Here is a 288,358-nt window from a genome sequence, read left to right as displayed (position 1 = left end):
TGAACGAGAAAATGTCAGATAAAAACATCTAAAATTGTTCCTTTGGGACTATTTTTTATTCTAAAACACAAATACAATGATTTATAAAAATATTAATATAGTTTTTCTTTCTAAACGACATAAAAAACTTAATAATTAAAAAAATTAATTAATAAGTATTAAAAAATCGAGTACAATACATATAATCAATAAAATAATATATATCATATAAATAAAAATGTAAAATAACCTTACCTTAATATTTTGAATATTTATTTATTACTTGATTTGATTTTCTATTATATTTAAATATAATAGCATAAACTTATTATTTTTCAAGCAGATTTTAAAAAAAATACATTAATAAATATAACTTTATACAATTATCTTTCAAGAATGGTCTTAAAACTTATTAAACTAACATGTATACGAAGTCGACCTAATTAAAACTTCATAAATAAAAAATATGAATACTTTTATAAGTAAATGGACAAGAAACTTTATTTCGAATAATTAGGCCGTATCTTTTATATAATTTATATATTTTAATTAAAATATCTTCTACGTATGAAATAAATAATATAGGAATAGAAATTTTAATGGCATCGAAAATAAGTTCCAATTAGAATAATTACTTACATATTTACAACATAAGTAAATTAATTAATTTTTTTATTAGAAAAACTTCATTTTAATTGAAATTTATGGTTAAAACGATATTACTTTGCCTACTTAAATTTACCTGTCATAATTGAAATTCTCGTCTCATTATGTAAATGTTTCTAATGTAGTATTACATTAGTAAAATACATTAATATAAATATTTAAGGATCACTTTTCTATTCAGAATATAATAAACTTTCTATATTTAGAATATAATCTAGTATGAGGTGAAAACCAGTTTTGATATTCCACTTATATAACAGGATGACCAATGCGGTTCATTTGTCAACATTAAAGTCTTTTAAATCCCCAAAGTAACGACAAAATGTGACAATTCTTATCGGAAATAATCCATCTTACTTACAGTCTTTATACTTTACTCCGTTAATATTTCAGAAAAATACAATAAAATAAAAAAAGAATTGTTTTTTCCTAATTATCCAAATCCACAAATGCTTCTAAAGATTAATAATTTATTAATTTTTAACATTTGTTTCGAGACAAAACTGTGTTATAATGATTAAAACAAGTCGAATTTTATATTATTTTAGAATTAGAAAACATTAAACCTATAATTACTATAAAAAATCGCGTTGAAATTGCAAGACGAAACGAATAAAATTTTTAATATAAATATTGTTTTTAATTAAATATTTTCGTAAAAAGCTCGAAAACATCAATTATAAAAATCTGTTTTGTCTGTATTTTTTATCGTCATTTTATGCATATTGAATGTTAATAAAGAAGCTTTTTTTAAAATCCTTTGTAATGTGACATATAAATGATTGATTACAACTGTTGTTACACGATCAATATTTGGAAAGTATTTTTGTATTCTTTATTCTTCTTTAAGTAAAGTTATTCGAAATGTTACTAGTCAAAGATTACATGTCTACGTGCATCTAAAATATACTTCTTAACTTATCTACTCTTGTCAAATCCTTTCACCAGGTTTGTTAATATAAAAAGAATTTTCAAATGTAATCGGCTATTCAAAAACAAACATAGCTATATTTTCCTTATATCTATTGATATTTTTATTTTAACAACACAGCAAACAGTTACAGAATAAAACTTAAAATATATTGATTGATTCCATTCTTCCTTTAAATTTCTTAACATATATATTGCAAAATCAGTGATAATTTAAATAAAACTTCTTATATTTAAATTTATTCAGACGTTTTAGTTTAATAAGTTTTAATTATATTTTTCCATATTTTAAATTAATTAAATATTTTAATGAATTATTACTTAAGTTAAAATAATTAGAAAATAAACCGAGTTATTTACGGAGAAGTTTAAAGTTAAAAAAATTAATTTGAATTCATTACATTAAAAAAAATAATTATAGATACTAGTAAGGTCTATAATTATATATATATATATAATAAGAACTGTCTTCAAAGAAGAGGTTGCTAAATAAGATAATGAAGCTTCATTTTGTATTCTGCCATCAATTTTCTTTTTTATAAATGAATTTTGTTAAGATGGAACTCTAATTGTTTCCTTCGAGAGAAACATTATCAATATTTTCTCATCTACTCTACTTATATTCACTTCATGTAATCTGAGATTAATGATTATTATTTTTCTACAATCCATAAAAGGAAATGAAACTTTTCTCTTCCTTTCTACTTTTATGAAATGCTAGATTCTTATAATTTTTATATGTAATTTAAGAATTAAAATTAAGTAAATATATATGTCTAAATTTACTTTTCAAGAAAAATAATTTATTTAAAAATTGTTTAAAATTAAATGAAAGCTTTATAATTTATGCAATGTATTGGAATTCAAGATATAATTTATTCATGTATACGTCGATAGGTTAGAATTCAAATACCACTCTGGTAAATACAACTATAGATTAGTTTCGATGCAATTATCCCGTTAAAATCTTCAAGAAATGAATAATTTAAGAATTGCGTAAATATAAAATCTCACAGTTTATATCGGAAGTGCAAATATTAAAATTTGTAGAAAATTTTATAATCTGCCATTTACAATGGAGACATACTTGAAAATTTATTATAAATATTAAATAATACATAAAAGGAAAATAATGATATGTAAAGTTAATTTTATTTGTTGGAGGTGATTGCTGTAAATTCAGTTCCTTGTTCTCTGTGAATCAAAATTTAAAGTATAAAATACTAAAGGGTGACTTAGAAGTTTTTTATACATAAACAAATGATTCACGTTTATTTGGAAGTCATTTAAAAGCCCGAAAATATGATCTACATTTACACCTACAAATACAATAACTAGTTGTTCCAAATTATAAAATATTTAAAGATACTGATACATATACTTCAGCCACTTAATTGATAAAAAGTTATCACTCACATTATCCACGGCACTATGATTAACAGCACAAATTTCGGAAACACTGATCATGATGCAAACCAGAATGCCATGATGCAAAATATAACACGTCATGCGCCCACACGCATGAAGGCCTTATAATCACCCTGTACAAACGACATGTAGAGCATATATTAATATTTTAAGTAAAATTTAACTTCTTATTAGTACTTTTATATTTATATAATTAAATTAGTTCAAATTATTTTGATGAAAAACTTTCAAATTCAAAAGTATAAATTAATTTCTAAGGTTTTATTATATAAAACCGATTTTTTAAACTGTTGACAAGCATACACTCGTGCAATGCGGAAAATGTTTCCTTTGCCCCTGGATAGATGTTTGAATTGACACCCTGGACATACTTGTAAATATACAATTAATAAGTAAAGTTTATTATATAAACTGTGCTTATTACTTATCGCTTTAGATAATTATGCTTTAACAGATTAAATTTTTTTAACAAAAATATTGCAATAAGTTTTATTTCTGAAACAAAATACTTGAAAGATGTAATTAAATTATAAAATAATTAATTAGCTCATTAATAATTTTAAGTGAAAGTTGATCTTTGAAACGTAAGAAAGGTTACGATTTCATTAGTTTATTAGGAGTTAGAGCCTACTCAAAGTCGAGGGAAAAAAAAGGAATAGAGTGAAAGTATGAGAGTCAGTGGTAGACAATTTTAGATTTAATTTAGGATAATTGCTAATTTTCTGTCAAAATTTAGATTTAAATTCACGTAAATTTTAGTTTATATTATAAAAAAGTATGCATAACTTTCTTTCAGTTTAATATTTTCTAGTCTCATTTAAAAAATAAGATAAGATTTTAAAAAGCAAAACATAAAGTTCAGTTATTACGTTATATATCTCGATGGGTTTAACTATTATATATATATTGCTATTGTATATTGCTTTTCTTTTATAAAATATATTGTTGATTATAATAAGTTGTGAAAACTTAAAAGAAAGAATAATTTTATTTATTTCTTCCTATTCTGTTTTCTACAATCAATATCTTCTTAATAAAGCGAAAACATGAAGAATGCAAACAATAAAACAACAGTAATGTAAACAACAACATAAAAAATAATTATAAAATACAGGAATATAAAACAAAGACAAATAAAAAAAATAAAACGTTAATTTTAAAATGAAATGTTTTCCAGTCGTAAATTGGAAAAACAAAACAACTTTTTTTTTATTAATACCGTATTTAAACAATTAAAATGTGCTGAGAGAATAACTTCATTGACGTCATTTTCTATAAATTGGAAAAGTTTTAAATATCCATAAAGAAAGATTTAATAAGAAAAATATATATGACTTTAAAAATTTGTAAGATTTATTCGCTCAATGTTTAAATAGTTCATTATTTCGATAAAAATGTAGTGGATAAGAAGTAAACAGAGAAAGAATTTATATGCAATTTCTTAAGGCATATATATATATATATAAAAGCTTTTTGAATTATTTTTTGTTTTAAAAAAAACTGCAATATTTTGAATTTATTCAGTTAAAACAACCTAAAAATCCAAGTTATATATATATATATTTTTTAGATTCTTTTCCTTTTGGCAAAAGATTATTCACAAATGTTGTTGTTCTCTGATATTTTTTAAAATACGTCTAAAGCATACTTTAGATGAAAAGAAGGATTTTCTTTGAGAAAGAGTTATTCTTATTTTAACCAAATAAAATTTTTAAAAATATATTCTTCTATAAAAAAAGGATATAAGTGTATTGTTACACTGAATATTTTTTAGACATTATTTTTGTATTGATTTTAAATATATCAAATATATTAATAATTTATTATATTTATATTAAAATATTAAAGTATAATAAATATATTTGTTAATAAATTTATAAAATATTTATTTTAATATTTCATAAATTATAAAGAAATTAGTATTAATGATTATTTTTGAGAAATTTTATAAATTCAATTATTAAATATGTTAAAATCAACCAGTATAGAAAATATTAACAAAAGCATAAAATTAATCAAGAGAATGTATTATTTAAGATATATCCATTTAATTAAGATAATTTAACGCTTTTGATATTTTGCACACAGTTATTCTGATTTTCTCCTTTAATGAATTGTTGTAGTAAATATTTATATTATAATAATTCATTAAAGATAAGCTTATTGCAGCCATAATATTCATTATATTCTGCTACAAAGAAGCAAGTATTATATTATAGTATCACTTCAACATTATTATCTAAACCAGTGGTCGTTAACATTTTCCACTGCTTACATCCCTTAAATTGTTAAAATTCATTCCTACACCCTTAAATTTCTGAAGTGATCTTACTTAAGGGGTAAGGTCCTTGTTTTCACGTTTGTTTAGCCTAAATTTAAGCATAACTTAAGCGATTAAAAAAGAAATTCATCTCTCATGCATTAACATAAAATCACTTAGATAAGTGTTTGGAATTTTCAAAAATATTTAAATTTATATTAATATTTATTTCTCAGAGTAAAGGAAAAATAATTAAAGAAAACAAAATTTATATTCATAAAAGATACACGTTCAGATTGAGTAATACTGGTCGAAACTTTTTATAATTTTTATTTATTATTATTTAATAAATTATTGGAAAAAAGTCATATTTAACTATTTAAATGTTTTATTTTTAATTTGTAAAAGTTATATATTTTAGTAAAAATAACAGAGATTCTAGTTGTATAATATGATTGTTCTCTATATTGTTTGTAAGATCGATGAAAGGAGAGGCTTTGAACGGTATTGATAACTTTAGTTACAAAGGTATTGCATTTTTTTTTTATCTGGCATCGGATCATTGCTTGCTATTTTCACAGAATTTTCTAAAACAACTTTCAAAATCTCGTAAAGAAAGAATTTAAAAATACATATAAATCTATTATAATTTTCATTCAATTATTCCGTTAATTTAATTTATTTAAATAAAATAAAATTATTTTAGTAGATTAATCATCAATAAATGCGTCAGAAGAAATTATGCAAATAATTTATTAACTAAAATGAAACATATCATTCTTTAGGAAAGTTAATGTATCTTGATTATAAAGAAACATTATAACATTAAATATATTTAATTATAGCAGAGGCTTGTATTTATCTATTAAGTAATTTTAAACAATTTACTTTAAAGTAATTTGATGTTGCAGAAGCTAGTTTTACTTCTTTGTAAATTATTATATGTTTACAAATGGGTAATTTCTGTAACTTTTATCTGTAAATTATATCATTTAATTATATAAATTCACTAGAAAATTTAATAATTTATACTATATTTCTACACTGTAATAATATTTAATATATAAATCTTAAATAATATTATATTATAAGTTATTTAAATAGTTTCATTTGAATGTTTATACAACACAACTATTTTTAGATTAATATAAATTTTAATTGTATTTATAGCATTATTTTAGAAATAAATAGTAGATAATACAGCTTATTAACATATATTTGATTTATCCTATATTTACTATTTATCACATAATATTTTTTGAATCATATATTAAAGTGATAAAGTTCGTAGATATTAAGATATACTTTATGTAGAGGAAAGTATAATGAAAGATTTTACATTTACTTTAGAAATTATTTCCGTGAAATAATTATTAATTAAATGTTATAAAAAACTAAGTGAATTTTTAAATAACCCAAACTGTTTCATAGACTAAACTTTTATATTTAAAAGAATTTACGAGCAACATCTGTCTCTCTGCATCCTTTCTAGTGTTGGATTTATCTTTTCAAGTACAGGCACGGATGAAATTTATAACAGATAAATATACAGGTAAAGAAAATATTTTATATTAATGTACACTTTAAAATATTCAGGATGATAATACAAAAAAAATTAACTAAATTTAAGCATTTAACAAACGTCTTATCTTGGATTTAAGGAAGGAATTAAACTTAAACACATCAGTATTAAGGGTGAGAAAATTTATTAAAAATTACAAAACCAAAAAGATATGATTTAAAAATAACCATTCGATAAGTTAATAATTGGAAGATGAAATAAGGAAGTCTGAAGCAATACGAAAAAATCGAACGAAATGCAGCAGGTGGGAATGGAAGATAAAAGCCACCAGGAAAGAAGCCTGTTTTAAAATGAAAGTAAGGAAAATCAAAAGCAATATTATATCTAAAGACAGAGATCCTGGAAAAATATAAAAAAACAGAGGATGTATTTTTAAAATAGTTTTATATACTTAGATTGTAATGAAATGTTCTGAAGAAATAAAAAGTATCTTGTATCTAGGTATCAATATACACTTACGAAGCAGGAATAGGAATTCACATGACATATAATATTCTTTTATAAATATAGTTTATTTTAAAATACGTTGATATGCCTGAATTATCATTTAAGAATAAATACATAGAAAGAAGATATCACTATTTTCTGCCTTTTATAAAATACAATATAGATTTTATAAATTTTAAAAGGATAGAAATCGTTTAAAAATAGAATTCATGTTATAAAACGTACGGTTTCCTATATTTTTTATTTCTTATTTCGAAAAGAATTTTTTTATATAAACCTATAAAAAATGTAAAATATCTTTCTAGCATTTCGACTGTTTACTATTATTTTTATTTTTGTTTTTAAACATAATTTGTTATATTTTATTTTCTGTGAAATAATTTTATTATTAAATATTTTAAATAATTAAAAATAATAATTATTATTTCTTGAATAAATTTAATTTTTGTTTTTTCTGTATATATAGATGACAAATTTTATATTCAATAAAATGATTTAAATTTTTTTATTAAATTTTAAATAGGTGTGTGTTTATGTACGAAAAATATAAATATTGTTTTTAACAATATTTTTATAAGAAATTTTAAAGAGAAAGTTTAAAAATAAAATTTAATTATTAAAATATTTTCAATATTATAATGTATATTCAACCTTAACCTTCATTTAAAAATATATATATATTAATATAAATTTTGAAAATGAAGATAATTTAAATAAACATAATTTTTTACATTTAAATGATCATTTTTAATGAAATTTCAAAACGTTTAGCTTCTACTGCCATCTTTTATATCTTTCAGAAACTAAAATTAAATTATCTTATTGACAAAAGATGGTGCCACCTGTTCTTTAGTGGACCAATTCCGTGAAACAAGACAATTTTCTTTTTTAAAAACTGATTCGTGTCAATATTGATTTTTTAAAATTTTTAATAAATCATCCTGTTTATAAAGTATTTTATTAAAAATTTAACATTAATTTTCAAATTACAAATTTTACACGATTCTTGCACAAATAATCAGTCAGACACGCAGAACAGACGAACTTAATTTTGATAATTGTACATTTAAACATTTGTATTAACGCTTGTTTAGCGTTTAATTATATGAAAACACGATTTAACACTTACCAGATTATCTGTCTATACATCTAATATAATATTCATATATCTTCCAACACAAATTCTGCATTTAGATTTAAATAATTAAACAGTTTTTAAACTTCATCGAACAGTGGAAAATTATAAAATTTTGAATATTAAAAAAATAATAATAATAATTTATTGCACAAATTAACAATTAAGAGTTATTTTAAAACAGTTAAAAATTATAATTTTAAAAACAAAATTTCAAAAATGAGCTTGTAATAATTATATAAAATTTGAGACTTTAATAGATTAAATAAAAACTTTAACGAGTTTTATAGTCTAAAAATAGAAGAGAAAATTTGAAATTTAATCTCTCTAAGGATTTAGTTGGATATTGTTGATGGATAACAATTCCTCAAGCTGAAATTTTAGATAGGAGTGGCTTATCAAGCAGAGCAACAGGAAGTAGTTGAAATCCTTTCAGTGTAACAAGATGTGAAATACACTTGAGGGACATATGTCATTTAGAAACGATGAACGCCAACAAAGCGTATAAATATGACATATCCTTCCCATAATTTCATATCATTGATATTGATTCCTATCTGCACTCTGCTACAACGTTGTTTCCTATTACATATTACAAAACAATTTAAATCCTCTTTTATCAATAATTCATTTCTTATTTAAGACATCTGTTGTCTAAAATATAAATATACATATAAATATATATAAATGAAATAAAGTAAAATAATTGTCACTTAAATAAACAATAAATAATTAGAAAAGTTTTTTTATAAATTAAATTTTAAATATATTTTCTTACAATTTAATTTATTAATTTAATATTAATAATAATAATACAATAACAATAATTTTCATTTTGTTTCTATTTAAAGAAGAATTATCACAATTTATCCCTATCATTATTATCAAAAATTATCGGAAAATATTATTTTAAAATAATTTAATATAAATAAATATTACTTTATTTAAATTATAAATGAAGTAAATTTATTTATTTATTCTTAAAATAAATAAATATAAGTATAAAAAATAAATTTAAAGAAAAAGTTATATTTAATTTGAATTAAATTTGAATATATTTGTAAAACGTTGTCCATATATTTTGGTATATATACAGAAAAAAGCTGCATGACTTTCCCGGCCCACGTAATTTACAGTTATGTGTAGCGCCGTCTACGAGATTTTATTTAAAAATCGTTTTTATATCATTGATTATTATAGAGAGACAAAAGGATTATTTATAAGAATGAGTTTTGAAAAGAAATTTTAATTATTAATAGCAAATAAAATTTTCATTACGTTTCACCCCACCTAAGATATAACACATTTACTCCCCACTATCTCCACCCGTTTGAACTTTAACCACCAATATTCACTAGCATCAATGTCTAAATAAAACTTTTGGTTTAGCCTTCTTGAAACATGATGCAAAATAGACATGAACGTACACAAACATACGGAATTTTGTAATGGTACTTTTACATTTTTGGGCTTCTTGAATGCCAAAACATCAATGAGAGGATCAAACTTTGATTATTCCTGTTATATTCTATAATAACGGTAAACATTTGAATCCAAATTATCTATCTATGACTTATTATTTAATAAAAAATCATCGTTTCATTTAAATTTCAGTCATTGACTGTTTTATATTATAACTTATAGCATTATAATGATGATTTCTTAAACAAATATTAAAGAAAATTGGATTTTTATGGAGATAGAGAATTTGATATTAACTCGGATTACGTTTCCGAGGAGTAATATTGAATATAAGATACTTTATAAATTTATTTAATGCATTAAGATTCGGAACATGACCTGAAGAGTATTTTGAAATTTCTTAAAATATAGAAAATGCATTCATTCTGAAAATCTATCAGACTTGTCGAATGAAAAATCGAGAAATTAAATAGATTTTTAACTTCAGAACAAAAATAATACTTTTAGAAAAGTAATTTTAATATTTGCTAAAGAATTTGTAATAAAATAAATTTCAAATAATAGCATTCTTAATATATTTCTTCTCCTAGTAATTTTAGAACATAAGGGAATGGACAATATGGACTTTCATTATAAGAGTTAATAAAAAAAGGTCATATTATTGAAATAATAAATGACAAAATCAACTGTTGCTGTGTTTTTAATTAAATGGAAATCAAGTGAAAGCTCTACTTGAATATTTACATATTGTCATTGTTTCATTATTAAATTGTCTTCTACTTTTAACTCAATTTAAAATTCAACGAAAGTGCTATCAATTAATTACTTTATTTTCAAGAATAGAAACTATAAAAATAGATCTAAAGTGTTTAAAATAATTATTTTACAAATTATACTTTGTAATTTAATTAATTAGTTTTTATAGCAAAACTTTAAAAAAGATTTTCATATTTAACTGCTTAACTTTTTTATATTTTCTAAATAATACAGCGTTAAATTAAGATCTATAATATATTATATCGAATTATTCTATTATTATTAATATCTTGCCTAGGATAATCATAATTATGATTACCCTGTATTTTAACGAAAAAGTATAGCTTAAATTAAATTTGTACAATAACTTTTGGTGTCATAATACACTATATTCTAAGAATCCGAGTGATATCTTAAAGTAGGTCTGAAAAGGTCTGTGCATAAAACTGATTTTATAGCTAAACATAAGAGGAAGACACATATAGAGAATAATTTATGTTTCATTATTAAGAGCTCTCCACACAAGAAAACAAACTCGATAATTTTTTAATTAATAATAAAAATATGCAAAAAGTAATGACGTAAATTATTATCATTTAGCATTTCTACATTAATTGCTAATAAAATATTTATCCATTGACCTATCTATAACGGTCTGTTCAAATTATATCAGTGTAGTAATGAAATTCTCATCAAAGCCCTTGTAAATGCAATTAAATTAAAATCAATCATCTCGTTTATTGTTCTTTTCATCCATTTAAATAAATAATCATGTTTTTTTCTTTAATTAATTAAAGCATTAATAACGGACTCGAGTAATTAATTTCTGCTTTCATTTTCTTACGATTAATAATGAATGAGAAAACTAAGGCTCTATCTTATCGAATTCCATTTGATAATTTCTAATTTATAATCTTTAAATTCATTAAAGTTTTTTTTGATTAAAAAATAGAATAATGATCACTTCAAATACGTTCGACTTTAATTTTATAAAAATATTTCTTTTATTATTAAAAAACTTCTAAATAAAATGCTAATTCTCGATAAAAACAAAGCTTACAATTCATTTCTTGAGTTCTTGTTCTTCTTATACAAGGTTATAAAAGGGATTTATTTGATTGATATTTTACAAAATGAATGTATTGACAAATTACATATTAAAAGAAGGTGTCAAATATAATAAATTAAAAATGTAAGTTCTAATGAGATTTGTAACCTTTCGTGACTTTACACATCTAAATACGACATAACTGACCCACCCTTTGATAATTCTGTCATGTTACTGGCAAAAAATAAATCTCTTGAATTAATAACTCCTTTTAAAGTTATGTTTATTTCAATAGAACTTCGGATATCTTATAAATTTCCATCCAAAAATTTTTAATTATGTATTTTGTCAGAAGATCGGCGACCGTAAATATTTCCCATCACTAAAGTAACACTACTCTTCAAAGGGAGAATTTTTTTAAGATGATGATGCCGTGTTTGTGCGAGTGAAGTAAACAAGAATTAATTAACAAGTGTCTTTGAAATTTTTCATCTCATTTCTATTATACTAAAATGTTCGAGTTTTTAAAAATTGTTGTTTACAATCTGCTCGGTCTTTTCAACTTGTTACGAGTTTCTTTATATTAAGTATAATTTATATTAGAAGCAACTTTAAGAAAAAGCTTACACATTTTAATTTTAAAACATTTAGTTTAACATAAAAACATTTGAATAAAAATATAAAAATGTATCATTATATATATATATATATATATGATTAAAATATATATATATAAATATATATATAAACATATATACATATATACATAATATATATATATATATATATATATATATGAAATAATGAAATTAAGAAAGTTATATATGAAAATATATAACCTTACTTAATTTCATTATGTTTGGTAATTAAATTTGTATTTTTCATTAATATTATAATGTATTTTACGATAAAAAAACGAAAGGCTGTTTAATTTAATTATAACACCTTGAATGTGTGTGCATCATAAAAACCCTTGAATTCATAATATTCTTTTGAATTTAAAATAATTTCACTTCAATATTGTTTTAAAAATACAAATTCTAAACATTTGAACTATTTTTCGTTTTTAAAGTTTGAATAAATCATTTATATACCTTAACCTATGGGTATAATGCTGGAATTATAGGAGCTACGTTGATCTTTGTTTATTCTTTTACAGGTAAAGCATGAAGCTGAGTAGGGAGGAATAAATTCAAGTTATTACGATAATGGAGACTTGCAGTCGGCGTGGAGTCGCCAAAGAGTTTAACAGGTTGCATCGAGACCGCTGTGTATGATTGGTGAGAAGTCTGTATTCAGTCCGTCAAACTCTTCGGCGACTTCATGCTGACTAGGAGTCTCTATTATCGTAATAACTTGAATTTATTTCTCTTTACTCAGCGCCATGCTTTGCCTGTAAACAAATAAACAAAGATAAATATAAATATACTCTTACAGTTTCAGACTTATGGAAAACCCTGCATAAGATATATATATAATATATATTATATGTGTGTGTATAGTGTGTGTTTGTGTGTATATATAACAAAGGCAACATAAGAAGACGTCAAAAGTAAAAATATACTTATACCATTCTCGTAATAAGCTGCGGTAAAAATCTGTCAAATAAATGTATTTGTTCAATTTTTCTATAATCTACCATTTATTTTAACAATTAATTAAACCATTTCTTTATTCTTAAGTTCTTTATCATATCAGTAGCTAAAGAAACTATTTTTAAAATAATTTATAACCTCGTTTTTATCAACGAAACTAAATACACTTTCTCGATCAAAAATATGTATATGAATTAATTGGATTATTGATGGACTACAGTAAAACACATGGGTGATATGCGAACGAGGGAATGAGTCCCGAGAGATCTTTCTGTCTTATTTGGGTGTTAAACAAGAAAACCCGGAAAATTGCACATGGCCAGCCCGTTGGTCGCAGGTTCCTCTCTCGGCCATGGTGGAATCGAATACGAGTTAAGGCAAATTGTGTAGGCCTATTTGAATATTAAAAATTAAAATGTATATTAGCATATTACGTTTGAAATAATTTAATTTTTTATTTGTTCAAATTTAATCTAATAGTTAAACTGTCCAGTTGACTAGCATCCAGATAAGAAATCGTGGTTAATCTAACAGTTAGATAATTATAATAATGTGATAATGACTTACTTATGGATTTTCTATTAAAATATGAGTAAATATATATTTTTTGTTTTCGTGACAAATATATTTTATAGATTAATTGATGACGAATTTATGTTAATGCTTATTGCTCCTACATAATATTTTTGATTTGTTGTTCCATTGAAAACTATTTACTTGTATACAAATAAAATAAGCTTTGTAGAAATTAGCCTACTTTAAAGGCAGAAATTTAAAAAAATTGTAGACCTATAAATTCCCACTTTCGTCCGCCGTCGTTGCTTAATATTCGAGAATGGAGTTACATAGACGAAAGCTGAAACCATACATGGAAAGCGTAGGGCAGGAGGTCCTAATTAACTATATAAGAACTTCCGATGCAAACCGAAAGTCATGTTATTTTAATTTAAAAATTTTCCTCAGAAATGAGTTAGATAGATGACCGGCATGACTGTATTCTAACAGGAAAAGTACGATGTATAGATGTAAGACACTACTAATTTGAGATGGAGATTATATATTTTAAATTAAATAAATGATATTACAATGAACACACTCAGCAAAATGTAAATTAGAAAAAACAAAACAAAAACAAACAAAACACCTTATGTTGATGAGAAAAAATTTAATAAATAACTTTGCAAACGTTTTCAGCCAAACCTGTTGGCCATCATCAGGCTAAACATATTCGAATGCAAACAAAATGGAACAAAAATTTAAATACAAATAAAATAACGGATAAAATATACATATAATAAAAAATAATAATAAATAACAAAGAAATATAAAAATATAAATACAGATAAAATTACGGATGAAAATATTAATAAATAACAAAGAAATATAAAAATATGTATAGGTTAAATAAATAAATATTAAGCCATTACATAATAATAAATGAAATTCTAATAAATGCAAGATATGCAATGATAACAAAATCAAGGCATTAAATTAAGAGCTCTCAAATCTTTTAATTAAATACTTCCAGGCTGAGGGCAACCCTTCAGCATCCCTGGCATTAATGCGGGTATTATGCAATCTGCTCTTAAATATTTCAATTTTCTCGGCGCTAAACGCTAAAGTCGGGGAATGTACAGGTTTAATAATGCATGCTTCGCCCCATTTGACTATCGAGCCTTCAACCTGCGCCATCTGAGATAGAACTGTGGCGTTAGATCTTTTGCTGATGTTGTACCTGTGTTCCCTTAATCTAATCCCTAGGTTTTTATTAGTGACCACAATGTAGTTAAAAAAATTAGTTTTTTTTTCTAATTAAATAAATGATTAAAAATTGCAGTCCGGCATTGTGACCATGTCACAATAAATACTTGCTCGTTGAATAGGTCATAAAATAGATAAGCTCACACCTAAATAGAGAATGGAAACTAAAATTATATTTAATAAAATTAATTCACAATATTCAGCAGAAAAACAGGGAACAAATAACAGAGGTTTTAGAAAAAAATTTAATTGAGTAAAATAAAAAAATTCTGTAAGAAATATTATAAATAACAGAGATTATTTTTATTGATATTTGGATTATTTTCACATGTTTATGATGGAAATGCTACGTTTATAAATAGAAAGTTCAAAAAGATATTGCGAGAAAGAAGAATATCAATCCAGAAAAGGATATTAAAAAACATATTTATAAATGTTTACTATAAAAAAAATTTGTAGTAATTTTGTAAAAATCGATTACCAGTTTTTTAACTCGCCAAATGAATTATTAATTTCGTTTACCTCACTTCTCAAACAATAAACTGAAACCATGTATTCTTTAATAAGTCGTCTTCTCTATTTTTTATATTTTTTCATTTTGAATTTAGAAATATGATTATCAATACGACGACAACAAACCCGACTTGATTCTATCTACATTTTATATATAATAATATAAGTCTAAGAAATATATTTTTATGAATTTTCTTAGAGAATAAAGTGTCTAAGAATATATCTTTTTCTTCAAGTTTTCATCTTAAAGTAATTTAATTTAGCTGTCAGATGATGACTAATTTATTATAGAGTACTTTTTGTATTGTTTATTTCTTATCTTCTCAGTTTTTACACTACATATTATTAATAAAGTTCAATATTCTTTTGATGTCAAATTTCTGTCAAGCTTTCGAATTCTGAAAATTATATCGTTAGTTGATTCCTTTAAAAAGTTAGAAAATGTTATTTTTAAAAAATGTTCAACAATTAATTGAATTTAAAATTTATTAAGTTTCTAATAAAATTCTTATAAATTTTCTAAACATTTTTTGCGAGATATAACTATAATATTCATTTAAAACAAAGTAAAAACAAATATTATAATTCTGTATCTTAATTAATGATGTATCTACTGATTAAAACGTAATTCTTAATCATTCTAGGAAATTTTAGTTCTTATTTATTAGTATTTTTTAAAATTTAAATTAGCATAATATCTTTTTTTCAATACAGTGTTTGGCTTATATCTTCTTATATAATATACTTAACTATACACTTACACTTGCCGAGAAAAATATATTTATTTGCAACAAACACGCAAACGTTTTCAGCCTGATTCACAGGCCATCTTCAGGCTTGGAATACATTTGAAATTAAAATTCCATCCATGGAATACAAAAATTCAAATTCAAAATTAAATAAGGTACAATCAAAATAAAATATTGAATAACTAACATAAAGCAAAAAATAACAAAAAATATATAAAAATGTAACAAATGAATACGTAAGCATTAATAAATGCAAATTTCTAAGACATACAATAAAACCACTATATTGATTGGTTAGAGCCCTTATTAAACTTCTTAACCATAAACTTCCATGCAGAGGGAAGACTATCTGCGTCCCTCGCATTAAGACAGCCTTCTTGTAATCTACTTCTAAAAATCTGCAACTTTTCCGCTGTCAAGGCTAATGATGGAGACGATAAAGGATTTATGATGGCCGCCTGATTCCATTTGACCGTAGCTCCTGGCGCTTGCGCCATTTGGGACAAAACTGTTGCATTAGACCCCTTTCTGATATCATAACCATGCTCCTTGATTCTAATTCCTAAACTTCTAGTGGTTACTCCGATGTAATCTTTTTTAACGCCCAATTGCATGTTTTCATACGGAATTTTATAAACTCCTGCTTTCTCTTCTGCCTTTATAACATCTTTATCATTCCTGAGGATTTTGTATAAATTAGGGGCCCTTTTTATAAGCATCCTCGAACTTTTTCTGTGTGCTATTTCTTTCATGACTGTATTCATACTTTCATTATATGTAAACTTTACAAACTTATTGGGAGCATTCTTAAAACATCTCTGAAAGTATGAATACAGTCATGAAAGAAATAGCACACAGAAAAAGTTCGAGGATGCTTATAAAAAGGGCCCCTAATTTATACAAAATCCTCAGGAATGATAAAGATGTTATAAAGGCAGAAGAGAAAGCAGGAGTTTATAAAATTCCGTATGAAAACATGCAATTGGGCGTTAAAAAAGATTACATCGGAGTAACCACTAGAAGTTTAGGAATTAGAATCAAGGAGCATGGTTATGATATCAGAAAGGGGTCTAATGCAACAGTTTTGTCCCAAATGGCGCAAGCGCCAGGAGCTACGGTCAAATGGAATCAGGCGGCCATCATAAATCCTTTATCGTCTCCATCATTAGCCTTGACAGCGGAAAAGTTGCAGATTTTTAGAAGTAGATTACAAGAAGGCTGTCTTAATGCGAGGGACGCAGATAGTCTTCCCTCTGCATGGAAGTTTATGGTTAAGAAGTTTAATAAGGGCTCTAACCAATCAATATAGTGGTTTTATTGTATGTCTTAGAAATTTGCATTTATTAATGCTTACGTATTCATTTGTTACATTTTTATATATTTTTTGTTATTTTTTGCTTTATGTTAGTTATTCAATATTTTATTTTGATTGTACCTTATTTAATTTTGAATTTGAATTTTTGTATTCCATGGATGGAATTTTAATTTCAAATGTAATATCCAAGCTTATAGATGGCCTGTGAATCTTAAAACGATGTATTTGTTAAAACGTAATTCTTAATCATTCTAGGAAATTTTAGTTCTTATTTATTAGTATTTTTTAAAATTTAAATTAGCATAATATCTTTTTTTCAATACAGTGTTTGGCTTATATCTTCTTATATAATTATATTTATACTATGATCAATTCCTTCCCTATTCTAAAAATTTAAAAAGTATTTCCTTTTATTAGTTGTTTATCAGTCGCTTAAGCTCTTAACATACTTTAACTTTTGTAGGAATTCCAAAAACTGTTTATTTATTTTGAGCATAAATTTAGTTAATGTTATTTATTTTACTTTTTTATTAAATTTTTCTTTTTTCTTCTCCTTTGCTTACGATTTATAACGTGAACTGTAGGTCATAAAAAATAGATTTAATAATTTTTCACGTGTAGTTCTTAGCTTATTTTTTTTTTAAATAAATTACTCTACAGATGACTTAAACTATTATTTTTTAACTTCAAAATTGAAACTTGATTTTATATTTTAATATAGTGAATTGCAGTTTATATTGCATTTCAATCGTCAATAATTGAACTTATATTCCACATCTCCACTTGTACAAATTGAAGTAGATGATACTTAATAGTTATACAAATGCCATTTTCCTTGTAGAAATCTTGATATTTATATACGTTACATTATTATTTCTACGAATTTGTATAGATTTGAATATCTCATGAATAAAGTAGAGGCAAGAAAGATAAACTGGTTACAAATTACAATTATTAAATAACAATAAAAGCAAGATAATTTTTTTACAGAGTGAAAATTGTCGTAATTATTTAATATTTTAAATGTTTCGATAATGAGTGGATTATACAAGTTTAAGATTATATTCTTTCTATACTATTAGATATTAAATACTTTCAAAATCATTTTAAATCTAACTATGAATTCTGAACATTATTTTTCAAATATAATTAATTTACATTAAAATTCAAGGAAAAGTTGTCTTCGAAATTAATTAATTTTTTAAAATATTACAGAAAACTTTTGAAATATTATTTTGCACTTACAATAATAAATTGCAAGTCAAACTGTGCAGAAATTAATTTGTGGCCAAGTTTTAAAATATTATTATTTCATATGTGATTTATTCTTGATTTAACTTCAAAAATTTGCAAAAATATTAAGCAATGGACGTAAGTTTACAATACAATATAAGGAAATAATGTTATTAATTAAACATTTAACTCGTCTACCGCACGACTTACCGTTACATGAAATCTTGCAACAATCCAACAATTTAGTCTAATGAAATCACTGCAATTTCTAAAAATTAAGCATTTCCAAATTGCTGGCTCTTTAAATTGAAAAACAAGCAAATAAATTGTTAGAAAATTAGTTTGGTTTAATGAAAAATTAAATCATACAAATGATGCTTTAAGTAATCGTGAATAAATTCAATCTTTCTGTTAATATTACAACTTTTTCCCGGACACTCTTCGCCCTGTAGACACTAAAAGTCTTGTCTTTTCCATACTCATTGAGATTTCGGCCAGACCCACAATTCAGCAATCAGGTAGTGAAGGACAGGACTCGATATATCCGAGACAGATCACTAACGAAAACTTCGTAAAACCAGATCCCCTGATTTAATCCCACAGAGAAGCAGGCTGACGCCTTAACTGCTTCTGCCATCCGATCGTCTAATAATATCGCTTATATTTACAGGTAAATTTACTTTAAAAATTCGATTTATTTTTTCAGTTATAATTTAAAATTTTATATTTAAAAATATATTATTAATATTTCAATTTGTTTTTCTGACATTTATATTAAACATAGCAAATAGCTTTAAAAATATTTTAATAGTTTTCTTGGTTAAAGGAATAAAACAAAGAAAATTTATTACCAAATTTGCATATTTTAGGATATCTCATATAATCGCTCTCTTTCATTTACGATGTAATTGAAGAAGCATCAAGCTCATGCAATAAAAGCAAAATATTGATAAATAGCAGTTACTTAATGTTTTAGATTTACAAGTTGTATAAAAGTCATAAAATTTCGGTAAAGTTTTATCATTTATAACTGCTTCAAATAAAAATAAAGTAATAAAATCAAATAAAAATTAATCATGTGTAAGAAGATTATCGAAATTGAACGATTTTTTAATTATATACCCACTACATAACAATTTACTTATTAACAGAATGTAAATTAATTGTTACTACTACTGCAGATGCATTAATAATTATACATTAATTTATATAATGTGACATGCAAGCTATTGGACATCTTTATAGATACTAATTTATTTTTTATTTTTTAATTTAATACTAATTAGGTGTTTTTAAAGAATATTTTTCAAAAAATATTAAATGTCTTGAACTTTTGTATATGAGATTGATTGAATTTTCTATAATGCATGACGTATAAAAAAGTCCATTTGACTTTCCTATAGCAATCTTGTCGCTTAGAAACTCGAGACTCGTCGATTAGAAAGTGTCTAACTTGAAGTAAAGTCAACCGACATAAAATCCACCCGAACTATCTACGAAAGAAGTATGAAGTTCTAGATTAAATTCAAATTCGGATCCGTTACGCGAAAACAGAATGTTAAACCGCTCAATAGCACAGCCAGAAATTTAGCAAGAGAATGCAACTAACATGTAGAATACTGTAATTAAAAATTACCGCTGGTTAAAGATAAAAGTTGGAAACAAAGACACTTATTATAGCATTTATTAAGAGGACAGTAATTTTCACAGAACTGAACGTAACAATTTGCAAATGGAACATAACGATGCCGGCCTTTACATTCATCATCTTGACGTTATTTTCAGATTATGTATATTAAATTTGAACATTAATTTATTATATAAATTAAATTTTCGTATGTAACAAGATAATACTTTAATTCTAGGGCTCGTCTGTATAAACAAAAGTTAGGCGGTTGGCGATGTTACCCAAAATTTTTTCTGCACTTAAAGAATTAAATTCTGTAGATAACCTCTTAAATCAATCACAATAAGGAATATTTATAATTATCATTAATTTTATTATGTATAGTACATTGGGTTTTAAAGTACAGGATATTAAGGAAACAATAAAATAGAAGTTAAGTACTTACTTTTTATAAGGATCTCAATTTCTGTCTGAAATAAAAAAACAATCACAAATTAAAAAAATTATTAAAATTTAAATTTTAGAAATTATTAATTTGTTTCAAAGAATGTCTTAGGAAAATTAACTAAGAAAGTTCTCTTTATAATAAAAATTTTACTGAATGAAATTTTTAACCTTCATCGATCTTTTGGGGTTAATGTATAAATCCCAGAAGCTCAATTCATTGAGTAATGCAGTAATTGTTACGAGATTGTAGAATGCTACTTTTACTTCTTAACTTTTCTTAATATTTTAATTGAGATGCTAGTAGAAAACTATTTAGAAATTCCACTGGAAGGAACATTTGCATATATATATATATAACATTTGCATATATATATTTATACATATATATAAATGAATCACCTATATATATATATATAGGTGATTCATTTAGCAGAGTTGTTCTCTTAAAGTACACTTTGACTGTAGGCGAATCGATAAGCATTTAAGATTTTAAGTACTTGTTCAATAATCTGGCTAGACCATTTTCCTTTTGATTTTCTAGTTCACAGTTTTTAAATCATATAAGAACTTCTCAATATATTTTGCGGTATTTTATAAAATACTATTTGTAGTAAATATTTTTGAGTAAAAAAAAAAATGCTTTCATATTCAGTAAAAAGGAATCCTAAATGGTACTGAAGTTAAAATAATTGATATACCTTGTCCCTAAAATTAACTTTTAAAACATAAGTAAAATAGAATTTAATTTATTTCTGTTTTAAAATTCAAGTTTAGAAAGTACGAAAAAATATGTAAAACACTATTGATTTAAATTGTAAGTCAGTCGAATTAATTACTTGAAAATAATTAATTGCTCTTACTTGTAATTCTAATTTAATATCAAGTCTTTTAATAGAAAATAATAAATTATTTAAAGATCAATTTAATGATTTTTTGATTATTTATTATCATTACAATTTAATCTAATTTTTCAATTATTTTTGATTTTTATAATTCATATAATTTATTCAATTAATATAGAAAATGTACTTAAAGAATTATTTAAAATTATAGTGTTTGAATTTTTAACAATTTTTAAAAGAATTTTATATAAGATTTTTTGAATCTCTTCATGTTTAGCATTAATGCTAATGCTATTGGCATTAATGTTTATGTTAAAATTTTAAAATTATTTTGAAAATTACAAGTTTTAATATTATCCAGTGTTCTAATACTCAAAGAAAACAAACAAAGAAACAAATTATTATCATAACTTTCAGAACCACATCAAACTTTCTTGAAGAAATTCAAAAATTGTTTACATTAATAATGTTTTCAGGACGTGTCTTCCCATATCATCAAAGATTTAAACTTGTACGTGTTATATATTTTCAAGAATAATCTGAAATTCAGCAGAAAGTCGTAATTTCTGCTGTTGAATATTTAATGTAAACATTTTTAAATCATCAAGAATACATTTATTAACCATTTCATTGGTTTTTGTTATATTGTTATCAATTTTGATTTAAAAATTTTATTAGTTATTAATTTTTATTTTTATTTTTCCTACTCTAATATTTAACACTGAGTAGTCAAACTTATGGATCATACTAAAACATATAAAGCTGTTTGGCAATCCTATCTGATAACTTAGATTCCAAGGACTTTTAATGAAATTAAAAACTGATTTAAGAAAATTAAAAGTTTTCTTCTAAGATATATCATGCATGCAATTATATAGAAAGCGAAGTTTACTTCTACAACAAAATAAAATAGTAAGTCATATTGAAATGTCTAACAAGATTTTGGTTGATATTCATTGCATTACTGCAATTTGTTTTAAGTTATTAAAGTAAAAAAGTACATTTTTAAATAAATGGTTCACGATTTTCGAAAATTTTAATTTTAATTACTAAACAGAAGGTTTTTCATAATATTTAAAAAATAAAAAATATATCTAAAAATGTTTCGCTATATATTCTTTACTTATTAAAACAGGCGATACCACGAAAACAATAACTGTCGCCCTCTTCGATACATCAAAAATAAACAACGTCCATTAAAAACAATAAATTTATAAATATTTTAAAATACTTTTAAAATGAATAAAGACCACGAGAACATAAAACATTTACAAATACAAAAAACTAGCAGATGAGCCAAGTGTTGCTCGGGCAAAAAATAACAACAGCAAAGATTAAGATTATATCATACTTCTAACCCTTCTATTCTATTCTATTGTATTATAGCATTTGACTTATATTTACAAAGGTTATCATACGTAAGAGTTTATCACACAAAGTGCCCAATCTGACACATTTTTAAAATTCTTTAAATGGTGCACAGTAGAGGAATAAAGAATTCTTAAAATGCGTTATATTGGTCATTCGATGTGATAAATCCTTACGTAACTATAAAAGTTATAATTTTATAGTTATATAAATCAAATACTATAATAAAACAAAAACAATATAAAAAGTTTTGTTATTTTAGCATATGATTGTCACGTTTATCGCGATACTCGGATGGTACGAAATGGCACAATTTATCTGGTCAAGTAGACAGGAATTGAAAATATATCTTAAATTTTTCAGATATAACTGTACTATTCACAGTCAAATATCAAACGGTAGTCTGCCAACGAATCAAATTTCGCAAAAACCAAACCAAATATTTAAACTCGGTCTCCTCAAAAACCCCGCTTAAAATATATTTTGTGATCGTCGTAGCCTTTCATTATGTAACTTTCCTATTCGATGCCATCGTACCACAAGTCCGATAGGAAGAAGAGACTGTTGCAGAGGAGTTGAAGTAATTCAACCAAAAGTATCATTGACCTCCTCCCGGAATAGAGGACGATCAACGACTACTTATTAATAGTGGTGTACTATTAATATTTGAAAAGTGATTCGTGTTGAATGGGTTGTGATGATCCGAAATATGATGGAAGTTGCTAACCTTATCGTCCTAAAGTCTTCATATAATTTGTTTAAGTAAAAAACTCTTGTCAATATGAGAAAATAATTTCTTTTATGTGATAATAAAGTGTTTATATTTTTGCAACGGATTGTATAAACTACGTGGGAAGTATATTCTCGTAAATATCGCGTTTATAGAAAAATTATTGGGCTGAAATTTGAAAAAATTATAGACCTATACATTCCAACTGTCCTCTCCTATGTGTCTGTATGTCTGTCCTTCGTAAATACTTTCTGTTTATATTTCGTGATAAGACATCACTGTAGGACATGTTGGTGCTGTGATTGTTGCTGTAAATTTTATTTGCTGTATAAACTATACATAATAATACTTTTGCTCATCGAAAAGACATCAATGTATAAGTTGTTTATGCAGTGCACTCAACTGTGGCTTCCCCACTGATGCACATCTGTACATAATTACTTCTTTATCATTGTTGATAAGACATCAATGTAACTAGTGTAATACTTTCTGTTTTCCACCCCAGTGATGCCTAGCGGTACTGGGGCTTTTAAATAAAGAGTTTTACAAAGTGAAAAGTGAATGTGTCCTTCGTAAATATCAAGAAAAAAGTTCGATGAATGAAAGTCGAGAAAGAGTCGAAAGCTTACAGTCAGATTAACGATATAAGAATCCGGTTTGGAACCGAAGTCGCGGTATATCAATTCAAAATTTGCCCTTGAACGGAGTTAAATAGATGCCCAACACGACTCTATTGCTAACAGGAAAAGTATCATGTACAGGGCAAGACCACTACTAAAAAAATTGAAATTATTGTGACAAAATGTTTCAGGCATTGTGACGGTGTCACAATAAATAATCGCACGTTAGAATTAGTTTAATTTAGTTTGTTACTGCAACGCGTCACATGAGCGATCTGCCGAGGGGAATGCATCCCAGGAAAACTTTTATGGGAAGTAGGACCCTATTTAGGTGAAGAAAACCCGGAAAACTCCACGTAGCCAGCCCATTTGCCATGCCCGAACCCGCGACTAACCACTGTTCGGGGTTTTATACACTCGGCTACTGGAGGACACTTATTAAAATTAAGAACATACCGTTCAGAAATGAAAAAATCCGAGTTGTTGGCTGTGGAAAAGTAAATACTTATATACTTACTATAGACTTTTAACAGGGTAACAGCGGTAACACTTTCGATTCCATGCAGACAAGTGCTATGTGCTACCTGTCTCAATAATGATACAGCGTGTCTATTTCTCACTATATCATTCAATTACTAAGCAGTAATTAATTTAATTATTTATATATATATATATTATATTATATTAATTTAATTACTGCTAAAATTATATATATATATATAATTTTATTATTATTTTTATAAGAATTAGAATTATATTTAGTTTATTATTTTGTTAAATTATTTTGCCAATAGATGACGGTTTATGTAAATCATAAAATCGAATATAAATAGAAATTAATTGATTTTCAAAAATTTAATAGAATTTTAGGGTGGGATGTGTGACATTATGTAAGTTAGAAGAATGCAGACGTAACTGCCGAGGTTTGTAGCAATTGGTCGAACAGCCTAGAATTGTATAGCAAAAAAGGAACGAACAAACATCTTATATATATAGATGCAGCAAAGAGTTGTTTAACTTTCCCGGCAACATTTGGTGGCTCCATCTGTTATTAAGTTATTGAGCTACAAACAGGGTGAACAAAGTCATGCCCCACACACACCAACATCCATACATACAGAAAAACCCTCGAATTTTTTTTGCATTTCTCGACCGTTCAAGGATCCCCGAATCCAAAAATGTAAAAATCTGGAAGGGAACATTTTTTGACCAATCGCCATACTTTCAGATATTAACAGAGCCAGGAAAAAAAATCATACAAAAACATGTATAAATTGAGATAAATTACGATAAATTCTGGTAAATAATATATGATATTCTTTTATAATTAGATCTATATTTTTGGTGTCTCTAGGTGTAGCATACTTTTTATATCGACAACAGATTTATAATAATGGAAAAAGAAAGAACGGATAATAATATTGAAGCGACAAAATATAGCATAAAGTAATGATTTATTTCTGGTCGGACAGATTCTTTGATTAAATTAAAACAGTAAGGAGGAAGAAAACTGTTATTGTATTTACAGTGTATGTAAACAACTAATCAATATAAAATATCCGTTTAAGAAGATCAAGAAGTAACATCTGAATAGAATAACTTCTATCGTGAATAGAAGCAACATCAGGTAAATCAGTAAAAGGCAGATGAGATAACTTGTTCAGGACAACGTATATTTTAGAAACTTCAGTATTTATTTTTTTTAAATGGAAGAAGCAAAAGCCAAAATCACCATCAATTAAAAACTGAATATTAGTAAAATATATAGCACGGAGATATTCTTAGCAGAAGCATTTTTGAAATTGCGCCAAATCATTCCTTTTCAGACGGAGATTTGTTTAATTAGTTTATCAATGTGTGAATTAAAGTTGAGTTTAGAATGTAAAAAATTATACAAAATTCCTGAATTTCAGGAACCGCATCTATATCCTGTCAGTCAATTTGAAGTTTAATGTTAGATGGTGATTTAACTAAACTAAATAACATTAAATGTTTTAATTAATATTAAAACACAGAAGTAGTGTTTTAAAGGCTACCTTTATTTTATTTAGACTATATCAGCTTGCAAAGTAGTTTGACATACGTTAGCTGTTGTTATGTCAACATATGGATTGATGAATGAAGATGGATGGAAGAGGAAGATTCATTAATATAAGCTATAAAAATATATTATATATAATAGCTATATATATAGTATTATAGTGTATATATATTTATGTATATAATTTATATTAACATTACACTGCCTAAATTTTTATACATTTAGTTTTACATTACGATGTTTTAAATTTAATACATTTTAAATTACTTTTATAAAATTTTAATTGGAATTAAACATATTTAATGATTTTGAATTTATTTAATATATTTTTATATATAGTAAAGAATTACGGTCCTAAATATATATATATATTTAGTATATTAATACAATATAGTAGCAATATATAGTAAAGATTATATAGTAAAGAAACTTTATTCTTAAATATTAAACTCATACATTTTAGAACATAATTCAGGTTATTTCTTTAATATCTGTAATATGTCCACAATATTTAATTTTAATATGTATATATAATTTGCTAATATTTTTAACTTAAATAAAAAAAAAAAATATATATATATATATATTTTCTTTTAAGTTGAAAATGCTAACAAAATTGCCCGTCAAGAATGACAGATGATATAATGTTTAGTAAAGAAGAACTAAATGAAATAACTATTAACACGTTGACTGCACGTGACTTTTTAGGATTCTGTTGTAAAACGCCAACTTAATTTAATTATATTATATTATTAAAAACTCTAATCAGAGTATATAGTAATAATCAAATAGCATATAGAATGTGTTTTTCTTAAAATAAAAGTATTACGAATTATCTCGTAGTTGGCTTATGTAACAGAAAGCTCTTCGCTAAAGCCAAACTACGAGTTAATTCGTGCACAGACACGATTCGTCCTGTCACTTCGCTACAGCCAATCGGAGATGTGCGTCTAAATTCATTAGTAATAAATCGGATATAGAGGCAAGCACATCACATTTACGTCTTTTTTGAGAGTGTTATTTTTTATTTATTTTTATAATCAAATTATAAATATCCCAAAATGGATAAGAAAAGACCACTAACTAAAAAACAACTTGATTACTACACTAATCTAAGTGATTCAGAATCTGACAAAATTTTTGGTGAGGATGGGGGAGTTTATTTGGCAGCGAAATGGTCCTGTTACTGTATGTAAATGGAAAGACAAACGAGAAGTCCTTACCATTTCAAACATGCACGTTGTTGAAATGGTAGAGGTGTTCAATCGCAATGGAAAATGTTCGATGAAACCGAATATAATTCGAGATTATAATCATGGAATGTCTGGCATTGACGATCAGATCAAATGCTATCGTACTACACAGCTCTAAGAAAGACTATTGGATGGCCCAAAAAGGTTGCATTACATATTATAGAAATATATATACATAATGCGCACAAACTCTTTCAAAAAGCAACTTCTTCTAAAATAAAACTTATAAAGTTTAGAGAAGCATTCGTCGAAGCGTTGATTGGAGAAGAGATTCAACCAGTTTCAAAAAAAATTAAATTGCAGAAGCTCCACTATTTACAGAGTATCCCATCTACTCAGAAAAAACAACATCTGACAAAGCCATGTCGAATTTGTACCAAAGCTAAAAAACGCCGAGAAACGCGTTATTTCTGTCCAATCTGTCTTGAGAAGCCAGCCCTTTGCGTAGAAGATTGTTTTAAAAATTATCACAAACAATAAAAATATCGTTTTGCTTTTGATTTTGAATAAACATTTTATAATATTTTCTGTTCGTTTAAATTTATATTTCTGTTTTATAAATTATCACGAACAATAAAAATATTGTTTTGCTTTCGATTTTGAATAAACTTTTTATGATTATATTTTCTGTTCATTTATTAATAAATGTTCTGTTCATGTAAGCCAAACTTGATTTTTTGTTCTTGCCCCTGAAGCTATCTATTCATATTTACACTGATATACTACGAATTACATCGTAGCTGCACAAATATGGCAAGGAAACAAACTACGATATAACTCGTAGGTGGCGTCCTAGGCAGAAACGGTAACTACGAGTCATACTAAATGAAATAACTATTAAGTAGTCTACAATATTTTATTGAAGAAAAATTTTAATATGTATCACAAAACTTTTAAAACAACATTTTTGGCAGATGTGTTGTTTTTATTATCATTACTGGTAATTTTTATTTTTATGAAAAATATCAGTGACTGAACACAACACAATTTTAAAGAAATTATCATGATTAGTTCTGTTAATGGCTTGTCTGAAATTCTTTATAGCTGTTTAAAGCAAATCAATATAGAAGAAACACGACATCTTGCAATTTTTAATGTTTTTCAGATTGGTCGAGGCGTTTAGATGTCAATCTACCGTTTTGGAAATCCGAAATCGAATTTGGACAGACAAAAAACTCAAGGAATTTTCCGGGGGTGGTCTGTCCCGGATTTGTAGGGCCCTATCTCTTACATTCAGGCTGCCATTGTGGGCTGGCTGAATCTCAGATAGGCCTGAAAAAATATCCTATTAATTTCCACAGGTCGATAACAGTAAAAAAAAAACATCAATGATTTATTCAATACTCGCTCAAACTTAAAGTAATTGTAGCGTATAAGATAAAACATATAGAATAAACTCAACGTTTTAGGAAGAATATAGTCAAAGTGAAGCACATAATAAAACAAATAATCATGTGATAAAATGTAAAAGTTTTTATAAATATTGCGAAATTGTTGTTTAAAAGAAAGAATTCCAGATCTATTAACGATTAAACGTATAACGTATAATTAAATAACTATCTGTAAAATATACACTGTATATACAAGAAAAAGCTTCTTACATCATCTGCATTTTTCATGTGGGCTTTTGTCTTTTTCGCTAAACGTTATTTTTTCACAATATAAACGTTACAAATATATCTGAAGCATTATATTTTTTAATAAGTATACACGCTACGGAGATTAATTTAAAAATACAAATTATTATACAATGCGAAATATTATAATAGACTACGTAACAATAATATTAGTCATGTGGGCCATCGCTAAAATCGTCAATAATTCGATCAATTAGAAATATATTGAAATTTTTATAGTTTTCTGCGCATATATACTTCACGAGGTTTAATTTGAGGCGTTATTTTCAGACTTCCATCAACAAAAAATGTTACGAACAAGGTGACTTTGTTCTCTTTTAAATATATATAAATTATATTATGGTTAACAGATGGCACTACGAGTTCACTTTTTTCAAAATTCAATAATAAAGCACACTACACCAAGGTTATGATATTATAAAAGGGTAGTTTTGGAATGCAAGAACATTTATCTTCAAATAAGCATTATTTAAAAAATTTTCCCGAAAATATATTAAAAAATTTAATTTGTTTTTTATAATATGACGTTTACAGAAGTCAATAATAATTTTTAAAATAGTAATTCTTTTAATTTAAATAATATCTTAAAAAACTTTTTATTATAATATATTGAAATTAAATATTAAAAACAAATAACTTGCAGGCGAGTTACGGAAAAAAATAACAAATAAATAAAAGGTATAGCATTTATAAATATTTATGGTGAATTTATTTACGAAAGTACATGGCATTTACTGTTTATTTTCTATTTTTTTAAAATAAGTTGTCATCAAACTCCTTACTTTTATTCACTTTTAAAAAAATTAACCAATTTGGTTAACTCTGTTTAAATAAATAATATTTATACAGTACTGTAAAGTTACTCAACAATTTAATTATAAAATATTAATAACAATGCTTTCCTATTTAAAACTAAAATTTTCTACATACTTTTTTTTACTTTCCTTTTATTTTAATAAAAAAAAAACTATAATTTATGTTCTACATTTTATAAATTATTTATTTACTCGATATTTACTCATATTCTAAAAGAAAATATTTTATGATTAATTTATAATTAATTTGTAAGTGTGGAAAGGTAATATTTATTTATTTTTAATCTATAGATTTATAAATAAGTTGTACAGTACATGCGTGACTTAATAATTCATATGTAAATATATAAATTATTTTATTTTTCAAAGTTTGTCGTTTATAATTGTGACAAGTTCAGAAAAAGAAATTGCTCAATAACATCATCGACTCCACCCATCTAATCAATAATCTAGATACAGTTACGTTTTGTACAATACAATGAATATAACAATAATTGTAAATTCTTTATTTATGTACAAAATTATACTATAGTGGTTTCATTTATTAGTATTATTAATAATTTATAACATTAAAAATCCAATATAAATAGCGTGGACAAAAATCAGTTAGCATTAAGACTATATTGAGGTAAACTTATGTTAGATTTTCCTTAAATTTTATAAGAAGGAAACTCTAAACTCGATTTATTATTATTATTTTTTATTCTTTCCACTGTGTGAGCGCTAATATGGGAATTTTTCATGCCATCAGGGGTTGGCCAAGCCCACCATGTAGTGATCGAATGATGACGGTTGGGCTCAACATACATGAAACAGACCCATGAAAAATTCTTGGGTTTGCTCGCCCAGAATTTGAGAGTAGGTCTTCGTAATAAACTAAAAGAAAAAAAAAAAACACGCTGGTCTAGTTTACGATTTATATCCACTGATATATCTAGAAGAAAGAAACAAAATATTCTTAACTGATTTTTGGATCGCTCTGATTCAGTCAATATAAATTAATAGTTATAAGCAAACTGTACTGTTTTTATTTCCCAACAGAATAATACATTTGTTTATTAATAACGTTTCTTCTTAGGATTTTTATTATATATTTTAAATATATTTAAAATTAATCGTTATTAATTCATTTATTTCTGAATTAATCATTAATTTTTAAACTTTAAAACTATTAAAATTTAAAAGTTACATTTTATTTATTAATTTCTTAATACAACTTTTTAATAATAAACATTATCATCATAATCATTATGCTAATTTTAATGATATAAATTTATTAATTTATTTACAGATTTTTGAATTAAATGTAAAAATCAAACAAATATTCACAACGTTTCCATTGATCTGTTTGATAAAAAAAAAAACGTTTAAGCTTTAAAACGTTTAAAGATTTTCTTAAAATGATTTATGAATGGAATAAGAATAATTTATATTTAAAATTACATTACGAAAAGACCGAAATGAGAAAAGGTGAATTTAAATTTAAAAAATATTTTAAAACTTTTCTTTTATTTAAAAATTCAGAATTTAATTTTTAGAAAATATAAAAGTTTTCTAAAATAAACCTTTTAAAATAAATCATTTTAAATATCGAAAGAAAGAAAATAGAAATCTTTAAATTTATATATTGTTGCTTTCTCAATTTATTTCATGACATGATTATTAACTGAAACACGTATTTTATTTCAGATTATATTCTTCTTTTTAGCCACTTTAAACACTCTAGAATGTTAATATTTAAATATTTATTATTTCATCCGCATGAATTTGTAAATAAATCTAAATTCATTAATATTTTCTTCGTATTTTTTTGTTTTAGGTTTTGTGCAAAGCAATTCTTACTGAACTTGCAGCAAAAATTGTTGTTTGTGGAATGTTTAATTTTTAACGTAGTGTGTTTTAAACAATTAAACAAAATAATTTATTGTTTTCATATTTTTTTTTGAAATTATATAAACAATTTAACATAATTAAAAATCAGAAAAATTTTACGAAACAGTTAAAAATTTTACAATTTTATATTTTTCTAAAGAAATTGCAACGTACATTTAAACTTGTAAATTAGGAATTACATTTCTAGAAATGGGTTCATTTATATGAAAATGTTTCTATTTAAGTGAGAGTACATCCCAAAAATTTTCTTGAATAAAATAAAATTTTTAATGTATTTTTTAAACGATTTGTTTGTGAGTTTTTTTTTTAGTCTTGGAATTGTCACCGTAGTTAATAAATTAATTTAAACTTTAATTATAAATATATGTAATACAAATTTTAAATATTTTTATAATTATTAAATTTAGGGAGATGTTTTCCTGGGAAAATTTGCTGATTTTTTAAAATAACTTTTGAGTTAATTAAAATTTGGTTTAGGGAAAAATTCAACATGTGTGAACGCGCACATGTAAACACAAAGATAAACACACAGATACTCACAAACTCACCTATCTATCAATCTATTTCCATGGTGCTCGGGCCACATTGGTTCTTTACCGCTTTGACAACCATTTTCCATTCCTATTTATGCAGAGCAATCTGTCTCCAGTTATATTCTTCCCCGAAAAAATGCCTGAAGTCAGTGGCAATCCATCCTCCATCTCAATGGAGGTCTGACGGGTTTTCTTCTTCCATCTGGGTTAAAGTTAGAATTTTATAGTTATGCCTATTGCGTTAAGACCGTATATGATGGCTTTCCTTAGTCTTCTTTCAAAATGTTTTCAATTTTGCTGTCACTACTTTATTTGTTTCTCAGTTTAATGTTATGTAATCTCTCTTACCTGTTTATGCATCCCGGTTGGCCTGTAGATATTTTAAACGCCGCAATTTACCTTCAGACTTTTTGATATAGTCCGTGTTTGACATTCATACTTTACTGCGAAAAAAGTGACTGTTTTGTAGATTTTTGAGGCTAATAACTTATTCAGAAGAATAGCATCTATTTCCTTCTTTCACAGATTTGCGCATTAATTTTCTTCTTCAAAGAGCTTCTATCATTTAGAGTTGTTCCTAGATATAACTGACCGCACTCTGGAATATCATGTGAATTGTAAGGTAAGGTATGTTTATGGAGTTATTTCTGTTTTTGATCAGACACAGTATTTAGTTTTGCTACGATTGATTTTTAGGCCTATTTTTTCGCCTTCTTTGTTTTTTGCTTCATGCTTTCAAAATTAGGTCATCCATGCTGTCTGCAACTAGGGTGATTTCATCTGAGTAGGTAAATACGGTAGGGTTCAAGTCATTAATGTCTCTCTCTCTCTGCCAGTTTCCTGGATTTTTCTGATTACTTTCTTCTGCCAGATTACTTAAAGAGAATATTGGAGAGGATATCTCTTTGCTTGAGATTAGTGTTGATTTCAACCTTGAGGATTTTACATTTAGGGCGGAAATCGCTCGCCTAGCGATTCCAAACCCTACACCATTTATGCATATTTTTCTTAAACTGATCATTCTATTTTTAGCATCACTCGCTCTTATCTCTTTTTCTCTCTTATCTTATAGTTTATCTCTTTTAATATTGTCATATTCATTAGAGAAGTCGATGAAGAGCAAGTGCATATCTTAATTGAATTATTTTTCCTTCATTACTTGCTCGATTGCGAACATTTGATCAACAATAGATCTTTTTTTGTTGAAACCTGTCTGACTCTCCCCTATTATTTCATATGCATATAATATTTGAAGTTTGATATTGGAAAGTATCTTGTAGGCGGAGTTCAGAAATGCTTTGCCTCTACAGTTGATGAGGTTTAGTTTGTTCCCTTTTAGGTGGATGACTAAAATTAGAAGTTCTTTCCATTGGTTCTTTTGTTTCTTTGGAGATTTCTTCTTTTCAATCTGAAGGAATAGCTGGTAGATTGCAAAGTACAGTATTTTACTTCCTTCTTTGGGATGTTCAAATGGAATGTTTTCCATTCCAGAAGCCTTATTGCTTTTTCTTTCTCGGCTTTATATATTACAGAGGAAAGTATGGCGATCAGACAAAAGTTGACACCTCAAGATTTTTTGCGTTTTCGGCTTAGGATAACAATTGAAACGTCGAGAAATGCAAAAAATAAATTTTTTTTTCTATTTACGAATGTTAGCGTATGTGTGGGGGCACGATTTTGTTCACCCTGTTTGATGCTTAATAACTTCTGTGATTTTTGTTAAAAATTTCTGAAATTTCGCAAGGATATTTAGTTATTAGGCGGATTGACGCAGTTAAATTTTGGTGGTTAAAGGTCAAGGGGGTGGGAATATAAAGGGGCTCGTGTGTATCTCCAGTAGGATCAGACAGATAAGACATTACAATTTTTTAATAAAACACATCCCTACCCTCAAAATTAAACTTTTTGCCATTTTATAAAAAAAAATATAAAGTTTTTAATAATAAAATATAACAGATAGCGTCACACTTTCAGTTTTAAATGCTGCCGGAAAATTAAGAAACTCGTGGATTTTTTAGTTTTCTGATGGTTGTTTCACTTCTGCAAAGATGGCGAAGATTGTTTGAGATACTGCACTGTGGTAAGGTTTATCTATAAACCTTAATACAACTACATATAAAATTGTTAAATGAATTATTCAGGCTTCTACTCTTCGTAATACTCTTTATTGCGAATTAGACAAAGATAAAATTAATAAATTGCATTATTTAAAGTACATAACAGAAATTTCGATCCTACAGAACGCCGTTCTTAGCCGGACGCGAACGATATCACACATTCAACTTGATGCGCCTCCTGCCTGTAATTATGCGCTGACATCGTGTAAATTTCTAAGTCTCAACAAACATCACGCACAGTCAGTCATCTACGGATATATTCATATACTCATAGCAAAATTTTAAATAAAGCGCATAAAACAGTAAAACATTGGTTTTATGTTTTTGAAGGGACTTTATACAGGAAAAAATGCATAAGTGTAAAAAATGTATAACTAAAAACTGCTTTCTTTACGGACGAACCATGCTGAAGAGCGAATCCGCTAAATGTCGATTTTAAAATCTTTGAAAACAATATTGCAAAAGTAAATACAACAAATAAAATTGTTTCACTTTCATTTATTCTAAGTATTTATTAAGCTACAAATATGCATCTAATAAAAATGTCATTGGACAAATAATGACAAATAAAAACTTTATCTATTTATTACATACATATTACCTATGTATCTGGCCTAGTGCTGCTGCAGTGCCCTTTAATCCACGACTGCCCGGCTCGGCCGGATGGCCGAGCAGTCAAGTTGGCAGCCTACCGCTCTGGTGGACCCGGGATCGAATCCAGACGGGTCGAATAATCCCCAAGAATTTTTCGCGGGGTGGTCCGTTAGGATATGTCGGGATCCGTCCCTCACCTCCGAGCCGCCCCATTGTGGACCTAGCCGAACCCATTTTGTGTTTGCTAAAAGGCCTTCTTAGTGCTCATAGTGCGGAAAGAGTTTTAAAAAAATCCACGAAGTGTTTTATTTTTCGACCAAATGTTTTGTTTTATGTACTCTGTATTACATTTGTGTATATTTTGCCTATTGTATTCTAAATTATACGATTTATAGGGTTTTCTGATGTTAATGGGTAGTCTGCGGACTTTACACGCAAAGTTAAAAAAGAAACTCTTTTAACAAAAATGTAACGTAAAGCCAAAATGGCTGATAATTATACCTACAGCACAACAAATTGCTAACTCCCAAATAGAAAAAAAAATAACGTAGCAAAATACCGTTACAAAAGCATTGAGAAAACTGAATAAATGCAACGGAACTTAAAATTGCTGTATAAGTGAAATAAAATATATGAAAGGAGCAAAACTTCACGGGAAAGTAATGATAAAAAACGGAGAAAAGCCACTTTGTGAAACAGAAATCATAAATCGGATGGTAAAAAACGTAAACACTCAGATGTAAATTTTCCAATATATTGGAAGATATTTTATTTCAATCTAGTAAAACGTGAAAATCAAGAAAAGTCACAGAAAGTAAAACCACTAACTTAATCCTAAATGAACAAATAAATAGTAGTTGTAGTAGTTAAACAATAGTAAAAAAATAGATATTAGTCAAATATATGTCTATGCATATAATCTATGTGAACTTTTATTTTATAAATTATTGACCAGACTTTGTCTTGTCTCTAAAATCGCGCTGCTGTCAGTGACTGCACACCTTAGATGTATGAACGACTACATGTCAGGTGTAGCAATTTGGCACAGAGTATTTGATGCCAAAATCATGTGCACGTAAAATAAACCAGACTTGTAGGTAGTCAGAGGACCGACAGTTCTTTTGACCTGGAGAACCAGGTTAAAAGAAAATACAAAATGCCGAGACTGTTTCTACAGACAGGTGCGAGTGCGAGATTTGCGCATGCGTTGCTCGCGCTCTCCGAGACATAGTCTCGTCCTAAAAATGGCTTCGACTTTTTACTTGTTTAAGATTTATTTTTGATATGTAATTAGCTAAAGTAGATCGGGTCGAATGCGGCAATGTTACGTTGGTTTTAACCGAGAAACAATACGTTAGTAAAGACACTCAAATAAACAATATTAAAATATTTTTGTCTAGAAGAAGGAATAGATATAGACAATGAATTAAGTCTTTTTTCATAGTTGCAATGATCGTGGAACAGCACCAGGAATGCAACTGAATTGAATAATATTGTTGAAAATATGAAAAAAGTAAAAAAAAACAATAGATATAATGTTGACAAATAAAATTAGAGGAATTAAATCTACACTGTACAAGAGGGAGATAATTTCGATGTGGCAAGGCAAACGTGAGATAAAAACACAATACTAAATATCTTAGATAAGATAAAATGAACAGGTTTAAAATTTGTCTTGTTGGATATGTTAAAATAGCGAGGTTTTAACTGATGATAAATTGGAAAAATTTGATTAATTACGTTATGATTAGATGGGATAGTATGTTTAGAAAAGTTACGAATAAAATTCTTAAACGTTTAGTATCAAAGTTAAGCGATTAAATACAATGTTAAAATAATCTATATAATGAAGGTGTATTTATTATTTGAATATTTATTATATTGCTAATTTAGTTTTATTAAACAATATGTAATAAATATCTGGGTTGCCAGAGAAGCTATCTAGCGAAATCGTTGTACGTGCATTTAATTTCTTAGGAAATAAGCAAGCTTTCTACATATATTCGATGATACGTCCATTCATTTGTAACGTAGAATATTATTGATTAACTAATGAAAATATTCAAAACAAGATTTGTTAATACTTTTGGATTGTTGGAATCAACTTACTATTTAAAAACAACCAGTTTAAAGAAAAATATATTAGACGAGACAAGTTTTCAATTTACACGATTCCACATAAGAACAAAAATGCAATTACGCCTGAGCATGAAAGAATCGAAAACGGAAGAAATATCCAATAAAACAGCAGAATAATCAAATTGAAAAACCAAAAACCGAATAGACAGAACAGTAATGCCTTTAAAGAAAGAAAAGTGTGTTCTTTATAGTTACAAAAAGTAATATATCTTTAAAAAAAGACTCAGATTTATCTAGTTGAAAAAAGAAAAATGGGCGACAGTTAAACTGATAAACATTAGACATTAAAATTATCACAAATCAATGGAATAAATTGCTATAAAATGCAATAAAATTTTGAATATAGGCTCTTTTAATCATTTATGAGACACAAACTGATACAATAGACAAGGATAACCTGGAAACTGAACAACTAATATAATGTTACGTTCACAGTTTCAAAACTTGAGGGAAAATGAATAATGTAGGGACATTATTCATTTTCCCTCAAGTTTTCTTTCATTACGATCAAAAAAGGATAAAGAAATTGTATAGTATTTGAAGCTATATACAGTATTTGAATAAAATTGTCAATATCATAAGTGTTAGTATGGTTCGAACTTTCGATGAGTGCCATAAAAATCATGTAATAAAGCAGGAATGAAATTACGTCAATTGTTAGGAGAGCCGATAGTTGTCAGAAAAATATAAAAACATAAGATTTTAGAATTATTAATTATTTTCAATAAAGAAAAAAATTACTGATCAGTTTAAATCTTTTTTGATTAAAACCATTTTTAATCAAAATTTTAATATTATTTTTATTAATTGTTCAATTAATAAAAATACAGTAATATTAAAATTTTGATTCTAGAAAACAATGTATATCTACGAACATTTAAATGACATATAGTGATTAAAAATAACAATAACTTAATTTGAATAGCGGGGTGTTAATAGATGAGGTTTGGCATGACGTCATGTATAAGAAAAAAAGCATGTTACGCGATGCAGGGTGATTGTTACTATGATTGATTTAGAAAAGTCCGACATATCGGTGTAGGCTATGTCGCAGATTGTACCTTTGGGAGTCATTTATTTTAATATTTTTAATTTTTTGTTTAAAAAATTTTAAGTGTAAAATTACAAAACAATTTTATTGTTTATAGACTGAAGAGGAATCGGCGAGAATTCTGATCCGAAATAAATTTAAATAAAATATCTGAGAATTAATCGTCTGCTGAGTGAATCTTGAACTCTGGTGAGCGTCCGATTCGAAGAACATAACATTTCGGTTTATTCGTCGCAAAAACCCATTTTAAGTGGTTATGAAAATGACTGGTTATATCCGGCATATATTGCTAATTTTAGCTTCATATTATATATATTATTATTATTATTATATAATATTAATACATATTATATATATATATTATGTATAATTTTAGTCTAGATATCATTCATGAGAGGATTTTGTATTATCTAATGCAATGGTTTTCAATATTTTTCGTCGTGGACCGGTAAAATAATGGATAATTTTGCATGAACTAGTAATTATATGCGACTACAAATCATGCTTATTTATTACGCTTACATAAGCTCATCTACATATATTACTTAAACGTCACACGTAATCAACTACGCCAGTGTCAGTACAGTCAAATATTTTTCCGCAGACTGGCAGTGTTCCAGGGACCAGCGGTTGGGAAACCGTGATCTAATAGATAATAGAAGGTTAAATACATAAAAATAGTTTAATATGCCATATAATTACGAGTGATATACAGAAATCTCAAATAAAAATATTAAATACTAGAAGATGAGCCCGGCATTGCTCGGGCAAAAAGTAACGATAGCGAAGATTAAGATTATTAGATTATAGTAGACGTTACCCCGTTTTCACCAGGTGTTACACCGTTTACACCAGGTGTTACACCGTTTTCACCAGGTGTAAGAATTAGGTTCCCCCTCTTCTGAGACTAAAAAGATAATTTTTAGATGGGTCTAAAAATACGTTCGATTTCCCGCAAAAACGCAAAAATTCGCATCTAAAATAGTACATTAGAAGCCGAGTTCAGGGTAATCCTTAACCCTCTCCTTCTCCCCCGCGGGGGGAATTTCGGAAAATTTCTTTTTAGTGTACGTACCCTTTGTACCAAAGTTCAACTTTCATCTCCTAACCGTTTCGGCTTTGCGCTTATTATTATTATTATTATTATTATTATTATTATTATTATTTTTAGTGAATTATACTCGGTTGATACCGGTGGTTGTATACTATGCCAGACCAGAGGTATAGCAACCAAAACAAGACAAAAATTAAATAAGTGTGTCTGTATTTAGCAATTTCCTCAAAATATGGCATGTAAAGACAGAAATCGCTTATTGAGCGAAAAAAAACTGCCACAACGTGTTGTGGCTAATTCAAAACGACCAAAAAGCGAAATTCGTGTCGTGGCTTTCATGATATTTGACCACGAAGCGTTTTGGTTGGTTACTTGGTTACTTTCAACAATATGTAATCATTTGTGAAAATCTGTTGCAGTGCTCGATATGTCAACGTTTTCTAACAACTAATTTACTAAAATAATTACTTTGTCAGGAACTTTTATTCGTAAATCAGTTTTTTTTTATGTGAATCAAGAATGTTTCAGAGTTATTTATTTTTACAGGAACTATTATCGTGACATTTCGAGTTGTATTTTATGTTCTTTGAGCGATATTTGCATTGTTTTTTTTCAATACAGTATCTATTACAGCGACGCATTATAAACCCTTGTTTACTTCCAAATGTTAGCGTGGATGCTGAGCGAAGTGTGAAGTTGAGGGTATGCCCTGAATGTTAATAAAGTTATTGTCAGAAATTATAAATTCATTACGAGCATAAAGTCCTTACGATCAACGATCAAGAAGACCCTTGTTTCTTAACTGATAGAGACCTGATGAATTAATACTACTAACATAGCTGTTATAATGCTCATAACAACAACTAAAACATTTCTGGGAGCTGCACGTTCCCGATTAACATCAGGCACCCTAACTAAAACCTGTCCGAATAACCTAGCCTAACCTAACCTAATCAGGACGCTTCGTGGTCAAATATCATGAAAGCCATGACAATAAATATACTAATTTGAATACTAATATATTCAAACGTAGTGTAATTTTTTAATAATAAACAATAATCAACAAATCACTGTAGAGTAAACAACAAATGACATTTAATAGCTGAAGCAACTGTCCGTTCAAATGTTTTAAATTAATTGTTTAAATCGTCTACATGTCAAAACTAACGTCGTTGTCTAACATTTGTAAATGATATAAGTTATAGAAAAATGTGAATTCCATCTTTCTATAACGAGAACGTTTTTTTTTTTTTATTAGTTAACGACTTATGCAAGCAGTTGAGGCAACATACTGTACAGTACATTGAAATTTTTGATGCAATATCGCTTCAGGGAAGTTTTTCTGTAGTTTTTGTTCTCAGAATTAATAAATTAGCCAATGATAATCTAATATTCAGAAATGTAATGTTTGGCGTTATCCTTGGTCGACTTCGAATTAAAACAAACATGGTTGCGTCCAAAGAAACAAACATAAAATTTAAAAGTAGAAACAGTATCATGAGATACAGTAATAATCTCACGATAATATTTGAATGGATTTAGTCATTCTGCAATATTATTATTGTATTGCAATAATTTATCGTCTGCTAATAAAGATATTATATTTACATTTACATTTTCCATGTTTAATATCAGTTACTTTGTTTACATAATAACATAGGCTATTACATAGAGTATATATAAATTCATAAAATAAACTTTAAACTGTAGATATGAATAAAGTTTCTAATATTTAGTGAGACATCCGAAATATATTTTTTATAAAAACCTGAAAATCACAAAGAAACCCAGTGTAATTTTCAACAATATCCTATACATAGAAATAAAACAAACGTCATATGAGAATAATAAGATTCTAAACACCTGGCTAATTCATGTAAACTCAGTATTATATTACTTGCAAAGTAATTTATTATATATCGTTTTAAATAAAAATTATTTAAAAAATAAACATAGAGACAAAATTAATACGCAAATTAAACATTCTGTATAATAGAAGAAACATTCGAGAAAAGATCAAAAGAGGGTTTTCATAACCTTCCGTCTTCACATGCCTCATAAACGTAACGAAGATACTTAGAAAATTGACCTTTAATATATCAAAATTATTACAGAATGATTTGATTTGTCTACATTAATTATATATTGCCAATTAAAATCAGAATACATATAATTGTATTCTAATTAAATGAAATATAAATACAGTGGAAATATGACTATGACAAAGGTCTCTGTTATAAATATTAACTAGATGAAAATATTTAAAACTAAAGAAAGGACATAAATAAATCTAAGTATTTTTTTTAAAATGTTAATATATATTAGAAGAATCTGCCAGTATCAATTATTTATAAATATTTTATAGAAAAGCCCAATATTGGAAATGAGGTCCTAATAAAAAAGGCCAAATTTGCCCAAATTCGCAAAACACTTTTCAGTTGTTTCTAGACGTACAGTACTGTACAGTACAGTAGGGCCTACATAGAATGAATAATATAATTATCACAGCTCCACAATCCGCCATAAAATTTATTTGTCATATATTATAAATATATAAATTATTATATATTTAAAATTATATAACAAACCTTAAAAAACGGCTTATATTCTAGATTTAAGAAAATAATTAAATTTTATAAGAAATATGTTATTAACTTAGCTGCGGAAGTTATGCAAATTGATGTAAATCGATTAAATGACCTACCAATTACTATATGTTATTTCATAATAAATGCAAATAATAAATATTATAAACAGAAATATAATATTTATTTAAATGAGTTTAATCAGAAAATCATAAATGAAATCAAATTTTACATTTTATCTAATAAATATGTGACCATGTTATTCTTATTTAAATTGATAATAACGCGTTTTACTATTCAATTTTTATACAATTTAATTTTTGGATAAATTGGTTGAATTCTTAATAAAATAAAAATTCTACAATATAATAATTTAATAAAGGTTTGTGGTTTTTATATATGAAACTTATGTAATGTCTCCATTTTGATTACCAAAGATTGATTTCTATTTTTTATGTACAAAGTCCATCTCCTTGTCAGTGTTTTATGCACTTTCACATATTTTTCTAAACTATAGAACTATAGATAATACTGTAAATTATATTTAAAGTTTACATCTGACAAAATACCCGGAAAATTTAAATTTTATTTTTGGACTCTACGTTTATTCAACAAAGTAATAAAAGTGTAAATGAAAAAGAGAAATTGCTTTTTTAATTCAACGTAATTATAGAAACTTTAAAAATTATATTGCACCAATTATTACTTTAAAAAATATAAATAAATTATGGATTATTAAGGAATGCAGAAATAAAAAAAACGGGTTAATTCTTTTTATTTCGCTGTTTATAGTCTTACAATTCTATTTTTTCTTATGAAAAATCTAAATTTTAACCATGAAACTGTAACAAATAACAAAAACTATGCATTACCAGTTTTGGTTTAAACTTTTTAAAAGAATTTGACTTAAAAATTCAAAAGTGATCCAAAATATATTTCTGTAATTATGGAATAAAAATATGATTTCATGACTATTTATTGTTTTAGTCAATGAATTCATAAACTTAATAATCATCCTCTTTAGTGTTTTTCTTGCTTTTTATATTGGTCAAAATTGATTTATAGATTAATTAACTTACATTTAGAATAATTTTACACAAATGATTAACATATCGAAGAGAATCAATTAATGAGTAATTCATTTTAATGTTTCATTATTTGATTTACGTTTTCTAAGTAATAAATTTTGTTTATAATTGAATTACTTTATATCCGTTTATAATAATAACAATAACAACCACTAAGATTTGCAAGGAAAAACAAACTGAAACATAATAGTTGTAAAGAAAACTAATTTAATCGCTTTAAGTTTAAAAATTAATTAATAACGTAAAATATCAATCAAAATTTTTTACAAAGACATTAGAAAAGCAAAATAAACTTCATCTATTTTCATAAATGTAAAAATTACTAATGGCTTTAAAAACTTTCCAGAATACAGTTTTATTACGGACTGTATTTCTTAAAGATATTTTAAGAAACATTTTCTTCAAAATTGTTTCCCTTTGCCTTTTTATACGGTTCTAAAAACATTTCTGGAAGTAGCTCTCGAAGAACAGCCGTTTCGGATCGAATAACCTCGTCGGCGTTCTTGAAATGTCCTTTCAAAAACATTTCATTCTTCCTGACTTAGTACCATGTGATTTTTACCTCTTGTAAAACTCGCATGGCAATAAGTCAGGGAAATAAGGCGGAAGCTTTAATGGTTTCATATTTTTCTTGGAAGCGTGTCACTTTATCACAGGAGATAGTTTGCTGGAACATTGTCGCGAAGAAGAAAACATAAACTGTTTTCTCTGCAAATCCTAAAAAAAAAAAATTTCAATGTTCGATTTCCTCATCATTTTTCATTCCGTTATTCTACACAATGTTTTTAATTTAGACAATATTTATCTATAAGTTGATAACCGATCCGGCGAGAATCTACAATTCTACAATTCGGTAACAACATTCTACTACTATTGCAGAGATATTTATTCCGATCGAATGTTCATCTTTTCTTCATTGCTAGTTCCCTGTATGTTTGCTGAAGAATAAACAATGTTTCTAATAATGATATATTTAGCTAAACGCAAAATTTTATGCTCGTCCGCGCTTATTTATATTAATGTTTAAAATTATAATTATTTCTTGAAAAGATGAACTTTCACTGTGCAAATAAAACAGTATCCGAGACTAGGCCACAGTTTTTTTTTATCGTACGATTAGTGTGTTAAGTACCAAAACATTTAATGTTACAATTTGTTATCCTTATCAGTAATGAGAGAATTACAGATATCGTTTTGTAATTGCAATTATATTTTGCTTATTTAGGATTTTTACACCTTTACCCATTGCCTGTGTGCTGAGTCCACTATAAAACTATGGTATAAAAAATGGTAGAAAGTTTCTCTTAGGTTACATTTTTTAATATCTGCTTGACTTTACTTAAATAAAACAATACTAATGATTTTGTATATAATTTATTATTAAAATTTCATTCAAAAATAATAGATTCTAGAATTAATTACAGCAAATTAATAAAATAATAATTAATGCCGCGTTATTATATAAATAAACTAAGTTATAAAACTTAATCATTTTTTATTTTTTTACTTATTGTTTTTATTTGTTTGTATAAATACTACATTAATATATATTATCCGCCATTTCTTACTGTTTAATTAAATTAATGACAGTTCTATTTTTTCCAGATAAAAGAATTTTTAAAATATTTAAATAATTTTCGATAATTATCTGTTTTGAATACTTTGTGCATCTCCATGTAATGTACAGTACTGTACATAAATAACGTCGAAAGCGCTTGCGGAAATAAAGTATTTCGTTTAATATTTAACGCCTTTTTATCTATAATTTCATCATTTTAATACAACTGTTGGCGTGACATCCAAGCTAAGTATTTAGTATACCTAGTATAACTAGAATAATTAACATGTAAGTTTTTTGTCAAAGAAATGACACTAGTGATTAAAGTAGAAGAATAAATAATTTAAAACAAAAAATGTACCCTTCGTAGCCAATATCCGGCGTGAAAATTCAAAAACATAGGTTGGCAAACGCTTTCGATACCCCTCCTGGGCTCTTCTTCAGGCCAAATTTGCTGTAACTGGATTCTTACAATCGAATGTTTTCCAAATCAGAACGTGCTTTACTTCTAGATGTTCAAATATGAAAGGCAATCTCGTGCCGTTTCAAAAATATATAATTTTTTACAAGTGGAGATACGACGTGCGTATGTATCATAAAATAAATTACGATTTGTCATCCAATAAATATTGCCAAGCTGTTGAGAGATTCATTTCTCCTTTAAAATTGATGCAGGTTAATTTGCGATCTGCTTTGAATATTTCCATCGCTTCTAAAGTTCTCAGGTGTTCCTGGTGACAGGTGGTGCGGATAACTTGTGCCTAGTTAAAAATCGGGGTTATGTCCGGTATTGTCGCATACGTAGATAATGCCGTTGTACATTTTTTGTGGGTGATATCTAATTTATGTTCTTTTAGCCTAGTGGCTAAAAATCCAGTTACAGCAAATTTGGCCTGAAGAACAGCCCAGGAGGGACATCGAAAGCGTTTGCTAACCTATATTTTTGAATTTTCACGCCGGATATTGGCTACGAAGGGTACATTTTTTGTCTTCTATAACCCTGTGTGGGCGAAACATATGTTTTTATTAAATAATTTAATTCATTCAAAAACAAATTCATTCTTTTTAGAAACATCTTATTTTCGTAATAACCCTCGTTTAATATTCTATTTCTCTATCATATTTCCTTTCTTTCACCGCCGTATTATTGTCAACCCAAGACCTACTTGAACATAAGAGATCAAGTTCTATTATATATAATCCAAGAAGAAGACTGCTATATTCCTTAATGTTATTGGAATCACCTGAATGAAAAATATATAATCTCAAAAAATCATATTTTATCATAAACAAAATTTGTGATATAGTTTTGGATAGAACTATCACGTAATTCCGAATATATGTCAAAAGAAGGAAATAACAAATCAAATATAAGTAATCAGCCGATTAAATTGTACAGAAAAACATAATTTAGAAAGTTTATCCGTTGTAAATTGTGAATTTCTTTTCTCTATCATAGTAATCTTTTCCGCTATTTCTTCCATATCGGTTGGAACAAATTTACTTCTTCAAAATTCGAGGAACCTATGGAATTTTATAAAAACAATCTTTTGACCTTTTGTTTTCTCAGATGTGCTTCCTTTTCTAACACTCTTTCTTTTCCTTATTTTATAATTCTTAATTCATATTTTTCAGTCGATTTTTATAAGCCATTTTGGCTGTAATAATTGAAACTCAATTTATAGATTAAAATTCATGACACGATATTTAAAATAGATTTTTTGATATTACCTTATTTTAAATTATATTCTTAAATTTCATTACATCATACAATCATATTTACTAATTGTTGCAGTAAAGAAGTGTTTGGCGAAAATATTTTATATTCAAAATTTAACAAAATACAAAAATAGAGTTGTACTTGTATCAATTTTTTCGCTTTTTTTAAAAAAAGAATTGTTACAACTTATAAATTTGTGTATATTGAATTTAAAAGTGAATTTCACTAATTTACATGCAAAATTTCTTTATAACATTGGGATAAAAATCGAATAATGTATTTTAAAAATATTTTGCAATGCTTTTATAAGTAAATTTTATAAAATCGTTACATAAGTTATTTCGTTATTTTATTATCTCGTTATTGTCTACAAAAATAGATTTTATATTTAGGATCATGAATTAGAAGAAACTCTCAATAAGTAATGCCTTCACATTTATATAGGCCAGCGGTTTCCAACCAGCGGTCCGTGGACCACCAGTGGTCCGCAAGAGCTAAAATATGGTCCGCGAAAGATTTAAAACTTTTATTCATTTTAAATTATTATTCCCATATTGATACAGACTGAATTTAATTTTTACTAAAAATGTTATATTTTCTATTATAATATTACTATTAAAGCATGTTACTCTTGAGTTTAACGATTACTTATGTTAAAAGTTTTGATTAAAGTTTATTTTTAGATTGACACAGTTTATTTTTCTTAAACCTTGTGGTCCCTGCTAACAACAATGAAATCAAAGTGGTCCCTGGTCAAAAAAAGGTTGGGAACCGCTGATATAGGCTTATAAGCTTAGTGGAAGGATACCAAACTGAAATCAAAACAAGAATAAAGTTCAGAGCTTCTAATTTAATTAACACATTTCATTTATCTACGTAGTTCTTTTTATGTTCGATACACATACGCCAATGTTTAATAAGTTTTTCAAACCCGTCTGTGTAGAAACCTTCAGATTGTTCTCGAAACCATTTTCACTTGGTGGCTTCAACATCCTCATCACGGCAAAATAAATTTCTTTGAAATGAATAGGAATTTGCGCATTGGTTATTTACCAAAAGTCTGAATGAGCAAATCTGAGCTGTAAAGAGAGTGTTCAAGAACTTCAAACATGAGTTTCTGCATAGCTTCTGATGTGTATGGCTGCTAATGTTCTCAACTTGAAAAACATAATAACGCATGGTCATTGGCTTTGTCCACATTTCTAGTTCCATAAACTGTCCTTAATCTTACATCAATTTCTTTAAGAGACACATTTCAAAACTAATTATTGTTTGACACGCGTCGATGCATCTGAAAAAGTATCATTCATTTTAAATACAAATTCGAGTTATCGACGTTCAATATTTTATTATGTTATTAAAATGTAGATAATGTAACAAAGAATCACTAGTAACTGTTTAGTAGGCAACAACACCTGTGCGAAATATTTTCACGGATGCTTTATTTATTTAACGGCTTACAAAATATTAATTTAATAACACTTATGTAGCGTCACGATATTTCCATCAAAATTGTACTGTAAATTTTTATAAAAATATTTTATATTTCACAAATTTTAAAATGACATACTTTAAACAGCTTTATTCTTCTGTATTAAAATTTTGAAATAATAATAAATTAAATAATATAATATAAAATAATATAAATTAAATATTCTTATTTATATCTATATATTTATACATTGTGAAGTATCTTTCACAAATGAAATTACCTCCCATTTTCCAGAACATCAAAGTACAAGAATGGTTATTATCAGTTCATAAAAATTATAAAACCAACTAATCTGTTTGTGTTTATTAAACATTAAGCAAAAACACAACGAATTATACTTTCTGCGTTACAATGAAAGTAGGACAGTTCATTCACAGGTCGTTCAGCCACTTTGATAGTAAGACGTTTGACCATTGCAGTTCTCATGTTCTGCAATGGTTAACGTGTTGGTAGGAAAATGTAAAATTTATCAAATTGCGTCATAGATATAAATCTTCTAATTAAAATAAAACATTATCAGAAAGCAAATTGACTTTTTTAAACTTAAGCAAACACACACAGAATACATTTTTGTCCCACCCCAAAATAGAGCGTCAGTTAAGTAATTTAACCTTTAGATTTCGCTTCCGATCGCGAAAACCATGTTTCTGTGAGATATTTATTCTTTATTTATTCACTGTTTTGAAATTTCTATGAGAGTAAGATTACGTGCAGAATTATAATCATCAAGCAATATTTCCTGTATTGTTATTTTATATATTCATGTAAACTGTACACTATACATTATTGTTTAGCACTAACGCAAGATTTTTCCCCATTTCAACATCATTATATTTACTCAAACAATGTTTGATACTTAATATATTTTACATTAAATTGAAAGTGTCGGAAAGAACTAAAGATTTAAAAAAAAACTGTTATCATTATATCATAATAAATTTTAAAATGCAGCTATCACAAAAGGATTGTAAGAATTTTTTACTGGATCAGCTGTAATAAAATTAATTTACGAAAAATGATCTTACTATAAAAAAAGAAGAAAAATTGCATCGATTAAGCAAGACGTTTTCGTTTTCCTAAATTTTAAATGTTTTTATTATTATACGTTGTTGGGGCAATGTCCACGACTACAAGAAATATATATATATTTTTTTTTCAAATTTCATCAATATTACCTGTATACATGAAAAAATCAGAATATAAGTACATAATTTCTTATAACTTTATTAAAGACTAGCAGATGAGCATTGGTTGAGCGAAAAACATACTAACAGGAAAGATTAAGTTTATTAGATTATTTCGTACTTTTAACCCTTCTATTATTTTATATTAAAGTATTTCATTTATATAACTAAAAAGGTTATCTTACGTAAAGGTTTACGTAAGATAACCTTTCTAGTATCTTACCAAGTAACCAATCTAACACATTTTAAAAATTCTTTGAATTGTCTTCAGTAAAGAAATAAAGAACTTTTAGAATCTATAGATTTTGTGATCTATAGATTTTATACATGTAACATTAGCATATTTTATTTTATTATTTTTCTATGTTGTTTATATTAATTTTAGTTTACGTAGTTTAACATAGCGCGTGAGTTCTTTTGTAGTTTATTTCAATTTGAAATTGGTTGTTCGAAATAGTATTCGAATGTAGTGAGCCTGACGATGGCCCATGGAATGGGCCGAAAACGTTTGTTTATGATTAAAATTTAAACGTTCTCAGCATCAAGGTGTTTTTGTCTTACGGTTTAATTGAGTCTGAGTGAAGTTAGATGAATTAAATATTAGAAATTAATTAATTTGACTAGAGGTAAGCAGTTATGTTTCCATCTTGTATTAAATTTAATAATTATAAATAATTAATTTTTAATTTAGACATTTTTGGAATTTAATTTGGAATCGGTCATTAAATTTAATACGAGATGGCAGCATAACTACTTACCTCTAGTCAAATTAATTAATTTCTAATATGAAATTATAGCCTTTACGTAGCCCAAGAATTTGGCATATCGTTTGGCGAGTTTATTATATAACGGGCTATGGTTGTTGAGGTTTATATGTAATATGCGTTGGAAAAAGTTTAGAAAAATGTGTGATCACAAGCGACACTAAGATGCTAGCTGAACAAGTGATAGATGGAGCATGCGCACAATTCAGGACTTCCCCTCTCCTGGCCACTCGCTATGCGAAACACTCGTTAAGCGAGGTTCTACTATACTATAATATAACAAACATTAAAACAAAAACAATATAAAAAGTTTGGTTATTTCAGTATATCATTGTCATATTTATCGAGACACTCTGATGGAAAGAAATGGCACAATTTCTTTGGTCAAGCAGACACCAATTGAAAATATGAAATTTTAAAAAATTTAAGATGTCATATTATTTCCTAATATTAACTCTAAGAAACTGTACTGTTCAGCCGAATACCAAATGGTAATCTGCCAACGAATCAAATTTCGTTAGCAGATTACCGGATAAAATATTTAAACTCGGCACTCCGAAAAACACTAAATCTCAAATATGATTATATGACCTCGTATAGTATGTTTTTCCTATTCGAATGCCACCATACCGTTGGATCCAATGAGAAGAACAGACTGTTGGAGAAGGGAGTTGAAGTAATTAGACCAAAAGTAGTCGTTGATTTATTTGGCTACAGCAAGGCGACACGTGAACGATCTGTAGAGGGGGATGCACCCAAGGAAACTTTTATGGGAAGCTGAATCTTAGGTGTTAGTAAGCTGAATATTTAGGTATTACTAACGTAAAGAAAACCCGGAAAACTGCACGTGGACAGTCTGTTGGCCACGCCCGAACCACGACATACTAACTACTGGTGTTCGGCGGTTTTATACACGCGGCTATTGGAGGGCACTTATTAGAATTAAGAAAGTACCGTTCAGAAATGAAAAAACCCGAGTGTTAGATGTAAAAAAATTAAATACTTATATACTTATTATAAACTTTTCACAAGATAACACTTTCGATTCCACGCATGCAAGTGAAATCTGCTACCAGGCTCAGTAATACTATATTATTTTCACTTGAATTATTTTCACTATTTCACTCTATATCATTGTCGCAGTAATTAAGTGAATATAATATATATATATTAAATTATATCCTTTTTTATAAGAATTATATTTAGTTAATTATTTTTCACCAATAAATGGTGCTATACTGTATGTGAATCAGCAAATCAAATGTAGAAAAAAATTAATTAATTTATAGAAATTCAATAGATATTTTTTTGGGTAAAATGAAGGACATTATGTAAATTAGAAGAACATAGACGTAACTGCCGAGATTTGTAGCAATTGGTCGAACGGCCTAGGAGTGTATAGCAAACAAACAAACAAATATCTTTATTTATATATATAGATAACTATCTTTTAGAAAATAAAAATTCTTAAAATATAAATTAACATACGAAAAAGAGCAACTTTGCAACGAATCTAAAATTTATCTTGGTTTTAAAGCTAATATAGAGTTAGACCGCATAAAAGTACGCACTTTTCTGATTTTGCATTGTTAATACTCTATTATAAAGATCAATTTGCGGTTAATACTCTCAATTAACTCTGAAACTTTTTGAAGTAATGCATTGTATTGTAATGTGTTGTAGAGTCAGAAAGAAATGTTTTGAAAAAACTGGAAGATAAAAAGAAAAACGTTGCAAAGTGCATACCCTTAGAAATAGGGTAGGCAAAGGTATGCAGTATCTGATCTAAGAGTACTTACTCTTTATAAATAATTCCTAAATTGTAACTGTATTTGTCCATTAGTTTTTATTATGATGTTATGTGATAATAAACGAAAGTTGTTTTCATATAAATTATTTTTAATTCTTTTACCTTTAAAAAACTTGCATGCTTTGAATTCGCCCAAATTTTTTAATTACTAGATCAGAAAATTTTGGAAAATCGTAGAAATTCTGACGAAATAAATCGATTTATGTTTTACGAAACATGATTTTTTGGTGTGGACTAGTGCTTGTTAAGACACGAAAGCTACATTAATAAATAATTATTTAAATGATTGGTTTTATTGACTTCAATTAAGGTAAAACTTTTACATTCGAAGCAAATTTTTCAGATAAACTGATATGGAAACAAATAGTAATAAAATAGCTTGAAATTCTAAATTTGCAATTACTGCTGTAAAGTTGATTAAGGTTGAACTATTCTTAACCATGTTTTTAATTGAGAACAAATTTCTTAAAAACTTAATTGTATAATATACTGTAATTGTACAATTTATAGATAAGCGTGTTGTGATTTGAGATAAGCTGTATTCTCATTCAGCAATTTTTTTCAGTTTCTTCTAAATTGTCTTTTTTGAAAAATTATTTTCTGTTAAAACTATTCATTGTTATAGCAGAAAAATAAACATAGACTTAACGTTTTTTAAATGATGCCTAAGAGCAGGCAGAACCTCTAAGAGTAGTTGCGTAGTCTTGAATGCATCTATTTTAATTCAGAAAAAAATCATAGCTGGCAGCACACGTGCTCCAACAATGTCCATCAAATCTAACTTTCTATTAACGAGCAGCAGTTATCGCTTTCATTTTGAAATAATGAGTTGTCAGGTCTTTAAAGTAAAAAATATTTCGGAAGAAAGTTGAAAATTTCACTTAGCTATTAAAATCACAACTTCAATTCAAAGGTTCACAGTTTACGGAATTTCAACGTTCTCCCACAAGCTTTGTACAGAACCAACGAAGCGATTAATCAATGTTGCCAGTTTTGAGAAAATTAAAATTTGCACTCTTAGATGCCGCATACTTTTATATGCGTTTACCTTAAAATTCCTGATATAATAAAATTCATAATGATTAACCACTATCTACGATAAGAAAGTTATTAATTTCTAGAAAGTTTACATTGTAGTTTTCATGTAATAAAATTATAAAATAATTTTGAAATGCTATCATAAATATAAACATTTGACATCATTAATATTCTGTCTTCAGCTGTCCCCGAACACGTTTTTTCTACTAAACTCATTATATTTATAATTACATTTTCATTAAAATCATTTATGTTTTAATAAATCAACATCAAAACGTATTTGTTAATTTCCAAAAAGATGATGTTTTATTGGTGAGAATTTCATATTAAATCTTGTTTTACTTATTTATTTTTGACAAAAAATAAATTAATAAATTGCTTTAGTGAATCTTAATTTTTTGCAAATTCTCAATAAATTATTTGGTAATTTAAGAATATTTGTTTAAAACTTATTTTTTTTTCTTCAAGTTTTTTGTGTTTCGTAATAGAAGATTTCATAGACAGTTTTCAGTATGTTTTGAATTATCAAACATTGATTTACAGTTAAACTTCTGAACAACGATCACTGACAGGAACAATAAAAATTTCCAGCAACGAGTTGCTTAACTTTCCCGGAAACATTTACAATTTTGGTGGCGCCATCTATTATCATATTTTATTTAAAAGTTTTTATAATTTAATCATTACAAAATGACAAAAAGCTTAATTTTGAGGGTAGGGACAGGTTTTATAAAAAAAATTGCAAATTCTACTAACGAGGAAAATCGTCATTAAGTCCGATCTTACTCGAGATATGGCACACCACTCCTCTTTATCCTCCCACCCGTCGACCTTTAACCATTAAAATTTAATAGCATCAATTCCCCTAATACACATATATCACTGCAAAATTCAGGAAATTTTCAACAAAAAGTATAAAACTTCAAAGAGGGTAAACAAAATCGTGCCCTCCCACACAAACTAACATCTGTACATACAGAAAAAAAAAACCCCAAAATGGTTGGCATTTCTTGAGGTTTCAAAGTTTCCTTAGACCAAAAATGTAAAAATCTTAGGGAGTCATTTTTTGACCGATCGCCATACTTTCTGTGTTATATATAACAGAGCTGGGAAAGTAAAAACAGGCCGTTGTTCGAAATTGTTGTTTGGAGGTAGGTTAATTTGTATTCAGTTTTGTATTAAAAAAAAGTTCCCAAAAAAGTGGTCATTGTTTAGAGGTATTCGTCATTGGAGTTTCGATTGCATTTATTTTTAACACTAAATATGAAAAGGTCTAGTAATGTTCAAAATAACCACTCAGTCGGTTTGACGAAAAACCCAAATTTTATATTTACAGTAATGTACAAAATAATCCACTTTAGGGTTACAATTAAATATGCACAACACTAATTCCAACAACAACCGACTATTCCCGTACAAATTCGTCGAAAGAACTCCTTACGAACAAACAGACTTGTAATTAACAAAACCTCCGAGTCAGGAACAAGTTCATACACAAACACGTAACTTCCAACGAGAGAGTTAGTTAGCACCTCGATAACGACGATCTCCCTTGATCCGATCCGATCCGATCACCTCCGATACGATCACACCATCCGATCCGAACTCCCGATACGAGCTCGATCCGAGCTTAAATAGTCGACGGCGTTCGAACCCTGCTCCAATCAAATTTGAATGTTCCCGCAACGGCCGCCAACGGTCACTTCCCGCCGGCCAATCGTCCGATGGTTGACGATTCGAAACTTAACGGTTCTTCCCACGGAAGTTCCTAACGGTCGTTTCCAACGGCCGATCCTAACGACTTTTCCGTTATGACAGTTCGTTATAACAAACAGGTGGGAATCGCGCGTCTTGGCGATTCCATACCTTACACCTCCGCGGCCAAGGATCAAACTGAGCTTAGCCCAAGCCTGTTTGATCCAACAACACTCAGCAATTTTACACATGTCCGTTGGTGCGGACTGACCCTTACCTCCGGTACAACCGGGCAAACTCGCTATAACCCGCGCACAGAGATGCCTCGCGATAGTGTAGGACCCCTTGGATCCCCGAGACCTATCCGCGCGGGTCCCCCTACGAGGAGGTCGTCCCCGTCGCCTTCGGCGCGTCATCCGGTTTTGTTGGTCACCAGATGTCGCTCGGCCCTTCTCACGGAATTTGGGTTTCTTACCGCGAGCTCGGTTGTAACCGTTGTCCGTTGTTTTCCGGACCGGCGCTATGCCTCCCTCCGGACTTAGCACGTGTATGGGTGGTTCCGATTGGCCACTGGCCGCGCCCGCCGTGGCCCGAGACCTCCGGGTCTCTTCACCGCTGTGTTTTCTTTGAACCCGAGTGACGGTCGCCAAGATCACGTTCGCCTGTTGCCCAATCAATCCGGCCAAGTCGTCCACGGAATGACACTCCTTCGTAGCATCCAGAGGCTCATCCCGTGTCGTATTCGGTAACCCTAGCAGCGGTTCGCTAGTTTCCCCGATCGCTTGTCTTTGGTCATCGGCGTGTTGCGCCAACTGCGTCGCGGGTTCCCGGCCGATATCTCCCAAGTCGATTATTTCCCCGACGCCACAATTTTGACCCTGAGGCGTCCCAGCTACCCCATTCTTTACTGCTCTGACTCCCGGCCTCCCTTCATCAGCGTCCTCGTCCTCCAGTTTCCTGTTCGCGGCGGGTCGTTCGCTTCGGCTATCCGATTTGCTACCGGAATATCTCCTCGCAATAGGAATCGCGTCCCCTGCTTTATTTTGCTCAGACTGCGCCCTCCGCTCACACTGGGCCGTGCGCTGCCGCTCTTGTGTCTGGTCAAGCGGTCCTATGACCATCCCCCGGTTTTTGTCGTCGGGCGGCTCTCGTTTAACCGCCTCGCTCGCTTCCACGAACATCCCCGCTACCGCACTTAATATACTCTGCTCCTCAGCTAATTCCCTTTTTCTTGCCTCGGAATCCGCTTTCTCTCTCGCTTCTACCAGCGCTCGGAAGTCCCTTTCCGTTAAGAGAGCGTCTGTCGCTTTCCCTAACCTATTGGTGATCGCACACGTCACCCGTGCCGATCCTGGCGTTTCTTCGCGTCCTTCCTCCCACAATCCAAGTGGTACTGACGCTAAGCCTGCCTCTACCCGGTGACCGAAGGCTCCAACGAGTTGCCTTTTCTCCTTCGTTCCCGTCACCGCTTTAGAGACCCATGACTCCCTTAACCCCGACGCTTCCGTTCCCGAAACGTCCTTAACTGGGGGACCATTTCTGCCGCTTACTGTCTCGGCTTCCTTCAGCGACCTCCCGACTTCGGGTTGGATATTATGAACTGCCTCCTCCCGTCTTGCCGCGACTCCACTAGGCTCCCTAATGTCCCGGTCTACCTGTGAGCTGCGCCTACTTTCTACTCTTAGCATAGGGACTTTGGCCACCCTGACCCCAGCGGTTCCCGTCCTCGATCCGGCTACGTACGTGGGCCTCCCTTCTCCCCGCATTGCCTTGACCCGATCCTTTGCTTCCCCGCTCCCCGGTGGGCAAGAGAGTTTGGATGCTCTCACCTCCACCACCACGCGGTCCGCTGCCTTGGGTCGCATGCGTTCGGCCTCGTCGTCTACCCGCCTATCAGGACACCCTCTTTTCTGCCGGTCAGTTTCCCTTGGCCTATCCCATTCTACCCGCGGCCTGTTTCCCAACGAGCTTGTTCTATCCCCGAAGTCGCAGTTCCCCTCCACTTTAAGTCCTTCGGATCGTGTTTGCCGTTCCTGCCGCCTCGTATCGTCTAATTTTCCGGTGATCCCCAGTCGTAACTTCAACTGTTCTAACTCTATCTCTTCCCTTCTCACCTCTGCCTCGATTTCCGCGATTCTCTCCTTGTTCGCCGCCTTGATTTCCGCGATTCTCTCCTTGCTCGCCGCCTTGATTTTCGCGATCTCGGCCCGTAACTTACGTGCTTCGAGTTCACGACTCGACCTGCTTGTCCTACGCGCCGTTCCCTGCTCGTCATCCTCCCAGTCCCTAGCATCTAGCTGCCGCGATTTCGCGCGTCTGGGCATCTCTGTGTGCTAGCGAGAAACAAAAAATTTACCTGGGTCTAATTGCTGGTGATGCTCTGTACGTACGTCTGCTTCTCTGTCGTAGCTCAGTTCTTCCGATTCTTTGAAGTGTAATCCAGGATAATCCAACGTAATCCAAAGTATCCAAAATATCCTGTCGAGACTGCGCCAGTAATGTTCAAAATAACCACTCAGTCGGTTTGACGAAAAACACAAATTTTATATTTACAGTAATGTACAAAATAATCCACTTTAGAGTTACAATTAAATATGCACAACACTAATTCCAACAACAACCGACTATTCCCGTACAAATTCGTCGAAAGAACTCCTTACGAACAAACAGACTTGTAATTAACAAAACCTCCGAGTCAGGAACAAGTTCATACACAAACACGTAACTTCCAACGAGAGAGTTAGTTAGCACCTCGATAACGACGATCTCCCTTGATCCGATCCGATCCGATCACCTCCGATACGATCACCGATGCCAGCCGATCCGAACTCCCGATACGAGCTCGATCCGAGCTTAAATAGTCGACGGCGTTCGAACCCTGCTCCAATCAAATTTGAATGTTCCCGCAACGGCCGCCAACGGTCACTTCCCGCCGGCCAATCGTCCGATGGTTGACGATTCGAAACTTAACGGTTCTTCCCACGGAAGTTCCTAACGGTCGTTTCCAACGGCCGATCCTAACGACTTTTCCGTTATGACAGTTCGTTATAACAAACAGTTGGGAATCGCGCGTCTTGGCGATTCCATACCTTACAGGTCTGTTTCAATATTTAATAATTAATGTAACTGTAATGGAGAACATTAATTTACTCTGGGTTTATATATATATATATATATATATATATATACAGTCAAACCTGTTTTTATGCGCTCCTTTTATGTGCGATTTTTATTTGTGCGATTTTTTTAATGCGAATTTTTAATTTGTGCGGTATAGTTGGCGACTAGACTCGTGCGATTCGTCATGTCTTACGTTGACTTATTATAGCTAAATAAACTTATTAGAGCATAAATGCACTTATTATAGTAATATTATTGCATGAATATGCGAAAAATGAAATTATTTACTTTTTAAGTCGACAAAACACCACCTGGACAAAAATATGTAAAACAGACGATAGACCAGACGATGCAGTCAAGTGCTGACATCTGTTGTCAATAAATTCTATTTCGTACGGTTTTGAGTTATTTTCTATGTGAGACTTTTTTTATGCGGTCCCTGTTGACCGCATAAAAAAATTATTTTTTAATTGTGTTGCGAAAACTATTATTTACAGCCATTCGTGAAGTTTCGTGAGATTTTTTTTAATGCGTTTTTTTTAATGCGGTCCCTATCCCCCGCATAAAAACAGGTTTGACTGTATAATAATAGAGTATATTAAAGATATCAAAATTATCATAATATTTATTTAAATGCTTATATCAAACATCTTTATAATTTATTATGTGATAAAATAATTTAAAAAACTGTTAGAATTAAATACTGAACGCTTATATACCAAATGATTATTAAATTCGGTATAATTTGATTACTAATTATAAATGTTAAGTTATCTTAAATAGCCATCTAATTTTTTTGAATTAAATATAAATAATATGTATTTATGTGACAGAAAAGAAAAAAGCAAGTCATTAAGAAAAAGTTCTTTTGGTAAATTTTCTGAAAAAAGCATTAACTTAAAGGCAATTTAACATTCATATACACTAATTTTAAAAATTATGGTAAGGTAATGATTCAAAAAGAGCACAAAATTAGTTTCTGACTTTTACTCTCTTTTTTCTGATTAAACAAATCAAAATTATTAATGTTTAATTGAAAGAAAACTATAAAATTATCAATTTTAGTGATAACTTTTAATTTTAATTTTTATATATAATAATAGTAAGCTACATAATATTTGAATAATTTAATGCGACATAAAAGTAATTTAAATACTTAATTTCGTTCATTACTTTCCAGTTTTTGCTAAGAAAAGTACTTAAATAAATTTCCATAATAATTTTGTTTTAAATAGAACTTTAATAATTTCATAAAACTACGTAAAACGTCTTTCGTACATTAACTATAGGAATATTTTCAGCATATTTCCATTAATACTGCTCTTTTACTTTCCCGGCTATCATATATAACAGAGAAAGTATGGCGATCTGTCAAAAAATTACTACCTTCACATTTTTACATTTTTGGCCTTAAAACACCTTGAAACGTCGAGAAATGATAAAAAATTCGGGGGTAATTTCTTTATGTATGGATGTTAGGGTGTGTGGGGGGGAACACGATGTTGTTCACCCTCTTTAAAGCTTAATAACCCCTGTGATTTTGTCACAAATTTCTGAAATTTTGCAGGGAGGTTTGCGTATTAGGAAGATTGATGCTGTTAAATTTTGGTGGTTAAAGGTCGACTGGTGGGAAGATAAAGAGGAGTCGTGTGTGTGAGGCCGGGACTTCACTCCCCCCCATCGGAGAACTGGCTGTCGAATAAAAGATGGACCATCTTTCGGACCAACCAAAATCTCGGGATTTCGGGTAAAAATGTTATAAAAGCCCGAAATCCCAAGGACACGGGGAGGTTGGGAGGAGAATATTCGGTTCTAAGGATCCACACCCGGATATCTTCTTGGGATACTGAAGACGTAGAGTCAAGATTCAGAAATTTCACCCAAGTGCGGACAAAGGGACTAGGGACTCAACTTCCCGACGAGGATATCAGCCATCCAGCCTCCAGCTTGACCTTATTGTGGAAACGAATTTTCTACGAACACTGAACAACCCGCTTGCGGAGATGAACCTCCAACGAGACGGCGAGAATACCTCCGTTGTAAGCATGTTTATATATAAATAAACGCTTACATGTGTTATATTTTATATTTACCTAAATTGTAATTTTTACGGAAAGTGGCGATAGCTCCAGAGGACATTTTACCTATTTTACATTTTGTTACGTCGGCAGTAGCCTATAAAGAAAGGTCGCCTTCGTATTTGTGGAAATGTGGACTGGTCAACTGGTAGCGAACGACGGAAGAATAAACGAAAAGCAAAGTAATTTGTTAAACGTTGTTTTTTTATATACTTATAAATAAACGCGTTAAACTCGTAAATACGGTCTCTGTGTGAGTCTCTTTGCGTCCAGCAAACCACTACCCCAATACGAAAAGGCTTTCTCGTGTCATTTTGACGGATCGCGAGCACAGCGAGGGTCGCAATCTTATCACTTAAGGTCGACCCCCAAAGCGAGTAAGGTCGGACCCAAACCCACATGTGTCATATCTCCAGTAGGGTCGGACTTAATGACGATTTAACTCGTTATTATCATTTACAATTCTTTATAAAAGTCATCTCTACCCTTAAAATTAAGCTTTTTGCCATTTTATAACAGTAAAAAATATAAAAAGCTTCTTAAATAAAATATGGCAGCAACCAAAATTTTAAATGTTTCTGAGAAAGTTGAGCAACTTGTTGCTGGTTTATTTTGTAATGTTAAGAGAGCTATTATATCAATTTTGTTCGATATACCATAAAGAGTGTAAACTAATAGTACAGTAAAATAAATTATACAAAACGATTATTAGATTATCAAGTTATAGATTTCGCATAATGATTATACAAAAAATTAATCAAAATAACATTAAAAAATGAAAAGTATTCAAAACAATTTTATAAAGCATATTTTGAAACATTTTAGAATTTTTTTTTTTTTTTTAAATATATCTTAAGTTTTCATAAAGATGAACTAAGAAAAAGTACTATCAAAAACATTTCTAAATCCGGTAATATTGTGAGAATAGAACTCTTGTTACTTTTAATTAAACGTGTAATAAATTGTCTGTACTTTTATGTTTTCTACAAGTAAATATAAAAATACATGCGATATAATTATATTCTTACTGAATAAAATCTATTATGATAAAATGGATCGATTTAATACCTAATTTATTTGTCAAAAAGTGAATTATAGTTTTCTTACTTTAGATAATAGAGCAATTTTACGTTAATTTTCCGGCGTTTTAATAGAATTCTGTTTCATATAAATCACTATAAGGGCATCTTTTTCCGATTTCAGACGAAACAGTTTTATAATGCTCTTAAAGAAGGAATTTAAGCCAACATAACAAGTTCATACATTATAGGAAAGGAAATAGGATAAATAAAAAGTGTGTTTATTATTTTTGATGTAATAGATAATTGATAATTCTATTAAGTTTTAAGATTTCTAATTGGTCTGCTATACATCGTTATTGTAAAACGTATAAGATCTTTTAATTGAAAGATTAATTAAATTTTCTTAATTGTGTTGAATATTGATAAAAGGAGATCAGAACAGCCAATGATTCAATATTATCGAAAATTCAAATAATAACAGATTGAAATGACTGGAAGAAAATATAAAAATTACCGAAGAAAAAGGACATAAAAGAAGAAACTAAAATCTAAACAGTAATAAACCAGTAATTTTTTTATAATTAAAATATTCGGACAGCTAACTTAAATGTGTTTATAACAAATTAATGGAGGTGAAATGTTATTGAAAATGGAAGTTCATTTAGGATAAATAATAATAAAAAGCATTCTTTCATATTTCATAAAAATTCACTAAATCAAGTTCATTTAAATTATTATTGAGAAAAAAACTAAAGTAATATTATACTAAGCAATAAAATGACTGAAAATGTTACTGGAAAAAGAAAAATTATTGACTCCTGAGTTTTTAAACTGTAAATTAACAAGAACGTGTATTAAAACACATCTTTGGTAATAAATATTTCCTAGACAATAGAAGAGAAAACGATGTGCAGATGCGCAAACAGCTAATATTGTATTTATAAAATATAATATTTGAGAAACTACTATTCTTAACATGTAGATGATAATATTTTCATTTCTATTAAAAGACCCATAACTCCAATATTTTAAATAATATATTAGGTAGACTCAAAGTGGAACTAGAAGTAAACTGGTTGTAAAATCTAAAAAGAAAACTAGATATAAAATCAATCAGATTAGGTGTTAATATTGTACATTTGCTTACATAGTGTTTCTATGCAGGATTATGATTAAGTTACAAAATGTAATTGTCTAACAGCAAAATATTAGTATGTTTTAGTGACAGTAAGTACAATTTCATTTAGTTGTGATATTGTAATTACTTACCCTAAAGAAATGTCTCGCAAAAGAACTTGTACCTGTAACCTTTGACCTACAGTTTTAATATCCTATTTTAGTAAAGGATATTAACTAAAATAGGATATTAAAATATAAGGCCAGTAATGTACTAAAGAATGATTACTTCGTCATTAAAGAACGCACCGTGTTGCAAATGTTTCTCCAGCTTTGTTTCGTTCTATAAATTTATCAAAGACTTCTTTTAGGGCCAAATTTTCGACATGGATCTTATGCATATTCAAAATAGCTACATAATTCAATAAATAAATGGCAGGACAATATTGAATACTGTCGAAGTACGCTACCATGCAAACGATTCTAAATTACAAAGAAATGACTTCTCAGAGCCGAATTATTAGGCTCTCAGAAGTGTGGGCTCGAGTTACAAGCCTAAATAATTGACTCCATTAGGTGAGGCAGAAGAATTAAGACATCATATCGTTTTAATGAAATATTCAAAATTGCAAATTACTAAATTTTGATAAATTTTAAAATAAAATGTTTTCAAATTGGGGTACGAACGCTGAAATTGGAACGTTTCTGAAGATGAACAAGGAGAATTGGACATATAAAAAACGAAGCAGTTAGTTGTTTTTTCGATTATTGATTTTTTCGTTACTATTCCCACATAGAAATATAGAGCCAAAATTAATTTCTTTGCTAAATTTTTACTGTTTTGTCTGTTTTGTTTTTTCCCTACCTTATCGTCCCTTTGTAATTTGGAGTCGATCGCAAGCCAATAAGCACATGGATTAGCAACCGAATCAGGAACCGATCAACCAATGGAAGGCGGGAGCTAAGCCAATCAAAAAATAAAAGGCAAAAGTCTGGAGGGTCCAGAAAAAAAAAAAGAAGAAGAAGAAAAAAACGAAAGAAGGTAGTGGAAGATACATTCTGAGCCTGAATTACTCTCTTCAGGTTAACTTTGTACTGTACAGTACATAAAGGGGTCAATCGGTTACTTAAACTTCCATAAATGAATTAGTCCTTTCTTCTGAAAAGTTTTAGGATTGAACTAAATAGTAGTACAAGATAGTGTCTTTCATCCGCTTCGAACGATTTAATAGCAAGTCTGAAATTGTTTCTTTCGATATTTCAACACCTTGCACATAGATATTCTGTAGAAAACATCGATTTAAATTAGTGCAGTACAAGATCTCGTCGAGGATTTAACAACTGAGCGAGTAGCATTAAGATTTTGCTTTAAGCTGGAAAAAGTGCAATTAAAACTATAATTGTGCATGCAGCATATGGAAATAAAGCACTAACGAAATAAAACATTTTTCGCTGGTTTTTACGGATCCGTGAGGCCCGAGAAAAAGCTGAAGACGATGCTAGAAGTAATCGCATTGCAGAATCTCGAATGAACTCCAACATTGAAGAGATTCGGCAGCTATTTCAAACTTCTCACCAGTCGCTGGCAGATGAACTTAACATCGACAAATACCTTACGTTTGATTATTCTTAAATGTTTGAAAATAATAATAATAATTTGATCACGATTTAAGCAGTCTTGTATCGGAAGGAGATCTGTGGTAGACATTCTAACATTCAATTTATCTCAGTTAGGATCATGTTGACATAACTGAGTCAGATTGCTTTTCCAAGACCTCAGTAGTTTGAAGAGACGATGGATTCATGATTATAATAAAAGAACAGGCCATAAATATAAAATGTACAGAAAGCACCATTTTAAAAAAGATACAGAATACTTACAGACAACACTTGTAAGAAATGCAATATCGTACGCGAAACAATACAACATATCACAATTTTTAGCTTCCATACCACTTATAACAATTGAACCAAATAGTAAACATAAAAATCCAGCAAGAAGTTGCTTAACTTTCCCGGAAACATTTAAAACTACGTGTTTATCGCTATCTGTTATCACATTTTATTATTTAAAACTTTTCATATTTTTAATTATTATAAATTAGCAAAAAAGAATTTAAAGGGTAGGGATCGGTTTTATAAAAAATTGTAAATGATAATAACGAGCAAAATCGTCATTAAGTCTGACCCTACTCGAGATATAGCACACAAATTCCTTTTATCTCTTCACCCGTCGACCTTTAACCACCAAAATTTATTAGCATCAGCAGTCCCTCTAATACACAAACCTCCCTGCAAAATTTCAGAAATTTTCGACAAAATGCTCAGGAGTTATTAAACTTCAAATAGGATGAACAAATTGTGCCCCCCCCACACTAACATCCATACACAGAGAAATTACTCCCGAATTTTTTGGCATTTCTCGACATTTCAAGGTGTCCTGAGTCCAAGAATGTAAGCATCTTCAGGCATCATTTTGTAACTGATCGCTATACTTTGCCTCTGTTATATATAACAGAGCCGGGAAAGTAATATATGGAAAGCTTTCGCACAAATATGATTTCTTACACGCCCAGTAACCATATTTTAAAATAACAGACTCAAAATACATTATGATTGAGCCGTAATTATAAACAAAACAATTAATCATCACGGTCCTATATCACATTTTTGACAAACAAAATAAAATCAAATATAGATATAGCTGTCCAAATACACGATATACGAAATAAATACTATGAAAAAATTTTCAAGCATATATCAATAGATCTCATTCACGAAATAAAACATCTGTGGAGAATACATACGTATTTGTTGTTTCTTTAATTTTTTATTGCACAGACAGCACTACATGTAAGTCTATACATTTTCAATTTTATATTCAGCAAAAGTAAATTCTATTTCAGGAAAGGAAATTCAGAAATGTAAGTTTGTATTTAGAAAATGTAATCTGGATTTCTGAAAAAGTAAATTCATTTTCATGGGAATAGAAAAGTATTTTTACATAAACTTAACATTAATTTTAAACAAAAATTTTTTGAACGGTACTTAGCTTCTGGGTTTGTTGCCAGGACCGGATTCACCGACTTTGGGGCCCTAGACATTTTCTTATTACCGGGCCCCCTCCCTCTCCCTCTCCCTCTCCAACAAGAAGATACACAACACATTTTCTTTAGATTTTAGAATTCACAATAACCATATAAAAAGCAATATTTTTTTTTCTTCTTACGTAATTGTATAATACACGAAAAAATATATTTTTATTTTTCTTCTGACTTATGGATATTTTATAACTTCAAAAATTTTTTAAAACATTGTATCAACAATGAATAAAAAACAATTAAAGTTAAAAAAGGTAAAACGGAGATCAACTTGCAAAGAAAACTTTTATTTACATTAATAACCTCCTAAATGCATTTAGCCTATGGAAGGCCTCTTCAGTAGGTTCAATCATATACAGTTCATGCACCGACAGAAACTTATTAAAAGAAATCACGTATTAAAAGAAACCAATATATTTTTGTTTATTTGTTTATTATATACAGTTTCCAACAAAAAAGTAAACTATCTTATTTAGAAATCTTTTCAAAATAGACAGTTTGACCGGGCCCTTCAAAAACCCGGGCCCTAGACATTTGTCTCATTTGTCTATGCGATGATCCGGCCCTGTTTGTTGCGATTAAATTGATGTTATATAAAATTGTTAGGAATAAATTGTGCAATTATAAGATAATTGCACAAGTTTAAAATTGATTTACTTTTCCTGAAAATGCTATTACGTCTCTGCAAAATGAATTTACTTTTTCTGAAATAGAATTTACTCTTGAATTTGAAATTGAAAGGTGTAGAAACATTAGTTTCATATTACCTATATCATATACAAAACACCCTTACTAAACACTTGTGACATACTTAAGAAATGTTATAGATATTGTATGAACTGTTTGTGTACGTAACTTTTTTGTAGTTATCTCTTCACTGTGATCCAGAATAGCATTAATCACCGGTACCTGAAAGCCAATAGAATACACTCCACTGACACACTATATTAATATTACACTATTATGAAATTATACCGGTATAAACCATAAATTTCGTATTTTATCAAAAGTATTAGTCATTAAATTCTATCTTTATTGTAAAGTTTAAATATTTAACATTTTGAAATTCAACTCTGTTATATGGAGCAATGTTTATATTTGTTGTTTTAAGGCAAGGTTTTAAGGATGTTTTAAGATAAAAAATTTAATAGGAAACAACATAGTCAAAGAACTATATGTACAGTACATTAAATTACTTACAATATGCCATCGAAAAATATCAGAAATATTATTGAAAATGCTTGAAAACTAAATTGACAGAAATAAGTCTTCTTATAATAAAATATGTCAATTTAACGAGAAAGAATTTTTCACTAATGCAACTCCATGACTATGAGCTAAGACTGAAACTTTGTTTTTATAAATAATTTTTGAAAGGCTTTCCGGATTCAATATGATAATTGTTCTTTTTTTGTTGTTTATACAGAGGGTGGACAGTTTTTTCTCCAACTATAAAAAATTATATAAAGAAACATCCAAACAATTCAGCAAATATCCAAATGGACTACAACTAACATCGGATAAACATCAAAGGATTCTACATTCTTGATATTTGATGATTTCTCTTATTCCTTAATTTAAGAAAAATTTCATATTTTCTCTCTCGTTTGGAAAATCTACGTGATTTCCGTTGTCATCATAGTTCTCTTATTTTTTATTTATTTCCCATCAAAAATAGCAAGTATTTGCAGACAATTTCTCATAAAAATCAAAAATTCCTACACACTTCAATACACACAATCAATTCATCAAACTCAAAACTCACTTTCGCAATCTTACATCATTTTCGGTTATTAATCTGTCACATTATGTCTCTACAAAACTCACTTTCAATCGTCCTTCATCACGTGGGTGTAGCTGTCTTTTTTTATCACCACTATCTTTTCGATAACTATTCACAAAGTACCGTTCAAATACATCTGCCCAATTTCTACTTTCATCTATTGTCCATCTCCATACTTTTAACATCCACTTTATTCGACTTATCTATTTGATTTTTCTCCATTAACCTCTCTTTTTTTAGTTTGGTAAACAGATTTCTGAGTGCTTCTGACTTTTCTATTCTCTCTTTTCCATTTTGCCGCAATCCGGAACTGTTTTCCCGTAGCTTTTACCTGCTCCGGCTGAAATTGCCTAGAATCTGTACCTGTACTGAGAGATGAAAAGGTTTACTCCTTTCTGCACTTCAGATAGACTCATCTCTGATATTGTCAATGTTTTCTGAACAGTTCACTTTGCCTCTGTATTTGATAATTCTTACAAACGTGGCGAGAATGACCATATTGAACAATTCTAACATAATACACCCATTAGATAGAGTTAGATAATCCAATAAATAGGATATAACAATTGAAGGGCTTATCACACCAAGACCGACAGAAAGAAAGACCAGCTCTTTTACAAAAAAGTTAGTCTTTAATAATCACATTTCAAATTTAGGTAAGGATGCATTTCGGGTACAAGGCCACCTCATCAGCTTACAAACATAGGGCACCAACATAATAATTATAGCACTAATAGTTAACCAATACAAAGGAATATGTAATATATACAGTGCACTGTGTTTACAATTTTTAATGTAACCCATGTACTAAAGAACTAAAACTATCGAGCATAAAATTTTTCAATACAATGACAATGTGATATATCATATTATTTGGAATCAGTAAATGTCTTATTTTCTCCCACAGTTGACTTCACACAGTCTTGTGGATCAGGTGTATTTGTTTTTGTTTAAAGTCTTGAAACCAATTATTTTAATACTAGTAAGTTCGTCGTTCGTTTCCCTCCCTTTTTGGTTTTTAATATACTTAACAATATCTATTATTTATAGTGGAACCGTCTATTAAAATTTGGAAAATGTGGGAGAAAATAAGATATTTACTGGTCCCAAATAATATGATATATCACATTGTCATTGTATTGAAAAATTTTATGCTCGATAGTTTTAGTTCTTTAGTATATGGGTTACATAAAAAATTGTAAATATAGTGCGCTGTATATATTAGATATTCCTTGTATTGGTTAACTACTAGTATTATAATTATCATGTTGGTGCCATGTGTTTGTAAGCTGATGAGGGGTACCTTGTACCCGAAATGCATCCTTACCTAAATTTGAAATGTGATTATTAAAGACTAACTTTTTTGTAAAAGATCTGGTCTTTCTTTCTGTTGGCCTTGGGGTGATAAGCTCTCCAAATTCTTATGTCCTATTTATTGGGTTATCTAACTCTATCTAATTTATAGTCGTGGGCTAAAAGCGTCGTTTATTATTATTATAATACACCCACTTTATGCATTTGGAACATAACTTTACCATCGTGAAACACTTTAATAAGCGTATCTTAATAAGGCATTTCCATGTACTGTACATTAACACATTCCTCTTTACCTTTCTTGTACTAGGCAGCTTGTCATACGTTTCTATTCATACTCTTTTATAGTACCATAAGTCTCAAATTCTTTATCACCATCGTATCTGTTAATTCCCTGGGCATATGTTATAAATAGTTCCACTTAAGCTTTGGATCCAACGTGCAAACAAGCACTATCTTTCCTCGATACTCAAATCGATAATCAAACACCTTTGCGACAATCGTCGATAAGGTGATGGCGATTAATCCGGATTCTTTGTCTTTCATTCATTTTATTGCCTTTTATATTTCTGGATTACACATGTCAATTTAAACAATATTTCTACGTAAAAATAAGATTGACACGTATTCATTTCAAGAAAATAAATATAATTAAAACTATAATTTTTATATTTTAGTATTTAAATTAGCATATTCTTTCTTAATGAAAATTAATTTAATTTCCATTAAGAAACTATTTTTAATTAAAACCAGTTTCATAATATTATAATTTTATTTAAATCTAATACGATAGCGAGTGAATTTATATATAATATATATTAATTTTTGAGTTTTTACACGCTAAACTACCATGTCAAAGAATATTTGTATGTGGAATTTATTATAATAAACATATATATATAAATTTTGTACTTAAAATTTTAAAATTACTTTTTTTAAGAATTGACGCCATTTTTCAAATTAGTATTTCGTAGAATTCGAAATTTAGACTTTCTTTTCAATATTTTTATTGTATAATTTAATATCATTTAATTTAATTAACTTTACACTTTAATGACTGTTTTTATTTCTCAATATTTTAAGCATAGTTCATTGTGTAAATAAATATTTAATTTTACTAAAAAAATACTTTTTTACACGAATAAAAAACATATAAGTAAAACAAAAAATATTTTAATTAAACACATAAGCATTCTTCATAAATTCGTTATTCATTCTTTTGTTATAATTATAAAAGAATTATTTAAATTATTTAGATTTGATAAACTTTTATCGTAATTTTATTTTTTAAATAGAAGAATCTTTAAATTCCATAGTTTTATTGTGTACCGACTTAAATATATTTACCCATATTTTATATTTACTTTCATAGATTATTTGTGATGTTGAGAAATTTTTTATTAAAAATTTTCTATTTTATAAGTCTTTTAATCTTATTTAATATGACTATTATTTAATGTTAGATAAAAATTTTGATTACAGAAATAAAAATCTCAAAATAATTAAAATAATAATAACTAAATAGAAAATATTTGTAAAAAACTAGTAAAACTTAAAATATAAATTCTTAAATTGGTTGAATAAGATTAGAAATATTATTATTATATTTCTGATACATACATTCATGCAATAATAGTAATAATAATAATACGTTCAGAAAATATAATTTAAATGTGTTCAAATGTATTCTTTGTGTTTTGTGACACTATTATTTACGTAGCTGTAATTTTATGAGCTGTAAGATTATAGCCCTTTCTGAGCTTTTAGTTAAATTTGACACGGTCCACTTTACTTAAGTGAAGTACTGAATCTCTTGAGATACTTTGTGTGTAGTCTGCATGAAAGTCCTTATAAAGAATCTTACTAGAATTTAATAATAATTACACGAAGTTAAGCTATTATAATATAATTAGAAGATTGAAATGAATAAATTTACTTTTTAAAGTAAATTTGGTTGATTATGTGTTTAAATAATTTATAGAATTTATATATTTAGAAGAGAATCAGGTATAACTTTATAAATTATACTTACCTCTATTTGAAAATGATTGACAAGTCCTTCGATCAATGATGATTACGACGTATAAAATAAATCTTTACTTTTCGACAAGAATAATTTAAATTGATAAAATTAACATAAGTTTAATGACGTTTTAATCATCAACGAGAAGTGAAATTGAGAGCTTGTTCTGCAATTTATTTAGTGCAGAATGTAGAGAATGATTTCAATAATTAAAAAATGAATAAATTATATGTGTAATATCCTGTATAAGCCGAACTCTATGTGCATGCGAGGTCTCTCTGGTCACTCAAAGAATCCAGTTACAACTGATAAAATATATGTTTTTTTTTTTTTTCTTTTTTTCTTTTAACGAGAAACACGATATATGCATTTCGGATAGAAGTGGAATTAACGATCCCTCTTCAGAGTTAAGTGTACAGTATTTTCTTTTACAATAGTTCATTAAGTATTGTAATTTTGTACTTGTCTATTTTCATTACGTTGTTCAACTATTAATATGTTTTAATTGTTGTAGATTGTATAATACTGCTAATAATTCTGTGATTATAGAAGAGCTGAAACTGAGAAGCTGAAAAATTGTAATGTTCTATAATTTAATCGTCCAATGTCATCTACATTAGTTTAATTCGAAAGAAAAGTACACTTAATTTTGAAGAGGGATCGTTAATTATATTTCGATTTAAAATGCATATGCCGTGGTTTTCTGAAAAGAAAAAATAAAGATATTTGAGCGGTTGTAACTGGATATTTTGAGTGACCAGAGAAAACTCGCAGGCACGTAGAGTTAGTATCATACAGGACATTACACATTAATATTGCGGTTTCCAATAAAGAAGTTTAATAAATTATATATTTTTGGACATTGCAATATTTAAAATTAATTTAAAAACTTAAAATATTAAGAATAAGAACGAAGTTGATTTGTTTCCAAGGATGATTGAATGATTGTTACCAATTTCTTTAAGTTTAACGCATTATGGATAAATATAAATTAAGGTTATATTTCATAAATGATAAAAAAATTATATAAAATGATTTAATAGTGATATGCTGGAATATTAAAATTAAAAACACAATTAATAAATTTTTATAATGTTGTTTATCTGAATTTATAAACAATATTCATTTACATATTTACATGTTCCGAATTCACATTTTTGAAACTTTTACAGAGTAAGATATTTAGTAGACTAATAACAATTCTAATTTTTATTACAGTATTTCAACATGAAATTTTTATACATAAATATATACATGGAATGAGAAAAATTGAACAACATAATTAAGTTAAATAATTTATATTCAGTTTTTTGTATTTAAAATAATTACCGCTTTTACACTTGGTTACACAAATTAATGGAGTGATTGTTAAAATGAGGTATGAAGATAGTAATATTACGTAATAATTTATTTTATTAGCATCTGAAAAGCTTTATAAGATGCCAGTTGAATAATTGTAAAAAATATATCAGATATAATTTGAACACCGTGTGACCCACGATGTCCTAAATCATTGTATCCGATAAAATATATAAGAAGTTGAAGCAAATTATTTAAAAAAAATTAAAACGACATAAAATATTGTAAGTATAATTTTCATATTTTATTTTTATCACTCAGTATAATATATATATGATAATCTCAATCAATATAAGTAGTAAAAAATAAAATTTTACGGAATCTTAATTTATTTTGGTTAAAGATACCTTACAAATGAACATATGTTATAAAAATATCGTAGAATATTCATATATATCAGCTAATATTTTCTCTAGTTAGTCACGATATAAGATATTCATGATTTTCACCTGGATGAGGACTTAATAAATTATCTCAATTTATAACGTTCAATTCTTGCCAGCGAAGTCGAGTCCATACATGACGATAGCGAATTCTGTGTATATTTGATAATCTTTCATCGGAGGCTTAGATTAATGCACAGATGTATTATAATCTCCTTTTTCGCTCAATAAAGGCACAGGAGATTAGTTAATTTCAAATGTGCTTCCGAAAGCCATCATCTATCTTCACTAACTTCTATTTTTGAGATTATCTATGATTTATTCTCAGCACTGGTTGTTTTCATCTTCTACATGAGAACTAGTGTAATGACGTTTATTTAACACAATAAAATCCACAAGTAACAATCTTATGCATTAAAGAGTAATGTTACCCATTATAATTCGTACTTCGTGATTACTTACAGTACATGTTAATACGATATAATAATATAAAAATTAGCTCGTATGTTTTTGTAAAGACACGAGCTAAGTAACAGTTTTATAATAGCTTATATTGTTAAATAAATTACAGTTTAATTTTTGAAATTTATGTGTTTATTTTGTAAAATCTTTCTATTAATTTGTGCAACCGAGAGTTGGAAGTACATATAGAAAAATTCTATACGAAATTTATTAATATGTGAAATTATATTATGAATATACTGTTAGTTAAAAATAAAAAATTATTAATATTTCACAATGTTTTATATAAATGTTAATAATTGATTCATAAAAGTAAAAACAAAATATAAATGTAATATATTCAAAAAACATAATAAGAATACATATATATTTTAACTGGAATATATCACGAACATTTCGTTGAATAATTATATATATTTTTATCTTCCACTGCATAACAATCTAATTATAGCCTTTCTAAAATCTTCATTAAAAACAGTATATATAATAGGATTTAAAGCAGAATTAACGTAACCTAGCCAAGTTATAAAATTAATACCTCGATCAGAAATATGACAATTTTGACAGAATGGTAATATGACGTACATAAGGAAAAATGGCAACCAACATAATACAAAAACACCCATAACGATTCCTAAAATTCGTGCAGCTCTCCTTTCTCTCGATAGTGATATTCTCTGTTTTTGTTCCATATATTGCCGAACATTGACCGATCCTAAGCCATTTCTTGTTGTGGTGTCGGATTTCCTACTACCATTTGTACGAAATTGATCTGTGGGAGTCGATGATGGACTTTCAATTGCATCCTCGCAAGTTGAATCCATTGCTATTATTTGTGTAGTAGTAGTTTCTGGCGGAATATACTTTAGTTGAATACTCTTTCCACTACTGTTAGATTTGGCAAATTTTGCCGCAGCCTTCGATTTTTCTCTCAATCTTCTTTTTGTAGCTTGAAAGATCTTAAAATACACAGTAGTCATTATAAAAAGTGGGATAAAGAATGAACCACTTGAGGAATATATAACATAACCTTTCTCTTCTGTTAATCTGCAAGGTGTCGTCTCATCAAACATATCAGGCCAGTCATTCCATCCGATCAAAGGCGGAACCGAAATTAATATACTGATTACCCACACTAATAAGATCATAACCAAAACTCTCTTCAATGTTCTCTTCTGAGCGTAGTTTATGGGATCGTGTATAGCCCAATATCGATCTAAAGCAATAGCACATAAATTTAGAATAGAAGCTGTGCAACAGAGAACATCACATGTTAGCCACATTTCACACATGTGAAGTCCAAATAGCCAACGTCCCAGGATAGAATAGGCTACGTTGAATGGCATTACCAATACAGCAACTGCTATATCAGCTACTGCTAAGGAAACAATAAACATATTCTGAACATTTCGAAGTGGTTTATAGGTGAACACGGACAATATTACGAGAACGTTGCCTACAACTGTAGCAATCATTATGGCTGAAAGGGATGCAGCAGTTGCTATAGCTTCTGGTACAGAAACTTCGGGAGCCTCTTTTAGTAAATAGAAATCAGTAAGATTTTTTTCTTCGTTTTGTAATAAATTGCTAATATTCTCTTTCAAATCAATTTCAAGAGGAGATGACTTTTGTGCTGATGGATTGTTTATTGCTGTCATATTCCATAAAGTGAAAGCGTAGGGAAGAAGAGCGTCAATCCACATAACTTAACCTTTAAAAATTTCTAAATTTATAGAGACAGTTTTCACTTTTCCATTGTGAGGCGTTTGTTTTTATTGAAACTAAAAAGAAAACAACATTGTCAATTTGTAAATTATATTTCAAAATACAGCAAAATATATATAAATATTTATTATATAAAATATAAAATATTTAATAAATTATTTTTAACATTTCTGAATTAAAATAAGTTGAGAACGTTTCTGCAAGATGGATTTCAAATATTTTAATATATCTTTCAGAGATTGAGGTTACAATGATTAGAAAATATTAAGTAAAATTAGTCTAGTTTTTGTTCATTCTGAATATATTCTTTTCTAAAATATAATTAAAGATAACTATTATCTACATATTTTATAAAATTTATAATAATTTTTATTTAATTTAGATTGTTTTAGCTTTTTAATTTCAAGAGATTTAAAATTATAAACAGCAGTTAAATAAATAATTCAGAAATTTTATATTTTAGAAATTTGAAATTTTTCAGTTAATTTATTATATATAAAGTTTAAAAATTAAAATATCTAAAATTAGAAATAGATATTTTCAAGAATATTCTTTATTAACATATTTCTAATATAGTAAATTAAAAAAACAAAATTAAATTAAAAAATCGACTTTTACAAAATTTAATATTAAGGAACTGCACTTAAAATTTGCTATAAAACTATATAAATGTTACAACTTTACTTTAAACACTTTAAACTTTAAAAATTTAAATTAGTAATCTATATAAAATAAATTTATAAAATTTTCAAATTATGTAAATTTAAATGATTATCCTAACAATAATTAACAACATAATTGCATAATTTTATTTTTAAAATATCTAATTTTAAATATCTCTAAATTTATCTACAAAAATGATTAAAATTTATGGAGAGAAATAAATTATAAAACCATACTCGCATTGATAAAAATAAAAATTAATTGTTAAAAATATCTCAAAAATCAAGATTAAAAATTAAAATAGATTAAAAAGACAGGATCTTTCCTTAAAATATTCAAAGTTTTCAAATCTTTCACCGTATTTACCAATCGACCAGTTGTACCTTTAGGCAATTGGAATGCTTCGATTCAATAGTTTTTTCTTGTCAAACTTAGAAAAATCTGTTTTGAATTTACATAATTCAATATTTGATCATTTGGTATACTGAAGGTAATTTGCCTTCTTGATCATTTTTGCAATGAAATTGGAAAAAAGTATAGAATAATCATACAGAAATTGCAAAATTCCAAAAGAAATTGGGTTTAAGTATTAGTCTCTTTAATGTGCCTTTTAAAGTTTAAATTTAAAAAAAATTAAAATAGTTTTACGTCATAAATTGTATAGATCTATAGATTTTTCTTGAAGTAAGAAATGATAAAACTTGCATGAATGTAGAACATTTTAATATATATTTTTTATATATCGCATGTCGTGATATTCTTGATTGATTCGTATTTGTTTTCAATCATTATTTGTAAGATTTATGTAAAAGTTGTTATAAACAAAGTGAAACTATTTTTCATTTGTATACATTTATATCCTATAAATATTCGTAGAAACAAAGTATAATAAGACATTTTTAAAAGTTTTTTGATAAAATATATTCTACATTCTTCTAATTTGAGTACTTTATATAAAATATTCAGGGCATGATTGTACGACAATCATGCACAAAAATCCGCAGTTTTATAAACTTAATCAAAGAAAATTTATACAGAAATCTGTGTAAGTTCAAGAAAATTGAATTTCTTAAACAACTGTTCTGTTATATATAATAATAATTTTTCAGATTCATAAGACAGAATTTTTTCTATTATTAATTTAAAGACACCTTTTTAACAACGTAAATTTCAATATCTATTTCTTTTTAAAATTTTATTTAAAGAAAACAATACAAAGTTTTATGATAAATAATTAAAAATTAAATTCATTTATGAAAGTCTTTTCTTGTTTAAATATATAAAAATATCCTAAAATATTTTTATCCGTGCTTTAAACATGAAAGTATAAAAGTCGATAGAAATGAAAAAAATAAAGCTTTTTTAAAACAAAAAAAAAACTATTTGTGTTATAATTTATTGCTAAAAAGATACAAGAAAAAATGTTTTTATAATTTTATTTTAAAAGTTCTCAGGGAATGTTTTTTAAAAGCTGATTTTGAGAGAAAAGCTTATGTTAGAGTCAACATATTTAATTATAAATATTTAATGACTACGTTCTTGTTTTCATATGAAACGTTTTTCAAAACTTTTTAAATTTAAATTTCTCTATAACATTAAAAATTTTTGAATTTTTTCAGACGAAACATTATAAAGCATTTTTAATGTGATAAACTGATGCGATATCGAAATATTTTTTAAACATAAACAATTTGAATTTAATAGAACAGGAAAAAACAGTAATCTTTTCCATTTTAAAATTCGCTTGAGCGTATTTTTGATAACTAATCAAAGAAATAAAATGTGAAATAAAATATAAAATTTTATTAGAAAACCAAGTTATATTTATAACAACAATTAATTAATATACCTTAACTTTTAATCACATTTTTATACAACTTTTATATAAATTTATTTTTTAATTTCATTCCTTTATAATGTCAAAGGTTATTTCAATAAATTTCACATAAAGTTTTTAATGGCATTTTTAATAAACCATTTAATATAGCCTACTTTTAAAAATATTTTCTATAAATAAGTTTATTAAAATATTAATAAAATAATTTAGAAAAACTTGTGATATTTTTATACAGATTTTAAAAAAAATTTCACGATTTTAAAATTTAAAATAACTAATTTTGTTGCTAGAAAAAACGACATTATACAGTTTAGACTTTTTAAATATTAATTACATTTTTGCTACTAATTATAAATAAAAATAAATGAATTTTGCTGTTGAAATTACCAATTACCACCATAAAAAAGCTATTTTTTTTAAATTAAATTCTTGGTAAATTTTCTACATTAAGCCTTTCTTTATTTACTTACAAATTAAGGAGTATAATAGACTATCTAATTTACATATAAAGAGCATAATAGTACCCTATTTTAAATGAGCCTGAGAAGAGTAACAATGAATAGACAATTATAAATGAAGTATCACGTTGTAATATAAATTTTTAAATGAATAACTCTTCAATATTCATAAAAACTTTTAAACTATGCTTTCAAGTTTCAAACAAAAACAAGAGAAATCAACTGAAGTAAAAAATATCGACTTTAGAGATTCGGTAAATTCGGATTAATATAGCTTATAAGAAAGAATCAATAGTTTTATACGTTATGAGCAGGAGTGGTTAAGAATGTTTCGATTGAAAAAAGTCTAAAACTTTCGTTTGAAAGTAGACAAAGTTATTTCTTTTATGCCAGACCGTTTCCAATAATGTCGGAATTTCTGTTCTTGATAGCACCTTGTAATGTTCAAGAGTTAATTTCTTCAAAAAGAAGTATATAAATACAAGTATATTTTACATTGTAATATCAATTTAAAACCATTTTGTAAGGTATAAAATAATAATTTGAAAAGAATTTTAATATTAATTAATAGTGTCAAAAATGTTTTAAAAAATAAACAATCATACATTCTTTATTATGTGAAATAATAATATTAAAAACCTATTAGTATAATTTACATATGATAAGAATATTTAGTAAATATTTAATTTAATTAATAAGAAAAAACTCTAACGGATAATTTTAAATGTTTTGAAGATCTAATGGAAAGATATGTTGTGGAGATATTTTCGATATTTTTCATTAACAAACAGTATTAATTAACTTGATTAATTAATAAAGGTCAAGAACCGCTGCTTTAAAACGATACAACGAGGAAAGATACATTTGAAATTTGTTCCTTATTCATATATTTATAAAATTCTCAAAGCTAATTTGAATTTATATTATTAACGTTACTCACTATGCATTTGACCAAGTTGTATTGCTAAAATTGTAATTCTGATTATAAAACTTGAATTACAAAACCAACATTTAAAATTTTACAACTAAACTTTAAATATATGTTTTAAATGAAACCATTTAATTAATTCGTGCAGTATATTTAAATAGGTTTGTGATATATAGAGTATATATTTTATAATTATATATTTAAAATTACATATAAATAATAACGTAATTTATTAATTATTACTTAGTTCTTGAAGTAGTAAGTTTATATTTTTTAAATTTATTATTTTAAACTGATAAACATCGTACATAATTTCGAAACTTTTGAATTTTCTACTTAATATGCTTCCTCTATGAATCAATATTTCAATATTAAAATATATATATATATATATATACATACACATACATTTTTTCCCAAATTCTAGTATTGTGGATCTACACTTATTCCCACTTTTATTTAAATTATTGTATCTGATCTATGATTTACCTGTGATTTATGTAAGTAAATTATTAGAATTATGTTGACTTTATATTTCATAATACATATTGAAACTTTTAATAGTTAAAGTTATGAAAATTTTTACAGATATAATGATGATATATATGCATCTTTTTACATTTAAAAAAATAGCATTTCTAAAATATCCTCAAAATGTATATTTTATCACATATTATTATAGATCTGCTTATATATTAAAAACGATAAGTTATCTGGAATTCCTAATAGATAATAATAATCTTATATTATTAAAGGTAAGTTGATGGCTTTTACATCAAGCAGCATCCTTTATTTTATGCTTGAGTGATTCTTCAGAGAACTAAGAAATTAGTTTCTTCACCTTTAAAAATCGATATCAACGTGAAATGCATTTTTTTCTTAATTTTAAATGTATAATCGAACAATCTAATGTTATCAAGTTAGTTTTTAAATATAATAATACACACATAAAGTTCTAATTTTGAAAAAAGAAATGAATTTTATTAATATTAAATGTTTCAAAGTTAACTTTTTTCAGATCGATTACAGTGTAAAGTAATTTTGAAAACAATCTGTCTTTTGTCATTACATAATTTCCAGCGAAAATATTATTATTTTTTTATTTTTACTTACATCAATAAAAAATTAACATTTCAATAAAAGTTGGTTTGTTGCTATAATAGCAAGGAGATCAATCACATCGATCATATTAAATCTATTGCATAGAACTCACTTCTTGTTGGCAAAATTCTATTTTAAAAGCAATATTTTCTGAATAAATTTTGCAGGTTTTTCTTACAACGCAGATTCTATTGTAAATCGCAACAGGATACTCGATTTTTCACTTGAAATAGGTATGCAATATTAAATGTAATATTAACAAAACACAGACACACACACATGTATAATTTTATACACGTGTTAGTTAACTAATTTTTAATCTTTTTATATATTTTATATACAATTTATTTGTATTAACTTTAATTTATAACCTTTGTATACAAATTATTAAATTGCTATATATAATTTTTTTAAAGAAATGCATATTTAATTTCCTTATCAATGCATCTGACAGCTTATAAAATAGTGAATAATAAAAAAATGTTTAACATAAACTAATGTTATAATAGTTCTATCTTGAGGAAACCGTGTTTTGTATTTTCGTTTCTTTTCTTTTCTTTCGAAGACACAATGTAGTGACGTAAACTTAAACACTGGGCGAATTTTTCATCCTTTTTATTCGGTTGGAACGCTTTTTTATTACATAACGCGTTTCGGGCCGATGCCCCTCTTCAGCCAACTTCTAAATCCAGGATTTAGAAGTTGGCTGAAGAGGGGCATCGGCCCGAAACGCGTTATGTAATAAAAAAGCGTTCCAACCGAATAAAAAGGATGAAAAATTCGCCCAGTGTTTAAGTTTACGTCACTACATTGTGTCTTCGAAAGAAAAGAAAAGTAATGTTATAATATTGAATATTTTATGTTTTCCACTGTTTTTCTTCTTAGAAACATCAAATTATCATACATTTTTGGACATACATGCCTCATATTATCACAGAAAGAACAAGTTCTTCATTGAAAAATCTATAATTGTTCATTTCTATAATAAAAGCATTGTCAGTACATTTGTAAAACGTTTAATTAATATTTAATGTTGTTAGTTATTAAAATAAATTTATCAATAGGAAAAATTAGGGCAAAACGAAATATTTAAGGTTTGAAGAGATGTAAAACCGTAAAAAGTGCACATGAAAGTAAACTAGTTCATATTTAATTGTTTGATAACATATTTATTTCAAACTTACCAAGAATTAAAGATATCGGTTTTTATTTATGATATAAATAAAATGTTCTTTGATTTTTGCAATGTTCCGTTCTGCCTCGGCTCCGGGCCACTGCTATTTTTTTTTATCACAAGAATAATCAATGATAAAATTACACTGTTCTTTAGTTTACTTTGCTTTATGCAAATATTATTTGTTAAAATTAGTTGTACTGCACATGGAATAGTTGGAATACTTGAAAAACATTTAAGAGATTAAGTAAAACCTACTTATTATTATTATTTTTTTAATTAAGGGAAGACTTCACAAATGAGAATAGCATCGTCACTGTCCAATCCAGCACAGAATTATGCGGTCATTTGAGGAAGTTTAGCAAATTTTCAACTGTCTAACAGATTCTGTACCAGATATTTGAATGTTGTTATAGTCTGTCTACGGAAAGAATCAACTTGGGAGAGTAATGTCGCTTGAGTTAAACCAATCAGCACATTCTCTAATGATGTCAGCACTTTTCGCTTAATATGTCAGGCAATATGGGGCTTTTATTTTCTCTCACTAGATCTCAGAACAATTTTTCCGTTATGTTAATTATTTACAGTATTCATTAACTGTAAAGAATCACGAGTTTAAGTACTACTATAGCGAACTTTCTCGTATTCAATACCAGAACATGAGGCTTCTACAATTTTGTTTATAATGGCGGTGACGTGTTTAACAAATCAGAAAGAAACCAGAAGTAACATTCCCACAACTTATTGATCAATGGCTGATGCCCATTGGTTAATACGCAAGTTGATTCTTTCCATAGATAGACTGTAGTCTATGTTAGAAATTAAGTACACGAATCTACAGTTCAAAGTGCAATATTAAAGAAATTGCAGTGCGTATAACACAACATTAATTTTCTTGACATATCGTGAGAATAAGAATCAGTAAACTTACAATATCTTGCTGGAAAGAAGAATGAAGTCGATTTCAGCACGTATTCCCAACTTACAGTGACCTCAGCATTTCAGACATGCAATCTAGGCTCAGTTATGAAGTTTTTGTAGTCACACCCAATGACCGAAATATAGAGGGCCCCTAGTTCCGTTCTGACCTGATTTCCCCTATAATTGCTTCGATTATATTTATTTGTTTTTTAAATTAAATAAATAGCATCAACTAAAAACTAAAATTTTAAACAAAAAAATAAAAAAACAGATATTCATTCAAACTGTCTTTAAATATAAATTAATGTATTTTCTATAATGTGTATACTGTACATATTATATGAATACGTAAATTTGAAAATGTAAATTCTGAAATTTTAGAGTTTTGTTTAAATACGACAATAAATTATATTATTTATTATAAACTATTTTTCTTGTAAAACATGCTATACATCGAAACGTTCGTAAGTGCAACGTTTGCAAACTCTAAGTAAAATAAATATTATAACTTAAAATTTAAATTCAAAATATTAAACAATTAAACACATCAATTTCCTGAAACTCTATCATGTGATTTTAGTCATTTTTCTAATATAAAAAAATCCAGCTTATATATCTATAATAAGCCTTATTTTATTTGGAATTACTTTAGTTCAGAATCGTCAAATCAATATTTTTCTATTTAGTTTTTATCCTAATATATTGAGAAATCAATTTTACTTATATTATTCGAATTGAAACAGAATAGAAAATAAACGTTTCAGTATAATATACCTAATTGAAATTGTTCAGTAATTAATATTTAGTAAAAATCTCTGAAAAATATTTCTTTACTCAGATAAAATACTCTTTACTAAAATACAATAAAGATTAATATTATTATACAGCATAATGGGAAAAAGTGATACACATTTGCTTGATTAAACTAGTGACATTTCAAGCTTATTCAATTTTTCTTATTCACAAAATTTTATATTAAACGAAAAATTGAATGATATCATGATGCAATAATGCTTTAAATAAAATATTGAAAAATAATTCAATAAAATTTTTATAATATTTTGTACTAGAGGTTTAAAAAATTTAATTTAGATAAATATCTTTGAACTCGCCTCCCCTATGGGAATGAAGACCATTTTTCAACCCCATAGAAGTTTAGCCAAGCCCACGGGGGCATCCGGGTGGTGAGAGACGTAGCCTGAAATATCCAAAAGAGACCACCCTCAAAAAATTTTCTTTTCGAAGGAATTGCCTTTAGGGGAATTTTTCAGGAATTTCAAGGGATTTTTCGGGGTAATCGCTGACACCTGATGCTTTAACTGCCTCGACCAACCGGCTAAAATTTATAAAATAAGAATTATTACGCCATACACATAGGCCCTATGTACAATATCTATCTATATTCGGTTTATACGTCGCCTTCTGATCTCCATTTTCCTGAAGCTTTCGGTTGCGGTGTCATTTTTATTTATTTATTTATTTATTTACCGGAGATAGGATGCATCAAACCCCCAACCTGGAGGACCAGGGTCCTATGTACAATATATGATTATTATTTCTTCCTCAACGTCTTCTAATTTTATATCATAAAATATGTAACAAAATATGTTTTGATGATTTTAATAAGTAATGAGACTAGAAAATGCAAGAATTTATCATAAAATTTGAATTATTATACACTAATATGTAGATATTAGTACACGTGTACAACTAAATAACCATTTTTAATTCTCTTTCAAATTAATGTGTTATGTAAAATAGAACATATTATATAAAATATAATAATTAAACGTAATTTCAACATTTTAACATATTTAAAAGTATTATTTAATATATACTCTTGAAGTAAATATTTAACTTTCGATTTATTATTAAATAAATATACTGATATTAATAAATAAAAATTTATTCTCATGATTACTTTCCCATTTCTAAGTTTTTAATTTATACTTATCGTATTTTATTTTAAAATTAAATTATTTAGTAGTTTATTAATTCGTCAGTCCTATAAAAGTTAATTATGTTTTTATTAAAAATAAAACAATAATTAAATTACTTTATAATTTTCAGATAGCAATTAATATTTATAAAATAAATTTTAATGAAATTTTCGAAATTTATTCATCATAAATAAAATTTAATAAATTATTTTAAGATTAATATTTAAAAAATATTTTCTCTACAAATAATGTCATAAAAAATTCCTTATTATTAACTTTAAATTTTTAGTTTAACTTAATTGCTATCTACAAATTCTAAAATTCACTTTTTTAATTATTAATTTTTGAAATTTAATATTCAAATATTTGCATATGCTAATCGTATGTAAAAAATTGCATAGAATAAAACGATACAGAAAAAGAATTATCGAGAAAGTTAAAAAGAAATGTAGTATTTTTAACATGCAAATTCGTTTTAAGTGATTTTTTTCTAGAAACGAAAATTTAACTGATAATGTAAGACTGGAGATGCATGAATTGTTTGCACATGACGTGTTTCCTTTTAATCCTATTTAAAGCATTCTAAAGTAAAAGGGAAAAATTTAATTAAAATAAATTAAATTCTAAATGACTAATGATGAGGAGTTAAAATTAATAAAATTATAATATAAAATTTAAAAAATAAAATGATTTAAATTTATATGAAAATTAGAATTTTTATAAATCATAAATATTATTTTTATGTTTATAAATGCTAGAATTCCTGCTTCTATTTATTTTGTTTACATAAATACAGAATCTAATTTAAGTTTTTTTTATAAGTTTATCTTCTTACTCTTTTTTTCCGGAAATTTATAATTTTAAGTCCAAGATTTATTTCTTTTAAAGTTTATTGTTTTTTTTAACATTTAAAAATTAATGGTTTGGATATAATTATTGTAATATATATATATTACAATACTGTAGTTTGAAAAATAATCGAATTTAACCTGTAAATTCGTTTATCGTTGTTTTATGTACTCTAACTTTTATTACCTTCTAAAATTTTTTAAAACAAAAGAACGAAAAAAAAACATATTAAAATCTTTCATTTCAGTTTATGAAAATATAGCCTACTTACATCATTAACGTATGATGGAAACCTTATATAAATATATCAATAAGTATGTAAGAAACAATACAATAATATTTAAGTAAAACTTACTCAAATTAATTTTCGAAATAGTCAAACCTGTGAACAACGACCACTGACTAGAGCATAGAAAATGGCCATTATTGGCAGGTGAGCGTTATTGGAAGTTTGATTATACAATAATAAAAATAATAATAAAATACTGCAAGGTTTTAACTCCATTAGTGTGGATTATTTGTTAAAATTTAGAAATTTAGTTAGTTTACATACTGTAAAATTTAATTCATTAAAGATTACATTTTATTTATAATCAAAAACCTTAGAAAACTGTAGAAATGCCACATGTTTTTCTTTTCCAAGGAAGGGAACGAAAAAATAATTTGGTAACCCTCACAATTACATCAAAATCTGTAAAGAAAATCTAATATATAAACTGAATATTATTTCTAATAATGAGAAAGTTGAAAAACAAATTAATAATAACCCTAAAGATTTCATTTGAAGATTATAAATTCTATTAAATTAATAAATAGATTCGTGTTATTAGTTGTACAGTACACTTTTATGAATATTTCTACTTAGGTACGAATACAAAAGAAATTACACCTTAAAAAATATCTTAAAATATAAATTTGTATTTCATATTCATTCATTCAGTATATCATATTAAAGCTTTAAACAGACTTCGCTTACAATTTTTGTCCAACAGATCCTTTGAATCGAATATTCAGATGTAAGCTTAAGATATTGACATTTAAAATACCTTAAAATCTAATTTGGACACACAGTTTATAGAAGTAAACGTTATATACAATATAGTAATAAAATACCCATATTTAAACACAATTGAACAAACCCGCACAACAAAACTTAAAGTAATCCGTACACTGGAAAGCAGGATATATGAATACAAATGAAAAAATCTAAAAGTATTGTTCCAAAAATCTGTTTTAGCCAAAAAATAAAGGAAAAACACAAAAAATAATAACCGTATTTTTCATAGAGTAATTATAAATCTAGTTACAATTCATATCTCATCAAAATAACATCATATTTCAAATTTGGTTCGTGATTTTGAGCTTACGTTACAAATAATTTAAATAAAGGCTTGAATTTTCTATGCATATAGAACAGATTTAAACAAATTCCTTGAGACATTAAATGGGAATTTGCTATAAAACGGGATATTATGTTACTGATGTGTAATTTTAACAGAAATTAAAAAAAAAAAAAAAAATGAGAGAGAAAGTAACCTTATAGGTTTTAAATGGAGAAGTTTGAATCGTAAGATAATATTCATTATCGATATTCATAAGTCGCAAAATTTTAATTTAATTCCTAGTGTTTTTTAATTAGAAAAATTCCACAGCTTACTTTCGTTAGTGATTTCATAGCTTAAAATATCTAAATTTATGAACTTTATATTATAAAATGTAATTCGTTTCATAAACAGTAACTTTTGTTATACGGTCATGATTTATGAAGGTGAACTTTTTCATTGATATACTGGTAGGAACATTGTGTAGATTGTTTTATGCGTAAAAAAATCACATTTTCATAAAACATTACACAGTAAATATATATATAAGTTATTATATAACTATAATGTGTTTTTAATATAGTATTGCTGTATTCATTTATTCATTTATTTTAGTCTGCGTTAATGCAAGGCAGGATGCAGGCATCCCCAATATGACATAACGATATAAATATCTGATGTATGTCAATTCAAAGAAGTGCTTTGCACACAGGAATTGTTTTGGGGATTTAAGACCTCACGTAGAAAGAATTTATATATTAAATAAAATTAGAATTAAATATTTATATTGTATATAACTTATATTTATTTTACACCCGTTCAGTTTGTTGTTAGTCTACATATTACATATCTACCTACATTATACGATATGAAAGAATAATTCGTCTTTTAAACACCACCCTGTTAAAAATCCTGCGCACAGGCTTGAAATCAATACTATAAATGAGACATTTTTATATATTTTTACTATTTAATAATAATTTTTTATTATTATATAATAAAGTTCTATTTCAGTTATTCATTCCGATGATTCTGAATCATCGGAATGAATTACTGAAATAGAACTTGATGATACTAAATGATTCCGATATTTTTTAATGTTTTATGTATTCTTACAGTTATATCTTATTAATTAAATTTAAATTATATTTTAATCAAGGAGTGTGGCGGATATTTTTAACTAGATAATATAATAAACTAACATTTTAAAATAAATATATTTAAGTACAGAAAATTGCCAATTTCCTGATATATATCTCATTCGAAGTCATCAGTTTTTTGTGTTATAAAGGTTTCAATGAAGTGGCGACTTCTCTATAAATTTTTTTTTCGTTGGTCTTCCTGAACAAATTAAATTTTCGGATTTCCAAATTTCACATTTCAAGTTTACATGCAGCCAACAATTTCAGTCCAAAATATATTTGCATTTTTCTTTGTATATATTTGAAAAATATATACAAATAAAAAGGCATATAATATATAGAATACATATGATTAAACTTGTATTTATACTCTACATATATAGTTTGTTTATAAAAGAACAATTGATAGGAAAGTATTATCAAGTAAAAATATTATGAAGACAAAAAAGTAATTCCGTTTTGGATTGATTTAAATCATTTAATCTTATCTTTTCTTTCGATTAGTTAAATAAAATTAAAACTTATGTATAAAAATATGCTTTTCTGATAGATTGTACAGCTCAAAGTTAAAAGGTTAATATTACGTATGGTTCCAAAATGGCGGCTCGTCTCTGATTCCAGCAAATAGAAAAAAGGAAACAGTGGGGACACACGTTCTAACCTAACCTATTCTAATAAATTACCATAATTATTACCAACAAAATTATTAGAATAGGTTAGGTTAGTTAGAACGTGCGTCCCCACTGTTTCCTTTCTTCTATTTGCTGGATTCAGAGACGAGCCGCCATTTTGGAACCATGGTAACATTAACCAGTTAAAATATGGTGAAATTAAAAAACCGGTTAGTATTTCGGACTTAATACACTATATGGTAAAATATTCGTTTTTATATAGATTTATAAGCAAAACTCCTAAATTTTTTATAAATAAACTTTGAAAATTTAGTTAATTTCATTGAGACTTTAATAAATATTAAACAAACATTATATTGTATATCATATTAATTTATTCTACACTATAAGTTCTTCAAAAATCGCTCACTTACATATATATAATTTTTTCCAAACGATTAAAATTTATAATACTTATAAAGGTAATTACGGTAAATATATTTATATTAAAATATGTACTTTTAAATTTTTCAGATTCTAAATAAATTTTTGTTCTTTAATATATAAATATATAAAAAATTTTAATAAAATATTTTGAAAGAAAGATAAATGAATTTGAAGTACAGTACATTGGTGAGCAGGTTGTTTGGATATAATTATTGCTGTGTACTGTGTAGTAGATAAACGTTTATTGTAGCCATTATTTTCAGTGAAGTAAATAACACTATAATATTTTTTAGGGAGAATATTATCTGTATAATAGTATAGCTCGAGTACTTTTTATTTACAATATTATATATGTTACGTTTAAAAATATTATGTTGAATATATATTTATTTAAATATTTATTTATTTATTTATTGTAAAAATTATTTTTAAAATAGAATTAAAGTAAAGATAAATATACTATAATAGCATTTATGAACGTGCAATCTTTATTAATTTGTTTACTATTTGGCTTACATTTTTATTACTATAAATTGCGTAATTATTAATGAATTTATTTATTAGCTTATGGTTAGTTTATTTATTTGGTTAATTTGTTTAAACTTTATAAATATTGCTTATATTTCAGAATAAATTATAACATTATTTTATTTATAATCAAATTTTATATTCAAAAAATAAACAGTCAATATTCATATAAAGTAAAAAATCAAACTAAATTCTAATTAATTAGAATTTAACGTTTGATTTATTCTCATTCTGTAACAATTTTTTACATAAAAATCTGCCTCAGATTAGAAACTTTAACACTTCAATTTGCTTCTTTATCAGAAATATTGACCGTAATTTGTAATTTAATAAACTAAATTTTTTATGATTAACAATTAGTAAGATTTATAAATTGGTAAGTAAATTTATATTATTTTTCTCAATTTTTCTCTCAAAAAGGAATTAAATTAAATCAATTATCAGATATACCCTAAAACCATTATACAAAAATTTTGTTTCATCAAAATAAGATTCGAATTAACAGAACAATTTGATTGAAAAACGATTCAACATTTCTACAAAAATTCCAAGAAAAATATCGTATAAAGATTGTAATGTTTATAATTTTCTACCTATAATTATGTTTTACTCTTATATAAAATTGTCTTTAAAAAGTATAATCTTCCTTTCTGCTTTCAAAACTTATCTTTATCTATCTTTTCTTATTTATAAAGTCAATTATATTACCTTCTAATTATCTTATATTTTGTTTTATATAATAAAAAATATATGATCAAGCTTATGAAATTTAAACACGTAGACAATATAAATTTACGTACTACATAAGAACAATTTACCCTAATTTGAAAAAATAAATAAATGAAAGGAATAAGCTAAAATAATTATCATCAAGTTGACTTATATTTACATGGTGGCTAGTAAACACATTAAGATAGTTTAAATATGTTTAATATGGCAATCATGTCATAACACACTTCAATTGCCACTGTGTATCCGAGTACAATAAGACAATAGAAATGCGTTTTACTTACCCGGCTGTTATGTATACATAACAAGGGAAAGTAATGGAATCGTGTCAAATTTTATCCTCCGAGTTTTTTGCAAATCTCTACGTCTTGAGACTCCTCCCTGAACTCAAATACATAAAAAAAGAGAAAAAAATTTCGTGGATATGTATGTGTGTGTTGGCGTATATTTCGCTTAATATCTCCAAACGGAATGAGAATAAAGAAACGAAATTTGGCACGTTAGCTTGTATATAAGGGACATTGATGCTATTAAATTTTAGTTGTAAATGGTCAGGGGAATGAAGAGATAGAGTGGTCACGTGTCATATCTCGCGAGGGTTTAGACTTAATGAACACTTTATTTGTTGTTAGAATTTAGTGTTTTATAAAACTCATTCTTAACCTAAGAATTAAGCTTTTTGTGATAAAATGATTTCGACAATAATTAAAAACCTTTTAGTATCTACACAATTTCTTAACATCATCCATTACAGCTTATGGCAAATTGATATTTTTTGTCACAGATTACATTGAAATGGGTTATGACATGATTCTCATATTAAACATATTTAAACATGCAGTTTTTTAAAAGTTAATTGAAATAAATCATTACATATATTGATAATTTATTTATTAGATATTCTTAATAACGTATTTTCAAATAAACCGTAGTTCTAATTAATCAACGAACAAACTGAAACTTATAAAATGAATGTCAGCCTTTTATAAGTATGAAATAGAACAATTTACAGCAAAATATGATAATTTTCTGTGTAATAGTCTATCACTACTGTAAATTTATACTGCCATAATATTTCGGTATATAAAATCAATAATACTCTCAAAAACGAGAAAATATATTTATTATTAATTATGTTAATGTTAATATCACAATATTATTAAATTTCACAAATTTTAAAATATTACGTAATAGAAAAACAATTATTCTTCAGATGTTAACATTAAATAATTTTTATTTAAGTTTAAATTAATTAGGGTAATAAGTAGCCCCTACTGGCATGGAGATTCCTTTTACATTAACGAAGCTAAACAGCTTGAAGTCCAACTAGTACTTTTCCCAGGGATTATTAATCTTATTCAGAACCTTATACCTCTAACCGATATATAAAATGAATATTTTCAAGGATTAAGTCATCTCATTTTAACAATTTTATTTTTTCCTTTCAATGTTTTTCAATTTCTTACATTACTTTGAATGAATCTTCCATAATGTCTTCAACAAGGTATTAACATGCTATGAGCTACATGAATGTTCTGGTTTTTTCCTTTGAATAAATTTGAATCGTAATGAAAATCTCTTGCATAATAAACGAAAGAAAGGATAATGCTATGATCTAAAATGTTCATTAAAAATTTCAAATTTTATATAGGGATCTCACAGAAGTACTGTACACTGACATCAATAGCGTCATTTTTAACTTCAAGAAAACAAATAACAATTAAATCAAATTTTATTAATTACTTTTTATACATAACTGATAATTCTGTAAAATATGTTAAAATATTATTAAAGTAAAAACCACAGCTAATATTATATTATTTGTAGTGGATGGAGTCGCCCAGGCGAGCGATTCCCGCTCTGTTTGTAAGATAACGGAAACTTTCGTAATTCAAAATCATAGCCGTTACGGAAGAACCGTTAGAGAAGATCCGTTGGGAAAGCCGTTGTGGTTTAAACCGACGATCGACGATTGGCTGTCGGAGTATGGCATTGGCCGGACGTTATGAAGACATCGAAGCTGATTGGCGGAGAATTTGAACGCCGGCTACTATATAAGAAGCAGTTTTCGGCATGAAAAGGATCTCTCTTTGGGACCTTGCTGAAACCTGCTGTAAGTGGACTCCCATTGGACTATCACGAACTTTTCCTGACTCAGAGGTGTTGCGAGTACTGTACTAACCCTGTTAGTGGAGGTCGTAAGGTATCCTTCCAACGAACTTGTACGGAACATAGTCGGTCGTAACTTAGATTAGTGTATTGTGGATACCTAGTTGTAAACGTTATTTTGTGTTTATTTTGTATGTTCGTTTCGTCAATATAAACGTTGTTTTGTCAACCCGACTGGTTATTTTGAACATTACTTTATTAAAACACTATTTTAATGTAAAAGGAATCTCCATGCCAGTAGGGGCTACTTATTACCCTAATTAATTTAAACTTAAATAAAAATTATTTAATGTTAACATCTTATAAATATTCGACAATTAATAGTTCTAGTTTATCAATTATTTACTAGCATTTGCTGACGATTGTAATAATAGAGATTACTATTTTTCTGTACTCTGTAATGAAAAAAGTTAAAGGGTAATGTTACAAGAAATATTTCAAAAAGAAAGAATTAAAGGCTTGTAATTACTAATGTTATTACTTTCGATTTCATTATATGTAGTATAAGTACAGTATGACAAACTTTGGACTATACGGGCTTTTAAATGTCTGATACACTTTGGACTATACCTTTTATTTAAAAGAATGCATAATTATGTTTACGTTTTATCTTTTAACAAAAATTAATTTTACATGTTTAATAAGATAATTCACGTAGAAACAGTTTTTTAGTTTGGTGTAACTAAAATGTAGAATTGTGTTTTTCTCTACTACTAGTAAACGCTAATCCACAGAGTATGTGTCGTTCATATTCCACAAGCTAAACAAAATTATATATTAGGATATTTTACTTTTTTATACATATAATGCACATGAATATGTTCTTAAGAATATATGTTAAGAACATTTTATATAGTTAGTTTCAAAATTATGATTACATGCATATAAAAAGAATTATTCAATAGAGGTACTGTACAATAATTATACTGTATATTAATATTGATGTGACATAAAATTGTGTAAATTTATAATTTGTGAAATGTTTGTCTACGAAGACTAAGCTTATTAAAATAGGATGTATTGCACTGGTGTATGATTGTTGCAAACCGAGGAAAAAACTTATTCAAAGGAACAAACAATCTTTATTTGCACCTTTTATTATGCCAAGAGCGGTAGTCTAACGAGTAAGAGACTATACTGAGTTTGAATCTACGATCAGCGATTGGTCGGCAGATATCGTACGATGGGCCGGCGAGTTGGAGACCTCGGAAAGCTGATTGGTGGAACCGAAACGGCTCCTGTGAGTATAAAAGAAGCAACTTTAGGCGGGAAAAGGTTTCCCTGCGAAATCCCGAAAAGTGCGAAACTCGTTGAATTAAGGAAGTGCTTGGTGACTCCGAAGGATTCGAGAACTGTACTGCTTGATACGATCGGAAAGAAGGGCCGTAAGGTGTTCGACGGACCTGTAACGGAGTTTAGTGACTTTTGACAATAGTGAATCGTGTACGAGCGGAGACACGCTGTGTTGACTGTAATCTTTGTACTCGTTAGTTTGTTTGACCCAAAGTTAATCTGTAACCATTTGTTTGTTATAAATTTTGTGTTTGTGATTTGTGAACCGTAGCAGCGTGTCATTTTTGAATTTGACTGCTGCTAATGTTTCGATGTTTCGTCTGCATGGAGATGGCGCGATGAAAAATAAAAACGAGAGCAACAGTAAGTAAGCATGTAGTCACCGTTTCTACACCATTAATTAAGTTGGCAAACATTAATTACATTTTATTATTTATTTGTGTTGATATTTTTGCCACTATTGCAGCGCATATGGCTAAAAATTATTTACTAACTTTTAAATATTTCGAAATTTAAAATAACATTAAACCTGTTCGACTCCTTCCATTTTTTTTAATTTTTTTATTTTTTATTTTTTTTTTGTTTTCGAACGGTATGGCCATAGACTAATTACCTAGCGAAGCTAGGAAGACTGGCAAGCTAATAGAACGGAAAGGTTGACTGAACCGACCATCGCGTCCTCAAGCGGACGCCGCGTGAAAACTACCGCCACGAACATGGCGTGTTAGAACTACGATAATGGTTCGTAAGCAAAACGATGCCGGATTTATTCATATTGTATTTTTTTTAAATACTATGAAGTTTTAATGTATTTGCAGTTCTCAAGTAAACTGAAAACTTGTAAAAAAAAACTTGTGAATAAAATACTCGTCTTAAAAAAATGTTTTACTTAATATTGTACAGATTATACAAATGCAAAAATATTTTAAAACTTAAATAATTATATTGAAATGATAGGCAGATTCTTCTCTGTATTACGATTGTAATGACATTGTAATTAACAAGGCAAATGCAAAACTTTACAAAGTTTGAGTAATTGGAACTGGTGGAAATTGAAGTGACCTTTGTTGTAGTAGATATTGTCTGATGTAGAAATTTTGTAGCATAATATAAACGCATTCGTATATACAATTTTACCAGTAAATCTTGAAAGTCTTTGCAGACGTTTATTTTCATAGAAAAGTTGTTTAGTTCTATTATCCTTAAAATGTGACACAATTCCTTTCTTATGCATATTCGCATTAAACTCTTGCACAAAAGTAGTTTCACAATGTGACATGAACTGTAAGACTTCATCGCGAGGTGAAATTAAACTTCCAAAATCTCCTTTTTCATACGTATATGATTTAAAATGGGTAAATATCTGATGATAAGAAGACAGCACAGGGTTTTGTGAACCTGTTAAACAAAAGCTACACAAGTGAATCTTGTAAGCTTTTCTCAAAACACACCCTGTAATGTAGGACAAAACACATTTCTCAGGTAAATCTTCGTCTTGAGAAGAAGCTGGCAACAGCAAGGAATTGTTACATTGAATTACTCCAATATTTGCAGAAAGTTCCGGAGCTTCTAAATTAATAGGTAGAGTAACAGTTTTTGAATTTATAGGGATATTTAGGTCTCCTGAATTCACAGGGGATTCCTCAGCTTCTACTTTAAAACAACATTCTTTAAACTGAGGGAGAATTTGCCCAGTTGTTTTTTGTGCAAGTTTTGGTTTCTTTGGCAAATCAGAACGAGGTGTCGGTGGTTTTCTTTTCCAGTCAGTAATTTTGGAAAGTTTGGTATATTGAAAATTGTTGGGACTGCATTCCAAACTAATTTCTTCTTTGCCGAATTCATAAATTGTGTTTTTTTCAAAATGCTCAACACAAAGATAATTATTTTTATATAGCACTTCTGCTGTTTTATTTAAAAGATCTAGGTGTCGAGTGTTTTGGACCCAAAAGCGGCATCTGAAAAATAAATAAAATGGAGCTGCATATGAATGGATTGTATGACACTTTTAATTAATTGCAGGCAATTTAGAAGGAATACTGGTTTCTTCCTACGAGTGACAGTACCTTAAGCCTGGTTAAAGTTTACCTAAATAGTCCCGATGGCTTGCGCTTCCGACTGTTCGTGCTCTTGACAAACTCGGGCCGAAGATTAATTAACATCGCTTCTTATTGATTCACGCTAGTTCTTGAACTAAAGAAAAAATGGAAACATCTACTAAAAATGTAGTTAACCTAACCTAACCAAAGCGCCGACATTGGGACTACCTAAATAAACTTAAACCTTAAGCCTAACGTCATTCATGAACAAAAACATGATCTTACCGGTCTTTTTCTTTAGAAAATCTAAAGAAGGACAGATGATGATTGTTTCCCTGGAGCATTTGAGCAATTAACAGCTGAACAGTAATTAACTCCTGCAGTCTTCCAAGATCTTGAATTCATTTTCTACTTCTACCACACGTATTCACAGCATAAACGAAGTTAAATTTAAGTAGTTTTCACGCGGCGGCCACAGAGTGGCGCTAGCAGCAAGTATCTGCGTAAGCGTTAATGCGCGGAACAAGTTCTCCCATAGAACTTGCCAGTCTTGCCATAATTAGTCTATGGTATGGCTGAGGAAGACCATGAGTATGATCGAAAACGTTAGTTTTAACTAAATTTATTCTTACTGGGATATAAAAAGGTTCTTGTGTGTTGATTACGTATTCTACGAAACCCTTGTGACATAAAGACTAGTATAGTCCCCTACTAGTTAGACTACCGCTCCAAGCATAATACATGGTGAAAATAAAAGAATGTTTATAATTTGAATAAGTTTTTTCCTGGGTTTGCAACAACCAAAACACTAGTGCAATACGTCCTATTAATAAACTTAGTCCTTGTAGACAAACATTAATTTTAACAAATTGTAAAAAAAGGACATAGAGGCATATGAACTAAAATGTAAATTTATGTTTATTTGATTTAATTACATGGTGATAATAACTAAAAATATTACATCCTGATGCCAATGAAGGTTTTCTCGGAATTTTAAAATCTCTGGAGGAGTTTAAAACTACATCTGATTACAACTAAATTTTCGTTTATTAAAAGAATCCATAATTAATTTTATGTTCCATGTTTTAATAAGATAATTTATGTGTTAATAGTTTTTAATTTGGTGTATCAGTTTCATTTTTAAGACTTCTTATTTTATATATTATATCCTCAACAGTTTTACAAATGTCTGCACGTACAAACATATAAAAGCTCTTATAGTTCAAAGTGTATCGTACCTATGCTACTATTATTATTATATAATTTTTCATAATTAATTTTAAATTTATATATGAAAAATTTACTATAATTTATCTAAATGTATTTTACTGATGTAAGAAAAAATTTTGTATGAGTAAAACATGAGAAAATATTACATACTTAATCATTGAAGTGAATTTCTTACATGCTCTTTATTGCCTCTTTAGCCAATTAGATCAGCAGGCCGTGAATTACTTAGTACCAGTTGACTAGATTCAAACTACAAAGGTCAATCGGCCAAGCGAAAAAATGGATAAGGAACTAGTAAAACATGCTTCAAAGGAGGGTGAAAAACGGAAGAATATAATAAGCACGACAAAACTAAATACAAAGAAGAATTGATTTTCGAAATGTATATTTTACTATCCAAACGATTCATTGATAAGGATCTTACTTCAATTTTATCTTTTTATTAGAAAAATCAAAAGTATATATTATATAAGAAATAGGATATGTTAGAATTGTGAGTTGAAATGTAGGATAATGATTTAAGATAAATGTTTAAGAAAGTTGTTTTAATATTTATTTTCTTACTATTTTTCAAGACATTTAATTGATACCACATTTTACTAAGCTTTCTCCAAAAACATTGATGTATTTATGACGTCATTTATATGCTAAAAGTTTCAAATATTCTTTATATTTGTAATTAAAACTTGAGTCCAGAAGAATTTTTAAAAATAGTGCCTAAAAATTTAACAGTAGATTCAGCAAACAAAAACAACTCCTAAAAGTTTCCTCAAAAATAGTGATATGAAATCGATTATAAATGAACACACCAGTTCGAAGAGTTCCAGGAATTACAATTTTTATATACATTAATTAAATTAAAACTAATCTCTACATTCTCATAAATTGGAATTGGCAAATTTTAACAAATATCTAGCAGCAGAAACATAATGAGCACAACTTAAAATGTATTTTTCAAAGTACAAAGAAAAAATTTTGTAATTCTTGTATATCTTTTATTTTTTAAATTAAAATTTAATAACAGTATGTCAACCATGGGAAGAAAATATTTCGTTTAAAATGGATACTATTCTATTTTGAATACATTCTAATATTAATATTTTTTAATAATTATATTAAAATATCTCAAAATAAAGAAATAAAATCGCAAAGGATGGTTTTGGTGTAATAGAAAAATTAATTTTTGATGTTATTCTTTATGTTAGGGGAGACGGGTTGAAATCCGGAACACAGGGATAAGCCGAACATAAAATATTGTGAAAATTAAGAGGTGGCAGCACTGACATTCTGCGTCATAGTCATGTACTGACGACATGTCATGATCGCATGTTTTCGTTCATTTTAAATAATAAATAAATAATAATGTGATCTCTGCTATTTTTTTTACTATATATCAAGATGCAAATAGGATAACTCATACTGCCTCAGAGTTCACTTTATAGTATATTTAATTAGTTTTTTCTCATAATACTCTACAGTTTTAGGTCAGGATCTGCTCCTGACCATGGCCACCGAAATTGAAGTTATTTAATTCTTCAGATGCTTGCTTACTTTCTTTCTTTTTTTTTTTCGTTTGTTTTTATGAAATGAATCGACTGTATTTCAATTACCAGTGAATATTTGTAAATAAATTATATTTTCTTTTTTAATTTTCTTTGTCTGCAAAATTTTGACCAATGTTTAGTTGTATTTCGTTATCCCAGGTAATGTTAGCTATTACTCTGCATCACAATGGAATACTGGAAACTGTACAGTTTTCTTAGTTTTTGAGGAAAAAAACAGGTTAGATGTTTCAGTAGCCAACAGATTGGAATATCAATTGACATAAAAAGATCTGTTTTCTCTAACGGGTCTCGTGATATAGAAAAAAATTTATCTTGTGTTTGGGATTCCCCAGTCTCCAGTGAAGAGGATCTGACATAGGGTGTCAAAAATTGATCAGTATTATATTTTTATTTTCAAATTTTAAAGTTTGCCCCTGTAGGGCTGATTCCGTAACGTTTTAGCTATAGTTTAAAAATAACCGATTCTTTCTATCGTATTTGTTTTTCATACCGTATATTTTTTCCAAAAAGGTACCAAAACTAAAATCTTGTACAGGACACATGAAAAGCTACTTACGTCATTGTAATTCTCCTCTACACATTATATCAATGCAATTTCTACTAAGATGTTTCTATTGAAAGTATCTTCTCTTAATATTCATTTAAAATTATGTAAATATTTAGATCTTTTGTATGTTTTTTTTGACTCATTTCAGAATATCTTTCATTTAGTTTCTTTAAGACTGTCAATAATATAGTTGGTATTTTTATACAACAAAAATTTAACTCGTAAAGCAATTTTTAATGAATCAAATATAAAAATAACGATTCCATGTATGGATTTTATGATTTTCTGGACATTCACAATAAAAAGTTATAGCAAAAAAAATTGGCAGGTATAAATAGTTAACAAATATATACTTTTAATCAATTTCTTTTATACAATTTCCATGATATAAATCATGGAAATTATATAAAAAGTTATTTTAAAGGATAACCTTAAAAATAATAAAATTTTTACATAGGGAGTATGGTTAATCCTTTCATTATTTAATTTATTTATAAAGATTTTTGTATATTATATAATATACAAAAGTCTTTATAATAATAGTGTGAAATAAAATGGATTTACAGAAATACATACAGGGTGGACAGAAAGTAACTTGACAAACTTTACGAGATGCACAAATTGCTATAATTGAAGGATATAAATAAAAATTAGTACATATACACTATTTGGCATGCGCTTGAAATATATGAAATTGATTATATTAGTTCCAAAGTTACGGTTAACGATACTATTATTCGCGACAAAGTCATTTTAAGATCTTGAAATGCCTTTCTAACACTATTTGCTGTTTTTCGAAATGGTTTTACTGCTGCCAACAAATTAAATTTCTTTGCTTCTATTCCAAAATTATAAGTCTAAAATCGTAATCCATAATTGTAACTGTTATACATGTGAGATTTCCGACAGGGTGCCGACTATGTCAAGAGGGTCGAGCGGTCGCGAAGGGTCGTATGTGGGCGATCGGCACTGAGACAGACTCTACGGTTACAAGAAACCGTTTATTTGACACGAAAGAAGCTTACAAGATTTCCGCGATCTTGGAAGTTCTAGGTCGGCAGCAGCCTCTGGGTCTTCCTCTCCTTTCGAATATAGTCTCATTTTGAAGGAGTGTCCCTAGGTCGCGAATGGCCAGTTCCCTCGACGACTCCGCGACTCCAGGACGATGCGGTCGACTTCCGTTGATGGAAAGATGTCGATCCGAGGTCGGGAGACGGAGACGAAGATGGGCACCAGACACACACACAACAATAGATCCGTCACTTGGAACTTTCGGGAGAAGAAGCCCTCGCGTCCTTGAATTCTCAGGTTTTATCTGTTTTCCTCCGATTCCGCTTTCCGATTGGTCTCTTCTCGTCACCTGATGACAATTCGAAACCTTTCGGGGGCGCGGGAGAGGTCAAAATCGAAGTTTAATTCGATTCCCACTCGGAGATAGACGATCTACGTTTCCCCATTGTTCTATTGTTTAAAAGTTCGCGTCGTTTTCTTTAAGAAAAACTATTTCTACCTTCTATTTTTTTTCCTCTAAAAAAATAATTTTTTCCTAAAAATAAATGATTTTAACGCGAATTTCAGTGAGGTTCGACCTATCCAGAGCCTCACATACATAACCTATTCTTAATTTTATCTATATCGAGCGTAGGCCCAGCAGAGCTTGTGGATTTTCATCCAAATCGTCCAATTACAGTAATTTCTGCAACATATTGAGTCAAGTTAATTTTCATACACCTTGTACTGTACATGTATAACTAAAAACACACTTCACTAAATATATGGGTATTTTTATTTTTGTGTCTATATACTTACGCATTTATATATTCGTATATTGTTTATGTTACTAAGTTAAATTTAAAGCTCATTATTATAATGCAGTTGGTTAATTCTGTAAATGGACAAATAAAAATGAAATTTATCTTGTCCGGTGAAAAGAGAATTAGCTACAGATTTCTCCATTAATAAATAGAATAGAATGCCGAAAAATATAATACTCCTGCAATAGATAATTTTTGGAATGAATTTTTATGATAATGAGAAAGATATTTAACATCCAATGCAGAGATAATTTTAATCAGGATATTGTATTGAAAGAATGAGATTAGCTTAGTTTTAGTTTCATGTAAATAAGTAGATAAAACCTGATTATAATTAGCATCTAAACTGAGTTTTTCACAGTTTGTTTTATTACTTCCTGAAATAATCTTAAAAATTAAATTATGTAAAGTAAGCCTAATATAAATTATTCATTTTATCTCAATAACATAAAGTATTTTATCATATAAATCAATACAAATTATCTGATCAAAAGATTTAAATGATTTATTTATAACTACTCTCTCAGGCCTATTATTGCATTTGCTCATTTCACATTCTATTGTTACATTTCAAGTGACGCTGGTGACAAAGTACAGAAGAATTTTAGAAGAAATTGAATTTAGTACAAAACTACTTAAGCGTGAAATTATTCACATAATTTGCAAAATTTTAAAAAGTGAATTTATGATGCGTTATAGATATTCAATAACCTTCGGTTCAATGCGAATCAAAAGAGTCGGAGGAAGTAAATAAAATGTGAAAAAATCTAGTGTTTCGATTGGAAGAAATCTCTTTCATGTACGACCAAAGAAATTCCTGCGGGAAATTTTCTCTATATACATAAAAATTCTTGTGATAAAACTAATTTTGAATTATTTTAATTAATTAAAAATGACGAAATGTTCCATGTATGATTCTTTCTGTTTATCGTTATTAAGTAGTATGAATATATTAAAATAGAAAAAGAATGAATTTTACATTTTTATCTTATGAAATTATTTGCGTTTTCAGTTAGTTATATAATTCATACTGTATTTATGAATTTATATTATTTTCTTAATAAATGTTGAAAGAAATATATTAATATTACTAACATACTTCTTTCAACATTTTGTAAATGTTAGTTTCAATTTGTATAGTATTATTCTTTCGTATTTGTTTATAAGTTAGTAATAACGGTAATTGTATAGTACTTCATAGTTTTTGAGAAAAAAATTATAAAATACATTTTGGGATAAATGAGATGATCGTATCAGACGTAAAATGTTTATCTTTAAGGGAAAATAACAGAAATCATAGTTTTCCACTAATTTATTTTCTTTCACTATTACAATATATACTGTAAATTTTTGTTTGAAATTTATAAAAATTATAAACATAATTTTAAACTATAAATGCAAACTGTCAGGATTTTAAACTATAAATGCAAACTGTCAGGATTTTAAACTATAAATGCAAACTATCAGAATTTTCAAATGCTTAACATTAAAAACATACTTTATTATTATATAAGTAATGTAACTGATAAAGCCTTTCACACAAAATCAAAATATCAATTTCGATTAAATAAAATTAGATGTTCCAATACAAAAACTACATTGTTCACAATTTGGATTTTAAATAATTAATTCAAAAACAAAGTTGTTTGGGAAAAAATACATCATTAAGTATTATTATTATTATTATTGAGAAATTAATACTGTATTAGTGTTTTCATTCAGCTTTTAAACATTTCTTCTTTCAAACGAAATACAGTCAGCAAATTTTTTAGAATGACTTTAAGTTACAGACTATTTCATTTGTAGTCTATGTTACAGTTATAATTAGCGATAGAGAATATCCTGCATCTTGTAAATAACTGATTGCGATTTTCTAATATATCAAAGATAATTCATGACCCAATGTAGACGCACTGAAATAATATATTACTGGGATAGCCGAATGCAAACTTTATTTGGAGTCGACACTTTGTATTTAAATACCTTGAAATGAAACAGACTATGATTTATCTGATACGAGACGAGGTAGGACAACAATGTCGAGAATGATTAAATGATGCACCAATCTAAACTACTCATAAAAATCATAGGAATCCAGTTTCATTCCGTTCACAATAAGTACGATAATTTTTATAAAAATCCATTACTCATTTACTGGATATTTTTAAAGAAACGGCAAAAGAGTTGAAATAACAATGCTTATCTGTAATTCATAACATTTAGATTTTAGAATGGCTGAATCAATCAAGGGTTTTTATAAATAAATAATACGACTTCACATAAGCGAAACAACTTCACTTCGGGCTATGGATCGAAATTATTATGCAAAATTTCTTCCAAATCATACAGTCATAAGATTTTGAAGTTTCTTAGCTTTTCGTTAACACATTCAGGCTTGGGACCTGGTTCGATTGAACCACGTTGCACCTTTGTAGTTCCGCCATTTTGTTTGAAAATGTAATTTGGAATAGAAACTCTAACAGACAGAATGTATGGAATAAGGCAACGTAGAACAATACCCAAGGATTGCCACCCGGAAAGCCATGCTATGATAATCTGACTGATACTTACTTGTTAGACAGGTGAAGATAATCCGGAATGCTCCATGAACCGGTTGTTTCGTGAGATCCAAACATGCCACCAACCACCAATGTTCAATGTTTTTATTCATTCCGTCATTAGAGGGCCTTTGTCAAAAAGACACAATTCCAAACAATCCTATTAGTCATGAACAAATTAATATGATTTTTACTCAACAACGTGTTCATTCTATTGCTGCATTTTTATAACAAGAAAACCAAAATTAGTAAGCAAGTTTGAATTTTTTCATTATACACGTTATTAAGAATTGAAGAAACATGTCAATAATTACCGTACTTTTCATATATCAATTTATTATGAAAAATTATAAGATTTTATAATTTCGATTTATATTTCATACAAATCGAATGAAATTCGATTTGTATGAAATATAAAGAGAGATTACTTTTCTTGTTTTTCTTTGCACCCTGAAATTTTCTATATCAAGCTTACTTGGAATATTCGATCCTTCTACCGAAAGACATTATTTTTAATTTCCGTTACTGTTGAAGTAAGCAAACACTTAATGTAATTGCAAATCATTATTTTCATTACATTAACTTGTATATAAACATGAAATTTATTAGTATAGAATAATGTAAATCAAATATTTTTACAAAATCATGATACAGAAATTGACACGAATTGTTATTACAGTGTGATTTAGGCAAATAAATAAATATTAATTAATAAACTGATTTTACTTTATATTTGAAGTAAAAACATAAATTTTAAAACTATTTTAAAAAATTATTATATTTTAAATTTTGATTTGCTTTGATAAAATTATTTAATTTTTAACAGTTAGAAACTCTTTCAATAATCGAGTAATTCATAATTCATCATTAAACACCTTTGGCTGCTGAGAAACACTTTGCTTATACACAAACATTTTCAGCCTATATGGGCCATCTTCAGATGACTGAGTTTTGTAATATCAGTTATAAACTGTTTCAAAATAGAATACATGTATGGAATATTACAACATTAAATTTAGAGTATTAGAACAATTGATTAATTTTGTGTTATTTTTTCACATTATTTTTTTATCATTTGACATTGATATCAATAATACACATGAAATATTCGAGCATTTCAATATCTATTTATTAAAATATTTAAAATTTATAATTTAAGGCAAGAAATTATTAAAAAAAAAAAATTCCACGCAAGCTTAAAGCGCAAACCAGATTCGAATTAAATTATATAAAAGCAATTTTATCAATTGAAATGGAATAAATTTCGAGATGTTAAAGTGCATATAAGTGCAAAGTTTTAATAAATTAATAAATAATGTATCATCGAACTTTAAATTAATAAATATATTTTAAAGATATATATTTATTACATACAGTATTTTTCGTCTTATCAAGCGAAAATTTTTGTACTTAAAATATACCTGAAAAATAGAATGCTTCCAGTGTGAAGAATGCATATAAAGCGAAAATTACAGTAATTCGCATTAACATTTTACAATTAATTATAAAAATAACAATGTTTTAGACAATTTTCTAGGAATAACCAAACGTAAATAATTTTAAAATTCAATTTACTGCATAAAATATTTTCTGAAAATGTTTTCTTCTTTTATATTAATAAAACAAGAAGTTATTTACGTTCGAACAATTTTGAAATTGAATTTTATTTTTTATTTTTTATTTTGCTTTTGATATGCAGAAAAAGAATTTTTATACGTGATAATGTTAAATATGTAATGCTCTATATCAGGGACGGGCAACCTTTTTCTATGTAAGGACCACATTTGAATGTTTTGAACTGACGCGGGCCGCACATAAGGGGGAAAAATACGGGTAAATCACAAATATTTATTTATATATTTATAAATTAACATTGGTGTACTGTACTTAATGTGACTGCTGGAATTGATGCGAATGTAATATTTCAGATATATTTGGCTGAATATTTGTCATCGCTGGTTTTAAATTATTTTTTAGATGAGAATCTGTTAGCCGATTTCTTGTTTTACTTTTCACTAAATTCAATGCGGAAAAAACTGTTCGCATACGTAAGTTGTACAAAATAAGTTATAGAATTTTTGCCGCATGCTTTCTTAAGTTAGGAAATTGATTTTCTTTGATAAAAGTTTATAAAAGTCTATCAATTTTTTTTTTAAAAGTATCTTTCAAATTTAAATTTCTTGCAAGTCTATTATCTTCAATTGATGTTCATTTGCCACGTTTTCTATGTTTACTGAAAAAGGTGCTGTAATTATCCGTATTTCGTATTCGCGGCTAAGAATTTTCAAATCTGTTTTTAAATTCTTGTTCTAGTTTTTCGACTTTCTTTGCATATTTATAATAATTTTTAGGTTCGGTGCGTTGTAATAAAGTGGGGGAAAAAGTGGCAATTTTTGTTACGCAATTTCCTGCTCCATAATTTGAGCTTGGATATAAACGCTTTTATAAATGTTATAAATTCAGATATGATAAGATTTTTTCCTTGCATTTTTATATTTAATTCTGACAAATGCGTTGTAATATCGACAAAAAAACGCAAGATCTGTCATCCGTTCGCAGTCTGAAAGTTCTTTAACAGGTTTTCCTTTCATTTCCATGAATAATTTTATTTGTGGTAAGAGATTGTAAAATCTTTGTAAAACTGAAGATTTGCTTAACCCTCTGACGTTAATAAAATAAATAACGTCATTATATTCAGCATCAATATCAGACAAAAATTCTTTAAACTGACGATAGTAGCACGACCTCTCAGAAAGTTTACTGTGGATACCAGTATATCCATAACATGTTCCATATTAATTTTCTTAGCAAATAAATTCTCCACGTGCAAAACACAATGGCAAATAAATAGATCATTTGAATTTTCGTTTTTGCTAATTTATTCGAAAAAATACCAATTAAACCGCGTCGCTCTCCTCTGAAAGACTGGGCGCCACCAGTTGTAATTCCACTCATTGTCAGTGTAAGGTAGTGAGAGGTTCCATGTTTGTTAGTAAGGTTTTTTCAAAAAGCCCCGTACATAATTTCTCCTGTAGTATTTCCTTCTAGCCCAACTAAATCTAAAAATTCTTCAGTAATGCTTAATTCTGAATCAACGCCGCGAATGAAAAGAGCAAGTTCAACTGTATCTGTTATGTCGGTGGATTCATCTAAACAAATGGAAAAATATTCAAAGGCTTTTACTCGTTTTTTAATGATTCGTCAACATTATCTGCCATTTCATCGATTCTTCTCGCTACTGTTCGTCGAGATAAACTAATATTAGCAAAAAGCTTCTTCTGATCACGACATATAATTTCAACTACTTTTTCAATACATTCCTTTATAAACATTCCATCAAAATAACAATGAAGATTTTTTGCCAATAGATTACAAATTTCATAACTGATTTTTGTAACAGATTCAGATTCATTATTTGTTTCATTAAGAATGCTTACTGGGAGGTTACAGCTTTTATCAGTTTTTCCACTTTCTTCGTTAATGTGAGCTTAGATATACAAAAATGGCGGCGCTTCCGGCCGCCATCTTGTTTGCACACGCAAATGTGCAAACAAGATAGCGACCGTCGACAATAACATAAACGCGCCTATATGTAATCTTTTTTAAAAGTAAGACTGTTTTTAAAACGTAAATTTGCTACTTACTTTTCCCCCTGCTTTTGGTTACTTTTCCTACTCTTGGACCAGAAACGAAAAATAAAAAAGTCATCATACTACCTATAAATTCAATCGATGCATGGACGAAGTGAATTACGAGATTCTATACATCAGTGGTTCGAAGAAAATTCGTCTGTATTGTACATAAATTTTACTCCTCTTAAGAACTGCAGTCTTACAATTCACATCTCTCGACTTTTCGTCTACGATAGGCAGCGTCTCCATAGAGGTTGGCACCTGCGATCCACGTCCACCTAGCTTTCCATGTGTCGTTCACGCTGTCTTTCGGGTCGGAAATCACTATTACATATCCTTGGTTATGACAAATTTAACACGTTTAACACACATTTGCACACTTTAATACACGTTTAAACACATTTACACACTATAAACGCACATTTAAACTATGGTTCATGAGACTTTTTTTGTTCCTATCATTATGCTCTACAGCTCTGTTAAAGTTACAACCGCGTCATTCGGACCTAGAATTGTACCCACATGTGCACATTTTAAAACAGATTTAACACATTTGCACACTTTAAACGCAAATTTGAACCACATATAAACCCTTTTCAAAATTTTTACCTCGCTTACACAATATTAACACACCTTTAATACACTTTTATGACATTTAACACGCATTAAACACATTAATAACACGTTTATCATGTTAATTACCATTGACAAACTTTCCTCCTCGATAACTTTAGACTTCGAGTAAATCGTACAAACTTTGAAAAAAACACAGACACTTTTAAAAAATTAACAACGTACTGTACATAATCCGTCTACATCGTAACCAAAATTCGAAATTCACATTATCCCTCATGTTTCCTGAACGGAATTTTTTGATGGAAGGCATACGAAGGCATCATTACCCACTCAGCAGTGAGGGACGTATATATACATCGAGGGCGATCGTGTGGCAGTGGTGAGGGACGTATATATACGTTAAATTCTTTTGGGGTATCACCAGAATCTAGCCAAAAATTACCGCAAAAAAAAAAATTCACATAAAAAATGAATTATGTAACAATAAAAAAAGACTTTTCTTTACTAGACATAACTGTTTACAAATACTTTTTCTAAAACGGAAATGAGAAAAATTGCGTAAAAAAATACTTTAAAAATTTTTCGGGTATATTCTCCACTACTAAGGGGTAGAACCATACCTGACTCTCCCACTGCTGAAAGGATTACTATCAGCGCCATCTACATTTCTTGTTCTAAAAACACTTGCCATCGAGGTTACCGGAAGCGCCGCCATTTTGTATACCTAGGCTCACATTAACCCTGTATTCTTAAGTCGTACTTATTGGAATGTTTAGTGGTGTAATACCTTTTAACGTTATATTCCTTAAAAACTCCAATACTTTCCGAACAAATTAAACAAACACGATTTTTTTCATAATGAATGAAATAGTAATCATATTTCCACGATTCATTATAAATTCGATTTTCATCTACAATTTTTCTTTTCTTTCTTGTTGACATCTATAAATTGAGGATAAATAAAATAAGTAAAATACTACACTAATAAATATAGAAAAAGCTCGATGTAACGAACTACTATGGAATTGAAGATATTCGTTCATCACAATGAAAGTCCATTTTATCGCGAATATTCGTTATTACGGACTTGTCCGTTATATCAAACAGTATATTATTATACAGTAGAATCAAGTTAGAACGGGATCTTTATTGCATTGATTTTCAACTTTAGACTAAGTACGATCTGTATCAACATTGCCTACATTAAAAAAACAAACAGATTAAAGCGCAAAACGAAGAGTAAAAACGGCTGCTACTGCTGTACTTTTATTAGTTTAAAATTTTACCCTATTACGCAGCCTAAATTATATAAAACTAAGTAAAATACTTTTTAGTTTTAGTAGAACTGTCATATTAAAGAAAAGTCTGTTGTTGTTTTTCTCTCGCTATGGAAATGTCTGAAGTTATCTGTTTATTCGGAGACATTTCTTTACCAACTTCAGCTTGATATTTTCCATCTTCAATCTAACGAAATATATCTATGTTTTGTATTAAATCTAAAGCTTAGCGTCTTCTTTTATGATCTATATCTTCGCTTTACAAACAAATCCACGACGCGTCACTCATGGCTAAATGAAACCAAAACTGAGCAATCCTGGGCTGCAGTTTTTAATCACATTTTTAATTAATCTAATTTAAGATATATGCTCTCCATCTCAAATTAGTAGTGACTTTCTCCGTATAGCGTACTTTTCCTATTAGCAATGTAGTCGTGCCGGTCATTTATCTAACTCCTTTCAGGGGAAAATTTCTGAATTGAAATAACGTGATTTCGGTTTTGAACTGGAAGTTCGTAAATAGTTAATTGGAGCCTCCTGCCCTATTTTAAGGAAAGTCAGATAGACGGACGACAGTGGGAATTTATAGATCTGCAAATTTTTCAAATTTCAGCCCACAAAACAAGTCGGTCAGAAAACAAAACTGAATGTAAGGTGAAAATCTACACCGAAAAAATGATTAAAGTAAACTTTATATTAATTTTGTGTTTATTTTTGTCAAATTTATTGAACAAAACTATGACTATGGTGAAATATGGTCTAGGAGGACTAAAAAATAATCCGAAGTAACAGGAGTCCGTTACAAGGAATGATTTTTTATTTAATTATAATTTTCTACTTTTGGCCAGACCGACATCAGCAGCCGTCCGTTACATTGAGCTTTTATTGTACAAAACCATGTTTCAATGCTTCACTGAACCTCAAGTTCAGTGTAGCATTGAAAATAATGCAAAGTTGTAACGTTTTAATATGTGGGATTTTTATTTATTACTGTCCAGTTCTAAGTCTGAATTGTTCTTAAAATATTAATAATTCTCTACTTTAAACATTTTTAATTTCAATTTTGGAAATTAATAGTAACATTTATTATTAAACAGAAATTCTAACTTCGATATTTAAAATTCGAAATTTCACATTAAAAATTCTATTTCTGTAAAATTTCAAATATTTAACATACCTTTTTCTATAATTTGGATAAACTACAATAGATTAATAGTATATGATTTGCAAAATACCAAAAAAATTAAATGCATGTGGCCCGGGGGCCGCAGGTTGCCCATCCCTGCTCTATATGAAGTATTCTATATAGTAGAATACTTCATATTTCTGATGCGTAAAAAAGAAATGGATCCATTGATCATAAAAGTCTTTCAAATTGATATATTAGTTTTCCTAAAGGCGAAATAAGTATACAGTCTGAATATAAGGAGAGCAGTGAAAAACGTGTTGTCTAATCGTATGGAATACAGATAACGAAAACAGAACAAGCAGATATTCGAACTAATCAATAACAATCGACAGCTGGCTGACTGAAACGAATAAGGCAAGTTCCAGCCGTTCTGAAGGGTTAAGTTTGGGTCAAATTCTCAGAAAATTTCATGTTATTTGGACTCGTCCCTCACATCCTGACAGTACCGTTATTGACATGACCAAACTCGTGATAGGAATAAAAGTAAAGCAACGTTAGTGTTCATAAGATGAAAAAAATTTAAAAAGCAACCGAACTCAATCAATGAACAAAGGAATAGCTCGGACATCATCTTCAGCATGACAGTAGCATAAAAACTCTTCTTAATAATTATAATGAGTATTAAATAATATTTATCATGAACATTATAGGTATTTTATATGATTAATAGTATGAATACAGCGTATAGAGGTTTATCACAAAAATCTGCACAAATTTCAAAATTGTTTAAAAATCATTACGTGATTTAAAGTAACGTATTATTAGTACGGATAGGCAGCGGTGATATTCAGCGGGTTCGCACAGGAAAACTGAAAATTTTAACAACGGCCGAACCCGTTGTTAAAATTTTCAGTTTTCCGAACCTTGTTAAACACACGTAACATTTCTCAGTGGTTTTGTTTCTTTTAAAAAAATGTATTAAAATATACGTATTATACTCTGTAATACTACTAAACTAGAACCTTATACCCCGTTCGCACCGAGCATTTCAATCTAGATTGTGAGCAAGGTCGGGGACTATGTCTTGGTGCGATCTCTCTCGACCGTTTCAATCTCGACCGAAACGAGGTTTAATCGCGATCGGTTCAAGAGAGTTCTTGAAACTAGATCCAGTTATAAGAGAGATCCCACAATCTCACGCGCGCGAGATAATACAAGATGGCTGTGGAAGACGTGTCGGGCTATGGACAGCGAAATAAAAAGGATATTGTATTTCGAGAGATCGTGACATCTGTCTATTATCAGCAGTGTCATTCGGGGTGATAAATTTCTCTGCCTAAAAAATAAGGTCGACAGCACTAAATACTATTGTTACGTGGTCTTCGCCCAGGGCTCATTACGTTCTCTGGAAAAGGTATTGTATTTATTTCTAGCCAAAACTTCCATTTCGTTTGTCGGTGATTGTCAGGGAAAAATTTTCTGCTAGCGAACCCTTTGTTAACTATTTCGAATTTCACCACTGCGGATAGGTTATCTAACATTCACACGATATGAAGAGGACAACAATCAGCTGCAATGTGAACATTAGGCTTAACCCCTCCCTTTAAACGTCGGGAACTAGTTAGTTGTGAATAGCGAAGTTTGACCTCGATCCTGTCCTCCAACTACTTTGCGAATTCAGCTTCCCAACCATTTTCGTACAACAATGGCCTAATGGATAAAACCGCTGAACAATGGCAGTTGGTCGTGATTTGCGCCTCTCGCCAACGGTCTGGCCACGTTGTGTTTTCCGGGTTTTCTTCACGCTAGTAACATCTAAATAGAGGTTAGTTTCCAATAAAATACGCTTTGGGAGCATTTTTTTCCTTCCTCCCTCGACAGATTGCCCATGTGTCACGTTGCAGTAAACGATTAAAACCAATAAACCAAACCATTTTCGTAAACTTTTTGGTTCAGTTGGTACCTAGATCCCTCAATCAGTCTCAGTTGAGAACGTTTGGAACGTTAGCTTTACGAGAGATGTATCGAATTCTGTAATAGTCTAACTTGGCAACTATGTCGTCTGCATAATGGGAAGTGGCCCTGTCTGGCCAAAAAACAATTTTAGCCAATGTAGTATTTCTTTAGAAAAGCTGCTACCTTTTCTGAATTCATTCGTTGCCATACACTTTTATGGTGTGAGAGCTGTGTTGGAACAATGAAGTCCCGTGAATGTCCTTTGGAATGATTGCCAACCAAACCAGAAGCTTCGGCGAAAAGTAGATATACTAATATAATTTGACTTCGGGATCCACATCTAGCTTATCTTTGATGAAATAGTGTTTGCTATCATCATTTTCACTTCTGTCAAAAGTGAAATAGAACTCGTCATCGATAGCCACATCGAGATTGTTTCATGCTTTCGAAACTCCACCACCCAGCTTCCAATGGTAGGTATTTGTTTAGAAAATTGCTTTGAGGTAACAGTTTGAAGCTGAATTTCGCTTGTTGAGAGTCATTTGACGTTCCTACAGAATCTGTATGAAATTTTAAACTTTCTTCCCAATTTTATAAGCGTGTGTCAAACTTTCCCTAAGGCTTCTTCCTCATATTGGTTCCTCTCTACTCAGTCATTTTTCTCCTCTTTGACCACTTCCCGTTCTTCTATATGCAGATTCCCTTTGTTCTGCCCTATACATGAAGCTATACCCTCTACGATATGGAACTCGTATTGAAGAGAAATGTTTAACTGTATAACATTTCCTATTTTCACGATTTTTCATACAAAATATACTAGTTATTTAAGTAAATTAATTTAATCCTTTCATTATAAGTTAAAACTTTATTTAGATAAACTTTTTCGTTAAACGGAATCAAAAATGTCTTACAAAGGATGTATGCTGTCTTCTGCGCGGTAGAATTATTCGAAATTACTGCAAATCTTGGAAATTTGTGCATATTTTTAGGACACAGGTCTATAATCAGAAATACATTTAATGTGACGCATTAATTTTAAATAATTTAGCCACCACAATTCCTTACAAGGATTTGTCAGATTATTTTGAAAATGATAATAATGTTAATGAAGTTTAAACAATTTTATATTAATAAAAGCATATAAATGTATTTATAAACTTCCTTTAATTATTTTTCATAATCAATAATTTTCATAATCAAAGATAAGTTACTTTATAAAAGTGACATTTTTAAACTGTGCAGAAGAAGATATTTGTAAGATTATTCAAAAGGTCACTCAATAAAATAGTTTTCTAGTATATCAATACAAAAGTCACGTTACTATACTACAAATATAATTTATGATTTTGTCATTCGAATAACTTTGCATCTACTGTTTTATTTTTATTTTTATAAAGAAATATGATAGGATATATTTAGAAATATTTGTATAAGAACAGTGATAAGCAGCGCAGTGTTAAAAATTTTCGAATTTGGACATAAATGATGAAAATTCTTTAGAAAACTGTCACTTCCTCTACGATCTCATTCTAAAATTTTCCTAGGTCAAACAATATTTGATTTATCTTGATATATTCTGATGATCATTCTTGAAAGAGCACGAAAATATGTCAAGATAAACCACTTTTGATATAACCCAGTAAATCTTCACATTGTCTGGAGTGGATCGAATTAAATGATTACGAAATATGATATTCTTTCATCGTATCATCCCCCTGAAAATAATTATTTAAACTGTTAATGTTGTTAAACATGTCGTTGAAGTTTCTACTCTTTACTTTAAAAAAATATATCCATAAATTTAAATTCCTCTTTATCCATCTTAGAAGAACAAATAGACTTGCATTATTTTGAAAATCAAAGAATCGATCATAAAGTAAAAGTTCTTTAAAATTTAATGCTCTATAAACGGTTTACGTGTGTGCTGTGTTCTTATAGATGTTAATCTAGATATTTTTTGGGGTTATACACATTTACGAGATTTGTAATCCTGTATAAAATATATAAATTGACTATTAAAAGAAATATGATCATAAATACTATTAAAATATATAATGCATATATATTGATATAAATCCCATAGTCCATATATGTGTATTCTCCACGAAATTTGAATAAACTTTGTTTAAAAATTATCTGCGCTAAAATATTATCTGAAAATGTATGTAATAATAAGAAGACATAATCCAATGAGAATTATGATATTAATAAAATTTAATTAATAAAATTTGATTCAAATTTTATTTTAAAAATTAACTGAATCAAACTTTTATTAGAAAATGCAACGTGCCATATTCAATCCCTATTACAAATTTCCTTTCGAGAAAGAAATTATATGTCAATACAATAACAAAAAGTACATATTTAACTAATAGGAATGTATTTTTAAAACATATTTTAAGTATTCCAGAGAATAAAAATTTACTTCAAATATTTTACTTGGTCTGAATAAAATTTAATTAACACGTGGACTAAATTCATTATAATATAACTGTTATTATTTGAAAAGTCAAATGAATAACATACATAATAAGAATATCATTATATTAAAAATTTATTCATTTAGATAACTTCCTATTTGTATATGGAATCAATTTTAATAAATTTCAGTTATTTTATTTATACTTATATGAATAAAATAACTTATTTATATTTTAATTATAGGAAATTTATTTCATTTTTCTATTTTTAACAACTTTAATTTGTTATAAATAGGAAAATAAAAACCGAAATTCATTAAAATTGATCGCATTTACAAATAGACAGATAACTAAATAAATAAATTTTTAATATGATGATATTCTATTTGTATATGTTATTCGTGAAACTTTTGAATAATTTCAAGAAAAAACTTTTAAAAGCTTTTTAATAATCTTTCTAGTTTAATTAAAATTATTTTTAATGTAATAAATCAGTTTTTTTTCCAATTATTTTTATGACATATTGCTTCTTATGCTCTAAGAACTAAATGGCTATATTTTCAAGTAAAATCTTGATATTTTTAGCAATTTATCACTGCTATATATGTAAGTCAAGAATTATTTTACAATTTAATTTTTAAAATTTATAAATATGTGTAGATTAAGAAATTATTTCTGGTTAAATAATTTCTAATTTCCGTAACTTTTAATAGATGAATCAATTTAATCTTCCTAATGTTATTCAAAATAATAATTTTTTAACGCCTAAAAAAAATTAATTATTGTTAAAAAGTAAATCATATTTACAAATTCACTTCTGTCATGAGACTAAATGATTTATTTTCTTCACTTTTTTACCTGATATTTTGTCATATGATTTTATGAAAATAATAAATATTACATGTTAACAATAAATTACATCGAAATATATAATTTATGTAATATAAAAATACCTTTTTTTCGTTAAAAATATTTTTTATAATTTAAATAATCAATAAAATATATTATTATTGTTGTTAAAATTTATAAAATTTTAATCAAAGGTGAATTATTTCATATAATTTTTTATTATTATTATAACTATTATTATGTTATTTGAAATATTTTTAAAACAAGAACCTTTCAGAAAGAGTATTATTATATGAACTTTAACCTAATTTAGTTAACTATGAAATGAGAAAGTTATTTCATTTTATCATTTAAACTACTTTATTCTTATTTTTTGAACAAATGAAAAACAATTAAAAGAAAATAATTCTTAATGTTTTTATAGGAAATAAATTTTAAAAATTTATTGTATATAAATTATATATTATTTACAATATAGAACTTTAAACTACGATTTATATAAATAATATAAAACTATTCCGTTATAGAATTTTATAAAGTTTTATACATAAATTATACATTTTTAATATTCCCTTGTAAAAGATTATTTAACGACAATTTTATATAATAACTTTTTACATTTATAACATTCAGAAATATTTTTCTAAATGGAATTTCTTTCTTTTATGAAATATATAAGCATTTTGATAAAAGAAAAACTAAGTGCAATTTTATATTAATATAAAAGGGAAGGAGCTTAAAAGTTTCAAAACTCCTTTTACATTTCATGTAAAATATGGAGAATAAAACTTGAATAATATTTCAAAAATATATATCTAAGGATTGGAGATAAAAAGAATTTCTAGGGTTTATTTATATGCTTCTATGTAACGTCAGATACGATTATATTTTGGATGTAAAATAGTATGAAATATTTCATATAGAAACTTTTAACGATTTAAAAATAAGTTCGATTTTTAATATATTAAAATTTTATATATACAATATATATTTTTTCCTAATCATTTCTTTACTTTTTACTGTATAGTTCACGTGATACTATACATTAAAAAGTAAAGAAATGATTAGGAAAAAATATATATTGTATATATAAAATTTTAATATAATAAAAATCGAACTTATTTTTAAATCGTTAAAAGTTTCTAGGCCTATATAAAATATTTCATACTATATTAAATATTTGAAAAATTATAAAAATAAATAAAATTATGTTTCAGATAATTGAATTTTTAAAATTTCGATTAGGTCGTTTTACGTTTATATCTTATTATTATATTTATTTATCATAATTTTTACAATATCTAAAAGAGAAATTTTTGTGTATCTGTAGGAAAGCATAGTCACTTATTTTTGCTTAAATCTTTACAGAAAATGGATGACAGTTTATCTCTGTAAAGTTGTTTATTGCTAACAGGAGCTATAGTATTTCTTTAAATGTTGTTATATTTAATCAATGTCTTTTAATTATGCCACAATTTAATATTGTTTAAGCTTGTTTTACTTAATTATTGTAGTCAGAAAACTTTTATTTTATTACCCGAATTAAAAATCGCCTCCCGAAGATTTGTTCTTAGATTCATTTTTGAAATGTGTACAAAAATATTCTGTTATAGTACAATTGATATTGCTGATTTTTGATAATATGATTAATAACATTATTATTAGAATCTATCATGTAGATGTCAAAGTTATGCAGTTATGAAATCGTATACATTAACAAAAATCATCACTTTTAGTTTTCAAAAATTTTTGAAGACGGACAAACGGATGTGCACATTAAAGAGCAAAAGTTAGTATTGTTTTCAATCACTTAATAGATAACTTTTAAAGTTCTTATCCATCTCTATTACTTTTTTGTAATGAAGTTTTTTAATACAATGCATCTAAAGTAAGAATATAGGTGATTATTCTATAATTAAATAAAACAAAAGTCCTCAGAAAATATTGCTGCAATTTCGAGAAAAGGTGGGTGCTTTCTTAATAACCTGAAACCTTATTTGAGTTGTAAAGTTTTAATTTTTAATCGAGATATTAAGTGAAAGTGTCGTCTTAAATTTTAAAAAATAAATTTCTAACGCTTGTCTTTATTTTTATATTAATAACTCTGTTTATTGCTCTTATATTAAAATTTATTTAACATATTCATTTTTACATAGACAAAACATTATATTAAGGCTGGTGTATGATAAGCCCTAATATACAATTTTTGTTTATGTAAAAACGAATATGTAATTATATTTGTTTTATCTGTTTTGTATTATTTATTTTTCATTAATAATAATGAATAAACTTTGGCTAATATATTCATGTTTTTTCGGTTAATGTTACCCTAGGTATACAAAATGGCGGCTCGTCTCTGACTCCAGCATACAGAAGCAAGGAAACTGGGGATGCACGTTTTCTAAACCTAACTTATTCTAATAAATTATCATAATTATTAGCAACTAAATTATTAGAATAGGTTAGGTTTATTAGCAACTAATTATTAGAATAGGTTGTGCGTCCTCACTGTTTCCTCGCTTCTGTATGCTGGAGTCAGAGACGAGCCGCCATTTTGTATACCTAGGGTAACATTAACCATTTTTTCGAACAAGATTGTATTCTAATTTTTCGTAAGAATTGAAATAAAGATTTTTTTTTAATTCATAAAATAAATGTATGTTTATATATGAAAATTAGATAATGCGATATGTACATAAACAGTAAAACTATGTATTAGTCTAAATTCTGGAAGAATAATATTAGTTCTTCATTACAATTCTTCTTGTGGTAATTATCTAAGCTTGCGAGATCTAATGGTCTCACAAAACAAACAAAAAAATTATATGGATATTAATTATATTAAAGAGATTATGGTTAAGCTAATTATATCACCTTTAATTTTATTTGCAATGTAAATTTATATTATTTTTAAATTAATTAATTTTTTAAAAAGATATATATGCTATTAATGTAAATAAAATTCAGATCGATATTTATCGTTTTCTTATAATAAAGAATTAAGTTAAGTATTTGACTCAACGTTGATCAATTTAAATATTTATTTTAGGTTCTACTTTCTATTGTTTCATTATTAGCACTTATATTTGTTCTTGGAGAACAAGCGGTTCTCTAATGAAGAATTTGCTCCGTGTTAGTTGGTGTCTAATTTCACGACTTGTAAAATTTTCATTATAACTAAAATTGTTATCTAAATATTGTAAAGATAATACTTAAATTTTTGCTACTTAATATTAAATACTTAATATACTTAGGCACTACTTTCAATTCTTAAACTCTTATAATACAAAATAAGCCTATTGATATTTAAATTCTCGCTACTTAAGTGCTTAAAATATTTAGATACTTTAAATTCATAAATATTCTTCTATTAAAGAATGAGACTACTAAACTTCTTTCTACTTAAATTCTTAATTAAAATTCATGAAATTTTTAAATTTTGATAAATTTTCCAAGATAATGACATGTTTTGTTAAATTTGTTTACTCATTCAACTTATTATTATGTAATAATCATCTTGGATTTTAGTACAGGTTTTAAAAATATATATGTCATTAATTTTTTCAATATTATTAATTAAATAATAAAATAGATTACTTCATCAATCGTAATTTAGTATATGAAAATTTAATTAAGACAATTATTGCACTCCAATTCTTTTCTAATGATCTAAAGAAAAATTGATCTAATTGACGAAACAACGAAAACATTAATCATATAATTCTACAGTTCAATATTTACTTTTTTTATATATTTCTTCTATTTACTTCTTTTTTAAGTTTTTATGTAAATAAACAATAATTAACTTTGTAGAAGAGTTTTTTGTAATCTTGAAGTTTAAATTCAATTTCTAAAAGGTAAAATTTCAAGTTTTGGCAAAGAAATCAATTTTTCTACAATTTATCTTGAGCAAATGTATTTAAAAGTAAATCTAATTTATATTATTTTTAAATTAATTAATTTTTTAAAAAGATATATATGCTGTTAATGTAAAATTATGACATATTTTTCATTTAGTATTTCTTAAACTGAGATCGATATTTATGTTTTCTGTAATTATTCGATATTTTAGAAAATAGTCTTGTTGAATTGCAGTCATAAATTTGTACTTGTGATTTTTTTACATTAGTATAAAGTTAAAATTATTACAAGTTTAAGAAAACCTAACAATACCTATTTCTGAGAATTAAATTCAATTACAATAGTCGCATTTTTTAAATTTTATAAAATTATTACTGAAAAATTATAGAAAATCGTAATTATGAAATCAATAATTATTTAAATAAAAAATTGTTTTAAATAATTGTTGGTAAGTAAATTGAATATATATTTTTAATTATTATCATAATTTACTGGGTTTTTTTAAATTAAATTCTTTTGTAAATATTATTATTTTTATTAAATTTTAAATGTATTTAACGATTAACCAAATAATTTTATGCTTAATTTAATGTATTTTGTAAACTTATTCACAGATTTTAATTAAAATATAAAACCATTATTCTAAGTTGCAATTATTAAACTAAACGGAAAATTATCACTTAAATTAAATGTAAAAATATAGTAAATTATCAAATTTTTTCGAATTTTTAAAAAAATATAAAACAATTTTAATTTCTAACGCAACGGCTTTCATACCTTTCCCCCTGTAAATGAGAAAACTACCACTTATTTTAATGGCTGTAACCTTCGTTAACCTTTTTCCCAATTATCACTAACCTTTGATCCCAATTACAAAAACTATTTATATATATTAAATGTCTTCGAAATATTAAATATAGTAAATTTCTTAAAACATATAATATAACATATTAACATTCTTAAAACATTATAATATCCATAATGTCTGTTAAAAATCTTGGATTTCTTTATATATTTACGATAATTAGAATCCGTATCTAAATTTCAACTCCTGCAGCTTAAAAATGTTTTAATCGTTTAAAAAATTAATAAAATTAAAATAAAGCAAAAATATTAATAAATTTTTTGTCAAGTTAATGAAATTTTTATATATTTTACATCTATTATTAAATATATTGTAAAATTGATCAATCAAAATAATTGTTTATTGATCGAAATCATAAATGACAATTAAATTGTAAAATAAAATTATGCTAATTAATAATATTGCATTGCATTATACAATATAATTTTTCATTTCACATTACAATAAAATAAAATGAAAGTTTACTCGATTTTTTAAAATTACGTTTAATATATTATTTTATAATATTTCTAACACTTTTGCTAATGATACTTGTAAAGCAATATTAATATCAATTTGGACAAAGTTTAAAATCAACAAACTAAATAAACTATAAATAAATGTCGAAAAAATTTAATTTTAAAGTGTTCATTTCATATTAAAGTAATATTGACTTCAGGTAAAAAAATCTATACAATTATTTTAAATGTTTTCTTTTCATATTGTAGAAGAGATATAAATACTTTAATTAACAATCATTACATTGTAGCAATGCAATTTATATTACATTTTTAGAAAAAAAGGGAATTGTTCTTTACTCACGCACAATTTCTGATTAGTTTCGTTCACGCTATATTTCGACAGATAGACGAATACTCGTATAACACGTTCCTGAATACATTTCTCCAAAGAAAAAATACTTATAAACTCAAAACATCTGCTTTGAAGTCACGATAAGATTGTACGATTCGAAAACTTTAACGCAAAATACGTTGTTAAATCTAATGTATTATTTTAAAAACGTCAATTGAACAACATTAGAGATAAAATATTAAATGAATTCGATAAATTCAGCGATTTGAAAAAGATAATACAGTATTATATAATAGACACATATAATATATATACGTATAATCTCTTCTTAAAGAAACTTACTTTTATAGCAATAAATTTTCGTCAAATTTTAATTTAAAATAAACCGAATTTAATAGGCAATTTTTTGAAATCTAAAATTATTTTAGGCAATAATTTAACTGTAAAAATAACAGTAAACAGTAGACTCGTAAGTTATAATAATATATAATATACAATAATAAATAATTATAGTCAAATTGTGATTTAGCGCAACTATTATCGAAGTTCTTCTCTAAAGCTAACGTTAAATCGAGTATGGCGTTAAAGGAAAGAGCCTAAAACAATAAAAATTATATATTATAATAAAGTATAACCACAACTTTGAGCTTGGGAATTTGAAAATGACTGGCTTTGTTGATGACAGAACTTTCAGCAATGCAAAAGAGTACATTAATTAATTTACAGACACTCTTGTTTAAAATTTATGGGAAGTTTTAAGTGTTCCTTGTTCACAAGTGTTTACTGGCGCTTTACGAGTGTGCAGCTATTTAGGAGGATTCAATATAGAGGTTTGACTATACATTTAATTATTAATATACTTTGTTGTTATTAATTAATTATATTCACACATGTATTATCATATTATATATTTGGTTATGTTATGTTCTAAAATAATATATTAAATTCGTTATTAAATAATAATTATTATTATTATTAATTTAGTTTCAATTTTCGAAATAAAACGTTTTTATAAATATATTTAAAGAATTTTTTATAAGTTAGTAATTATAAACATTAAATTCATAACAGTTTTACGAATATATAGATAAGTTTCTTTAATGTAAATTATCAAGGAAAATTATTTAAATCTAAGGCAAATTTTTTAAAATTATAATTCATGTAAATAATTAAATCTTCGAATTAATGAAGAAAACAGCTATTAACTAAAAAAATTTAAATAATAATAAAAAAAAACATTTTTTTTACGAATTAACTAAGTACTTTATAAGAAAAAAATAAAGAGCGAGGATTTGGAGGGTAGAAATTTTATCAGCTGCTAAAATAGAGAATCAATCATTTTAAAAAAGATCTGTTCCAATCTCTAGAAAAATAAGAATTTTTATAGAAGGATTATATATATAAACGAATAAAACTATACATAACAGATAAATATTTTTTCCATAGAATGAAATATCAATTTTTTTTTCTATCTGTTGACATTTTTAAAGTAAAAATGTTTTAAAGTATAAAATATACAGATATTCTTTACATAAAAACTATATTTATGCTATTTGAAGTTTTATCGAATCAATTTTCTGGAAACTTTCTATTCTGAAAAATTAATTTGTTTAAATCGTTCATAAATTCGGTAAAAGATACATATAATTAGATATTAATCAAGATAAAATAATAGTTGAAAAATTGATTAAATTTAGGAATTCAATTATATGCCTTAGAAAGAAATGAATAACTCAAAATTATTAGATAATGTTTTATGATTTTTTACTTTGGTAAGTAATTGGTTGAAGATCTTAATAACATCACAAAATCAATTTAATGGAAAGCAGTTCCATACATGAATTTTCTGAATGAAGTTTTTATAATTTTTTTTCAAAATTTTATTTAAATAAAATTAAATTTCTTACCTCACTATTAGATTTTAATCTCATTAATTTGATTTTCATTTACTGGCTAAGAAAATTGATTGAAAAAAATGCTTATTGATTAATAATACGTATATCTTACTTTGTTAAAATTAAATTGTTGAATTTTTATCTATATCTTATTAAAAAGTTTTTGAAATAAATTTTATATTTGAATTTTTATTATATTTGAGATGTTTTCGATAATATATAAAGAATATAATAAATTATTATGCGTTTTCTTCTATTTAATTTTAAAATTAAATTATTATTTTATTTTATAGAGAAATAAATTGTTTTGTACTTCGTATTTAGACGTATATTTCTTATATGATCGATTGATAAAATAAATTAAATCTATATTATGTAATTATATTCAATTTATTTTATTTTAAAGTCATATAGAGGTTATAATTAGATCCCATTTCTTAAATATATAGCAACATTAAGACCTTAGAGGTGACATTTATTTTTGTATAGACTATGCCACTGTATTGGAATTTGTGCTAAGTCTGCTTGTTAACTCTTTATGTGTCAAAAATTTATTTATTATTTACTATAGGATTACTTGTGTTTTATACTAGGATTAATCTTAGCTTATTCCAACAATTTTTATTGCATAATTAACTTGAGATAATTCTGGAACTAGCAGTATCTTATCTGAACTTTAACTTCCGATTAAAAGTTACCTATAAATCTTTGTATAATGTTACAATAATTGTATTCTATCTTGAATTGTATAGCATTTAAAGTCAAATTTTTAATGTAAATTTAATATTCATTTCCTTTCATTAATAAAAATATCATAAATTTAAGTTCAAATTTATTTAAGAAAAATATTTAATTTTTTTTGACAAATATCATTAATTTGTTTCCTTATCCTTGATTAATTTTTAATAATCTAATCTAAATAGTAAAAAAGGTTATACATTGTATAATTTAAAATTTTAAAGTATTAATGCTCTGCAAATATTTTTAATAAAGAAAATGACTGTGTGGATCCATGATAGTTCACTTTACCTAATAATTAATTAAACACATCTGTCAACTAATTAATTATTTAATGACTTTTATTTCTATCTAAAGTGATATAATTAGGAATATACACATTAATTTTCAAACTTTATCAGAAAAATTTAAAATAAAATATTTATAATCGATGAAGGCAACACTTTAACATGCTTTAACAAATTTTTATAAATCGATTTATGTAATTAAAAATTAAAAAAATTAAGATATGGATAGAAATTAAATTCACTTACTAAAAATTAACAAATAATGATTCAAAAAGGATATAAATTTCTTATAAACAAATTTTATATACTTTAAAAAATTTATTCGTATATTTTCAATAAAAATAAATTTTTATTCAATTAAAACAATAAATTACACATTTAATACATAATAAATCGAGTTATAATTAATTATAGTGTGATATAAATAATTTTGTAAGAGTAATTACTGTAATTTTCTAAATTATTCATTTATTATGTAAAACATTAATAAAGTAAATAAGACAAGTGTATGAGTATTTGAACAAGTACCTCTATTTGATGCACACTCAGATATTTCATCTATAAGACTCTTACACAATATATCAACATATGAATTATTCAATATTATAATATAATCAATACTAATGAAAATGTGTTTTTCAAATAATTAATTAAACTGAATGAGTAGAAGACAGTTGAGAAGTGATGAAGATCGAGTGAGAAGGCCATATTGCTTTCGAAAATAAATTATTTAATTTTTATGTCTGTGTAAATAAATTATTAAACTTGACTACAGCTTTTTCAACTGCTATTTTAAAAATTATAGTCTGTATTTTTTCAGCTTAATATCAGTGAAATTCGTTTAATATAATTGATATTAAACAAAATTTAAAATTAATATACAGTATAAAAATAATCTAAATAAATGTAGATATTTATTGTTAAGTTATAGTTAGTAAATTACATTTAGAAACTTTTCCTGTTAACAGAGATATATTTTCAAACTTATTTTTGATTATTAATTACAAATTTTATAAAGCTCATAATTATAATAAAATTTTAAAAATAAATTTAAGAATTATAACTTCTTCGTATTATAATGATTAATAAATGAAGTGTGTAATATTCTGTATTTTTAAGTGAAAAATAATATTTAAAAATTTGAAAATTGTCTAAGAAATAAGGCAAAGCATTAAGAAGGCAGCTTGCCATTTTGTAGGATCCGGAAACGAATCCAGACAGGTCGACAAACCCCAGAAATTTTCCGGCGGTACTCTGTCCCAGATCTGTCGGACCTCATCCCTCATCTCAAACGAACAATTCCTTCAAAAAAAGTGCCCAAAGGACAGAAAAAGAGAGGGGAGGAAAAAAGATGATTTGATTTCACAGTTAGAATGGAGATATAAACACTTAAAAGAAATATTTTCTAATTTTCAACTTCTAATTAGAGAAAAATTATCCCTAGGAGTTCTTTATAGATGTCCGTTCCCTGTCCTTCTCCATCTTTTCGCCTACGGCTTGACCGAACCAACGATGTTTGACTTTCTTAGTACCCACAAAATGGAAAGAACAAAAAGAAAAAAAAATACACATATTTAATTTCGTTTTGTTAAATGAAGTTAAATATTGTCTAACTTATAAAAAATGTTCTATTCGTTAAATATATTTTCATTAAAATTTTCTTCCCTTAGTAATCTTTATCATCTCATTTAATTGTATTTATATTATATCGATTATATTCAATAGAATATGTCTTTTATTTTATATTTATTTTTACTGGTAAACATAGAATATCTATAAAATTTATATAAACATGCTCATAATTTTGCTTTAATAATCAAAAAAAGGAAAAATTTTCGCTTCATAAATTTAGCGAACATTTAACAGAATTTATAAATGGAGTATATAAACCAGAATAAGTCTGTCTTTTTTATAATTATTAATAGGAATCAGAATATAATTATAACGAAAGCGGTATGAAAATATTATTCTAATGTAAAAACAGTAACGGAACCGATGCTTTTTAGTTGACAGCATACTCATCTAACCATTTATAACATTAGTTATTGAAGACTAAATGAGAATTCTAGCTGTGTTAATAGATAACAAGGTTTCTAGTGAGAGAATGCATTATGAGATGGAATTATTAGAGTTAAGAACACATTTCCTGATGAAACAAAAAGCATGGTTTTATCCACATCTTTTGGTGGTTAAAAGAAAATCGATTTATATATATAATGTGAATATAACCATTCATTATTTGCAATAAATATTTTAATAAAATTTTTAAAATCTTATTTAATTCATAAATTTACTAATTTTAAAAGTTTATATAATTAAAATTAACTTTTTCCAAAATTAAAAGAGTTATTTTATACGATATGATTACTTGTCGATGTTTTTTAGTTAAGAGCATTTAGTGTATTACAGAAATATATATAAAATATTGTTTTAATAAAAAAATAATTTTATTCATTTTGTTAAAATTTAATATACCGTATATGATATAAATAAAGTTTATTAAATAAAATTTGAAATAACGTTGTATGTAATGCTTTTAATTTATTTATATTTTACACTATAGTTCTAATAAAAGTGTTAAAAAATATGTAAACATTATTTAAATAGTTCAACTCAGCTGTTCCTTGCATTATTTATTACAAATAAAAAATATTATATTACTTTTTACTTACCAAGAAGTATCCGAAAATCTTGTATAAGCGTAATCTATTGCAACTTGGGAACCTCTGCATTAAACGCTGCAAAAATGGATAAAAAATAAAAAAAAATAAACAAAAATATTATTTACACAAGGTTTTATATAGAGTATTATTTGCCACTATAAACATATTACAGTCAGGAATGAAAAAATTAAACTTATAATATTTTAAAATTATTTAATGCTCAGTTGTTTTATATTTTATGTGTTATGAAAAAGAAAATTATTATAAGTATATAAATATTTTAAAATTAATAACGTTTATGGAATTGCTATATAAGAACGATAAAGGAGAATTAACTTATCTTATTTTCTTGTTTTCCTCAATTATTGAATCATATTTAAGAATATATTAAAAATAATTGGTTGAATTACTAAAAGAAATGTTTAAAAGTTGCTCGGATCATTATGTCAGCAACAAAGATTTAGAAATTTGACATTAAATTAAAAATCCATAAATAATTTATTTGAGATAATTAAGGACTAAAATCAATAAAAGTAAAATGTTTAACTAAGTTATATTGGTAAATTAATTTTTTTTCTCTCTCTACGCCATTATAAGTTTCTAAACGCAAATCTTGTTTAACTGGAATCAATAGTTTGGAAATAACATTTGTTACTTTACAACTTTTAATAGTTTTTAACTTTTGTAAACAAAATTTAATTAAGCGATTTTAAATATTATTTAATATCTTCGGCAATTTTATAAATTTGTTTTCTTTCCATTTAAACCGTATGATTTATTCATATAAATTTTGTATGTTCAATAAGAAAATTTATATCAGCATTTAAACCAATTATAAAAAAGTAGGTAATTAGCTGTAGTCTATAGATTTATTGTAAATGTGTTTAGTATAGCTAATTAAAAACTAATTTTAAAAATCACTATTACACCTGAAGGTTATTAAAATTTATTATTTTACTGTATTCTTTAAATATTAAATGTATATTTACTTTTAAATTTCTACGAACAAAAAATTATTAAATAAAATGTATAGCAAGCATATTTAAAATTCATTTATTTGAACATGTATCAGTAAACATATTCTATTTTAATGTTATTAAGATTAATAATTATATAATATTATATATGAAGAACAGATTTTCAACAAAAACAAAATGTTACAGTAACGAGTAAAGATACGTATCACACAATATTTAGCAGCAAAATTTAATTTATTCTTTAGAATTTGCAAATAATTGATATAAATGATTAATAAAATATCGTAACATACATTGATAATTTTTACAAAATGTTTAAACAATGTAAATTTGTAATTACAAGTGTAAATATATAAATGAAATGAATTTTCGGAACGGATGTTACAATTTAATTGAAAATTTTAAATAAGCAATGCTTCAGTCATTAACAGAAAAGTGTAAATAGTCAACTTTTGCTATAAAAATAGACGTATAATATCATTTAAACGAGAAAAATTTTATTAAATTAATTTGATAGATAATATTCATTGCAAATTGCATACAATTTCGTGACAACTAGTCATAAATTCATAAAAACATTTGGAAAAATAGAAATGTTAAACTTTAGATAAAAAATTATGAATCCAAATTGTTACTAAATAAACAATGAAATGACATTGTAATAGATGAAGATAAAATGAATGTTTCAAACGTAATAGAATAAGATATATTTAGGAAATTTGGAATATTCTTGCACACGAATTCAGACGATCATGAGATCTTTCTGTATTAATAGTTCTAAAAGATTTTTGCTCCGTGTTCCGATATTCGTGATTAGATTAGATTTTTTCACAAGGCTCTACAGCATTATGAACTAACCTATATGGTTAATCTCAGATTTATCACTACTATACCGTGTATCATTTTATAAACCATCGAACGAAACGTAGGTTGATATATAATTTTTTGATGCAAAATATCACTTCATGAAAACTCACGAAAAACCTGCTCGAATACAACTTCAGATTTCTCGGGACGATATATTTCCTTTTGCGTAGATATCCGAAAAATCTTGTAAAAATATTTTCTATTCAAAAAAGTAAGATCCTCGTGTTCAGTATCTGTCTTGAACCGATTGGAGCTTGCGTTATTATTATAATATAGGCTACATAAAGTGAGGAAATTTTCATTTAGAAAAATTTCTTTTAGTATTTTTTTTTAAATACAGAGTTTAGATTTAGTAACACCATATACAGCATAAATTTATTAGCAATATAATTTTTATGTAATTATTGTTTGTTTTATAACAGTCTCTATCGATTCCCGTATTTACTAATGACGATGTGTGCTTATTCTTCATTTATATGAGAACAAAAATAAAACATTTAAACTGAAATTATGTCTTACCAGAGTCTTTGAAAAACTTAAAACTATTTGTATATAGTAATGATCAAATTCTGTTGTGAATTTTATTATTCAGTTCTTATTAAGAAATAAATATATTATATAAAAATCACGCATCATATTGTGTTATTTCTGACTCTTGTGAGGGTTTAAAAGTTCATAAGGGTTTTAAATGTTTAACGACCATTAAAGATAATCCTCTTTTATATATATATATTAGACAAATATACAAATATATATTCCATTTTATAAATATATTTGATTTTTGAGTTCATATAGAACAGTACACGAATTCTTGAAACTTGTATTAATGCAATCGTTTTTTTTAGAATACAATCTATTTTAATAAAAATTATATTTTAGCAGATTCAAACTGTAGCACCGCACAAAAACTGTCTTATTTAACTTGTTAATTGCTTTTTGTAGGGGTTTCAGATTGATCATTGGTTTTATTTAATTATTTTTTTCAGCATTATTATTTGATTTCTTAAAGTCAGATATTTCTGACTATAAATTTTATTTTTGACAACCGAATTTGGATTTTCGATGCTGTACTGAAATTTACTTTATCTCCTTCCTTCTTCTTCCTACGGCATCATAAAGTAATTTAATTCTAACAAAATAAAAATAGATTATCTTTCCTTGGGTATTGCATATAGGTGAGAAGCGAGAAAATTCTTAAATACATCACTAAAAAAACGCTTTCCGATTGGCTCTATTAAAATGGAAGCTCACTAGTGATATAAGACACATTCTCGTTACCCATTTTTTCTGATTTGTTGTAAATGTTACGTCGCAATTTTGTATATGAAATACAAAATGTCATTACTTTCATGTAACTTTACGACATCAGAGAGAATCCACGTCATATCCTACCACACATATATGAATCCTCCCCTTATCCGCAATAGGGTCGGTCGGTAAGAGAAATGAATACAATACTTTTGAATCATGAAAAATAGAACAGTTCAGTTACATTGAACTTAGTTTAGAAATCTGATTAACCTACCTGTTTTAATAGAATATATGTAGGCATAAACTGTCCCGTTGTCATCCACGAAACGAAACCAATCTTCGAGAAATGTAACTTTTTCGACTTTTTTTTAACTTCTAACGAAGTCTCTGGTTCCTTCTAAATCCTATCGAGCTCGATGTTTTCATACGCTGACTGTAGGCCTACTGTAGATGACCTTCTCTTACAAACTTTTGGCACCAGATCGTTTCCTTCTGGATAAGTAGATTATCCTCTCCTAGCTTCTCTCACGATTGAACTTGAATGGCCAGACCAATCAAGAGTAGGGAGCCCATGTAATAGGTACCCCGGGCAGAGGTAAAATACAAAGGTGCCGACGAACCCATTCCCTTCTGTACTTGAAGGAATTTTGATACTATTTACTTGTTTATCGACTTCCAACAAACTACTTTAGGCTGGTTGTGTTTCATATCTTTAGGCTTAGTTCGATGTAACTGATCATGATGCATCCGGAACTTATAGTGGTACATATTTAAACATCTAATTACGCTACACATATAGACGCCAATATTTATGCTTAAATGCCATGCTTAAATTTCTATTTAAGCATTAGTTTGTTCAGCTTCTCCCTGGCTGAATTTTATTCTCGTTTCAACTAAATGTTTCTTTACTTAATCTGTCAGTTGCTCTTAGTAAACCTATGCTCAAAGCATATATGTATATTTGAACAATTTTTATTTTGGTTTTACATATAATTTTGCATTTTTTTTATTAAACTAATAATGTACAATAAATACAATAATAAAAAATATTACAATGAAGAACTTAAGAAAAAATTACGATATTAACAAACACGTTCATTTATTTATTTTTAGCACAAACTTATACAGAAATAGTAAAGTCTAATTAGTAGTCTGTATATTAATATATCATAAATCTTAAAAATTGATTTAATTTAAAAGTGATATTAAAATCTTAAATCGTTAAAATATTAACTTGCAACTAAAATATTTTCCATAATTTTGTTGATCAAACGAAAAATAAAACATTTAAAGTATTTGAAATTCTTCACACAGAGTAAAAATCTACTTTAAAATATTTCAAAAACTTATCGAAGTAATTTATATATATACAAAAAAAAGGAGTCACGCTAGCAGTTGTTTGTATTTTGTTTGGAAAATTGAATAGAAGCAAAACATTTTTATCAATTTATTTTTGTATTAACTTTTTAAAAATGTCAGTTTATTGTTCGAATTTTCATTTTGTTTAGACTAAAAAATATAAAAATTTCTTTTGCCACAAGCGGAAGAAAATCATGAACTAAGTTTTAATTATTACTCTTTTAATTATTGGTTGTTTCATTTATAACTAAGTATAAAAAATGTCGATAGCATCAGAGATTCATTTACAACTTGTTCTCACTAAGTGTACTCAAACTAAGTAAATAATTTTTCTCTTTTTTATGCAGCATGAATTGTTTCAGAAAAGTATTTATTTTTTACAACTGAAAGTAGATCGATTTTAAAGTTAATATAAATAAAGGAAGTGTACACATTTTTATATTTTTATATTTAATTTTTTTCATATATTTCTCTTTATAACGTTTTAAGTGCTTCCCATAAAAATCTTTTATCTGATATATTTAAACATATTTTAAAGTTTTACTTGTGTTCTCATAAAACGGTTTATTTTATTTAAATAAATAGTATAAAAACTTCCTCAGTTCCTGATAAAGTATGCGAAAAATATGCACTAAACTACAATAATGCTGAAATTATTATAGTGGAAACATTTGTGTACCGAAGTGAATCTATGAATTATCTGAGAGAAATTTTAAAGAAAATTCCAAAATTTATTTTTTGTAGACGTATATATAGTGCGTTGAGATATATTGCAATAGTAATAAAATAAATTGTAATATATTTTACTGATAATCGAGCTGCTAATAGAGCTCAAAATTAATTTTTTTATATATATTTTACACTAAAAGTTTTTTAAAAGTTTATTTAATATTTGTAACTTAAAAAAATGTAAATAAAAATTTTATTTTCAACATTTTTGATGTTTCTATTAATGAAAAATATTTGTATATTGATAATTGTATATTGATATTTGTATATTGATATTTGTATATTAATTTTATAAATATTTTTATATAATATGGACCAAAAACGCAAATAAATAGGCCTAAGCATTCGAATTTAAATTTGTCATCTACTCTCAAGTTACTCTCAGTCACGCGCTGTTTATGTATCTTTGTAGCCTTCAGGGTCCTGTTAGAAGATCGAGATTATCAGGGTGAAATAACAAAAAAGAAAAAGAAATAAAACAAAATTACAACGATTTAGGCCACTTGACTACTGGAGAAGACACGCACTTTTTCTGAAAAACGATAGAACCAATTTGAAAAGTTTTTATCGTACAGTATAATATCCCTATTTCTAAGAAAGAAACAATTTCTTTTTTTTTAAATTTTTGACTGTATTTTTACTATTTTCTTCTATTGTAAAGGTTGGTGTCTCACCACTGCTAGGATTAATAATGTAGCCTAAAGATAGTTCTAGACAGAAATAAGCATTTATTTAATGATTTACTTTCTGAATTTCGTTAATTTAGTCTTATTATCTATTGATATTAACTGAAATATTTCAGAACTTATCTGTAATTCTTTCCAAGAAATGTTTCTTTGTAGAAATTTTAATTTAAAATTTTATTTTCATTTTTAAATCTTATATTTATTTGATTTTTTACTATAAAATTTACTTATTTGATCATTTATTAATATTTCAAGATAACTCTTAATATACGTTATATTTATTAGATAAGATTGTTATTAAAATATTGAACGAGATACGGTTTCTTAAAAACGGTATTATTTTCTTAATGATTCTCATTTAAAAACACTAAACGTCCATAAAATATTTGATAAATACATGCAAAGAAAACGATAAACTATATGAAAATATTACAAACATCTCTAACTAATTTATGTTAACATTATATTAAATTTTTTCGAATTATTTTAGATGTTTTGCCATGAACAAAGAATAACCGTAAGACTTTTTTATTTAATATTTTTATCTTACTGATATTCTCTTTTATATAATATTTTTTTTACAAATTTCGTTTACGTTTATGAGATTAAAAAAATGCATATTTTCTAATAGCTTATACAAGATATCAAGTATTTTACTACAGTGAATATCAAATTTCATAAATTATGATGTTGTAATAATAATGGAGATTAATTACAATGTTATCAAAAATTTCGAAACTAAATACATAACTAAATTACTGTAAAAAACAGCTGTAAACGATGAAACCAGAACAGAAAAAATCCTTAAAAGAATTTGTAATTAGAAAACAGAAAAAATTTTTAAGCCTTACGATTCATACTTTTTCCTTTCCGCATGACAAAAATGCATCATCTTATCGGAATGGATGTTTTTTTTGTACGGGTTTAACAGAATTCCTTGAAAATAAAATAATTTAATTTTTATGATTTCTGAAACTTATCTAAATATCAGATTTTGAAAAATTCGATTTTCACAGTTTTGCTGTAGACTTTGTCTTCTAATATTCTGATAAGCCATGAATTTTATCATAATTCTAATTTAAAAATTCCTTAAAATTATTTTTAACAATTCAAGAGTATATCTAATTGTTAAATCAATGTTTATAAGGAATTTATTATAACAACCAACCAATACAAAAATAAGAAGAGTATGTAAACTTTCAAGCAATTTTGATTATTTGAGATGATGAATTCCTTTTTATATTTAACAATTAACACAATTATTTATGAAAATTTTCCATATCAATTAATCATACTTTGTGGCATTTAAAAATTCATTAATTTAAATGAAAGATGAGTGAATTAAAATATAAATATTGAAAAGATTGTATTAAAAAATAAACAATTATTATTATTTAAGTAATAATAATCATTTATTCAAATTTTTTATTATGTTTGTTAATAGAAATGAATAAACCGTAGTTCGTTAGTTGCATACAATGAGCGCATAGGCCTTTGCAGTTCTTTAAAAGAAATTTTATACTATAAATATAAAACATTTAACTAAATTAATTAATAGCGAGGTTGAGGCCGAAGTTTTAAACGCGAAAACGTGTACGTCGGACGTTTAGCGCCGCTTTCCTATAAGCCTAGAAGTTTGACAACGGTGTTTGGAAAGTCAATGGAATCATGCTCGACATTCCAAACGCCATTGTCAAACTTCTAGGCTTATAGGAAAGCGGCGCTAAACGTCCGACGTACACGTTTTCGCGTTTAAAACTTCGGCCTCAACCTCGCTATTGACGACATGAGATAAATTATAAAGATGGATAATTTGCTTAAATTAAAGAAAGTTCTTAAAGTTAAATCAATTCTTATTACCAACCATGACAACGACGAAGTCGGTTTACTCTTAAGATGTCAATTATATTGATAAGTGAACTCAAGTTATTCCTCTGTGCCAGCGATTAGGAAAACATATCCTTGAGGAAAATATTGCTGCAACTAGGCAATAACTCATCGAGATAGTTTCTTAGAGCAAAAAATATTACGCTCTTAACAAACCATTACTTTAATGCAAAATGTTTCTGATAAATTAAAAAGGAAAACAAATTTTGCAATAATTACGATTTTAAATGTTATACAACTATTTACCAGAAATGAACAGAATAATAATTTTACACGTTGAGACGTTTACACACTTAGAGCAGAAATAATTTCGTCAATTAATGACAATTTTTCGTAATTTTATTTTTAAAAAAAGTAAATACAATTTTATATAATTACATTTAATAAATTTAATAATATAATTCAACAGTAATTATATATAATTAAATATTAATTATATATTAATTTCTGAATGAAATATAGCTATCCCAATTAGTATGTTTTGACGGTACTTTAAATCTGTTTTTGTGGAAACTTATATTTACGCATAGGCATATAGAAAGAACAGTTTGTTATTTATAATTTGAAACAAATATAAGTAGAAATTTAAAAAGTATAGAGATCATTACGATTGAGACTTATAGCTGTTGACTGTAAATTTGACAGTGTGGACGATATCTCTAAAAGACAGTATACAGGATGATATATATATATACACAGTATATAGCACACGTTTGCTTTATATATACTGTGACAAATAAGCATAGATTTGAGTTGTTTACTACAAATTATGGTAGGCCGATTTCTCTAATAGTTTCGTAATATATTTTTAAAAGCTATTCAACTTCAGACAAATTACACATTGCTTTCATAATATATTGTTTTACTTTAGAAAAATAGCTGTAAATCTATAATATCATTGCGTTTATTTAGGAAGTACACATTACCATTTACACTAATAAGAATTTTTTTAATCAGTTTTGTTGAATAATAATAATAACAATAATGCTGAATTAAAAATCGTAATTATTTAGTTTATTCTCATTTTACTGATTCTGACATCATTATTATATGTATAATTCGACAACTTTCTATTACACATTATAATATTTTGTATTAAAATGTTAATTATTATTGTAAAGTTTAACGGACAATTACTTCATAAATATATTATAAAAAAAAAAATCCTGATTTATATCGGAAAAAAGAAATGTATTTCCACACTTCTTACAAAACGCTTTTCGTGCTTTTAGCACTTCATCACATACTTTTTACATATGTATAATAATCCAATGGTTTTAAATGTAAATTGTAAAATTTATATTAATTTATTATTTGCAGTAAAGAATTTTTCTATAATTTCTTTGTTTTTTCACAGAACAGAACCAATTGTATTTTCAAATTTAACAAATTTCTTACATAAATTCTACACACAAGAAAAACCGCTTATTCTTAATTGAATTTATTCAAATCTGCTTTGCATATTTATGTATCATAAAGTGTAAAAAATACAATATAAGAATAAAACAGCATCTTACTTGATTTTCATAATTATGAGAACATGGATTCTAAACTAAAACAAATCTGTAATCAATGCAAAATGTTAATAGTTAATATAATAATATCTAATTATTAAATAATTCTTGCAGTCACGAATTAAGCTCAAACAAAACTATCGTTTTGTAAACAGCAAATTCCTTTCCTCAACAACGAAAAATACAACCAAAAGTTTTATAGAGCATATAGTCTTAATACAGTCAGAATATATAGTGAAATTAGAATCGCTTGTATTTGTTTAACAAGATAACACCTTAGGTCATGACAGTGCTTCCACGAAAATATCTGCTAACTTGATTTTGGAGGAATAATTACACGCCTCGTTCTCTCCAAATGAAAACATGCTGAAGGTTAATCTCTAAATTAAATTTCGATTTATTTGAAAAATGAATATTAAATCCTCAGTTTAGAATTTAGAAATGATATCTTAGCAGTCAAATGAACAATTCAATAAACGGGATACAAAGACAAAAAACTACTGACATACTTATTTCAAAGTCTTTATTTATTAATTCTTTTATATATGATCGAAGCTATCAATTACAACGAAACAGTAAATTACCTAATGAATAAAAGTTCTGTAAAGAGATTAGAGATTTTGTAAAGACAAGGTAAGAAGAAGTTTTATAATCCTTTCGCGATCTTGTGTATTGTAGATCGCGATTGATACGGGGAGAAAGGACTGCAAGTATTGTTATCCCTGGTATTCCAATCGTAATATTTAGCCTATTGTTGTCGCGTTTTTAAGATATAATTATTTTGATGTTTAACTAATTTGTGTTAAATTCAAAACACTAACATTCATACATACAAAAAAACCTGCTTTTTTTTGCATTTTTCTACGTTTCAAGGTCCGAGTCAAAAATGTAAAAAGTCTTGAGGAGGTCATTTATTAACCTATTGCCACACTTTCCGTTTGTTATATATGAGAGCCGGTAAAGTAAAAGTATAATAATTAGTTTCGCGATCTATTTGCCAAGGACAAAAGAACAAATCACAAATAAAGATGACCGATTAATATTTGTATTTCAAACTTTATCACTATGTAATAGTGTAAAATTATGTCAGAGTAAAATAAAATTGAACTTAGAAAACATTAAACTTAAACTTATACACATCAAACTTAAAATATGTTTCGACATTCTTTGAATAGCGAAACTACGAAAAAATATATATATATTTTTGTAGGATTTATATATTTTCATATAAATCCGTGCAAAACTTTACCTCCTTACTCTAATCTTGAAACTTTGTATATTCTTCTTGATACATCGGTTCGAAATTTATCTGCTTGCTTCATTCCTATTCAACCAGCTAAACGTATACTTGTTTTTACCACTGAGTTTTAATAAGAAATGTTTTTTTATAAGAATTGTCAACAAGAAGTAATAATTTCAACTCCTGTTTTCTCATGTTAGAAAACTGGTTAAAAAGTTTAAATCGTAAAAATGATTTTTTTATTTTAAGATGATTAAATTAAATACATATCCTAAAAGACGTTATGTGATTAGTATTTTAATTGAAAATTACTTTAAACTTTAGCTTTAGATACTATTTTGTTTTGTTCCTATCTATGGGCATGATAATTTTGTTTCCTTCCCAAAACTGTTTAAAATATCTGACCCTTGTTGAAAAGATATTGCCAAACTTCAGGTTTTGAATGCCTCTGTGTACGAATAAAATTTTGACCGCCATATTTGTCCCACTTTCCGAACTAGCTACTCGGCAAGAATTGACCTCAGACGTTCAACTCCGTATACTTCCTGTGTTAAAGAAAGTCGACAGCCCGACCAATCAACGACAGGACTACCGATTCAGAAGTTAGTGGCGCCGAGATCGCCTCACGTCACGTAAAGAATAACCAATGACGTCGCTATATGCATTACATTTCAACACACGCGAGAAAGATGCTATTTACATTTTTCGGTACGCGCCACAGTTGAATTTAAATCAAATTAATTAACGAAAAACCTCGTTAATTGACATTCATATAATATAAATGGCATTAGAATTACTGTAGTGTTTAAATATGCTTAAGTTAAATTAAATAACAAAAATTTATTAATATAAAATTATGTAGTATAATATTAATATTTAATATTTATTAATATTAGGTAGCCAGTTAATTAAACTAAAACTAATAATAATTAATACTAGCGTTTACAACCTTTACAACGAAACAGACTAAAACTAAAATAAAAATTGAAATCAAATAAATTGAAACAATATTTCGGAAAGTGTGGATAAAGTACAGTACTTGTCGATCTTGATAGATTTGGTTATTTTTTATCTTAGCAGTCAGAGTTGAGTCTCTATTTATAGTATTTCTTTATAAAGTGTTAGTATCAGTTTCGGTTTCAGTGACGGAACATTTTGATTTTAATATATGTATACAGAATAAATATAGGTATAGATATTGATACAGTAATATTATATACAGAGTGTCTCAAAAATGTACCGACAAACTTTTATGGGAGGTAGATAGCATCTAAAGTAATGAGAATTGCATAGGAACTCATTAGCGGAAACGTCACCGTAAGTCAATAGGCGGCCGTACCTTTTACCATCCCGCATGACCGCCGCGAACTATCTGATCTTTCTGGAACAGGTTCTACCGACCTTACTTGAAAATGTTCCAGCAAATGTGAGACACAACATGTGGTTCCAACATGATGGAGCCCTCCCCATTATGGAATGGATGTTCGTGCGCATTTCAACAGGTCTTTCCCGCATCGATGGATTGACCGTGCTGCACCGGTTCCCTGGTCCCTACGCTCACCTGATTTATCAAATCTTGATTTTTTTCTGTGGGGAGCCCTCAAGGCTATGGTGTATGACTCGCCTGTGGAGTCTGAAATGGATCTCGTGGCAAGACTCGTCTGCGCTGCTGCTACAATCAAAGAACCTCCCAGTGTGTTCGAACGTGTCCGGCGATCAATGCTCTGTCGGTGTCAAGCATGCATCGCGTCTGGCGGTAGAAACGTCGAGCATCTGTTGTAACATTATGAACTGGTACGCCATTTGTATTAATTATGTCCAATAAATGTTTCCCATTAATCATTGTCTTGGCCTTTTCAGATATTCTACCTCTACTACCACTTTCTCCTTACGTTTCCAGTTATGGGTTCCTATGCAATTCCTATTCCTTTAGATGTTATCTGCCTCCCCTAAAAGTTTGTCGGTACATTTTTGATACACCCTGTATAATATTATTTTGCCTTTATAGGCATTTTATGCATGAGATACAGCTGAAAAGGTAAAAACTGATTTTGTTTTGGGGGTCGATAACGGATTAATTCATTTTACATTGTTTCTCACGGAAAAATTTTTCTCGGTTTTAGAACAAATTAGTTTTCGAACAACTTTTGGGAACGAAGTACGTTCGAAATCCGAGGTTTGACTGTATACAGTTTCAAAATTTTGTTCATTTATTATAATTAGTAATAATTTTTAATGATCAGATGCAGAGAAATTTTTATAATTGTTTAAAACATTACATTTGTTTTATAAATAATAGTGCAAAACAGTGATTGGTTCGCTTTCATTAATGTATGAATTAGATGTAAGGACGGTGTTCATGTATTGTTACTTAAGTTGTAAAGATTGCATGAATAATTGTCTTTTAATTTGTAAAATATTTGTAAATTTTTCTTCCTGTTTTGTATTATTTCTTTCAATTTATGCATTGAATTATTTTAATTAAGTGAATAAAAAATAAAATTCTACAATATCTCGAAAATTTTGAAAAACTTGCCAATTTTTATAAAAGTTATATAGCCTAAATTATAAATTAAACAAATGTTTATTTTTGTAATCTTTATAAAAGGATTAAATAGCTTTTTGTCAGATAATTTTAACATTAAATAGATTTTTGTTTTTGAAGAGTTTAATAAAAAAAATAACCGAACTCATATTAAAATTAAAAATTATAAATATGATACAGTTTGGACGTGCTCAGCAGAGATAAATAACAAATTTACGATTACCTCTGCATTGGCTGAGAGAATATTTTTAATAACTAACGTTTTCAGCCTACACCTATTGGATATCAGCAGGTTTCTTAATCCCGTTCTTAGGAACTGTTCCACAAATAGAACAAACATACCATTTACATTTTAACCTTTGAAGAATTCTAATTACAAATTTAAATTGAAACAAATTAAATAAACAACTTATGAAAAATATAAGGTTAACAATAAATAAAAATACTGTAAACTTAAAAAATATATAAGGTTAACAAAATACAAATAAATATGCGAATAAGAAAAATATATAAAAAACTATAAACTAAATATGATTATAGGGGGATTATAATTCAGGAGTTTTATGTCCAAAATTAAATATAAATATGATTTAAAATTTAATTTTCAATCATTTTAGTTTACATAAAGACAAAGGCTATAAAATTATTGCATATAAAATCTATTTATAACTTTTAAAAGAATACTATAAATAAACTGAAAAAATTTTGTAGAAAACAGTATTTATTGTTCTAATGTTCAGAGTGGCAGTCAATTTAATCCATACAACGTTTGATTTTTTTAAATAAAAATCTATCATCGAATCTAAAAATAAGAATTTTTCTCGATTTTCAATATCATGAATTTTTGAAAAATTTTATAGCAACAATTTATAGTAACATTTGACACAAAATAATATTTCTTATATTAAATTTTCTGCTCATATATTAACTAGATTTATAATAATAGACTTTTATATATTACCAATAAATTCAGACGTTTGACATTTTTCAAGTTTTTCAACGTGACAAAACTCAACTAAAATTTGTTTATAACTTTGTGAATTAAATAATTTTCGGACAATTTTTTAAAATTTTTCACCTTTCAAATTGTAATATATTTTCATTTGCACATTTTATTTTAAGTTAAAAAAAAGAAACTTTATTTAAGCTTTTCGTATTCATAATATAAAAAAAATAAAGAAACATTACATTTAGAAAAATTTTGTTTTAATATATTAATGAGTTAAGCAATAAACAATAACTTTAAATTGATAATATCTTTATCTAATACAGGGCCTCCCAATGAAGTCAGTATTGACCTCTAAGGGGTTGATGAAAGTTTGCAGATATAAAAAATTTATTTAAAATATTTAAAGTTTTACATGCTTCTTTGCTCTCAAATATATTTAGGAAGAAATTTTTAAAAAATTATGTCGAAAACTGTTGCATATATATAAAATTGAAGGTCAATGGAATAAAGAAGTTTTCTTAAAAGGGGATATCTACTGAAAAAAAGTTAGAAATCTCTGATCTACTCTTTCAATTTTCATAGGAAATTTTTAAAATATTATATTACAAATAAATCTTCATGATATTCTTGCGAATTACTGTTGTTAATTTAGTAGAAAACGTCACTTATTCGAAATACAGTCGAACCTCCAATAATGACCACCTCTAAATAGCGGCCATTTTTTTCAGAAACTAATCTGTACGCAAGTTTGTACATAATAATCTCTCAACAATGACCACCTCCTAACAACGGTCAATTTTGATGTTCTAGTTAGCGGACGTTGTTCGGTTGTTTGTCTATTTACATTATTTAAATTATAGAAAATAAAAAAAAAATTATTCAATAACAATTACATAATATTAAATCTTGAATATGAGTAAATGATATCGTAGTGATCTAATCTAGTAAAAATGCAGAATGATGAAACAATGTATATAAATGTACTAATATGCATTAGAAAAATGTATTCACACGTTTTAAAATACGATTTGAATAAAGAAATTTTAGGAAACTAATTTTTTTCTCTCGGGACTACAACGTCTGTTTTCCTTTCCAATGTATGAAATAGAAGAGAAACTTTACGTGTGGAAATATGAATTATTTAATTTTAAGCCAAACTAGTGTGTACCAAACGCAATGTTTAATAAATTGAAATAAATTATTTAAACATGAAGTATCTTTCTCGTTTACCACTTTAAAAATTAAATAATTCTTTAGAATTGAAATGTAAAAATTTTTTAGGAATTTCGTATTAAATATGTACAATTTAGAATGATCTTTATTGATTAATTTTATTGTTACAAGAATGTCGTCATACATTTTAAACTATTAAAATTACTACACGATTATATTCTGTTCTAAAAGTTCAATAAAAATATGTAAAAATTCCCATAAAGTATTTAATGTTTAAAATAAAGTAATTTAATTTTAACTGAAATAATTTTTAAAATTTGCAATAAAATGAAAATAAAACAACGTATATTGAATAAAAATTGAGTATAAATTTAGACACTTTTCTGTGTGTCATTTAGTCGCTTTTAATTTGATATTTCATTTTCTAAACGCATCGTTGATATATTTCAATATTGTAAAATTAAAATTATTAATTAACTTTCTCAAAAGAAATAAATGAATAATGATATATCTTTTGCGTGTCATAAATTTGCCATCCCTGATGTAAATAAAGTGAGTGAAAGTATATTATGTTAGGTATTTCATATATTATGTTTTTAGATCTCGTAGTTCATAAATTTCAAATAAAACAGTAAGAGAAACATCTATTTCCTGAAAACTGATAGGAATTTTAGAAGAAAATATAATGATAAGAACTTCCGTTAATTACAATGTAATAAATTTTAGGAAAAATATAAAAATATTAATACAGGATAAAGTTTATATCAGTTCATTGCTCTTTCTACGACCATTCCGGAAATAGTTCTTTCCCTGTTCTCATCCTGTAATGTAATCTATCGCACATCCTATAAACTCTTATTAAATTTTGAAAATTTGTATTATTAAAGTATATTTACTAAATTATTTTAATAAATATACGTATTTTATAATATTGAACAAATTGATATTGAAGCAGAAAGATTGTAATCAATTTTTTTCAGTAACACGTTTAAATTTTTTTTATATAAATTTACAAAAATTATATTTTACTCAAATTAGACTTTTTTTATTAACCAGTTCAAATATGTATAATTTTATTATTTAACTTTGAATAATTATATATAAAACTATTATATATTGTGTACTAATTAATTTATTAAACATTACATATTAAACATTACAAATCTATGAGTAGGTTAATTAAATTACATAATAAATTTACTTGCTATATTTCGAACTATCGTATCACTATAGAAATATCCAGTGTCTATCTTTTTCTATATTAACAATTTATTTTTATTTATTACTATCTATGTTTTCTGAATCACTGATCTCGTTTGTCCAGATAATCCTAAAGGTCGAACAAAAGTAATTAGGAAGTTAGTAGGAATTAGTAGGAAGCCAGAAGAAAGGAAACTTCACTGTTAGACACCATTACGATTTTCATTGCACATCTACGAAACAGTACCATCAACATGGATCAGCTATGTAATTGTGAGAACTCACCAGTAGGAAATTAAAAGCTTGATAACAAGGCGCACGATACGAAATAATTGTCTAGTGTTGTCCGTATCAGAATAGATAGAATTCAATATCAAATGCATTGTTCCCTAAATAATATTAATGTTATTGAGAGTAAAGGTTAATATTAATGTTTGATGATAAAACTTTAACTTGTAGAGATACGCTATCTACTTATAACGACTCAAATGATCATCTATGAAAGGAATAGCGAATATATAGTAATAAGGCTTTCGAAACTTGCTTTGAAAATTCTCCATGTTTTTTATATGCTTTTCAGTAAGCAAATTTTGGGAAATCGAAAGTAAATAGTTTATAGTGCATTTAAAACGAAACGAAACCTATTGCAAAGAATCCAGTTATACATTTGTGAGTTCTTGTAACGGAAAATAAATAGAATATACAATTCCTTAGACTTCTGTACACAATTATTCAATTTGTTTATTTGCTTTACAATGTCTTTGTTCCCTTCGCACACTCACACCACTTTTTCTCCGGCTTGACAAAGAATAACACCCGAAAATCTCTGATAGTCGTTACTCATACTTTTTTATTTGTTCTAAAATGTATTTCCTACAGTTAGCATTCTTGGACATACTAGTTACTCGTGTTTACATGCCAGTGAAAACCCTCCCGAACAACACAAAATCCACATATGTAGACCTGTATATAAAGTGATTAAAATTGGCTACATGCGCAAATTGCGGAATGATTTTTATGAAATAGTTCAATAAACAGTTCTCTGATTTTAAAGTCACTTTGAAGAAACAGTTTTGGAAGACTTGAATAATCTTCAGGCAATTAAATTATAAAATAATAAGAAATTTATTATATATATTCCTAAAATGTTTATCATCTAAGTAGCTAGCGCTCCAAATTTTCTAAAAATATTACGTATGCAAACTTTTTTGTTGGTGTTATCAACGGTTCTATTACAAAATATAAAGTATAAGATGTTTCGGAATTCTATCACAATAATTACAATATTTAGATTCATTTGAGTTTCTTAACATTTGTTTTACTATTATGAAGTCTGCTAAAGATATTTCAATAATAGTTTTTTGACTCTGTTAAAGAATTTTTTATGTATTAAGTCATACCTTTATTAAATTATATCATATAATTCTATTCTAATTACTGTATCGGTTCTTAATTTGAAAGAGATCCAAGAATAATTTGCCACATCAATTTATAATAAAATTCATCCAAAAGCTTAATGCCTGCTATGTAAAGTATAGTACTATGTTGTAATTTAAACAATTCGATCTTATCTTCAAGATTCGTTTTATAATGCGTGTGTACAACTTGATGAATTTTCTTATAGATTGAATAGAAGAATAGAATGAACAATTAGTTTCTGGAGATGCTTGGGGGTACATACAAGAACTTTTGATGGTGCAATAATAACAATTTAGGTAAAATGAAGACTATTGGAAATATAAATGAATTCATTACTTATATTTCTACAACAAATAGTGTGACATAGAAGAGGAAATGAAAGTTAATTATTTGCTCTTATTTCTAATAATATATTTTCTACATAATATATACTTGAAATATTTAAAATAAATAAATAATAAGTCACTATATATTATTTTTATTTGCTTGATCTCTTAAAAGAAAAGGAACAGAAAAACGAAAGCTTATTAAGAGAGGGATTAGAGATATGCAATAGAAATTAGAGTTCTAAGAAATTGAATCCTTTATAATACTTTGTCTGTATGTTTATTCAATTTTAATCTTGTAAAATACGTTCATTTGACGGTTAAATCAGAGATACAAAATAAAAAAGTTTGTAGTTTGTTACATAAAAGATATTTCTGTTCCTTGGTGTAAATGAAAGTCTTTTATATCAAAAAATTCATCTCTTACGTAAGCTTTCATATCGAAGTTACAAAAGAATCAAAGAAAAGATATGTAATGTATTTTTTCTATTGAAAAGCTAGTGTTATTATTTTATTATAAGTTAATTAAATCAGAAATTATCTTTTGCAAAGTCAATATTCCATGGTCTCAAGAAAATAATTTTTTTTTAAGAAAAAGCGACTGCTTTATTCATTCTTATTGTACTTGTGTATTGCAATATTGTGTATACTTGTGTGTATTGCCACTTGTATTATATGTTGTTTTATGTATATCTATTTAATGCATAAATGGCAGGTTTTCTTATTAAACAAATAACGGAAACATGTATAATGATACGATGAAAAAAAATATATATATATATATATTATATTCACGAAATGAAATAAAAATCCAAAAGTAAAAAGGATGTATGGGAGCTCAAAATAGGAAATGAATTCACGTTCACCGAAAATATTACGATGCTGTAACTATCTAACTGTTCGTGACATGCTTATTCTATTTTCTAATAAGGCTATTAATTTTTCCTCAGATACAGTTATTTGTTTGTAGGATAACATTATTAGTCCCATTAGGAAACAAGATACGTATCAGTTACCAAATGATTATAGCATCTAGTAACGTAAATTCACTTTTTTATGATCAAGACAGGAAGCTAAGTATAAATGTTTCTATCTTCATTTTATTTTTGGGAGAGTATATGTAGAGTTTATACTAAGTGTAGCTTATTGATTAACTTCATGCCATTTATTTAAACCTTAGATATATTAATTAATTAATATACAAATATTATGTCAATTAAGTGAGTTAAACAAATTTTCTAATTAAAAAACTAATAAGCATTATCATTTGCTTATGTACGATTACGATATATTGAATAATATGTGACGGTTTTGCGAAATCAAATACTGTAAACTTTTCAACTTTTAAAAACATGATTATACACGGTAGTCTATTTATAGTGTAAATTGCAAATATCTCCTGTAATATAGGCATACATTAAATTATAAAAGTGTCTTATATAAAAGTTTATTACTTCGGAGAGACATTTTGTACCACATAAACCACCCCTTCCATCCTTGTGAGTGGGATGGGGATAATTTTAGATTTTCAAATGGAGACCTCAATTTTTGTATTTTTGGATTCTTTATAAAAAACAACATTTTATTCTAAATAATTTTTTTAATTAACGTTAATTTAGAACGATATTAAGATTTTTAATATTTTTGAAAATTAAGGTTTCCCTCTAGAGAAGGAATAATAAAAATAAAAAAGTTTATCGAAAGAGATTAAAAGAGATTAACATTTATCATTTTCTATCTGTCAAATGCAATATAATTTGCTTGAGAATAATAAATGTTAACCTCTTCACCAAAGATTAAACTTGTGATTTCAACATGACGGTTTCCCAGCTTATTATTCACTCTACACTTGTCAAATTTTGAATAGGGATTTTCTTAATCGGCGGATAGGACGTGTTTTCTTAGCCGGCTCTTTCGACAGATCTGACATCTCCAGAGTTTTGTCTCGAGAATGCTAAAAGAAAAGTGCTATCAAGAGATACCAGCGACACGTGAAAATACACAGCAACGTGTTGTTGATACTTGCGCTTCAATTGACCCATAAATTTTACCGGGTACAGTGCGGAGTTTCCAAAAACGTATTGACAAACGCATTAAACAAAGGTCACCTGTTTAAATATCTGCTAAAATTAACACTCTATATATTATTTTAAAAACTTGTAATTTTTACATAAATTTAGAATGGAAATTGTTTGTTTTTCGTTTTATGTTGTTATTTTTTCAATTGTAATAAATTATATTATTAAAAAACATTATATACGTCTTTTTATCCAAAAACGCAAAAAATGCCAATAACTTTCTAAATTAACATTAATCACAAAAATTGTTTGAATAAAATATTGTTACTTTTCAATAGAGAATCCAAAAATACAAAAACTTAAGAGTTTCTTTAGAAAATATAAAATTTGCTCATCCCACTAACAAGAGAGAAGGGAATGGCTTAATTCTGTGGTTCAAAAGGTCCCTCCAAAATAATACTTTCATATAAGATACTTTTTCAATTTAATGTATATTTCAGACGGCATTTGCAATTTACCTTATAAATAGATCACCATGTCTAGTTATCAAAGAAATAAATAATAAGCATATATATTTTATTTGAATGAAAAGAACTTCTAAGCATATTTTTATTAGCATGATTTAAAGGAAATATATAATTTCTATCGATTACTAAATAGGAAAAATATATACCAAAATAACTTATCTCAAACAATAACACTTTTTTATACATATTTAAGACATTGGCTGAATCTTTATTTGTTAATCAATTTTAAGATTTTGACCTAAAAGATTTGGGATAATTTTCTAATATTTGATACAGATATTTAATGTAGTTTCTATTAAATGTTATCGTAACATTTATATTGGAGAATTATGCTAATTTCGATATTTAACTAATATATTTATCTAATATACTTTCTCAGCCGTTAAATATAAAAAGAAAAGTATGACAATCGGTGAAAAAATGACCTCCCAAGATTTTTGCATTTTTGGAGTCAGGAGACCTTGAAATTTCGAGAAATGCAAAAAATAAGTTTAGTTTTTTCTTCCTTTATGTATGAATGATAGTGTGGAGTGGAGGCGATTTTCTATACTTAATTTAAAACTTAATAACTTCTGTATTTTTGGTCGAAAATTTCTGAAATTGTGCAGAGAAGTTTGTGTGTCAGAGGAATTGATGCTATTATATTCTGGTAATTAAAGGTCAAGAGGTTGGGAAGATAGAGGAGATCATATCTCGAGTGGGAACGGACTTAATGAAGGTCTTATTGGTTATTAGCTTTTATAGTTATTTAAGAAACCCATCTCTACTCTCAAAGAGATTTTAATAAAAATTTCATAACAGATAGTGTCATACGCAATTTTGAATGTTGTTGCCGGGAAAGTTACCAACTGGTTTATGGACTTTTTTTTTTGTTTATGAAAATCAGAAACAAGCTTCTTTAAATCATTTATTTTCAATTTCTTACATGAAATTTGGAAAGTACATATTTAACTTAAACATAATTAAATAAAAAAATACTATTTGTATTATTAAAATTAAAAATAATATAAAATATTATTTTTGTACATTCTATTCCGGTGTTTTAAAGTTCCTGTGATGTAGTTTCTGGTTATATTTTAATACATTCTGTATATCTGTTGTGGTAATGGATATTTCAACTTGTTACAATTTCAACTACTGTATTATAACAACAATATTAATAATTAATGTATAAATTTATTAGGGATTTAATAAAGGAAACAAATATCAATATCAGCTCTATGCATATCTTCGAAGTTGGTTATATTTGAAGATAAGTTTGTATATTAATACAAATTATTCAATTTTACAAGTTTTACATTAAAATATCAACAGCTAAAATATTGTAATAAATGATAAATAAGTATATTAATTTTCTTTTTACATAAATTTATTCTTTCGAAAATATCTATATAATTTAAAATTAGCCAATAACAAGAAAATTCAGAGATTTTTATCAATTTCAAATAAAATACATAAAATTATATTTTAATTGTAAAAAAAGCATATGAATTTGTAAATTAATTAACCGTTAGATAAAACAAACGATTAATTCGGAGATAAATAAAATAGCTAAATTAAAAATATTGATTTAAATTTATTAATCAAGTAAAACGTAAGCATAAATATATTAGATTAGTTTAATAATAAATACTAAAATTATTGCTAAATGAAACAATTCAAACTTTGGCAATAGCACCGAAGAGAGGCATTTTATCGTAGAGCAACAAATAACTTAAACAGATTACTGGTTCAATCTTTTCTTAATTACATGGCAAATAGACAGTAAGTTATACTTGAATTAAGTCAAAAGAAACAATATTTTAAGTAAAATTTAATCTAAACAAAGAAATTTTCGAATTTGGTTACAAGATACTTGATTAATTAAGAAATTAGGTAAGAAAAATTCATAGCAATCATGGGATTGGATTTCTAAATAAAAAAACAAATTTTTGTTTCATTGCGCAACATAGCTTAACTGTTTATTAAATGTCTTATTTGGCTAAAATTCTTAGTTTCAGATGTAAACAAATCAATTATAAATGAAGGTTTCTTTTATGCAATGAATATTTTGTTTATCAAAGGAATTTTTTTGATAAAAATTTATAAGATTTAAATTAAATTTTAAAGCTCAAATTCTCTAGAAATTTTACGTATTAATAAAATTTAATTATTTAAACAGATAAAAATACAAGATACAAGGATTATTTTAATTAACCTTTATAAAACAGGTGTTTAATATTTACGTAAAAATACTTTAAAATAAATCTAATAAATATTTCAAATTATTTTTGAAAATAAAACATTAACTGATTTTGATGTAACAAATATTAAATTATTCATAGTTTGATTTTATTTCCTAAATTGTCAATACGTTTCTATTGAAAAAATAAGTATTACACAAGTGTTTTCAAAATCTGTAAGCATGAAACTTTCAAATTTAAAATCCAATTTATTTTAAAGTTTCTGCAAGTTGTTTGTTGCAAACAGAAGTTTATATAATAATTTAATTTATATATTAATTCGAATTATGCATTATTTTATAGCCTATATTAATATTCGAGTTTTATATAACTTAGATAACGAAAAAAGCTGCAAAATATAAAAATCATGAATTATTAATGTGAAATTTAACAAGATTTTAATTAAAATTAATAAAGAATTTTTAAGCTGTTCTTGTGATTCTTTACCTCGACGTATATTTTACTTATTCATTAGAAAATTTTTAATTTGTTTTTTTAATTTTTAATTAGTTTCATCACATTAGAAAAATGCCCCTCTTCTGTAAAGAAAATATTATTTAGTTTTAAAATTACTAATTGTTACATTTAATGGGATTTTTAAATATATAATAAATATTAAATTTGTGCGGATAGCTACAATTTAAAATGATACTTTTAAGATTTTAAACATTTAAATTAGATGACATAAATTGATTGATGATTATGTTATTATTTAATGTCATTTAATAATGAGAAGCAGTACAGCGTAAAATGACCTCTATTAACTGTTTCATCCATAGATGGTAATGGAAACAGTCAATATAAATAAAGTATAAGAAATGATATCCGCAAATTGATCAATAATTGGAATGCAAACACGGATCCTTCATGATGTTAAGATGATTGTAACGTAAGATCCGTTATATCATTTGCAATTTCCTTCAAAGTATATTTTGTTAACATGACGAAAGTGACAATAGAAGCTACGAAGTAATTAAGTTATATACAAAGCATAAATTTCGGATGATTATATAATATAGTTATATAATTACGTAATGATTAATTATATAAAATAATGTAATTATTAAGATGTATAACATGATTATGTGTCGTCATGTTAATTTCATAAGTTGTTTAAATAGGAATAAGATGACTTATGTTGAATGAATTATGGATTTATCATGGAAGGTCATCCACGATGTGCAAAATTGAATCAGCCATTTTCTGTAATACATTGATAATTCTCTCTTTTTACTATCAGGGCTGTTATACCCGTAAGCTCGGAAATTTTTCTGTCTACATACCTGGAGACGAAATTGTTTTTACCCCTCAGACTACGAGAAGACTCTATATAGCAAAGACAGTCAAACAACTTTTCCTTCGACTGATTTCCTCTCAAACGGATTGAGATGATTTTGGCCGATCTCGTATTTAAAGAAATAAACACGAGATCGGCCATAAACACATTTATTAAAAGTTACTTTTTTTTATAAAACTCCATGCATATCCTGAAAATTACGCTTTTTGCCATTTTATAACAATTAATAATATAAAAATTTATAAGTAAAATAATCATAACAGATGGCGCCAAACGCAGTTGTTGCCGTAAAAGTTAGGAAACTCGTCGCTGCATTTTTTATTAGATGCTTTTACAATATTTAACTTGCTTAACAGTATTTAACTTAACAGTATTTATGTCCTGAAATATTGCATCTTGAAATTTCATATACTTCTAATTAAGATTAAAGGCTGTAACTTTAAAAACATATCTAAGTCCGGTGACAATGCATTTTAATGTTGTTTTAGGATTGGCCCTAGCCCATTATCTTCCCCAAAACGAAATCCTATAAACATAACCAAATGTAAAAATTTAATCATGATCCGCTTGTGTAAATGTATTGTAATGATGTATATAATGAGGATAAGTTACTTCATTATTCCTCACCCCCAATTTCGACAAACTCGACCAATAACAGCTTTTTTAAAAGTTTTTTTAAAAATATATTAAAATTATTTTAATTTGTTTCATTTTTGTTAAGCAATCAAATCAAATCCCAATAACATAATGGTATTTTAGAAAGATTATTTTCAAATTTTTCAAGCTTAGAACAAGAATCAGAAAGTCGAGATATCTGCATATTAAGGATTATCCTTAAATCCTAAAACAAATTATACAAAAATAAAAATATTTGACAAATAAAATGGCTCATTATAAAGGCTAGCCGAAACGGAATAATAATAAATGGAATTTTTTAATCTGTTCTGATAATTTTTAAATAATTTTGATAACGTGTCTAGACATAGTAAAATAAATTATACAAGAACTAGATATATGAAAGCTGTACAAGTAAATATATTATATAATATATATATGTGTGTGTGTGTGAATTATTTATTAGAAATATTCAATAAAATATGTTCAGCTTAATGTATACAAATTATAAGAATTTACATGCTATTTAAAAATACAGATGTACTCGTAGATTCAACCATGCTTTAAATAAGTTTTTAAATAACATTGGGAAATAAATTTTCAGGTTTCGAAATTATTGTAAATTAAATTTGTTACATTTCACATTAAGAAATAATATATATATATATATATTAATTAAAAGGGAATGTGGCAATTAACAGTTATAAGGATGTCACAAAAATATAAAAATGCTAAAACACTAAAAGCTCTCAATAATATTATTTCTCGAAAAGATAGAGGATATATTTAATTGAATTTAATATAAATATATTCTTAAAAAACTATAATTCAATCAATATTAGATATATTTATCTGATATATAGTAGACCCCCTATAACAGGGTAGATACGTTCCGTGTTATATGAATTACGTGTTGTACGAGTCACTTAAATCCATGAGCCAATCACAGCTCGACACGTGTGCAGTTTAGCGGCTACAGCTGTTTGAAAGGTTTTCTTCCATAAAATTAATCGATTCTAGACTAATTTGACTCAACATTTCCAAAACACATATAATTTTTTGGGAATTCTCCATATAAACTATGCTATAAACAAAAAATTGTTGGATTACTTACCGAGTGTGCACCGTTCGACGATGCCATTGCTTAAGCTTGTTTTCGTCGTGGAGCGTCTCATCGAACGGCGGGCGCGTGTTTCCTGATAATTTACTTTTCTGCGAAAAATTCGCGGAACTTTGGAGACATGATTAATATAAATATAATTTTTATGGCCTTTAAATAATAAATGTTTTTTAGTAGGTCCGCTGCTCGTTTAAACTCAACGGTTTGTGCAATGTCCGCTATTAGTCCAGATTCGACCAATCCTGTCGCAACACGAGTCGGCGATGATGTTTTACCGTGTTGTACGAGTCTCTTTTAGCGTGTTATACGAATACGATCGCAATTTTTTCGCCGTGTTATACGAATCTGTGTTATATGAATCCGTGTTACAGGGGGGTCTACAGTATATTAATTTAATAAATTAATTTAATATACATAATATTAAATTAAATATTAAAACAAATTAAATTAAGAAATTAAAATTAAATTGTAAACTTATGGTCAATAATAAATCAATTACAAATATAAATAAATTTTTGCTCTTAAAACAATTTTATCATGCAGTATTTAATGTAAAATTGAACTACTGTAATAATTTAACAACTTAATTTAATTTACAAGTCTATTGGTTTCTTAAGTCTTTCAATTGTTTTGATTCATTTCAATAAAATTTTAACATTTTACGATATTGAAAGATCTATAAAGAAATGTTAAGTGATTTATTTATTGATACGAAGAATATTCACTTATAAAAATTACAATTAATGTTTCTAGTTTTATTTCAAAAATTAAAACTAGCCACTTTACGTACAACATTGTAATTAAGTCTAAAATGAAGAAGTTTTCTATTTTTATTTTTTAAATTAAGCTTTTATATTACCAAATTAAAAATTAATGTTAGATTAATTCAAGACAACATATAAAGCATTTAAAATTAATAATAATGTATTAATTACTTGTACGTTGTAGATAAACATAATAATTTATTAATTAATTATTAATAAGATAATTTATTCAAGAGCAACGTTTTTACACTTATTGTCTGCAATTTATTAATTAGCAAATACAAAAGAATTTTTTATATCCATAAACAGATATCAGAAGAATACTTTAATCAAATTACAGTACCTACTATGAAAATTAAGTATCTAAACATTTAAAGAATTGTTCCATTTTAATGTATTTCAAAAAATATGGAATTTTTTTTTCCTGGCTGTTATGTATACACAACGAGAGAAAACATTAGAATCATGTCAAATTTGCCCCTCATTTTTTGCAAATATTCGCGTTTTAAGACCTCCTATACCTAAAAAATTCAAAAAAGGGAAAAATTCCGCGGATATACGTTTGTGTTTGTGTTGGAGTCTATTTCGTTTATCTCAGCGGGAGTAAGAATTGAGAAATGAAATTTGGCAAAGTATCTTGTATATAAGAGGCATTGATGCTATTAACTTTTGATGATTAAAGGTCCAGCGGTGGGGAGATAGAAGATGGTCAAGTGTTGGGCCGGACATAAGAAAGGTTTCACTTGTTAGGATTTACAATATTTTTAAATAAAATTCATCTCTACCTGTAGGGTATGGAATCGCTTAGGCAAGCGATTTCCGCCCTGTTTTATTATAACAAACTTTCATAACGGAAAAACCGTTAAAAACGGCCGTTAGAAAGATCCGTTAGAAGAACTGTTGAGTTTTAAATCGACGATCGACGGACGATTGGCTGGCGGGAAGTGACCGTTGGCGGCCGTTGTGGGAACATTCGAATTTGATTGGAGAGGGTTCGAACGTTGGACACTATTTAAGGAGTAGTTTCGGCGGGAACAGGGTTGGTATCGGGAAGATCGGATCGGATTAGGATCGTTGTTACCGAAGTTCTAACTGTCTCTCTCGTTGGACGCTACGGAAAGCTGGGGGAGGTAAACTCCAGTGTTTTAGTACGAACTTGTTCCTGACTCGGAGGTGCTGTTAATTACAAGTCTTATTGCGGAGGTCGTAAGGAGTTCTTTCGACGAACGTGTACGGGTATAGTCGGTTGTTGTTTGGACTAGTGTTTGTGCATAATTAATTGTAACGCTACTTTGTATCATTTTGTACATTTGTATTATAAATATAAACTTTGTGTTTCGTTAAACCGACTGAGTGGTTATTTTGAACATTACTCTACCATCAAAATTAAGCCATTTTACAATAATTAATAATATATGATAATAAATTTTTTACAAGAAAGTACTTTAACATATGGCGCAACATACAATTTTATTTATAATGATTAATAATATAAAAGTTATGTTTTAAATAAAATTTTTTAACAGCCGGGAAAGTTATGCGACACGTTGCTGGATTTTTTAGAGGCGATTTTACTTACAAATATCAATAAAATATTATTAGTTTATAATTAGATATAATTTAAAGACCCGACTTTATTAAAGACACTCAGTACTTATAACTATTTAACTTTATTATATATTAATATTATAATAAATGTAATTTTATTAAATATAACTGTTTAATGTGCTTATATCTGTTTAATGAGCTTATAACTATGTATTGAAAATTTTCTTTGTCATTTCTTTTCACAGGTGAATTAAAATTTCATATGCCAATTGTATGCTGACAGTTTAAAAATTTAAGAAACTATTTTCATGTAAATTACAAAAAAAATCATTTGCTACAAACATATCTCGTGTATACAATAATTTTGTTACAAAATAACGAAAAATTGGCAAAAAAAAGACAACTAAAGACTTTACATATTAGAATTTTTCAGATAATTGAGTCAGACAATATAGACAAATATTCTATACATTATAGAAAATTGTATATTATATAAAAGTGCTAAAAAATTTTTATCAATTATACCTTATCAAATAGTATATCTCCCGTTCTGTTTCTCTACTGTAGAATAAAATATTAAAAATAAAATAAAAGCTGCATATTGCTTTGAAAATAATTACAAATAAATTATATTATTATATTATATTATTTAATTTTTTTTTTATAAAATTCTAGATCACTCCTATTATTATTATTTTTTAACATTTTATTTAAATAAATTTTGAAATATCTTAAGTAAAATTTTTTTAATGTAATATATACAATGAATGTTTTGCTTGATATTCTAATACCCGATAAAACTTTATCAAGTCTGAGAATATCTATTTCAGATAAAAGACAGTTTTTATATATATATAAAATACATTATTAATATCTCAACGTATATTTTTAACAATAAATATATTTCCTATAAGTAAAATCATAAATTTAAATTATACAGAATGGTCTTTCTAACACTATATATAAAAAGTTCTACATATCATCTCATTTTCATTTAATTGAAGTATTATTAAATATAAATAATGCTTTTTAGTATCAATAGCATATTAAACCAGTTTTCAATGCTTTTTTTAAATTTAAGAATAAAAATAGAAATGAAGACCAAATAAATATCTTATTTATATGTAATATTTTCAAACGATTTACATTAGATTCTGTAAACATTTTATGGAAAATAAATATATTTTCTTTTCTATTAACGTCTATGACATTTATCATAGTTTTCGGATATCTAAAAAATTTTTTGAGGTATTATATAAAATTAAGTAAGAAATATAATGAGTATGCATTAGTAGGCCTAAAGTTATATATAATATATTGAATAATATATAATGTGATGGGATAATACATAAATAAAGGTTTTAGTTTTATATTTACAGTATTAATCCTACATTTATGTTTATATACTTCAAAAATTAATGATTAAAAGTTTAAATTATTGTCATTTTATAAATGAGTAAAATGACACTAATTTGAACATTTTTAATCCATCGGTTTTCGAATGCATTTTAAACATTACTTTAAAGTCAAATATTTCATTTATTTACGTTTTAGACATATTTCCATTTAACAAATCAACATTTTGTTAACAATTTAAAATCAACTGTAGCTTATTAAAATTAATTTTACACTTTATACCCATTTTTATGAAATAAAATGTTGTAAAATATCCAACCTGCAGAGAAACGCAATGAAATGCGACTGTAATTTCATTCGTGCTATTTTAATTTAATTCAGTTGTTCTTAAATGTTTTGAACTAATGGCACACTAAAGAGTAGTGTCACATCAAAGATGCTCTTGTGTGTTGTATAAACGAAAAGTGACGTTGAGGATCCCAGTTTTTTAATATGAAATATTCAAACAGCATTTAAAGAAAGAATTATTATTTTTTTAAATTTTCTGGCATTCCCACGAGAAGTTGGGTATAAACGAATTGAGATTCACTGAAATAATTAATGATGAAGTTAAATCGACTTACAATAAATTATCAAACCATACGTATAATATTAAAGTTATAATAGATTGCATTTTTGCCATAGGTTTTTAATTTTAAATCCTTTCTAATTATTACTATAACATTAAATACATTTTTAAGCATTTTATTTATAAATTTCATCATTTTAAGCAACATATCTAACAATATAGATTTTTTTTCATTAAGAATATTTTCAAATCTTATTAGGTTTAAAAATAAACTTAATTTTATAAATTATTCCAGGTTTTTCAAAATATATACATACTAATATACGAAAAAATACTCGCGCTAAAGTACTAATTAAGCATAGACAAAGATAAATAATTTTATTAACAAATGGAATAAAACGTTTTCTGTACAAAGAATAATCTTAAAAAAATTAAATTATATAAAATGTTTGTAAATTTGAATAGTTTTAAATATTACAAATGAATTAATTTATAAGATTCTACATTCTTTTAAACTTTCATATTTTATAAGTTATTGATGCCTATTGTGCTATTATACAATTACTGAGCTCACATTACTGTAAGGTTCTTACAGGAATTATAAGAAAACTCTCTACTTTTTTCTGTCGAAAGAATAATGGTCACTCTTGACAATCTATTAATTTTCCAATGTTATTTGTCCACTTTAAACTTGGCCTATCTGTGCCAGTTTACTCCCAATAATAGCTTCGAAATGACTTCTCTGTTGCCTAAATACTTATATTTGAAATAGTGTTTTTGATCTGAACGTAATATATATTTTGGGGACTTGGCTCTTGAATTATTCAAAAAATTTATTTTTATATCTAAGTAATTTTTTAAGAAAGTTTGCTAACAATACGGTATAACTGAAAAACTTTATACCATAATATACTTCTTTCAGCTTTTATAAAATAATTTTGTCTACTACAAATCACTAAATGTAATGTTGTTAATTAACTTTAACTTATTGACACCAATCCATCTCAGCAGATTTGACTGATATTTTTTTTATCAGCTGACATAAAAATTATTATTTGTTAGCGCTTATCATCAATACAAAAGACAATCCTATTTATTATTGAGATTACTTACACGAATATTGCTATTTCTCATATTATGTTGCTTCCAACGATAATCTGACTTTAGTCTCAATTTTTGTTTTTTCACAACCCCTATAGCCTCAAGCTTTCCTGTATATTTACTTACCTGATGTTATCAATAATTAGTTGTAGTTCCTCTGTTCCACTGCATATGATAGTAGTATCATCTGCATAATGCAAATTATCGATTTTCTGTCCTCCTCTCGTAATTTCTAATTTTTTAATAAAAAAAAAATAAATATTAAACTTTATTAGTGAGTTAAAATCATTTCTGCTTGAATATTTAGCTTTAAATTATAAAATTACAATAGGTTATTTTAAAAAATGTATTTTAATTTCATATGCAATGAAACATTTTTACAGTGACTCAGTTTTTCTAACTGAAGTAACTAATAGAAATAATAATATCTCTATTAATTTAAGCATTAGCTTCTTACAAGTGAAAGTAAATTGAATAAAATTTTTACAGTCAAAATTTTATCTCAAAATGACAAAAAGTACAAGAAAAACTTATCAGAAACTATATCCTATAAAAAATGATATAATATATATAATATAATACATGTTAATGATTCTATAACAAAACCCCTCCTCCGGCATCTTATCTTTAATTTAATAGGACAGGGAGAAGAAACAAAAAAGCGAGTTAATATGGATTCCTCTTTATTTTTACAGTGAGGACAAAATATCTTTGGAGCAATATTTATATTAGTTCCTTGAATAATAATAGAAATTTATTTAATTTTAGCTGCAAAATTAAAGATTTTATTGCAAAGTTAAATTCTGATAGCAAATAGTTCTGACGTTGTCATTCAAAATATTAATCATACTCTCTTTCCACATTAATTATATAATGTTAAAACTGAGACACGACATTAGGCTATGTGTCAAGTAGGCCTATTAGTTTCGAACATGAATAGCTCGTACAAGGCATTGTTTTCTTAGGGCCATGATCAATCCTCTTGGAGAAATAATTCATATATTTTCGGTTCTCTAAATGATTAACTTAACACACTATTCCATAATCGGTCAAACCTAGTTTATATTATTTCCTTTGAAATGATCTTTAAAATAATGACGATTGTTTATTAAACACAAAAGAATAGCTCACTCTTTCTAAAATTTATTAATTATCAAAGCTCAATTGTTTTTATGACTATTTGTCCCTTTTAGACATTATTAAACTCTTGTATATCATACAACTTAGATCTCTTCTTGAAAATTCTAGAAAATCCAATCAGATAATTAATATATTTCCTAGAATATCTGTTTGCAATGGTGGTCTTCAAATTTCCATTCTCAATAAAGGAAAAGCTACAGAGCGATTCAATTTATCTTTTTTTTAAATAACATAATTGCAATTTAATTGTATTTTTCTCAAACTTACAAAGTGTATTGCAGAAAGATCTTTACTAGACCGATTTCTTTATTGCTTCCGTCTTAGAATTTTCTCTTTTTTTACGTCAACAAATTCGTCATTCTCATTGGGAGAATATTTTCGTTAGAGAAGTTACACATTTTGGAATGCCAGAACAATTCACTGAACAAAAACATTCGCCAGAAACGACGTCACTGATGACGTGAAATTCCTTTTGCTTTCGCTTTTTGCGTTCTCTAACGAATTGCGCTCAATGTGAATTTACCTTAAAGGGCTTTCGGTAAAAGTTTTCCTATTGCATTTATCGCTGTTACACTCATCTCTTGACTATGCTGAACCAATTTGATGTATCAGAAAACGTAAAAGTAGGAAAGCGTCCCCCGAAAAAAAGAATAGATGTTTTTGTCTAATTAGCCAAAAACATCTATTCTTTTTTTCTATTCAGAAAAATTCGATCCTCAGAAGAAAAACATAAAAGATAAATACATAAACATAATTCGTTAAGTAGAAAAAGATTACTTTATATATTTTATTAAATAAAAATTTTAAAAAACTACTTGTGATTTCCAAACCAGAAATACTTAATTATTGACTTTGTTTTTATCCTTATTTTGCCCATACGAAAATTTAAAAAAAAAACTCTATTGTGGTATCAGATTTTAGTTCACATTTGCTTGAATTATACGAAATAGTGCTTTATTCAGTGATGATTCTGGTCGTTTTTGTTAGCTTCTATTTTATAAATATACAGTCCCTTTTACTTTTCTCTTTGCTCTGTTCGAGTGGTCTTTTCATTTGCTAATTTATTTATCATTCAATTAGCTCAACCGTCACTCGACTAACTTCGACAAAAAGCAGCACGAATACCTTTCAACATTTACCTCTCGGAGTTGATCTATAATTACTCTGCAATTAAAATCAGAAACAGTAAGTTATTTTTGAGAAGAGCATTAGTTTCTTTTAAAGGTTTTCTCAAGCAACAAAAATTTAATCTGTCTTTGAATTATTTTAATTCAGTTTTAAGTCGTAAATCAAGCAATAACGGCCTAATAACGCTGTTACACAATTAACCGCCAATCTTTTGAGTGGAAAAAGTATTAAAAAATATGTAAAATCCATGCATGTATTTAATTACTCGAATGACAATAAACTGAAAACGATTTTCTAAACAACACTGTTTTCAACTAAATGTAACCGAACATGGACAAATTACAAAATTAAACTGAAAGTATTTCTATTCATAGATATATTTAAATTATATTTATAATAAATTAAAATTGGGAATATACCCAAAAAAGAAAGGTGAAAAACAAGGAGCAAAAGACACAATTAACATACCTTCAAAAGAAGAAATATTAGCATAAACATTCTTCAACTTCGAACAGATCTCTCAATATAATCAACAGACAACAGCGTATGACAGACAAGTCAGATGACAGCTCCTCCTATAATTCTTTTGAATAATTCTTTATTCGAAACTTCAAAGAATCTCCATCGTAAATCGACAACTAATTTACAACCAGTTTATAAATGAAAACGGGAACCTTCTTTACGAATTCGTCATAATTCTTTTTCCTAATTCGCTAAAAAAATAACATTGCATAAAAAAATCTACAAAAGAAGAAATATAAACAGTGCATAGATCTCCCGATATTTCCAAATTATGAAACGAGAACATCTTTTCCTTTTTAGGTGAAGTTTTTACCCTTTTGTATCTTCATGTTCTCAGTCATTTTTGGACTTTCCATGGAAAACTTTCCCCTTATTTAGAATCCAGATACTTGAAGATAACTGGAAACCTTCAGCCCGTTGGTGAGGCACGAATCCACGCACTAATGTCAGTAGTACCTTGTTAACACATAAGGGTACATACTTGCTTGACCTAACGTGAGGCCCTATAACTTAGGATTATTATTGTTTCATGAGCAGAAAAAGTTTCTCTGTACTTCAGATTAAGTAAGTATGTACTGTACACTTATATGCTCGAATATACATAAAAAACTATATATATTTTAACATTTAATCTAACAATAACGAAGTTTGCATGTTAATTGTACATTTAAATAAATGGAAAGACCGGAAAATTACAGGGTAATTAATTTGAGGCCCTATAGCCTAAACTATAAGGCCTCAAGTTTAGTATTGTTTGATAAGCTGAAAAGTTCTCTCTTCACTCCAAGCCAAGCAAGTTTAGACCTTATCTTCTTTAAATTCACTGTTTCGAATCCTTCCGAAAATTTATAAATACTGCATAATATATTTTCCTTCTTCCTGTAATATATTTTGTATAAGGCATTGATATAAAGGACAAATACATTATTCATTGTTCCTTTATTATGAATGAACAACGCTTGATAGTTTGAAAAAATATTATATATATAAAATCCATCCATTTATTTAATTACTCGAATAACAATAAACTGAAAACGATTTTCTAAACAAATTAAGCAAAGAGTCGTCTAGTAATTCCGAGGGCCAAGTCTTTCTCGTTTCTATAGACTCTTATATCATGTTTAGAGAAATATTTTTCCACGATTCTAGATACAGTAGTTGCTAAACACTACAAATTTATTAAACATGTAAAAAAATTTTCTTGGCATTTCTTTACGTAAATTCTTAATAAACTCATATTTTATTTTATCTATTTATATGCTAATCTACTTTTCAAGTTCAAGACTACGTTCTCCAATTCATAAATTCAAAATAGGAATTCAAACATGGAGATTTATTTTCTTCATCTATCTCCGAACTTCAAACTGATTCAAAGCTTAAGATACTTTTTAAATATTTTAAATGGATTTCCGTGGGAATTTTGCTGTTGTTTTCTTTGTAAAGTTGATACGATCAATTTTTTATTTTTTATTTGGTCATTAATAAGCTACCGGTATTTTTTAGCTTTATAAAACAAAAGTTCTAACTGTTATTACTATCTATATACTACTAAAAGTCTGAGATTTTTGGCACAAAATACTGCCACATTTTTAAGAATTTTATGTTCCTAATGAGAATAGAAACAAAACAAGCAATTATTTAATGTGACATCGTCACATTGCCGGGCTGCAATCATTATTTTAATTTATTTCATTTAAAATATATGTTCCCCACCTCAAATTAGTACTGTGATGTCTAGCCCCTGTATATCATACTTTTCTGTTAGCAATGACGCCGTGCCGGTCATATATCTAACTTCTTCAGGAGAAAACTTTGAATTGAAATAACATTACTTCCGGTTCGCATCGTATATAGTTAGTCCGGACATCTTTCACATCATCTTTCTAAATCTATTCTTGACCTTCGTGTATCTAACTCCTTTCTCGAAATTAAGGATGTACAGGCAGACAGACGACATTGGGAATTTATAGGTCTACAATTTTTTCAAATTGCAGCCCAATTCATTAAAAACAGGCGACGGATTATCGAATTATCGTCGTGTTTTCTGTCCATGACGACATTCTGTACAACATCGCTTTTAACGTTGCTGAGTAGGCCTATTGTCTTATAGATATACTTAAATCGTCCGACAGGTTAATTCCGTGCAATAAAGAAATTATCTTGTATTTTCTATAACTTCTGGGTACTAGGCGACCCACGGGTGGGGGTAGAGTACTACATAATTATAAATGCAACTATAAGTTAGATAGATAATGTGAGTTATAATTATTTAAAATTTAAATGTTCTTGAAACCGTGTTTTTACTGTATATTGAGCATCTTCTGTTCAATGCTCAATATACAGTAAAAACACGGTTTCAAGAACATTTAAGCCATAAGTTTTCGTCATAGAAACGGCAAATTCCATCAAGAATCAACTAATAAAGATGGAAAAAGCCAGGTGTTTGATAAATAACACGGTCTTGTGTTCAATGCTCGATATTTAAAATTTATTATTTATATGTAAAGGTGTGGATTGTCCCAAGGGTCAGATACACGTTCGGTATAAAACGATGATAGTAGTTTACTTTCCCCAGAAATCTGTGTAAGGTTTTTACATCGTTAGGCTTAGGAAATTCCTTAATTGCTGTGACGTTGTCACTTATTGGGCAGACTCAATTTTTGTCATGATATGCCAGAGGTATCGCACTTCTTTCTTTGCAAATTTGCATTTCGATAATTTTAGTTTTACACCTTCTTTATCTAGGGCGTTTAAGATTAGTTTGATATGTTTAAGATGAGCTTCAAAAGAGGTTGAATATAATATGATATCGTCCAGGTAATTACTACAGAAGTTAGTCAATTGTTACCGATTTAAAACGGTGTAAATATTTCTCTGAAATATGGCTGACACATTATTATAACCAAAAGGCATGACGAGCCATTCGAAGTGACCGTTCAACGTGACAAAAGCTGTTTTGTACTGTACGTGTCACAAGCTTTCATAGGAATGTGCCAATATCCAGAACTAATTAAGCAATTTATCTAAAATATCATCAATCATAGGGAATTGATAGTTATCAGTTATAGTCATTTGGTTAAGTTTTCTGTAATCAATGCACAATCTAGTCCTTTTTCCTTCGTCCTTTTTATCAGCTAACGTCACTGGAAAAGCGTAAGGGCTCACCGATCTCCGAATAAGTTTGCGTTTTAACAACATTTCTATTTGGTCGTTTATTAATTTTTGGTCACTTAAGGAACAACGAAACAGTTTCGAATTTATTGGCACGTTATTAGTTAACTCGATCTTACAATTCTCAACTTATATAGAACCAATGTCGTATTTATCCCTTGAAGATGCGTATGATTTTCTTGCTAAATATTGTTCTAGTTCCGCACCCTGTTCTCTTGTCAATTCTTGTCTGCATAGTTTTCTTAGTTCCGTCGGTTTTAGGTTTTCGATTATATCACTTAGGTATAGTTTAAGATCGTTAGGGTTATCCTCTAAACAAGTTATGACTAGATTTTCGTCTTGTGAATAATTAGACTGGATTTCTTCCGTTAATTCACTATTTTCACTTGACTGAAAATTTCGATAGCTTTGATCGAGACTTAAGCCGAACCGGTTTATAAGGTCTAAGCAAATCATAATGACCATTGTTCACTACGATTAAGTCTACTTCCTTCGTTATCGAACCGATTGTCAGAATAACGGTTACCCGATCAAAATATATGTATTTGTGTTGAATTAATGGATTTGAATGGAAAGTGATAAGGGAGTTATATTTGGGTCAATCCATTATTTTAAATTAATATTTTGTAATTTGTTGATAATATATGTTTCCGTGTCGGCTATTTCTACCTCAGTGAGATTTACCTTTCCCCTTCGTTCAGGCGATTTTCGCTTATTCCAACAGTCTCGAGCACAATAGAACCTATTTTCCTATACCAAACTCTCACAAATCTTACAAACGTTTGGTTTTCTTTTATGTTCCGAATTAAATTCTTCCGTCCCGTAACCAAAATTTCTCCTTGTAGATTTATTGATTCGTTTTTGTTTTAAATTTTCTTCGATTCTCAAGCTTATTTCATAAAATTCTACAGAAGTTTTTAGTCTTACGGTTACGAAATATTTTGCCTTTTCTTGGGGTAACCCTTCTATAATTAGCGGTATTATTTGGAAGTCTTTCAATTGTGATAACTTTCCTAACCTTTTTTTTCTTCGAAATAATTTTTTATTCCTATTTTTGGGTCATATTTTAACCATACGAAATCCACGATAGGCTCGGTGGCTTGTAATCCGAATCTCTCCACAAAAGTTGATTGTAATTCTTCCCAACTTTGATTGTCCGAGTGCTCAATGTAATAATTTAGGGCTTCATCATCTAGGTAATCTCCCATTAACATTATTTTAACCTTTTCGTTCCAACCCATATATTTCGCCACCGTTTCGAATCTCTTCACCCAATTTTCTACCTTAAGCGTGTCGTTATTGAACCGAAATATTATCTCGACGCTTTTCTTGTTTTTGTGTTGCCAGATATTTTTTTTTCCTTATTCCATGCTTGCTCTATTCCGTCATCGGTTTTTAGGCATTGAACCATGCCTTCGACCCTGGGGACAATTCACACCTTTAAATATATATATATAATAGAATGGCTGGCTATCTGTCTTCTATACAATTCTAAACTCTTTGACCGACATGCACGTGTATTTTACCAATCATTCTCGGGAAGAAATACAAATCGAATGTCGGTTGCATTTGAATACAACAAAAATTTTTAAAACTTTCTAGAATAAATATTTCAAACGTTGATAGCCGGTTATTTGAAGTTATGAATAAATGAAAATATAAACATATGTACATATAAACAGAAACACATAGAAACAGAAAAATCAAATAGATCACGACCATTACTAAAAGCTTATACATAAAATATAAGTTTTTATTAAGTTTATGAATTTCGATCATATTTGGTTAACTTTTCACTATATAGTAATATGGTAATAAAACAAATCACTCCCATTATAATAGGTATTCAAATCTGGTTCAATTCAATGACTAGAATTTTTCAGTAAGATAAGATTAAAGATAACTGTTCAAGTTATCTTTAAAATTTTTAATAATTGTTGCTGTGTATTATTTGCATAAGTCCTGCTGACGTTTATTTGCATAAGTCCTGCTGACGTTGCATAAGTCCTTGTTAACTTAGGAGTTCACCTTATTAAACCCTTTTTGTCTTTTTCAATATCCCCCTCTTATTACTGATAAATCCATCTGATATTCTTTATTCCAATATGTATGTTTTCATAGACAAAAATCGAAACTATTAAAATTTATTAAAATTTTTAGGAATGTAAATAAGAACAAAAGTCAGGATGAGAATACTTAAGCTTAAAAAATTTCTTCCTAAAGAAATAACTTTAGCATGAGTCATTCTAGCATTGATTTAGTACAAAGGATTGTGAATACTGGAGGAAGAAATAACCATTGACAAAACCTGCCTTCATCATGTGTTTTTGGCCTAAGAATTGTTACAAATTTAATTACAAATACAAAACTAAATTTCAAATCTCACGTGATACATACCATCTTTTTCCTAACTCGTCTGAAAATGACAAACTTCTAAATGGTCTTATCACAATATGTTGCTGTTAGGCTATGTGTGCGAAGTCGATAAATTGTTGGAACACTTTTTGGCATTACTACTGTAGCATGTTTTTTACTGTTTCCACCCTATAGATTTTAAGAGATTCTTTTAATCACACTCATAAGACCACATGTGGGAGCAGCAGAAGGGTGATAGATGAAAATCAACATATTTAGAAGAGACAATTACTGAAAAGTATCTGAAGTTTTTCGATCATCCGGATTGATCCAGGATGTTTCAAACCGGTAGGCAGATGATTAAGGCTAGTGATATACTAGAAAAATACTTAGTTACGACATGGCGTAGCACAACTTTTGGTGATCATTCACTTTCTATGTTTAAAAGCCAGGATCTAGTCACACGAGAGTAACAGGAACGACACATGTCCAACCAAAGTGAAACTCGACCACCATATACATTACTAGAATGGCAGAAGTGGCCCATGCCACACCAACTTCTCTGCAATGCATTTACACACACATAACTGAAATATTTACAAACGTGATAACTGATTAAATTAGGCCTATATTTTTGGTCTTTTTTGAGATTGAAAGTGGAGGATAATAGGAGTAGAGACACTCCTTGAAACATTATTATATTTGAGTTCTCAAATTTTTTAACTCAAATAAAAGCGTTTAATAATAATAATAATAGGGTAAAGTGTAGGAATTTTGATCAGCCTATATGTAAAAAATTAGCAGCTCGTTCTATGCTAATCTGAGGTAAAAGACACCTTTAATACTTGCAAAAAAGTTAGTTGCAAACACAATAAAGGAATTATAAGACTAGTGGAACTAATTTTTTATGTTTAGTAACTTTTACTGTAAGAAAAGTATATTACAATCGAGTCCGCATAAGTCGTCACCCGGTAACTCGACACCGTAGCTTAATTTGTCAGCTTTCTGTGGTCCCGGCCGACTTACATAAGCATTAATGCGATTAATGTTAAAAAACTCTGTTTACTCGACATCGTTTAACTCGTCACCACTGGTAAATCAACATACTTTTTCTGTTTCACACTTTTTAGATGTCTGATAAGTTGACTCCCCTCCTAAAAAAAATGAGTTCACACCGTACAATAAGCTGTGTAGTGTGAACTCATTTTTCAGGGGGGAATCGACTTATCAGAATTCTAAAAAGTGTGAAACAGAAAAAGTATGTTGATTTATCCAGTGGTGACGAGTTAAACGATGTCGAGTAAACCGAGTTTTTTAACAGTAATAACATTAATGCCTATGTAAGTCGGCCGGGACCACAAAAACTGACTACGTATCGTACGAGTGCCGAGTTATCCGGGTGACGACTTATGCGAACTCGACTGTATTTATTGTGGGGTAAGGTGCGAACTTTTTTGTAAACAATAATAAATGTCACATTGTATGAAAGCATGGATTTTACTAATTAATTACAGCTATGTTGAAGGTTAATACCATAAACACAACCCAAATATTTTTAGCTAATTTTCAACACGCCATTTCGGGGTAAGTCCAATCAGACATGATCAACTGATCGGAATTAGATAGAAAGATGTTGCGCTCGAAGAACTTTGTGATGACGACGAATATGATGATATCGTGCGCAATACAAGTGACATTTGTATCGAATGCGGTGAGAATCATGACATTAAAACAAGTATGGCGTGTTCAAATTAGGCTTATGCAGAATGCGCCGGCTTCAAGTCAACTGAGAATAATATCTAAGACTTCTGCAGTGATAAACATTAATTAAGAGTAAAACGAAGTTATCTGTTATTAATCAAAAATTTAAATGTTAGAAGTATATGACCGGAATTGTCCACAAGAGAAAATCCAATCAAAAGTGTATTTGACGAAAAGGTTAATTTTGAATTTTCTTGGTTGATATTTTTTAAGTGTTTATATGTAACCACGTATATCTAAATTTGGTAATTATATATAGCTTTTTACTTACTTGTAATGAATAAAATTTTCCTTTGGCCAACATTTCTCTCTTAAGTGATCGAAATTCCCCCATCTTATCCTAGCGGATGTAATACCACATGTCACAGCACGACTGAGATTAGGAAATCGTTTGGTAACTGATTGGAAGTCAGGCCCGACTAAACAAAAATATTGGATTGTTGGATAAGGCAACGCAATACGTGCGAACTGACAAGAAGAAGTGCTTCCTGAGAGAAATTTATGGGAAAGTTGCCCCTTAGGTGTTAGAAAAATGAAGAAACCCGGAGCACTCCATGCAGTCAGTTCGTTTGTGAGGCGTAAACCCGCAAGCAATTATCAGTGTTCAGTGTTTATATTTTTTACTGTCACTGGCAGATATAAAAATGCCACTACAAGTAAAATCGTTTCTGTATTATATTAAAGATAATTTTCTGGCTTTGCAAACTGTTGTTATAAAGATTTTAAAATAAAAAAATCACATAAGCTTTAATTATTTTTTATTTTAAATTGCTCTTATTACAATTGCTACCAAAATATTGGCCCATTTCCATGCAAGCGTAACCCTGATTGAACCGCAATAAGAAATTACTAATGGAATGAGATATAAAATCACACGAAGTTGTGATTTTTATATTTTTCTTAACAAATTTTCAAAATTAAAAAGATAAGCAATAAACCGTCAAATAGAATGTCAGTTATTACGTCATAAAACTGTCAGATTACAATCATTTAATATGAATTTGATGTAATAAAAAATAATTTTAATAGTAAACAACAGGGAATAATAAAGAACAGGTTTAATCTTATAAAGAACAACTTAATTACTATTGTTATTTTTTACATCAGAATTCCAAATTTCATTATCTCTATTTTAGTTTATTTTTCTTCTGAAAAAATTGAATTATGGGTTTTTTTATATTATTGTTTACTTTAAATTCGAACTTTTAATTTAAAAATTATTTTCTGACAATGAAAAATAAACATTTTATGTGAGACATAATGATAGATTATATTGGATTAAATTTTAAAAAGTACCTTTCCTAAAATTTCATTCAAAGCAAATAATAATTATTCATTTAAAACTTAGTGCATTAAATAAACATAAAATACTATCATCTATATTCATATTTCAAATGCATTTTGCCTATATTTTAGATACTCATTTAAACTTGGTTCAAATGCAACCAACAACAGACATAACATGTTATATACTAGCAATGTTTATTCAACAATTAAATTTAGCAACAAGTAAAAGACCGATATACAATTCGACAACAAAACCAATGCTTTCCTCCTCAGCTGGTTTTAATTTTACAACCTTTTTAACCGACACATAACACCATTAAAACTTCTACTTTTTTACAATATTTCTTCTTTTTACATATTATATAAAAATACGATTAAACTAATTAAACTACCCTAAGATTATCATACATAAGCGATATTTTACATACAGTTTTCCACAAAATGCATTCCTTTCTTGATAAAACAAAGTTTCGTTGGGGTATCCTTTTTTACAACTGTTCTCCTCCAGTAAGCATACACTGTGTAACCAAATGTCAGGCTACCATTTATTATCAGTATTCATTTGCATTATTACCTTTACCTTCCTTTTATATTTATTTAATTCAACCTTCCAACACAGACCATTTACAAAATATAAAAGGAGGATAAAGGAATAATTAAATGAATAGTGATAGTTGATGGTAGCCTGACATGTGGTTACACTGTGTATGCATACTAGAGAAGAACAGTTATAAAAAGGATACTGCAACAAAATTTTACCAGGGAATGTATTTTATGAAAAAGTATATGTAAAATATTGTGTATATATATATATATATATAACAAGGAAGATTTTTAATTAAATATTCATCAAAAAATATGCTAAGATTCAATCATCACGCAAATGCGATTCAGAGAAATCGAAATCCACTAAAGAATTCTGCATTTCCTATTGCTTTTAATGTTAGAATTGTGCAGTTTCTTTTACTTTTGTTTAAGAATAATATTTTTATACATAAATATTTAACTAAGTTATCTACTATTGATTTTGTGTAATGATTTTATAACAGCCATTTTGTCATAAGTGTTATTTATTATTATAAAATCGATCTTGCATTTTTTAATGTATGATTTATCAATAACACTAAATAAAGTAAGACATAATTAAGTATAAGTAGATAAAATATCATTCATGTCATTTTTATAAAGACCAAAAGCAATTCATAAGCTTAAAGAAAGCTAAAAAAAATAATGGATTGGATTGATTGAAGAAGGCAACACAACACTTGGACGATCTGCCAAAAAGAGGAAGATACCTTTCGAGAGCAATTTCTATAAAAAACTGACAGCTATTTATATGTTAAACACGTGAAGAAAACACGGAAAAATTTCACGAGATCAACTGTCGATGAAGCGCGAATTCCTTAACTAATTACCAGTGTTTAGTGATCTTATCAACTTGGCCATTGGTGACAACTAAGGAAATGGCTTTAGAAATTATGAAGATTATTTTATGCGTGATATGCATTGAATACCTAATCATGATTTTAGTTACTCTGAATAAAAACATTATAATAGTACGTACTGTACAGTGCAATGACTAACATTATTTCCAAAGTAAAATTTTTTCTAATTAAGAATGACAACTAAAAATTTCACATAATAAAAAACTGTTCTTATGAAATTACATTAAACTAATACAGGATAGCTACATATATGAATTAATAATTTAATCGCTTAACATCAATTATCAGTAAACTACATATAAATTATCAACTTAAGCTTATAATGTAGGCTATCAATCAATTTTCTTTTCAATAGGAAATGAATTTATCTGAATAAAAGTATTCATAGTCGACAAAACAATTTGATTCGGTGATTTTACGAAGTTAATTGTAAAATTAAATGATTAAGAAGCCTGTGGATGGAGCAGTGAAAGAAACAAAAATTATATATATTCTAGAAAACATGAAAACTGATATATATTATTGAGAAGTAAAATGACAAATTACCTTGTTTCATATTTTAAGAATATTTTCCAGTTTTCGTTTTATTCGTTAACACTCATCAAAGTATGTTACGAACTTTTTCCATAACTATTTATAGTACTTTTTGACAATGTTTTCGAGTATTGAAAAACATTTACATTTTTAATTTTCATAATGTTTATTTTTTCAAATAGTCATTCACTGGAAGAATGGGATACAATTTTGTAGGAACAAAAATCGATAATTGATATCAAAATTATTGCCATAAGAAATTAATTCATGTACTAAGTTATATGTATACTATATGAAACAAAAATAATTGAAGCGTTTACTTATGCTTCTTAAGAAGACATAAGAAACTACACAAGATGTATTATAAACACAATTGTATAATAAAGAGAGTAGACGTGTTTGTTTGTATTTCCTTCAATAATTCTAAAATTATTTGCCGAAAATAATGTATAAATAGATATTGCTACCTATTATTAACACAATTTTATAATAATTGAGGAAATATTAAATATAGAATTTTCTTACAGCAAAATTCCGCATTTCTTCGAATTTCACAGATTCCTAAGAGTAGTACAAATAAAAGGAAACAAAGATAAGATATTGAGTATCATATTTTAAAAACATTCATAAATTTATTGTAATAATTTTAAACAAAAACATTTTAAAATATTTTTGAGTACACAAAATAAATAAAACGTAAAAGAACTATAAGAAAATATTTATTTTTATTTCATCTAAAAGGAATATTTTTTAAAAATCTTGCTCATTCGTTAAAAATATTAAATTACTAGAAAGTATTAAAATATTTTTATAACTTGAAAATTATTTATATAAATTCTTTGCTTAAACAGTTTCATTGTTTTTGAGGTAACGAAAGCGCTTGAATGAAAAGTAGTTGAAAGAAATATAAAGGAAAAAAGTAATTAAATTAACTCTCGTAGAGATTCAAAATAATACATTTGTCAGAAATGATGTTGAGCCTCTTAATCCGAACAAAATAAAAAATAATAGATTGAATACGAAATACTCGTAACTATTATTATCAGATTAGAATCTTAATGATAAATAAGGTTTACTAGTAGTTGATTAAGGAAAATTATATTTATAATAATGAATTGCAAGATTAGAGAATATAAGATTTATCTGTATTAATTAATTTTCTACCCAAATTTAATGTAAATGAGAGAAATCACAGAATACACTGATTTTAGAAGAGTAAACAATTTATGATCTTGAAGAGAAAACAATAATTCTTACAACAGTTCTAAATTACATTTAAAAAACTGGATTTGAATGATATTATACTGTATACATGTTAATTGTCGTTACAATTTTAGTTTGAAGTAACATAACTCTTAAATAGCTTAACATATAAAACGAAAAATTGTTTTATCGGATAGAAATAAACATTGACATATGTAAAGAAACGTTTTACATCTAAAATTATTAAAGCACATTTAAAGTTATATATTGAAGAATAAACCAAAATATAAAAAAATAAACTTGAAGGTAGTCTAGCTAGTAAGAAATTGTTTTCTTTTAAAAAGAAGAAACAAACCAAAGAACAAGTTTTAATTCGAGCATGAAACAAGAACTCAATATGATATTTCAAAACACAAAGAAAATGTAAAAGTTTAATAGTACAGACGAAATATTATAGTCGATAATCGAATAGCAAAATTCATGAAAAAAAATTGAGATAATCATCGATAAAAAAGTAGATAACGTAAACTTTTTACAATTCAAATTGTGATTTCAGATATGAAGAAACGATGCAAATTTAATTGAATTCCAAACAGATAAAAAAAAAATAGAAAATTTGCCGGAAATGAAAAGGGCATGCAGATGAAATAAAAATAGAATAATGTTTTAGTAAAGAAAAAAAGATGTACAAAAGAGATTTGTTAAAGAATTGCTTAAAATTTTCGTAATAAAATTAAAATCACAGATCAGAAAAACGAAAAAACAATTTTAATTAATAAATTACTCTACATACTTTTTAATTTTAAATTCTGTTACACTCTAAAGTCATTACTTTTAAAAAATGACAGTCTCATGAAAAATATCATTTAAAATGAAATAGTATATTTAAACAACATCGTTTCTAGATTATACAGATAACTCTCGTATAACGCAGCAGTTCTGTTTCATAATAATCTGGAGTGTTAAAAATCACGTTATGCGAGACCCATTACATATATAAAGTGGGTTTACGTTCCAAAACTATTTTTTAAATATAAATTTTATCTTCCTGTTAGAGATAATAGTTTTATTTAGTTCATAAAAGTTCATTTAACAAAACGTGAATTAGAGAACAAAAACAAACTTCCTAAAATTTGTAAAATAAAGAATTGTACATAACTATCTTTCATTTCACACAAAAGTAAATTTTTGTCGTCTTCACAGCGTATTTCTTAAACAACATTTTTATGATATTTTTTATTTGCCAATGACCGGGATTTTGTTCATCGTTAGAAATCGTTTGGACCTTGCTGTAACTTTACCTTGCTGTACCTTGCTTTTTTATATTTCGAAATTTCAATAAAATGTAGCCTTTGCTTAAAAATTAAAGTTTAGTTTCTGAAACTGAAATAAGAAACGAATTGCTGTATATTTCATGTAATACTCTTTTATAAGGTATATTGTTAATACTGGTAATAACGTATACTGTTATAAAGTTTATAAGGTATGAGCAGACCAAAAGTAGTAATGAAAAATGAATATAGTAATATTTATTCTACCCATAAATATTTAAAAAACATTAAGATCTAATTACACGCGAAGTTCGAAGAAAGGTTAAGAATTAAAATGCGGGCTGAGTGTGTAACTCATCCCGCATTTTAATTCAGTATTTGAAGAAAATTTCATTAATCTCGATTACAGGAAAATAAAAATTTTATAATAATTGGCATAAAGATAACTTCATTATTCGTAACACTATTAATAATAAAGAAAAATAGAGAAAATAATTCATGCAGAAGAAACTACTAAAAATTTGTTTTTGATAAAATAAAACTTATAAGTCACATAATCAAAAAATATATATATTGTATACAATCCCTCTTGCATCGAATTTCGTTCACTAATAAAAACTTAGAATAATTTATAGTAATTGCACAGATGTTTATTTTGTACCAAAAGTAATCTTATATATAAAATTCTCGTGTCACAATGTTAGTTACCTTACTCCTCCGAAACGGCTTTACCGATTTCTACCAAATTTTATATGCATATTCAGTAGGTCTGAGAATCGGCTACTATCTATTTTTCATACCCCTACACTATTTCCCCCTTTCAAAAATATATTTATATATAGATTAAGGCTTTTATGTCCAACAGATGGCGCTAACTTCCGACGACCTAAGTTTGTTTTTCTGTGAGGCATTATGCTTTTCTGTGAGAATGGACTGAAGCAGATCATTTTCTATCTATCTATATAAATAAAATACAACGTTCGTTTGTTCCTACCGATTCCTTTGAAATTTTGACACAACATTGCATTCGAATACGCACGTTTTTTATATAATATACATGTCGAAATTCCCCCCAGTGAGGGGAGATAGACGGGATTAAGGCTTACCATGAAGAACTCGGCTTCTATTATACTATTTTACATGCGGTTTTTTGCGTTTTTAATTGCGTTTTAATAGGTTACGTCAACAGAATATACACTAAAAAGGTATTTTTCGATATTCCCCAGCGGGAAAAGTGACGGGATTAAGGCTTACTGTGAAGAACTCGGCTTTTATTATACTATTTTAGATGCGTTTTTGATTGCGTTTTAATAGGGTACGTCAAGAGAATGTACACTAAGAAGGGATTTTTTGAAATTCCCCCCACGGGGAAGTTTTATACATTTATAATAGATACATTTTGAGCCACAACAACGCGTGGCCGGGTCAGCTAGTTATCTATAAAGATAAATGGTCATAAAAACATAGTAACACACCGTTCGGGAAAATATGTTGCTATTAACATATATAATTTATAATCTTCAGAACCTTTGCAACACCTTTCTTCGAACTTCGTTCAATGCGTTAAGATTCTGTAATAGCTTTATCTTTTCTCTTTAAAAGCGTTGCAAGGTGATAACACATGGGAGACACAAACTTGTGCAGCAACTGCGTGGGAATTTTTTTCCATTATTCGCTTAAATACGTGTGTAATTGTTATAACGTGCAAGGACGGCGTTGAATCATGTTTCTTTACAAAAATCTTCATATATTTTTTATCGGAGACATAATCTAATTATATATATATATAACTAGTAGCCCGGGCCGCCTCCTTGTGGACGTTCTAGCAGCAGCATCGATAAATTCATATCAATGGAGAACGTTTTCATATCAAAGGGGAATTTTTAAAAAATCCCTTCTTAAATAATTAGACTACAACCAGGCTTTGTTTGTCCTAGCATTTTGCGGACTTGCTGGAAAATACAGGTTTGTCTTTGAAAAACTTTACGTTTTGATTCGTGAAGTTGTTACTGAAGGATTAGAATATAGGCTTCAGAGTTCACAACATTATCGCAGAAATGCAAATTTCTAACCCCACTTCGCGCTCATTCATCCCCAAATAAGCTACTTCTAGAGTAGTCTTGAATAATGTGCTGAATTATTAGCGTCATCTTTTGAATGCTTCTTTAGCTTTTTTTGATTATATTCCTACAGTCGAATAAAGTGTTGATTCATCCGACAATAGTATTTTTTTGCAATCAACGTTTATCCATTTCAGATGAGTTCTGGCCAAAGCTAAACGCCTATTCTTGCGTGATTGATTTATGAGAGGTTTTCCCTTGATTTTTACAGCCTGTATTTGCCTCGTCAGTTATATCTCCAAACTAAGCGTTCAGATAATGGGATATTAAAGTATACTATTATCCACTTTGTCATATCTTCCATGGAAACTAGCTTGTTTTGGGAAATATAGAGTCAAAATGACTATAGTTTTCTGAACTGAGAAGTAGTTTTATTCCTAAAACTTTATCTAGACGAATGTTTTTTCTTTCTGAAAAATATTTTATGATTCCCTCATTTGTACACTCAGATATCTGCATATCCCGCTGAATACTGCATTGAGAGACTCCTTCGTTACATTTCAAAATAATAATTTTCCTGATTGGTTTCGGTATTGCCTTACCTCTCTCCATTTTTCACAGACATTGATTTGAACAACTAACGATAACTTGTCTTTTATACGCAAGACGTGACATGAGATAAACACGAGAAATTTTAGAAAATTCTAAAAATTCTCCAAAAATCCTTTTTGAACGAACTTCATTTTAATATGCTGCCAAGCGGTTGCAAGATTTGCATATTATATTTTAGCTATGTGTTCCATACTCATGAAATCCAAAGTAATAAATTATCGGACTGAATTTTTTTATTTACGAAACGAATTATTTATAGCGCATGGTTTAATATTTATGCAAGAACTTTTAAGTTTATGTAAATTTCTGAAAGTTTAAATGGTAAACGAAGTTTATTGCAAACGGGGCTGTAATTACAATTAAATTCAAATATAGTAAGATAATTCTTCGTAAAATTGTAACAAATATTTTTAAAACATTAATAAGTCTAGCTTTTCTTAGAATTTGTATTGTAACTAATTACAATAATATAATTTATATAAATAATCGTAATCACTAATAAGCCAATACATCACTTAAACTTTACGAATAAATATCTAAAATGGTACAAATGGCTTTTGTTCCATACATAATAAAGAATATATTAAATTATAGATAAGATTAACGTAATGTACCATGGACTTTTTGATCATCACATACAATTAACACCTTATCTTAATTTAAGAAAGCAACTAGATCACATTTTAGTGACAATATAAAATGAACATAAATTTAAAACATTTACATGCTAATTTGAAAGAAATATAAAATTTATTTCATAAAAGGCAAAATTTAATATGCTTGAAAGACTTTTTAAAATAATATTTCTCAAATATAATATAATATAAAAATTTTGGTTTTAGTTTCCATTATAAGGTCTTTAATATATCGTTAAAAGACTTTTATATATTGAAGTTTCAAAATACTATCAGTTAAAATATTTTTGAAAATATAAATTAACTCGATAGCAAAATATTTTATCGCCATATACTGTAAGACAAAAACATTTCAGTTCATAATTGGACAAATGGATAATACCATCAAACCCTAGTAGTTAGTGTCGTGTTTGTGTCTGACCAATAGGATGACTGTGAAAAGTATCAATAAGGACCAATTCCTATAGAAGGTCTTCTCGGTATGCGGCCGTCTCTTCGCAGATCGCCCATGCCTCAACCCACTCACACAATTCACGAAAACATATTTCGTGGACTAGTATAAAACCGAATTAAAAATAATTGATTGTTTGAAGTTTTATAAGTAAATTAGCATCTAGCAGTTCCTTTCCCTCTTTATGAGTCTTAGCGAAGGCAAAGAGCCTAGGGAGCCCTGGTCTAGGGTTCCGGCATTTTCGGACAAACGGTAAGATCCTCGCTAGTTTGGTTTCCTCCAGTTTTTTAACCCTTCTATCAATAGCTTGAACTATTTTACTGTCGACCTTGATACATTCCGTTTTTCTGATATATTCTTCTAAGGCTCTATCATATGTTTGTTTTCTCATTATAACCATTTGTTTGCTTTTATCTGCTCTTGCTGCAATCAAATTATTCTCTTTTAACCATCCCTTAGTATATCTGATGTCCTTGCTATAGCTTCCCCTTTTCCATTTATGTTGGTTTTTTAACACAGTCTTCCAACAAAAATAGTCCGTCTCCACCGGATCCAAACCACTAATTCCTCTTTCGATCTCCTGGTAAGACGTTTCCCATATCCCCGCACTCTCCGGGACGAAGTTCGGTCCTTTGTTCAGCAGCTCTTTTACCCTATTGGGTACTATCAATTTGGTTCCAAAAAATAAGAGGAAGAACGTTACAACATACGTAGTATGGGACCAAATTGATGTACCCAATAGGGTAAAAGAGCTGCTGAACAAAGGACCGAACTTCGTCCCGGAGAGTGCGGGGATATGGGAAACGTCTTACCAGGAGATCGAAAGAGGAATTAGTGGTTTGGATCCGGTGGAGACGGACTATTTTCGTTGGAAGACTGTGTTAAAAAACCAACATAAATGGAAAAGGGGAAGCTATAGCAAGGACATCAGATATACTAAGGGATGGTTAAAAGAGAATAATTTGATTGCAGCAAGAGCAGATAAAAGCAAACAAATGGTTATAATGAGAAAACAAACATATGATAGAGCCTTAGAAGAATATCAGAAAAACGGAATGTATCAAGGTCGACAGTAAAATAGTTCAAGCTATTGATAGAAGGGTTAAAAAACTGGAGGAAACCAAACTAGCGAGGATCTTACCGTTTGTCCGAAAATGCCGGAACCCTAGACCAGGGTTCCCTAGGCTCTTTGCCTTCGCTAAGACTCATAAAGAGGGAAAGGAAATAAGGCCTATTGTGGAAAAACGAAAAGCACCTACATTTATCCTGGAAAAAAGATTGCAAGAATACGTCTCCTCACGGATGGAAAATAGTAATTTAGTGGTAAAGGATCCTGTTTTGGTAGTTAAAGAGCTACAAAACATCGCCTTGAAGGATGAAGAAGTGGGAACTGTGTTAGATTACGAAAGTTTGTACCCGTCTATTAAGATTGAGTCCTGTGTAGAAGCACTTTTGGAGTTCTTGTTCAGAGAAAACCCGACTTTAACACAACACAGAAATGAGGTTATAGAAATGGCTAACCTAGTATGTTGCGAATCCTTCTTCGCTTACGAAGACCAAGTATTTAAGCAAAAAAGGGGAGTACCGATGGGAAGCCCAATTTCGGGGCTCCTTTGCGAACTGGTGGTTAGTAAAGTAGAAGAAAAAGTTTTGCGAAACTTCGAAAGGGATATAGCATACTACAAGAGATATGTAGATGACATTTTCATATTATGGAAGAACAATCGAGTAATTGCTAACTTTGTAGATAGAATTAACGAGAACCAAGAGGGCCTTCACCTTAAGCTAGAGCAAAAAAGCTCCAGGATGGTACATTTCTTAGACATTAATGTTATATTTAGCAAAGGGCATATATCCACTGGCGTATTCATTAAACCAACGCATAGCCCACTATATATTCCTGCAAGCTCTAATGACCCTTATAAATATAAGTTAGCGGCATTTAGAGCATTGATTAGAAGGGCCTTTATATACTGTGAGAATGTGATAGACCGGGATACAGAGATAGAAAGAATTATACAGATAGCAGGAACATTAGGTTATAAGAGGAAAGTCATCGAGGGAATTATTAGAAAATTTGAAGCCAGTTATGATAAAGGCACTAAGCACGGGCCTTACAGGTACACTAAATTTACATATAATAAGTATCTAGGAGGGATTATGAAAGAAATAGCAAGCATCAATGATACAAGGGTGATCTTAAAAAGAGCTCCGAATTTGTATAAAATACTTAGGAACGATAAAGGGTTAGTTAAAAAAGAAGATAAGGCGGGTGTGTATAGGATTCCCTACGAGAACCAGCTAATAGGTATTAATAAAGAGTATGTAGGGGTTACCACTAGAAACTTAGGAATAAGGATCAAGGAACATAAGTATGATATTAGAAAAGGTTCCAATACAACAGTACTAGCCCAGATGGGGCAAGCAGAGGGATCCTTGGTACGATGGAATGAGGCGAAAATCATAAAACAGGTACATTCCCCAACTTTGGCAAGAACAGCTGAAAGGTTAGAAATTTACAGAAGCAAGTTAAAAGATAAATGTATTAACGCAAGGGACGCGGAAGGTCTTCCTTCGGCTTGGAAATATGCCGTTAAAAACTTATAAGAGGCACGTGAGCTCTAGTATATTTTAATGGTGAATTATTACCGGTTAGGATAGATAATATTATGATTGGATACGAGTATAACGTTTTTATATTACACTTGTTGTATCTTTTACAATGTTTTACTTTTTTATTGATGTTACTGGTTATATTTTTAAATTTTTATTGATGTTACTGGTTATATTTTCAAATTTTGAAATTGATGTTCCATTTAAGAAACATTCTGTTTAACCTGAAGATGATCTATCGATTAGATCGAAAACGTTAGTTACATTAATAAATCTCTCAGCGAACATTAAAGTGTTGATTTAAGTTTTTTATTTATTTAATTCTGCTGGGTACGAGTGTGGTTTATATTAATTTGTTCTCATTTAATTTACAACAAAATAAATTTTTATCATCAAGATATTTTAGACATTATTAAAGATGTGAATAATTTTTTTTTATTCGAAAATATTAGGAATATTTTTAAAAATTATCAAAAGAATCTCTTTTCAATCTCGCATTTTATTCTCAAGAGAAATTATTATTTTTTTAACTTAACATTTGCTGAATTTGTCAAATAAATTAATCCGCATCAATAAAGAAAAGTTTCGAGTAAAATTACATTAAAATTCGACTTATTTTTTTAAAATTCCTACCTACAAAATTAAAAAATTGATAAAATAAAAAAGAAGACAATTAAAATTTATTAATATTAATCAGTTTCTATCATATTTTCGAATTTATTTCAAATATAGTCATAAACTTTTTAAATATCGCTTTGAACGATACATATATAATTATTTGTAAAAGCCTTACTGTCGTTAAATTCTAATATTATTGTTAATTGTCTACTTGGACTTTACTTATTAATTGGACTTTATACTGGTGTTTAAAGATTGGCACAGTAATGAGAGTTAGTTCAGGAAAGAACAAAATTTCTGTATTATATCACCTTTAGTAATAATTTCTGTACACATATTATACGTGTTTCGGGCTAGCATGCCCCTCATCAGCAGTACTACCAAACACTAAAAAGTAACGATAACAAAACAAATAAGTTACTGTGTAACTTAAAATTTCTTAGCAATAAAATACAATTTTAAAACTTACTGTAAATACATATTCCAATCCCGAGTATAACTGAATAATATTTCTCGTTTTACAATTAAACATTGATTTACTTTATTTATTTAATTTTAATTATACAGTGAAATGTTTAATTGTAAAACGAGAAATATTATCCAGTTATACTCGGGATTGGAATATGTATTTACAGTAAGTTTTAAAATTGTATTTTATTGCTAAGAAATTTTAAGTTACACAGTAATTTATTTGTTTTGTTATCTTACTTTTTAGTGTTTGGTAGTACTGCTGATGAGGGGCATGCTAGCCCGAAACACGTATAATATGTGTACAGAAATTATTACTAAAGGTGATATAATACAGAAATTTTGTTCTTTCCTGAACTAACTCTCATTACTGTGCCAATCTTTAAACACCAGTATAAAGTCCTATTAATAAGTAAAGTCCAAGTATACAATTAACAATAACATATATAATTATGTTTATTATAGCAGTTAATTAAATAGAATGCAATATAAAAATGAATCATACAATTCAAAGAATTTATCAAATAATTTTATAGATTAGAATTTTACTAAATAATCAACATAATAGATGAAATCAAAACACATCGTTTATTTATCATAATAGGGATTACACTTTAGTTACAGGGGAATACATTGCTTTTAATTCTCCAAATTTGAAGATAATATATTGAAAAAATAGTCAATATAATAAATAAAATGATCATGGATTTTTTAATGAAAAATTCCAAAGCAACAACAACATTTTATATGAAAAATACATGCCCACAATGTGATAAGTTTAGAAAGTTTGTGTCAAGACGTTCCATTCACGACGAAATAATAAAAGTTTTGCCACAGAATCAAAAAAAAACGTTGTTCCATTGTTAGGAGAGAAAAACATTCAGCAATTTTTTCGTTAATATTAATATAATAAATGATTCAAATTGATTTCCAAAAATCATTTCTATAGAAGAAAAAAATAATACCAATGATTAATCTATTTATAATTTTTTCCAAGAGATTAATTTTTTTTGGTAAGAAATAATTAATATTTAAAAAATGAACAAATTTGTCGATTAATTTTTTGAAAATTTCTTCATAGGTTATGAAGTTTGTGAAAGATTTCGATATTAAAATTAATTATCATTAAAATCAAAATTAAAGACATTAAGTTAATAATAGATATAAATTATGTTTAATTAAAAATGAATGAATTAATTACTTGATTATTGCTCTTTTTGCAGATAAATTTTGCACACCTCGGTTCGTTAAATTGTAATTATTTGATATTAATAATGTCATTATACTATTTTTTTTTGTCATGTATTTCTATTCAATACATTTTAAATATTCTACATAATATGTTGTTGAATTAAATGAGTTGCGATATGACGTGAACCTATAATGCATTTACATTTGTCTTATCTTTACAAGTGCTTAAAAATAGCAAACAGATATAATTTTTATTAGAATAAAGAAAGTTTGTTCTAATAAATCACTTCTTTCTTTATTTATAAACTTTAATCTTAAATGGAAAAGATTAAATTTATTAGTTAATAATATGGCCATCAATCCTAGTATAATTTAAAATTTATAAATTATGTTAATAATTAGTAATAATCACGTATTTGTTTCTGTATTTTTCATTAGAAAAATTGTACACATTTTCCAATTACGGAGGTTACAGACAAAATAATAAAAATAGAAAAAATTATTAACACTTCTCCATTTTGAAAATTCTGTTTTAAGATAAATATGTATATCTTAATACAATATTTAAATAGATGTTATTTCATTCCCTTTAAAACATAAGACAAAAGAAAATAGTAAAAAATGAATATAAATTTTGTAATTTTTATTTTTGTTTTTAATATAAATCAATCAAAATTAATGTCATGTATTAAGAATACCTCATATTCGAGAACGTAACATTTACAAATTTAAAAATTTTATATAAAAGTGTTTAGTATAGTGAAAAATACAACATACGAGTACAATAAACAAATTAAAAAGACATTTTTAATTTGCTTGTACAAGTAAAATTTTATTCATACGTTAGAATTCTTTCTCTTATCTTATATTGAATTCTCTTGTTATTAAATCGGTATGTTTATCAGAAATGCAATAAGTTATGTAATATTATATGAATGTTTCGTGCGATTTTTTTAAATTTTTAAAAAATGAATAAAATTTTCTTAGAGATCCATAAGCTCAAATAGTAATATGATGATAGTGCATAATTATATGATAAGTTACTAAAAATCTGTGTATTTTTTAAAGTAATTTGTTTCAAATATTCCCACAGGAAAAAATTTAATAGAATGGTATCAAGCAATTTATGAATTCCAATACAGAATATCTATCAGCATTCTTAGAAAATATATTATTCGGAGAGTCTATTATTAAAATTAAGATTAGTCTATTATTATTAAGATTAAATAAAAATTAGCCATTGTTCTTGTTAGCCAGTTATAAAGTCTATGTGACTTTTATAATGTATTGAATGTAAAGTTAAAATATAGTTTTTCATTACAATCTCGTTTACAGATACATTAAATTATTGTTGTAACTGTCATGGAAAAATCCATTAAATGTATCGTAGTACAAAACTCATCAATAGTTGTAATATAACTTTATCCATTCGTGTATTTTGTATTCTGATGATTAATCAATATTTTTGTGAAGAATCGTTTCAGGTAAATATCTGATCTCTATTTCTTTAATTGTAATGGATGCAGAGAGGGAAAAGGGGGAAGAAAATGCTTTTTATTTAACGTATTCCTTTCCACCTTTTTCATTTTTCTTTCATTGTTGTAATGATAAATATTAAAACTGTCATTTTTTCATTTTATTAATTTCTATTTTTAATACTAAGTGACAGAGACTAAATCCGGCCAAATATCATATTCACAGCAAAACATTGTAGTGAATAAAAATATAACGAGAATGTATAGGAAAAAACTAATGAAAATTTAAATTAGAAAAGTTCGAAAATATTCTCAAATTTGTTTTTCTGTTTTTTCATTGTAATTTCTTTTTGATACAATGTCTGCAATAATCTACGAAAACAATAAGCTTGTGAAAGGTTAAACGAAATTTAATAAAAATCCCATTTAGAACATAAGGGTTCGACACTGCAAATAGAAGGGAAACAATTAAAATCATTGACTAAACATAAAAGTTACAATTACCTATTTGCTTATTTTTATTTCCAAAACCAATTACTAGAATTTTTCGCGTTAATAAATTTAAAAAAATAACAATTAATTTCAAAAATATTGCACAATAATTTTTCTTTAGTTTTTAATTGGAACTGTATAATATATAACAATACATCTTTAAGATAATTATAATAATATTTATTTTTCGATATTTTCCGTTTTCTTTTAATCAATTTATTATCTTTTGAATATTTTAATTAATTAATATTTTTTTTGGATTAAAACCTCTTAAATGTCTAGCAATTAAAAGATTTAATTAAATTTATTTTTTTATCATTAAAAGTTATAAAATGTGTAAAGTAGTTAAAACTAATCACTATAATTCAAAATTATTAACAAGAAATTTTTCTACGTTTCTGACACAGTAAATAATTACATTGTTTAAATCGTAAATATAATTCTAATGGAATATTGCGAAGACAAGTCATAAAAATTTAAACTTCCGGCAAGTTTTTAATCTTAGAATGACTTCTTAAAAGTTTCACTAAATCTTTATCCTAGACCTTCTGAGTTTACATGCCCTTGACATGTGTCATCCTGTCCACAAATCTTCCACAAGTGTTTTTCACGTCTCGATAAGATCACGAGTTACTCACATGTATTTTTCATGTTTCCTTCGGATGGTCACAATGATAAGAATGACTTGATAGAAATAGTATATTAATAGTACTTTTATTACAGAGATTTATTCTAAATTTGATAAATTTATTTTAAAAATAACAAATATTAATTTTATGTTTAATATATAAATATAGAACGTTTCATTTCAATAGAAATTGATCGTGCATCAATTTATGATTGGTGCAATTTAGACTTGTAAGTTTATTTATCACATAGTAAAAAAACTTTCATATTTGATAAATTATTCATTTCAATGTATGATGAATAACCAATCATATATACTAGGAATAGTAATTTAATTTATTTAAGTTTTATATCATTCTCTACTAATTGCGATAAATTCACATTTTCTGAATTTGTTAATATAATAAACATATAAAATTTTAATTAGTATAGCAAACGATTTTATATAGATCATTTAAAATAAATTAGTATTTAATTTAAAATTTTTGTAGAGTCAGATAATACATTTTTGAAGAGCGCAAACACCGAATTATCAATTTTTAATTTAAAAGATTAAATGAACTAAATTAATGAATTAACTACATTTAAGTAAAACAATTAAACAGAATAAATTTTTAATAGTTATCAATTTTTAGTTGTTCTTTTTGTGCATTTCTCAAACAATATCTTTAAATTTTTTTATTGCTTTCTGCTTATAGTTATACAATACAGTAGTTTTAAACATGTAATTATGTGGTTTTTTATGATAAAAACAAAGTACTGTAAAATCACGTTATAGGTACAGAGAATATTTTCTACATCTATATTAAAAGACCATTATCATTCTTTATGCGGTGGCGTAAATAGTAGATAGAAATGTTAGTCCCTTAAGCAAAATATGGTAAAAGGCCCTCCACATTTATGACATTATAGGAATTTAAATACATTTTTTAATTTGTCAATTTTAAAATTTTAAATGATTAAAAATTACAGGATTTGTTTAAAATAATAAGACGTTATTATAAGTAAGTATATAAAATTCTTCTTTAGTTGTAAGCACAGTTAATATCAAACAAAAAAAGGAAAAATCATTCTTACAAATAGTGGCTCACTTAGCAATTAGTCCTGGGGAGCCGAGTGTAATGGAGAAAAAAATTTTAATGCAAACTCAATAAAATTCCAATCTTATGTGATCGCTTATTTATAAGTAATATGGAAATAGAAGATAGAACACAGTATAAACTAAAATATGATATTATGAAAATATTAATTTATTGAAAAATTTACTAGCGTTTCTTTCCTTTTACATTGGGGAGCCAGGGTCCTATGGCTCACCCTCTAAGTGCGCCACTGCCCACAAAGTAATCTACAAAAAGGTTTATAAACAATATGTTAATTATTGGTTGTCAAAAAAGTAACGACGAGAAAAATTTTTCAAAATCACAAAGGAATTACGAAAATAATAGCAATAATCTCATAAAGTTTACAGGTAGTATTTTTGTTTACGTATAGAAAAATGAAAGTAAAACTAAAATTAAACAATGTAAATTTCAGGCAAAGCAAAGCTGAAAATAAATCAAAATACTAATTACAATGCATGTATGATTTTGAATCTGAACAGTAATGGAACGTTTTCGTTTTGTGAAACAATCATGGAGTAATCAGAACTGATAATAATAATATGAAATATAAATAAATATTTATTTACATTTTATGATGTTAAATTTAAGTTTGATCTGACGAATAGTTTAGTTGATGCTTTTTTTATAAACATATTAATGTATAGTCTTACAGGTAAAAGACATTGCACTGCAGTTATATGAAATACCCACTGAACTAGCAATGAATTAACTCTAAAAGCACATTGCTTCTTAAATAACACTGAAACATGGTATATCTTGTTAAATATTTCGTTTAAGTGTTACAAAAGTTGTGTTATGTACCGTATATCGACACCTTATGTTATAGGATCTTAAGCATCGCTCAACCGCGCTTAATAGTAGTTACATCATTGTCTTTATGTCTACTTTCTGTCCACTTTATGAGTAAATCCCATTGCATAAGATAGTTATACAAATACGTGCAAATAATCAGTTAAGCACAGAAAGCATTGTTTTTGCGAATTTTTTCTTTAATAATTTAATCAAAATTGCAGAAACAACTTTTTAAATAATATAATGTTCGAATTTAAGTAATATTTAATGTGAAAACAATGAAACCAAAAATTTCAATAAGGAATGAAATGTTTAACATTAACAATTTAGATACAAATAATGTTTCATATTACTTAATTTTTTACTGTATATAAGACATTAAACTACAGTAAAACATGATTATTAACGAATGTGATATTACCAGCATGAATTTTCAGTTTTGACTGGTGTCTATTTTGTAGAGAAATATGTTAAAAACAAATTATAATTATGCTATAAAATTTGGGGATAACAGCAGTGTAGTTTGTCACAACTAATTTCTAGATAATAAAAGTACTATATTAAAAAAAATGATAGACTGTAAGTCTTGTCATCAATAGTCGACTATGATATAAGCACTCAAGTTACAGCATTAATTATGATTTATTGATAATATTTAACTAATATTACGCCGAAAAATTCCAAAAAATGACTTTTATTTTTGCGTTAGAGATATTTCAGGCTTATAATAGTAATATACATAATAAGTCATTTCTTTTCTAAATTAATTTTCTGTTTAGACAGGTGTCCGTTTTTCTTGGGATCACTTTTAGACATATTTATCTGTATTTTATAAGAGAATAGAGTTCACAGATTTATTTGAACAAATAAATAAATAAATAAATACGTATGTACATCGATAAATATTAAAGAATGATTATATAAAAAATAGAAAATTAAATGTAAGAAATCTCTTATAAACACAAATATGTATTATAATGAAGAAAATAAAACAAGAATTTTCATACTGATAAAAATTGAGGCAAATTTTACAAATTTAAATCAAAATTTGTGACATTGCAGTTATTGGAAATAATTAGGTTTTAAAATGTATGTTTGAATTAATAAATCTTTTCTTTGATTGTTAATGATATAAGATATTTTATACTTTTTTTAAATTAAAACATGTCAAGAATAAAGATGAAGAATTCTACAATTACAAAAATTATATCGAATTGATTTTTATTCATATAAATAATTGAGTTGAGACATTGAGAATACTGCAATTCCATAAAGGAATTTTGTTGCTTTGTTCATTAAGATAGTTTTTATAATGATAGGAAAATTTAACAGAAAAGATAGAGAATCTGGATATGAAATAAACTATGAAAATGACGGTTGAGAAATTTTGAATTTTATAACGAGAAAGATTTTTGAAAATGTAGTTCTTTTTATATTATGTATAATAAATTTCGATACATTTCCGGTTCAATTTAAGATCGAAGAAAAAATAAATAACCTATTATTTAATTCATATGTGGGAGAAGTTAAACCAATTTAATTTATTTTTAAAAGTAATATGTTGACGAAAAAAGTTTTGTTATAAGGTATTGGTAATAGTTAATTGCATAATAATGGTAATAATTTTTTAAATAAATTTGTATATAAAATAAAAATTGAAATTTTTATTTTATAAGAATAGACGTAGATGTGAAAATTATCAGAAAAAATTATAATTTGTCTTTATATAACAAATAATGAATAAAAGTTTAAATAATATCAAAAAACTAAAACTAAACATGATGAAGTATGAGAAGAGTCCACTTTTCATTTGGGCAACCCTTAACGAAGTAATTTACTTTTTATAGTTGTTTATTTATAAATTCCATTGATTTTATACAAATATTAAATCCTATTGATTTTATATAAAAATCAATGTATTATTATCATAGAATAATAAATCAGAATTCAAGATTTCTTTATGGTTATGTAACTGGTAAAAATAAGGTTTGAAATTATTCTTTTCATAATAAATAATTAAAATTATTTTTGCTTTTACTCTAATACACTTAATAAAAAAATCAATCGATCAAGATTAAACCATTCGCGATTTATTGATTTTTCAATATTTTAATTTCGGTTAAATCTAATTAAAAATTATGGAAACATTTCTTGAGAGTGCAAGTTTTTTCATCTGAAAACCAAACAATAATAAACTGTATTATTGTTTACTGCTTTACTGATTATATGAAAAATTTATTGTTTTACTTGCAGTTAAAATTGTACTGTTAATAAAGAAATGGCAAAAATTTAACAGTAAATAAGTAAAAATAAGTAAATGGCAATTTAACTTTATTTAAAAACTTGTTAATAGAATTCAATTTTGCAATTTTCTTAGGTTAAATTTGAATATATTTAAAATTAAATTTTGAGAATATAAAAACACGATATTAATGAATTTTAAAGATTTCTCGTTATGATCTAGTATGAAAGAAAACGTGAATTGAAACATATATTACTAGAACCTCCAAAGAAAGATCGACTTCGCTAATGTTAATTGTGTTCTCGATTCTACGTGGAGAACTTCAAAATAATTTGTATTCCGTCCTCAATTTGTAATATTTTCGAAGTTAATATATTCAATTCAATTTACACATAGGCATATATAATATATATAACTAAATATATTTCATTATGTGATATTGCTAGAAATTTGATTTCAAATATTTCAAAATTGAATGTCAATTTTGAAACTTCCAGTATATATGAAAGATGACGAGTAACAACAAATCACAAAAGGTAAAATAGAAATTACGATTGTTAAAAATTATTGAATAAAATTAACAATACGTAAGGAAACATTTCACTTAAATACTGAAATAAAAATGAATTAATGATGACAAGAAATTAAAAATAGAGAAAGTAGATTTATTGAAAGCAATATTAAAGATGAAAACTGAAGATGTTTTAAGAACATATGAAATGATTCGTATCACGTTATTGAAAGTATACTTTTTAATGTGTGAAAGTGTGAAAAGTATGTAAGTAAATCGTTAACGAAATGGACAGACCGATAAACATTTTAATTTTACATGTGAAATTATACTTTAAATAATTTAAGAAATAGTGAGTATTTATAAATTATAATAAATGTCTATCGGTTTAATATTTGAGCCGTTGTTTCTGAAAGTGGTGGAAGTCCATTTATTCATACATTGAGATATTTAAGGGTTTGCATTTGAATTAATTAAAAATATTGGAAAACATTATAGTTTTAAAAATATTACCCGAATTTAGTAATCTTGTTAAATTTTATTATCTAATATTAATTAATTAATTTGTTAAAGAAAATAAACGATTTATTAGCTACAAATGAACTTATACAGTTTTCAATAATAACAAATTATGAAGAACAATAACAATTTTAAATTTATATTTTAATTGAAGTTGGCTTTTCTGAGATGTATCTTTTAATAAAAAATAATAATTATTAAAATGAGAACATGTAAGTAAACGAATAATTGATTTTATTAAGAAATATTTTCAGTTTTTTTTTATATTGGAATCTATAAATAAACAACTATGAAAGTAACTTACTTCGTTAATATAACTGTAAAGGTTGCCAAATGAAAACGGGACACCGTCATATTTCATCATGCAAAGCAACCATTGGTGGGCCACCTGACAAGCGAGTAAGCTCAACATAGGTGAAGCGTGGGCTGCATTAAGTATTTGCGGGAAGGGATTTTATTTCCAGTAATCAGCAGATTAATGTTACGTTATTTACGATGATAGTGGCTGAAAAGGATAAGAGTGCCGACATCTATAGGTGAATGAAGCACGTTTATGGTGAACATTGTGTTGAACAAACAGCAGTAAATAATTGATGCAAGAGTTACAGAAAAGAACGCAAGTCAATTCAGCATAAACCGAGACTGGGTCAGGCACACACAGTAATCGTCACTGCATCAATCGCTATTGGTTGACTTTATGCCACTACAGACAATGATAAACACAATGCTTTGTGAAACTCAGTCGCGGCTGCGCAAAGCAATAAAGTCAAAATTCCCAGGATTCTTCTCACAAAAAGTCATCTTGCTTTACAACAATACCCGAACCCATATGGCAAGTGCAGCCAGTGCCACGTTAGAGAAATTCCGCTGGGAGACACTAGAATATCCACCATATAGTCCTGACCAGTCGCATATCACTTTCACATTTTCGAACCTCTCAAGAAAGCTTTGCAAAGGAAAAGTTTCATGTCGGACGATAAGGTGAAGGATATGGTCAAAAAAGTTTTTTACCAGCAGATACCAAAATTCCACACGAGGGACATCGATCTACTTGTGAGACGCTGAGATCTTTGCCTGAAAACATGGATATTTCTTTTAGGTTTACAATAAATGTTTGCCAGTTCTAATATGTGTCCATTTTTCATTTGGGCAACCCTTATAATAACGACTAATGTATTCATATTTCAATCTTATTTCTCTTTTACACCTACCATTAACTTTATTCGTTATAAAGACTTTAAGGAAAGTTTTTTCAATTATTGATTATTACGAATGGACTTCTTCCACTTTCAAAAAATTTTTTTTTTATTTGCAGGTCAAGAAAATATTTTCTGTCATAAATGTATATGTTTAAGAAACGTATATGTGTGTTAAATATATATTTGATCTTGATGAAGATATAACTAGGTACGAAGCTATTTTTTATATAGTTATATAGAATAGAAAGTTATCATCCAAGAGCTGAGAAAATTGTGATTTTCTAACTTATTTTTAAACTTATGTTTAAGATATGAGATGTAACATGGCATATTAATGTGAACAGTAAATTTTCCTACAATATATTCATACTTTCAGTCTTATAGCGGAAATCAAAGCATAAAATAAAAAAAAACTTATTAATAATTTTCGTTATATCTTCAAAATTAAAACTTTTTAAATCCTCAATATAATAAAAAATTACATTAAAAGTTTAAAGTTATGATTATTATTATTAATTTTTAAAAATTTTAAACGCCAACTAACATTGGTTGAATTTCTATGATTAATTATCTGATTAATCAAAAATTTAAATAAAATAATCATTAAATGAGCGTTTTATTTTTAAGGCTATTTATATTTAAAGAAAGTCATACGTATTTTTTACATGTAAAATGCATAAACAAATTAGAAAATTAACGATTTCTTTACAGTTCTTTTACTGTTCAATTCTCGCTTTGTTACTTCAAATGTCCGAAATGTTTCTTTTTTTTAAACCAAATACTCAATAACGGTAAAATGTTTCTTATAATTGAGAGGAAGACAATTAAACAGTAATTAATTGAATCATTACGCTTTTTTAGTTTCGCAAATGGATATAAAAGTAATCTATCTCCAAACATGTTGCAATTCCAATCAGTTCGGAAAGTTAGAAAGTTTACTTAATCATTTCATACAAAAAAAAAAAAAGAGAGAAAGATAGAAAAAATATAAAATTTGTGAGAGATTGAAACGAATCCAGATATGATGAAATGAATGATTTTTTTAAGATGCAAAATGAAATTGAATTCCATCTTAGAGAATCTAATATCTGAAGTTTCATTGAATTAAAGTAATATTCTAGATAAAGCGATAATACGACCAATATTAATTTGATATCTCCTTGAAACTTTTCATAAAATGTGATGTGAGAAATGATGAAACTTTTCTTTCTTATATGAACAACTTATTTAAAGTTGCCGAAATTCTTGAGAATGACTGAATGTCATTACAGAAAATTTTCATATACTACAACATTTATAATAAGTTCCTTTAATTTTTAAAGACGAACTCATAGGTTACGAGATATGAATGCAATTCCTTCTTATATTATAGAATAAAAACATTTTATTCAATACATTCAAAAAATTTATATAATTTACAAATACTTTAAAAATTATTTGATAATTGTTTATTGAATGCTTTTTCCTTAACATTGACAATAATGAATATTTTAATCTTATTAACAGAAATTTTTTATTTAAAATGTCGAAGAATAACGGATCCTATAGATGTAAGATGTATTTCATAAATATAGATCCACAAACAATTTAGCCTAGTATGTAAAAAATAAGTATTAAATGTAATAATATTTAAGTTGTAAACTATGTAGACTATTAATGTGTATCTATTATCAGTCATTAACTAAAAATTTTGATTTTTAATTAAAGTTTTCTTTAATAGATTAGTCTTTTTGATTTTATAAATATAGCTCCAATCTTTCTATCAAGTAATTTAAAGAAAATCATTTTGTTATACATATTTTAAATATAACAGTTCTAAATGACGTAGTAAAACAAGAATACAGCATGATTTTATTTGTTTAATAACTGTCTAGAGTGAATAAATGTTAGAAAATCAATGAAATGCTGCTTACTGTAAACTGAGTTTGAAAAGGTGCAAATATCTGCCTGGAAGCAATCACCATAAAAATTGACAAATTTCAGTGATATTGTATAGATAATTTCATAGATAATTTCATAATATAATGAACAACTTTTTGAACTTAGATGAATAAAGTAATAGTTCGGCATAAACGTGCCACTATCACGAAAATTATTAACAACAACACTTCTTTCATTGAACTGTCTATATCTTCTGATAGTAATATCTCAAAATCTACACTGCAAACCGTAGTGGTTTTTATGCACAAAAAGAGAAAATCAACAGTTGCATTAAAATCTAGCCATTAAGAAAAGAGATTGAAACAGGCTGAAGAAATGATGACCTGGAGTGAAGATTGAAAGCGAATTGGGTTGACTGACGAAAAACGTTTAACCTCGATGAGTCTGATAACTGGAATACTATTGGCATGACTTGAGACGAAAAGGATAATTCTCTAAGGAGAAGGATCAGTAATGATGTGACAGCATTAGGATCGAATGGCAAGACGAATATTGCGTTTGTAAATGAGCAAATTAATGCTGTGCACTATCAAGAAATGTTTTAGACATATCTTCTATCAGTTTGTAAAAAAATTGCTGAACCGTTCTGTATTTATCTACAAGACAATGCTCCAGTGCACAATGCTAATTTAGTTTTTGAGTGATTTCTAAGCAAAGGTATTCAAATGATGGATGGCCAGCGTGCTGTCCTGACAGATCCAATAGAAAACGAAGGGGTACTTTCTAGGGCTATGTACACACAAATATACAGCTGTAAAATAGTTTTAAATTGTTATACAACCAAAGTGGAAAGAAATTAATAAATATTTTACAAAAAAATTAGTTAAATTAGCCAGAAAAGTGCAATTGGGCATAAATATATAAATATAATGTTATAAACACTTATTTCTCTGACTGGACCTATATTTATGAAATGTATCTTAAATCTTTAGAAATAATAATACGAAGTAATATAATTTAATTTTTAATTTTTATTCAGTAAAAATCATTGATGTAACAAAAGATATCCTAATAGATGGGTGATGTATATATAAACTTACCTTATTAAGAACTAGGAACTAATAACAAGGATTTTTAACGAATGGTTTCATTAATAAATGTTTATAAAATATAAGTTTAAGTCTGTGCCACTAAAGAATTTAAAATTTTGGAATCATATTCTTTTCATATCAACAGTCCCCGATGTTATCAATAATTGAATTAATAATTTATCTATTTCATTAATGACGATTTTTCATCAGTTGAATATAAGACAACACAAAACGATGATTTGCCCAGAAGGGATGTCTTTCAGGAGGAAAGTCCTCCTTGGAGAGAATAAGAAACTGGTCCCACTTTAAGTTTCAGAAATCTGATAAACCACGCGGCTAGCCCATTGATCAGACTCGAACTCGGAGCCAGCATTGTCTAATAGTTTTATTCACTCTGCCAACGATTACACTATTATTAGAATATTATTAACGTAAAACTTAAAACATGAAAAATATTTAACTAATATCATCATATGAAATAAGTACAATGATAGATATTCATTATAATAAGAAATAAATTCTCTTAGATATTTACTCCATTTTACCACTATCATTTAATAATGTTGTACTTCAGAAGATCTGCAAAGTTTACTTAAGTTGTTGTCGGATTTACGAAATTGTAAAATGAGATTTTTGTAAAGTTTATATGGATAAAGGTAAAGACTAGTATTTTGACTTGATTTATTAGATGATGCAATTTACTATTAGAAACAGTAATGTGAAAACCATTAACACTTGAAAAAACAGGTTATATAGAGAAAGATCGATAAGATCCAGTGCTTAATATTTCAAAAAACGCAATATTTACAGATTTATAGATATAAAAATAGATATTAGTGATTATACTTTTTAACATCAATAGTACGCTATTTATTATAATAGTAAATATGTTTTTAATTATATTTTGGTACTTCGATTCATTTCCTTTTATATAAATGGATTTCTTGGTGATATGAACGGAAAGATCAACGACTTTTATGAATATTTATATTTTTTAAAATTAAAATTATGGTGAATTGATAAGATAATTTAATTTGTTTCTATTAATAATAATTTTCTGTATTCAAGACTATTAATTATCTAAATATGATAACGCGTTATCATATTTAAATAATTAAAATTCTTTATAAGTTTGTAGATAAAACGTCTATTATTTGCTTTAAATTTAAAATTCTTATTCTTACGGAATTCATATTTAGAATTACTTCATTAAAAAATGTTAAATTTTTATTTAATTTATTATGCTGTAATATTAAGGTCTTAAGGGGTTAATAGTATATATATTTAGTATAGATGATCTTGATCAACTAAAACGTAGGGTAAAATCTCCTATAACTTTATTTTAAAATAATATGAAGATTGCTGTAGTTTTTGGAATTTCAAACGTTTAGTTCTGTTAACAGAATTGCTGCTTCATTGAAATCAAAATCCACATGAACATGAAAACAACGAAAATCAACGCTGAGCATCGTCGTATAACGGGATATAGAAATAGGGTGATTTGTAACACTTCATGAACTGAAGCAACATAGTGTGGAGCGAATTGATGAAAAAGCAAGGAAAAAAAAGAAAAAATATATATAACACACACTAATGGAAAATGTTATTTTGAAAGCAAAATCGTGTATTGTTTTCTAAAGAAGACATTTAACCGATATTGTTTTTTTTATTTAATTCTAAAAAAATTAAATATTCAATAAAAATGTTACACTTTAAATATCTTATATTTCTTAATTTTATACTATACTTATTTAAACCCTAAAATAGTCCATAAGGCATGTATTACGTAAAAACAAATCATTTTTAAGAGTGAATAAATTTTAAAATAAATCGTAAAACTTAATGCATTATGATAATATTTATTTAAGTAGTAATAATTAGAGCTTAATCAAAATCAAAAGGTTATATATAATTACTAATCTAAACTTATTATCACATATATTAGATTTTAAATTTGATAATGATGAAATATCTCATGAGAAGATTAGTGTATTCAATAAATATTAATATATTGACGAAGTTTAATTCTCTCCTTAGTATTATATATAGATTTGGAAAATAAGATCTCACTCAGATTTTAGGTGACTCAAAGCTTTCCTTTAATTTAATATATTTTTCAGAATTTAAATATTTTATTTAAAATTTAAACTATAATGTTAAAAGATTATTTTAATTTCAATACTTAATTCTGAAATTATTAAATAATAATGAAGTATCGATTGTGTTGTTTATTTTCAAGTATAAATTTTTATTTTACACTTATAAGAAATAGTAAAATTAATAATATTAAAGATCTTCTTAATCTTTAAAAAATATTATAAAGAACACAATTTATAATTAAAATTTTATGTTTAAATTCTTCACATATTCTAAATTTTAATTATAAATTACAAATAAATACTAATATTGAAAGAAAATTTCGAATACTTATTTATCATTCATCGTAGATATTGATTTAATTTTTAAGAATTAAATAAATTCTAATGAATAAAATCTTGATGCCAGGAAATGATATAAATCGGATTATTTTGTAGATAATAATCCACTTTAGTAAAAATTTTCAACGCTTTTTAGTATCTAATAAACTCCTAGAAATGTATATTCCCCAATGTATAGAGTATGTTGAAGTTTGAAATCAATATCTTTGCTGACTTTGCTTTCCAAATTTAGACAATAGATCGTATATAATCAATTGTTTGGATATTTTTAAGCGATTGGAAGTAAATTTTAGAAGTATTTCGTTAAAAATTTTCATATGATTTTAAATATAATTTTCAATTTTCACTTTATAACTTTAAAAAATATCTGTTATTTTAATATTACTGTAACTGTATATTGTTATTATTACTGTATTTCGTGTGAATATTTTAAAATATTACACAAATTTCAGAATAAATTTTTAATTTAGGTAAACTCTGATATTAATAAATACATGAAAATTCTTAAAATTATATCTTATCAGCAGTAAAATTTTTATCGACATTAATAAGTTTTTGTATAAAGTACCCTATTTTAAGTACTATGAGTTTAATTAATCTATATGTAAAATAGAATATTTGTCTATTCTCTTTACTCTTCTGAATCCTTTGACACCTCTGCACAAATTATTTCATAGTTAACTCCGTTCTTGCTTACGGAAAAGTAATCCTAAAGAAGAATTTATAGAAAATTTCCTTCTCCATAGTACAAAACGAGTTCATAAAATTGAATTGAGCAAGTTTTAACTTTTCCTCTACAGAATCCGGAAAAAATTTCATAAACCAATAGCAATCAAATTGAGATGTAGGTACGTCATCATCACGCGTGGTCTAGCTTACATATTAAGAATTTCGAAAGAAAACGGAGGGAAAGAGAAATAGCATTTAATCGAATCGTTTATAGAAGGAGTTTTAAAATATACTCATCCACAGCTCAAAGACAGATAAATTATTCACTATACTAACGATATGGTACAATCGTTTATTCCTCCATCTTGATTATATGATCTGTGACGTCATTACATAATGGCCAATACCAGGAACTTTAAATTTTATTTTGCGGATCTAATGAGAACACGATGTTTATTTCGAACAGAATTATTTTTCTGTATTCTTTTTCCGCATTGCTTCTCATTTAGTGATATTCCACAAGTGAGAACCGAGCTTTACTTCTATGTCTCTAGAGATTCTATATTGAAACTTTGACATCCCACTCATCTCCCTTCTTTCATCTTCTTGACATTTCGTGATAAACAGAACAATGGAAGATTAAAATAATCAAAATTTATAACTTTAAATGTAAAAATAATAGCTTATAAAATTACACAACTCTATAGATATAAATTAAATTCCAAAAGTGATATGCTTAAATGAATATTTCAAATTAAAATTCATAAATGTATTTTTAAACATAAAAAAGTTATAATTTAATTCAAAGAAGTTAAATTTACTAGATTACGTGTAAACATTTAATACAGATATAAGTATTTTTATAATATTAACATATTTAACCGTATTTTAATATTCATAACTCTGAGTAAAAGCAATATTTCTTAAATTTGAATATGAATAAATGTATGTAAATACGAGTGTTACATTCAAAAATAATTTTCCGTTTATTGTATCTCTTTTGAGTATAGAACGAGTATCATATATTTTGTAGATAAATTTATTGTCATAAAATATCATTATACTTTACATGAGATGAATTAATAATTCTACAATGTTGCTATTGTGATATGCATAATAAAAATACATAAATTGAAGAGCAGAGCTTCAATCTTATGACAAAAAATATATTTTTCATTGACTGATATAAATTAATTATATTTCAAAAAGTTTTAGTTAAATTTTACTGATTTAAAATTTAAAAAATCGTTAATAATTAAGTTTTTTATAAGTTCGATAAAATTTAAATGTACTTTTAACCTTACACAGAGACTTTCCGCATATAATAAACAGGATATTTTTAATATTTAAATTACACGTAAAAAACACAATATTTATTAATTAAATTTCAAATCTAAGCTGGTAAGAAAATGGAAAAAAAAATTGTTGATAAACAAAATTTCTCCAAATTCTACTTTGAAACTAATGAAATCATTGATTAAGTTTCAACAAGATGTTGTTATCTTGCAGATGTCAAACGAAAAATAAAAGAAAAAAAATTCATAAAAATTGGTGGAAGTGGAGAAGAGGAATAAATAGCTTTGGACATTCCACGAGGAAATACGGAGATTGGTTTGTGATGAAGAAAATTGGGTGAATAACCGATTTGAAATAACATTAGATTTATTCATAAGAAATCTTTCAAAAGTTAACTTGGTTATGAAGTGGCCTTTACACCACATGTATTTTATATTTCTATTTTTAGTCTATTAACTATATAATATATCATAAAAAATAAAGCATAGAATATAGTAAATATGTAAAAAGTATAAAATTTAGTAAAATGTTTCATTATATATTCGATAATTAAAGATGTTGAAATTTATGTACTTGTATTTTATATTATATCTGAAAAATTCACACTTAATAACACTATTTTTAAAAATACGTATGAAAAAATTGTTACAATTGTCAGAAAATTCACTTATGTTATGATTATAAGATGAAAAAATAAAAAATATTTTATTACAAAGTTTCTCGATTCATAAACGAATACATCAAGATTGATAACTTTATAATAAAACTTAAAAATAAAAAGGATTTTAGAATAAAAGTTATAACAAAATTAATGTTTTCTAAATTTTCTTTATCTTCTTTATAATAAATAATACTATAATAGTATTATTATATATGATAATATATATGTTTGTCTTCATATATATTTAATACATATAGAAACAAACATATTACAAAATATATATACTATAAATATATGACATATGTATACGTATATCTAATTAACTTAAATATGTGTAACATGATTAAATTAAAATGAATAGTTTAAGAATATCATAATAAAACTTTTAAAATAGCTGAAAATCAATAATATAAGTAAATATTAAGATTAGTTATGTAATATGCTTTTAAGCAAATCAAGATTCGTACAATTCGAAAAAACAACCTATATCCTACTCAATGATTAGCAATGATTTTCAAGTTCAGTCCATCACATTCAAATTTCTATTCAAACCTTTTTATTCATTGCATGATCCAAAGATCTGACAAAGCAGAAAACATGAAAAATAGTTCGTTTATAATTATTTTTTTATTCGAAACAAATTATCTCTTGATACAAGTTAGGAATATCGAAAAGATGTAATGACAAATTTTCTACCTGATATATTTTATGTGTAATTTAACATTGTGTTAAAATATAATAAAAATTTTAGTAATGTACAAAATATGAAAAAAATTACATAAATTATAATGTATAATAAAAGGATAACATAAATTCGAAACAAATGTAGGTTTAATTTATTTTTATTTCACGAATAAGTTACTGACAATTATTTCAAGAATATTTGTTAAATAAATTCAGCTAATTGGAATTTGATATTGGAAGAAAGAAATAAAAGTTTGATATTAAATTAATTTAGTCTTTCATTAAACTTTTACTTTTTGTAATAAAATTTTATAACTTTTTTACAAATATATTTTTTTTTTAAACTTGAAAATAGCACGCTTGAAGATATTCATTATTGTCATTTTGACATTATTGTTGATAACCATTCTATTATGCAGATTAATCTCTATTAGTAATATTCTCCAAACTATCTGAAACAAAATATTATGAGATTTTCTTGAATTTGATATGTACGATTTTAAAAGTAACATACCCTATATAGTTACATTATGAGTGGGTACGACTAATATGAGACTTTTCAATTTCATCCACAGTCTTGCTATATATAACTAACAGTAAAATTAATAACTGCGATAAAATATTTTCAATAACCTGTTTACTGTGATTCTACAGTAGATTCTGATAATTTTTATTTGTTTTTTAAATCAAAGTTTTTTAATATCAACATTATTTTATAGACATTTTTTAACATTACATGAGTACCAACTAAGGTACTGTACGGTACCTGTCAATGTAAAATATAATTATCTGTCTAGGTTTACAATAAACTCTAGATATATGAGTTATACATCTTAACATATATCTTGTAAGTATTATAAATATTTATATAGATCTATGAAAACATTCGCAATATCATATTTCTAACAATAATATTTTTCAAAATAAGTTGATCATACTAGCGATGTTTAAGAGTTATTATGTTTTCATTTATTAATTTATTACTCAAGCTTTCTAATGTTACTGTATTATTTTTCATACGAAGTATTACAGGAAAAGTAACTATCTTCTGTAAGAATATTTTAAAACAAAGATATAAGAAAAAGAAATTTTATATTTGTATTTTAAAAATAGTTTACGATTTGAAATACAGTGAAGTCGTTCATATGAGAAATACATTTTATTTTATGTTGTTTTGCTATTAATAATAAGTGAATTTTTTCGAGCTTAAATATCATTTACTAATTTTAATTGTCATAAAGTTGTAAATATTACTAAAGTATTTATTCTTATTTTTAATTGGTAATCGTTTAATTTCTCAAGAACCAGAAATAATGTTTTATGAGTTTGTACGTAAAGAAAGAAAAAAAAAAGAGATATGTCTGTCCGTATTTCGTAGAAAATAGACTTGCATGCTATTTTCTATTAAATTTATATATATTATTTCTTGCAACAGTTTCATATAAGAAATCCTTTACCTCGAAATCAAAGGACTTCCATAGATAAAATGGAAGAATGATTATTCCCTTGTTATCCGATGTCAAGGAAGCCTAAATACGAAGCAGATAAAGCTAAGTGATGGAAAATAGACGATAAAAGAGAAGTTCATCGAGTATGTTTTTGATCACAACAATAAATACATCTTCTGAAGAAAATAAATAGCAGTTAAAAGATAATAATGAAATATAGCGACTGCATTTAATTATTTACAAACAATAAATTTGAATGTCATCGTTAAATTAAAAACATAAAATAAAAGTTTCCGTATATTACAATATTTTTTAGAAAATAGATCAAAATTTGCAAATAAAAATATAATATATCTTAATTTACAAAATTTATGTTTCAACTTGAAGCGCAATTTTGTAAACTTTATAGTATAAAATATCCAAATGCAGCATACACAAATATAAATATTAATTTATTATCATCAAAGATAATAAATTAATATTTATATTTATATAAAAATGCTTTAAATTAAAACTTCTTCGCTTTAAAATACTTTCTTCGCTTTAAATTAAAATTTCTAAAAGACTTTTTATATAATAAACCAATTATCTGCTAAATAATTTAACAGTAAATGTATCTTTTATTATTAAAAGGTAAAATGTATTTAATTTCGTATGAATTGAACATTTTTATATAATAAACGAATTATCTGCAAAATAATTTAACAATAAATGTATCTTTTATAATTAAAAGGTAAAATGTATTTAATTTCGTATAAATTAAACATTCTCATATTATTTAATATGCATTATATAAAGTCACATATGATTACTGTTACTGATCAAGACATTTTTCTGGAATTAATAAGCATTTCTTATTTTGATTTGATATAAGAAAGACTTCAATGACTATGTAACATTCACTAGCTATATTGCTATTTATTAATCAATAAAAAAAAAGGACCAACAGAATTTATGTCCCATATGATTTCATATGAGACGGTACTATTGAAATTCCAGAACAGGTACTTATATAAAATGAATTCGAGCAATTTCGTAAAAATGTCATTATCAAGATTACAATTATATAATATTTAGTTTCATTTACTTCACATAAAATTCCTATAAATTTGTACTGTTTATCCTTAATATATATTATTATCTTTTTCTGAAAGACTTCACTTGTCGATTCATTTTAATGTAAAATTAAATAAATTTTAATGATTTTATATTTAATATATAATTTCATTTCTTGAATATTCTATTAATTATTAATTATTTTAAAAGCAAACAAATATACAAATATTTTATTTATTTTTCAATTTAAATATTTCCAATCTAATAATTTATTATACATGTAAATTAAAAATTTTGTAAATAAGATATATATATATATATATATATTTTATAAATATGAATACAACATTAAATTCTAAGAAACGTCAACAGTTTTTAAATGGTATAATTTTTTAACAATTTTATTTACTACGTGTGATAACCATATATCAGACAATTAAGTGCAAAGACTTTTAACATAAAGAAAAAAATAAAATATAAAACTTAAATAATATTAGTAACGTAAATGAATACGAATAACAACAATAAAAAGAATAATATTTAAATTTCAGTGTCTAAAAATAGTGTTTTTAAAAACATTTATTATAGCAATAAAACATCTCCAAACAAAATAATAATGTCAAAGGAAACGTTTTATTTTAACAACGAACAATACATTTTTTTAAACATAAATTTTAAAAGTTTTTATATGGATAAACCACGTTAACTTCTAAATTAAATTATCTTATATAATATTAATTAATAAATGTCTTTATAAATTTTAAAAGAGATATTCTTCGAAACGATATGCTACGGTAAATAACCTTTTCTTTGCTTAATTTAATATATATATTTAAAAAATCTATATCTAAAATAATGTTTAATATTTTAAAAATTAGAAAATTTCTGGTAATGTAAACAGTGTTTCTCAAACAGTGGTTCGTAATCCCCACGGAAAGTTCGAATAATATTCCTGAATAATGTCGTGTTCTTCTAGAATTCTGAAAGGGGAGTAAATAAGTTTGATATTCATTGCTTATGAAGAATGAATTATAATATTGAGAATATGCAAACAAAATTAGTTTTCAAACGTATACAATGATGTTGATTGATAAAATTCAACGCCTTTGAAAATAACAATTAAATAATTTTTAATGTTTGACTTTTATAAAAATGTAGAATGTAAATTAAATTTTTAAATAAAATCTACATAATTAATGAAATTTTATATTAATAACTACTTTAAAAACTAACTTTTTAATTTATTTAATTTTATAACAATAATTTATTTTATGTTACAGGATGTCACATTTTCGAAATGCAACAAGTCATATTTTACAATCAATAAATGAAAGTAACTTACATTACACTTTAATATTTAATGTTACAAAATTTATACACTTTAATAAAAAATATAAGTAAAAGCTTTAAAAAATTTTATTTATATTTTCCTTTCAGAAATAGGATGAAATACATTGTAAATATAAATTTTAAAATATATATACTTTTTTCTACATTAAAACTATTCACCATAAAAATGATTTATATATTATTTCAAGTATTTAATTTTATTTTTAATTCGTCTTAAATAACTAGATATTACACTCTATCAAATAATATTAGAAGGGATTACGGAAGATAAATTTTTATTTATATTGTTTCATGAGTAAATCCTATTGTTATTACAGTTAAAAATCTGTGAACAACTCTAACATTTAGTTATTGATGAATATATAAGATAGAATTACGGAACGAAAATCACGAAGTTAATCGGAAACTTCGCCTTACCTTAATTTACAAAATTAAAATTAATTTTAAACTTTCATAACAGATTAAAATTACACTTCAGCTATTTTTAAGTCGTTGTAACGTAGAGGAATTCAACATTCTATTATTTTTGTAATTGATTTTAATATATGTTATTAAGAATAGAATATCTAATCATTAAACGAATTTTTTTTAAAAATTTAGTAAGAAATTTAATCATCTTTTAAAATAAAAAAAATTATGTATGATGTTTAAATTAATTTCCTAGAAATTAAAATTTTTATTTTTACGTTGTTGTACATAATAAAAATTACGAAAGAAACTAAATTAAATATCGTTAAGTCGTTAATTTAAAAAAATTTTCTACAAGAATTGATTTATTGACAGTTTTTTTTTCTTTTTTCTTATCCTGTTTTTTTAGAAAATAAATTCTCTAAAATAGAAGAAAATTAAAAAAGAAATAATTTTAGTAATTTTAATAGAATAAATGAATATTAAATTCTAATTTGATTGTCATTATAAATGGTTTTGATTTAGAATATTTTATATACTTTATGTTTTTTAATAAAAATTAATATTCTTTAATAATTTGAATAGTCTTTTATATACTCTCACACGCTTAATTTTAAACGCTTACAAACATTTTATATGCTAATAGGAAGAAAAACTTAAATTAAGTTTTATATATTATAATATTTTTAATATGGAAGAATATTATAGATTTCATTATCAGTATAAGAAATATTAAAATATTATTTAACTCTCATGTTTTAATCTTATTTATATTAAAGAATAATGTAATGATGTTTTCGAAGAAAAAATTAATATATTTTTATAATTTGGATATATTTTTTAAATGTTAATTAAATAAATATTTATATTATATTTTTCTATTATAATTTTTATTTATACAGGAATAATAATGAGATAAATAATCAATAATTTAAGAATTTTTTAATATTAAAATTTGTGATATCTTTTATAAGCGTAAAAATTCATTTAAAAATACGTTATTAAGAAAAAACGATATAATTCGAATAATTAAAACAATAAAACGAAAAATAAATTAATATTTATTCAAAATGATAAATTTGTAAACCTGTTGCATTTTTTAAAAATATTAGGATTTAAATTTTAGAAAATAATTTCGAAAATATGTATAATATTTTATACAATTATTGCGTATTATATACAAATAACAATTGTTAAATTGTATATTTTATAAAATATACAGTGAAAATAGTTTATATTTATAAATAGGCTATACCTTTCTATATTTATTAATTATTTATAAATAATTTAAAAATTCTAAACACTTACCATAAGTATGGAGAAGAAAAGTTGTACAGCTGATATAGGGATGTAGTCTGACTGATACTGACTGGTAGAGAGGCAGCTTCGTTTCTGAGTATTGACCGAATGGTACAAAGCACCATCTAGTGCTAGGTTTCTATTTCCTGCGTACTGTCTGACTTTAAGATGTGTTTGTTATACACATCTTAAAGTCAGACAGTACGCAGGAAATAGTTTAAAATCCCATTTATCAGGTACAGCTATTGAATAAGTCAAAATACTTCCCGAATTTCTATCTTTCAAACTTTTATTTTACTTTATTTTATAATATTAACTTGTAAAAATTTATAATATATTGATACCCATTTTATCATTTTATTCTCTATTTATCATTTTACATTTCACTCAAGTTTTGTTATTTAAAAAATGTCTATCGTTTGATATATTTTTAAACCCAATAATATTTTATAATGATAAATTTTTATTTTTGTATGTTGATTAATTAAAGAAAAAACTGCTATGAATGAACATTTTAATATATTTAATTTTATATAAATAACATTTAGTTGCATTAATTTTCTGATTAAAAAGTTTAAAAATATAAATTTAATATATATATTTAAACTTTTTAATCAGAAAATTAATGCAACTAAATGTTATTTATATAAAATTAAATGTTTAAAATTACAATAAATCTTCCATTACCAAATACTTTTAATTTAATTTTAAGGCTGAATAATTTTTAATAGTTTAATTTATTAATGTATTTTAATAAACACAATTAGGATAAAAAATATATGTTTTTTTTTAAATTTTAATTCTATTTTTTATCCTAATTGTGTTTATTAAAATACATTAATAAATTAAACTATTAAAAATTATTCAGCCTTAAAATTAAATTAAAAGTATTTGGTAATGGAAGATTTATTGTAATTTTAAACATTTAATTTTATATAAATAACATTTAGTTGCATATTATTTTTTCGATAAAAAAAATTTTAAAAATTGGTTTAAAATAATAATTTATAATTAAATATTCTTTTATTTGTAAACTTAATATTTTAGAATTTATTCATGTTAGAATTTTTATTTTATGTTCACAACAATTATACTTGAAATTAATTTTTTATACTTTTTTGCGCTTTTCTGCAGAATTTTTGGAATCTTTTCCACAAATTCCAACCAATATTAACGATAGTTTACATTTTCTGGGTTAGTGTACTACCAGTTCTTAGTACTGACAATTGGCCAGGAGAATCTTCAAACACGTTCTTCCTGCCCGGATGATAATGCTATCAGTATAGAGAAATTTTACAGATCCAAAGGATGCGGAACTTTCCAAACTCGGAAAGGACGTAACGTTACTTTTAAAATGGAAATAATGTAATTTAATTAATGTCTTTTATGATAAAAAAATAACATAATTGAAACACTTTATAATATTTCATTTTTATTTTCTTAAAATTTACAATTATTTTGATAAATTAATTTTAAAATATTTTATTATTTGAAATAAATATTAATTATTTGTCAAGGTAAGTTATATAAAACGCTTAAATTTATTAATTAGATGTAGAAAAATTTTTTAAATTGAGGTAAAACTATGGAACTTTTATTATGATCTCAATCTTAATCATCTCTGTATATCCATTGAATCTTGTTGTTATCTACGAACATTAATTTATGACATGATTAATGTACAAAAATCACCTGAGGCATTCACTTCTCTCTCTCACGTATTATTAACGTCTAGTTTTCCATTAATAAAAATAATGAAGTAAAACTCCGAATTTTGGTACTGTTTTGTTTAATATTTTTAAAAATAAAAATCAAAATGCAACTATAAACGTCACAATTTACATAAATACAAATAAATAGTTTTTATTCTTTCATAATATTTCAGTCAATCTACAAGAATTGTTCTTAAATAATTGATTCAGAATTATGTAAATAATTTAAAATTTTTTAATTAATTTCAGTTAGGAATTAAAAATTAATTAATTAGTTGTATTGCAGAAATGTAACTAGTAACATAAGAAAAATAGGATAAATTCTTATTAAATATTTAAAGAAATAAAAATAATTTATAGCTTTAAAATTTATATTTATTAATATAAAATCTGTTATAAATTAATATTTAAAATTTTAATCTATTAATGAAACGTCATTTTATGCAAAATAAATATAAACATGATTAAATATTCAGTAAATTACATTAAATATATACATTGTTTAAATTGTTGACTCTTGTAATAATTTATGTTTACTTTCCTCTTAAAATTATACATTTTAAATTATTAGATTGATTTTTAAAAATATTTAAGTATATTTTCGTAAAAAATTAATGTTTATAAATCTTAAAATAATTAAATTATTATTAAGTTTTTAAAATTTAATTCTCAAAATATAATTTTATTATGTACGTAGTGTAATTTAAATTTAAAATACATGAATGCTTTGTACAGAATAATTTATCAGTATGAAACTAATAAAACTTTTTCATAATACCACTGGATTTTCTAATTTCTAAAAATTAATATACTCATTATAAACTAACATTAATTATATATTATAATTTAATTAACAGCTGTTATTGATTAAGAAAACTTTTATAAATATGTAAGAAAGTGATGCTATAAACAATGTAAACTGAATCTTAAGTCATTTCAAATTTGATTTGTTCGAATTATTTTAATTAATTTCAATTCTAATAACATATTTATATTTTATAATAATTATAAAATAGTTGTATTTAATTATAAAACATAAATATTAAAAGTAAATAAAATTTTAAAATTTATTCCACTCTAAATTAAATAAATTAAACTATTACTTTAATAAATACAAAGTAATTTCATTAATAAATTAAATCTTATTACTGTAAAAATAATAAATACTTTACTAATAATCATATTTTATGTAGTGATATTATTAGTCTTATAAATTTTATATAAACAATACTCTGATGCTATATAAACTATAAACACAGAATTTTTCAATAAATTAAATAATAATTTAATTTATTATTTAAAATAGAAAAGAATCACTTTATACTTGAAAATATTTTGGTATAATTTCTAGTTAGGAAGTGATAGAACCTAATACAAAGAAGATTATTGAGTGGAATAAATTCAAGTTAAAAAGAGTAGACCTGTGTATGACATTTCCTATTATAAAAAGGGAAGTCCTCACAACGCCCTTCTATCAATGAAAGGAAATCAAAAAAATCAATGTCACCTTTATCTGATTTTTCACTTTTATATCTACATCTATAAATCATTTTCGATTAATTGATTAGATAATACTTTTCTAAGTAAATTTTTACAGTTAGTAAAAAATACTTTACATTATTTTTCGTGAAGAGAGTAAAATAAATTTGTTAAACAAGGAACAATGAGTACCGAGGAACAAAGAATTTTTAACTCATTACGTAAATATATTTAAATATAAGTTTGCTTTTACTATTTAAGTATAATTTCTTAAAATATATCCTAGTAAACCAAATTAAATGTGAAAATTAAAATTTCAGTTAGAAACTCATTCTTTAAGATAAAAACATTATTAAAACAAGTGCCGCATTAGTAAGAGTACTAACATATTTAAAATTTTAAAAGTAAGTTCTTATTCTCACAATTTTACTTTTTTCTCATTGAAAATTTTAAGCAGAAAAGTTTTCAACCTATGTATCAATATATTTTAAATGTAAAAATTTTAATAAGATATAAAAAGCATGTAAAATTCGTGAAAATAATTGCATAGATATTAGTCACTTGAAAAATGAAATCTAGCATAATGTTAGGAAAAAGGGGTGGAAGCTCAGTTCATAAAACTGAGGAGAAGATCGCAGGAATAAATATTCTGATAATTGATGGACGTGATGCAACACTTCAAATGCTGTTAATAATACTATATTATTAATTTTTAAAATTTTATTTGTAAAACAAACATCTCTCTTTCACGAAGTATAAATTAAGACAACGTGTAAATATACAATATCTTTGTTGTATAATGAGTTCTATTTATAAATAAGATCTACGTAGATAATATGTAAACAAAATTGAAATATTTAAGGCATAAAGGCACAAAGAATATAGACATATACAATATGTTTACATAGTTAATAGCAATTCAACTAAAATATTTTTAACAATTTCTTTAAATATTGTATATAGACAAAAATATACAGCTTATATACTTCAGCTCTTGAAATATTACTTTAATATTTTCAAAACTAATTTTCAGGTATAGGCCTGTTTTCATCAATAGATTTAATCTAATAAATTTATCAAGGTTAAACACATGTAATTACAATGCAAAATGTATGTAATTATGGGTAATTCACATTTTTAAATCAGATACAGATATTATTTTGTTTTGATGATAATTTTACTTTCCTATTTAGAGAATTTGAGAAAGAAGCGTTAAAACTTTCATAGAATGTAGGAGAACATTAGCTTCTTCTCATCTAGAAAAACCAAAAAAGCAACATATCTTATATGACGAGTAGAAAATTCTTTCTTTTGTAAATTGAATAGGACAGAATTATCAATGATATTATTAACAAAATTTTAAACAATCCGTTTTATATAGGTTTTTACTAAATAAATGCACCAGTCGCTCATATTTTGTTCCTTATCTGAAACAATTTTATACCACCAATTTTCATATTCATTAGCCTATAATGGACCGAGTTCATAAAACTAATAACACAGGCAGTTAGTCGAGGGTTTGGCGCTATGGCGTTTTCTGGTTTTCTTCACATATCTGACACCTAAATAGCCAGTTTATCATATAATGTTCTCCCGGGAGGTATGACTTTCCAATTCACCCATGTGTTGTGTTACCTCAAACTCATCACATTTAATCTAATTTCATAACTATGTTCTTAGATCTCTTCATTAATACCTCAAACAAACAAAAAAAGATACTAAATAAATGCGTAATCAGATACTGATTACGCATTTATGACAATTTTTTTTCAAAAATGTTACTATTCTAATTATAACCATTGTAAACACGCAGGATATCCCACTTAAAATGGTTCGAATGATAAAATTAAACATTAATGATGTCATTCTTATAGGGAAGTTTGATCAAACATAACTTATATAAATTTTATAAGGATATTTAAAATGAAAAGAGTATGAGACCAATCTGAGAACTATATGAAAACTGAAGGAAAGCATTGACAGAAGAATCGAGGCTATCGACACTGGTATTTTAAGTAAGGTCAATGTGAATATGATTACGCATTCGCAAAGGTACTGTACATAGATGCACAAAGACAACATTATCAGTAAATTCTGTAAGTTTCTGTACGATTTAATAATGTTAAAATAAAATATCTAACGAATGCCCTTTGCCTAAATTAATTTGTATCGTTTCAAGTGAGTGAAACCGATTTTACTGGAGACATCGTGTATTAATACGATTAAATTCTAATCTTACTGCAAAACCAAAAACGTCTTACTGTAATTAATATAGAGTAAATATCTAAAAAGTTTATTTTAATTGATTCTAGTTTCTTGACATAATATCATAACCTATATCTGATTGACATATAATACTGAATTGAAAATAAATAAATTTAAAATATAACTTAATACTATGCATTTTTATATTAGTTTCTAATTTAATTAAATTAAAAGTTAAATTGCTAGCCTTTTTTATGTGTAGAATAATGACGACTTCTAAACACCTAATTATTTGGCATTCGTTTTAACCTGAAGCTCAATTGTCTCATGATAAAATTTTTCTTGTCTTTTTAGAAGTTTAATTCCATTACGTATTACCACAATAAAGGATTTTTTGATTTATCTTTAATCCTCATTTGTCACAATAATGTTTTTATATCATCTAATTCTCTTTGTAAAGAAACTCTAGTAAGAGCTAATAAAGTGGCATCAATAGTGCATAAGCTATTGAATGGATATATTCTTGTTCTACCTTAATACCACCACTCGGATGGAAAGCACTTTCATAATCAAATGTAAAAATTTAAACAGATATGGCGATAGAGGATCATCCAAAAGTAGACCAATTTTTATTATAAATGAAGATATTAAAGATTAATTTATGTAATTGCGATCTGATATGTTTCAAATAATGATTGAAACACCTGAAATAATTTATCGTCAGTCTTATATTGTAATAAATCCTCACTTAATTTTAACATAGGAATCATAAAATCAAAATTTAACATTAAAATCATAAGCTTTATCTAAGCCTATAAAAATGCAAATACTGTATTTTATGTCGTATACGAGAAAAAGCGAAGTTTAATTCAATTAAAACAGCACTGGGTTGGTACATCTAATGAAAGGCAAACTGGCTTTTTGCTTTTAAATTATTTTTATTTTAGTACAACTATTAAAAACTTGAGCAATTCTAGATGTATGCTATCTACTAATAAGTAATAACGCTTAGTGTCTATAATTTTTCTAGATTAAATTTATCATTCCTCTTATCTATTATTTGTCATATAACGTTAGTCGATCTTCAGGATAAGTACTACTTTTATAAAAGCAATTCTTACTATTAGCTTGCAAAAATTGTTCGGTAAATAAATCCATCCCTGGAAATAAATCGGTTATAGAACTATTAATAATTTTTTTTATAAAACCTCAAGTTAAAAACATTTTTATAATCCGATGTACAAGATTCCATATAAACGTCAATCGGTATGTTTGGCCATTCATAATCTTTAGAAATTTTAGAAAAATATTCTCTCCATTTATCATAAGAAATTAATTGATTTTTCCATCTATTTCTAAACATATTAATAAATCTCCAAAAGAATCGAGTATTTTTACACTCGTAAATTAATTTATATATGTAAAAAAGTATTTCTTTGAGAACTTATAAATTCTTTTATATTTTAAGTATCTAGTGAAGGATTAATCATCATTTCTAGATCTAAAACGGTTAAAGAATGTTCTGTTTTAAAGTTTAAAATTAATAACATTTTTGTCATATCAAGGTTATTTTATATATACAGAGTAACATTAGTTGGAAATTGCAATAAAGCGCATAGATTCCATTATCTCGTAATGTTTTGAAATTATTTTCAATAATAAAAAAAATTAACAACGAAATTAAACCTTCGATCAAAATCACTCAAAAAATCATCTTTGTTAAACTTAATTTTTAGAATAACTTTAGATATAGTTTCTAATCCTAGGGTTCAGAATTTTTCCAAATTCATTTAATGATCAGAACAATCATATTGTAAAACTTTTAGGTATTGATCTCAATAAATTGCATTAATCGAACATAATATAAAATCGTTTATAGATTTACCATAAGTGTATATTCAAAAGGAATTTAACCTAATATTCTACAATTTAATATTAAATTTAACAAACTACATACTGTACTTTACATTTCTATTAATTATTTTAATTTTGATTAGTCTTACGTTATGAATATAAATATTAGTGTCTTGATAAACAGAACCCATATTCATAAAAATTCTTGAGTTAAACTCGCCTATTATTCAAATTTTAGTGTACAGTGACCATTACTTTTTATAAGATTCAGTTTCATTCTACTGTACATTCATTCTAATGTCCTATCACTTGATAAATATTGAATATATCAATAAAATTACTGTTGTACAATCATACACATACAGTAAAATATTCTGAATTTGTTTTCTTCAATACCAACATATTGAACTAGCAAATAAATACATTATAGATTTCAAAGCCTTCTTGATAAGTAACAAAACATCAATTTACGTTTACCTACGTCAGATTTCATCGGAAAAACTCCTATTACAATAGTATTTCTTTTTTAAAATTTATTATCTAATGATATTTTAAATTTATCTAGCCACATTTCAGTAAAACCTAGTACATCCAATTACTATTTAGTAATGCGACAGAATCATCAAATAATTTTAATATTAAACCTTGACTATTCCAAGTTTTAACAAACCAATACATTCTTTTTAAAATTCTGTTTAAGTTCTTCAAAGTATATCTTCCGGTAAAATATAAGACTCACTACTTTATTTACGATAAAAGAAAATTTCTCTTAGCTTCAAATAGTATATAATCTTCACGCAATACAGTCTTTATTCTCTTGGCTAGAACAGCTCGATATAGCTGCACAAATTTTGTCTACAATAGAGTCAAATCTTGTCTAGTGAAGATTTTACTGTATTTTAAATTTTAAAAATTTCTCTGAAGCTTAATTTAATATTCTTTAAATCTTAAGTTGAATGTAACATTTTCTAAAGTTATCTTAATGATTGTCAAATTAGGCTCAATTTTCATTTTAGAAAAATTGGTTATTAAATATAAAAACCATCAATTTTATTCATTTTTCATAAATATAAAAGTTCTTTTTTAATTTTAACCTGATGGTCTGATGACTTGAAACGTACTTTTTATTCATTCATATTAAATTAATTAATTTTATTATTCAAAGCAAATTTTAAAGCTTCCTTTTTTACATTATGTACTGTACCTTTATCATTTTAACCACCTTTTACCCTATTTTGATCTCTTTTAATTGTAAAGAAAAGTGTACATGTTATTATTAATAACAGATAATTTAGATTAGATTTTGTTCATCTGAGACGGTAATGGAAAAGAAATTATTAAATTGTATCTAAGCTTTCAGTTGTATCATTCGAATTAAAGATAATATCACTGGAATTATAGTAAAATTTGGGGTAGCTTGAGAAAAGTTTTCTTTTACAGTACTTACATCTTTTTCGTCTTACAAGAAGGCTTCTTACTTGAAATCGAGTCTTGTCTTAAGCTTTCATATTAAATTTATTTTACGAATGAATAGAACAATAGGCATAATGAAAATTTCCGTAAATGTACTATACTCTACCGCTGCGGGGGATTAAAAAAGTTGAATTTTGAAAATGTTCTCTAGATGGAATTAAAATCGATTCTTCGTTGCACATTGTTATCCGTCAGAGAAAAAGAGAAGAGAAAGCCAGTTTAGAGAAATGCTGTTGATTAATCCATATCGTGTTGGTCAAATGCTTGGAGAGTGACTTACAATTTACAACTGTGTTTCAGAAAATGGAGATGAAGATGACTACGATTCTGTTGAAAACGTCTTGGAATTAACATGCAATACAAAATGGCTAACTACACAATAATAAAGCAAGATATTGCTTTTTTATTGTGCAATGAATATATTCTCCATGTGATAAAACACTTTACCTAGACAGGTTTATTGGTGAAAATGATTCACATTTTCATGCATTAAATTAAGTTCTTCACAATAAATTTTCTTGTTTCCAGTACAAAGCTCCGTATTAATTACATTAGCTTCGGTTACAATCCGTAATACGATTAAATTTTGTCATAAATAGGTAAATACCCTCTGCCAAAATGATTTACAAAGATGTTTAATCTTTCAATTCTTTGGCTTTAATATAAAATGCGTGTATTGTAGCGGTTGACACGTACTGTACAGTACAGTAAACCTGCATAATTTTTTACTATGTTCATTGTTTTTTCATTCCTGAAATAGGTTAATACAAAATTTCAAGATGAAACTCGTTTTCCAGTTGAAAGGCTCCCCTTCTTAGTCACAAGTTAAATCCGTCTTACAAGCTATGTAAGTCTTACACACGTTATCTAATAGACACAAATTTTACTCTTCTGTCGGTTTAAAACTTTCTAAAATGAAAAAAAATGGATGCCTATCTTTCATCCGTTCTTCATCTATAGTTTTACCAAGTAATTTTCTTTGAACGACATTTTCTCCTGGGATTTCTTGATAAAGACCTTGAATTAGGATTTATCCCAGCAACTAATAATAAAATAAAAACTGTCCTAGTACTAAAGTAATGTAATTTTTCTTATAATTACACAATTAACATTAATTAAGCCCTCACAAAAACACTAGTACTCACAACCTTTCTAAATATTTTACATATTATATATTTACAGAAAATTAGTTTATTGTTATTTTTGATAAGATACTGTTGTCTAAGTTACAAAAGTAGTATATAGTAAAAAGAGATCAGAGGATTATATATAAGTATATTGCTACATTTTATATAAAAATAAATTTTACTATTTTCTAAATAATTATTGAATAAATCTTAATATGTAATTTGTATTAATACATAAGCATAAATTTCAATAACAATTGTTTTTCTATTTACATTAGTAAATAGGATCGAATTCTTATGTTTTAATAATAACAGACATAATTAACATTGTGTAAACATTCTGAAAAATTCGAATATATTTTAATAATGATAAGACTTTTAATATGTAAACAAAAATAAACAAATATTAAAAGTCAAATATATCATTGTTAAGTTTTCGTTGTAGCGCTTTAGAAAAAATGTATTATAATAATCCTTACTACCACGGGCAACTTTAAATAAATTCGCAAATTGCTACTTTTTATTTAAACAGTAATTTATATTAAGTATAATTTCTATACATTCTGAAAGGAATATTTATTTTCAGAAACATAAACAGTTCTCAGTAATATCATTTCATTGCGCCATTAAATACAAATATATTCGTATAATTATATAAAAATCATAACAAGATTCATGTTAATTTATCTCTGTATAGTATTTATGGTAGAGTATAGATTCTGTACTTAACGTTCCGTCGATTATATATTTTTATATTGAATTTTAATAACTAAGCATGCTACATCAGCGTATATAACAAACCTAAAAACAGTACTAGTTCTTATTTAATTTTAATATATTTCCGAATAAATAAATATGATTTTTAAACATGAATATTTTAGTAATTTCAAAAAGATATTAAAATATTTTATAAAATTGTATTTACATATTTATAAGAATTGAATTTTACGTAGATATGTGAATAAAAGTGAAAAATATAAATAGTGACTTCCTCATATTTCTCAGAAAACTTACATAATAAACAGATGGGAAATATTAACAAAACTATAAATAATTATTTAGTAACGTTTAATTTGAAAATATATCTAGCAAATATGAAATTTATTAATTTGTTACATGTTTCTGTAATATTTATGTAATAGCATATATATATTTAATAATAATTCGTTACGATTTTTAATAATTGTATTATATAAATATGCCCATCTGCAAAAAATAAAATAAATGACTGTAATTAATACATAATACAAATATAATGAATCACAGGGAATACACAGCTATAATACAAATTATAAGTTTATGGTCACTTATAGTAACATAGACTGCTACTTTTTATCTTTATATATATTTTTTAACTCTTCCTTCCTCCGTCTTTTATTACTGTTATCGTCTTTAAAATTTAGTATATAAAAAATTCGAATATATATTGATATAAATATAAATTACATCAACATTTAAAAATTAATGGAATGTTTCGCGACATGTTTACACATGATAATTGAATTTTATTAAAGTTTTTATACGACATATAATAATGTTATTATGAATTGAAAATAATGATCTAAAAGTTAAATATCGGCATTTTATAACATAACTCGAAAAGCAGGTGGAAGGGAATTCTCCATTTCAATTCTAAAACTATTCTCTTCTTACAACGTTAATATACTTCAGGGAAATCAAATTTTCCAGATTTTGCTCTTACACAAAGCATACTTCAGGGCGATCCTCTTTCACATTATTTATTCAAATTTTATTTACAGGATATTGACAAATTGTTTTTGAACGAATCAAATCGGATTAGATTTCTTGAAAAACAGTTTGAACTTATTCTTTACTCATATGAATGAGTTCTCTTTCCAACAAGAATTCAGTTACAGCTGAAAATTACTGCACAATGCTTATTAAAAGACTTTTTATTTGATTTTTAACACAAAAACAAAAATTAATTATGATTTTTCGGAATTACGTTAAAATTTTAGAAGGATACCGAAAAGTATAAACAAGTAATTTAACTGATTAATTGACAATTTAATATATTTATGCTTTTATTTGAAGATTTCTAATATTTACTTACATATGGAATTATATACTTCTTTAGTGAATTTTTAAATGTATTATGTCTGTCCAGTTCGAAGATTGGACCGAATATACGATTTAAAACCATACTATGTAATCGTAGATTGTTTGATATAGAACGGTACCTGGATATTCTCTCCATTGTGAAACGAATAGATATTGGATCTTTCTATTCTAATAAAAGGTCTTATAAAATTTTCTTATAGATTGAAACATAATAGCAATGAAAGTATAAAGTTTTTCATAAATTTGTGTTTAATTAAGCATTGTAACAGCGGAAAAACAAAAACAATTTTGTCAAATGAAGTTTATTAGGAATTTCCTAAAGGCTTTGAAGATTTAGTAGAAGACTGAAAATATAGATATTCATTTTTGATGAAAACTGCTATCATTGTATAATAAAAATTAATGTTTTTGGCTCAATTTCCTTATATTCCATGATTTCAACATACTTTAAGTATTCCATCACAGTTCTATCAAGGAATATTGGAATTAGTATAAGTTAAAAGTATTGATAATTCAATTCAAATTGCACAAATTTTCATTATGTGTAAATAATAGCCTATATATTCGGATTTTTGATTATTGAGTTTTGAATGTTTAGATTATTGCTATTGGTGCAGTTCATCAGGATACTTTCTAATAGGTTTCCCAAACATTTTGAAGCCGTAAACAGTTTCCTCTCCAGTTTGAAGCCTCTTTTGAACGAGATTTTTGCTTGTGACTCTACTACATTGTCATTATTTTCTATTTATGTTCCCCTCTTTCCGCAATAATGATACCATTCGCAACCTCGTAAAGTTTCTCGTTGATGACTGCCATTGAAACAAACCCGAGAAATCGCCTTGAATATGAAAATGATTTAATTGTGGTTTGAATTCAGAGCCCAGATTTCAGAAGATAGTTTCAGAAAAACAAGCACGCAGATGTTTTGCACTAAAATCGGTTGTAGGATGTATGTAAATATGACTATTTTGTTTTATTATGTAAATTCTCTCGCGAACCCCAGGGGGTCGAAAAGTGAAAGGGAAATTTACGCAATAAAACGAAATGTGGCTCTAAAGACCGTGAAACATAAAATATTTGATAAAATACAAATGAATTCATAAGATTTCTGTTCGAATTCTAAAGAGCTTGACCAGGTCTCAAAGGAATAGTTTAAATGCTGTTTAATGTATGTAACTAAAGAACAGAAACAGTGTTATTATGTAAAGTTAATTCAAACATATCCTATTAATTATAACATAAATTCAACTGTAAAATATTAATGTATTAAAAATGTTCTTCTGTAACAGGATTCTAATTCTTATTACTCAATAAATAAAAATGTATTATAGTATTCACTGTATTACATAGTTTATTTATTAATGTAATAAATTTTAAATAAATTTTATTAATGTAATGTAATACATTACATTAATAACATTTATTTGTAACTTTATTCAATGGCATAGTTGACAAATTTTAACGAAATTTTTGTAATTTATTCGTCGGCTGTCATTTCTGCCGACAGATAAATAATGGAAAGAAACTTTTGTATCTAATACTGTATGCTATTGTTAAGTTCGATATTTAATTTAACAAAATTGTAACACGTGTCTTTATGTTACGTAGTGTTGATGTACAGTCCACAGCTCTGTCACACGTGTCAGGTGTGTTGTGTAACTATAGACTTGGGAATGCGGGGAGAGATCTTCCTGCCTAGAGAGAAAAAAATTGTGCTTTTCCTTTGGTGTGGCCGGGCAGTGCTGACCAGAGTGTGTAGCTGTGCTGACCAGAGTGTGTGGCTGTGTGGCTGGCAAAGAACTAGTGTTGTGCCTTTATTAATTTAATTGTCGGGTCTCTGAGTGTTACTCGCTTGTGGAGTGCCAGAGTGTTACTCACTAGTGTTGAAAATAAATTACAAATAGTTTTGTTGTAGTGTTAAAAATAATTTGTGTACTGTGTTTAGAACGTGTAAACAGCAACATGTTAAAACATTTTACAGCTATGTTAATATTATATTACTATAATTATAATCTTAAAATACTCCGAATAATGACTATATGTCAATAATTATAAAATACTAATATTATTAAGATAATAAAATAAAATAAATTCTATTTTATTTAAAAATAAATATCACAAATTACATAATTATAATAAATACATATATAAAAAGCCCTGAAATAATTTAAATAGTTAGTATTTTCAGTGTGTATAAGGAATTATTTTTTTATACCTAAATAAATAACAAAACAATAAAAAATTATTTTCATTTTTACATTAATATAGATTTTACAACATTTTAATATTTGTGCATAAAATAATAACGGACAGTTTTTTAAATCATTTAAATATTAACCAAAGTTAAATAATGACATTTAAAATAAGTATATCTAGTCGAGATAGCTATAATAATGAACTAATTTATATAACATATCAGGTGTGATTTCATCAGAAGTTCTTCTTAATATGAATTGATATTTAAATTCACATTAAGAGACACTAACGTTAAACAAAATGTTGTACAAATGTAACAATTTTAATTTGAATTATTACATTTAAACTACTTTCTCTTTCAATCTGAAATTAAGCAAATTGATACAGAAGTAAACAATATATTGTGCCTCGGTTTTAGGAGGAACATAAATAACTTTCATAATGAAACATAAAACTAATTTTAAATGTATTTGTTATAAACTAAAGCTAAAAAGAGTTTTAAGTTATTGCAGAAATGGAAATATTAAATAATATCTTTAAGAATTTTTAAATATATATATATATATATATATGAACCTATGTAACTTAATATAAACAAAACAATCAGATTATAATTTAAACTGATTAATTAATATTAATCAGTTTGAATTAAATTAAGACATGTAACATAGACAGAAGAGATATTAATTTCTACTCTAATTTATTATAACTGAATTTCACAGGAAAACAAAATTATTGTGTTTTTACGAAAATACAGATGATGATTTTTACTATGTATTTTAGTATTGTTTTTTTTAATCCTTTAAAAATACGAACTTTTGTAAATATTAATATTTGTACAGACCAATACGACTATTTATCGGAATACCAATAGTATTATTTCATTTTTGAGAGAGAGAAATATCTTCTAATTTCTGCGCTTTTTTAATTCAACAAAAAATTGCAAATTTTCGTGGCTAATCTTATCTTAAAAGAATTAAATTAACAAAATGTTTTGTTAACGAGGGGGAAAAGATAGAGTGCTTAAAAATATCCTCAATTATTTTAAATAGTAATAAAATAATTTTACAGAAAAGCGTAATTGAATGTTTATTTTAGAATTTTAATTTCACTCTACGAAGATCTAATCCCATTGTAATTTGTTATCAAATTGCAATGAATTTAGATCTTGTTCGAGTGATTTATATACAGTAATGAAGACCCGAATAATAAAGGTTTTTTTTAGAACAAATTTTTTAAAATTCTTACCAATTCATTTCATTTACAACTTTTCTATAGTTTATTTTTTGTCAATTTATTTTACGTAAAAAAAATGAAGCGAGATGCAAGTTTCTTATATTGAAATGCATCTATTTTATCAAATACGTCTTTCATATAAAAAATACAAAAGTTCAAAATTAAGATTTAGAATGTCTGCTTCAAGAAAACACCTGGAGTTAAAATTATAAACAGTGTTTAATATTATTTTGTAAGAAATTCTTATGCGAAGAAATTCTTATTTTAAGAAATTCTCAATGCTTATGCATTAATTAACATCTATTATAATTATAACTTTCGATTTAAACTTAAAATATATTTGTCAGTTTATTAATTTTATTAATTATAATTTAAATTAAAATAGAATAATTAAGTAAATCTGCAGGTCATAAGTAAATTATAATTGAATATTTCAGTAAAGAAATATCCTTTATGTAAATTAACATTGAGGTAAATTCCTAATTAGTTGTTATAAAATGGACAAGAATTCATATGAATTATAACATTTTTAATGTATAAAATCAAAAATATCTGATCTTAAATCAATATAGCATTGAGACTCATCGTTATCTACGGTGATTATTATTAAATAATAACTTAGTTACGAATTAATATATACTGTACATAAAATGTTATAATTTTTAAATTGTATTTATAAATTAAATAACAAATTTCATAATAATAATTACTCAGATCATATTCATATTATATTTGCTTCTCCTAGAATTTACCTGACTTAGAACACTTAACTTATGTTTGAAGAAAGAAAAATCTAAAAATGTTTATAGTTATAATGTAAAGAATTGCGATTTTGATCTTTATCTTTTTCTATCTCATAAGCTTCATATACGAACAAAAGAATCAAGCTTTATTGACCAATTTCGATCAATTCTACTTCATTTTCAAAGTATTCTATTGGCTATACTCGTATAAAAAAGATGAGAAAATTGAATTAAATTTCTTTCGTAGGTATTACTTCGTCTTCAGCCTAGTTTCCATTCTTTTAAGATAAATAAGTGCTTGTTCTCCTACTTGTTCAAAAAATGTCAGCAAGTAATTATAAACAATTAATTAATTTTCCATATTCTGAAATGAAAAAAGACAACGTTTATTTTTATGAATAAAAAACATGGTTCTGAATTGCTCCTGAGAAGGAATGCCTCTCCGATTAGATTATTTTTATTGTTTTATGATTAAATTAAATTTATAACTTTCAGTTAACTGATATAAGAACATAAGAATGATGTCTTAAAAAGTTAATTTGAAGTATTTACTGTTGTAGATCGTTATAAGCCTTTGTTTCGTTTTTATGTCTCCGTAATCTAAAGTATTGTCTGTATAAGTTATAACTTATGTACACGGGGACATTTTTAATAAATCCACTGAAATTACTTGGAAAAAACGCATTTTATAGAAAAATTCATTATACAATCACTATTAGAATTTAAGTGGCCATAATATGGTGATATCGGATTCATTGTAGATAGTGCTACAATCGATAAAAACGTGGTCAAGTTCATTTTCTTAAATGGGAATCCCCCATTTTTATTACATATTAAAATTCTACACAAAAAATAAACAAATTCTTATCTGAAATATTTCTCCTAAAGATGCACTTATTAGAAGTGATGAGCGTTTAAATTTTTAGGTAACCGTCACAGCACACACTCACGTCTTTGGATATCTGTAAAGTTTTCTAAAAGAGGGAAGAAAAATGCTAAAAAATCATTAGTAAGCTATTATTTGGTGAAATCATTTTATTTCTTCAAATAATAAACTGACACAAAACTAGTGCCAGTGTACTAAAGCTATCAAGTTTGTGATAAAGAGATGTTGATCTTTATTCCCCTTGTGGAATGACGAGTCTAGTGGATTGATTGAAGTAGACTATCCTGTATATACTACAAAAGTAAGTTGGGTTCAGTTAGTTCATTTTGGCAGAATGCTGACTAAGAATTAAAGAATAGAAAACATTTTCAACTCATTAGAAAACTTCTCACCTTTTCAGTCAAAACCTTTAAACTTAAACATATTTATGGAGAAAAACGAAAAAAAGAACTCCAATGTAACAAAGATAAACTGAGAAGATACTTTCTAAGAAAATTAATTTCTTAGAAAGTATTAAACATTTTAAATAACTAATTAGTTAAAATTGTCTTTATTGTTTTTAAAAGTAAATAAAAATTAGAATAACTAATAGTAGACTAAATTACATTGAATGTATTGAAATTACTAAAGTAATTAATTTTAATATACAAAATAAAAATCAGCAATATAATAATAATTCAGATTATAAAAAGGAAACTTATAATATCAGTTATATATATACTGTGAAATAAAAGAAAGGTAATATATAAATAAAACATGTAAAATATATATAGGCTAGTACCATTTTTAAATAATTACTTATTAAAATTTTTCAACATTAGACATAAATACCGTTAGTTATATATAGATATGTTTTTAATGTATGAAATGGAAAGCAAATAAAAAAAAAAGACTGCTTTAATATACAAACTTATTACTCGAACACTATTTAGTATATAGAAATAACTCAAGTGTTAAAATAGGAAATTTTTAAGTTGTTTTTTGTTTTTTTTTTTTACTTTGGTATGTTTCGATACGCTTCATTTGTCGCACAGCAGACAGAGAAACGATATAGGATCTCGTACCACGTCTACACAATGTTGTCTGGAGTTACCATGCGATGGCTGCTGTCATTCTATTCCTTAAGTGCTGGAGTTCCCGAAACTTTTCAGCATACCAAATGAACATATCTTTCTTAACATATCCTAACAATAAAAAGAAGTCCATGGAGTAATATATCTGGTTTTCTAGGATGCCAGAGTTAAGAAAAGGAGGACCAATAGTCTTTTCTTCTCCTTAATTTTATTATTTTAGTAGGTTTTTCAATCTATTAAGGTAAAAAACGTTTATAAATTTTCCTAACACTTTAACACGAATTATTTTATTATGTTTAATAGTATTTGAGTAATAACTCTATAATTATGGCATTGTTTTTTGATGACCCTGTATATGCAACTCTAAAATGCTTGATCTTAACATTATCTCCTACAAAGTTATAAAGTTGTTTGACGTGCAAACCTAAATTAATTGAACTTAGTATTTTCTTTAAGAATCATTATTTTTAAATTCAAGTAAAAAACTTGGATCCTTTTACTTACTTATCATCTTTAATTAACCATAAATTATTACCATTAATTTATGCAATTCTGATTCTAAAACTGAAAAATTAATCAGAAACGTTGTATTCGTTGGACAAACTTAAATATTTGCTTTGAAATTAGCATTAAACGTTCAAAAGTATAAATAACCGAAATATTTAATACAAACCACTTTATTGTAATAGAACAAATATCCTTTACTATGGAGTAAGTGTAATAAAAACAATTTTATTAAAAATAAATGTTTATTTTTCATAATGAGAAATATTTTTAATAAATGTAATTTTATAATGTAAATAAATAACTAACTTACTGTTTTATTGCTCCAAGATAACATTCAAATACGTCTCTTTAATAAACAACATCCGATATTAGTTTTTTTTAATATTTGTGGCACGTTGGAAATACTTTTTTCCTGAAAAAATGGCTATTTCCAGTTCAATGAAGTAACATAAACTGTAAATATTGTAACTTAATAAAAATTTTAAAAAATTATATAAGCTACATTAAGTTGTTCCAGATAATCTACAACAGCTTAATGTAAGTTATACTTCATAAATTTATAAATTCAATTACAGTATTTTTAAAAAAATTTTTATTAAGTGACTTTTGTGTTGATTGAGAAATTGTGAATAAACAATAAATGTAGTTCTTATACAAAAAAAGTTTAGAAATTGTTTTAAATAATCTAAAGAACTTCAAAACACGTCAGACCTAAGACAGACTAAGTTATATCTTTCGATATAAGGAAAGTAATGGAAAGAAAATATAATTAATTATGCACAGCATATTCTAACGTGCAGCTGGACACAATATGTCTATTGGGAATTTTGAATTGTGCAGTGTGAATACTATATTTGTGCAGTAATTAATTATCAGATTCCGGGTTTTATAAGTATTTATTTCTTCTGGTTATGTTAAAGTTAAAATATAATATTTATCTAAATTACGCAGTGTGCGGTAAAACATCTACAAAACGAAAACCAGCCTAAATTGGAAAAAAAATTCTTCGGAACGGAGCCATTTTCCATGATAAAAAGCCCTGTTCAAAACGGAAACATACCATACGGATCAATATTATCATTCAAACTATAATCCACAACTACAGAGCACTCATCGCATAATAAATAACACATGCAAGCGCACAGTGCACACATCATTGTTCAATCTTAATCATTAGTGATTAAGATTGAACAATGATTAAAATAATTAAATAATTAAGCAGGTATAAGAATTGTATTGTTGTCCTTACTTTCCATTTATGCCTTTTAGAACAGCTTTTAACGCTAAGATTATCGGCTTGACCAACACAAAACTGATATTTGTGTAGTAGGAAGAAAACCTTAGAATAACGTCTGTATTTAGGTCTATTATGATTTCTTCACAACACATCGATTATAATAAAATACTTAAAAGTTAAATTGATTTCATTTTTTAGTTAATATTAAACTTTTCTCATAATTTATTTTTATATGTTTTATGTTTATTTTATATATTTTCATTAATCCTTCGAGTTAAATTCAACAGAGCTAAATTACAATTTCTTCTATTGAAACATAAGAAATGTAAATAACTTTATATAAGATTAATATTATTTAATTAATATTAAATTTTTATTTTATTAATTTTGACTATTATTACGATTTTTTGGAATAGAAAAATTACATAAAGAATTGGAATTAGATAAATTTGTTTTGTAGTTCTATATGTTTAAAAATTTATTAAACTTAAAAGCAATATAACATTGTAAATAAACAATAAATAAGTTATATGCTGTTTTTATAAATTGAAATTCTTATCTTACGAATGAAGATTTATTAAATAACTTTTAATTATTTAATTTGCGTTTTCAGTATTTACATATAAAATCTGTTTGAGAAAAAATAAACATAATGACTTTTGTTACAAGATATTCTAAAAATGAAAGATTAATGAGAAAAAAATACTAAATTTTTGGTATGTAAACTTTGTCCAAACTTAATTTTAAAAATAACATCCTACTGTATATAAATTTATATTTGATTAAAATTTAATTTCTATCAACTTCTAATATATTTATTTTCTTTAGATGAGGTTTACACAATAAGGATTTTACGTTGGATCGTATCTCTTTATTAACAAATTCATGGGGTTCACTTTAATATTAATTTCATCCAAGTACAAAAGAGATCTTTCTGGCATTTTAAGGATATATGCATATTATGTATTAGTTCCACTGAGATGTTTACAGTAAAGTAAATTCATTTATTCATAAGATGAAACATGTGAAAATAAAGCAGTTGTTTCGAGGCAATACGTAAATTTTCGAAGCATGTGAATTAAATGCACAAAATGTGAATTAAAAAATGCGATCTTCAACGTAAACGAATCATGTGGCGTCACGCGATGCCGATATCATTATAAAATAGCTAACATCAAGCAATCTGGTAATTGGTAGAACAGTACAATAATGCCTTGTATCCATAACCACTACTATAAAATTATTTTAATTTATGGGAAAACAAAAAAAGAGCACAAAACTAACCAGATGCATGAAGGCTTATGTACTCGACGATTGTGAACGTAATACGCCCCTTGATGCAAATATAGCATAACCAGGGATCATATCGTTGAAGTTTTGGCGTCATATACAAGCGTATGTTGAACAGCGAAGCAATACGAACTGTAGTGGTCACAAATACTTAGAATTGCTTCCGTCGCCATTATATACGCTCATTCAACTGTTATCTGCAAATGTCACATGTTGAGAATGACGGACAGCGATTTGACTAGTAAAGCATGATGTCAAATTTACGCGAGAAGCACGACTGCTTAAGCACATTTTATGGACTGATGAGGTCATTTCCCGAAAATTGAGTTACACACTACCTTCGAAAAATTGCATAACAGTATACTTTATATAAATTATACAATTATACAATTATATGACATTATACTTTGCCATAATGTAATGGCACCACTGAGCACAGCATGCTCCATGTTGTACCGTACACAAATACAGGACATTGTATTTTTACAGGGGATATGTATAGATACTGTATATTTTATATTAAACGTCTGGAGTGACGTCTGGAGCGTGGAAGTTTTTTATACCGTATTTATCGACCATTATCTTAATTCATATAGTATACATGAATGACTCGGTAGATTTGGGTAGATTATCAACAGGATGACATGCCAACTTATTCTCATGGAGATGTGTTAGTGGCTCACAAAGCGGCTCGACAACCGATGGATAAGACAATGCAGTCCTGTTCCGTGGCTGCCATTCCTCGGACATAACCTCGCTGTAGATTATTCTTGTGGAATAATCTAATAACATCAATTTATTGCATGTTCCCGGAGGCTCTTCATGATATTGGCAAGCTGCAGGGGCGAATACGAGAGGCTTATAGGATAATAACGCCAAATATGCTACGTACACCACACTTAAACGCCTACATCTTTCTATTTCCGCTGAAAGTAGTCGTTTTGAAGATTTACTGTAGGAAAATAAAGTTAACTGTTTCTTGTGATAATTAATGCAATGTTGGTTTTTATCTCTGAGATTCAGAGATTCTTTGGTTCTAGAAGTTATGCTAAATTACCTTAAAATGATTCTTTTCCGTTAATCTTGGTCTCGGAAGAGATGGGGAAAATTCACATTATTTTGAAATACCGCGCGAATTACACATATTCCTGTTTTGAATAAACTAGTTTATTTTACTATTAATATCACAATGAAAGTAATACACCGTAAACATGTAATGCCAGAGAAATTTCTTTGCATTTCTAAGCATTTGTCAAATTAAACACCTAGTATACGATCGATAATTATTGCTTGAGGGATTTTTATTAATGTAAGCAACCCGGTAGTGTAAGTGTAAGCAATCAGTGTCTTGCATTTATGAGACGAATGTAAACACATGTTACGATTACACATTGCATATTAAATCGTATACCACAATTTATAATAAAAATATAAAAATGCTCAAAACTGTCCCCTCTCTTCTGCACATTGCATTTGAAATCTTGTTCAAATTTATTTACATTAAATAAATTCTAAATTAAAAATGTACACAGTTTAGCAATATGAAATATCCGTAAATAAAAAACCGAAGAAAACAATAAAATGTGCATATTTGTAATACTTTCGGTTTAACTAGTAGGCTTACTTTATATTCTTAGTTTCTCTATATTTCCTTGTTAATATATTAGATTATTATACGAGTTATGAAAGTAGCATGGTTGTATTTAATATAGATGTTAAATATATTTAAACAATATTTCAAAAGATAGAATTTCATATTATAAATTCATTAAAATAAAATATTTATTATACGTTAAAAATAAATAATCTCTATTTTTTGTCGTAACGTCTATTTTTATTTTTTTATATTTTCGACAATGTGTAAAGATCCTTAATCTTTCAAGTAAGCTTTACTTTTAACTTCACAATCCTTTTATAAAGAACTTTGATTCTGTAACACTTTCACGTACAATACTTTCAGTTGAGAATGTAATTTTGTTTCCACTTCAACAAAAATTTAACCAATAAATCAAAGCAATTTAATTTTTTACTTTATAATTAAAATATTTTTATTTAAGGTTTAATGATTAAAAATTTAATTGTAATTTACATTAACTATATTTCCTGTTTAGGAATGAGCAAATTTTGTAAGAGTAAATATTTGTAATTTCCTTTGCTATTTTTTGTAACATGAAAATGCCCTGATTATATTATTATAATTCTGGTTAAAACTTACAGTTCCGTTCAATTCTGAAATAAACTTATTGACAATTTTCATTTGAATATGACTATTCGAATTAAATTAAATTTGATTAGTCTGTTGAATGCAGTTTTGCATAAGATAATTCTTGTAATGTATTCATTTTACTTATTTATGTACGATGAATTGAATTGATAAATTATACTATGTTACCATAATGTACTTTTTTATACTTGTGGTCACGAAGAAGTCTTTCATTTCATACCCATCGTGTGTTTGGCCAAATTCACAATGGGGTGGTAAATAGAGAGAAACGAGACAATCTGCCTATGAAAAATATACATATACGCCCGGATTTGATCCCGGTTTCCCCAGCAGGGACAGGCTGACTCTTTAACCGTCTCGGATAACCGGCCACCGAGCGCAATTTATATACTATTGTATAATTACTTATCATTATACAAGATAAAGATACGATTTACCATATATAATGGTAAAAATTTGTGTCTTTCCATACCGTTGTCTTATACTATGATAACTCAACACCAAAAGGTGTCATTAATCTTGATGCCAAAGCACTTAATTTTTTCCATATGTTGTATTTTATTGTCTTATACTTTGCTTTATATAATTCTTCTTACGATGAACACAAAATGAATTATAGATCAACTCTCGTGAGAAAATATGATTTCGAGATAATTGAAATGCATGTTGTTGTACGGAAAATAAAACGCAGAATTTTATCAATTCGAGATTTCTTTTAACAGAATAAAATGTGATTATATTAATTAGACGGAAGATAAATATTTTCTTGAGAGTAGCAATTTCGCTAAAGTTAACTCAATTCGAAATTCCAGTTACTTTTAATTAAATTAAATTGATGAAATTATAAAAAAAAAAATTGTTTAGAGACGTTTTAAAATAGAAAAATAAATTTTAAAATGAAATGAAAAATACATTTTCGGTGATTTAAATAGGAGAAAAATGTTCAACATTTAAAGTTTATTTATAATTTATGACAATGTTATCTCAAATATCTCATTTGAATGAATATTTTCAGTGTTATTTTTCTTTTATTACTATTATATATGTGTCTGATTTAATTTACTTTCTCTGCACAATGTTTAAAATATTATTGTTTATCTAATAATAAAAATTATATAAAATTGTTATAAATGTACTAAAATATTGCACTATAAAATATAAATTTATTATCCTGTAAGATGAATTCCGTAAATAATAAAATATATTAAAAATTACGAAATATTGAATAAATAAAGATAAATAAATAACATTCAGAGTGAGATTTTAACAATCAAACAGTAGGCTGTATTTAATAATAAAATTTAAGTTTGAAAACTAAGAAGTAAATGAAAAAAATGTTATCATCTGTACATAATTGTATATATTCTGCTGTTGAGAAAAATATAAAGCGATTTTATATTTTGGATATTATTTCTATCTATTAATAAAATAAGTTAATCAACACACAATTAAAACTGATCAGTGAAGAAAAATAGAACGCTCTACGAACCTCCGACATGATCAAAAAATTTTCAACTATATTTAAAATAAACTAAAGATGTACTGTACATCTACGTATCTAAATATTAAATAGTTTATTTAACCAATCTATTTATTATTAAGATTATAAACTCATTTTACACTTAAAAAAATGATAGCTACCTACTCTAGATTTTTCTCGTTCATCCTATAAATTTTTATCCACCCCTACTGGTGAGCTCATTACCTTAACGAACACTGATTTAATACATCAATAAAATTCGAAATAAACACAAATAATACTAAAATTTTCAAATTTATCTAACTTAAAAATAATAAATATAAAAAATATATGTTAAATTCTTTTAAAAATTGAAACTTTTAAAAAACATATTTATCCAATTTAAAAACTGATATGGGATATTTTTAAAAGAAGATTATATTGTTTTATAAAATAAGAATCTTTCAAATTTTATTCCCAAGTTGCAACGTTAAAAACTTTAAAATGCCAATAAAAGTACAATCTATTTACTTTATCCTTTTTCTACATTAATTTATAAAAAATAAAATTCAAAAATAGTAATTTCAATAACTTTTTTAAATTATATAATTTTAAAATATGAATAAAATGAAATTTATTAACTATATATTTTTTTCTGTTAATTACTACAGTTTTCCTACACGGAATTTATGTTATTGTATTCTTTATTAGTGTAAATACAAGCCTATTATTATTGTTCTTTCTAACCCCCCTGCAGCGAGGTACCCCTAATACAATAATGTTGTTGAATAATTTATTAAATATATAAATAAAATATATAATTCATTTAATTAAATCAATATTTTATTAATTGTAGAGTTAATATAATAAAATAAAAACAGTATAATTATAAACTGGTTTTAAAAATTTGAGGATTTTTATACTTTAATTCGATTTTAAAAAATTTTTTAACATTAAAATGACTTTAAAATAAAAATAAAACTTTGAAATTTATAAATAAGTTGAGGCTTAATATAATAAATGCTCTTGAAATTTGATTAAAAATGAGTAGTGTTAGTTTAAAATTTAAAAAATAAAATATAATTTATTCCGTACAATATGAATAACAGTTTTTAAAAAGAATAGTTATGACTATTTTTAGAAAGATTAAAATTTAAATATTCACGAATATATGTAATTTAAAAAAATATAATATATTAACTAAATTAGATAGAGGCAGAAAGCTTTATTAAATAATCAGTAACAAAATTATAGATTTATAAAATATTAAAAAATATTTTCGAAATTTATTTTATGCATAAATCAGAATTATTATTATATAATTAATAAAATAAATTATAAATTATTGAGTTTTATAATAATAATAATAATGACGCTTATAATTAATTATAACCATTTCACATTATATTAGTAATATTGTATTTAATATTAAATATTGTATTTAAATTTATAATAACAACTTTAAAGTAATAAAATAATAATTCAAAAGCAAAAAAATTAATATAAAAATATCAAAATAATTTTTAAATTTTACATTTTATTAAATTTTGTAATATAGTACAGTTTAAGTTGCCTTTCTTATTTTATTTTATGAAAAATATTTTGTATCATATTTTCTTCAACATTAAATTATTCTATTTTTGTCACACAAAAATGGAAACATTTTAAAGACAGTGAATACACTTTGTCATCAATATATATTCATTTCATAAATATGAATCTCATCTTTTATATTAGTTTAAATTATCAAGCTAAGAAAGGATGTGTATTTACTTAGATCAGTCTAACAATATTTGTGGTACAAAGAAAGTACCGGAAAGATGGTGAAGTAAAGTTAGCCAGCCGTCAACATCAGAACAGACTTCAACTTCAATTTAAACGCAGCAACGGCTTCCAATTTCCTCTTTCTTTCCTCTATTCTTTGTAAGAATGCTTCAAACAGAATGTTCTCTGCATCGCATCTGATAGGTTGGAGTCTCGTCATTCAAATATAGTAATTTTATACTAACTATTACAAAAAAAAAATCACACGTTTTATCATTAACATAAAAAAATCAGGAAATATTTAAGGTATTTCATGATTTTTTTGTTAATGTTTTTGTATGCATCCTGATAAAATCAGCAAAAGCACACAAAAAATACTAATTATTCTGTGAAGTATTTTGTTTTATGATATAAATAAAAAAATATCTTGTCTAAAATTACAAATTAATAAAATAATGCAGTCTTTTTGTTCTGCGAGAGGTTTATAAATTCATATCTTATTTTTACACTCTTATTTATAAAATTAATTCCATTTTCTTAAGATAGAATGACAACATTTTAAATTTGTTTTCAATAAATTTACTAAAAAATTAATTTTTATTTTTTATTACAAAAAATAAAGATGACTTTAAACGTTATTTATAAAAGAACTGCTTACGTGAGGTATATGTAGACACGTACATACTACTTGTAAAGAATGTATGGAAATGTATGCTACATTAATTACATTTAACAAGGAGATATTTTCTTCAAACATAACATCTAAGTTGTCGTCTTCAAAACCATAATTTAATAAGAATAACATATATTTTACAACCTTCTTTAACATGGTATAAATTGTCAGCATTATAAACTTTTACACACATTTGATTACGATGTCATTACATAATAAATATTAGATAAATTATTAATATCTGAATATAGATAAAGAATTCTCTTCTTTCATTCAATGTAATTTAAAATTAACAATGTACAGTGCATGAACTAATAAATACAGTTAGAATTAAAGTTTAATGAATCTGAAGTTGATTTTTCATATAAAAAAACAGAACTATGTTTTATTGTTTTTTCCATCATAAAGAATATCTTTATTACATAAATCTGAAACAACTTTTGTTATGGGATAGAATAATAGATAAATATCCTGCGGCATTCAACTAATTTCAGTTACTTTCATTGATTTTTGCCTGCTGCACTGTACACATTAAAAGATCACAAATACCCATTTCACTTCGAATGAAGATTTGTGTAAACTTCATTTCCAACGTACAAGAAAATAAGAGAAAAATTTTCCATCATTGAGTTGAATGGATAAAATAAATAAAAGTAGCTTTTCTGCCAATAGTGCCGCTTCCTTCCGTAAAAACCAAATAGTGTTCATTTTAAGCACACATACAAATGCTGACGTTTGATTCGTCACTATGAAGTTGAACTGCTCCGTTTAAAACAGTCTTGTTCAACAAGTTCACTGTTTTAGTTTCTTGGATATAGTTCAACTATTGTTATATTATAAAATTTTATTCAAGGCATTCTTTTAATTATTATTTATCTTCGTAGATTAATAATAATTGTAAAATGTTACAAATATTATTGATCTACAGCGATAAATTATGTACAATTAAATCAGTGTTCCTTAAACTTTTTAATCAGCAATTACCTTTTTTTTATCAGATAGAAAATTGGTTCAATCCCAATTATTTCTATTATTTTTTAGCTTTAATTACTTAAAAGTAGTAGAGATTTAGACATTACTCATTTGTTTCATTTTGTTTTTTATATTTTATTATTTTTGAATCTTCTTGCAACTCGTACTTTCGTAACACCAGATTAGACGATTTAATTGATTTCAGTTAATTTATATAAATTCAGATAATAAAAATATTTTACAATATCTTTTATAAAATTATTTATTAAAATTTATTAAATTCTTTTAAAAATACAAGAGTTTTTAAAGCAAAAATATTTTTTCATATAATTTTATACGACCAGAGATATAAAATGAAATTACATAAAAAAAGAATTTTGTTCGATCAATATTTAACTTTTTCTTGGACTTTATTACTTTTTAAATTATTCATTTTTATTAAATTACATAGAATATAGAAAGTAAAAAATATCGTTTCTTAACATTAATTAACTTTATTTAAAAATTTTAAAAAATAAACCAAATTTGAATAAATATATTTTGAAATTACCTAAAATCAATTTCATTCAAAGATTATAAATTAAAACTTTTTTAATTATAGAAAATATAACTCAGTTAAGATCGCGGATATGATTTTTTAAAAGTAATTTTAAACTTGAATAAATCGTCTTAATAACGAAACATTTATTGAGAAATGACTTTATGTTATTAAAATGATATTAATAATGAAAAGAATTCATTTTTTAGAGGGCAAATGTAATTGAAAAAAAGACTACTTTTATGTAATAAATGTGCAACTGACAATTCCAGATATTTTTACTCTTTACAGAAAACAAATTAAATTAAATGGCAATATACTAACAATTTCAATATTTTAAAATCTTTTAATAAAATATTTAAAGTTTATTTAATATTAAGAAATGAAAAATATAAAATCTTTTTATACACTGAATTAATTACATAATAAATAGAATATGTTTATTCTAATTTATATTCATCTATATATTTCAAGATAGAATTAAATTTATTTAATATATTTTTATATTTTCGGTTAAAAAAAAGTTAATTAGATTTTATTTAAATTTAAACTTTACGAAAAGTAAGTACTTTTCTTAATCTTGAAGTGCAGTTTTCATAATTTTCTTAAAATATTTTATTTTCGATTTTATAGATGAAAAAGAAAATGTATAGTATAAGTAATACAAAACCATGCCTACTATTAACAAACTCAATTCTCTATTATTTATTTAAAAAACTGTCAATTCTTTTAACTTAGCACTCATTACGATAATATATCGTTATGGACTAAAGTTTTCTTATCTATACTTAGTGATAATGCGCTTTTTTTCCCTTACTGAAAAGAGGAAAGTAGTATTTACTTAAAGTTATTTCGTTCGACGAAAAGAAAAGTATTACTTGATCTTCGATATATTTCTGCAAATGTAGCTGATCTTAGTCAATTTATGTATAATGGAATCAGATAAACTTAAAGATAAATCATTTAAATAGAGAGTGAATAATAAATAACTAAAGAAATTGACTATAAAGCGAGTCGTTTAGAAATAATCCAGATAAAACTGTCCTTAAAATAGATTTTAGTCATGAGCAAATTAGTTAATGGTGTTTTAATCATTGAATAAATAAAATAAAAACAAATATTAAAACATTAAAATAAATGAAATCAATCTAAAATATTTTATAGTGTATAATTTAGTATTCAAGTTTTTAATTATCTTACAAATTTACTAATTTTTATGACATAAATTGGACGAAATTATGAACTGTTTTAAAGATTTTAAATGTTTTTTTATATAATTATGTCACGCTAAATTAATTTAACATCTATTCATGAAAAGAAATTATCTATTTTATGATATTTTACTTAAAATCTTTATTATTTTCATCATTTTAAAAAACATCATTATCATTCTTATGGATAAATGAGCACAAGATTAATTTTTTTACACCTTACTTCAACATTATAATGTCATTTAACATTTTACTCGTTATTATTGCTTATCTTATCTATCATTTCTTAATTATATACTATAATTGGTTATTGGATTTTATATTTCATAGAAAAAATCAATAACACAGACGAGAAAATCGATATCATCGTTTCACAAATTAAATATTTTTATACAATTTATAATATTTAATCTATATAAACTTCAATTATTAAAAATTAATACTTTTTTAATTGCCTTTTAAGAATTTATTTATTATTAATAATATAATATTTTTAAGCAATCTGCTTCTAAAATTAAAATAATCGATATTGCTTTAATATAATATTAAACGAAAATCTGCTATTTGGAGTACTTTACTGATATTATATATGTGTTATCATAATTACAAATATCATTAATAATAATATCTGTCACCTGCCAGCTGTGTTTAAGTAACTTTAATTAAATAATATAAAATTTTATTTTAATAACAATTAAACCGTTGTTTTTATTGATTACGTTTAAACATATAAATAAATATATATAATCTTATGGAGGTTTTAACTGACAAATTTTACTAATTCATATCTTGTAAAATTACAAATGAAATTAATAATAATTATAAATTATGTTAAAAAAAATTAGTGTTTTTACAGGTGATGATTGAAATTAGGATTTACTGTGAGATAATAAATTATAATTTTAATATTAGAAAAACATTCGAGTACAATCATTATATAATGAATCAAAATGCACCAGCAAATAGTGAGGCGCACGCCTTTACTATTTCTGAAAATTTTCAAGTATTTTCTAATTTCCATTAAATAAAGTACGATTTTTTGTATATAATCAGAATTGTCGTGATATGTTATTTACTGATTTTACAACAAACGATTGACATTGCTATAAAAATCTTGAAAATTGTTCGTGACAAATTGAGAAAGATATGTCTAATGCATTTTCTTTCAGATAATGCATGATCATATATTTGTTTAGTGTTGAGCCACTAAAATTTAGAGTTTAATTTTTTCTTTTTATGCTGTATAGCATTGAAACATTTCAAAATCGAAAGTCGTTTTACGCTATCCAAAGAAGAGTTGCAATTTCTTTTAAGATATAAAAATATCAACAACTTTTCTTAAATTATCAGTATTAAAACTCAAGAACTTTCTGCCAAAAATCCAAAGGTTGGAGGACAACTTAAAAATATCATTCGGTTACAACCTTCTTATCTAGCGGAGATAGAAGCTAAATGTTATCATTTCTAATCTTTAGTCCAAGCTACAGAAGAGGGTTTTTTTATATTCAACAATTCATAAAATACATCGAATGCTAGAGAGCCTTGAAAGTAAAGAACAATTTTAACTCTAATTTCGAATAGTTCCACACTAAACAAAAGCAGAAACATCGAATGTGCTCGAAAAGACGTTTCGTACTTCAAGGTCATATAAAGATAAGAATATCCCTTCAAATAAGGAATGTCTCGATACAAGGCTTTAAAATTTAAAATATCAAATCGTTTAATACTTTTCGTGCAGAATGGATAAAAATTCACGAATATAATTGAAGAGAATGGCAAATCTTGTAATAATACTCCATATTAGCACTTCAATGAACTGTATTTCTGTAAAAAGATAATATCAATATCTGAAAATTAAAATATTTTAAAAACATGAGGTATCAGTTTTATTACTATTTTCGGTTATGTTCTTATTATAATTGAATGTAACACAAATGGAATTTACATTATAAAGAATAATTTAAAAAATACTATTATGTATCAATATACAATATGAAAAATGAATTTTTAAAATTTGTTTTTCGAACATTTCTTTCAATATATTGTTATAAAAAATTCAAAAGTTTTCATTTTGTACTAAATTACAGTATATATATATAAACAGTATTAAATAAAAAAAGTGTTAGATCCCTTGTGAATTGATTAAAGTTAAGAAGCATGCAGAACACTATAATTCTATTATCATTGACAATATGAAAAAAGAATATTAAAAATAAATTGTTAAGCCTATTCAATGATATTAGTTTTAAAGAATATTTTGTGTTTTTTAATCAAAATCTATTGGTAAATCTTAATTATGATCATAGAAACATTCGCTAATATATTATGTTTACAGAATTATCTATTGGGTATTTTTATTATAGGTTTTTGTTAAATCAGGATACAGTTTGGAAACTACAAATATATATTATTTTCTACGGACTTTATAAAGTTTGTTAAAATTATATACGTTTTATAATTTATTAAGATTTATAACCTTCTATTTATTATCTACTCTAATTCAGTCTAATCTTCTAATTTACTATATGATTTTAGTTTTAAAATTTTATCATTTTGAATAAAATATAAAAAAGGTTTTCTTCGTCGTAATGTTTTCAATTCTCTTGCCATCAATGTTGATCATCATTATTTTTCTGAGTAAAAATTAAAAATTTAATTCTATTTTATCTCATTCTTATTTTTTTAAACATTTAATATAAAATAAAACATTTTACAATAAATGAAATTCTTTAAAATTATCATTTAATAATTTGAGATAGATTTAAATATTTAAAATATTTCCTAATAAATAATTTCGATGATTTTTCTGTGATAAATGCTGAATTATACGTATTATTCTAAGGAAACATTTCAAAATTTTCTATGCAGAAGCGGAAGTGAGAACAATTTTTTCTGTTTTCTTTTACTTTATGCATGATATGAATTAAGCTTTACTTGCGTAAATCTGAATATTTTAATTTATTTTTATTCCTGACTCTAGCGATGATTATAACCAAACCGCCAAATGTAATTAGTTTCATGAATTTAAGATAAATAAATAAATTTAATATGAATGTTATTTTTTATTTATTTATTTTTTAAGATTAAACATATAACAACTTTTGAGACATTCGTGGACTGTAGACATTTGTTTTCTTCCTTTCTGTTATTTTCAAATCTAGAGATGTGTTAGAGATCAGCCGTGATAAAATATTATTATGGCTACAGTTAGACAGGAAGCTCTATTGAATAAAGAAAAAAAAATTGAATATTACTTGATTTATTGAAAATATCTACATAAAAACAAAATATATAAACTCGGATAATGAAATCATGTTTCTTTATTTAGAAAATTTCATCTTTCCTAAAACATTTGGAAATGAAAGCTAGATTTTGATTCGTATAATCATTTAACAATAAATGTTTACACGAATCAAAATTTAATAATTAAATGAGAAAGGTTTCTATAGAATAAAGAACTTAAGCTTGTTCGCTTAGATAATGTAGTTATGAAATCATTTATCAATTTTCAATGAAAACCAACGTTCCGTATAAGTAAATTTTGTGGTTTGCGTTAAGAACTTTATTGATATTCAAATTAAAATTCCAAAAACGAATTTTTAGAAAGATCATATGCATGAGATGCAGAAAATTAATAAAATTCATTCTTATAAATTATATTTTAAAAAAGTAGTTTATTATTTTAATTTTTTCACTTGAGAAAATAAATAATAGAAAAATAAAAAATTGAGAAATTAAATAAAAAATAAAATATAGCGCTCTTTATAATGATTTTTTAACAATAATAATAATAATAATAATAATAATAATTAGCAAGTACACAGAACTCGCCCAGGAAATAAGGCATCTGTGGAGGATGGATAGGGTGCTTATTGTACCTGTAGTTCTCTCCTCTACAGGTGTCATACCACACACACTACACAAAAGCCTGGGCACATTAGAATTGAATAGAAACACATACATCACTCTACAGAAGGCCACTATATTGAATACATGTCATATTGTGAGAAAATTCCTGAATACAGACACACACACTGATACACTTCTTTAATTTCTGTTTTGGTTACTATGCCTTGACTTTGGTCCGGCATAGTACTTAGCCACCGGTGTTAACCAAGTATATCTAACTTAACCCAACATAATAATAATAATAATAATAAGCCCCCAAAATCCTACCCTACGTCCGTGTCAAACATCAGACCACGTGGGGGGCGGGCAACGCATAATAGTGATTCTTATGCGGCTAACAGGGTAAAGGTAACCCAACAACATGGAGACTAGTAATAATGATGAACATATAGGGCCGCTGCCTGGGAGTGATCGCCAGGGCACGTTTGGAGCTGACGCTGGACGTGACAGCATGCAAGCCGTCAGTGACTCTCTGCTGAGCAGGCGGGCGAGAGTCCAGGAACCCGAAGAGATTACAGCCGATCAACGAGGAGGAGAGGGGGCAGATGATGCTCTGCAGAGTAGGGCTCTGCCCACAGACACTGCTGGCTCATCAGCAATGACCAAGAGTAATACACTAAGTGAAGATAGAAGATGCAAGTGGTCAACAGAAGCACTAGAAGAACTCATGTTCTGTTATTTTAAAGCAATATCAGAAGGACCCGGATATATGAGCAGATTGGAGACACTTTATATTAAAAGAAACCCTAACAACCCTAAAATCCATAAATTTAATGGAAATACTTTGTAAACTCAAGCTCGCAGAATAATTAAACAGAATGTAATATCACAAGAACTACTTAACCGTATACAAACACAAGCAGAAGAATTAACACCTACAGAACTGTCTTCAACAGTGATTGCGGAACCTGAGAACACTCGAACAACTACAGTACACGATAACCTGTATGATATACAACCCATACCAGATTATGTAGAAAATATGAACCAGCGGACACGAAACATTGTAGTAGATGAGGATCAAGAACCTATAGTCTTGGAATTCCTCCGAATACTGGCTGAAACAAAAGAAATCTCGTTTGAGGAACGGTTACTTCTACCTAAAGCAAAAATAAATAGACGTTTCATAGAAAATCTAAATATCCTCAACAAATATCTACCTAATTTATTAATTACTAATAACAGCCTGCGTGAAATAACTGATATAATATATGCAACTGCTAAAACTTTAATAGAAAGCAATAATCAAACGCCATACCTATCTACAGCGAATATAAAATCAAAATGTGTCCCAGTTTGGAAAAAAATAATACAAACTAAAATAGATAATTTTACGAAAGAACTAGGACAACTAGTGGAGATAAAAAGAGGAATTGACAAACATAGAATGAGGAAAATTAGGAAAAATCTCTGTATAAAATACAACATCCAAACTGAAAACGATCAGAATAATATAATAGGAATTATCAAACAAAAAGTCAAAGCTCTAGCTGGAAGAATTAAAAGATATGATGAAATTAATACAAAAAAGGAACAGAACAGCTTTTTTAAAGAAAATGAGCATAGGTTGTACAGAAGCTTGGGTATCAACGCTACTAAAAAATATCAAAATACCAAGTAAAGAAAATGTAGAAGAATTTTGGACATCAGGGCTATCTAATCCTAAACAATACAATACGGAGGCTAAATGGGTTAAAGAAATAGAAAAAGCTTCAAGTGAAATTAATGAAGTAGAAGTAGAAGAGATTACAGAAGATCAAGTAAAATTTGCTGTACGAAAATTAATGAACTGGAAATCACCGAGAATAGACAAAATTCAAAATTACTACATTAAGTATTTGACTAGCGTTCACAAATACTTTGCCGTATTATTTACAAATATAATCTCAGGAAAAGAGATGTTAGAAGATTGGTTCACTACGGGTAAAGTCATACTAATACCCAAAAATGAAAACTCCGAAGATCCAGAAAACTGGAGGCCTATAGTGTGCCTGCCAAGTATGTACTAATTATTTACCGCCATACTAGCTAATGTACTTTATGACCACTGCCATGAGAATGGCATAATAGCAGAGCAACAAAGAGGGTGTGGCCGTAAAGCCAGGGGTTGTAAAGATCACTTAATGGTCAATAAAGCAATATTGGAGGATGCACACCAATCTCAAAGAAATCTGAGTATGGCGTGGATAGACTACCAAAAAGCCTACAATAGTGTATCGCACGAATGGCTCCTTAAAATTCTTGATATCTATAAATGCCCATCTGTTGTTAAAAGATTTCTCCAAATGACTATGCCTACATGGAGAGTGATCATGACTGCACGTGGCTCCCAAGATTCAATCACTACTCAACCGATCTACATAAGACGAGGGATATTCCAGGGTGATTCTCTCTCTCCACTGTTGTTCTGCTTGGCTATAAACCCGCTTTCATTCATACTAAATAAGTATGAAAGGAAAGGCTATAAACTGAAAGATAGTATCTGGGTTAATCATCTTTTATATATGGATGACCTTAAGGTTTATGCAAATAGTAGAAATAACCTAAAAGTATTATTGGAAAGCGTCGAGATTTTTACAAGTGATATAGAGATGGCGTTTGGACTGAATAAATGCAAAGTAATACATATAACTGCAGGACGCAGAAGCAGTGCAGTAGAAGGACATATACTACTGAATGGAGAAACTTTCGACCAACTTGCAATAGGTGATAGATACAAATATTTAGGAGTGCATGAATCAGGAAAAATAGAGCATAGTATTATTAGGGAACAGATAACAAAAGAATATTTTAGAAGGATTAGAAAACTTTTAAACACACACCTTAACTCACGTTATCAAATAAGGGGTATAAATACGTATGCTATCCCGGTCTTACTTTACTCATTCGGTATAATCAACTATAAAAATAGTGACCTAGAGAAAATAGATGTTAAAACACGAAAGCTACTAGCAGTAAACAAAGCACATCAGCAAAAAGCAGAAGTAGAAAGGTTGTATTTGCCAGTAAATCAGGAAGGAAGAGGACTATTAAATATAGAGTACATGTATAAAGCACAAATAGTTAAATACAACCAATACCTAAAAGAGGAAAGTGATCATCTGATTAAAGTAATAGTAAAGCATGATATAGGCAGGAATAAATACTCAATAATAAAAGAAGCACAAGAGATAGAAGGTGAATTACATCTACCACGAGGAAATACACATACAGATGAAGAAATTAAAAAATCAATAATAAAACGGCATAATGATGTATGGAGAAGCAAACAATTACATGGTCAATTTCCAAAAAGGATATTGGATCAGGGCAATATAGACAGAGAGCTTGCATTTGAATGGATTAAAAAGCAACAAATAACCCCAAGAGTTGAATCATTAATATTTTCTATTCAGGTCCAAGCTGTAATGACACGACAATATCAACGTGGCATATTAAAGGAGCCACTGGATGGAAAATGTCGCCTTTGTACGACCAAAGACGAGACCACTCAGCACATTATATCAGGATGCGAAAAATTGGGGGGGAATTGTTATGTAAAACGTCATAATAACCTTGTCCAGTACGTCTGCTGGTGCCTGGCCCGAAAACATAAAATAGAAGTTCCTAACCAATGGTGGAAGGAAACATTAATCCAGCCACAAGTTAAAGAAAATTGTACGGCCAAGATCTTATGGGAAATGCCTGTACAAACTGATGTCACTGTATCTCACAATAGACCGGATTTAATTTATGTTGATAAAAATCGCAATAAAACATTCTTAATAGATATAACTGTACCATCAGATTACAACATTGGTGCTAAAGAAATTGAAAAATTAAGTAAATATCATCTTTTGAAATCTGAAGTTAGCCGTCTATGGAATACACAGACAACTGTCATCCCAATAGTAATAGGAGCAACAGGAATAGTAGCAAAAACTATAAAGAAATACATAGATTTATTAGAATCCAACATTGACAACAGCATTCTTCAGAAACAAGCAGCCATACACACATCCCTCATACTCAGTAGAGTGCTTGATAATACTATCTTTGTGGTCAACACACCAGATTCAGTCATGCATAATATGCAGCAATTTCAAGACATACAGCAATCTTCAGACACGCAGCAATTATCAGATAGACATCATTTATCAGTTAATCCAGAGTTACCCAATACGACTGTTGAGACTAGTACACAATGCTCATCTGGAAACCTTTTAAGAAGAGGAAAAGGGAGGAGAAGAGGAACTACTTGCACTTAAAGTGCATCTAATGCAATAAAGGGGTGGAAACAGATACCTTCTTTTCTGTGGGTTACGGGACGAGGTATTTTTTACTCCGATGTAAATCGTGCAGAAATAAAATAATAATAATAATAATAATATTGTGAGAAAATTCCTGAATACAGACACACACACTGATAAACTTCTTTAATTTCTGTTTTGGTTACTATGCTTTGACTTTGGTCCGGCATAGTACACAGCCACCGGTGTTAACCGAGTATATCTCACTTAATCCAACATAATAATAATAATAAACAATTCGAAATGTAGAAAAATATTATAATTAATTATGTTTTTATAAATCAGAATGTGTACAAAAGTTTTCATATTTATTAGTGTATTTATGTATAACTGTCAAATATCTAAAATCTAATAATACATCTCGATATTTAAATAAAGTAAAAATTATTTCAATTAAGAAATAGAGTAGTTATGATTATTACGTATTAGCAAATGACTAATATAACATTTTATTATTTTCCAAAATAATTATTTATCAATGATTCTACCGTTCTTAGTCACTTCGTAAAGATGCAATTAATTTGCTAACATTAATTTAAGAAAAACCTCGTATTTCAAAACTTATAAAAGAACCCTAACGAATCATTATTAGTGCCTTCTAAAAATGAAGCTAATGAGTTGCCATTTTTAACTTATAATAAGTTAAAAATGACAACTGGTTAGCTTCATTTTTGTATACCGTTGAATTACCGTATCTTAGATACTGTACATGTATAGGCCTATTATCTATGATTTGAGCTCAACTTACACACATGTTTGGGCAATATCTGTTTCTAGATTTGGTCAGCTAACTTAGTCAAAGTTTAAATAATACTTCCGTACTTTCAAGCGTACGTTTTACATCGTCATTTCTAGTATTGGCCAGAAAATTTTAACAAAAGTAAAATTTGACTACCACTAAAATAATATTTTACATTAAAGAAATTTATTTCAAATTTTTCGAAATATAAATTCAAAGTTTATATATAGAATACATTTTAAAATTTTCTCATTGATAATTTAGAAAAGTGTCAATGAGAAAATTTTAGCAAAAGCAAAAGACTCACACTAATAGATTGTAGCCAGATTTACTGATATAATTCTCGTATGTATTTTTAGAACGAATACACGTATAAATGTGATAATTCAGAAAATATATAAATATGAAATCAATATAAAATATTTTAAACTTATTTGTACACACTTTTAATTGTATATTTGATGTTATAAGTTTTTATTTTAAGTCACCAATATTAAAATATAGATGAAAATTATTTTAGAAATCAAGGCTTCTGCAACATTCACTATTAAGAAGTCAAGCCTGATTTACTAATAATAATTTTAATTTCATAAGTGTATAGCATTTCTCTTTTGTGAAAATACAATTTTTAGATTACATTCTTTTCATTATCTGGCAACAATGTACTCAACGCATCATTAAATCTTTTTTTGTGTCAGTCTTCGGCTTTGTTTTACTGTTAGCTTTTCACACTGAGCGACTTCTGCCCAAAGTCGACATTTATTAAGAAACAAAAGATGTAATTATTATCAGGACACAAACAGCTCGCAATGATATTGTCGCTTATATTACACACAAATCACAGGAGACAAAAACCGAATGGCAACAGATTGGCCGTAATGTATTCAAATATATCCAGTCTGTGCGACATGTCACATTTTGTCCGGTTGTCATCATCTAAATCTCAGATAAATTGGGAAGTGACGAATTTATAAAACATGCTTCGGACATTGGCCCTAATATATATGTTTATTTCACTTCAAATATTACTATAGAATATTTAATTTATTTTGAAAGAATTTTTGATACACTGAACTAAAAATAAATTTATAAACCGTAAAGATTAAAATTAAATTCGAAAATTTTTAATTGTTTTTCGATTTAGTATTTACTTATGCTAAAATAAAAGAATTATTATTGTAAAACGTATTATTAAAATAAAAATGTAATTCTCAGCTGAAATTTACTCATTGTTAAATTCTTTGTGTTTCATGAAAATAATTTATTGTAAAAGTTTCATAAAATTTATATATGAAAAGAAATGTCATCGTTCAATTATTATTTCTTGTTGGTGTTTATTTGGAATGTCACATGAAAATGAGTTATTATTGTTATTATTATTTTCTTTGGTTATTCTAATTTCAGGTTTCACAAATACAATCATTTAAATCATCAGGGAAAAGCTAGCAAATAATAATCATAATAACAACAATAAAGATATGAATTTGGATTTCTATAAGCATAGGAATAAAGACATTAAAAAGGGCAAAAATAAAATATGTACAAGAGAATATATTTATTATTAGTATAAAGTAAAATTTATTTATTATTTTCGATAATATAATAATAGTTTTCATTTTAGTATATTTTCCAAGGTTTTAGATTTGACTATCAGGCAGAATCACCTTATGAATTAATGTTGATTTTGTTTTCATGCATATAAAAACACACAGGATAAAATTTTCCCTTTTTATATTATTTATTAATAGAAATAAATTTTTAATTGTTATATGAAGATGATTTTATCACAAGACTTTCCAGAAGTACGATTTCTGTGGTGCGGTTTATTATAGATTAATCACAGAGATTAATTTTGAGAATTTAATCCTTATAGTTATTGCGGTTCATTAATTAATTATCCATAACTATCATAAAATCTCTATAATGATTATAGTTGCCTAACTAATAATCTCTAATTAGTTATTGTAGGGATTGTTTTCTGACGCGTAAATTCCATTATGGCATAGTTGTTATATTTAACATTGTTATCTCTGATTATCTAAGATTGCATTTTATTTATATTAATAAAATAAAAATATATTTATTGTAAATATCGAATTTAAAGCCAATATGTCAGTCATTATAATAAAGTATCGATTATTTAAAAATAAAGTAACATTATTGACAAAATATAACAAATATTTTATCTACAAAACAAACCTTAATGAAGGAATATTAACGTGAATGATAAAATGACACATTATTAGAAATTTACATTTTGAAATTTAAATTCATATTTTTAACATTTTAAGTTTTAATAAAATATAATTAACATAATATATTTAATAATATAACTATAATTAATTAAAGTAATAATATTATTCATTTTTAAAAACGTAATAAATTTATTACTAAGAAAATAAATTTTATTAAAACTTTTTATAAAATTTTATAAATATCTTCAAGAAAATGCCGATTTATAAAAAGATAATAAGAAGAAAATGTCAAAATACACATAAAAAAAACAATAAAAACACGATTTTTGAAAAGAATTAATTTATTATATTTAATAAAAATAAAGAAACTTCTAGTGTGAAGTTTCATTAAAATTAATTAGAAATTTAACATTTGTTTTCCTTTCAGTCTAAGCCTATATTTATCTTTAAAGAATCCAAAGTTCTCGCATGGATAAAATCAAATTTTACTGGTCACAAATTAATTAAAGCAAAGATCAGATTAAAAGCTAAAATCATATTAACCATTCCTAATAACTTTCCGCAAATTAATTAAATTGAAATTAAGTAATAAACAATAGCTTAACATTTTTCTTTGTTTTTAATTGGGCGATATTAAAATAGGGGTTAAGCTAGGTTCAATCTTATGAAAAATACAATATAATTATATATCCACAATTACAGAAGATAAGCAAGAAAAAATTACAGCAAACCTTATTTACTAGATACAGTAGTTTCTTCCACTTCTTTCTAAAGCATTTAACATAGAATAATTAATATTTTAAATAAATATTATATTTTAATATTCTGTAAATTCGTTCGTATCATTAAAAAATGATACGAACAAATATTCTTAAAAGTTATATTTTATATCATAAATAATTCAGTTTATTGTTCGAACTTCGTACTTGACGTCATACATTATGTAGTCAATTCTAATTTTAATTATGTCACCACGATATTATTAAATTTGAATCGGGAAAGTTCATATGTTGTACATTAAGCTATATCACGAATAAACATATTGCTACATAATAATGATGATATGTTTGCGTCATATTATTAAATTTATAGTGAATACAGTACAAGTTCAAAATGAAAAATATTGAATAGTATGTTATATAATACAGTCAAACCTGTTTTTATGCGCTCTTTTTATGTGCGATTTTTATTTGTGCGATTTTTTTAATGCGAATTTTTAATTTGTGCGATATAGTTGGCGACTAGTCTCGTGCGATTCGTCATGTCTTACGTTGACTTATTATAGCTAAATAAACTTATTATAGCATAAATGCACTTATTATAGTAATATTATTGCATGAATATGCGAAAAATGAAATAATTTACTTTTTAAGTCAACAAAACACCAACTGGACAAAAATATGTAAAACAGACGATAGACCAGACGATGCAGTCAAGTGCTGACATCTGTTGTCAATAAATTCTATTTCGTACGGTTTTGAGTTATTTTCTATGTGAGACTTCTTTTATGCGGTCCCTGTTGACCGCATAAAAAAAAAATATTTTTTAATTGTGTTGCGAAAACTATTATTTACAGCCATTCGTGAAGTTTCGTGAGATTTTTTTTATGCGTTTTTTTTAATGCGGTCCCTATCCCCCGCATAAAAACAGGTTTGACTGTACATAACAGAATACACAATAATATATTTACATTATAAATGTTAATTAATTTTATTTTTATATTATATAATGTTATAACTAAATAAACTTTTTGAAGAAACGTGGATGGTATAAACTACTAATGTTGTTACAATTAAGGTTTATCAAAGTCAATATTCTAATATTAAGAGAAGAGATAAATAAATCCTACAATATAAATTAATAGATACAATTTAAAATATAATACTGTACCAACAAAAATACATTTGGTATTTTGAAGTTTATTATTTTGATAAATTTAATTTAAAGAATTGCAAAATTTTATTAAAGTAAATAAATATGATTACTGTGAAAATTTGATTCAAATCTTTCTAGAATTAATCATTTTGCTGTGCTCGTTAACATAAGTTAAAAGTCTTTTAATTAAAAAAAAAAAAAAAAACAATGGAAGCATTTTACAAAGGAAACTTCACGAATGCCAGGAATGTAATTGAGTCTAATAAAAGAAACAAACAAGATATTTCATTAAATAATAACTATGTCTCCTTGATAAATGTTGAATTTATTTAGTCATAAAAGAAGTTAACACTTGATTGTCACATTAATTAAACAAGACGGCTATCTCACAAAACAAAGCGAAACATGCTAAGCTGAACTTTATATTTTGGATAATGTTTACTGTATAAAAATCAGAATTTCATATTAAAATTCTGATTCCTATTAAAGATATCATAATAGAATTTTAAAAAATATATTATATCCGATTGCAAAACATAACATTTGAAATCGATTATTAAATTTTTAATTACAATGAAGAGTTTCTTTCTTAACTTAAAACGAGATAAATTGTTATTACTTTTTTAATCACACAAAAAAACATCGACTTCTGTAACTTCTATATAATTAAAATTTTACTAGAGAGTTTAACATCGTTTTAAATAGACACATCTTTTGCTTTTTTTTTTTTTTTTTTTTTTTTTTTTTCAAAAACACTTGAACTGTAATCAGAATTTTGATCATATTACTTTAAGGAGAAACAAGTTTCTTTCTGTTAATCTTATTTAAAACTGACATTAAAATTATTACATGTAAATATTTTTATTAAAATAAGAATTTTAATTATAGTTCAAGCATTTACGAAATAATTCATGTTTAATTAAATAGGCTATAGTATAATTCGTTCAAACAAAATACAGTCAAGTGGCAACGGAAAGTAAAAATATCATTTACCTTCGTAATGATTGTAGTATAATAGTGATATGATTGCTAAACGATTTCAGTAGAATAATAAATACTAATGAACATAAAATAATTATTATTTCATGAAAAATCATTACCTTTAAAATATTTAATGCAGAAAATATGCCAAATATAATTAAAAATGAACCACGAAATGTATAACTATGAATTTACCATTTATTGCAAGATTATATTAAAATTAATTATTAAATTAAGAAGGAAATTATTTACATTTCAATTATTTTATTTGGCTTTGTTTTATGTCAAGCATTATTCGCGTATAAAAGATATATTCAGCCGTTTTATGCTACATATTATTATTAAATTTATATAAATACTTCCTATTAATTTTGATGGAATCAATCATAATCAATTTCATTTACTGTTTTATAATTTGTCGGAAATACCTGTTATCAAACTATGTAGTTCATTGCAATGGTATTTTAAAGATTATTCAGTTATTTCATGTAAAAAAATGACATCGGTTTTAGAGGCCATACTTTAACACTAATAAATTAAACTATTATTATTACATTTATAGTAAAATATTATTTTAAATAAAGCTATTATATTATTATTTTTGTGTGCGTCTACTATAATTTTATCTATAAAACGGTTTATAAATCAAAAAATATTGCTTGCTTATAGTTAGTTTAAATTATAAAGAATATAGTTAGGATCTGTTGAAGAAGTTTTTTTAAATTAATTTTTTAATAAAATAAATTCAAAAATTAATTTAAAAACCTTTCCAACATCTAATGAATAATAAAAACATACGAACATTAATAATAAAATTTTCATTAAATATTGTCAAATATTAGATATTATTTTTCATTATTACTTTCAGTTTTTTGATAAAGTTTTTATAAGGTTTCCATTTAAAAATTAAATGAATTGCAAAAATTATTTCAAAACTTACATATATTTTGCAAAAATAAATTTTAATGGCGTTAATAATAAATCATACAAACATAAATTTGAAAATATATCTGTTAAATTTATTAATTCAATTAAAATTAAACTTTAAACAAATAAAATGTTTTCAAAATGAATATGTAATTTTGAATAAAAATATTTTTTCTTCTTTACAAGATATATTTTCTCATCAAAAATAAATCTTTTCATTATAAAACTATAAAAAAAAAGTATGCAAAACAAACTTTAATCAACCAACTGTTTAAAAAAAGATGACAAACACTGGCGATATATTAGATACAAAATGAGAGTGACTGCACGAGAAAACAAAATAATAACTATAAATCACAAAAATAATTTTCTTAGTTATCGTTAAAAAATATAAAAATCAGAAAAACTAAACACTTAAAACTTTTTAAAATTTGACACATGCTCTTCGTACTAAACGAGATTTTATTATTTATCATCTTTGTAAATAATGATTTTTGATGTAAATAGAAATGTTATTCACAGAATAATTCTTTGACTAAATATATTTTTCCTAAATTTATAAATCAATATATTCTATTATAAATTAAATTATTTCATCACAGCGTAATTTTAAATAAATTTTTATAGTACTTTATTATGTTATGTTTTATCATATTATACGAGTATCTTAGGTTCTTATCATATTGTTATTGTTACCGTCCATGATCTAATGTAATTTTTATTTATGAATTTTGTAGCAAATATATTCGTGAATAGAAATTATTTTATCCGGTTTCAAGATGATAATTTGGTAAAATGTTTGTTCATAATAAATTTTAGGCTAAAACTTATTATGAACAAGCATAAAAGCACAAAATAAGATTCACAATATCATTTTCTCTTGTTTTATGTAATAAAAATAACTTATAGAACAAACTACAAACAAATTTATATTTTATATTTAACTGTCCGTGAGAAAAACATGCTTTATATCATGTTTTTCGCCTGAAGCGTGTTGCCTCCAACGGAAGATGCCACAAAACTTTGTTCTATTTCAATACAAGTGAGAAATTCACTTTTTTCAGTTATAACGCCTTTTTAGATTTGAAGAATTTTGTCGCGGTGGCTAACTTCACATATCAGAAAATTTTATAAAATTATTGTCATAATTATTTCTTACGCGTTTATAATAACGATATAAATGTAATAAATAAATCATTTAATTAGAACAACAAATATTATCAGACTTACGAAATAAATTAACTTCGGTTTTAATATACTGAATGATATTATGATTGAATGTTATATTATGTTTTTAATCTTGTTTTTTGTCAATTATGCTATTTAAAAAGCTGTAATGATAGATACTATTAATTTAAATAACGAATATCATTATTTTTAATTTTAAAGAAATTTTAATGAATGAATTCTTTTTCAATTGAATAAAAGTATAACTGCCGTGCCTACTCAAAAAACGCGTAAAATATGTAAAATTGTCAATAATACATGTATGTGGGTGACAGTTAGGCAAGAATCACCCAAATAACTTTTGGTCAAAGATAGCTAAAGCTCTGAAAGTAAGGTATTATTAACGCTGATAACAAAACCAATTTTTATTAAAATCTGTCAACCGGTTCTCCGTAATTTAAGGTTCTGAACAAGTAATAAAAGCGGCTTCATTATTATGATATCGTTTTGATTACTTCCCTTTATCGACTCTTATTTGTAGTAGTGTATGCTCAAATTTAAGATGAATCCTCATAATTAACTAATCAGAAAATTTCATTGAATATTAGAATTATAAACTGCATCAATTTGCCAACCTTGACTTTTTAAAATAACGCCAAGTATCACTCGTGTTTAAATTTTAAAATTAAAATTAACTTGGAAAGCAGTGGGAATTAAAACGGTAAAGTCTTTAAATGCTAGTATTTTTTAAATACTTAGACTCCTATGTTTACAAACATGAAAGAAACACTGACCTCTTTTTGGCGTGAATAAAATGTAATATACGGATATTCGTGAATCTTGGTTATTAATGGTTTACTGTAGAATTTTATTAATATTAATAAAACGATAATTTTGTATGCAGGGAAAGAAGTTTCTGCTACATGTTAGCTAACATTATAGGTGTCATGCTCTCACAGATAGCAATTATTTGATGTCATAGATCTTGGAGACTCGTCGATTCCAGGGTGTATACTCTCTCTTTCAGATAACCTTAGAGAAAGAAAGCCATGACAGTTAAATCGGGTAATTGTGGAAAGCATTCTAAGTAACCACATAACCGATTATTTGTTTGAAAAATAATGGCAAAACGTGCTGTATCGCAGTTGGATAATGCACTGGAGTGTCGTCATATTAAAATCCCAATGATCGCAGTGCATGCATAGAATCATCATCTAACCAGTCAGTTATGTACTTTGTAACAACTCAAAGTAACTTCGTTTAGTTAATGGTCTTTCGTATAACATAGGAGTAAGAAGTTGGTTCTTTCAAATGCCGCTTCAAATTTTGATCAATTAGGAGAGCGAATGTCCTATTGCCTTGCAAATAACAGATTTTAACTGCACAATAACGGGTTTTTCGTATGTTTCATGTGTTAAGCACTGGCAAGTGTAAAACTGCGCCTCGTCAGTCCAACGAATGTTTCAGATTTTCCTGTAAAAGTGCTACAGTTAAGGCGTTGATGGTTACCCCAGACATTAGTAGTTGCACTGTACTGGACGATAGGGGCGCGAATTATCCTGTTATAAAATTTCCATACATGAGAAAATAACAACAGACTACACATTCCCGCCTATGCTGCCGGATCGGTCCTTTCGAGGACGAACTGCAATATTAGAAGTTTTTCTTAGTTTTCGAACAGCTCGACAAATGCGCCTAGCAGTTAGATAGAGGAAATTGTATGGCAATAGCAGCTTGCCTAGCATAGAATAGAAGCTGCCCTGCAGCTTCCCTAGCATTTTATCTATTTTTGCAGTAGAATAGTACCATGTTGCAATACTCTTCATTTGTATAGCTTGTCATGATCTTTTGTTGACAATATTCTTCAAAGTAATAGCTGATGGTTGATGATCGTTTGTATAGTGCCATGCATAAGATCTATTTGCAGGAGTAGTGTCGCCTCACAGCCATCTTTTGCAAATGAGAGAATGTACTGTTCAAATGCAAATGTTATCATCGTTCGGAGAATATACAGCCTTCTATTTACACTTTTAAAAATATTTTGATTTTTTCTTTTTTTTTTTTTTTTTTTTTTTTTTTTTTTTTTTAGCGCGGGTATCATATGGATCTGGAATTTATGTTTATTTTTCGATTACATCTCATCTAATATTCATTGTTAGAAAACATATAATATAGCAATTATATTCTAAATTAAATCATATATTTCGTTCACTTGATCAGATAATTAGCTTTTTCGTATTTAGACTATGACATATAAGAACGAATTGTTTACATGCTCACTCTTTTTATATATAATATACACTAATGTTTTACTCGAAAGACTTACTCGTAAAGAATTATTTTTTAACACTTATTAAGTTGTTCTCAATAGAAAAAAAATGCTATTCCGATTTTAATCATTAAATACACTATATGGGATTTTAAGTCTTTACAATTGTAGCTTTTTATACTTTTTAGAAGATAGAAAAACTTGTAATTTAAATTTTATTTTTAAGCAATTTTATAATCTATTTCAGTCTTTTATTGTAACTACCTCTTCATTCGGATAAAAAATACTTTGTTAAATTTTCAGAGTATTTCTCATCTAATCACATTCGTGAGTCAAACGAAAAACCCACTATATTTAAGTTAATCAATAGCAGTCAACGCTAAAAAATATTTTAACCTGTTCCCTACCGTATTCTTTTAACTCGCTTGTAAAACTAATGTCTACACTGTTTGAATGAAAAATTTATTAATTTATGGAAAATTTCAAGAGATACTTTCTACTTTCTACTGTTCAATACAGTTGTAAAATTTTGTGAAATATATATAAAAAGTTATAAAGTTTATTTATGTACTGTACGTCTTAATTGTGAAGCCAGTCTTACAGGAAATGATAATAACTAATCGTAAAATTGGTCAATTATAATTTCCATGAAGTACGTAAGTGTCGCAAAACTCATTAAATGTATTCATTTTTACAACATTTTAGGAATATTAATGTAAATTTTTCATTCACTATTTATTAAAAACATGATATCTTTGAATCAATATAGTTTAACCTCTTTAGTGACTCATATGCTCTCTCAATAAGAAACACTTTTCAGTCCAGTAAAGGAGGAAAAAACTACTTACAATGCTAGAATAGCTAAGAATAGTATGCGAAACATCACTTGTCTATCAACAGAGAGATCCCTTGTGCTCACCGCGGAAGGAAACTTTCTGAGAAACCGACATTGGATTCCATCTCCGTAAAGTATATGATTAAGCATAACACGTTTAACAATAAATACATATTTCAGAATATTAACAAAACGATTAGTAGAATAAATAATTAAAATAAGATATGGTAGATAAAATGTATCTTCCCATTAGTTGTGCGAGGAATAAATAGTCACATTATGTTAATATATTATTTTTGGAGATTAATAATATTATTTATCTACAAACTAACTAAACACTGACTAATCTAAATATATAAAGTTACTTGTCCTGACTGACTGACTGATTCATCATCGCGCAGAGAAAACCGCTGAACCTAAAAAGGTGAAATTTGGTACACAGTTAGGATACGTCATGAAAGCGCACACTAAGAAGGAATTCTCCCGCGGGAAGGGAGAGGGAGAGCATTAAGGCTTAACCTGAAGAACAGCTTCTACTGTACTATTTTAAATGCGACTTTTTGTTTTCAACTACGTTTAGTCTTCATTGAGTACTTAGGTGTATTAAATTAATAACATTTCAGACGTTGTAATAAAATTTTTTATATATTTCAATTTTTTAACCAAATGTTCGAACCATTTTAAATTCGAATTTGTTATTGCAAATTGGTTCGATTATAGAATGATTATAAACGTTCCAGAAAATTGATTAAATTGAAAACAGTTCGTTTGATTCTCAGCAATTCTCATCATTCTCAGCGGTAGGTGTTATAAAACAATTACTATGGTTGTTGAAATACTGAATATAAATGATGTTTCTTGCAAATTCCGCGCGGGCGAAGTCGCGGGTAACAGCTAGTATTTTATAAAGACAGAGTAATTCAGTTGATGCTGTTAATGCTTACGAAACAGTGTGCAAAAAGTATTTTTCAATATATATAAATTGATCAAGAAACTTCTTTGGTTGTTAATTCGTAATTGATAAATTAATCATTTTAATTAATTCTTTAAAACCGAACTAAACCCATAAATGGAAAATAAATAGGATCTTAAAATGGTTTATTGAAGGGCGATGAGTTGGTAAACATCATCTCGAATCCTTTCAAAAATAGAAGGAAATGAGTTTGTCTCATTTCTGTAATTTTCATTTATCTGGCACTTAACCACAATTAAGGTTCTTCATTACATGGTGGACTTCTTGATACTTGGTTGGTCGGGCCATCTAAGTAAAATAGGAGACAAGCAAGGACTAAACTTACTAATCCAGAAGGAAGCAATTAAAAGGGAAGAGGTGGTCGGTGGTACCGTCGACCTCCGAGAGCATCGAGCTCGGTAGGAGTTGAGAAGAATCAGAAACGTCGTATGAAATTGGTAAAAGTAGAAATATTCCCCTTCTCGAAACTTGGTTGTGTCATGGGAAAGTGACAACAGGGGTATTTGATATGTCCTAGTAGGCAAATAGGACGTTGGTGCTTTCGAGGATAAATTTCTCTGTAGCTAGTTCAGTTAATCTCAAACTTGCGTTCATTATTCAAGCTCCCCTGGAGAAAAACGCTCGTTCGAATCTAAAGTGGTAACGCTCCATTTCGTAAATATATTTTATAAAATTTATAAAGTAGTTGTAACTATAAGTAATTTTAGAAACTGATTTTTTCAGAGAGTCGTCATAACCATCGTTTTGGCGAACGATAAGCAGACTCGTTACATTTTACATACATGGAAAATCTTTACTAACATTTTCACTCAGTATTAATAAATAATATACGGTTGATCGTAATTAAAGTATCCCACTCAATGCTGTTTAGAGATCAGTCCAAAAAGACAAATTTGGTATAGTAACATTTCATAATCTGAGGAAAACATTTCCATAGAACAAACTTGGCAGCAAAATCCATCACTCTGGCACATTTGGCGCTGCAAGAAACAAACATTTTATTTGTAGAAAACATTTGTACTATACAGAGACCTTAGCGATGCAAAATATATTGCTGAACGGATCCACACTCTAAAAGTGTATTCTAAAATCTGAAGAATTGAACAGTTTATTCAAAAGTATTGTAATTGGTCCTCTGTGATACTTCTCGCTTGAAATTTGACACTCTTACACGGTTGCCAAATTTTCAACATCTCGAAAAATCACACGTTTTAAGTGTCCCCGCAACTTAAAATTATATGAAATAAGATCGTATGGTTTGTGTCAAAATCGCCATAACGGTATGTTCGTTTGTTTTGAAAATAAATTTTCTTTTTATGGAAATGCCTTCGGCATGTCTTAAAATGTTACTAAATTTAGTTGCATTTGAACTGCTAGATATCTCTCTAGTCTCTCTAACGAGTACTTTAATTACACTCACTCTGCATTATCTAAAAACAGTATTAATTTATCTCTTTTCATAATCATATGCTTAAATTTATTTGAATATATACCTATTGCATATTTTATTTTAAACATAAAACTCATTTCTAAATTATTTCATTTATTGTATTGTTCCAACTAAAGTAACATAAAGCTTTCAGTAAACACAGTTTATTAAATTTTATTTTATTGAGTTAAAATTTAAGAAATTGTTTTGACTGAAAGCTTTTAATAAAATCAAAACTTAAGTTTTGTTATTTCATAAAAGTCAGCAGTACTGTTATAAACTTTCTGGTTTATTTGTAAAATTTTATTAAATTTGTCTATTATCACATATCAAGATACATAATGGAATAGAAGATATTCTGGTTAAATACATGACTTTTACAAAAAAAAATAATAAAACACCATTCTTCAAATAATGTTTCGGAGGTTAAAATATTTATCGGTTATATCACGTTCAAAGTCAACAAGAATAGTTAGATTAACCTCTGTATGTATATTAAACGTTTCGATTTTTTAAAATTTAATATAAAAATTATTTGTTAGTAAATTAGTAATCATATAAATATTTTAAATCTAAAACATTGTTATAATTTAAATAAATCATCCAAATACACAAAATAAAATTACAAGTCTTGATTATTTCTATTTCAAATAAGTTATTTAGATAGAAATATTACTAACTTTTAAAGTTTTATTCGTAAATTTAATAATTAAGTGTTAAAAGTATCTTCGATTTAATTCAAAGAGATTTCTAATGTTATCATTTCAGTTTATTTGACAGCTTCATTAAAATTAACATATTTAAAATATGGAACTTTCATTAATTTCTAAATAATACATCTGTCAAAATTAAATATAAGATTTGCTGAATGATGATAATTTGATTTTACAAATTGTATATATATAAATTTTAAAATTCTGTAATTTAAATAATAATTTATTTTCTAAAATAAAGTTTTAAATAAACGAAAAATAAATAAATAAATAAAGTCAATAGCGAAGAAGAAATAAAGAAAACTTATTCAATTTTTTAAAAATAAAAATCTCTGTACGTGACATTGTGAATTTATTTGCTTTTTATTATTTTAAGGTGAAAGTAAAAAGTTTTTAACAAAAGCTTTCCGAATGCTTAAGAGACAAAATATTGATAAATCATTTATAATTAAAATATTTTTATATAATTTAATAATATATTTTAAATGTTTTTCATTAAAATTTTATGAAATTCATATTTAATCAGAAAAAAAAAATTCGATAGAAATGAATCGAATGATATATCAAAGTTTAAAATTTCGATTATAAGTAAACCTATTCTCAAATATCAAATTCCATTAAAGTAAAATATATTTTCTGAAAGTATAACAAAAAATTAAAAAACTGTAAATTAAATGCATTTCTCAATTTAATATTCATGAAAATTAACAGCGAAAAATTTTTATATATTACAAGATATTTTTAACTTCAGATATTCCAGTCAACAATGTAATTAGTTTGATTTACAAATATTAGAAATTAAAACAAATATAATTATATTATAAATTTAAGTTTACATTTTTTACTTTCTTAAGCACAAAATTAGAATGTTTATTACATAAGATTGCAATTTATAATGCGATATCGTGATATCTTATAACTTAATAATTATCTCGATATTGATATATTGAATGAAATGAAACCTTATCATTCTTCATAATTAACCTCTAATAATATCCATTTCATAAGTTGACCACTGACTTAAAACCAAAATCTTTTCTTAACTTTAGAAACTGAATATCATAATTTCATAAGTGTCCAAATAAATATCAGATAATTTTGCGAGCTGTCAGCTTTATTTACAATCAATACTTGAAAACAAATATAATGCTATTTCCATTTTTGTTAAAACGCGTCAAGTTGACAATTGGCTTTACATTCATCATATCTGCATTTTTCACAAATATTTCTTTTTCATTAAACCATCATCTAAATATTATATTTCAGATGAACTTTCACTATATTCAGGCAAGCTCTAAATTGACATTTTCATTTGGTTAATGGAAAAGTAAAAAGCAAAAATGTAAACATATATTACATCAATATCTATTCCTTTCAAGAAATTAATTTCATATAACCAAAATTATAATTAAATCTATAAAACATGTATTATAATACTGAAAATTATTTATTAAGTTATATAAAATAAAAATTTAAATTTTAAATAAAATTATTACAAATAAATCATAAAATAACTTTGTAATATTTCATTTAATTAAATGTGTTTTCTAAAACCGGATCAAAATTGTTATTACTCAGAAATACTCTTAAGCGAAAGAAAAAAATATAGATTAAAATGCCTTTAATTTAATCCTACTATAAAATGACCCCATTGAAAGTTGTTTTTTTTAACTTGAATTTTTTTATTTTTATTTTAAAGAATAGTAAGCTCTCTTGATAGAACTCTAATGCTTCATTAAACATTAAAGTTATACTCTAGATTAAGAATTAAAATTGCTTCTTAAATTAATCTATAAAGAATAATAAATCGTGAAGTGACTTTTTCAAATATAACCTGATATTATAAAAATAAAGATATAATTAATATTAGTTATTTAAGATAAAATATTGATTAAAGTGGAAAGGTTTAAAACTATATTTCTAAGCTACCGAATAAAACAAATCATACTACAATATCCCTACTTAATCGAACTTCAGAAATTTTTCAAAATGGCTCATCCATTTCTAAAATTTAAAATTTAATTCATTTCGTCTTTTAGAATAATTTGAAATGGATAATAAATTTTTAAAATTTAATATAACATTTCTTTAAAGATGACCAAGTTTACATATAATTAATTTGAATTTTTTAGAGATTTTTCGAAATATAATTGTAGCACCATCTTTGTCACACATTCATTTATTAATTGTTTTTAAGAATTCATGTTGATAACTAATAATTGCATTAACAGTTATCACCGTATATTGCAAATAAAATTGCAAATATCAAATTTAAATGAATTATTTATATTTATATTTAAATTATTATGTTAAATTAAAATTAAGATAGATAAAATCTGTTACATGCTATTTTCTGATAAAAATTTAACGAAAGTTATAGAAAATAGTCAGCTCCAGATCAATGGCTTTAGAATAAAAAACAATCTCATACAAAATATCCGGGACTCTATATCGATTATCACGTAACATGTACAGAATATATTGACTATTTTCTCGATATGTTGCTAAGAATTTATCAAAGGAAGAAATTATTCTAAATTCTTATAACTGATTTATATAGAAAATCTTATGACTGATATAAAACAAATTTTAAAACTCCATAATATAATTTCTAATTATATAGAATAGTTTAATTGGCAGGCCAACTTGCGCTTAAGTCGTAGATAGGCGAGCCAAAATATTTTATGAATTTCACATACACAAAAAGTATGCCTATTTCTATCATTTATAAATGATGTGTCAAATATGCTCGTCTGGCGGATTAACGTGTTCCAAGGACTAGATTTGGCCCGAGAGCCGTAGATTGGGGCACTGATATATCGTATTATATTCCAGGTAGATTTTAAATATAATCAAAGATTGTCTTTCTGGTCCTTGAGTACTTTTCTCCTTAAAGTAGGTGAGCTCGCCTTACCTGCAACACATCTTACGAAATCTTTCTTTTGGTGATCAAGTTGCCTTGATGTTGCCCAATTGAAAGTCACAAGTAAATCATTCACAGCAATTATTTCCTTCTTTTCAAGTTTCCTCTTTTACGTAATTTTTGCTCCATACTACAACAGGATCCAGTGTCGACCATCATCAAAAGGTGATTAACCTAATGAGATGACCCGTTCAGAAAACCGAATTCAGTCAGGTAGAATGTAAAATGGCTTTGTCTTAGTGTGCGAATAGGCTTAGGCTTCACTCATGAGTCTAAAACTTTTGATCCGATCCTACAATCTTTATGAGTGGGGTAAATGAGAGTGAGATGGTGAATCGAGTTAAATGGCAAACACGCGTATAAACTGTATAAACTTAAAAGTAGCACCTCGTATTGTGTTAGTTGAAAGCCATGCTTGGTATGTGCGCTGCTTACGCGCAATTGCTCTAAAAATAAGTAAAAAACAAAAAACATCGAAAGTTTCTGTTTCTCACTTGCGAAACGTTTTACCCGAGTTTATATTTACTGTAGATTGAAAATCTCAAGTTAAGATTAGCGGACGACTTTTGTTTCTTGTATATAATACTGTAGAAGGTTGAATAATGAGTCTAACTTGTAAAAGGTCAAAAATAACAGATAGACTAGAGGTCTGGTAGAGGTCTTATGCATATACTGTTCACCAAATAACCCACGATCGAATTTGTTTTTCAGGAAACGCTATTATTTTGCTCGTTATTATGTTGTTTGGTATGATAGGAAAACACAAATTCAGTCAGTTTTTTTAAAATAAAATTTATTTTTACAATCATAGCTTTCAGAACTTTTTTCTAACATCTCACCCTGTATAATGTTATTAAATTTAGAAATTAATTTCAGAAGTTTGATATGAACAGAAAATACATCGATCATTCCTGTAACTATTCAAATAAATAGGTTAAATGTAACTTCAAAAATTCATAAAGGTTCTGATATCATCTAAAGAAAATTGCAACAGGTTACAAATTAAATTAATTACTTATTAACTGTGTACAACTTAATTAATTATATGAAATGATGTTTAATCTCTCTTTGAAGGTGTGTGAAAAATCCATTTTGTTTCATGTTTCGTTTTCTTTTTATATGCACTTAAATGTATGACAATTAATATATTATAATTAATTTCACGACTTCATTGATAAAATCAGAACAGCAGACGTGCGAAAGTCGTAAAATTTCTCTTGCAAATTTGCTTTCAACCTTATTCTTTAATTATGGATCGAGAATATTTCTTCCAGAATTTAATTAATTTATTATTATTATTATTATTATTAAAATGAAATATCATATAGCAACGTTATTAATTTAATAGTTTCATATTAGTTTTTAACTGTCCAATTTTTTTGTTTTGAGAATTTGAATATTAGCATCTGTAGACCACAATCTAACGTTGTTATCAGAGATACTTGTCGTGACTCATATATATGATTTAATTAAACAATAAATAATTTTATAACGAATATGTTTATTCTGGAACTGTTTTTTTAAAGAATATATATGTAAAAGCTCATTACAATTGTACAACGATATGAAAATTGTTTTATCTAATAAATATTAATTAAAAAATTTTTATATTACATATTATGTATTTAAGATTACATAACCAATATAAAGATATAAATGTTATAACACAAAGGTAGATTATTCAAAGGTTAATTTGTTGTAGAAAAAATATAAATGAAAATCACTTATCCAGAAATTCATGACTGTCAGCTATTATAAACATCAAATTAGTTTCTTTTTATAAATTATAATCGATTGAAACACTATAAAACTTTTATTAATTAATGGCTTGTAATAAAGCAATTAATTAACAAACTTTTCAGTGAGATCAATGGTCCTTGGAGAGATCATAACCTAAATTCTATGCAGAAGCAAAGATCCGTAATAAATTTTTTGTACAGTACACGTATCAAGGATCTTATTAACATGCTGATTACTGATAAATCTTAAGTGCGGGATATTGTAAGAAATTTTTTAAAAAAATATTCGTAATTACATAAAGTTTTGGAAAATTTTTAAATACATAATCATTTCTAACACTGTATTGTATGGAATATACCTGCCGCCTAAGAGAACAATAGAAATTATGGAACAAATTATTAGTAATCTCCATGATCATACTGTCATCAAATATTAAATTTGATTTGATACATATTACAAAATTAATTCTCCTGCATTCTATAAAATGCATCAATTTATGTACTGATTATCTTATACATTAAATTTATCTTAAAATTATTCTAGTAATTAATTAATTTCCGCTGTTGTTAAGCTTATATAACCTAATTCTATTCTCGAGTTCGTATATTGGATGAGGGTAACTCTTCCTAATGAAGATGATGTATCAGATCCAAACGGAAGTGGATGTTGATTACCAGAATTTAGACGTACAGTACCTAAATGAAACTGATTTAGAAGATAAATTTTTGTATATTTTTAAAAACATATCTAAAGCAAACGAAATATATTTGGTTAATAGATAACAAATTTGAATAAGTACTGTGTTCATATAATATCGTAAATTAATTAAATATTAATTAACAACGATTAAAAATGTGTTTTTAAGATATATTTTGATACATTTTTTAACTTAATAATTTAATTTTTAATTTTTTAGTATATTTATTCTCAAATTAAATTTATTTTAAGTATAAAAGTTATATAAATATATGAAAATTAAATGTATGTAGTTATATTAATCTATAAAGCTGTGGAGTACTTATAGGGATGATGTAGTGTTGGATCTCTACGCCACTAAAAAAATTCGTCTTACACAACAAATCTAAAATTATATTTTATTAAGGAATAATTTAATATCAATCAATTATTTTATTTCTTATTATAATATGTAATTAGATGTATTAAAATAGATAAAAAGTATGGTTCATGTGATTTATAATTATTGTAATACTTACAAGTTTTATAACTATTATATTTAAAATTAATATAAACAGATTTTAATTTAATATTTTTATTTAATTATTTTTCATTCTAAATATTTAAGAATATTTTTTTTGTATATTCAGGCTTAAAAATCCCGAAGAAAGAAATTATGCTAAAAAAACGGATTTCTGGTATATTTTTAGAAAATAATACAGAATAATTGAAAAGACTTCATACATAGGCAAAAGCTCATTTGTTATGCAGTCGCTTATAAGTCGTAGAATATGATCTATGTCAATGTTATTTAATTGTTGCACATGCATCATAAGGTTGTTCCTTCAGCTCGCTTTAGTATAGAAACTTGAATAATCTTGAATTGCAAATTAAGCGTTGTATTCTGTATTTTAAAAATAAACTGTTGGACAAAGTAAAATTGCTTTTTCTACATTGTTTTTACTTTAATAAACTAAGCAAAATATAATTTTTCTGTTATATTTTCGGTCAGTTTTCATATTCTTGTACGTTGTATTTTTATAACAATTTATTTAAAATTGGCGTTAAAAAGTTAATATTTAACCTACTGAAATAGTTATTCAAAATATCCTAAATAACTTAAAAATAAAAATTTACTTAATAATTTGATGCAGAAAATTAAATTTGGAATGTAAGTTAATTTGAATATTTTATTAGTTAAACAACGTATTAATTTTTATTTAAAAATTCCATAAAAATTCGAATAAAACGATAAAGTATATTTTGTTAAAATAAATTGATTAAAGTTTTTATTTATAAAAAAAATCCATTTCAATTACATTTTATATGAGAAAAAATTTCAAAAATTGCTTTATCGATTTCGGAAAAAAAAGAGCATGACAGTAGAACCAATAGTAGAATATTGCCTGAAGTTTATTCGTATAAAATCGTGAATAAAAATTAGAAAAAAAATCTAAACTAAAAAAATTTAAAAAATAATATATTGTGACATTTTATTACAGAAAAAATTAACTTATCCCAAATTTAAAAAATATATAAATTTCAAAATTAGGTTAAAAAGTTTCGATTTTTTCAGTACTTTTAATCACTATTACTATTAAAATTCGAAGTATATACAGTAGATCTTATCCAAACTTTTATAAAAAATTAATTTATTGTAAAAGATAAAAATATTCAAATAACGCATAGGCTCATAGTAAGCAATGTGTTAATAACATAAAGCAGATACTTGCTCAGCAAACAATTAGTCTAATTTACAAGATAACACCTTTACTTGTTGCTGAGATAGTTTTATTGAGAGAACTAACGTTTGCGGCCTACTCAATAGGCCATTCTCAGGCTTAACTTTCGAAAACGGAACATTGGCGTTCCATTAAAAGAATACATTTATTTAAAAATTCAAAGCATCAGTAACGGAAAAAAAAACTATCTCAGCAACAAGTAAAGGTGTTATTTTGTGAATTAGATCAATGTGTTAATTTTGAACTTTCCTAAAAATTATAGAATATGCTATTTTTACAAAGTAATAATACTCTAACACCAAAATTTTATTAATTAAACAATTATTTCAATTGGAAACACACCAGTTCAAACAGCTTATTTTATAGGATAATAACGGTAGTCTACTTTGTTGCCTACTATCTGAGCCGTTGGTTATCCAGTAAAATAGACTGTTTAAGCAGAATTTTATTAATAATTTAGAGTTCAACCTTTAGAGATATAGCTAATAAATAAGAAAACAGGGAAAAATAATACTGATTTAATATACTAATTAATTCGAAATAACTTAATTTTTTATGATGCCATAAAAAAAAAGAGTTAAGCTTTCATGAAAATGGTTTATTCTGCATTTTGCAAGTTTCTCCTCAGATAGATTCTTTTCTGTACTTTCAAAATGTAGAAGATAGCTCTTAGCGTATAAAGATTTAAATATTTGATACATTCTCTACAGTTGACTGTGAAAATAATCTAATAATCCCAGGGCCATAATAAAATAAAAAATAAATAGAAAAATAATATTGCTATTTTTTAAATTGAGAAAAGTTTTCCTAACATTATTTATAGCTTTACTTAAATTGTAAAATTATGGAAATCTATTTATACAGCAAAAAGTAGAATGTTTCGACTTACAAATAAAATTTATTTTTATGCATTTACACCGTATATAAATATAATACATACTATATTATGAAAATGTGATACTATCTTGAGAGATTCAATTGACTAGTTACTTATACTGATTTTTTGCTTTAAATAGAAAGTAAATTATATGTAAAATAAAATGTGAAAAATTAAACGTAAAGATCAATCACTAAAACTTTTCATTAATCAGCGGTATTAGTGACGAAAAGATATAAAATTACAATAATGACTGAAAACAAAATTATGATACTGTTGCTCGATATTAATTTTTATTGTTTTACTTTTGCTTGATTAAAAATGCATTTAAAAATTAATTTATTCTTGAGACAAGAATGAAATGTAAGATATTGACATCATCTTTCATAAGATCATCAAAATCATATAATAAAAATAAGAAAAATAGCCAACGGGGTAATAAAAAAAAGCATAATTTGTGCAAAAATGTGAAATTTAAAGATATTAGAAAAATACAGGAAAAACTGAACTCAAAATTAACAAGTCATGTCATTGTGTGTACATTTTTCCACTAAAGCCACTTTCGAAAGAACAGAAAGAAAGCACATTATAATGCAGAAAACAAAACGAATTATATGATATATACTTTTTTTAAATAAAATTATATTGTTTTTATTGCTATCAGGAAATATTTTTCAAGTCTGTCTTGTCACATTATGGAGATTAGCTTCTACATATCCATGAGATTGAAGATGGACTGATGCAACATAAAATAATTCTGAGAACTAAAAGAATGACTTAAAAGATTGTTTTTGTTTAAGTAATGTATGCAACATAATAAAAAAAGTTTGAAAGTGCTTTTCTCCATCATGAAAAGTATGGTTTTCCATTTAAATTTGTTCGGAATGATCAAAATAATAAACTGAAAATATTACAAAACAAAAATAAACTATCAATAATTACTTTACTTTAATTTACTTTCGTTTCGCAAATTATAAACTTTTTAAGAGAACATAAACACGAAGAAAATACTTAGAAAGATATATACTAATTCTAAATACATCAACATATCTTCCAGAAATGTAACAAGCGTTATAAATGGTATTTAATGACACTAGGACATCAATAAGATCTTTCGGAGTAAGTAGTAAGTTTCAGCATTTCTTAAACATGATTTCCGTCCTCAAATCTTTGATGTATATTAAAAACATGTATACAAATAAGTAGATATACTGTTATGTTTGTTTACTTTAAAATTAAATTACTTAAAAATAAAATTACAGATAAAAATATTTATTTTTTAAAACGTGTAACAATATCCAAGGAAAACAAAATACTAATCATAGCTTTAAAATGTAATTCCAACAAATTACTCATAAATAATTGAGAATATTTAAACTATATGTGACAAACATCTCCAGGGAAATGTATTTAATTATGCAAAATGTTTATCTAACAACTCAAAAAGTAAACGTCTTTTTTATAAATAAAAAAATATGTTAACTGTATTAAAAGTATTGATATATATTTATTTATAAAATAAACAATATCGTGTATATTATTTTATCGTCATTATTATTTCATTGAAATTATTTTAAAATATTTTTACATTATACTTTTCGACATATTTTTATGCTGAATGGATTTTCATATATGAAAACATAATAATGACATATCACATCAGTCAATTACTTCGATACAAATTCAAACACAATTATTAAATGTATTCGTGATAACTAGTAAACAATGACTCTATGTCCAATATTAAAACACACACTACCAAACCTCGTTTAAGGAGTCCATTCATTCTGTAATTCTATAAGTTCTACAAGTCTACATTCTTTATTTTAAAGGATAAAATATATTGATTGTTTTGTAAAAGATCTTATAAGCTTTGATAAAAGATTATTGTTTAAAATATTTTCTAATTAATTTCATACATCATCATATTTCTTGAGTTATAAAAATTTCATGTAGTTCAATCAACTGTATTTTCTTTATTTTCTTTATATACAAGGACGAATATTAATTACATTTAAAAATTATTAACATGAAATATTAGTGATAGAAACATTTAAGATTGCAATATATTTGGTCAAAATTATTTCTTTAATCTGTTATACATTATAAGCTCATTTCTGAATTAATATTTATTGTAGAAAATATTTTCTATTTGTATATAAAAATTATTATACAAAGTGTTCACATTAAAATTATTTCTGTAATAATTATTTTTCTAAGAATCCCAGAAAAATATCACTTGTTTAGTAATTCAGAATATTTGTCTTAATATTTCAAGAACCTTCTTTTACAGAGAAATTAAAAATTCATACCAAGCAGAAAAATAATTTTTTCATAATTTTAAATATTTTAAAAACAAATGCAAACGTCTGTCATGAGGATTTCAATCTAAACTTTTTTTTTCTTTGTATATAAAATATATTTTTAATGTTTTCTTCGTGTATTCTTTATACATTAAATTATCGAACTTTTCTTTCTTGTTAATGTTTCTTTTATTTATTTCTTTATATTTTAACTAATTAGTTCTTTGTTGGGTAAGTAATCTGCAAGATAAATAAATTTTCTGTAATAAAAAGTAAAGAATAAAGAATACTTTTCAGGCTCTTAATATGTACTAAATAAACTATCTTCATTATAATAATTCTTAAATATTAATATATTTATTTTCTTTTAAATTCCGCCTTAAATTACTTATTTAATATTTAAAAAATATTTAATTTATTTATTGTTTTATTAGTTAATAATTTCTAAATTAGTGTCACTAACATAAAGTCATAAATCATCAATAACAGGAACTTGTATTATTACATTGCTAAAGTATTATTATAATATTGCACTAACCAATATGACAAAATTATACACGTTGGATACAGTAAAGTGTTTATAATTTATAAAGTTAGTGTTTAAAATGCGAACAAAAATATATTTTATTAGTTATATTTCAATGTTTTATTAGGTAAAAATTAAAACAATTGTTCTTAAATATTGAAATAATTAAAACAGAATATTAATTTATAAATTATATTAAGATATTTTTATAAATATTCTCCATTACATAATTTAAAAGAAAGGAACAAATGTTTAAAAATATAAGGTTTATTTAAAAATATTAATTTTAATTTTTTTTAATATTTAAAAATTTACTTATTTTTATATTTTATATGTTTTATTAGATAATAATTTGTGTTTTTATATTTTAATTTAATAAAAATTGATTTTTTAGATTTAAAATAATACAATTTATAATTAAGGTTTTATAGTATATAAAATTTTATTATATATACTATGAAAATAATATTTTATTTTATTTTTCAATTAATCAATCAATCAAACTTTATTGGCAGAAGGGAGTTTCCCTGTTGCAGGGGGTAATACATATTAAAAATAAAAATTTACAGGTGTTGTACTAGCCTATAAATAAACAGGTTTGTACAGTACATTAGGTAAATTTAGAGATGATTTGATGAAATCATAAATTTCTAATTTGGAAATATTTTTTGAAATAGAATAATTATAGAGAATCATAATATTATATTGAAGTTTGTTAGTTAAAACATCTATTTTGTATTGCATTACTTTTTTTTCTGTCTTTAAGTTGTCAATTTATTGTTTTAGATTATGAATTAAGCTTTTCATTTTTTGGAATTGTTCTTTTCTTTCGCATATACAGTACAGACTCGTAAATCGGCACCCCGGTAATTGGAATCGCCGGTAATCGGCACGATTTTCAGTCGGATTGTGTCGTGCTGAATCGAACGTTTTTGATACTAAATTTACTTCTAAAGTATAATTTTCATGTTTTTATATTCTTCAATATATTTATTTTGTTTGTACAAAATGAAGAAATAATTTTTAACGATACGATAGCCTCGATTATTATTATAAAAATTTTCGTTAGGCTTAAAATCGACGAAAATTCAACACGAAGCGACACGCAACGGAGAAAAATTTGAACATCGGACTGGTTAATATATTTTTTCGTACATAAACCGTAATCGGAACAAATCCCTAATCTGAACAACCCCAGTCCTTCCATAAATTATTTCTGTTTTTTTTTTAATGGAAATAATTTGGTTGGATAATTGTTCATTAGATGTATTTATAAATTCCGAGATTTTATATCATAAAGCTGTAGTTGGGATGTATGGTAAGCCACCCAAGTTATTCAGAGAGGTTGGACAAGATGTATTAGACTCGCCTGGAGTATTTTGTTGACTTTGTAACGTTGTTTCCGTATGATAATTGTTAACTGTTGGTTGATCCTTTTTACTTCCTGGTTTGGGTCGATTTAGTGGAGGTCTTCCGTGCTTTCTTGGTGAGCGTTGCATATTAATTAATTTTGAGTAATCCTTATGAGATATTGATTTATATTAAGTTTTGAGCACTTTTTCTCTAATTGGTTTAGATAAAGTGGCACATACACTAGTTATCAGTTTCTTATCAAGTGCGAAGAAAGTGTCACCAGCAGCTCTGGCGGTCCAACACGCCCCCAAAATAATTTTATTTTATTTTCTGAAATGTATTAATGTAATTTTTTTCTTATATTATTTTTATTTTGAACTTACGCATTTTCACTTTTCAATTTATTTTCATTATTATTAAGAGTTATGAAGTAATTTAAGATGTCTACGATAAAAGCAATTTTATTACTTTAAAATATTTAGAGGAAATTAATTTTAAATACTAATACAATATCTTAAAAATATTTACAATGAATTCATTTAAGTAATTATTATATAAACATTTTAAGACTTTTTGTTATAAAATATATAATTTTTATTATTAAATAAATGGTACAAAATTTGTAAATAGTGAAAAATTTTTAAATATTTCAACGTTAAAAAAAAAACAGAAATATAAAAATGTATATGCGAGATTTGTAAATAACATTTCTGTAATACAATTTTAATTGTATTTAAATATTTACAGAAAGCATTTACTAATGTCAGTATTAAAGTGCATTCTATTTTATGGTTTTACTTACAAACGACGCGTAAAAGCTATTTTAAAAATTTTTATTGGAAGTGAAAGAAGTAAAAAGGAATTTTACCAATTTGTATAGAAAATAATGTGAAGTCTTCTATCTTATTTTAAAATTAAACAAGACAATAAATGTAAGTAATTTCGTGCAATATTTACCCTTAACATTAGAGAATTTTATTATTTAAGTTGTAAAATAATAAATATTTTAACATATAATTATTTTCAGGAAAGTTTAATAATGTATCAGTAATAATATATCTCCAATTTTATAATCAAGTTTCATTTTTTGTGATAGTGTTTGATATATATGAGAAGAGTGTTTCTTATTTTCTTTTTATAAAATGTCGATACCAAGATTTTGATTGATTACATGTTTTTGAGGTATCCTAACATGATTTAATGGTTTTGGAGAGATATCTAGAGCAGCTATTGTGTACGCCATTAATAAAGAAAAGTTTTTTAATGAATAAGAATCGTATATACGAAGAAGTTTTATGATAAAAACTTCTTCATATTCACGAATTTATACTTGCAGATTTTTTATGGTTTTATCTCAATTTTTTAGTTCAGTAAGAACTAAAAAGCATTAAAAATTTGTTTTTGCAGAATTTTTCCTATATAAATTTAGTTTTTGTTCTTATCATATATTGCTGCATATTTAATGTCTCATCTCAGCCACATTAAAAAAAATCTTTAAAGCAATTTTATAATATTCTTAACATCTGAAATTGATGAAGAATTGGAAATATTTTTATTATGCAATATTTGAATTTAATAAATGAAATATGCAATTATTAATTTTATTATGAATTTCATTTATATTTTTTTACTAAAATTTTGATTCTTTGTAATTAATTATATAATCAATTACTTAAATGTCATATTAAGTTTTTTTAATATTTACTTAAAGTCAATAGAATAATGAAAAAAACACATTAGTTTTACTATTGTTTATGATGTAGTGTCTACTGTTGTTTTACTTTAAATATTAAAGAACTTTATTGTATATAATACAGTTTTGTAAATGTTTAATGTATAAAAAATTCTTGAAAATTAATTTTATGAAAATTTTAATTTTTAAAAGTTATGTAATAAGAGAACTCAATATTATCTAAATATTGACTTCTCTTATAAATAATATAAAATATTGAAATTTATAAACGAGTCATTTAATACTACAAGATTGCTAAGTTAAAGCAAACTCAATACATTTTAAATAATTATTTTCTAGACGCAATATTTCTTAAAACAGATTATAAAATTAATTTCATATAATTATTTAAATATATGAAATATTTTGCGAATCTTTACTTATAATTATTTTTATCTACACAAAGGAATAAGTAAACTTCAAAATTTTTATGATAAATTCGTAATGGACAAAAATAAATTTATTTTTATTTTGTTTTAAACATGATAATACCAAGTAAAACAAGGGTATGACCATTCCCAATATTAATAACAATAAGAACAACACCATTCATTAAAACATACGCGTATAAAAATAATATCATAAAATAGTTAATTAAACCCTATTTTATTTAATATTAATTCAATAATGAACATGTGAGCCAATTAAAAATAAAATTATTTATAACAATTAACATGGCATAACCGTTAATTTGTGATGATAAATTTATTTCGACTTGATGATCCACGATTAACTTGATCAAAATTTATGAAAATGACGTGGTTAGTATTTCGTGGTTAGTATTGGTAAAGAAGTAAAAATAATTCATCAATATTTTCCTTGAGTTGGTGAATCTATGGCACACGTGCCCAAAGTGGCACGCCAGGAGAAATTATCTGTCACGTAACGTATCAAACAATTTTGATTTATCACCTATCGTTTTCAATTATTCTTTCAGTTTATCACCCTTTTTTCAATCAGCCTCTCTACATTCATTCTAATCAAAGCATATTCGTTTCATTTCTATAAATATCGTTATTTCAAGTTTAAAACTTCGGCACTCATAGACATTTTTAAAGATAAATATTTTAACTATTTGGCACGCAGACTGAGAAAAGTTTGCCATCCCTGATCTAGGCATTGAGCACCGATCAAACTTAGCTACTTCATTGTAACTGTTTCATTTTCTTGTTTTTAACAGCAGAGAAAAGACTGATAATTTAGATATTAAATATTATATTACTGATGATAGATTTTTAAATGTGAAAATATTCTCCATTTTGCAAAATGGAAGACATTTTTACATTTAGTGTTGAAGATATGATAAAATTAAAATACTATTTGTCTGAATAAAAGGGAAAAATGCTTGATAATTTTAACATTTTTATACGGAAAGAAAAAGTTTGTGTTCTAATGATGTAATTTATTTTTTTTTTTTTTTTTGAAATTTGTGAAAAAATTTAAATTTTTATCAGAATTACTTTAAAATATTGGCTAGACTTTAAAATTTAAAAATAAAAACATTTTTGATAGACAGCGATCAATATAAAATTGAATATAAATTTTTTTACTCTTAATTTTTTTCTGCATTTCAATGACAAATTACAATATATATATTCGATTTAAAATAAAAAAATGTTTTAAGTTTAAAATATTTAATTTAAGTAAAAACTTGTTTAAAATAGTTTTTCATATTTCAGATTTATTAATTTAATTTTTTAATATACCAAATAATTTAAGAAAGTCAAACAACGTCAGATTACACGTAATTTAATTATATACGTACCGTACTTACAACTAAAGTAATGACCATAAATTGATGAAATTATATTATTATTGAATTATTGAGAAATATATTCATAATAAAAAATTATTGCCTGAGAACTGTTTTATTTCTAGTACTTTAGCTTACGTGTTTGAAATAATGTCTTGTAAATAGGTCCCAAAATACTTTCGTTTGGTTTGCAGACAAAATTATCTTTTAAGAATTATCTCATGTGAAGGTTTATAGCCTAAGTTAATCTGTAGCAATTAATATTTAAATACCAGGAGAATAATAAACATTGTGCCAGTTTTATTAATGACAACTTAATCATCCTGTTGTAGAAACCTTATTCGTTTAGCTAATTTAAGAAATTATAATAATAATGCCTATTATTTCATTTCAAACTTAATACGTGAGAATTTCATTTTATTCGATAAAGAAAAATTAATTAACTGAACAATTCATAGAATTGAGAGTAATTTTGTCGGTTTTGTTAATAAAAAAAATTTCGAACAGATCCAAAATTATTCAGAAAAATGATGAAAACATACTTCAATTATAAACAAGGGAGGAAATTAGAGATAGCAGGAGATGAAATATTTTAACAAAATTCTTAGAAGGAAAAGCGAACTCCCAAGAGACAGAAAGATTTATACTCTCCTGTTTTTGACATTGCTATTTTTAAGTTTAGTAATTAACTAAAAAGAGAAAAACATCACTTTTGTAAAAACAAATACATCCCAAACTTTTTTCCCCATAGGAAGAAACATATAAAAACGGATATATGAATTTCAAAAAAACATTTGTAGTAGTACCATTTCCTGTATATCTTGCAATACTCAAGAGCTTAACGTCTTCAACAATATAAACGTTTTGAGTTTGCTGTTTTGTAATTACTTCCGATGTTCTTCAATCTAAAGTAACTTTATGTAACATATTTAAGTCAGAAATTTATTGAGTTAATAAGTTAAAAAAATAAATTCAGCTAAAATCAAAGCTCTAAAGTAAAAACAAAATTTAAACTTAATATATCTGTTTTATTTAATGAAGATTTAAAAATGGTTTAATTAGTATAAAAAAATGATGATTTTTTAAAACGATTTATTAAAAATATATTTAGAAGCCTTCAATGAAATTAATTAAAATTAAGGCCAATTATAAATTGATTATAAATGTATATGATTGTAAGAAATATTTAATTCTAATAAAAATTCAATATTATTTATTATTACCATAAAAATTACAAATTCTTTGGAAATTTAAAATTAAATTTGAATTTCAAAATCACTTTACATAAAATCCAAGAGGACTTAGTCTGCGAAAATATTCGCATTTATTTATAAAACTTTTAAGCTGTAACTTTGTTTGTTGCTTTAAAAGATTGGAAAATTTCAACGTCTTTGATATATATTTTTATAAATAAATTTCAAAATTGAATTAATTTGTGAACAACGGTTATTGATACGGACATATCAAAAACTGAGATTAATAGCTGAAATTTAAAAATACACATTACTCTCGTAAATAACAATTCCAATTTTATGTATTTACATCACGAGTAACGTTGACGTAAATACTGAATTCTGTAATTCGTGTATCATTGTACTGTACATGCACAAATTATTCATAAAATATAATTTCATTAATTTCTTTGATTTTTTTTTTCTACTATTGACTCTGTGGGAAATAAATTGCTTTCTTTTATACTTATCATGATTTCACAACCTTACTACCCATGAGAAACATCTAGAGTGTTTCGCTGAATTTGATCCCGGGACCCCAAAGCTGTAGGCCTAAATTGTCCTGCCACTAGAATTAAAATTATTTCCAACATGTATTTTTCCCTCTTTTCAGGTCTCAAACAATATTACAAAAACTTTCGTGGGAAAATTAAATACATTATAAAAGAAAAAAATTCAATCAAAAAATTTAAATTTTTCATATGTTTTATCTGTCTGAAAATATGTGAATTTTCAGTTATTTTTGAATAAATATTGAATAAATTCAAAGTAATTATTCAAATATAATATTTCTGATTATTGTCACTTTTATTATTATTTAATTTTTTCCTAAACACTTGAAATTTTTCTAATCTTTTAGTTCATATTCTACCTTGTGATGTAAGAAGAGTTTAAGTTTTTAAATACCTTTTTAGTTAAGAAATTTGAAGATAATTATTTAGAATAATAGTTCATTTTGACGTTTTTTTTTTCTTCAGAAGTTCTCATTCAAAACTATTCGATGTTTACTTTCAGAAAGGTTTCAATGACACATTTTCTAAAGTAGTTTCATTTTCGATTTATTTCTTCAAAAAATGTTTCTTCTACACTTTTATATTTGGGATAATGGCTGCTTATATTGTTCTCTCCAACGAATAAATGATCCAAAAAATAGAACTATAAAATGATATTCGGAAATCTATGCATTTCACAAATTAGAAAGAACTCTGTAAGAATATCTATAACGGTGATAACGTCGGTACAATACTTAGCTTTTCTTCTATCGTTGTAACTGTATTTCTTCACCTTACAGAACATAAAATGGGCAGAGATGACATCAAAGAACTCTATTTCCTTTTTAACGTTACTTGCTGAGGTGCATTATATTTCATTCTCATACGCTGATGTTAAGGTGTCACTATGGTTTAAACTTATTTTAAAATACTGAATTTTTTATTTTTAAAATTAAATATTAAAATATTATACAACTTTTATGACATAAAACTTTATAGAATCTCTCATAATGTCATATCAGGATTTATTCACTATAAAAAAAAAAATAATATTCCTGTGATTTTTCTATAACCATTAAGAAATGTTATTAAATATTAACGATTATGTTTTGTAACATCATTCGATTCTGAATTGATATTTAGAATAATTTCAGCATATTTCAACTTAAAACATTTATGTTATTATTGTTTTCCATAAGGCTAGAGCTATGCTTTTAAAATATAATAATTTTCATTTCTTATTTAAAATGTTTTAAATATATTAATTTCTTAACGTAGCATCAAATTAACGCAAATAATATTTTTCGTTGTAACGATTTAATACACTATATTTATATTAAAAATATTAAGATGCCCAAGATTCAATTGAACTTCTCTTTGTACATTTTGTCACAGTGTAATCGATTAATATGAATAAATGATGCAGAACTCATCCTCAGTTTAAACTATAAATAGAATGAAAAGTGTTTGAACTGGAACTTGGAGAATTCCTTGTTACAATGAATAATTAATAAATTATTATAATTGAAATCGCAACGGATAGAATTTACCGCTATTTTAATTATACTACTTAAATATAATTTAAATATTTAATGAAGAAAACAAATAAAATAATGTAATGGAAACCAGAATTCCATTGCGGTTGATATATTGCTGTAAGCCAGCTTACATGATGTTTGCTTTGTACTGTTCTACATACTATTACATTTTATCATTACAGTGAAGCCGTTACTTTTGTATTTACAATTATAATATATTTGCAGGTTTCTAGATAAATTCAATATTTAAGTAAAATACGTTAAGTTTTATATCTTTTGTTACTGTTTTTACAATTATGAAGGAAACAAGGTTATTGGGCTGCAACTTGAAAAAAATTGTAGACTTATAAATTAACACTGTCGTCCGTAGGATTTTTGTCTGTCTGTCGTTTCTCAATCTCGAGAACGATGATAAATAAACAAAATTCAAGACAGGATGTAAAACGCTTAGGAATAGTAGGCCCGACTAACTGTACAGGAACTTCTGAAGCAAACCAAAAGTCATGTTATTTCAATTCAAATCTTCTCCTAAAAGTGTTAGATGATTGGCACGACTCCGTTGCGTAACGTAAAAGTATAATGTTCAGGGGCAAGACACTACAGTACTAATTTGAAGTGGAGAACGAAGTTTTTAGATGAAATAAATTAAAAATATGATTAAAAATTGCAGTCCGGGATTGTTACATGTGACTGTAAAACTTTTTACTTTCCAATGCATATAAGTATTCATGTTGAAAGAGAAGATAGGGGATAAACGCTTCTTTACAAATTTCGAATTATTTAATACTCACGATTACTTCTTAGTACTAGTTATTCTTCTGTACTGAGGCCGTCTATTTTCTTTCTTATCCTCTTTCTCACTTTCATTGTTTCTTCCTTTCTTCAGCCTAGACCTTTGAACAGGATCTAACCCTAATAATAGAGCGGCCGGATGGCCGAGCGGTCAAGGTTAGCAGCCTGCCGCCCTGGGGGACCCGGGATCGAATCCGGACGGGTCGAAAAATCCCCAGGAATTTTTCGGGGGGAGGTCCGTCCGGATATGTCGGTCCCCGTCCCTCACCACCCGGCCGCCCCATTTGGGCCTGGCCGAACCCATAATGGGCTTGCTATAAGAGGCCCTCTTAGTGCCCACCGGGCGGAAAGAGTTACAAAAAAAAAAAAAAAAAAAAAAAAAAACCCTAATAATAGTATAAATCACTTTTTCTGCTTCAGTTTTTCAGTTAATGTATAGTACAGTACAATATTTCAATATTTGTGATTCTAACTTAAATCAATTATATGGAAATGCTTAAAAATGGCTAATAAATTTTAATAATATAAGTCGAATTAAAATTCTAAAATCGGTTTATTAAATTTTTCTGTATTATTTAGCTTCGTAATGATATAAATGAAACAAATTTATCTAGTGAAGTAAAAATTATAGAAAAGTATATTTTATACAAATTTCCTTCAACTATACATATGTACGAATTTCTATTTGATGCTTTGTATAAAATTTTGTATTTATAAATACAGGTTGTGAATATATTATAATATAGAAGTAGAAATATAGGATAGGTTTAAAATATTTATAAAAACATATCTATTTATAAATTATTAATGTATATACTAAAAGTGATAGGTTGTTATTGCTATTATAGGTTATTATGATAAATAAATCGTTAAAATATTTTATAAATTTATCATTCAAATATTTATTGTTTTAAATTTTATAAAATAAATTTATTTCTTCCTAGAATAGAAATAAAAATAAGATGCTATTAAATGTTTATTGAATGATTTTCCCAACCATAAACTTTAGTATATTAAGAATAAACGTCTGATGATCCCTTTTAATTCTATGTAAATCTTACATCAAGCAAGCATGCAGTAGACAAATATTTTGAAGGAATATCATTTAGTAAGCCTTTTTTCTGAAATGAAAAGTTTCTATTTGTTGTAATATTTTTAAAATAGAAGTAAATTTCATTCTTTTCAAAAATCGAATATTATTTCGTTATTGCCATGGATTTGTCGATTTGCACATCTATCCAAGATTCCCATGCATATTTTATTATAGAAGTGGTCAATACTTTAAGACCTGCATTAAAGAAATCAACGTCGGTAAGAGACCATGCTGTAGGTCTAGTAACACATCATAACTCTGTGATATTAATTAATGATACCGTAACCAACCATCAAATAGTGTGGTTGATGGTACCGACACTGCATCTTGGTTGTTGTCATCCAGATTAAATTTATTTATTGTGTAGAAGCCTTTGTAATCCGTTTTAAAATTATTTCTGGAAGGGTAATGTGTGTGATGTTGTCTACGCTGCACATTCAGAATCAGACATGTTGCTTCATCCACACCGATAATGAGATCCCAAGTGGATAAAATCACTAAATACTGACGGTTTCTGATTAACGAACTTGCTATTTGGATTTTTCCGGATTTTCTTCACGTGTCTAAATAGGGGCCAATTTACGAAAGAAAGTCCTTTTGACTGGATAAAAATATCTAAGGAATAAAGTTCTATTAGGTATTCTTACCCGGCTAGAGTTCTGAAGAGAGAGAGATAGATAGATAACCAGTGACGTATAAACCATTAGGGTAAGTAGGCATACACCTAGTCATCCGAAACAGAGGATGATCCGAGAGAAGAAAAGTATATAAAAAAAATTTGATATATTATTACAACGAGATGTTATTTAATGTAACTTAATGTTACTTTATTAAACAAAAAATTCGGATTGGAGACGTCAGGAGGCCTTACTAAATCGTAGACCTTTTATATCAAGTTCCTAACAGTCATTTACGTATTTGATAACAGCCGCAAACCTTTAGACATAGAGTTCGACATCTTTTGTTCGTTCGTTTATTGTAAGTTCACTTTTATTTAAAAAAGGTATGATTACAGTTCCATTCTTAGGTATTATCGGCTAACAAAAAAAAAAAAAAAAATGATTGATATAATATTATTTAGTATTAAACGTAAAAAGTGAAACTGTTTTATTATTTACGTATGGTCCTAAAAAATATCTTTCTATTGATTCATATGCTAGTCCAGATGATTATTTTATAACAATGCAATTCTATGAATTCTGATAAATGGGAAATATATTTTTAATTTTTTAGAATATACACTTACATGAAGATTTCGTGAAATAGTAACTATTGATATTGTTGTTCCTGATATTAATGACAGAATTATTGTGAAATGTTATGTTATCAGCAATCTATATTATTTTATAGTTAAAGACAAATATCAGTCGTCCAAGACATAATGAATTATGAAGAATCTGAAGACATTCTTTGCTGGAAACAGATGTATTTTTCCAGGAAAATCATCTTCAGAGTCTTAATATTCATAAAAGTTGTTAATGTTTTTCATTTTCTAATTGTTTTGATAGTTCTCTATCTGTCTTTCGTCTAAATGATGTTTGAATGTCATTACATACTATAGAGTTTTTATATCTTTGCTTTTTCTGCTATATTCGAACAGATTAAGTACATATTTGAGGAATTTCATTTCATAGCTAAACTTAATTTTTATTTTATTGCAAAGAAGTTTTTAACTTAGTACATTAAATTTAATGTGTGCTTTGAATCTGATTGCATTATTTGATATCTTTCGTTTATTACTATGGAAATTTCGAAATTTCTTTCAATTATGACTATTCAATATCTAAATTCTTTTAAAAGTAAAGAATGTTTGGATGAGTTCTCATGTGCTACAGACTATATTAAGTAGAGTGTGCTAATATTTATATTAACTTTTCCTTCAAAACAAATAGAAAACTAATTACAAAAAAATAAAATAGTGAATATGCTAACAATTTACGATGCTGTACAAAAGCAAATATATGTCAATGAAATGTTTCGTGCTTACTTTTCATAGCATCATAAATTGTTAGAATGTTACATAAAATGTATATAAAATCATATTTAATATTTACTAATATATAAAACAAATTTTACTGATTCTACTCTGACACAAAAGAAAAACATGTACGAAAAAATTTATTTATTTTTCTCGCCGCTGTTTTTTTTTTTTTTTATTTTAGTTTTACTTTTACTTTCGCATATTACTTTCTTCGATAAAACTCTGAATTTAATTTCTGTTATTTATTCGAAGGTTTTTCAATATTTCGGAATGTACAATGCCTTTCCCTCTTACCAAAATTGTATTCATAGATGATTTCTGTTTCTATTTCTTATTAAATTAATAGCTTCTATTGTAAAAATATTTGTTAACAAACAGACAAATATTTCATTTTACTGTATATTTTAGAATTCTATTTTCTTTGTGTGTTATTTAAATAATAAGTTTAGCATTTTCTATTTTATTGAAAAATCTTATTGAATTTTAAATACGAGATAAAATTTAAAATGGATATATGATGCTAGAATGAAATCGCAACAAAATGATCTCTCGGCAGTTCTATCAAAATTTTAATATTACCTCGCATTTATTTCTTATTTTTAAATATAAAATCATGTTATTTTCATTTTAAAAAATGTGTAACATTAACAGCTGATATAAATTCTTACAAATAGATAAAAGTTTTCTATTTTTAAAATCATGATCCATTTATTCATTCTAAAATCGTTACAGTTTTACCATTGTCTTTATTATATATATATTTATTTATAATACGTCAACATTGTAGTGAAAATTATTTTGTATCTTGTATATTATCAGTGAAACATAAAATTAAATTCTCATAGAAAATTTTATTTTTATTAGTTTTTGAATTTGTCTGTTGGGTGATTATTTATTAAAATCTGAGTTTTGACTAAATTATACCTAAACTAATTATACCTATCTTAACAACGGATTATACAGCTGATAGCATCATATAATAAATTGTATAAAATTTTTATAATGGAAAATATATTTTAAAATTTATTTTGATAATATTTTGTTCTTATAATTAAAAATCTTAATCTAATAACACGTAATAAATATATTTAAATTTAAAATCCTTTGAGAAATTATAATTTGGTTTTATCTTCATCTTCTTATATAATTTTTCATTTTACGGTATTCTTAAACGAGTAGTGGGGTTTAGAAAATTTTTTAAAATAATAATAAATGTAAGAGCTGTTTATTTCACAATTCTTTGTAACATTTTGTATTTTGTGAAGTAAATATTTAAGGAATAAATCAAATTGTTTTTAAAGAACATGCTACTTTTTCCAGCTCTAAAATGTCCATTTATTATACACTAATACTTTTTGAATATAAAAGAAATATTTTAAAATTTCAGATGTTCGAATAAATTTTATCAATTTCAAAAATATGTTTTTGTTTAAGTATAAATTCATTCGAATTAAAAATGTTACCTTTTCATTATATATATATATATTTTTTTTGTTGGTTTTGGAACTTATTTTCTGAATGATCATAGAAGACCAATATCTAAATCAGTATTATTAAAGCATTATCATTAAATAAAAATTACTATAAAGCTGTAGTAACTTTAACTAACTTCTATTAATAATAAAAGTATGTCTACAACTTTAAGTTACTACCTACTTGACTAAAATTTTATAATTCTCTAGACGTTTTCGGCTCAGAAACATTTACTGCAGAAAATGCATTTCAGTTATTTTTCTGTTTCTTTTTCCTAAACAACGATACTGTAGACCAGTGTTTCTCGATCCAAGGACCAGTCGAATGTCTGAAAAAATTCTACGAACCACTAAATTAAAATGTAGATTTAAGTTTTTTAAATGTTTTACCAACATTTCGAATGCACTGTGCCATTTATAATCTAATAAATCTAAAAGCACGTTTTTTAGTTCATATGGAAACATAGTTTACTTTTAATTTAATTATTAAAAGTGGAATCATTATTTAACAGTTTTAAGTCTGCTTGCGGGCTGCCTGTCGCATCATCGTAGACAACAAAGCTGCTTTAGACGATCGAACAAAATATATAACCCCATGCGCCATGTAGAATCGCTGTGTCATTTTTTCACCATATTATTTGAATATGAAATACACGGCGACGTTTTGATAACATTCGCAAATGATCGTTCTGACTGGCTTCTATCAAGTTTAGAAATGGAGAAGTTAAACAGTATTGAACTCTGTACTTAGATTATTTACAACTGATAAAAAGTTATCTGTCGTAAAGTGCATATTTCTGATTACAAAACGATTGATTTGTCCCTCCCTTTAAAATGCCTGTTATTTATACAAGAAAGCAAGAAAGTGGAGAGCAACTTCACTCTTTTTTTTATTAACTGCATATATTCCATAACGAATACTAGGAGTTAAAGATTAAAATTACACATTTCTCTATGAATAAATTTAGGAATAAATTTGTATAATAAACTTTACTTTTAAGTCGAAAACATAATTTAACATGTAAGAAGCTAATGAAAAACATTTTCTAACAATGTTATATATTTCATTCCAGTTTTTAAATTTTTATAATTAAACTTAGGACTATTCTTTTAGCAAAACTACTGTACTTTTTAACGTGAAAATTATTACTTAGTAAGTTTTGTTAATTGTTACTAATTTTCGTAAATTATCGTAAGTTTTAAATTAATCGTATGAATCTAAAATTGCCCTCTAATTTAGCATGATGTACTAAATTCAAGATTTTTAAAATCATAAATACGTAAATTTACACAGTAAGAAAGTATAGAAAGTTTACAAGTCTTGTTTATAAGTTAATAATTTAATTGATAGACGGTCGGAAGGCCAATCGGTTAGCCTATTGCTCTGGGGACTCGGAATCGATCCTGACAGGACGAAAAATTTCCAGAAATTTTTTGGAGGGTGGTTCGTCGGGATATGTCGGATCCAATTCCTTATCACTCGGCCAACCGATGCCATTTGAAGCCATGTTATGAGTTTGACCGAACTCATGATGGGCTTGCTAAGAAAACACTCTTAGTGCCCATACGGCGGAAAAAGTTAGAATAAATTAAACGATAGTTATTTTTTTAATATTGCTCTTAGTCATCAACATTGATCGGCGCCTTATTTTCTCCCTGAAATAATTTTGATACATGTTTATTTGAAATATGACTCCAAACTCAAAATGTTGGTATGTGACCCTCAGTTTGATGTTATAAGTACAAAATGCAGATTCCGGCTATTTAATTAGCGATATTTTAGAATCTCATCCTCTCACTCACGCAGAATTGTAGAATCTAGTTCATCCCTAAAACAAATGATATGACCCTGAATCATGGCTTAAGCGAATTTTCTTCAAACTTTCCTGAAAGAGAAGTAAATGTATAATTTTATTCAAGGAAGATTTATATATATATATATATATATATATATAGTCAAATATAACAATAAATTCAATAGTCAGTGTCTAAAAATGCACGAAAGAATTGCAACTTAAACACACATCTGAGCAATAGAATTTTTTTATTGATTCATTTGAAGTGAATTTTATACTTAAGATGGAAATAAGTGTTGTTCTATCTTCTTATGACTCAACAATATATTGGTCACAAGAAAGAAATGTTTGACAAAACTGTAAATGTGTACTTTAGGCTTTATTGGGAAAATGCTCTATGAAGAACACCCGTAGAATGTGTTCAAATAAAAAATATAGCATTGAGGAGTGGCTGCGAGCTGAATATACTAAATTTTTGGCGAATTTTTTTGTGAATGTAATAAATAAGTAAAAACTGTCACAAAGAAATAAAATAAAGTTCTTTCACTTTGCTCAGAAATACACTAGATCGGAAGAATATGACACATTCTCCTATTAATGGATAAATCAAAAAATCTATTTACCTCCACGGCATGTCAAGCTCGGTTTGATAAGAATGTTTGTGAAGTCAACGGATAAAGAAAGAGAAAGGTTTTTCTATTTAAGGCAACAATTTCTTATAATAAGTAAGCCAAGAACGAGAAGAAACTTTTATTTAACCTCAAAATAACTGTTCGAAAGTTTATTACAAAATTGGAAACGTCTAAAAGCATCAGTAGCAAGTATCTGGGCAATAAATAACAGAAATTTACAGTGAATTTGTGTAAAAATTAATTTTCTCATACATCGCATTAGAATGATTTGATTTAATGGGATAAAGCAACACAACATACGGGCAATAGGACAACAGGTTACTTTTCGGGAGGACTTTCTATGGGAACTGGCTTTTATTTAGGTGTTGCACACTTGATGAAAACTCAAAGTCGTGTGGTCAGCTTTTTCGTGGGCCGTGATGCCGCGAATAACATCTTCCAGTGCTCAGTGATTTAATCCACTCGGTCCGTGGTCAGTGGATGCCCACCAGAATGCATATCTTTACTTTCTTCATTACTATTTTGGTTTCACATTTTCAGAAAAAAAATCTGTCTCCGATATTGTGTTCTAGCAGACATTTCTGAAATGAAAAAGAAGTACAATGGAAAATGGAGTTCAAATGTATTAATGAATTACTGCTGGACTTTTGTATAAAAGCTACTAAGTGGAAGATATAAGAGGCAAATAAACAATGAAAGATTGTTTTATGACGAATTTCTTTGTAATTAGGTTACCATATATAAAGTCATTTGTAACATATGAATACTAGAAATAGTAAGAAGTAAGAAAATTTGTATAAAATCAAATATGAAAATTTATCTTAATTATTTGAGAATGATTTAAATTTACATATTAATTAATTTAGCTTTAACAAAAAAAAAAACGCCGTGAAAAAACCAATCTGGAATATTACTGCTTGTATGATGTAAGTGGAAAAATTTCTATGATTACTGTTTTAAAGCTTGTTTTATGTACTTTTGCCTGTAAATTTGTGCCAAAAAATTTACCTTTATACCCATTGAAGAGAAATGAAAAATGTTCCAAATGCATTTGGGATTAATAATAAAAAGAAAACGAAAATTTAATAATGATGAAACTATAAGAATTATCTTACATTTTAACGGAAAAAAATTTAATTTTTGACAACTAGTTTAATTTATATCAATTAATTAGAAAGTCTTGAAATTAAAGCACTATAGGCTATTTATAACTACAATCACTCGGTGTTATTATACCGAGTGATTGTAGTTAAAGTGCTTCTATTCAACGCTGTCTAGAAAAATATTTAGCAATTCTAAGGACTCTTTAGAAAGTCATTTCCATAATCAAAAGTTAACAAAACTTATCACTGTGGTATTTTTGATACATAAAACATTTTATTTGTACAAGATACTCGTGCTATATAGAGACCTCAGTGAAACAGAGGGTACTGCTCAACGTGGTCTACATTCTAAAGGTGTTAATCTTGACCGTGTACTCTAATAGCTGACCGTTATTTATTCTTTGTGATGTTTCATGTATGCGATGTGATACTGTCTTTTAAGACTGACACCTTTGCAACGTGTTTCTGATAATTCACATTTTAGAATGTTTCCACAACCAAAATCATACGAATTATAATCCGGAGAACGAAGTAGTCAGGCTGTAGGAAACGCATGATTAATCACTGAAATTCTGTAGAAACTGCTGTACGTAGCATCCTGTATGAATTATATGGGATCTTTCTTGCATGAGAGTTGTTGAAAAAAGCATTGTTGTTGTTGCGGTTTGAGTACGACTAGCATTGAGCATCTCTCGGTATCTAACATAATGCATTCCTTAGGTAAATTCGGATTAGATTCTTCGAATCATTCTTCTCCGAAGAAACTAATCTGAATTTATCTGAGAGATGCACTATTTGGTGTGGATCCACAGCCAAATAAATGTGGCTGCGAATCCACACCAGTGTAACTTTAGGCAAATGCAGTGGAATCTGCTAGAAAACACGAGGGGTTTCTGTGACCCAAATGAAACAGTTATGAGTGTTCACTGTTCCCCTGAGGTGAAAACGTACCCTACTAGATTTTCAATTTCCTGGACACATCTTCTTTAATTCTGGCAAGGAAGGTCAATGCAAACTTCAGTCGGATTTTCCTGTCAGCGGTAAGCAACTGTTGTTGTAGCTAAATTTATACGAATAACAATGCAATAACCTTCCACACCATATCATTGGCTATCCCAACTGCTCACTACGCTTATACTACTGAAGCCAGCAACATTATTTGTTGACTGTTTATTAATTGTGGTAGCATCTTTGAAGTAATAGCTCTGTGCCTTCAACTGGGAACGTTCCAAGACGTCGAGTTGCCTTGAATTGAGTGATCATTCTCCTAAGAGCATGTGAAGTCAAAAATCGTCAGGAGAATTGCATCTTCAACGGAGATGCAATTTCCGAATTATATTCTTAGCATTTCCATTGTTTATAGAACAGCTTCACAAGAATTATGTATTCAGGAAAGATGGTTGTCGTTGTAGCTTATAAGAGTAAGTTTCAACAGTTGTGATCACGTTTAAACCCAGAACTTGACTACAGCACGTATGCTTATGCAACGTAAACTGCTTTTTTGTTTTTGCCATAATACAGTAGCTTCAGTACTAATTTTATCATAGTAATGTTTTCGACCTGTCCTGAATTGTCACTATACCAGATTTGGTGGCTTTGGACTGTCGAACACCCCTTTAGGTACTGTTGAATAGGAGTACCTTAATTATGATCACCCCGTATATATGATCAAAACATTATCATATATATTCAAAATTATTTTATAATAAACTTGCTTTGAATCAGAAAATTATAAACTCTAAATCTTAGTTATTTCGAACAATGCTGTATCCATTAAACAGCCATAAGAAAATTTGAAAATAATGAGCGAGATATGCCTTATCCAAAATAATACATTTCAAAACCTAATTATTGATAAATTAGTTAAATCCATATACATTTCAAACTATTACAGCAATAAGTATAGGAATAATTGAAACAGTACAAAATGCATTCTGAATATATTTAATATATATTGACTATATATTGGAATATATTTTAACTTATAAAACCATAAAGCAATATTAAACAAAAATTATTTTTAATTTAAATGTATTACTGAGAGATTTTTCCTAATTAAAATAAGGGTATTTTCTATGTTTTCGATGAAGCCAATTAAATTTTATAAAGTAGAAAGGTTTGATATCATATAGGAAAAAAACACATAAATTAAATACATTAAGTGTATCAATAGTTTAAATTAACTAAACATTTTTAAAGGAATTATTTTGAAGACTATTCGACAATATCGTTTTTCTTCACCATATTTTATCTATGTATGTTTTTCTCTTGGGAATTATCACATTTTATTTTATCACAAAATATAAAAATTTTTAAAAAATCCTGAGAACTTTAAATTCAAAACTTTTTGAAATAAAAAAAAATGTAGAAAATACTATTAAAGTAGAAACTAAAGACAATATTTTTAAGTTATAAATCCAAACTAAAATTTGAAAAATCCATTTATTCTTTGTCAAGAATAAAATAATAACTATAAAATAAATTCACTAGTTTATGGTTAAATAAAGTTTTATATTGTTAAAGTTTCTATCAAAAAGATATCAAAGATGTTATTCGTGTTTTATTTATTGTCAATAAAGTCTTGTTAATATACTTTAAATGCAATTTTAATTGAATAATAAACAAACTTCAGTTGTAGTAATTTAATAAAACAGTTAAATTATGTGTAGAAAATTTTAAAATACTTTTTAAATCCCGAATCATATAATTACGTAAAGAAATAATTATCGAAAATGTTAAATGTAAGTATTTATAAGCATTAAAATCAAACTTAATTAAGAAATAATTATATCATAGAATTTTATTTGTTTTAGAATATAATTGCAGTTATTTAATTAATCGGTTCAGATTATGTTTACAATTAAAATTTATTTAAAATTAAATTATTTTTTTATAAAATTCAACATGTAATGATTTAACTGTTTGTTAATTTAGTAGAAAATAGTTAGAAAAATCATTGTCTAATTCAATGTACTATAAATATAATATCAAATTGCAAAAGGAATAAAAATTTCATTCTATTTTTCTAATTATGATTATAATATATTACGAGCTTTTCAGATTTTTACATATTTTGAGAATATTTTTCTCGATAAAATAGTGAAAAATAGTGAATTGTTTACTCTCAAGCCAGAGTGAACTGTTAGCTGATACTATACTATCGATTATTTTATACTATTCGGTAATATAATATCGATTATTGGCCTTGTAAGTAAATAAACGATAGTATAAAAGTAAAAAAAAAAAAACCGAAGAAATATTGGCGTCATATCAATTTTTAAAAATGTATATAAAAGAATATTACATTACTTAGTTAAACAATTTTATTATGTTTTTACATATTTGTTTTTTAATTATTGATGTAATTAAAATACTGGGTTGATCCGATTTTTCTTATTTTCGAAAATTTTCCTTTTCTATATACCAGTGATTCTCAAAGTGGGGGTCGCGACCCCCAAGGGGGTCGTGAAAAATATTTGGGGGGTCGCTGAAAAACTGATGCCAGATCAATTTTTTTCAAATATTTTATAAATTTACTATGGATTCGTGTTTAGAAATAATAGAAATAAAAAATGTATAAAATAATTTTTACTTAAATAAATTGCACATATAAATAATAAAAATAATATAAATATTTAAATACGAGCCTAACCCCCTCCCTCCGGGATGTTTTTTGACACATACTTATTCTTCGGGGGTCCTTTGAAAATTTTAAGTGCAGAAGGGGGGTCGCAGTCCAAAAAGTTTGAGAAACACTGCTATATACGACATTGTTATTCGTTTAGAAACTGTAAAGTATTGGTCTTTTAGCAGAGAGGGAACAAAAGAAGCGCGACCTTGTCAACTGGACCCACTTGCGGTCAGGTAATATACCACTTGTAAGGTTTTGACTTGTAAACAGAGAGAAAACAAAGGAAGCGCCGACTTTGTCAATTGGACCCACCTGTGGTCAGACGATAGGTCCGCTTGCCATATTAAAAAACTACTAAACGTAAACAAGTGGCGGACGTTAATGTAAACATCACTCTCGGTGTAAGCTGTTCACGAAAGAATGGTTTGTGATTGGTCGGAAGTTTCTGTCCAAAAAACCGTTAAATAGCGGAGCAAACGGGAGAGGGAGAAGAGAAGGGCAAGAGACTGGTACTCGGTAGTCTCAGGCACTTGGGAAGCCCGCTGAGGTAGAGAGAGTGTTCTCCTCTGGTAAACATCTCAGGGACAGGTTACTGCGGAGACTGACCGTGCAGTTGAGCCAAATCCACAAGCTGACTGAGGCCTCTCCAGAGTTTAATAGTTCCCGGAAGCCAATCCAATACGTGAGGCACCACATTTTGTTGTCCTGTATATACTATGTTTTCGATCCTGTATATTCTACATATTTTGGATTTGTAAATAAACTGTAAATATTGTTTAAATTGAATGTGGAGGTGTGATTCCATCGAACCTGAATCTGCTACATCGAATCGTAATATACACGAAAACCAACTCAACTAGACAGAGTTTGGGAAAGAACATCACTAGATCTTCACGATAACTTCACTGAAACCTTAAAGACAAACTCTTGTAATGCATTGAGGCAAA

The 288,358-nt window shown here is 26.5% G+C and overlaps 3 protein-coding genes across 4 annotated transcripts; 2 read left to right on the top strand and 1 right to left on the bottom strand.

Annotated features, from left to right (window-relative positions):
- Nucleotides 1–72,612: 72,612 nt before the first annotated feature.
- LOC136990884 (probable G-protein coupled receptor No18) lies at nucleotides 72,613–203,839 on the bottom strand. Of its 2 annotated transcripts, none has more exons than XM_067289336.1 (3): nucleotides 203,794–203,839; nucleotides 124,812–124,877; nucleotides 72,613–74,056 (listed from the first exon to the last, which is right to left on the bottom strand). In XM_067289336.1, exon 3 carries the CDS (start codon nucleotides 73,976–73,978, stop codon nucleotides 72,695–72,697), a length of 1,284 nt encoding a protein of 427 aa, XP_067145437.1. In that variant the 5' UTR covers nucleotides 73,979–74,056; nucleotides 124,812–124,877; nucleotides 203,794–203,839; the 3' UTR covers nucleotides 72,613–72,694. The 2 variants fall into 2 exon arrangements, with proteins under 2 accessions (XP_067145437.1, XP_067145438.1); XM_067289337.1 differs by lacking the exon at nucleotides 203,794–203,839 and adding an exon at nucleotides 156,187–156,312.
- Nucleotides 176,938–178,242, top strand: LOC136990876 (uncharacterized). The gene has a single exon (XM_067289328.1). The coding sequence runs from the start codon at nucleotides 176,938–176,940 to the stop codon at nucleotides 178,240–178,242; it is 1,305 nt and encodes a 434-aa protein (XP_067145429.1).
- Nucleotides 203,840–237,995: 34,156 nt separating the features above from the next.
- LOC136990875 (uncharacterized) lies at nucleotides 237,996–239,643 on the top strand. The gene is made up of 3 exons (XM_067289326.1): nucleotides 237,996–238,347; nucleotides 238,432–239,046; nucleotides 239,201–239,643. The coding sequence occupies exons 1-3, from the start codon at nucleotides 237,996–237,998 to the stop codon at nucleotides 239,641–239,643; spliced, it is 1,410 nt and encodes a 469-aa protein (XP_067145427.1).
- The last annotated feature ends 48,715 nt before the right edge of the window (nucleotides 239,644–288,358 follow it).

Source organism: Centruroides vittatus, unplaced genomic scaffold (genome assembly GCF_030686945.1).
Source record: "Centruroides vittatus isolate TY-2023 unplaced genomic scaffold, ASM3068694v2 contig_1349, whole genome shotgun sequence".
Taxonomy (NCBI): domain Eukaryota; kingdom Metazoa; phylum Arthropoda; class Arachnida; order Scorpiones; family Buthidae; genus Centruroides; species Centruroides vittatus.
Note: the sequence above shows the minus strand (reverse complement) of the source record. Positions and strands in the feature narration are given on the sequence as shown.

Bases quoted from the DNA above. Each gene is read 5' to 3' on its own strand.
- LOC136990876 (XM_067289328.1), top strand. From the start codon at position 176,938: ATGGAAAATAGTAATTTAGTGGTAAAGGATCCTGTTTTGGTAGTTAAA.
- LOC136990884 (XM_067289336.1), bottom strand. From the start codon at position 73,978: ATGTGGATTGACGCTCTTCTTCCCTACGCTTTCACTTTATGGAATATG.
- LOC136990875 (XM_067289326.1), top strand. From the start codon at position 237,996: ATGGAGACTAGTAATAATGATGAACATATAGGGCCGCTGCCTGGGAGT. The intron at 238,348-238,431 runs GCAGATTGGAGA...TGTAAACTCAAG, and splicing joins AGAAGGACCCGGATATATGA to CTCGCAGAATAATTAAACAG. The intron at 239,047-239,200 runs GTATAAAATACA...AAATGAGCATAG, and splicing joins GAAAATTAGGAAAAATCTCT to GTTGTACAGAAGCTTGGGTA.